Raw genomic sequence first — 257521 nt, 5'->3', positions numbered from 1 at the left:
GCCTTTGGCTCAAGTAATGATCTCCACGTCCTAGAACTGAGCAAGGAGCCTGCTTCTCCCTCTCCCTTCGCCCCTCCCCCTGTTTATTCTCTCTCTCTCTCTTTCTGCAAAATAAAAAATCTTAAAAATAAATAAGTAAATGTAAAGACCATTCAGGGGTTTAACCTTGAATATGTTAGGATATTGTCATTTGTCAGTTCAACATCTGCAGCAAGGGTTTTAAAAGGAAGCTCAGAGGCTATGGGTTTTCTCTCTCTGGTTTACACAGATTTCTTAAAACTGGGAACTAAATAACTTGTGGGTTACCCATTTTGTGTGAATGCAAATAGTGCCATCTTGTTCCATTCAGCCAGGGTTTGTGGCTACATGTCACACTATCTCTATACAAAGGGAAGAGAAATCTAAGAATTCTTTCATTTTTTTTTAGTGATGCTCTTCCAATTTATGGTTGACCGCATTGATCCCTTTCATCTTCTAAAATATACCTGCCTGGTTAAGAGTTCTAGAAGTTTTCCAGTTTCCAAAGCTGTTTTGCTTTCTTCCCAAAAAATATTCCTCAAATATATTTGATATCGACTATTAAACAAAAGCGTGTTTACATAGATGTGGAAGCCTAATAATTAAGCAGCTTGTTTACCGTGCATGTGTTCAAAGACATACTTAATGTTTGGTAACAAAGAACTCCAGGTGCATCAGTGTTTCCAGCAGAATTCACCATAGGAGAGTATTTTGTACGCTGGAAGAGGGTGTGGGGTACGGAGCCCTAAAGACAATGGAGAGCACACTCTGTTTAAGGAATAAACCTGCCCTGATGTTCCCCCGTTCCACAGCAGACATAGATAAATGGCACATTTCGAAGCTCCATAACTCACATTTTAAAAAGGATTACCTTTCACTTACTCTAGTCATATGATAAATGGACTTCCTGGGAGTTCCTCTCCCAAAAACAAGTTGAGAGCTTCCTGGAACAAAATGTGCCCGTGAGGACGCTAACAGATTCATGGTGAGGCACCGTGTGCCATCTGAAACACCAACTGTAAGGGGACAGCTTTCAATGGGGAAAAATAAATCTCTTGAACTCTAAGATTAGGATCTGAAAAAAAGACCAGGCCTTCGCTCTCTCTTCCTAGGGTTCTCTCATCTTGATTTCAGAGGCCACCCCTATACCCATGTGCAGGGGTGGAGGGAGAAGTCCCCTTTTTTGAGGAAGAAGGGCCTGTTACATCTTGGTTTCAGCTCAGGTCATGGTCTCATGGGTTGTAGGATCAAGCCCTGTGTTAGGCTCTGTTGGGCTAGGCTGGGTTCCACGCTCAGCAGGGAGTCGGCTTGAAGATTCTCTCCCTCCGCCCCTCCCCCTGCAAGCATGTACACTCTCTCTCTCTCAAATAAATAAATCTTTAAAAAAAAAAAAATGTTCCTGGGACTCCTGGGTGGCTCAGTCAGCTAAGCATCTGCCTTGAGTTCTGGTCATGATCTCAGGGTCCTGCGATGGAGCCCTGCTTTGGGCTCCCTGCTCAGCATGGAGCCTGCTTCTCCCTCTCCCTCTGTGTGCAGACATTCTCCCTGTATGTGTGCATGCACTCTCTCTCTCAAATATATTTTTTTTAATGTTCATAAGTAATTTTACTGCTCTGTGATAAATGCTACAGGACAAGTGGAAGGAAACACTTTGGAACATACAGAGGGAAAAACAAAATGGTGGCCATGGAATTCATCAGTAAGACAGAAGTGAATTGTGCAGGGTCTTAAAGGAGAAATAGGCTCCTGGGCTGAGAAAAAGAGGAAAGGCATCCCAGATAGAGGCGCAATACACACAAAGCAGATCAGCCCAAAGAAGTGTGGTGTTCTGGGAAGTGGCCATTGGGTGGCACAGCCTTCTTACTCAGCCTCCTCCCAGCCTGCTCCCTCTCTCCTATGACCTGGAAGTTCTGTACCAGCAAAGACCAAAGGACAGATTCCAACTCTCCACTCTAAAAGGCCCCTCACAGGGCTCAGGAGAGCAGTTCTCTTTGCACACACAGAAGCGACCTTCAGGATTATTTTCAAAATCCTGAAATCAGGCTTGGGGTCTGATAGCGAACTGGAATGTCTAAAACTGGGTCTCCAGGACATAAGATCATTATAATCATCAGACCTATGATTTAACCGTCTGCCAGCCATGTTCCACGTCCCCAGAATCAGTGCTCACCTGGTAACAGGAGAGCACCCGATCACTTCACCTGAAGCTTTAAACTTTAGAGAAGCATGAGAATCTTCATTCCCTATGGGAGAAGAGTGAGACAGGAAGAAAAGACATATAGCGGGGCACCTGGGTGGCTTGGCTGGTTGAGTGACTGCCTTTGGCTCGGGTCATGATCTCGGGGTCCTGGGAAGGAGCCCCATGTCAGGCTCCCTGCTCAACGGAGCATCTGCTTCTCCTCCCTCTTCCCTTCCCCCCTGCTCATGCATGCTTCTCTCTCTCAAATAAATAAAATCTTAAAAGGAGAAAGAAAGAGAGAAAGAAAAGAAAAGAAAGAGAGAAATGAAGGAAGGAAAGTAGGAGGAAAGGAGGGAGGGAAAGAAAGGACAAGACACACAGCAGGAACCTTCATGGCTCAAGGTAGATCCAGGGGTCACAGCTTGGCTCTGCAGCCAGTGCTCAGGAGGGCCCAGGAGGAAGGCTCTGCTAACACAAATAAGGTGGTCTCTCCAACACCCTAGAGGAGCTGCTCTCACTTTTCTTCCAAAGCTATTCAAAAGCCATAGGTAAAACCCATTAAGCCAGACTTTCCAACAAGATGTTTACCCAAAGAGGCTTCACCACAGGATTCTCACAAACTAACAGCTCTGAACCAAGATCCAGGAAATAAAATAAAAGGTACCATCTTGGCAGGCCCCAGGACAAGCCCAGAAATCCAAAGCTATGGTTTTTTTGGTTTTCTGTTCTTTTGAAGATACTGTATAAAAACTTCTCTGGGGGGTGGGGGAAGCTATCTCCTAGAAACTTCTGATCAGAAATAGATCATCCACTTGACTGTTTTGTTCTCTTTTCCAGAATCACATATCCTCCTGCTCTCAGTAAAATTCAGGAATTGCTCCTAATAGGTGAATCAAGAGGAGCAATAGGAAGTATCTGTATTTCACTTTTTTTAATGCAATTTAAGTATATTTGATCTCCCCTCCATAAGCCATTCCCTTTTATTACTACTCAATTTATTTAAATCAAAAACAAACACATAATTCCCCCATTTCTCCTATCCCCTATCTCCCTGTCTCTGGAAACCAATCTATTTTCTGCGTCTATGAGTTTGCTTATATATATATTTTAGTTTCTGCATATAAGAAAGACCATTTAGCATTTGTCTTTCTCTGACTTATTTACTTAGCATAATGCCTTCCAGGTCCGTACATGTTGTTGCCAATGGTAAGATTATTCTTTTTCATGGCTGAATAATATTCTTTTTTTTTTTCCTTTATCCATTCATTCATCGACAGACCCTTGGGTTTTTTCCGTATCTTGGCTATTGTAAATGATGCTGCGGTGAACATTGGGGTGCAGATATCTTTTCAAACTGGTTTTCATTTCCTTCAAATAAATATCCAGAAGTAGAGTTGCTGGATCATATTGTAGTTCTATTTTTACTTTTTTTTAATTTTAATTCAAGTTAGTTAACATATAGTGTACTATTAGTTTCTGGGGTAGAATTTAGTGATTCGTCAGTTGCATATAACATCCCGTACTCATACATCAAGTGCCCTCCTTAATGCCCATCACCCAGTTACCCCATCCCCACACACACTTCCCTTCCACCAATCTTCAGTTTGTTCCCTATAGTTAAGAGACTTATGGTTTGCTTCCTGCTCTTATTTTATCTTATTTTTCCTTCCCTTCCCCTATGTTCATCTGTTTTGTTTCTTAAATTACACATATGAGTGAAATCATATGGTGATTGTCTTTCTCTGACTCATTTATTTCACTTAGGATAATACTCTCCAGTTCATCCATATCGTTGCAAGTGGCAAGATTTCATTCTTTTTGATGGTTGAGTAATATTCCATTGTATGTATATACCACATTTTCTTTATCCATTGATCTGTTAATGGACATCTGGGCTCTTTCCATAGTTTGGCTATTGTGGACATTGCTGCTATGAACACTGGGGTGCAGGTGCCCCTTTGAATCACTACTTTTGTGTCCTTTGGATAAATACCTAGTATTGCTATTGCTGGGTTGTAGGGTAGTTCTATTTTTTTTACTTTTTGAGGAAACCCCATACTGTTTTAGACAGTCACTACACCAGTTTGCATTCCCACCAACAGAGCAAGAGGGCTCCCCTTTCTCTAAATCCTCACCAATATCTGTTGTTTTCTGAGTGGTTAATTTTAGCCATTCTGACAAGTGTGAGGTAGTTTCCCATTGTGGTTTTGATTTGTATTTCCCTGATGGTGAGTGATGTTGAGCATGTGTCTTTGGCCATTTGTGTGTCTATTTTTTTTTTAAGATTTATTTATTTATTTATTTATTTGACAGACAGATCACAAGTAAGCAGAGAGGCAGGCAGAGAGAGAGAGGAGGAAGCAGACTCTCTGCTGAGCAGAGAGCCCGATGTGGGGCTCGATCCCAGGACCCCGGGATCATGACCCAAGCTGAAGGCAGAGACTTTAACCCACTGAGCCACCCCGGTGCCCCCATTTGTGTGTCTTCTTTGGAGAAATGTCTGTTCGTGTCTTTGGCCCATATCTTGATTGGATTTTTTGTTTTGGGGGTATTAAGTTTAATGAGTTCTTTATAGATTTTGGATACTAGCCCTTTATCTGATATGTAATTTGCTAATATCTTCTCCCATTCTATAGGTTGCCTTTTAGTTTTATTGTTTCCTTTGCTGTGCAAAAGCTTTTTATTCCGATGAAGCCCCAACAGTTCATTTTTACTTTTGTTTCCCTTGTCTCTGGAGATGTGCCTAGCAAGAAGTTGCTGCGGCCAAGGTCAAAGAGACTGTTGCCTGTGTTCACTAAGATTTTGGTGGATTCCTGTCTCACATTTGGGTCTTTCATCCATTTTCAATTTTTTTGAGAAACCTCCATAATGTTTCCCATAGTGGCTGCATCAGTTTACATTCCCACCAACACTGGGATCTGCACCATTTCCATATGACATGATATTAAAAATAGAAAACCCTAAAAGCTCCATCAGACAACTTAGAACTAATAAATTCAGTAAAGTTGCATGATACAAAATAAGTACACAAAAATCTGTTGTTTCTGTACACTAATAATCAACTATCAGAAAGATAAAGAAACAATCCCATCTATAATTTTTAAGAGTATACAGGGGTCCGTGACCAAAAGGTTTAAAAACCACCCATTCAGGACATGTAACTTGTAAAGCATGGGTGCCAGGACTCAAACCCTGGTCTGATTCCAAGACCCTTTCTCTTGCCCTGTTTAGTTTTAGATTTGTTGTATTGGAAGCCCTAGATTTCCAAGGATTCCACTTCGGTTTCCAGTTACCTAATTAAACCCTTAATCATCAGGAATTTAAAGTAAGTATGTTAGATAGGCCAAGTTATATTGTGGTAACAGACAACTCAAAAGTTTCAGTGGCTTACAATTACCAAGGCCTTCTTGCTCCTACCAAGTCTGCTGCTGGCCCAGGCAACCCTCCAGGTCAGCTGTGCTTCATTGTCCATGATCTCAGGCTGCCTGCTGTCTCAAGTTCTCCTTCACAGTCATTGTTGTAGTAGAGATGCCTGCTGGAGAGCCATGCACCAGCAGTCAAAGGCCTCCAGCAACAGGGAACAGTCATCTCTGCTCAGGTTTCCCTGCAGGGTATGGAGTGCAGTCCTCAGTAGGAGGGGAGCTGCATACTGCTGGGCACTGTCCAGCGTCCACTCCCTCTGAGCCCCCATCTTCCACCACCCCAGTGTCTGCTCTGAAGAGATGCTATGCTAGATGCTATGGGGTATGGGCAAGGTTCAGTTCTCAGAACTCAGCCTCTGCCCTTCAGAAACTTACCATTTATCTAAAATGAAAAGATCGCAAAAAGTCTCTGTAGCTGACCTTTGTACAGCTCTTTACTATTTATCAAGTAATCGTGAAAATAATTGCTGAACAAGGTGGCTAGAGGAGCAGTCCAGAAGAATCGAATAGTTTTGAATGTCCTTGGGAAAAACGTCTGCGTTGGATAATCAAGGATGGTTGCAGGAAGAAGGTAGGATTTGAATAGAGACCATGAAACGAGGGAAGGATCCAAACTGGAAGAAATGGAAAAGGGGTAGGGGAGAAAAAGACACAGTCAGTGAAGTGAGAGAAATATTTGCAAGAGGCCTAGTAGACTAATGTGGCTACAGATGATTATGTCAGAAACTGTACTGGTAGCACACAAAGATGGTCTCAGGGGGAACAGCTCAGAAGCTGTCTGCAGAGGAGAGTAGCAAGCCCTAGAGAAGAGCCCTGCCCTGGTGAGGCCTCAAGTCTCTGGGAGGAGAGGGTACAGCTGACCAGACCCCCACAAAAGGAGGCTACAGGGCCCTGAGGACTCCTCATTAATCAGCAAGAGAAATATTTGGCTTAGAGATACAGACATCATTTGTTTTAATAGGAAAAGGTAGAGCCAAAATAGAAGCAAATTTTTGTCTCTTTATTTCTAAAAACATACTTCCTTTGTAATTCCCCAACTTTGAAAACAGTAAAATAGCTGTGCACGACAATGTCTTACGCAAATGAAAATACGATTTTCAGAAATAGCATTTCTGTAACTTTAAGTCAAGTGGATGTTGGAATATTTGGCTTAAATTGTGGATGGCTTTCAAGAGTAGGCAAGTCCTCTGTTTTTTGTGTTTTCCTGCCTTGTGACATCTACTGATATCTACTTTTGGAGGGATATAAAATAAAAGAGAAGAAAGAAGGAAACTTCAAATCTTGAGTTGCGGGCTGTGTCTCTGCTCAGGGAGGCTGCGGGACTCACTAAAGCACTCGGGTTGGCTGAGATTGGGGGCAAATTCAAATGGGAGCAGTAGTCATGGAAGAGAAGAGATTGCAAGGAGACACATTGCAAACATTGAATTTAAATGACCTCTGAAAGACTGAAATCAACATCTTCTTTCTGTGAAATCAACTTCTTCTATTGTGCAGAAATGCATGATAACATTTCTTAGTTTGCTTAAATGTTTGAGGTTGAATTGAGACTATATGATGCTAGAACAGAGTGAAGGAGTTGAAACAAGATGGCGAGGCCTTGAACAGCAGGCTTGCCAAGGTGTTCTTTCTCTGAGAGTCAGGAGGAAACCATTGCATCGTTGAGAGGCTGACACTCACGGAGGCAGCCCATTAAGAAGACTCTGGTGGCAGAGTCCAGGATGCACTGGAGAGAGTACGGGCAGATGGCAGTGAGGCGGGTTGAAGACTGTTGCAACAGTCCAGACATAACCCAAAAAGGAGCTGAACTCGAGCCCGGGCTGCAGAATTAGAAAGGAACATGAATGCAAGAGTTGCCATGAAGGATAAATCAGAAAGATTTAGGATTAGCTGGAAGGAATTAACCATGATTCTGAAGTTTGGAATCCTAGTCACTAAGTACCATAGTGACGTAAGCAAGGAAAAAGAACATAAGGATTTAAAAGATTTTGGTTTTCTGACAAAGTGTATTTGAGGTGAGAGTGGGCCATCTAAATAGAAACTTTCCGTAAGCAGATAGATGGAAGGACTGGAACTTAGAGAAGGGTCGGTGGCTGAAATGCAGATTTGGAAGGAACCACAGAATACTTGGAAAAAATTCACGGGTGTCAATAAAGAGAGTGGCAAATGGCAGGACACCAAGTCAGGGACATCATGCTGGCAGCTGTTAGGTTTTTTCCATCTTGGTACCAAATATTTGGTGTCTTTTACAACACGATATCTCTAGCCTCTGACAATAGTTGAGTGGCATCCTCCTCCTGGAGTAGGTGTCAGATCCTGTAGGGGAAAAGGCTCCCACAGGCTGCCCCCACTTCAGATACCAATTGCAAATCCAGGGTCACCTATATTTCCGACTGATAGGTTATAAATCTGGGGTTCCAAAATCTCCTCTTCAGTTTCAATAATTTGCTACAACAACTCACACAACCCAGAAAGACGCTTCGCTTAGGTTGACCAGTTTATTAGAAAGGATACAAATGAAAAACCAGGTGAAGAGGTACAGAGGTGAGTCCAGAAGGATCCCAAACACAGGAGCATCTGTCCTCATGGAGCTGGGGAGAACCACCCTCCAGCACACAGATGTATTCACTGACTGGGAAGCTCTCCAAATACCATCATTTAGGGGTTTTTATGGAGGTCTCATTCCATAACCATGATGGATTAAATAACTGGCCTTTGGTGATATACTCAATCTCTAGCCTCTAGCCCCAATCTCTTTTCTCCCAGGAGGTGGGTGTGGGGGTGCAGCAGTGTTGTTTGAGACTGAAAGTTCCAACTTCTAATCAAGGCTTGATCTTTCTGGCAACGAGTCTGCATCCTGAAGCTATCTAGGGGATCCCTAAGAAACACTTCGACAAAAGAAACTCCTGTCACCCTTATCATTTAGGAAATTCCAAGGGTTTAGGAGCTCTGTGCCAGGAAGCAAAGAAAACCATAAGGGCTGATTTATATAATACCACAGGGGCTGTCCTCATTGAAGGGTCACGGCAGGAAGAGAAGCTAGTGACAAAGCAATCTGACATGCAGGACAGGAGCCAGACTTGGCAGTGCCATGAAGATAAGCTGAGGCACTTCCAAAAGAGTTGGAAAGTGGACATTTAGCTTTCCTTTTGACTTTCCAGCATCTGAGTCCCTTGGCTACATTCGTGAAATTCCGCATCTTACTATAGGCAGAGCCTGATCACTTTCCCACCCTGCATTGCAGCTAGGAAGCAGGGGCAAAAACTAGACTCTGCCAACCAGACACTCATGCCCCAAGCTCAGAATGAGAAGCTAGGAGTGCTTCCAGGTATACTCTGCAGTGCACGGTGGCAGCAGCAACAGGCTCCTCCAGTGTGGGTGCCTCCAGTAGTAGAAGCAGCAACATCCAGGGCCAGCAACAGAATCAATGGATCAATTTTCTGCATGACTCAGGGAACTCATTCTTGGCTTCCTGGCCTCCAAGCCTGGCTCCAAGCATTCACCTCATGTCCATCCCCAACCCCCTAGATTATTTGAGCTAGCCAATACCTTTGTGTCCCTTTTCTTCTTAAATCAGCCAGAGTGACTTCTGTTGCTTGCAACTAGGACCTGTGGTGAATACAAGAAGTTGCCAACAATGTCAAGTACTGTGCATTATTGCTTTCAATTTCATGATTTGGTTATTTATGACTTTCAGACAGATACCTAGCAATAGGAATAAAATATTATTAACAGTGGAAGAAGGAGTGAGTCCAAAGATAATCCTCATCCAGCCACATGTCTGAGATGGAAATTGTGCTAACCAATAATATCAAATTGGTTATAGAGTTCTGGAGGACTCATCACAGTCTAATAGTTAAAAGTCTGAGACTTTCTTTTGGTTAGAGCTACATTTTATGTGTTAGGTGAGGCTAGAGAGTGTCTGAGTCTCAATGCTTCTTCCTCCAACAGAGAGAGACCCACTCCTAGCTTCACAGCCAAGGAGAAATAGGATCCTAGGATCATAGCCAAGAGGAGAATCCCACAGATTGGTCCAATGGGGCAGTAGAAAGGTCTCATTATCCTTTTCTTTCCTCCCCTCCTTTCCCTCCAAGTTCATGAACTTGGCATCCTCAGTTCTTCACACTCTAATCTCAGCCTTTCCACCATGGGCTCTACCTCTCCCTTCCCTCACATGTCCCACCATGGATGCAGGACTCTCTCAGAGCACATCCCATTCACAAAAGTGACATGTTCTTTCACACATAGGAGAAAATACTGCTATATTTTCCTTCTGACTAAGATGGTTCCCCCACTTTTCTGCCTGGCAAACTCACAGGCTTCCTGTATGACTCAGATAGAATATTGCTTATATGGAGAAGTCGTCCCGAGTTCCACACTTCAGATCAAGTGATGACTGTTTCTGTTCTCCTTTCGCACTGCTCTCTGAACAATTGGTTATGCAACACATCTACCTATATCTACTTATGAATTACATGGGTGTCACTCTACCAATTATATATATCTAAAAGCACACAAAACCAGAAAAATTTAAAATAGGAGATAAAAAATACAAAATGAATTCTAGTATTTTTCCTTGTCCTTAGCCCCCACCCCAGCCCAGTCACATCCTTTGTACGTAATTCTTTTTTCCCTTTGTACATAATTACATCACGTTCATAGCATCTATTGAATCCTATTATAATTCTGTTTCAATACCCTATTGAATTTGCCTTTGTATCTGCACATAAACTAGATGCTTATATATATCTGTTCAATTACCCTAGTAACATCATAGGAAATCATTTTTTATAAATTTCAAGTTCCCATAGTTTCTCAGCGATGACAGACTGAAGAAATTGGTGTATTGACTGAGTTATTGGAACCACTGCAGTTTAAATTCAAGTGAATCGCTTTCCTTCATTCAAACTACCCTGATCTTGTGCTCGGTTAGGTTTTCTTTCTGTCAGTCCTGGATTTATGCTTTATTTTTTTAAAGATTTTATTTATTCACTTGACACAGAGAGACACAATGAGCACAAATAAATGACAATCCAATCCTGGATCGGAGCTATTAAAAAATTCCAGAATCTGGATTTGTTTTCGAAATCAAGTATTTGGACATTAACATCCCAGCTAGGACTGGGTCATCAATTTGCATATGTGAAAGTCATCTCAAACAGGCCAAAGGCCCAGTTATATTCATGCAAGACTTGAATCAAAGAAAAAAAAACCAATAGGAATCTACTTTAAATAGTCACAATTCCCACTTCTGAACATTCTATTCATTTTGGGCATTCAAGGCTCAGTGCTTTTTCTTATGAGAATTATCTGACTGTGAAATACTTGTTTAAAAATAGAATCTTTAAAAAATACTATTATGCTGTGGTCCTCTCCAATGTTCATCCTACTTGTTTAAATTATGTGTCAGTGGCCGAGCTATGTATGCAACATATAAATGTGTTAATACTAAAGTGAGTTGTATAAGGAAAACCAGCGTACACCTGCCTGGTCGGAAGGTAGCACAGTAAGAACGCATTGACTCCACCTAAAGTTCCATAGCTTCATTTTCCAAAATCCTTCCGATAACCCCTGCCCCTCTGAATACTTCCATTTAAAAAAAAAAAAAAAAAAAAAAAAAAAAAGAAAGAAAAAAAAGAAAGCTCTACCAGATCAGCAAGTCCTCTTCCTGGAGAAGTACTAATAAAGTAGAGTTGACTATAAGGATAAATAAGGGTTATTTCCCCATCCACTCTGGGGAAGGAGGCCTAATAGGATGAGAAGATCTGAAAATTCTTCTTCTCCAAAAATAGTAATATTCAGTTCCCAAATTTGTTGGTGTTTTCTAAATGTCATGGGTTAGGTCATGTTATGCTGCAGTAAGAAATGACCCCCAAACTCTCTGAGGCTTACATGATACAGATTTATTTCTCTCTCACATTATTCGATCAAGGGTCAGCTGTACCTCTACTCTATGTCATTTTGACTGTAGGACTCAAGGTGACAGGCAGTTTCTTCCTGGCACATTAGCGGTTGCTTTAGCAGGAGGGGGAAAATGCAGCAAACTACATATCACTTTTGTTCACATTTCACTGGGCAAAGGAAGTTGCACAGACACATGTGAGGGACAGGATGTGTTACCCTTTCTAGGAGAGGTCGCCATAAACAGGTCATTGAATATGATCAAACTATATTACAATCTAACACATGCTGTTACATTCTTATGTTTTATGTTGACCCCAGAGAACTTTAGAAAAGACTCAAACGCGGTCTGGAAATGGAGAAATACAACTATGGATGTATTCTAGCCCCAGGGATACTCTTTTAAAAAAAGAAAAAAGGCTTATTTTTACTCATAATACATGTTCTTCTCAAGAAGCTCTGATCTCTGATGTCCTCACTCAGAGACAGGGGCCTCCACCCCTTCAACTGCAATGTGGTAGATCCATGGCAGGGAAAGAGAGGATAAGAATTTGCACATTCTGTCTTAAAGACTTTCACCAAGAGACAACACCTGACACTTGTACTCCCATTCTGTTGACCAAAGTAGATCACATGGCCATGCCCAAATTTAAAGGGAAAGCACTATCCCACAATGTGCTTAGAAGGAGGAGAACAAAACCTCAGCTGAACCACCCAATGATTATCATGGAAGGTGCTGAAGGTGGCCGAGGCTGAGCAATGGAAGAAGAATCCAGAATCTACCGACCACCTGTGACTCCTCTGCCAGATGACGCATAGGGGACAATGAAACAAAAAGTACATCTCTTGTATGCCTCCTCAACTTTAACTTTTCTTTGGGAAAAAAATAAAAGGGTTAAAATTTCATATGTTGATGCCAATTTTGAGTTATTTTGTATACTAGCCCTGTCATGATCTGGGCTGGGTTCCTATCTGAGCTCATCGTATAAACCTGCCAGACAAACTTAGCTAGCCATGGAAAGAAACTGTGAGTGACTTCTCAGCCTATGGTAGAGTGTGACCCTGGGTATAACAACAGCTCATCTTGATCCAGTTTAGAGATGGCTGCAGCCACCTCATAAAGGCCTGAGGGGGCTCCAATACTCCCTTTACAGACTTTGGGGGATGTGCAGGGAAGATAGGATAATTCTGAGAAGGGGCCAGGGTGCAGTTCTCCATCAGGCGCAGCAGGCATAGTGTCTGGGGCCCCCACTTCTTTCAGAAAGTTCTTTAAAAATCAGAAGAAAAAGACCTTTAATGCTGAAGAAAATGTCTTTACATATAATATTAATATCCTTCTTTTTACCAATGTTTTGGTAAAATGATTTTTATTTTATCATGAGGGAAGAGGTTCATGAAGACAAAGGTGGCTAAGACCCATGAAAGTCATAATGTGATGCTGGAGAGGGTACCCAGAATGTTCCCCTAACCTCTCTGGAGAACAATAGAAATATGGTTAACTGAACTCAACCATTGAATACATTGGGATTAATAAGCCAAGAACACAAATGAGGAAATTCTGGCCTCAAGGGGAAAATAGGGCCTTCCCTTGATCCCCACCCCAGGCCATACCGTACAGAAGAGTGCTAAAGAGGATGTTCAAAGTCTACATAATAATTTGGGAATCAAGAGAGGGTGGAGCTTTGAAGGATGATAAGAGTGTGATGAGGAAGGGATTACAAAGCTAAGCCAGAGTAGACAGCTGGATTCTTCTCTTCTATCACATCATGGACGTGGTATGATTCTTCCTTTCCCTAGAAGGGGTAGCGGTGCAAGATTCTGCAAGTTCTAGCCTATGCCTTAAGAAGAAGCAATTGTTTCTCAGGATTGCTCATCCTTGGTGCATTTTCGTCCATACCGTCATCTTTCCTCACCATTCTCTCCTACCTGTACTGTTGCAAGAATGTCCCAACTGGTGACCTTGTTTTTGCCCTTGTTGTCTACAGTTTAGACCCATGTTATACATTATAGTAACCCCAAGCCACCTAGGGCTATTAAGCCTTTTGAAATGTGACTCTGCTGAATTCAGAGTGAAATATATACCAGATTTCAAAGATTTAATATTTTTAAAAAGATATATATATTATCTTAATAATAATTTTATATTGATGTTATATTATTAATAATTTGGACATTAGATTGAGTTAAATATACTAAAATTATTTTCATCTCTTTTTGCTTTCTAAAGCAAAAAAACTGTTTCTATTTGCTGCTTGAAAATTTTTTAAAATTATGTATGACTCATTTTTGTGGCCCACATTATACATCTATCAGACAACGCTGCTCTACACTTCATGCAACACCAAGAGTCATCCTTTGGGAATCATGAATTTCATGTTTCCCCTCTATTCAAAACTCTCTAAAAGCTTTTCATTTCACTCAGAGGCAAGTAACAGATCTTACTGTCGTGTGTAAGGTCTTAGGTGATCATAGGTGATCCCAGCTGTCTCTCTGATCCCCCCTCTTATTACGTTTGCCTCTGTCACTCCATTCAGGGCACACTGGCTTCCTTGGTAAACATGCCAACCATGCTTTTACCCCAGGACCTTTGCAACTGTTTTTCCCTGGCTCAGAATCCCTTTCCCCAGATGTTGGGTTGCCACTCCGTCACTTCCTTCAGTTCTCTACTCTTTTGTTACCACCCTATTTAAAGTACAAGTGTCTGTATCTTACGTACCCGCATGCACAATCCCGAGTCACCTGTTCCTTCCTTATTCTGTTTTACTTTTCCTTAGTATTTACCCTAGCCATCTGTTTTTCTTTTTTCTTTTCTTTTTTTTTTTTTTTTTCTGTTAGAAAGTAAGCTCCACGAGGGCAAGGCTGTTTGTATGTTGTTTACTGCTGAAGACGAAATGCCTAGAACAGTGCCCTGGCATGTTGTAGACACTTATTATATGTTGAATAAATGAATGAATATCACAGCAGTAAATGTATGTTGATCCAGAGGGGAAAAGCCTGGGACGACCCTCAGGTTTGCCAGTAGCCTAAGTAAAAGGATCTCCTTCACTTCCAAGAGATTTGTACACTGGGGTTTGCAGTAAAAGCCTTTCAGTATTGGGGTCCCCTTTGCCTGACTTTTTTCTCTGTGGAAACTCAAGGACAGGATAGGACCTGGGAATGCCAGATGCCATCCAAATATTATCAACTCTAACATAGCTCACAAAAATCTCTGTTGCCCTTGTGTCCTTTTTTTTTTTTTTTTAATTTCTTTTCCTTAAACACAACTAAAACAGAATACAGTGCTTTAAAATTCTTAGGTAAAATGAAAAGAAAGCTAAGAAATCCAATAGTATAAAACCAATTACTTAGGACTTGGGCTATATGATCCTACAATAACTAGAGTCAAGTCACAGATTGATTAAATTTTCAAGGGCAAGGCCTGGCTTCCTCCAGCTTCAGCTTTCATCGGTCTCCAGCTCATATGTGCTCTGGGCGTTACCTCATTTCCGATTACCTAGTATGCTCCTGAACATTGCCCTTAGTTCAAGGAGAAACTGGAATGCCAGTTTTTCTAGCCACAAACCCTTGCTTGCTAGAGACCTCAGTTCATAGTTGACGGTTTCTCCAAACGCTGTTAATCCCCACCGGGTTCTTCCAGTCAGCCTCCTCCCCTGCCCTCGCCGACCCGCTCAGACATTCACTTCTCTGGGCCCTTCTCACACCTACCGGACTCAAGGGAGTCTTTCTGACAAGATTTAGCAGCTTGGTCTCAATTAGCAAGGAAATGGAGTACCTGGAGGTCAAAGGCCCCAGATGGTAGAAGAGCCCCTTGGAACTCAGCCTCACCATCTGAGAGCTGCTCCAGACGCTCTATGCCCCTTTCCCAGGGGAGGGTTAAGATATGGGAGTATAATCCCCGCCTACACTCCGGAAGCCTCACCCCATTCCATCCCCACACATTGCCCAGCACCAGATATAGTAACCTGTGACTTTAATGGGATGCATATTGTTCTATTCTCTGAAGCTCACCTGGGAGGGATTTTGTGGTTTAGGCTGTGCTTGAAGCAAAGGGAAGGAATTACCTAGAAGCACTTTGCTCTGTTTCCTCTCCTTGCCTGCAACCACACCCTCTGCTTCTACCATCCAACCCTGCCAGCCAGTGCCCTCCCCCACCTTCCCCTGCACTTTCCCGCCCCTTTCCATCAAGCAAGGACTTCTGTAAGTAACACCCGGTTCCACCACTTACCAGCTGTCCTACGGGAAATCACTTGATCCAGCAGGGCTGTACTCTTCATTTGTAAAATGAGGATGAAATAGAAGGTACCCATCTCTGAGGGGCCATGGGAGCTTTCTGGAAAGCACATGTGACACGGCATGCTCTCCTCTTCTGAGCCCATTTAGTACCCTATCCACATGGAGCTGCAGGGCCTGACTTCATCCTCATGACAGAAGGGAAAGGAGCTCAGAGCAGAGCTTAGCTGAGAGTGATAAAGACAGAACAGGTCCTGATAAGCTCAGTGGAGCCCCTGGATATGGGTGAGCCTAAATCAGATGTACCCCAAAACTTTCAAGTTGGGTGAATCAACAATTTCCCATTTCTAGTTTTATTTTGTTGTTTGGCTGATTGGTTGTTTTGTTGCCTGTAACTGCAAAAGCTCCAATTAAAATACTGCTTTTTGAGGCCCTGGCTTTTAACTTTGGCAGCTTCGCATAAGATTTTCATGAGTCTCTGGCTCCCCTGGGTGGCAAAGAGAATAAATTCACCTTTCTAGGATTCCTACTCTCTACATAAGCATCTTCATTTCTGCAATTTATTCACACTTTGGTGCCTCTAGGCTCAGATGTATTTGGGTTTACTCTTAGCCCACAGGTGCTTTGACAGAGATCTCTTTTTCATGAGCCACCCCCCATCCACCACCCCCACCACTGTGGTGGGGTTGTGTCTGCAGTGAGCCAGTCTGATCCTTTCACTAGTCCTATTTGGGTTGGCTACTGGGTTTGGGGCAGTTGCATAGTGAATGGTCCAAGTCAGGGGAGCAGAAGGTCACCCACCTCCAGAAGCAGTCAGGATACAAAGAACTGTTTTGGTATTATTACAGGTTTCCCCAACCAACTATGTGAACCAGCCGAGATTCTAGCATGCTATTATTTTTATTTTTTATTTTTTTTAAAGATTTTATTTATTTATTTGACAGACAGAAATCACAAGTAGACGGAGAGGCAGGCAGAGAGAGAGAGAAGGAAGCAGGCTCCCTGCTGAGCAGAGAGCCCGATGCGGGCCTCGATCCCAGGACCCTGAGATCATGACCTGAGCCGAAGGCAGCGGCTTAACCCACTGAGCCACCCAGGCACCCTCTAGCATGCTTTTAAAAGCCCTACCCAGGGGTGTCTGGTGGTTCAGTGGGTTAAGACCCACATCGGGCTCTCTGCTCAAAAGGGAACCTGCTTCCCCTTCTCTCTCTGCCTGCCTCTCTGCCTACTTGTGATCTCTTTCTCCCTGTCAAATAAATAAATAAAATCTTTTAAAATAAATAAATAAAAGCCCTACCCATGTGAGTTGGCCTCGTGCAAATTTCTCGGAACAAGGAGAGTGCAGAATTGAAGAAAAATGTTCAAGCTGACAGTCATTTTCATCATGCGATTTGTAAAGACATGTTTAAAAACACAAAGTTTTGGTCATATTGGTTTTATTTTACTATGATCAGTTTTCTGGAGGACCATTGCTATTGCAATGTCAACAAGGTTCTTGGAACCCTTACTAACCTTTTAGTACTCTGAGACCATCTGGAAACAGGTCTTTAAGTACATGCTACGCTGTTGTGCTTACGTTTTTTACATAATTGTTGCTCATTCCTTACTTGACACTAATGTTTCTGAAGTCAGAAACATTAACCTGCTTTTCCTTACAGGCCATCATTCACCTCCTGTGTATCTGCATACTCCCCCAGAGAAATGTAGTACCCTTCCCCCACACTCCTCACCTCAGCTCAGGTGTATCTATCTTAACCCCCCATTCTGCACCCTTGACCCAAGTTGGACTGGGTGTCCCACTTCTATTTCCAGTAATGCACAGTACTGTCATTACAGCGATTACATTGGATAATTAACTGCTAATGAATTGTGTCCTCAACTAGATTGTGAAGCTTGAGATGTGGTCTTTTATCTCTTTTGTTCATTAAAAGGTGCTGCTGCCCCTCAGAACAATATGTTACTTCAACTGTAACCCTGGGAGGATTTTACTAGTTGCCAAGCACATTTAGATATGGCCTTAAGAAATAACATATACTGGGGTGGGAGGTCGGGGTACCAGGTGGTGGGTATTATAGAGGGCACGGATTGCATGGAGCACTGGGTGTGGTGAAAAACTAATGAATACTGTTATGCTGAAAATAATAAAAAATAAATTTAAAATAAGTAAATAAATAAATTAATTAAAAAAAAAAGAAATAACATATACAGGCAACAGGTCTTTGGGGAGAAGGACGATATACGACTGCGAAGCTGGGCAGCTGGGGATGCCCGGCTCGCTCAGGGCGGAAGGCCGCCCCTTCACAGAAGCTGGGCAGCCGGGAACGCCAGGCCCGCCCAGGGCGGAACGCCGCCTGCTTCAGGGAAGCCAAGCACCCAGGAACGGCCCCGTCAGCTCAGGGGGAAACGAAAACCGCCTGCTTCCCTTTTCCGTTATTGCTCCTTTCATTTCCCAAAAGTGCCCGTTATTAGTTAGACGAGTCCTTTGAATGTGCTTGTTTAACTATAACCTTTATCTTCCTCCTTGCTTGTCTGCAAGATGAGACTAACGTGTGACCTTCATCGGTCCTTCTGTTGGCTGTTGTTCCTATCTAATAAAAGTGAGACTGTGGAGTTGCTCGTGGCAGGAGTCTTTTTTGACTGTTGTCCCCAGCTCCCAGTCTCTTGCAGCTGACTTGTTTGTGCCTAATTCTTTTCCCATCGCCGGCTGGAAGTGGCAAGTGGCACCCAAATAGGGACCTGACCAGACCCGATCTGATCAGAAATAAAACAGGAGAAGAAGCCCCAATGTGAGTTTTGCACGGCTGTGCCTTTTTCCCACTGGTGAGTTGTGGGCCATTATCGCAGGGTATGGGTAATCTAGAGAGCACAAACGATTATCAATCGCCCTTACGTTTGTTTATTGAGAAGGCTCCTGAAGGCGGGAGGAGCAAAAGTCAGCGAGGGCCAACTTATGGAGCTTTTAAAGGTAATTAAAGAACATTGCTCCTGGTTTCCTATATTAGGGACTTTAGATTTACAAACTAGGGAAAAAGTAGGTCACAAATGAAAACTTTTTGTATACTAAAGGAAAGCCAATTCCAGTTACTATATGGCCTACTTGGACCCTTATTCGTTCCGTTTTAGAGCCTTTACAAACCCCTGATTTGGAGAGCGATAATGAATGTTCAGGAGAAACTAAAAAAGAAGAACCTGAACATGCCATCCAGGAGGAGAAAGAAACTATTAAAGCCACCAGAAAGGAATATAGAAAGGAGGAAACTCCTCCTCCTCCTCCTCCAGCAACAGAACAAAAGGTGGCGACAAAAGTCGCCATTGGCTCCGCCGTTCTATAAGAAGACACCATTTAATGAAAAAGGTGAAAAGTACATGCTATCGGCTGTTCAGAAAGGCCTCCTAGAAGCACAGCGAGCAGGAGACCTAGATGCCTTGCATTTTAATTTCCCGGTTATTATTATAGAACATGTCACTCGTGGACATGATCTTAACAACCCTAATGGTGTCTATGAGGCCAAGCATGAGCAATTTCCCTTCAAATTATTGAAGGAACTAAAACAGGCAGTACAAAACTATGGAGCTAATTTTCCATTTACAACGGGAATTATTCAAGGCATCGCAGAAGGCAATCGACTTATTCCGATGGATTGGTCATTGCTAGCGAGAACAGTTCTATCTCCAAGTGAGTTCTTGTGATTCAAAACATGGTGGCAAGATCATGCCAAAATAGCTGCTGCCCATAATAGAGCTCATAATATTCCTATTTTCATGGAACAGCTCATGGGTCTTGGACCGTGGGCCCAGATTCAAGACCAGGCATTAATGATCAAGCTGTTGAGCAGCTCCGGCATTCCTGTTTGAGAGCACGGAAGAAAATAGAATCTCAGGGAGATAACTGCTCTTCTTTTCAAAAGGTGGTACAGGGTCCAAGGGAGCCCTATACTGATTTTATTGCAGGATTAGAAGAGGCCGTCAGAAGACAGATAAATAATTTTGAGGCTGTGGATACTATTATGCAACTGTTGGCTTAGAATGCTAATTGATTGTAAGAAGTTGCTAGCACCCTTTAAAGGCAAGGGAACATTGACAGATTATCTTAAGCTATGTCAAGGAGTAGGAAGAGAGACCTATAAAGCTGATTTGTTAGCTCAAGCAATGGCTGCTCTGACCACAGGAAAATTTAAAGGACAGAGTTTCAACTGTGGGCAAGCAGGGCACAAATATTAATCTTACTTTTGGATATCAAAATAGGTCAATATGTATCGGCAATCATTCCAGTTGCCTTGTCCCTGGTAATCAGAGATGGTTGGTGGACCTTCCTACTAACAATTATTTGACTAAAGCTCAGTTACATTTACTCTCCATTAAAGGATTCCAAGCCTACAAATATCGGGGTCCTAGCTATAACGCAGCACCCCCTATTCCCAAATGCAAACCAACACAAATGTGGTCTGATGAGGGAATTCACCCTTTATGGAAGGATTGTCGAGCTTCTCACCCCAGTATTGTTATTAATGATTTCTATGGAATTGTATGGGACTGATCCCCTAAGGGGATGGCAGTCACCAATTGCATTGGGGAACCCTGCTCTGCTCATCGAAAGTTAAAATGGCAAGTTTTTGATGATCCCATTTTACTGCAAACCTTAGCTTTAGGAGATGCACCTCTGGTGTGGATTGGGCACGGATTTCCTATGCCGTCTCCTTTTGTTGATTATCATAAAAGACAAAAGAATTTATGGAAGCACTACTGCTTTAAGTCACGTAAGAGTTTGGAATGGCTCTTACATTCATCAGTCTAATAACTATGCATTTTTTTTCCCTTATGGATGAAGAATGGGTAAAAGCTTGTGTTAGAGATCCTTATGTTTTTGTTATTGGAAAAATGACTTTTATTCACAGTAATAGAAAAATAGACTGTCTAAACTGTAAGATGTTCACCTGTGTAGATAAGAATGTTTATAAAGACAATTCTATCATTCTCATAGCTAGAAGAAGAATAGGCATTTGGCTACAGGTGAAGCACCACCATGTTTGGGAAAGTTCTCCAGATGTACATATACTTTTAACAGTTTTGAAGAACTGGGTCCATAGAACAAAAAGATTTGTTGGGTTGCTTATAACAGCTATTCTAGGAATTATAGCCATTACTGCTACAGCAACCCACCGCAGGAATGGCCTTGCATCAAACTGTACAAACTACACAATTTGTACAGAAGTGGCACGAGAATGCTAGCAAGGCCTGGAATCAACAAACGTTCATAGATCAAAAATTAGATGAACGTGTCTCTGATTTAGAAACAGCCATGATATATATAGGAGATGATCTTCAGAATATAAAGCTTAGACTTCATATTTTATGTGATTGGAATGTTTCTTCTTTTCTGTGTTACTCCCCATGCCTATAATGAAGCAGAAGTATCTTGGAGCAAAATTTGCCGACATATTACTAACCATTATGGTGATAATCTAACGAAAGATATTAAACAACTTCAAGATACAATTCTAAGTATTACTCACTCATCATTATAATCCATTCCAGGAGTGAGTTTTACTCAAAGAATAAATGATAATTCTGTCTGATTTAAACCCTTCTATTTGGATCATGTAAACTGGTCTTGGTGTTAATAGGTGGAATGATTCTTCTTATTGCTATAATCTTTTTATGCTTAGTCCTCAGAAGCACGCAAAAATCCCTCCAACGACTGAAAAATCAAGAAACTGCAAAATCAACTTTTCTACTTCTTCACAAACAAAGGTGGGGGGGAGATGCTGCTGCCCCTCGGAACAATTTGTTACTTAAACTGTAACCCCTGGAGGATTTTACTAGTTGCCAAGCACATTTAGATATGGCCTTAAGAAATACATATACTGACAACAGGTCTTTGGGGAAAAGGACGATGTACAACCGTGAAGCTGGGCAGCTGACGATGCCCGATGCCCGGCTCGTTCAGGGCGGAAGGCCGCCCCTTCACAGAAGCTGGGCAGCCGGGAATGCCAGGCCCGCCCAGGTCGGAACGCCGCCTGCTTCAGGGAAGCCAAGCACCCAGGAACGGCCCCGTCAGCTCAGGGGGAAACGAAAACCGCCTGCTTCCCTTTTCCGTTATTGCTCCTTTCATTTCCCAAAAGTGCCCATTATTAGTTAGACGAGTCCTTTGAATGTGCTTGTTTAGCTATAAACTTTATCTTCCTCCTTGCTTGTCTGCAAGATGAGACTAACGTTTGACCTTCATTGGTCCTTCTGTTGGCTGTTGTTCCTATCTAATAAAAGTGAGACTGTGGAGTTGCTCGTGGCAGGAGTCTTTTTTGACTGTTGTCCCCTGCTCCCAGTCTCTTGCAGCTGACTTGTTTGTGCCTAATTCTTTTCCCATCACCGGCTGGAAGCGGCAAAAAGGTGCTTCCTGGCACAGGGCGTGGCCCAAAGTTTATTAAATGAATATATGAATTAGGAGGACAGGAGAAGATAAAATAACATTTGTTGAAGACTATAGCACTATGGTAAGAATTTCACAAGACAGCGTAAGTAAATGACCTGGAGGCATACCTAGCCCTGCTTGGTCCTGCATGTTGAGTGAATTATGGTAGATCCACATTCTGCAGAGGAAAGCTGAGGCTCAGAGCACTTAAGCTACTCCCAAAGTCACCCAGTTATAATGAGAGAGCTAAGATTTGAATATAGCTCTCTCTGGCCCCCAGGCCCGGACCTCACCTACACCTCCCTGTAGCCTTCTACCTCCTCCTCACCATATCCCTCACCCCAGCAGGTAGGCAAATTTTTTTCTGTTGATCATAATCTTTGAATCAACTGTAACAATTTTACATATGACTTCCCATGGAAAGAATCCCACAAATATTTGTTGGATGAATAGGTGAATGCCTAGACTGGGGGAAACTTACAGAGCCGAACAAACACAGGTGGCTGTCTAGTCCATTATGTGCATGGTATTAGATTAGTCCTTTAGAAAATGTACAATATCTCTGTAGCAATCCATTAAACAGAAGCATAATGCATGATAAAATAACAGTAAAGGGCTTTAAGAACAATATAACAGAAGTAAAGGTAAAGAAAATAAAGTTAGGGGCGCCTGAGTGGCTCAGTGGGTTAAAGCCTCTGCCTTAGGCTCAGGTCCTGATCCTAGGTTCCTGGGATGGAGCCCTACATCGGGCTCTCTGTTCAGCAGGGAGCCTGCTTCCCTCTCTCTCTCTCTGCCTGCCTCTCTGATCACTCGTGATCTGTCAAATTAAAAAATCTTTCAAAAAAAAAATTAATCTTTCCAGGACAAGGACAAAGTTAAGATCTGTGGTATTCAGAATATTTTTAAGAATCTCTCAAAACAGAGAGGATGCACTTTAACCTCCCTGCTACAATCCGATTCTCTGATTTTGAATTATCTGCAAGGGTATTAACACAGATTCATCTAATGTTTTGAAATCTGGATGGTTGATTGCCTAAGCAGTTAAGCAGTATGAGTAGTGCACTATGAAAGGTGAGGATAAGGAAAGAGTTTCAGGTTATCTTACTGGGAGAGGATTAGGCAGGGAACAAAGCTAATTGGAGGTGCGGTGGGTGATTAAGTGATTAAAGCAGTAATAGTCTTAACCATTGTCCATCATGCTCCCTTTCTGTGGCAGGCCCTTTGCTTATGCATGATTGAATTACCTGGTCCCCACAATACCAGGATGCAGGAGGATTTCTTATCCACATTTCACAGGTAAGATTTCAGAGAGCTCAGGTGTAGTTTGCCCAAGGGATGTTACAGATGCAAGGATTTACACCTAGATCCATCTGATTCCAGACATGGAGGCTGGTGGATTGACTCTCACTGTAAAGGCAAATTCACAACCTTGCTGTCCACGCCGTGAACCTTACCACGCTGGGTTCTAAGAGCTGCATCCCCTTCAGTTTGCTCAAGATGTGGGGTGATCGCCAGCATGTCTTCAGTACAAAGCGAAGGTCTTGCCCGCTGAAGGTGCTCATCCCCTGTAGGTAATAACAAGTGCCACTCTGTACTAAGCAAGGTGCAAAGTTGACTTATTAGAAAAAAAGTAGATCAGGCTGAGGGCTAATAGGCATTTTAATTATGTAAACTATAGGACATATTTAAAGCACCAATTTTGGGCCATATTGGTTTTATTTTATTGCGGTTAATTTCCTAGACATCCACTGCTATTGAAAAAAGTCAACAAGGTCCTTGGACTCCTTCTTGGAAAGGATTCGAGTGCTCCTCAATATTACAGTCTTCCTCCTACCATCCTTGCCCAAGTATCCCCACATTCTCTTATGTATAAATTCTGTCCCAGGGAAGCGTTCTGTTCAAGGACAAATGTGATCCTCAAGGACAGGTCATAGGTCACAGTCATAAGGGTGGGGCTTCCTGTACTCCAAAGGAGCAAAAATGCCCTCTTCTTTCATCTCTGTCCACCAAGGGTAATAAGCATAGTTGGTACTTCCTCTTCCATAGGAGGAGATCCAATGATCTTACTACTGGAGATCCAGCAAGGCCAGTGCAGGACGAGAGGAAAAAAAGTTCTGTAGTGGTTTGGTCTAGGAGAAAGAGGCCCTTTTTTCACTGCTTTGCACTCGATATAAAACGGGACCCGGGCTGTTTTTTGCAGGTAGGCCTCTCAGGCCTTGGAAGGTCAAAGAGAAAACAGATAAAAGCAAAACATACTTATGTATAGAACCTTAGCAGAGGCAGGTCAGGGATTTGCATTTTGGGCCACATAAGACACAACCAGTAGAAAATGAGGAGGCGGGAGGCAGGTATAAAAAGGAAGGGGTTAGGAACTATAGACATTCCTGACCCTTTGTTTTGGGGTGACCCTGTTCCTTCCAGTGGAGACAAAGAAGAAGAAATTTACGTTGTCAAAAAGTTAAAAACAGCTTCTCAGAAGGGAGACTTTGCAAATATAGAATAAAGTACAATAACATATTTGTGGAGTGTACTTTTTTAAATGAAAAATAACACACAAACTTCCTCAGGAAACAAGCTTAGTCTACCACAATTCAAATACCTGGTTTCAGGGTTGTTAGTCAGCAATATCAGGTTCCTAACAGTAATTTTGGTTTTTTCCCTCTTGGGGAGGTTGGAGCGATACAGCCTTTTCAATGCTTTACTCATAACATATCTTAAGCCTTATGTTTGTTGGTATAGAAAGCAGTTGGAAGGTATGTGCTATTATTGTGGAGCACCTCATTACTCAGAATTGGCAAGAATTTCTGCTTCCTTTTTGCTATTTCTCCTTTTTTGTTGGGGCATTAAAGCAACTTTAATTTACATGACTGTTAGTTCTCATGTCCCTCTCTTATCCAATTATTCTAGCTATCCACTGTTAGACAACTGACCTTTTGTGATTATATCCATTTTTTTTCTGAGATCTGAGCCAACTCTCCTGAAGGATCTAGAGAGAGGGATTTCATTTCACGCTGCACAGATGAAATAACAGTTCCACTTGCCCCATGAAAACAAATCCTGAATATGTTATTTATCCCAGCACTCCCACCCTCCTTACTGGGTTATTAATTCACTTGGGAAACTGAATATACATACATGGGTTCCATCAACCTAAGCTGTCATCTAGTAGTAGTGTCCATTAAAAACACTGACATCCCTGGAATTCAGACACATGCTAGTCTCAGAATCTACCTGATTTCTTTAAAAAAAACCCAAAAAACATTAACACTTTGGTGGTTGTTTCCCACTGAAATGGAGGTGCTTGCTTTCAACAGGGCAAATCCAAATACTGTGTAGTGAATTGACTCATCTTTGTGTATGAGGACTTTGGATTTACCCCATTATAGCTCAGGAAAAGGGAAGACACAGGATACTAATTCTTCTTCCTTTCCATTTTTCTCAAATGTGAAGAAACAAAGAAAAGAGAGAGAGAGAAAAAAAAGAAGAACCTATTCCTGGCCTACAAATTTAGTTTTCAGGATGAAAAATCAGAATATTATGTAGAGCAAAAATGATCACTATAATCCAAATATGAAATCTCTTATTTCTACTATCACAGAATGGTTAAGGTAACCATAGATATAAGAACTGCTTAGTAATTTTCAGGAACAGAGCAGGAATTCTATTAGTCTGTAGGTGGGAAAAATAAGGCAAAGAAGAGTGGTGAGTTACATATATTCATCCGAATTAATTTATAGTCACAAAAGTACTTCTTAATCACAGTCAAAATCAACTCCTCGGAATGGGCAGGGCAAGTGTTCACAACACAAGCGTGTCTGTAGCTAACTGGGAGGCACACCATCCCTCCACACCTACTACATGGAACACAGGATGGAGCTGGCTGTCTTATTCCTAGTGAAGTTATGGCTCTCCCGTCTCTTAGCCTCTGGTTTCAGAATCAAACATCACTCTATATTCTCTCAAAAATGTCTATGCTCTATTTGCGCCAGTTAAGCTTAAATAAAATCTTACAGATAGCATAGCAGTGGTTCTCAGTCAAGGACACTTTTGCTTTTTTTCTGCTACTAGTAAAAGCTTGGGGTGCTGCTAAACACTCTAGGACAGCCCAAACACAACAAAGAATGATCTGGCCTAATATGTCAACAGTGCCAAGCCTGAGAAACCCTGTATTAGAGGAAAGCTGACAAATGTCCCTTTTCCCCAGTAAGTTTGTGATATATTTCTATCATCCAAATCATTCACCAAAAATTTATTGAGCATGTATTATGGCACTGTGAAGAAGAAAAACAAGATCACTGCCTTCCTGAGCCGTACAATTTAGAGAGGAAATAGGTGAATAAACAAATAACTAAATAGATAAACAACATAATTTCAGAGTTTGGCACATGTGGCAAAGGAAGTAAATAAATAAAAATAGGGAATAACTAGAAGATGCTTTTGATAATATAGTCAAGGAAGACCTACCTTGCTGAGTAAGTGAGGATGTTTTTAGCTTTGAATAATAGAAACTCCCAATTCAAGGTGATTTGGGGAAAATGTGGCTTCACTTAAATCCAGAGGCAGGATGAGTCTCAGAATTGGGTTAATGCCTAGGCTCCAATTTCTATCCAAGTCTCTATATCCAGCTTCTTTTTTTGGATGGCAGTAAGGTTGGCTCTAATCATGAGGTCTCATAACCTCACAAAATGGAACTTCAAGGAAGGCAATGGGGCACACAGGTAAAAAGACAGTCACATCCCAGTGCTCTAAGAAATAGCACTGAGAATCACCTGATTGGACTGTGTAGGTCACGTGCCCACCCCTGAACCAATGACTGCGGCGAAGGGGAATGGAAAGTACAGACTGGCTTAAGCCAACCAGTGCCTACCCTTGGCACAGGGTCTGGCGTCAGCTTTTCCTTAACAATTAAACAAATGGTGGGAAGATTGAGGTACTTACTGGGTGACTTTCGGAAACTTTCTCTGTAGAAGAAGAGATTCAAATTGTGCCTTGGAGGATGAGAAGGAGCTGGCCTAGTGAGGGGCCCAGGGAAGAGTATGGCGATTGGGGAAGGAAGGGGCACAAAAGCTTTGAGATGGGGTCAGGAGGCCATGGTGTGCCAAGGGGAAAGTGGTCCATAGTAAGCTTGGAGGGGCAGATAGTTACATTATCTTCTAATTTGAGCTTTTGTGAACTACATTTTTTATAAAGTAAGGTGATTCTATTTAGGTTGGGGAAAAAAACCAGTATTTCCTTAAGGATTTTTCCATGCATTCCTACTTTCAGGTAATCATTCTTTCTAATGTCACTTAAAATGAAGACAAAATAGGTTTTATCAAAACTAATTAGCTTTTTAAAATTTTTTTTTACTAATAAGCTTTCAAAGAATAATTTTCAAGTTAATATATGGGAAAAATCCTTTAGAAAGCAAATATTGAAAGAAACTCGAATGGATGAGATTTCAGATATTTGAGCGTTTGGATGCATGGGTACACTGGAGAAGCTATACAAAACTCATCTTGATTTAGAATAAGTTTTATCTACTTCTGTAACCCCCAGCACCTGACACCATGCTGAAAACGGAGGCTGCCACAATAATACTGATTCACACCAAAAGCTGAAGATCCTGAGCACTTCCAAGTTCATTACTCTACCTACATATCCACGGTTTTGACCATCTCTTCCTTCCTCATAAGGAAGCCCATCACAATTTTTTTTATATTGACTGCACATTATCACTTTTAATGGCATTTTGGTTTGGGCTTTTCTTTTATCTTTGCGTTTTTGTTTTATTCTACTTTGGGAGCGGTTTCTGCTTCTGATTTTGAGGACTCTCTCGTTCTCCAGGACAAATATGGAGGAAAACCCCCCAGTAACTGCAATGATAACAGCTAGCAGATTTAAGATGAAGTTACCTTAATTTTTTGTTTACTTTGGGCTCCATAATTACATACCAATGATGTGATGGGATTACGTTTGTCTATTCTTAGTTTCATACTAAAATTTCTGACACTATGACACATAGTGTCAGAAATTATGTGTATTAAAAATGTAACAGGGGGAGGAGTCAAGATGGCGGAGAAGTAGCAAGCTGAGACTGCTTCAGCTAGCCGGAGATCAGCTAGATAGCTTATCTAAAGATTGCAAACACCTGAAAATCCATCGGCAGATCGAAGAGAAGAAGAACAGCAATTCTGGAAACAGAAAAACAACCACTTTCTGAAAGGTAGGACCGGCAGAGAAGTGAATCCAAAGCGACGGGAAGATAGACCCCGGGGGGAGGGGCCGGCTCCCGGCAAGCGGCGGAGCAACCGCGCACAAAATCAGGGCTTTTAAAAGTCTGTTCCGCTGAGGGACATCGCTCCAGAGGCTAAACCGGGGCGAAGCCCACGCGGGGTCAGCGTGGCCTCAGGTCCCGCAGGGTCACAGAAGGATCGGGGGTGTCTGAGTGTCGCAGAGCTTGCGGATATTGGAACGGGAAAGCCGGCTACAGAGACAGAGCTGACAATAAGCTCGCAGCTCCGTGTTACCTTGAACCGGTCGCAGGCTCGGTGAGCTCGGAGCGCGGCCGGAGGTCAGGCAGACGGGAGTAACTGGGCGCTGTTCTCTGAGCGCGCACTGAGGAGTGGGGCCCTGGGCTCTCGGCTCCTCCGGGCCGGAGACCAGGAGGCCGCCATTTGTATTCCCGTCCTCTGGAACTCTACGGAAAGCGCTCAGGAAACAAAAGCTCCTGAAAGCAAACCCGAGCGGATTACTCACCCCGACCCAGGGTAAGGGCGGTGTAATTCCGCCTGGGGCAAAGACACTTGAGAATCACTACAACAGGCCCCTCCCCCAGAAGATCAACAAGAAATCCAGCCGAGACCAAGTTCACCTACCAAGGAGTGCGGTTTCAATACCAAGGAGAGCAGCAGAATTCCAGAGGAGGAGAAAGCCAAGCACGGAACTCATGGCTTTTTTCCTGTGATTTTTTTTAGTCTTGCAGTTAATTTAATTTTTTCTTTTTCATTTTTTTTTTCTTTTTTTTCTCGCCTTCGGGTAAAATTTTTTTTTTTAACTGTTACCTTTTTCTTTTTTAACGATTTTTTACTAGTTTATCTAATATATATATATTTTTTTTTACATTTTTCTTAGGTGTTTTCTTTTTTAAAAAAATTCTTTTCTTTTCTTTTTTTTTTTTTTTTTCTTTTTTTTTTTTTCTTTTTGTTTTTTTTTTTTTTTCTTTCTTCCTTTTTTGAACCTCTTTTTATCCCCTTTCTCCCCACTCACGATTTTGGATCTCTTCTAATTTGGTTAAAGCATATTTTCCTGGGGTTGTTGCCACCCTTTTAGTATTTTACTTGCCCCTTCATTTACTCTTATCTGGACAAAATGACAAGACGTAAAAATTCAACACAAAAAAAAGAACAAGAGGCAGTACCGAAGGCTAGGGACCTAATCAATACAGACATCGGTAATATGTCAGATCTAGAGTTCAGAATGACAATTCTCAAGGTTCTAGCCGGGCTCGAAAAAGGCATGGAAGATAATAGAGAAACCCTCTCGAGAGATATAAAAGCCCTTTCTGGAGAAATAAAAGAACTAAAATCTAACCAAGGTGAAATCAAAAAAGCTATTAATGAGGTGCAATCAAAAATGGAGGCTCTAACTGCTAGGATAAATGAGGCAGAAGAAAGAATTAGTGATATAGAAGACCAAATGACAGAGAATAAAGAAGCTGAGCAAAAGAGGGACAAACAGCTACTGGACCACGAGGGGAGAATTCGAGAGATAAGTGACACCATAAGACGAAACAACATTAGAATAATTGGGATTCCAGAAGAAGAAGAAAGTGAGAGGGGAGCAGAAGGTATACTGGAGAGAATTATTGGGGAGAATTTCCCCAATATGGCAAAGGGAACGAGCATCAAAATTCAGGAGGTTCAGAGAATGCCCCTCAAAATCAATAAGAATAGGACCACACCCCGTCACCTAATAGTAAAATTTACAAGTCTCAATGACAAAGAGAAAATCCTGAAAGCAGCCCGGGAAAAGAAGTCTGTAACATACAATGGTAAAAATATTAGATTGGCAGCTGACTTATCCACAGAGACCTGGCAGGCCAGAAAGAGCTGGCATGATATTTTCAGAGCACTAAACGAGAAAAACATGCAGCCAAGAATACTATATCCAGCTAGGCTATCATTGAAAATAGAAGGAGAGATTAAAAGCTTCCAGGACAAACAACAACTGAAAGAATTTGCAAATACCAAACCAGCTCTACAGGAAATATTGAAAGGGGTCCTCTAAGCAAAGAGAGAGCCTACAAGTGGTAGATCAGAAAGGAACAGAGACCATATACAGTAACAGTCACCTTACAGGCAATACAATGGCACTAAATTCATATCTCTCAATAGTTACCCTGAATGTGAATGGGCTAAATGCCCCTGTCAAAAGACACAGGGTATCAGAATGGATAAAAAAAACAAAACCCATCTATATGTTGCCTCCAAGAAACACATTTTAAGCCCGAAGACACCTCCAGATTTAAAGTGAGGGGGTGGAAAAGAATTTACCATGCTAATGGACATCAGAAGAAAGCAGGAGTGGCAATCCTTATATCAGATCAATTAGATTTTAAGCCAAAGACTATAATAAGAGATGAGGAAGGACACTATATCATACTCAAAGGGTCTGTCCAACAAGAAGATTTAACAATTTTAAATATCTATGCCCCCAATGTGGGAGCAGCCAACTATATAAACCAATTAATAACAAAATCAAAGAAACACATCAACAATAATACAATGATAGTAGGGGACTTTAACACTCCCCTCACTGAAATGGACAGGTCATCCAAGCAAAAGATCAGCAAGGAAATAAAGGCCTTAAATGACACACTGGACCAGATGGACATCACAGATATATTCAGAATATTTCATCCCAAAGCAACAGAATACACATTCTTCTCTAATGCACATGGAACATTCTCCAGAATAGATCACATCCTCGGTCCTAAATCAGGACTCAACCGGTATCAAAAGATTGGGATCATTCCCTGCATATTTTCAGACCACAATGCTCTAAAGCTAGAACTCAACCACAAAAGGAAGTTTGGAAAGAACCCAAATACATGGAGACTAAACAGTATCCTTCTAAAGAATGAATGGGTCAACCAGGAAATTAAAGAAGAATTGAAAAAAAATCATGGAAACAAATGATAATGAAAATACAACGGTTCAAAATCTGTGGGACACAACAAAGGCAGTCCTGAGAGGAAAATATATAGCGGTACAAGCCTTTCTCAAGAAACAAGAAAGGTCTCAGGTACACAACCTAACCCTACACCTAAAGGAGCTGGAGAAAGAACAAGAAAGAAAAACCCTAAGCCCAGCAGGAGAAGAGAAATCATAAAGATCAGAGCAGAAATCAATGAAATAGAAACCAAAAAAACAATAGAACAAATCAACGAAACTAGGAGCTGGTTCTTTGAAAGAATTAATAAAATTGATAAACCCCTGGCCCGACTTATCAAAAAGAAAAGAGAAAGGACCCAAATAAATAAAATCATGAATGAAAGAGGAGAGATCACAACTAACACCAAAGAAATACAAACTATTATAAGAACATACTATGAGCAACTCTACGGCAATAAATTTGACAATCTGGAAGAAATGGATGCATTCCTAGAAACATATAAACTACCGCAACTGAACCAGGAAGAAATAGAAAGCCTGAACAGACCCATAACCAGTAAGGAGATAGAAACAGTCATTAAAAATCTCCAAACAGGGCGCCTGGGTGGCTCAGTGGGTTAAGCCTCTGCCTTCGGCTCAGGTCATGATCTCAGGGTCCTGGGATCGAGTCCCGCATCGGGCTCTCTGCTCGGCGGGGAGCCTGCTTCCCTCTCTCTCTCTCTGCCTGCCTCTCCATCTACTTGTGATTTCTCTCTGTCAGATAAATAAATAAAATCTTTAAAAAAAAAAAAAAAAAAAATCTCCAAACAAACAAAAGCCCAGGGCCAGACGGCTTCCCGGGGGAATTCTACCAAACATTTAAAGAAGAACTAATTCCTATTCTCCTGAAACTGTTCCAAAAAATAGAAATGGAAGGAAAACTTCCAAACTCATTTTATGAGGCCAGCATCACCTTGATCCCAAAACCAGACAAGGATCCCACCAAAAAAGAGAGCTATAGACCGATATCCTTGATGAACACAGATGCGAAAATACTCAACAAAATACTAGCCAATAGGATTCAACAGTACATTAAAAAGATTATTCACCACGACCAAGTGGGATTTATTCCAGGGCTGCAAGGTTGGTTCAACATCCGCAAATCAGTCAATGTGATACAACACATCAATAAAAGAAAGAACAAGAACCATATGATACTCTCAATAGATGCTGAAAAAGCATTTGACAAAGTACAACATCCCTTCCTGATCAAAACTCTTCAAAGTGTAGGGATAGAGGGCACATACCTCAATATCATCAAAGCCATCTATGAAAAAACCCACCGCAAATATCATTCTCAATGGAGAAAAACTGAAAGCTTTTCCGCTAAGGTCAGGAACACGGCAGGGATGTCCATTATCACCACTGCTATTCAACATCGTACTAGAGGTCCTAGCCTCAGCAATCAGACAACAAAAGGAAATTAAAGGCATCCAAATCGGCAAAGAAGAAGTCAAATTATCACTCTTCGCAGATGATATGATACTATATGTGGAAAACCCAAAAGACTCCACTCCAAAACTGCTAGAACTTATACAGGAATTCAGTAAAGTGTCAGGATATAAAATCAATGCACAGAAATCAGTTGCATTTCTCTACACCAACAGCAAGACAGAAGAAAGAGATATTAAGGAGTCAATCCCATTTACAATTGCATCCAAAACCATAAGATACCTAGGAATAAACCTAACCAAAGAGACACAGAATCTATACTCAGAAAACTATAAAGTACTCATGAAAGAAATTGAGGAAGACACAAAGAAATGGAAAAATGTTCCATGCTCCTGGATTGGAAGAATAAATATCGTGAAAATGTCTATGCTACCTAAAGCAATCTACACATTTAATGCAATTCCTATCAAAGTACCATCCATCTTTTTCAAAGAAATGGAACAAATAATTCTAAAATTTATATGGAACCAGAAAAGACCTCGAATAGCCAAAGGGATATTGAAAAAGAAAGCCAACGTTGGTGGCATCACAATTCCGGACTTCAAGCTCTATTACAAAGCTGTCATCATCAAGACAGCATGGTACTGGCACAAAAACAGACACATAGATCAATGGAACAGAATAGAGAGCCCAGAAATAGACCCTCAAATCTATGGTCAACTAATCTTCGACAAAGCAGGAAAGAATGTCCAATGGAAAAAAGACAGCCTTTTCAATAAATGGTGCTGGGAAAAATTGGACCAGCCACATGCAGAAAAATGAAATTGGACCATTTCCTTACACCACACACACAAAAATAGACTCAAAATGGATGAAGGACCTCAATGTACGAAAGGAATCCATCAAAATCCTTGAGGAGAACACGGGCAGCAACCTCTTCGACCTCTGCCGCAGCAACATCTTCCTAGGAACAACGCAAAAGGCAAGGGAAGCAAGGGAAAAAAATGAACTACTGGGATTTCATCAAGATCAAAAGCTTTTGCACAGCAAAGGAAACAGTTAACAAAATCAAAAGACAACTGACAGAATGGGAGAAGATATTTGCAAACGACATATCAGATAAAGGACTAGTGTCCAGAATCTATAAAGAACTTAGCAAACTCAATACCCAAAGAACAAATAATCCAATCAAGAAATGGGCAGAAGACATGAACAGACATTTCTGCAAAGAAGACATCCAGATGGCGAACAGACACATGAAAAAGTGCTCCATATCACTCGGCATCAGGGAAATACAAATCAAAACCACAATGAGATATCACCTCACACCAGTCAGAATGGCTAAAATCAACAAGTCAGGAAATGACAGATGCTGGCGAGGATGCGGAGAAAGGGGAACCCTCCTACACTGTTGGTGGGAATGCAAGCTGGTACAGCCACTCTGGAAAACAGCATGGAGGTTCCTCAAAATGTTGAAAATAGAACTGCCCTATGACCCAGCAATTGCACTATTGGGTATTTACCCTAAAGATACAAATGTAGTGATCCAAAGGGACACATGCACCCGAATGTTTATAGCAGCAATGTCCACAATAGCCAAACTATGGAAAGAACCTAGATGTCCATCAACAGATGAATGGATCAAGAAGATGTGGTATATATACACAATGGAATACTATGCAGCCATCAAAAGAAATGAAATCTTGCCATTTGCAACAACATGGATGGAACTAGAGCGTATCATGCTTAGCGAAATAAGTCAAGCAGAGAAAGACAACTATCATATGATCTCCCTGATATGAGGAAGTGGTGATGCAACATGGAGGCTTAAGTGGGTAGAAGAAGAATAAATGAAACAAGATGGGATTGGGAGGGAGACAAACCATAAGTGACTCTTAATCTCACAAAACAAACTGAGGGTTGCCGGGGGGAGGGGGTTTGGGAGAAGGGGGTGGGATTATAGACATTGGGGAGGGTATGTGATTTGGTGAGTGCTGTGAAGTGTGTAAACCTGGTGATTCACAGACCTGTACCCCTGGGGATAAAAATATATGTTTATAAAAAATAAAAAATTAAAAAAAAAATTAATAAATAAATAAATAAAAAACCCCCCCCAAAAAATGTAACAAATAAAATATGATAAAATAATAAAAATAAGGATTCTAATTAGATAACAAATGCAGCATTATCTAATTAGGTAATAAATGTGGTAGTTCATATGGCCCCTACTCACCTGTCCCAATAATTAGTTAAGGTTATATAAAATGCTAGATAAGGTTAAATAAAAGGGGGTTACAAAAATGTAGAACTCAGGGACGCCTGGGTGGCTTAGTTGGTTAAGCAGCTGCCTTCGGCTCAGGTCATGATCCCAGCATCCTAGGATCGAGTCCTGTATCGGGCTCCTTGCTCAGCAGGGAGTCTGCTTCTTCCTCTGCCTCTGCCTGCCATTCTGTCTGCCTGTGCTCACTCTCTCTGCCCCCCTCTCTCTCTCTGATAAATAAATAAAATCTTTAGAAAAAAAAATGTAGAACTCAGCATTCACTCAGCAGTGTGAGCGGAGATATAAATTCTGATACTGACTTTTCTTGAATATTATTGTCACTACAATTTGAGTGCCTGCTACCATGTAGATGTTTTATTTATATGTGATCCTTCCAAACTTCCAAGTGATAGTATGATCTCCATTTTTGCATATGAGGAAACCAAGGCCCAAGTAAGAATTGGAAGATTACACAGCTATCACATAATTGTGACCTATGTTTGGTGGCTTATATACAGTTTCAGTCATTATATACAACCTATGAGGAGGAGCTCAAGAAAGCTTAGTAATTATCTCAAGGCCTCACAGCTGGCAAAATAGTAAGTCTAAAGACAGAATTAAAGCCCATGAAATCTTAGAAGCCCTGCTATAAATTATCTTTGTATTTGCCCAGGATTTGAAACTGACTCAAATCTGTCTAGTTTTAAAGACCAAGAACTGTTCCTTTCTCCTTTCTGCATAAGTTTCCTCATATACAAAAATGTGAGAAGACCAAAAAAATCTCAAAGTTCTATTTCTGTTCAAAAATGCTATGATTCCATGGATGGTAATATATAAAATTTTCTTATGCAAACAATGTGGAGGCAAGGGAAGTTTTTGTAAGGCAAAACAAAAATCCTCAAAGCTACCAATATTTTCAAAGGTAAGGATCCAATCACCTTTAGTTAGCTAATGAAGCATTTTAAGGTTTATTAGCTTGTCTAAGCGCCAGGCCAGCCATCATAAAACACATATAATTTACTTCACGTGTAACAAAAGCTGGCTTCCTAGACTTGTCTCTCATACAACCTTCTAAGAGTTGTCATACTCTTCAGAGACAGATTTTTGTATCTTTGGGTCACACTCTTAACTTATCCAGTTACACACCTTTGGACTGTGCTCGTATTTCTCTGTGCCTTAGGGTGAGTGATCAGAGAGCTATCAGGAAAACTTGAAAGACACGTTAAGTGTTTAAAAGACTAGACAATAGCAGCAGCGTGCGAACTTTTTTCATAGTTGTCTCTTTACCGAAAATAAGTTGATTGCAACATCCCTGTTCCGGAAAAGAAACAAAAGTTTTTTTTTTTCTGATCAACCCGAGAAGCAAAACTTAATAATTTATGGCTAGGAGTGACAGAGTAGAACAAGGTCCGCTGAAGACAGACATCAAAAATAAGCACCAAGTGATATTACAGACAGCTTTCCATATTACGCCACATCTAAAAATGCTTCCCTTAAAAAAATCAGTACCACCACCAAAAAACCTTCCACGTTTTGTTCCACCGAAGACTACCCTGCGGGCTGACGAATACAAGAATATTTAACACACACACGGCGCCTATTAGCGCCTTAAGCGGAAGTTCCCTCTTGTAATTCATAATTCTCCAGTTGTGGCGTAACCTATACAACAACAGAAGCGAACGCAAAACAAACGGCAAACAAAACACCGCAGCTGGAGAACGCGCGCAAAAGCACTAGCAGCACCCAGCCTCTCCCGCGAGTCTCCCCAGACAAAGCCGGTCCGACACGCACTGCGGCCGGGACTACACATCCCAGCACGCAAGGCGCACTCCATCTCCCAAGCTGGACTACGATTCCCGACATGCTCTGTGAACCGCGGGTCGGCCTCCTCAGGGTCTAGGGGGTCTAGGGTCTCCGCAGAAGTGGGGTTTGTCTCCGCCCGATCAGCCTCCCCAGGGTCGGACGCCATCACCCACTAGTAAATTGTGGATTACGATTTTCCATTTTTCCGTTCTTCATTGTCTGTTTTACTGGGACAGCGAAGAGTCCGTGGCTAGGGCGGGCGGGGACGTAGGTGGGTCAGCCTGGCGGGCTTGAGCCAATCGCGCCGGAGCGGCTTTTCTGCCACTATGGCAACCGTGGCCGTCCCCAAAGGGACCAGCCACCCATTGGGTAGAATCTTTCGAGAAGGCTCGAGAAGAAGGAAGCGGAAGTGGCACGTGGAGGGGCCGGTGGAGGCGCCGGTGAGTAAATGCCGCAGATTCTGGAAAGTTCTGATCAGTACGATACATAAGGCTGAGGAACTGGGACCTCCCCTTCTGGGCCGGTAGTTCAGCGCCGCGCCGGTGAGCTGCGGGTGCGGATCGAGGCCGCCATCCCGAGCTTGCGGAGCGACCTGCGGAGACCGTTGGCCGCCTTCCTCCGTGCTTGGTCCTCTGAGAGCTGCCACTGTCCCCGGGAAGCCGGAGGCGCCAGCCAGGCCGACTGTCCGTGTGTCCGCCCGAGTCACAGAGGAGCGGTCGGACTCCGCGGGAGCCGGGCGCGGCCGGGGCAGGAAGCGGCTGCGGAAGGAGCGGGCGGGCGGGCGGCCGGAGGACGCGGACGCAGACCCAGACCCAGACCCAGAGCCCGGGCGGAGGCGGACCGCGAGCCGGCCATGTCGGTGGTGGGGCTGGATGTGGGCTCGCAGAGCTGCTACATTGCCGTGGCCCGGGCCGGGGGCATCGAGACCATCGCCAACGAGTTCAGCGACCGGTGCACCCCGTAAGTGGGAGCCTGCGGGGGCGCTAGGAAGGGTTCTGGAGTGGGGAGGGAAAGCCGGCGGGGGCTGGGGAGCGTGGGGACCCGGGGCTTGCGGGCCGGCTTCCGAGCGCCGGGCCGATCGGAGGGCGGCGTGCGGAGTGCTGCGCTCCTCCGTAGGGTCTGGGTACCGGCGGCCGCGTAGGGCAGGGCGCTTGCCCAAGAGTAGGGGTGGGGGCTTGCCAGGAGCGGGGAGGGTGGGGGTGTTGGCGATTCACGGGGCCAAAGTCAAGTCCTAGAGTGGAGTGGCCCAGGGTCGTCGCTTCGGGGTCGGTCTTCCTACTGCCAGGCCCGCGACTTTATTCGTTTTCTTGGCAAGCCTCTGTTCGCCCTTTCCGCGGCCGCCCCCGTTTCCCCATGTGGCTTCTCTGAGCTGCCTCTGCCGCCCCCAGCTTGTCCCCCTCCCTCCGAGCAGATCTTTGCGCACCGCAGATGCGGGGCTTCTGAGCATTTTTCTTCCGCATCGTGAATCTCGAAATGAACTGGAAGCTTCCAGAGCCTGTGCGCTGCTGCTTGTCCAGTGAGCGGGTGGACTGTTGTTAGCGACCAGAGAATCACTCCTTTCACAGATCCCTCTCTTCTTGCGCACTTGTGGTTGCTAACGCTGTCAGCCTTAGTGCCTGGGATCATTTGTGAGGATGTAAACGTCCTTTTGCTCGTTTTATGAGAGCCATTCGAGGGGAATCCTAAATCGTGTTTTAGTTTATTAATTTTGCCCCGTTTAAATAAAGGAGATAAAATGAGAATTGCACGGTTTTGTGCTAGAACTCGGGGATAAATGTTGTCACTGAATTAAATACCATATTCTATAGCGGCAGGAGGTGGGCAAAGGTAACGTTTTATTAAAGCAACTTTTTCGAGGGGCTTATTTTCTGAAGCTAATACATGAAACATGTCTGCATGTATGTTAATGAAAACAATTGCTTACTTCTCGGGGAAATTAATGTAGATATTTTTTAAGTGCCTTAAATCCAAGATAAAAAGCATAGAATGAGACATTAAGGCCCAATGACTGACTGTAGAATGTACAACGAATGACTAGAATGACTGTATATGTCACAATTTGAGTACAGATGGCTATTTTTGAAAGTGAATGGAAAATCAGAAAATGGGCAAATATTTGACAGTGAATAGCCTTGGGAATACTTACTCCATGATTTCACATATTTGCAAATTTACAGTCTGTTCTTCAGCTGTGTAAAAGGCTCTGTAATTGGAGTATAGTAGGAAAGACAGAGTGTTGGGCTTTCATGCTTAGGTACAGTTTACATCTTTGTTCTCTTTGATCCAATAAAAGGAAGAAAAGCTGTTCAGATGAGAGTAGGAACAAAATGTGTATGTGGTTGTAGTGACCATTGTGAAACTAGAAACAACAGATATGTCCTTGTAAAGGGTAAGCAGAGGGCAGCATTGGAATGCCCTTTAATCTTTAGATGGAATAGATGTTTGATTCCTCTGGGTTGGCAGTATTAATTTCAGTGTGGAAAATGAGTTCAGTCGTTCTGCAAGTGAATAGTTACTCTGAGTCTAGAATGATAAACTTTTTTTGGAAGATTCTGGCCTTTGCTTGAACACTTCTCTGGCTTTTAGAATGCTGTTTAGTACTTGCTCAGATAATTTAGGTTTAGGGGTCTCCTTAATAGCCAATTTAAAGTTGATTTAGCCTGGTGTTTAATGCCCTCAGCATATTCCCATTTTGTTCATCTATTACTCCTACCTGCACTCTGATTGAAAACCTAATTTGCTTACCTCCTCCTGACAAGACTTTGAGTTTCTCTCTGTGCTACCATTCCATTTCTATTGCCGAGAAGGTTATCTCACAGAAGTCGTTTTTCATCTCTTCAAGGCTGACTTAATGTAACTAATTATTACCTCCTTTTGTGGTAGTTGCTCTGTGTCATTCTTACTTGGTTTCATCAAGTATAGTCTTCCCTATAAGACCCTCTCTTGAGCTTTGAAACTCCAGAAACCTCCAGGCCCTCTTGTTTGGGTTTATATAAACCTTTGGATCCTAAAGAGGCCAATGGTGTATCAGAACAGCAGTGGGTATGACAGTGATAACTTAGATTTGTACAGAGTTGCTAACCGAGAAGTGAAATTAACACCATATATTTTGTTAATCATGTATCTAAGGTCAAGTTAATGTTACCTTTTATTCAAAGTATTTTCAGAGTTCATGTGCACTTCCTAATAATTGGGGACCTGGACAGTTATATTGGTATTTGAGCTATTGGAAAATGCCCCCTGAACCAAGAGCAGACTTTTTAGGTAAGATGGCTACCTAGATTGGATTCTCAGAGTAGCAATTAAGCAGACTTCCACTGAGTATCTGACCAAAACTTGTGCTATAGTTATGCTGTTCTCAAACCACCCCACCACCCGCTGTGGGTAAGAAATTTTATATTTTCTTGTCAGTTAAAGATGTCTGCCCCTATGCCTTTTAACAGTTTTGAGACATGTGGTTTGTATATCTTCTAGATCAGTCATATCATTTGGATCAAAAAACAGAACAATTGGAGTTGCAGCCAAAAATCAGGTATGTTCTTTAGAGAATTCTGGTCATTTTTTTAAAGGGAGAGTCTTTGAAGGTAAAATCTCAAGGGCATACAAGAATATGAAATATCTAAGCCTACATATTTTTGAGTTTTAGAAATGTAACGCAGGTATTCTTTATGAACCTTTACATGGGGATTTTTCCTTCTGTTGCTTGCCTCTTCTCCTAAGAACCACTTTAACAGTCTAATCTGCCAACCTTAATTTTTAGTAATTTTGTCACCTTGTAATTTATCTAATTTTTAAAAATTACAAATAAGACACTTGAAGATCTTTCATGTGGAATTTCTTGTATATTTAAGAGTTAAAGATTCCTTCTAGAAGTTCTGTATTTAGAAGCACTTTCAGATTATTTAATAATGAAGACTGGGAGCATGTTCTATATAGACCTGTGCTGTCTTAAGGGTAACCATTAGATATGCTTGAAATGTACAAATGTGGAGTAAGTATGAAATACACATGAGAGTTTGAAGTCTTGAAAGGAAATAAAGTATCTCCTCAATATTTTATATTGAGTACATGTTGAAATGATAGTATTTTAGATCTATTAGGCTTTAAAATAAGTTACTGAAATTAATTTTGCCTGTTATTAATGTGATAGAAAATTTATGTATGCCCCTTCCATGTAGGCCTCACGTTAAAACTGGTGAGCCCATAGGGTTGGGGAGGAAAAATTAAAGCAAAAGAACATGAAATATCAAATCTCTTCTGAGAGGCTTTTAAAGAGAAACTGGAAAAGTTCATTTAAATACAGAAAATAACATTGCTGAAAGAGAAACAAAATTCTAATCCCTGAAATGCTACAGTAAAGCTAGTTGGAAGAGCTACAAGATACAAAAGAAAACAAGGGAGAGAAAAATAGCTCTGTATGTTTAAAGTAATATACTCGAAAGAAACACGTTAGTGAAGTAACTATCTTCCTGAATATGGCCATTTAGAATATTGATAATTTCAGACCTAAAACTATGGCAGTCTTTTGTAGTTATATGAGGAGAATCAGTTGAGGCTCAGATCTAGTCTTTAAGTTACTGGGTATACTTTAAGTCATATTTTAGTATATAAATGTATTTTAGTACATGCTTCAGTTCTGTATTGTTTGAAAAACTAGTGCTGTCAACTTGTATTCCTCCCTTTAAAAGACGCGTGGAGCAGAGAAAAACAGGAAACTGTTTTGGGATTTTCGTTACTTCAGAAGCCTCAGTTTTTAGTCTTTGAATTATTTATGTATTTTAAATAAAGTTCCCACTGCTGACTTCTGTGAGTGAAGTACACTGAAGTGTGGGACTTTTCAATCCAGAGCCTAATCATCAAAAATACACAGTTGAAAGCATTAAGTCACTTAGAAACTTCTTGAATTATCCTTGCCTCTTTCTTTTTGGTATAGATAATTAATGTTCCATTATTGTCCCAACCCATGTATTTTGTAACACAAAATGTTTGTGCTGACCACTTAGCAATTTACTAGACTGTAACAACTTTTCACTTTTTTTTTTTTTTTTTTAAGTAATTTGACTTGTAGTGCTTCTAGATCTTATTTATTCATTGGGTATAAAACTTAAAAGTTTAGTGGGGAAAAAGAAATGAAATAAAGGGGTGCAGTTCTTGGTTTGTTCAGGGCTTTAGTGATAGTTTCACCATCTTTTATTTTATCTTGCAGATTTTGAAATCTTTTTTAAAATTAAAGTCTGGTGACAGTATTGCTTCCTGTTCCCTCTCACTGCCTACCTTCTGGCATTTTCCGGGGGTTGCAGAGAGGTTATTTATGTTATTAATGGTTTGGGTTGTACATTTGACTTTCTGTAAAATTGTAATAGCTGATAGGTGTTCAAATTAGAAAAAAAATTAAATTTATAATTTCTTTTGCAGCAAATCACTCATGCAAACAATACAGTGTCTAACTTCAAAAGGTTTCATGGCCGAGCATTCAGTGACCCCTTCATTCAGAAGGAGAAGGAAAACTTAAGTTATGATTTGGTTCCAATGAAAAATGGTGGAGTTGGAATAAAGGTAATATGGACTGGTCAACCTTAGAGTCCTTAGTTGGAAATAGGAAAAAAAAAAAACAAAACACCACTTAATTCTTAGTAAATATTTAAAGTTCTTAATTAGATGAGTTATTTTTTGTCAAGTTCTTATAAACTGTAGGTATGTCTTAATGCCTGAAAATTATTCAAATTATATTGCTATAACTTAATTTATGTCTCATAAGTTCTTTATAATTGTTAAAATTTAGGATTCCTTAGTGTTGGTTAGAAAAAAATCTCAATTGTGTTATTTTATCGTACAAAAGTCTATTCCTTGACAGCCCAGTTGTAGTTGTTTGGAGAGCAGTAGTATAACAAAACCAGAAATCTATTTTTAAATTAGCAGAAGCATTTTTATCTTAGGGTCACCATTAAAATAATAATGGCTACACTGATCTCTTTAGTTAGAGTGGAAATTTACTACTTTCTGTAATGTTTTGACTAGTACTTTGGGTAGAGGGAAAAAAAATCTGTCCTAGCTTTTTTCCTTCCCTTCACCTCTAGAGAAAAGTTTTCTTTTTTTTAAATTCTTCTTCTTTTTTTTTTTTTTTCTTTGTTTTCTTCTTTTCTAACAGTTGTAACAATAAAGGTTTTCTGGAAGAGAATGTGTAATAATATTTGGAAGTTAGTATTAGCATGTAGTTTTAAGTACTACAATGTTTAAAACATTTTTCTTCCTCAATGTAGGTTATGTACATGGATGAAGAACATCTCTTTAGTGTGGAGCAAATAACAGCTATGCTGTTGACGAAGTTAAAGGAAACTGCTGAAAACAATCTCAAGAAACCAGTAACAGATTGTGTTATTTCAGTAAGTACAATTCAGCAAGGCAGTGTGTTTTATTTTAATTTGCCTTTTTTGCTACTCTTAAGTATTAAATGTGTGAAAACTGTTCTATTACTAGAGATCAAAATCCTACTGGACTGTATTAGCATAGCGCTCAGGAGCATTTCAGAGTATGTTTGAGTGATATTTTTAGCCGAAGTTGCAGAGGTTCTTGATTGGAGGTGCAAATCAGAGTCTCCTCTAGGGCTCCTTGGAAGAGACTGGTTGGCTGAATGGGGAATGTTCTAATACAGTCAGTGAACAGATTTTCTATTTGTATACTTAATGGGACATTTTCAGAATTCTGCCATCAGCTGACAACCAGTTCATTAGAAGTTTTATAATGTCACCTCCTAGTAGTGATAAAACATAAGATTTTTAAAGATTTTATTTATTTACCTGAGGGACAGAGATGGCACAAGTGGGGAGAGACGTAGAGGGAGAAGCAAACTCACTGCTGAGCAGGGAGCCCAACATGGGGCTTCATCCCAGGATCCTGGGATCATGAGCTGAGCTGAAGGCAGACACTTAACTGACTGAGACACCTAGGTATCACAAAACTTAGAAGATTTTTTAACACTGACAAGCCCACTACCTTCAGTGGGCAGTTGGTAGGTTATCAAGGTGTATTTGAAATGGACAAAAATCATCTTTTATTTGGACACCAAAAAGGCAGCTGGAAATTCTCTCCCAAATGTCTAGGGTCACTTTTTGATCTTCTGTGGTTATGCCCTGGACCAAGACAGTCTGTGATGGAGTTCCCTGCATCTTGCATGGTCTTTGCATTATAACATGGGCAGCATGGCCTTCCCAGACGGTTCAAAAGCTTTTATGGCAATATATCCTGGGAAATGGAAGAGTAGATTCAGAGGCCTAAAATTTCTCCTACTGTCCTTGCAAGACAGAAAAGACAGAAGGTGTTCTATAAGACTGTCTGGTTGTCGCTTGGAAAAATAGTATTTAATCTCTGGGAAAATTAAAGAATTAAGTTACAAGTTAGTGGTTCTTCCTTTTTTTTTTTTTCTTTTTTTTTTTTTGAATAAGCAATATGGAAAACTGATGAAAGCAGTGTTCCGATTTGAAAGGTGAGCAGACCCACTTTTGCTCTTGCCTCTCTTTCTGAAGCAGCTACAAATACTTTGGGGGAAAAATGAAAGCCACTGTACTAAGTTTTCCCTTCGGTACTTTGTTAGTTAAGTGATTCTATGACTGTATTGTTAGACACACCTCCTGAAGAGTGTCCTAGTTAGAGTGTTGTCCTAGAAAGCGATCAAAAGAATTAACCTAGCTGGAAGCACAAGTCCGCACCATAAGAAACTTCATCCCATCCCTTGAGCTGTTTTTTGCTCTTCCTTCTTTTAAGAATATCAACAGGCTTTGCCTAAAAATGTTTTTGTAATCTTAACAGTTCTATAGAATTAGAAGGTACCCCATCACCTATTAATGCTTAAATGCAATGAATAGCAAAACTATAGAGCAGTTGCATATGCTAGTATTAGTTCCATATTATCTTTAAGTTCCTTCAGTATTTACCTGTAGTTCAGTTATATTTAACATTAGAATTTGACTTAATGCTGTGATTTCCAGCGGTCAGAAATTTAAGACTGGTTCCGAAATGGTATTTCCTACACCTGAAGCTTTTTATTACATAGAAGTAATTGTCAGGGGGCGCCTGGGTGGCTCAGTGGGTTAAGCTGCTGCCTTCGGCTCAGATCATGATCTCAGGGTCCTGGGATCGAGTACCGCATCAGGCGCTCTGCTCAGCAGGGAGCCTGCTTCCCTATCTCTCTCTCTCTGGCTGCCTCTCCATCTACTTGTGATTTCTCTCTGTCAAATTAATTAATAAAAAATCTTTAAAAAAAAAAAAAAGTAATTGTCAGTATTCTTAGTGAATACTCCTGATTTTTATTTTGGGTTAAAATTTGGTTATAATAAAAATTACTTTGATAATATAATTTTGGGACATTTTTTTTAAAAAGTAATTATTCTTCTGAAAGTTAAGGAACTTGCTGGAAATGAAGTCTGGAAGTTCTGTTTATGTTCTGTAACTTTGCTAGGCACCTATTTAGCTGTACTGTTTTGTTTAATTATAAGTGGTTGTGAGGAATTCGGATGTGTGTGTTTTAGACAAGTTAAAATTCTTTCCTTTCTTGTTGGTAGGTTCCCTCTTTCTTCACAGATGCTGAAAGGCGATCTGTTTTAGATGCTGCACAAATAGTTGGTCTAAACTGCCTGAGACTTATGAATGACATGACAGCTGGTAAGGGAAAAGAACAATTTTTGTGTAGTAGTGAATATACTATCAAAACTCGAGTTAAGACATATCAGGTATATAATTCATGTACTTGTAGAAACGTAGCCTAGTTAAAAAAAAAAGGGTTAGATTTGAAATTAAAGAATTCCAACTTTTCAGATGCTTCTATCTAATGAGAAATTGACACTTTGTCAGATTTATGGTTCTGTTTTCATTAAATTCTATGTATATATTTTAATCTTTTGAATTCTGGGTATTGAATTTAGTTCTTTGTTTCCTTATGTGGTTTTTATATTTAAGTTTTCCCAAAACCTAAAGATTTGGGGCTTTACAACTGCCTTGACTATAAGTATTGATTAAGTTAAAAAAAAAAAAAGTTTTCCCTTCTATATTTCCTGAATATATGCAGTTAGTTATTGATTATTCATATTCTAGCAAATATTGATTTAAACTGTATCATTTGCAAGGCATTGTATTTACAGATATAGTGGTAAGCAAAGCAATGACTGTTCTTCCTAGAGCCTTTACTAGTTTTTTAAGATTACAGGTGAACAAAAGGTCAATTATACAATGTAGTGTATTCAGACAAAGCAAATAAGACTTTTTTCCAGTGTATATCTAATATACACGTGTTTTATATCTAATACATGTATGTCTTTCACATCTAATATGTGTTTTAAAATTCCTAAAAGTATCAATAAAGTTGTGTTCTTAAGGTTATATGTATTTAGAAATACAGTGGTTTAGAAGTTCAGAAAAAGCTAACAGTCTCTTTAAGGTAGATCAGCTTTTTGCGTTGAATCTAAAAAGAAATTGGTAGGAACTGCAGTTGCTGTAGTCATGTATTAAATTCTTAATTTTTTTGGATAAGCAGTCTCAAAGGTTGTGGTTCAAATGTAAGTATTATGTGACGAGACTGCTATTGTTTGTGATTACATTTCATTGTATTTGCACCTTGTACATTTTCTCTGTGGTATCTCTTCATACATTGCAAAGTGAATAGAGAGAGCATTGTTCGGAAATCAGAAAGGGAGCAAGTTACTGATGCCATGAAAATTAGTTTGACGTCAGGTATAAAAGAAATGTGTTCACCTTTAAGCATTTGAGGTATAGTCAGGTTTCCTGCATGTGTAATTATTTTGGTAATGATGAAGTTGGTAAGAAAATGTGAACCAAAGAATTGATTGATTTTTTTTTTAATTTAATTTAATTTTATTTTTTTGGTAGTTGCTTTGAATTATGGGATCTATAAGCAGGATCTTCCAGGCCTGGATGAGAAACCTCGGATAGTAGTTTTTGTTGATATGGGACACTCAGCTTTTCAAGTGTCTGCCTGTGCCTTTAACAAGGGAAAATTGAAGGTAAAGTCATAAATTAGAACTCAGTGACCAAAACATATTTAAATGTGTTGTATTTATCATTTTACTTCAATCAACCGAGCTTCTTAACTTTGCTTCTTGGTAATGAAGAGTTTGGGGTAACGATATTAACAAAGAATTATTCCTAAAGTTGTTCTCTATAAAGATGATGTAATTATCTTCGCATACTTCTAAGTATTCTGGCTTAAGAAAGAGCAGCTTTTTAAAGATTATCCTATGTAATCATTAAAAGTAAATCAGAGATTTAGCATTTCATTTGGCTTTGGTAGTAACATTTCTCTTGACTTGGATTTCATGTTGTAATTTAAGTAGCAGTCTTGATCTGTAGTCTTCAGTTGTTTGAGTAGCAGTATTTAAGATTCTAGTTAAAAATATGAAAATAACCAGATTATATGTTGTTTTAACTAAATTAGGTACTGGGAACAGCCTTCGATCCTTTCTTAGGAGGAAAAGACTTCGATGAAAAGTTAGTGGAACATTTTTGTGCAGAATTTAAAACTAAGTACAAGTTGGATGCAAAATCCAAAATACGAGCACTCCTTCGTCTGTATCAAGAGTGTGAAAAATTGAAAAAGTTAATGAGTTCTAACAGCACAGACCTACCACTGAATATCGAGTGCTTTATGAATGACAAAGATGTTTCGGGAAAGATGAACAGGTGCGTCTTGAATTCTCTTGATTAAATAGAAGAAACTTCCTGCTGAAACTATGGCTCAGGTGTCTGTCTAGCTATGGTGTTGAGAGTCTTGGCCTCCATTTTCAAGACGGTGTGCTACTGTCGCTAGGACTATTCACATCATTAGAAACTAGGGTCACTTCGGCAGAGAGGTGATTTTTTATTTATTTTAAAGTGGGGGTAGCAGCAAAGGGAGAGAGAGAATCTAAGGCAGGTTCCACACCTTGCGGGGATCCCAACATAGGGCTCAGTCCACGATCCTGGGATCATGACCTGAGCCAAGGTCAAGATTTGGATGCTTAACCAACTGAGCCACTCAGGCACCCCATGCAAAGATTTTTTTTTTTTTTTTTAAAACAGGCACTTTGCTAGGTGCCCTTATGGTGGAGTCTTTTTGGTATTTATCATTTCTTAGTATTTCTAGGCCAGTTAGTGATAATGGTTACACACCAAAAAAGTTTTAAGGAATAAAATGGCAGTCTTAATATAAAAGTGATTTTTTTCCAAGAATACTAGTATAACTAATTTTCTCCCCCATCTCTTTTCTGTTCCTGTATTGTATATTTATATATATGTTAAAAATTACAGATTATAGTACAGTTTAACTTGACCCATGTGGAATTGAGGTTGTCAAAGGAAAAGGAAATTCATTGGGTTAATATTGTTTTAAAAAATTGGTCAGGATATTGGCTTTAAGATAATGTTTCCAAAGATTAGTAGCATTCCTCTTCTTTACTAAGGGCACAATTTGAAGAACTCTGTGCCGACCTCCTGCAAAAGATAGAAGTTCCCCTTTACTCACTGATGGAACAGACTCAGCTCCGAGTTGAAGATGTGAGTGCTGTGGAGATAGTTGGAGGCACTACCCGAATTCCAGCTGTGAAAGAAAAAATTGCCCGATTCTTTGGAAAAGACATTAGCACAACACTCAATGCAGATGAAGCCGTGGCTAGAGGATGTGCACTACAGGTACTGCTGTCTCAGCCCTTTTTTCTCTTGGTGTTCATGCCTCTAACCATTTCTGCTTTGTTTCACTGTGATGAGGTCGTATAATAGGCAGAGCCCTGTGTCTAATTAGCTATCCTGAGGGAGTGCACTTCCAAACAACAGCCATAAGGCTCTGGGGAAACGGATCTTCAGATCTGGAACATCTAGGAAATTTTTGATGGAAGGAAATTTGCAGCTGTTGTTTCTTAAACTGTGGGTCAGGAACAGGCATGACTCTGAGGAGACCCAGGAAACACAAGAATCAAGCATGAATTAGCTGTGTGGTGGTAGCAGTACTTCCCAGGCACAGAGAGGGCATTTGGAACAGCAGTGTGGTGTAAGGAGGAAGTGATCGGGGTGCGGGGGAATTTGCTGAGAGTGTTAGTTAACAAGTGGTCTTAGGAAACAGCTCTTCCTCCTCCTTCAAGCTGATTGTAACTTACATATCAAGTAAGAAGGCCACTCAGAGGCTTAAGTTCATTTGGCAAAGTGAAAGCACCAAAACTAGAAGTTGCTGATAAGGAAATTAGTATTTATTTTTAGGATAATATTATAGTCACCAAGTAGTTTTAACCAAAGTTTCAAGATAACCATGCTTAAATTTTAATCTAGCTAGCACAGTTACTTTTAATACAAAACAGCAAGAGGTTCTGTACACAAAGGTTTTTAGAAGGACTATACCTTCCTTTAAAAAGGAAGGATATGTACTCATTACTGCTGGTAGTCCATTGTATCCACATGATGCATCTGGGGTTTTTGTTTCTGTTTTTTCCTTGATAATGGAGTGTACTTCCTTAACTAAGGCTCTAATTCCCCAAAACATTGGAAGTTTATCATTTCTTTAGAAGTAGAGCTTATTTTGGCCTTTCTTTTGAAGGATCCTGTGCTAATCAGAGATTGACTTTCACTTTACTTGTGTATTTGTTCAGTTTTATGTGACTTCTCTAAATCCACCTGTCACTTGGGTGTTTTCCACCTCAACTTTGAATTTACCATTGTTTCCTTCATAAAATTACCTGAAAATATGAACATTTTGGGTTTTATCTTTTTCAAAAGTTTTTTAGACATTTGAAAGGTGATATGGACAGAGTTGTTTGTGGAAACACACACAGACTCCAGAGTGGTACAGCTTGTAATTGAGATTGCTATCAGGGCATTCCTGGCAAGGCCAGTGGTTTTTTCCCTAACTAAGCTCCTATGAAACTTGTTATTGGTCAACAGTTGTCATCCTGAGATCCATTGTATTACTGGTCTATATTTAGTGACTGGCATAGTATTTAGATGTTCTGTTCTTTGTACTTACGATGACATATACTGTAAGCAATTTTGAATTTGAATTTAAACTTACCATCCAATTTGAATTGAGCTTTATATTAAAAGATGAGTGCAATTATTCATGATATTATGATAATCCTTTCTTTTTCTTTTAAAGTGTGCAATTCTTTCCCCGGCATTTAAAGTTAGAGAATTTTCCATCACAGATGCTGTTCCTTTTGCAATATCTCTGGTGTGGAACCATGATTCAGAAGATACTGAAGGGTATGTAGCAAGTTTATTCAGATAACTATTTTAACATAAAGGAGAAAAAATTAACAAATGACTTTTACAGTTGAGGGTCTGATGAGTCCAATTGGAGTCTTTGAACAACCAAGCCTATCAAAATAGTTCTCTCATTTTGGTGTTAATAAATGGTGAGGTAGAATTGGTGATTTCAGATCATTTATTCTGTTTTGTGTAGCATTATAATCTTAAGCGCTTGGAATACTGAATGCCTTTTCCTTTCCTCTAGGGTCCACGAAGTATTTAGTCGAAACCATGCTGCTCCTTTCTCCAAAGTTCTCACTTTCTTGAGAAGGGGACCTTTTGAGCTAGAAGCTTTCTATTCTGATCCTCAAGGAGTTCCATATCCAGAAGCAAAAATAGGTAAGCGATTAATTTGAAAGACATAGCGTACCAATGTAAAAAAATTTTCTTCTCGGTAACGTTGGGTGGGACATAATTCCATGTAAAGTCATTGTCAATTTAGAATAATGGTGATGAAGAAATCTCTTCCTTTTATTGATGAATGAATTGGCTTGTAGAGATGAAATGACTTGCTTAGTGCTGCTGTCACATCCATGTGTTTGTGTCTTGAAACATGTCAGTCTTTTTTCTCCTGATACAGTCTCTGCTTAAAGGATCGCCACCTGTTTTTAATACTAACCTTTCTTCTAGGTGGAATGTTACTTCCAGTTTAAAACTGGCTCAGACACCATTGCAGCAGCTTCTCAAATGGACCTTTCTATTGTAATCTCTTTTAAAAGTACATCTTTTTTGGTACATTTTTCCTTGAGAGGTTAGGTGCTGTCCATCTGTTTTGACTCTTAGTAACTGGAAATTTATGGGAGAGCTATGGATCCCTTCCTGAGTGGCCATGTGTCTTTCCCAGGCTGAGGGTAAAACTTTTCCAGTATTGCAAGATCTGTTCAGGACTCACTGTTACCCCACACCTTTTCATAACAAAGTTGTTTGTAGAGGTCTAACCTGACCAGTGTGTTTTCTTTCTTAGCACTTAACACCAAAAATGTTCAACACAGAAGAGATTTTTTTGTTGTTGTGTGTGTGTGTGGTTTTTTGTTTTTTTGTTTTTTGTTTTTGTTTTTGTTTTTTTTGGTTTGTTCTTAAACCGTTTTTACAAATTTATTGCTAGGAAATTAGCTTGAGAAATTGTTAAATAGAGACTAAAAATTTAATAGGTTGGATTCTATGCATTAGTTCCCCATCATGCAAAGGATAAAATCCAAGCCTTTTTAGTACGACATTAAATCAATGTTATTGCCAAAATTAAAAAGCTTGCACATGCTTAAAGAACAATCTTACATCTCTTTCTCCTAACTCATCTCGGATACCCCATAGTGAATGCTGTTTCTTTAAATGAGTCTTAACAGTAATTATTTCCTGAGCCCCAGTGATTTGGTAATTATTGAATGTCTATTCTAATATCTTTCACTGACCTGGTAATTAAATCTGTAACTTCTTGTGTTTGTGTAAACAGCACCTTAAATATAAAGGTGTCGAATACCATATAGTGCTTTGCGCATACTAGCTTCAAAATACTTAATTTTGGTTTAGTGGCCTCTGGAATAATAAGGCTATTAGTGGATATGATAGCTAACATATACCACTTGGTTCTGTGGTTTTATGTGCTCACTGTAAACACTTATCACCTCAATCCATAGAAGCATAGGTAGGTTAAATAACTTGCAGTGGGTTACACGGCCAGGATTCAAGCCCAGAGACTGGGTCAGAGTCCATACTCTTCCCTCCTACTCAGAAATGCACTACAACTACTGTATTTTGCATTATAATTTCAGGCTTTGACATCTGGTTTTATCAGACTCTCTCCTACTTAACACATAGAAAAATGTTTTGATTATTCCCTCAGGAAAACAGTTTTCCCTGAAGACTCTGTAGGATTAAAATGCTTAGTATCACTTGAGATCTCTGCCTTACACTTGCTAACAGATTTTCATGTTTAGTTTGCGCTTATGTTTATTGAAATAGGATTGGAGGAGGCAGGGACTTCTTGTCATCTGTCTTACAGAATCTGTTTTAAATAAAAACAATCACAGAAGTGCCATGCCTTTGAAGGTTTTATAGGATATTAACACTAATTCCAAGTATTGGAGTAGTACCATACACCTAAGTTTATTTTATGTTAGTAGGATAGGTTTTATTTCAGTTGGTAGAGAAAATGGGAAGATTTGGGAATAGCAGTACTTTGAAGCTTTGTCGTCTTTACAGACATTTAGATTCACTTCAACAATTGTCCATTTCTTTTTGTTCTAGGCCGTTTCATAGTTCAGAATGTTTCTGCTCAGAAAGACGGAGAAAAATCGAGAGTGAAAGTCAAAGTGCGAGTCAATACGCATGGCATTTTCACCATCTCTACAGCATCCATGGTGGAGAAGATCCCAACTGAGGAGAATGAAGGGTCTTCTGTTGAAGCAGACATGGAATGTCCTAATCAGAGACCAGCAGAAAACTCAGACACTGATGTAAGTTTGTGGATAAGCCTTTGAGTTGGGATATATAGTTGAGTTAACTCTATAGGAAAAGAGTAGGGAAGGGTTCAAACACATTTTTCTTAATTTTATTTAGAATTTTGGGGAATGACATGCTCGCTTCGGCAGCATATATACTAGAATTTTGGGGAATGATGATAGCATTGCTAGGTGATGATATATATGGCCCAGAATTTGGTGAATTATCGTTAAATTCTATGTAGCTAATTTGAACTGGCACATTACAAAATAAGAGTGTAATTATTACAAAGTAATAATTTTGTTTTGTTAATTTTAATTAACAAAATGTAACAAATTTAATTAAAATGTTAATTTTGTTTGTTAAAGGCATTGACCACATATGAGAAGGCAGTTTTGACTGATGATTAAGAAAAAAAGAAAAAGACAAAAAAAATTTGGAATATATACCAAATATTAAAGCTGATTTTTAAAAAAATACTGCAAAATTGGCTTTGGTATTTCAGGACTTGTTTGCTTTTATTTGCGTGATCTGTTAAATTGTGGGAGGGAAGGAAGAGAACTATCTGCATGGAATATAGAAAGTTGTTACTGTTCACGTTCTTCCGATTAGTATGAGTACAGAAAAATTTTAAGAAACTTCAAGATGGATTAGCTGTTAGAGTTTACTTCTGGATAATGATCAGAAATAGCTTAAATGGAGAGGCAAGTGAACAGTGTTTTAGTTAAGATGTGAGAAAGTGTGGTATCCTGTGGTCAGACAGCTCGGATCCTTATTATTCCTGGAACATTTAAGGAACATTAGTATCTGAGCCTAAGGTTTGTTCTCACTTTTAAAAATTGCAAAATGATGCGTTAAATGATCAGTGCTGTATACTTTTCCATTTGGCTATGGACACCATTATTCTAATGCCTGTTGTATCAATCTCTTTGTACTTTTTGGATATTTACATCATGAGTGCCTTGTTTCTGAATATTTATTTCAGTGTCTGCCTTAGACTCTTGAAGCTCTGCAAGAAAAATTTGAGAGCCTTCAGGGTGGACAGAAAGTAGTTAAATGAGAATGTTTCAGGCTTCTCCCAAAGATGGGAAAGGACTAGAGCAAGCACTGATTTATTGGGGATTGAGGTCTACTAACACATAGCATGTATCTTTATCCTGAGATCTTCTGAAGTGGAAATAGCTAAATCACAAAAAGAAGGTGGGGACAGGAGGAGCCTTGGGTATCTGTAAGCTGAAATGAGGAATCCCTGAATGACTGATCGTTGGCTTTTTTATGCAAATGTTCAGTTCATTGAAATGGCGATATGTTGCTGATGGCTGCTGGTGAATTTCAGTTTTGGAATCTTGTTTCTGGGAGAGAGGCCTGGAGTAAATCTATTTCTTGTGCTTTTGCGAGTTATAGCTCTACAAAGCTAGATCAAAGTTTCCTAAAGGAGAGTTCTTGGTTGTCATCACATCAATCAAAATGCCTACTGCTTGGTTATTTAACAATATTAACTGCTCTCATTCAAATAATTTCTTACAGGTTTAAGAGTTGTAAGGAGTTTTCAAGTATTTTGTATTTATTTTGATTTTATCCAGTATCTTTTCTCACCCACCTATTAAGATTTCAGAAATTGAGTGTACTGTCTTTGGTGCCCTGTAACCTTTTAAATTTATATAAGTACACCTGCTTTCTACATCCTTTGTGCCTGGGCTTTCATTTCAGAAAAATATCCAGCAAGACAACAGTGAAGCTGGAACACAGCCCCAGGTACAAACTGATGGTCAACAAACCTCACAGTCTCCCCCTTCACCTGAACTTACCTCTGAAGAAAACAAAATCCCAGATGCTGACAAAGTGAGTGACTCTTCTAGTTCATTCCTTTAGACAATGTTGCAACATGTGATCATTAATGATATCATTAAATTTGCAGTTTCAAGAGCCAGCACCAACTTACCTTATTCTGTATAGGGTTTTGGTTTTTCAGTTTTTTATGTGTTTATCAATTAAAATGAGTTAGAGGTACTCAAGCCCACCTAAGGGAATTGAATATCCTGTTTTAGACATGATAGCTTCTCTTGATTAACTGCCACTCCAAGCAACAAGAGACGAATGCATGACATGTCTTATTTTCTCTAATGTCAGAGGTATCTGCTAATGTGAGGAGTTTTCACTTGAATTAGTCTGAGTGATAAATACACGGGCTATAGGAGTCTAGTAAACTTTTTTCTCCTCTCAAATCACCTGTCAAAACTAAATTAATTATGATAGTGTGCTAATAACCAGATTGTACTTCAAAGTCATTTTTCTTTGCCATGTTTCCACAGTATGTATTAGAAGCTAAATTAAATATTTGTGCTTGTCCCTTGAAAAATGACAGCTTCTAATCAAACCTTTTAAAATTCATAATCGTGTAGATACTGGGAAGTTGACATTGTTCTTCCAGATCATTCTGTGCTTTGCAGAACTTCACTCTTTGTACACGTTGCATGTAAATTATTAACCTTTCATTAGTGGTTTGGTTTTCTCTTACCTTAAGATGAATCACAGAATTGTTTTATACTTGGTAAACATTTCGTTTTTAATCTCCTGCCCTGATTGATCCTGTGGGAATCCTAATATGAGCTTTAGTTCCTGACTCTGAAAGCTGCTTTTTTTCTCCCCGTAAAGAGTTCCGTGATGATGATGGTGGAGCAGCATTGCTTTCTTTGCCACAACAGCTCCTTAATGTCCCGTCCCTCCCCTCACTTAGTGTTGAGTAGTAACTGACTTCTGCTGGTAGTCTCAGTGCCTGTCTGGAACATGACATGGAGTACCATTTCATGTTCATAGTTGTAGGTGGGAACGCCAGTGTCAAGCCCTTTGGAACATTCTCACACACCCCTTTGGAGGGTTCTTCATCCATTCCTTGTTGAGTGCCATTTTGTGATGTATCGGTTCAGTCAGTAGTTGGTTTAATGTTGTACCGTCAGAGTCTTACACGGACTTTAACTGCTATGTGTGTACTGTCATCCATTTGTTTTCCAAATATCTGTTGTACTCCTGTGTTGTATGAGGGATGGGTGTCCTCTAGTTCATTTTCCTTGTGGTGTGTGCCCCGGAGCATGCACAGTATATTGGGGGGTTCTCGTGTGCTAGAGATTGGGACTGCAGGCTGATTGACTAGATCCTTGCTGGTGAGACAGCTGGCTACACTTCTGAGACCTGTGACTTTAAGGAGTACTGAACCTGTGACTTTTAGGAGTACTGAACTCTGGGAAACATGAGTTCTAGTCCCATCTCTGTCTTCGTCATTTTAGGCAAGCCACTGAACCTTTTTCAAGTCCTCCAGTTTCCTCTGTGAAGTGCCTAGAGTTCTGAAGTTTTTAACTTCTCAGAATTATCCTGTGGCGGTGCTTATTGTACTGATAGGCTAGTCCTTCCTATCTGACTATCCCAGCCATTCAGGGTGTGTGTTTATCCCATTTGTTATTTTCTAATCTGTTCCACAGCTGAGTTTCCTAAGTTGTGTTCTTTGTTATCTCAGCTAGTAGGAACGTGTAGAAAGGGGAATACATAGAAAAGTCTTAGAAAATTAAAGGCAATGGGAGATACTTACTTCTTTAGCCCTGTATTTACATATTTTGAAAGACCTGCAGCAAACTGTTAGCATTTGCTGCATCATTTCATTTTCTATTTTAAGGTTCTTTTGTCTCTTTTTTTCCCTTATGTTTGCTTAAGAAAAGGAGTATGACTCCAAGGCAGATAGTAGGAATAAAGATAATTTATATATGTATACATACATTTACATCTGTATGTGTCTAGAATCCCCAAATTCATTAGGAAACTTTAAAAGGCACTCATCGGTATAGTGCTAATTGCAATTGAACCAGATATAATACCTGGTTGGGACGGAGGGACTGAAGTATAAAGGAGGAATAGAAGTGATCCTAATGTGTTTACCTTTGGTCACAGTGTGTTTTAGTTAGTTAGATTCTAGACAGTATTTAAAGATGTGGTAATTTAATAATAGTTTAGACTTTTTTTTGGAGTCCTAGGCATTGCATACAGGCTTAAAAATTAAAGACGTATGAAGAAAAGTTTTAGCAGGAAAGATTAAATTTAAGTTCAATATGCAAAGAGAAAAATATCCTGGTGAATTCTTGAGAGAAAGTATGACATGTTTAAGTTGTAGCTGCAGCCTGGTTTAAAATGGGTGGGTGGGAATTAGATGATGTGCACTCCTCCAGTTCAGGATATTAGGGAGTTTATTTTTAGAAAGTATGATAGGGAGATTTTTTTTGTTGTTCTGAAGATTTAGGAATTTTTCCTTTTTTTTTTTTTTACCCCTTCCTAAGGCAAATGAAAAGAAAGTTGACCAGCCTCCAGAAGCCAAAAAGCCCAAAATAAAGGTGGTGAATGTTGAGCTGCCTATTGAAGCCAACTTGGTCTGGCAATTAGGGAAAGACCTTCTTAACATGTATATTGAGACAGAGGTAAGTACTTCAGGTAATTATTTTCCATTCTGGAATTATTTAGTTGGTTGGCCCAGTTACCCATACTCCTAATAGAGGAATAGCCGTGCTTCTTTCCCATACCCCACGTTGTATACAGTTTTAAGAATAGGAGGAATCCAAAACTAATGGTTCTCAGTTTAATTTTTTTTAAGAAGGGTGTTTATATTTTTGCCTCCTTATGGAAAAGATCTATACTCTAGATCATTCTTCTTGATTGCTCAAGGTCTTGACAGAAATTGGATGCCACTGTGTTCTAGGACAGGGTGCAATACAGTTGGTACCTCAAGCCACACTAAATGTTTTTTTTTCATACTAAATTTTCTGTTAAAATACACTGTGCTTCTTTGTAGTCTAGAATATGTGAAATAATTGAGGTATAGTTTTGTTTTATTGAGATGGCAGCATTGTGTTTTGAAATTTAATAATTACACCTCATTAATATTTCATTAATAAGTGGATAAATAAATTTACAGTCCTTGATTTCAAATACAGTTGCAGCATCCTGTGACCATTATATATTGGCCAATATTACTCCCAATAGGAGACAACCATATAACTACCTAAAAGGAAAGAAAATTGTAGTGAATTGAATTTTTTTCTTCTTTGTATTAAGTCTGAGATGCAAAAGCTATGTTATTTATCATGTAATTAAAAAAAAAAGTCACAACCTACTGTGTATATTTTAGTAAATGAAGAACTTCATAAGATCTGTTATAAACTTATGAGGTATCAATTAGAACTGTAAACACTTTTTTTTGGTATAATTGTTGATTTTAAAAAGCAGAGTCTAGTTAACGTTTAGTTACAGCAGAAGACTAAGGCTGGAATTAATCTTCCCTGTTTTCTGGCAGGGCAAGATGATCATGCAGGATAAACTGGAGAAGGAAAGAAATGATGCTAAAAATGCTGTGGAGGAGTATGTGTATGAGTTCAGGGACAAGCTGTGTGGACCATATGAAAAATTTATATGTGAACAGGTATGTGTAGAGCTCTGTTTCATTCAGATAATAAAAGTGCTTCATGTAAAATTTGACATTTAAATCTCTACTAGATTATGTAATGAGCTTTTTGAAAACTTGAAATTGTTTAAATAGTCCTGAAAGAGGCTCAGTAGTAATATGTAGTTTTATTCAAACTTGTCCAATGACTTTTTAGTTTTCCAAAAGAAAGAACCTATCAAACATTTTTAGAGTCCATGACATTAAAGGGTTGGGGGCTAGACAGGTAAATAGGAGAAAATGCTCGGTTTTAAAGACTTCCATTCTTACATTTTTGTTCTTGTTTTTTTTGTTGTTGTTGTTATTGTGACTCTGGTTCCCTTGGTTACTTATGGTCAGTGTTTTATCCCGGAAGACTTGTTCATCCAGTCATTCCAAAATTTATCAGGCAGACTATTCCCTTTAGCTCTTTTCTAAGCTTCCAAAGTCAGTGTGGCTCTGAGTAAATCTCAGAAGCAGAACTGTGAAAATGAGGCTTAGAAAACAATTGGCTAGATACAAATCTGGGATGGTTTCGGGATTAATTCTGAAGTTAAAAGAATTTCAACTTAGAGGTCTATTTTAGTTCTAAGTTCCTTGGGCTACCTTGTAATAAGCATTAGTTTTTGGCTCTGCCCTGACATTTCCTGGATTTCTTGTGGTTGGAGTTCTGAAGGAGAGATGACCTAAGGTGCGTAGACCTCCCAAGACTAGAGTAGAAATACATTATGGGAATTGGTTAGGAATGATTTTTCTTTTCAGGTTCAGTGATTGAATTGTCAACTTGCCTATTTCCCTTTGATAATTGTGGGAGTGAATAGAAAGTTAATTCATCAAAACCTAATTGCTTTGGAAAGCAGAAAGATAATTGTTCTTCCATAACTCCATTTCAGTGTATAGATTGTCCAAAAGTAGACTCTGGGATACGGTATTGTTAAGTCTGTAAGCGGTTTACCGGACTTAACAATGTCTCCGTGTAAAAGAGAAGCCAAGAAATTATTGTTAATCTCTCATGTAAAATCTACTAGTAGATTTTACTAGTAGATTGTTCCTTGATACTTTTCAGTAAAGAGAGTCCAGCTAATCAGAGTGCCTTTCTTAGAAATAAGATTGGTGACTTAGTGTTTAGCACTTCTGAGGATGACTCGTCTTGTTGTGAATTTAAAGTGAAGTTGCCACTGGTATGGATTCTTAATGTTCCATATACAGGATCACCAGAATTTTTTGAGATTGCTCACGGAGACTGAAAACTGGCTCTATGAAGAGGGAGAGGACCAAGCTAAACAAGCATATGTTGACAAGTTGGAAGAATTAATGGTAGGTCCTTCTCTCCCCCTAGGATGTGGTGCCTGTGTTTTAGACTACAAACTTTCAAAATGCAGTTAGACAAGTGTTAATTTAATTACATCTTGTTTTAGAAAATTGGCACTCCAGTTAAAGTTCGGTTTCAAGAAGCTGAGGAACGACCAAAAATGTTTGAAGAACTGGGACAGAGGCTGCAACACTATGCCAAGGTAGCTGCAGACTTCAGAAATAACGTAAGTCTTTTTGTGCGTTGCAAGGAAGCTACCCTAGATTTTTGCAAACTGATACTAAGTTGAGGAACCTTCACTGTGAACACATGAGAAATTTGTTTTTGGTATTTGTATTTGGTATAGAGATAGATTTGAACTTCATGGGAAATGGGGTCAGGTTAGAGGTTACTATTAAATACTTTCTTTAAAAAAAAGATCTTATTTATTTATTTGAGCGAGAGCATGAGCCCCAGGGTAGGGCAGAGGGAGAAGGAGAGGCAGGCTCCCCACTGAGCAGGGAGCCTGATGTGGGGCTTTTTCCCAGGATCCTGGGATCATGAGCTGAGCCACCCAGGTGCCCCACTTTTAAATACTTAAGTCTACCAAATGACCATGCCTCTTTTTCCATTCAGGATGAGAAATATAATCATATTGATGAATCTGAGATGAAAAAGGTTGAGAAGTCTGTTAATGAAGTGATGGAGTGGATGAACAATATCATGAATGCTCAGGCTAAAAAGAGTCTTGATCAGGATCCAGTTGTACGTGCTCAAGAAATTAAAGCAAAAATAAAGGTAAGTAGTATTGTCTAATGTTTGGTGCTGTGTTTCCTTAGGGGCTCAAGCTGCAATTCTGTGAACCTTAAATATAACTCTTTCTTTGACTATTCTTTAACCTCATCCTGATTGAGACCAGATTTATTAGTTCATTATTGATACTACAAAATATAGAAGATCGTATGTGTTTCTCTTAAATTTCCATTTTTTCATTATTTATTCAGTTCAACAAATACATTTGTTGAGTCACTGCCGTTGTGGCAGTTAACCTGCTGGTTCGAGGAAGACTTGACAGCAAACGAGGAGAGGAAATGTATCAGATGAGGTCAGGTGCTGAGGGCAAAAATTAAGTAGTCAAAGGGTTAGGAGATACTGGGCACTGGAAAAGGACTCAGGTATTTTATCAAGGAAGGCCTTGCTGAGTGTGTGAGGCTTTGAAGAAAGTTGAGAAGAAAACCAAGGGATGCTTTCCCTCTGGAAGAATGTTGAAACACAAAGTTAAAGAATCGTGAGCCTTTTTTTTTTTTTTTAAGATTTTATTTATTTTGGAGAGAAAGCATGTGAGCAGGGGGAGGGGCAGAAGGACTGAGGGAGAGAACATCCCAAGCAGACTCCAAGGTGCGGAGTCTGATGAGGACCTTGAGATCATGACCTGTGGCAAAGAAGTCAAGAACTGGAAGCCCAACCAACTGAGTCATCCAGGAGCCCCAAGAATTGTGAGCCTTTGAAGTCAGGGGGCTATAATCTTGAATCCCAGTTCTTTGCTTACTAGGTTACCTGATCTTGAGGTTAAGTTAACCATCCTCTCTGAACCATCTTTCATAGGTGGGGATCATAATTTCTACCTTTTAATATTATTGTGAGGATTAAATGAAGTATGTGAGGACTTTGCCAGGTTCCTGACTCATCATAGAACATTATTCACTGTTGTTTTCACCAGACTTTAGCCATAGTTTTGGGCAAGTGTCATGAGGAAATTGAATTCCTTGAGATAGAAAAAATAAATAGCTCAGGTGGTGTCTTAGGAAAATAATTGAAAATGACTGGATGGACCAGAGTTAACCTGATTACCAATTTTGTTTTTCTTGCTTAGGAGTTGAATAACACTTGTGAACCTGTCGTAACACAACCCAAGCCAAAAATTGAATCACCTAAGCTGGAAAGAACTCCAAATGGCCCAAATACTGATAAAAAGGAAGAAGATTTAGAAGGCAAAGAAAATTTTGGTGCTGAGCCTCCACATCAGAATGGGGAATGTTACCCTAATGAGAAGAGTTCCATTAATATGGACTTGGACTAGATACTGTTACGTTGGCTTAGTCCTTCAATGAATAAAATATTTTTGCCATAGTATGTGATTCTACATAACATACTGAGACTATTTATATTTTCTTTTTTAAGGATGTTTAGAAATTTTGTGTATTATATGGAAAGAGAAAAAAAGCTTAAGTCTGTAGTCTTTATGATCCTAAAAGGGAAAATTGCCTTGGTAACTTTCAGATTCCTGTGGAATTGTGAATTCATACTAAGCTTCTGTGCAGTATTACCATTTGCATCACTGAGGATGAAATTGACTTTGTCTTTTGGAGAAAATAAAACAAACTGTACTGCTTGTTCAAGAGGGCTGTGATTAAAAATCTTGAAGCATTGTTCCTGCCAAGGTAGTTTTCTTGCATTTTGCTCTCCATTTCAGCATGTGTGTGGGTATGGATGTTTATAAACAAGACTAAGTCTGATTTCATAAGGGCTTTCTAATATTAATTCTGTCCAATAGAGTATGACTTTTTGCTTTGATATTAAAAATCAACGAGTAAAGCAAAAGCTAGTGAAATGTGTTAGCAGCATGCAGAACAAAAACTTTCAACTATATCTCTTGTTATACAGTACATTGTCATGTGAAGGTGTAAATTGGAAGAAATGTTGATTGTTTGTAACTGATATTGTGAAGCCTTTTATGAGCTTTAAAATAAAGTTCATCTTATGGTGTCATTTCTAAACGGTTTTGTCATTAAAAAATGCAGCTCGAGGGGGAAGGTATATAAATTGTAGCAAAAATGAAGTTACTTTCTATAAAATCCAGTTTTCCTTTTTTGCTGCTCCTTACATATGCTTTTTCCTGATAGAAAAATGGCATATTTATTACATTAAACATAATTTTTTTTTTAAGTTGAATGTAACTCCAACACTGTAGAAAAAAGCATTAACTTGTTGCATATCCTTCAAGCCTTGTCCTAATGATGGAGCTTTGTTGGGACAGGTATGCATGTTATACTGTTGTGTAGTCTTGTTTTTTAAAACTGTGTAACCAAGGGAAGAAGTACAGAGTCAGGTGTTTTAACTGCTCTCCTGAGTTCCAACATAAAGCCATGCAAAAAAAAAAAATTTGACCAGCCCCAGTGTTGGTGGAAAGAGGTTTCTCTGGGTTTTGCTATCTAATGTTGCAGGGAATCCTGTCTATCTGCTTATTTCCTAAGGACAAGAAGTGTTGGGGGCATGCTGGGCAAGACCTGCAGGGTAACAATAGATAGCAAATAACCATACTACCATCTAAGGGGCCACAGTTTCATGGTCCTTCAACGAGGGCCAGCTTTCCCTCACCAAGCAGCGCAATCCATGTTTATCTATTGCAAGTCTATTATAATAGCTACTGTTTGTATACTGTGTACTAGGTATTTCAGAGGCTAGTCCTCAAAACCTGGGCATCCCAGTCACTGAAGTTTTAAAGTCTACACTACAAATAGCAATTAAGCACTAAATAACTTCGTCTCTCTCTCTGTGTGTGTGTGTGTGTGTGGTGTGTACTTTAGCATTGTGTTTGCCTGTTCCTCTTTCCTAAATACTCATATTTGTGGTGTTTGTTGCTTTTTTAAAATAAAATGTTGTTATTAAGGATCTTAACCATTTGCCAACATTCAAATATTTTCCCAGTTTGTAATTACTTTTTTTTTTTAAAGATTTTATTTATTTATTTGACAGAGCACAAGTACCAGAGAGGCAGGCAGAGAGAAAGGAAGCAGGCTCCCTGCTGAGCAGAGAGCCCCATGTGGGGCTCAATCCCAGGACCCTGGGATCATGACTGGAGCCGAAGGCAATCACTTAACTGACTGAGCCACCCAGGCGCCCTACTTTTCATTTTTTTAAACTGTTCAGAGTCCATCTCTTGTGGCTCTTCTTATGTTCTCTTAATGCATGTGAATATATACTCATCTAGGATATGGCCCCCCATTGAGAAGTAAAGATACGTTAGTGTTCTGTGTACAAAAGGGAATCTCTTAAAAAATTAATGGTTTTTAAAAATAAGAATGGGAAAACTTTTATTCTTCTACCCCAAAATAGTACCCAATGATCATGATAGAGGAGCTAACAGTCTGCTCTAAGTCCGTTTTATAATAAAGATTGGAAATTTTCTGTAGTATCACTTTTCTGCAAAGATGGAGTGTTTTTTAAAATGGCTCAACTGGCTATAGTTTGCAGGCCTTGAGGTTGCATTTTTGGGTGTGGGGCAAAGCATAAAACAACACTGACTACTTCATGATATCATATCTAATCATAGGTGCACACAGTTGATAGATATATCTAGTAATCACCTAAAATCCTCAGGACAGGGACTAGTTTGGCTTCTCTATTTAACAAAGTATTGATTTTTATATTTAATTTTCATGACCATTATTTTAAAAAATGATTACTCACTGGAGAATATAACCAGTGACCTCTGACACTGGCTGTAGCAACTTTACAAGATGGGTCTTCTGAGGCAAGAAAAAAGCAGAAATAAACTCTTGGGACTTCATCAAGATAAAAAGCTGCACAGTGAAGGAAAAAAAACTAACAGGCACCCTGGGGAATGGAAGACGGTATTTGCAAATAACATCTGATGAGGGGTTTGTATACAAAATATGTAAATAACTTAAAAGACTGAACACTCCAGAAACAATCCGGTTAAAAAGTGGGCAGAAGACATGAACAGATATTTTCCCAAAGAAGACTTACAGATGGCCAATAGACACATGAAAAGATGCTCAACATCACTCATCTTGAGGGAAATATAAATCAAAACTCACACCTGTCAGAATAACTAAAAATAGCAATACAAAAAACAACAGGTGTTGATAAAGATGTGGAGAAAGGGGAACCCTCTTGCACTGTTGTAAAGATGTGGAGAAAGGGGAATCCTTTTGCACTGTTGGTGGGAATGCAAACTAGTGTAGCCACTGTGGAAAATAGTATGGAGTTTCCTCAAAGGTAAAAGAAGAAGAACTACCCCGCAAACCAGCAATCACACTCCTAGCTATTTGCCCAAAGAATACAAAAGGACTGATTGGAAGAGATACATGCACTCGATATTAACAGCAGCAGCAGCAACAATAGCCAAACTATCTATGGAAAGACCCCGAGTGTCCATTGATGAGTGGGTAAGGAAGATGTGGTATATATAATGGATATTACTCAACCATCAAAAAAATGAAATTTGCTGTTACCAACAATGTGTATGGAGCTAGAGGGTATTGTCCTAAATGAAATATGTCAGAGAAAGACAAATACCATATGATTTCACTTGTAGGTGGAATTTAAGAAACAAAACAGATGAACACAAGAAAAACAGACACAAACCAGGAGATAGTTAACTGTAGGAAACAAACTGAGGGTTGCTGGAGGGGAGGTGGGTAGGGGACTGACTAGGTGGAGGATGGGCATTAGGGAGGGCACTTATTCTGATGAGCACTGGGTGTTGTATGTAAGTGATGAATCACTAAATTCACCTGAAACCAATATTACACTGTATGTTAACCAACTGAAATTTAAATAAAAACTTGAAAAAATAAAAATAAAAATATCTACTGACTTTAGCAATCAATAATGGACCTCTGGAGTCCAGTTCTTCATGAACATTGGTTAAGTCTGAGCAATGATTAACTTCCATAGGTAAAATCCCTAATATGTACTCGATTTTTGTTGTCCTTGATTTCTCATCAAAAAGCGCAATATAGCTCTTTTAGAAATGGCTATCAAGAGTTACTTTTAAAAAGACCAAAAAATCAACTTTAGCAGTTGCCAATGACTCACCTTTATCAGGAGTGTTCAATATTTCTGACATTATCACTTGTCAACTTCTACCCAGACTGTTGTCTTGCCTGTAGTATTTGCTGTGCGGAAATAACTCACTATCTATATGTAATCAGCACAAAACAACCACGTCATACTTCCCTGGAGAGATTGAGTCCTGATTCAGTGATATTTGGAGAGAGAGATTCACTTCCCCAAAGAACTGAGGATCTTGGATTTGGGGAAGCTCTTGTAGGGGCTAGGGTGATGGGGACATGTCCCTTTTGCCATTGTGGCTAGCTCTGGCAAATGTGCAATGGTTTTCTCTCAGGGGTCTAGCCTTGGCTACTTCCTAAAAGACAACATGTCAAAATTAGTTATTTTTGAGTCTGTATTTGCATGTGTTTTGTAAATAATATGAACATGTGTGACATATTTGAAAGCTTTAGAATAATTAGCTGTTCCAGTCTCTAGTGGTTTTATTTTCTCAGATTTGTCACATGGTGTGGGTCCCTTAACAATTCTTATTCTACTTAAGGACAGGTGGCACTATGATATAGTGGAAAGAGCACCTTTTGGGGTAAAAAAAGATTTGGTTTCCCGTCCAAGTATCCAATCCGTGCCTCCCTCAGCCCCCTCCCCAAGTACACTATGGTTTTTAGACAGATCACCCAACTTTCCTGAATCTCCCATTTCCTCATCCAAAGTGACATCACATACCCTCGGCAGAGTCTCTGAAGTTGTGCATCCTCAGTGGTACGTTTTCTGAACCTCAGCCTCACTGATAATTGGGGCAGGATAATACTGTGTCATGGGGGTCTGACCTGTGCCTTGTGTAATGTTCAACAGCATCTCTCAACCACTAGATGCCACTAGATGCCCCTTTGTGACAACCAAAACTGACCCCTGCCCCTTGAGATCCACTCTAGTAAAAGTGACAACTTCAAAATCATACATAAAGGGAAGGTCGGAAATTGACACCTAGCTGCCTCGGAGTGTCCCAGAACTCTGCGAGGTGCTCCTACTCTGGCTTCACCGTCCTCCGAGGGGGTGTGTATCGCCCAGTTTACAGGTGAAGAAATGGAGCGGGGAGACAATGTGACCAGGTTGCAATGTTAACAGAGCTTAGATCTGACTGACTCTAAAGCCTGTGTTCTATGGCAGTAGAGTGAATAACCTGAGCATTTACTCAGGTGTAAAAGTTGGTCAGCACTGTCAAAATACACTTTTATCATCATTGCAAATGCTTCATGAGAGGACTCAGAATCCTGTTTTTTGAAACTGTCTGTTGAATTCAACCATATTACAATTTGCTGTTTTTTTCACCAGGCTGTACATCACTTTGTAAACTCATGTTTATATGAAACACCAAAGCTTTTCTTGACCAAACACAGCCTCTTAATCCAGTATTTTCTATTCTTTCTTTCTTTCTTTCTTTCTTTCTTTCTTTCTTTCTTTCTTTCTTTTTTTTTAAAGATTTCTATTTATTTATTTGACAGAGAGAGCACAAGTAGGCAGAGCAGCAGGCAGAGGGGGAGGGAGAAGCAGACTCTCTGCTGAGCAGGGAGCCCGATGCAGGGCTCGATCCCAGGACTCTGCCCCTCCTCCCACTCCTTCTCTCAATCTCTCTCTCAAATAAATAAAAATCTTAAAAAAAAAAAAAGAGAGAGAGAGAGAAATGGAGAGGGGGCCAGGGATTAAGCAAAATATCAACGTATTAAAAAAAGTCAAGATGAGTATTGGTTCTTTTAGACAACTGCAGTTGTTTTTCATGCTTTTGTTAGGCTATTGCAATTATTCATTAAAAAACATAACAAAACAAAAAACAAAAACCAAGTTTGCCCTTCCATTAAACTCCAGCCTGGAAACTGTGATTTGCAACACTGGCCCAACTTACATTGTCTCAGAGGCTTAAAAAACAAACAAACACACGAAAAACCACTTGCCCTCAGAAGTTCTGATTTAATTGGTCTGGGATGGCACCTGGGCATCAGGATTTTTAAGCCTTTCCAGATGAGGCTAAGGTGCAGGCTCAAGAGCCACTGAGCTACTGTTGACTGGGTATGTGGCATCTTTCCGCCCTAAGAGTTTCTAAGTTTCATTTTCTGAGCATTGATACTCTGTTCTGCAAACTGACAAGACGCTCATCCATCTCCCTTTTCCTGCATGCAGCTTTTCTCATGGGCTACGGATGTTCAGTTCTCACTTTGCAGGAGAGGAATTTGGGGATGGATGTGAGATGGTGGCTGCGCCTTTCCATAGGTCTGTGTATGTCATTTTCATGGCTTCTGTTTTCATCACTGAAGGCTTCAGTCATACTGAGAATGAACCCCTGTGCAGCCAACTGAATGAATGGTCATGGTTATTGGCACCAGTGCCTCTTGGGGGGCCCTTCCTTGCATCACCACCACCCCTCACCCCAGCATCGTCTGCCTGTTCTACTCCTACTCCATCCAGCCCAGAGATTTCCTACAAATGTGCTCTTTTTACATGCTTTTGTCTTTTATTACTAAAAATCAAATAAACCAAGCAGAGGGAATCAGGAAACAATCCCCTATGTACCCAGTCCTGGCTGCGGCTCAGCTGGGAATTGTACTGGATAATAAATTAAGTGCTTGCATAGCTTTTAAGTCAAACATACTGGAGGTTCCATTCTGGCTCCAATTTTTACAATCAGCATGGCTTTGGCATCGACCTGCCCAAACCAATTTCCTCTGTAAGCTCAGCTTTTCCTTCCACAAAGTGATTGTGAGGATTGAAGGAATTTATATGCAGGAAGTGCTTGGCAATTGGGGGACAGAGCCAGCACCCAGCACCCGGAAGGCTTGCCACACGGAGAGGAGGAAGTTGTTTCCTCTTTTCGCTAGTTTTCTTCTCCAATATCAGCATATACTGTTTACTCCTCAGCTGCTATCACTGCACACACACACAAACACATCAATATTTTAAAATTTCCTCTCTTTCATGTCTTTTGTAAAAAACGTGGCTCTTTAAATAGACATAGGCAGTCAAAGCATGCCTGTCTTCCTGCTCAGGGAACAAACCAGCTGCTGTGTGATTCGTGGAAATTCAACCTATTTATTAATGCTGGGTGCCCAGGACTACCTCTTTGCTAACCACTTCCAGATTTGGGAATGTTCTAAAAGCCAGATGGTGCCCAAAAATGGCTCTTGGGAACCATGACTTTATAGTTCATAAGCAGAGGACAGTACTTTTCCAGCTGCAAAGAAGTGATGATTGTCGGGATTTGTAAATTGTCCTGTTTACTAGCATTAAAAAAAAAAAAAACAAAAAACAAAAAACATCTAAAAGAGGAGGGTGCCTGGGTGGCTCAGTCGGTTAAATGTCTGACTCTTGATCTCACTTCAAATCTGGATCTCACGGTCATGAGTTCAGGGCTCACACTGGGGTCCTTGCCAGGAATGTGACCTACTTAAAAACAAAACAAAACGAAAGAAAAACCTCTGAAAGAGTTGCCTTAATAATATCCTTTTCCCAGGGGTGCCTGGGTGGCTCAGTGGGTTAAGCCTCTGCCTTCTGCTCAGGTCTTGATCCCGGGGTCCTGGGATTGAGCCCCGCATCGGGCTTTCTGCTCAGCGGGGAGCCTGCTTCCTCCTTTCTCTCTCTGTCTGCCTCTCTGCCTACTTGTGATCTCTGTCTGTCAAATAAATAAAATCTTTAAAAATAATTTTTTTTTCTCTTAAACAACAACAACAAATACCAGAGCAGCATTCTTTTTTCTTTTCTTTTCTTTTTTTTTTTTTTTTTTTTTAAGTGCCCCTACCTTTTTACTTAGAAACATTAACAAAGCCTCTGCCTTCAGCTCAGGTCCTGATCTCAGGGTCCTGGGATCGAGCCCTGTATCAGGCTCTCTGCTCAGTAGAAAGCCTGCTTCCCTTCTTCTCTCTGCCTGCCTCTCTGCCTGCATATGATCTCTGTCTGTCAAATAAATAAATTAAAAAAGAAAGAAAGAAAGAAACGTTAACAGAATATTGCAGCAAACACTTGGCCAATTATGGCAATTCTCACCTGTCTGTTCTCCACATACCTTTCCAGAACAGGGACCTCCTCCTCCCAAACCACAAGTCCATTGCCACACCCAGGGTACCTCTCACTGGCACATCAGCATTATCAGGTCCACTTGTGCCTTCGATGTCCTTTACAGCTGTTTTTTGGAATCTGGGATATGATCAAGGAGTATACACTTCCTTTAGTTCCCATAATCCACCCAACTCTTTAAATGATGTCAATTAAGTTTTGTTCGAGAATGTTGGACATTTTGCCGCAATACTGTTCATAAGTGTTTGGCCAAAGGAGAGGTTTATTGAGGAATTAGAAGAATTAGAAATAATTAGACAGTACTTGTATTCACTTAGATCAACTGCATCTTTTTAAAAGCCTTGGGGGTGAGCTCACGGTTAGGGACAAAACACTCTTCCGTTAGTAGATAAGACACATCCAAGAGCAAACAGCCCTACTGCTTAACATCCACAAAAATCAAATCTAGACTAGCAGAGCTCCACTTTACAATTGTTGTGTTTCAGTGGGACAGAGGTTTGTGTCCTGCGGGTAGGGGCACTGCGGGTCCCTACATGTCCCCCACACAGCTGATGTGTTGAGGTCATGAGCGCTGCACCCTCAGGAGGGGACACTGCCTTTGCGGTACTGATCAGGCTTTTCAGCTGTCAAGTGTGAGACACCCAACTTCAAGTGTGCTGGTTCAAAGAGGGAATTTATAGGAAGAATGATGGCATGTGATTAAAGAGCACTGAATAACCAGCATGTGGGTAACCTGGCGTGACTCATCTTCCAGAACGCGTTACTGGCATGAGTACGGCACGCCCTTCTCTTCTGCCCTTGCTCTTGTCTGCTCCGTCTCCTGCACACATGCTTGCTCCCTGGGCAGAGTGGGAAGTCCCCCAGCAGCCAGGGCTGATACACACCTTTCTGTATCCTGGAGTTGGGGGGAGGGAGGACTTGTGATGGGCGCCCTCCTGGGGACCAAACTGCCCACAGCTGAGCTCTGTAAGAACATGACCACTTGCATTCAAGTCCTGTGTGGCAGGAGGAGCACTTCTCAGGACAGGAGCTGCTCTGGGAAGAATGAGGGATGCTTGACACACCCAGTTGCGGCGTCTGCCAGCTCCTGGGGGCTGCCTGGGCTCTCCCCAGCAGCTCAGCGCATCTCTACAGCACCCTTGTGGGGCATGGAGGAAAGTGGCCAGGAAGTGATTCTTCAGTGTGTGGTGGCATTGAGGACATCCACCTGTCCCCAACTGTCCCAAAGTTGTGCACAGGAAGGATGGGTGGGCATGCTGAGAGGGAAGCAGGCAGTTCTTCCTTCTTTCCTGTCACTGGGAGTCACCACAAATAACCTAAGCAGCTCACGGATCCCTGTCTCTGAACTCAGCCCTGATGGTGTGCCCAAGAAGGCTCACCTCCCCTGAGACCTCAGCACTCTCATCTGTCACTTCCACGCCTCTCCACCCTGCTGTGCTGCAGGCTCCCAGTGAACAGCAGGGACAGGGACAGGCTGACTGCCAGGTCTCTAACTTTGGTGTCATTCCTCAAAATGGAGCCCACAGGAGGAGACCAGGATGGAGGAGGAGGTGAGGAGGGCTGACTTCACCTTTGTGCATGGTGAGTTTGAAATACTTGCCAAGGACAGACCAGGGCTGAGAGCCAGTGAGGGGTAGGGGGTGGCTCCCAGCTGCGGGACTCAGGAGGGAGGGCTGAGCAGAAACAAACCACCAGTCCTCACAGAGGCCATGCCTCAGGCTTTGTGTGTAGATGAACAAGTGGACCATGCATGGAGCCAGGGGGAAGGGTGGGTGGTCGGAGGGTGGGGTGAGCAGGGCTACTGTGTCCTGTGAAAGAGTGTAGGGGGTGCGCAGGGCCCCTGGGAAGCCACAGGGGAAGCCACAGGTGCACAGGGGAAGCCACAGTGCTGCTCCAACATCCCCATGCCCTCCCCTACTCCAACAGGAGGCTGATCATGGTATTAAGGACCTTCTTCGACAAGCCCTGACTTCCCCAGGCAGCTACCAGAGACTAGCCTCAGATTGCTCCCACTGGTCGCCCAAACTGGTTAGGACATCCTGACCTCTCCCACACAAGGAGATGAGGATTTATTAGCTAATGTAAGAAATGATGCCCCCTGTCAAGGACATGGTCTGTGAAGGCTTCAGCCCGGAGTTGGTCCCAATGGTCTGTGAGACCTCTCTGCAGATTTGTTTCCAGGGACAATGGCAGCCCCCTGCCCCCATGAGACAAAGCTAAAGCAGGGCTGGCCACATGTGGATTTCCGTGTCCAGTCCTGGTACTCCAAAGAGATCTTTGAGTCATGGACCTTTACAGTGTCTGTGAGAGGTAGAGTTTGAAGTCCACTCTTGGCTAAAACTCTGGATAGCATGCGAAGTCAGTTCTCGGCTGCAGCTGAGATTTGGGAGGGTCCCAGGGGGGAAATAGGTGGAGGCAATGGGGTGAGAACCGGGTGCCTCAAGATGGACAGAAGGGAGGACCAGGATGCCTGGGGGTTCTTTCTGGGTTTGATGCCGGTGGCTGAAACAAGTGCTTCTGATTTCCAGGGCCTGTTTGCTCAGTGGGACAAAGGACATACAGGTCCTGGAAGTAACTTAGGGTTCCGGTTTACTCCTCACTCTCCTAAGTCTACATGTGGGGGAGTGCTCTGCAAACACCATGTCCCCTGTTTCCTTAGACCCATTCACTCCAACTGCTCTGCTCTCAGAAATCACCAGGGAACCTTCTGGGGGCTAAGTCTGGAGACCTTTTGGGCCTCATCTCCTCTGGTGGCTCCGTAGCGCTCACGGTTCTCCATGTCTCGCTCCTCTTTCATGGGTCTGGAGGCCAGAGGTCTGAAATCCAGTTGGTGGCAGGTTCTCCCTCTCTCTAAGGGCTCTGTGAGGAGGATTCTTCCTTTCCTCTCCCAGTTTCTGGTGGCTCCAAGTGTCCATTGGTGTGTGGCCTCATGCTTCTTTTCCATGTCACCTCCCCCCCACCTTGTTCCCCTTTCTTCTGTTCTCTCCTTTGCCTCTCTCACAAGGACACTTGGGATGGCATTTAGGACCCATCCAAATAATCCAGGGTTATCTCCTCCTCTCCTGATACTGAGGTTAATCAGAACTGCAAAACTGCCGAACTTCCCAGTAAGGTCACATTCATAGGTTTTTGGGGATAGGAACTTGCTGGGTCTGGGCAGCCATCCCTCAGCCCACTACCGGGTCCCACAGTGGACAAGAAGAAATAGTGCCTATGTCTTCCTCACCACGTTTTCCTGTCTGTGTTTCACCAGAGAGAAATCTCCCACATAAAATGTGCTTGCTTTGTCGTTGTGTAGGAATATTAAGTGAATAATTAAAATTTGTAAGCCTTTAGTAATAGCTCTGATGGTCATAAAGAAGCACACAAATGACATCTTTCTTCATGAGAGTCACCACAACAGGAGGCAGAAGTGAAAGGGGAGGCTGGAAAATGTGTCTTGGGAAGGGGGTGTTGGGCATGATATATCCAACTGGCCAAATTATTGCAGACCAGCATCTCAACTATAGAATATTCTCTTTGGGACCTTAGAACGGGGGGTGACGGGAGGACAGAGCCAGGTTTAACCTGATCAGATAGGACATGGGGTGGTTGGAGGGATGGAGGGTAGAGGCTGGCCTCAGAGAGGGGCCTGGGAGCAGTGAGGATTCAGGTAGGACAGAGTGGCTTTCAGGGTCTAGAGGAGTGATCCTGCCTCGGTGTCGAATCTCTGAGGCAGCCGACCAAGCGTCTAGGAGCTGTAGCTAGCCTCCCTCAAGCTCGTGGAGAAAAAACTGTGGTTCCTCTTTGTTGGGCCCCTACCTTCCACAGAGCAACCTTGAAAGGCAAACAAACTGTGCTCCAAGGCTTAGCCAAGTGGTATAGGCTAGGTTGTACCCAACAGAGGAGAGAAGACAGTGCCATCACTGTCTAATGCCACTGGTGAGAGACAGGGAGCCTGACTGGGCTTCACCACTCATGGTGGGTCACTCACACCAGAGTCCTCAGCTCACCAAAGTCCAGTGGTAAGATTTGGACAGGAGAAGGAAAGAGCTGGTCAAGCTCTGAGCCTGTCCTAGCCCCACCTCAGCTTCCTGGAGCAGTCCCTCCAAGGGACTACTGGGCATCTCAGTTAGAAATAAAATGGCACTTGCTTTCATCTTCCATTGTTCCTTGTTGTGCGTCTCTCTCTGGGATCTCACCAGAAGAAGGGGTTATTTGGCGGGGCAGATTTGGACTCCCCAGGGCCACTGTTCAGATGCCGGGCATCATAAGCCTCTCAAATTCTATCCAGTCTCATCTTTCCCACCAGCTGCCCAGCATAGCACATATGCCCTATAGTCCATGATGTCTCACACTGTCCTTTATGTACAAGGGAAATGGGACAGATGGAGGAATCCGGAGACTTCATCCCAAACGTGGCTCTTGCCACCTTCTTGCTTATGATCCTGAACAAATTACTCTCTGTTATAGACTGAGTGTTGGTAACACCCCCAAATCCATATGTTGAAGCTCTAATTGCCATGCGGTGGTGGTAGGAGGCGATGCCTTTGGGAGGTGATTAGCTTGAGATGGGGTCAGAGGTAAACAAACTCGCTCAACTGTCTTTAATCCAGCATTTCCCAAACTCATTCCTGCAAGGCCCTGGGGGTAATGCTGGGGTTGTCTCTGCTCCTGCTGTGGTGGGCAGCAGGGAGTTGAGAAAGCAGGCTTCTGGCTACAGAGGTAAGAGTGGGAAGGGGCAGAGGGAAGACCTGGGTCAGACAAAGGTCTGATGTTCTTCACTGCTTTGCCCCATCTTCTTCCAACAAGGCCAGACCAATTGGAAGTTGCACCTGGAGGTATCTGGAACCCTGCTTGGCATGATTTATAAGATGGGATTTGTTTTGAATGTCGCTGACTTCATATAATGGCATTATTTCCTCAAGGGATTAGTTAATGGAAGGAACACTGCCCTCAGCAAAACAGCATTAATGCAGAGCTCTCAATTTAAAATAGTACCAAGTAGGCAGGCTAGAACCCCGAGGATTAAACTCTAAATGTTATGGTCCAAAAATAAAGGATTAAAAATGAGTACTTCATTAAAATAAGGAGAAAGGTTTACATAAAGCAGGGTGGGAACAGTGGTCTGGCCAAGGTAGGATGGTTACTTAGGAGGCTCAAAGATTCAGAAACAGAAGGGCAAAGCCTGTGTGGGGAGCAAATTGTTCCCCCTTCCCTTTTCAGCAGTTGAGGATATTAAGGCTTACGGGATAAAGTAATAATATGCTCTGGCCCAGCAGCAAGCTGGTAACATAGCAGCGAGCAGGTCCTCTCTGTGCCTCTGGGGCCTGGAGAAAACCCAGGATTTAAACCCATGTCAGGAAGAAGGCAAGGAAGGAGGAAGGGAGGGAAGGGGAAGGGAAAAGCAGGCGGAGAGGCATAGTTTGACAGTCTGAGGCAGTGGGAATCCATTGTCTAGCCTTGTGTACCCAGCCCCCTTCTCTTCTCCAGGGGAAGCAGGGCCTTTGCATCACCATGGATCTAAGGGACCAGCCATTTTTAAAGGAACCAGTCCCCAGACTTCACTTGGGTTGAGCCAAGGTAAGTGCTGACCCAAGATACGGCAGCAAATCTCTTTGCTAGGGATTTGAGGCTTGGAATGCAAGAGAACTTGAAGTCAGTCTCTCTGTGGAATTAGAGCTACTAATTAAACCCAGAGACCGCTGTGGCCATGTTTCCTGCAAGGAGCACAGAGCTGGTCTGCAGAGGAAAAGAGGAGAGTACCACAGGGACAAAGATAGAAGGTCAGTCCTGACGGGGTTGTTAAGTTCTCGGTCACCATTTTCCCCATGGTTCTATGAATCAATACATTTCTCATTTTGCCTAAGCTTGGATTATTTAATGGGGAACCAGGAGTCTTCCCTGATGTGAGCGTTTTCTACTGGCGTCAGCTGGAGTTACTGAGGTCTGGACTCCGGCGTGGCTGGGTCAGAAAAATGTCAGGGAACAAGCAGGCAACTTAGCCAGAAAGCAGAGCAACGTCTCCCTGGCAGCTACTGAAAATACAGAAACCTGTGGAATGCCCTTCATGGTGGGGGTGGGGGGAGAGGGGGCTCCTAAAAAGCACTCAGTGAGAATCCAACATTCTTGGCAAGGGTGAAATAAAGTAGAAGGTCACAGGAGCCTTGGGGTGGGGGACAAGAGGAGTCTAGAAGTGAAAGAGAAGTAGGCGCAGGCTCACCCCTGGTGTTTGGGGGCAGGGCAAGAGTACAAATGGAGGCTCAGTCTTTAAAAGTTAAATATCAAGTTAACAAAGTGTTCATTAAAATCTTAACAGATGGTGAGTGTTCTTTCCTCCTACCTTGGCCATTCAGAAGGCCCCAGAAGGCCAGGATGGTTGTAGAATTTTTGTTCCATAGGGATGTGGCAATGCAGGGAGGGCAGCCTCTGGCTCCCAGCGCCCAGCTCACTCTCTTGCTCCCTCCACCCTTGGCTTCTTCCTGCACCATGACGGACATGTATGGGCACCCTCCCCCAACGCATGTCCACTGTGTGCGTGCACCCCAGCACATACCCGCCCCCTTTGCTGCCCTGCTGAGCTGGGACTGTGTGGGTCTCTCCATGAATGAACAAATCCCTGAGGACACGGCATGACTCTGGACACAGATTCAAGGTCATCTGGGCTGACATTTCCAGCTCCCAGGACCTGTAGCACAGTCCAGAGGTGGGACACTTCTCAGACCTGCACACTCTTTGCCCTTTGTGGGGGCGGGGGGGGGTGCATGGCCACGACAATACCTCTCCTGCTCTTCTAAGAAGGCTGCTGCTCATGGACTGACCAAAGAGCAGGTGAGCCAGTACTGGACAGTACTGGACTGCAGGGTCGAGACCTCCTGTGTTTGCGGTACTCTGTACCTTGCTGCCCTCATTTGCAAAGTGATGGCTTTGAATTAGGGGTGGAGATTTAGAGCCCGGTGACTGGGGCCACCCTAAGGTTTGAAGTTTGAAAATTTCGGCTTGTGTGACTTTGCACAAAAAACCCATAATCTCTCTGAGGACCGTTTTCTCATCTCTAAAGCACGGACGCCCATGGAGAGATTGGCATAGCAAGTCGCTGTGACTGGCAGCTGCTTTTTTATTCTTTTTCTACCCCTGTCAGGGTCTCTGAGAGAGGGCTGAGAGCTTCCGAATGGCTGTTCTAGGACCACGTTTGGAAAGGAGAGGGCAATCGGCCTCCTGATTCTTTTCCCAGAGACTGCTTTTCTCAGCTCGGATGGTCTACATTGTTGGTAGTTAAGAACATGGACTCTGGATTTTCTTTTGTCATTTACTTAACTCCTAGCCATCAGCCAGCCGTCTAACCTCTGGAGCCTCAGGTTCCTTGTTGGTGAAACGGGACACTAATAGTATCTACTCATAGAGGTTTATTAGGAATAAAGGAGATAATACATTCCAGCGATTAACCGTGGCTTGCCTGGTATAAGACAAACTTTTCGAAATTGTCGGTTTTTTCCCAGCAGCCTCCCTTTCCTGTCCGCTGCCCCATCCTACCGGCGGATGGCGGTGGTTGGTGATATCTGCGGTGTGTTGGAGCTGTAGCCCGTCGGCTCTGCGCTGGCTTCCCTCAATGAAATCTTGGCTTCCAAGGAAGGAACACCTCGAATCTGACTCGTTTGCTTCAATTCAAGGTCTAATTGCTTTGGGAGGAAGCCCACACTGGCCGAAATCACTCCTCGGTCTTTCTTCCTGGCCCCTGATGGCAACGCGGGCTCTCGCTCAGACATCTGGGTTAACTGGGAAAGAAGAACTTGCCAAGAAAATAGCAACCTGGTGCCTTCAGAGCGCAGACAGGGAAACTGCTGTGTGATCAGTGCTCCTGGGCAGCTTCACCTCCTTCTTGTTCCTTCGTGAGGAAATTTACGTTAAACAAATCCGAGCCAATAATAGACAAGTCTGGCTTCTCCCCGACAGCGGACACGCAGGTGACCTCGTGGCACCGGAGGGTCTGGTAGATGCTCGGCCACCCCGGCCCACATGTTCTCCTGGAAGGCGGGTTCCAGTCCAGCGGCAGCCTGGAGGGAAAGAACCAGGTGAGCGTGCGGATTCCTCAGCCTCCTGCTGCCTCCTGCTGAAACAGAAGCCCCCTGCTCAGCCCGGTGGTCCTTGCCATCATCCTACGGCTTCCATTAGCAATACCAGGGGCAGGTTGGTCTCTTCCACTCACCCCTCTATCCACCCTCCGCAGCAGCTCATCTCCCTCCTGTTTATTTCTCAACACCTTGGAAAGCCACCAACTCCTATCTCTCAGAATCCTTTCATAGTCAAGTCCTTGTCATGGTCGCCCCCTCCCCCACCCCAGACTCCGAGCCATTCGCACAACACACCCTGTGCCATATTAGCCATTGTGAACGACAGGTAGTTGTGTAGCATTAAGTCCATTCACACTGTTGTGCAAACATCGCCTCCGTTCATATCTGGAACTCTTTGCATCTTGTAAAATGGAAACTAGATCCCCCATTACACTACAACTCCCTGTTCCCCTCTCCCCCCAGCCCCCTGGCCATGGCCTCTCTGTCTCTCTGAGCCTGACTCCTCCTAGTTTCTCTCGGGATTCATCCTTTTGCCTCTGGCTTATTTCACTCAGTTTAATGTCCTTGTAGTCATCCAGGCTGTAGCCGCTCTTCCTTCTCTAAAGGTTCCCTTGCAAATGTCTATGTCCTATTCAACTTACAGGTCTGGGTACAAATCATTCTTCCAGGAAGCCCACACTACTGTTTCCACGATGCTTTGCACCCCTTCTGTCAGAGGACAGCCAAGCGGCGAAGGGTTAGAGCCTGGAGACAAGCCCCCTGTTTCCCCGAGTGTGAACTCCTTCGGGTCACAGACTCTTCTATTCTCACCGCGCCCAACCGAGAGCAGTGTAAGTGCCCTGAAAGTATCCATGTACAATTTCTGGCAAAAGTCTTGAGACCAAGCCTGAATGTTCTGCATCTATCAGGGATAGGAGGTATACTTGCCTACCCTTCCCTAGAGCAGCATTTGTCTCTGTGGTGCCCTTCTCTGTTTCCTGGCTTCCGTGGCCTCTGTCAGTAGGCCCCCCCCCCAATGTCTCTGAGAGTCCAAGGGTATCCTCTCCCTCCCTCTGTTCCATGCATGGTCACTGAGTCACCCACTCGCCTTCCTGGTAAAGGGTCTCTTCCCAGTCTGCGGCTCCCAGACTTGCTTCACCCCACACAGCCCGGAAAGCCCCTACTCCTGGCCACTTGCTCACCCCTTTCTGTACAAGTGAACCCCAGCTAGTTAATACTAGTGCGATCACTCTGGCCTGCGTTTGGGGGAAGGTGCTTGATTCCACGGTCAGCTGCCCATTGCCAACAGCTTCTACTTCCTATCAGGAGCATTATAAAGCTACACTTTGGGGGGACGTCTGAGTGGCTCAGATGGTTAGGCAACTGACCCTTGGTTTCAGCTCAGGTCATGATCTCTGGGTCATGAGATTGAGCCCTGCTTGGGGTTCCATGCTCAGTGGGGAGTCTGCTTGAGGATTCTCTCTCCTTCTCCTTCTGCCCCCTTTCCACTGCCTCAAAAGAAAAAAAAAAGCTACAACTTTCTTTCTATGCTCATATAAAAGCCCTTCTCTGAGGTCTGGTCTTTTCACAGACCGGTGACACCATGTACCAGCCTTATACTGACCAGTGGTTCGACTTTGGGCAACTCCCAAGCCTCAGTTTCCTTATCTATAAGTGTGGAAAATGCACAGTCCATCTCCAGGGTGCTATGAGAATGAAACAAGATCATTTAATAATTCCTGCCTAAACATCAGAGGTGACCTGGAAGATCCCCAACATTTTTTGGTGTTGGATGAGGTGTGTGCTGTTTGAGAAGGCAGGCCCCACTGAGAGAGTCCAGGTGAGGTATCTGATGGGTAGACCAATGACAGGGTCATCCCCCTCTTCCTTCCTGCCCATGTTCTCTTCTTCTCGTCCTCAATGCTACAGCCAAGCTGTCCAGAGAAAGGCATCAGTTTGATTTGTTTTTATTCTTGATACTCAAAGGATTACACATGGTAGATGCCCTCTTAACTGAAATGATGGATTGACTGACCTGTAAACACCATGTCTGATGCCTGCAGCTTCCCAACGGTCATGGCTGGTCAATGACACATCTGCTCCCAATGGTTGAGGGTTGAGTTGTGTGCTTAACAAAGACTCTCTGTGTTTGTTCCCAAACCTATATGCCAGTGGTACCTTTTATTGTGGATATAAATCAATTTACATGATATGAAATTTAATGAAATTCGAGTGAATAGTTTTCATTTTGTGAAAACTAAGACGAATTCTTTGGTAAGACAAGAAGAAGGGTGATATTGAATTGAGGGTAGATGAAACAACTTTTAAAAGTGTGTGGAAAATTCTAAAAATCTAGGAGGGTACTGTGCTCATATTGCTTTGCAAGTATCTTTCAGTTCTTGCTCTACTTAAAAAGAGTAGAAACTGAAAGTCATATATAACGTATTTATGGAAGACTGTGCTGAACTTGTCTCTTAGTTGAAGAGAAAGTCTTGGCCCCAAATCCAAAGATCGGGGAACAAATGTACATCTTACTGTTGCAAGTTGAAATAAAACATTTACTATTTTATGTAGGGTTCTCTGCCTTTAAAAATATAGATTTTTAAGTAGCCCAACAAACTTGTGTCCATCCAACTGGATGAGAGTATTTCCACTGGTTCCCCTCCTGGCTGGGACTCTCTAACCCGCCCCACTCTGGCCTCTTTTCTTCACAGCTCACGGATCCCCATTTAAGGTTCCACTCTTGTGGCCTTGCAGCAGAAAGAAAGAGAGAATCGATGCTGAGTCCAGAGCCAACATTCATGCTGCCCCTCTTGGCGTGGACCTAAGGAGCATGATGGTATCTTCCTACGGCTGCCTCGTGCTCTTGGTTTATGTTGTTTGGCAGCCTTGTCCCACCCCACACCCAGAGCCATCTCTGGAGATGGACTGAGCGGTGTCCCTCAAAACTCAGATGTTAGAGCCCTAAACCCCAGTGTGATGCTGTTTGGAGATGGGGTCTTTGGGAGGTCATTAGGGTTGATGAGGTCATGAGATGGGACCCTTAGGATAGGATTAGTGTCTTTAGAAGAAGAAGAAGAAGAGAGGGATTCTTGTTTCACCCCATGAGGACATAGTGAGAAGTCCATCACCTGGAAATGAGTTGACCCAAACCTCGATCTTGGACTTCTACCCTCCAGAACTCTAAGAATAAATGTCTGTTGGGTAAGCCACCCAGTCTTGTGTTTTGTTACAGCAGCCTGGGCAGACTAACACTCCAAGGAGAGGCAACTAAAACACAAGCTGGTTCTGCAAAGGTGTTTAAAGAATGATGATGATTCTGCCCTCGCCCATGATGACAATGATGAAGATCCAAGGTATCTGTGGATGGAGACTCCTGCTCCCTTTCTGTCTCCAGACAAACACAATGTCATGCTCACCGTCTCCTTAGATCACAGATCCTCCTGGGAGATCCTGGGTACCAACAGGAAGTCTAAATGCCTTGCCTGAGGTCACACTGTTTTCAAAGACAGACCTGTAACTCTAATTTTCGTTTATGCCATTTAATTTCTTTTTTTTAAAAAAAATATTTTATTTATTTATTTGACAGAGAGATAGAGAGAGAGAGCACAAGTAGGCAGAGGGAGAGGGAGAGAGAGAAGCAGGTTCTCCACTGAGCAGCGAGCCCGATGTGGGGCTCAATCCCAGGACCCTGGGATCATGACCTGAGCTGAAGGCAGCCGCTTAATCAACTGAGACAACCAGGCACCCCTTGTCCTTGCCATTTTCTAACCAAACTTTAGACTTATGGCTGTCAACATTTTTCTGGCATGATACACAAGGTAGGGTTTCCATGTGTGATGCCTTCTGATTTTGACAGCATCTGAAACATTCTACTATTTGACCTACTGGAACAGAGATTGGCTAGTCACCTACTAAAAGTCCCTTTGAATTCTCTTGCAGCTAGGTGTTACCATGTGACTAAGTTCTGGCCAACAGGATGTAAGCAGAAGTATGTAGGACCTCCTGGAAAAGTTCATGAAGGGAGCAGATCTGGCTGGGATGTGCCTCCCTTTTGTCCTGGACATCTGTTCTCCATGTTTCTGTTTCTTCAGACTATTTGGAAAGTGGGGAGCCCCTGCGGCTATTTGTACCATAAGATGATAGTGAAGACAGAAACCAGAACCAAGATACTGGGCAGAAGTACAAAGAAGGGGTCTGGGCTCCTGATGATTTGGAACCACTGCACCATGCAAATGGGCAAGTCAGGGTGGTGTCATCACTCATGCACCCCCACAGCCTAGATCTAAATCCCATGATGAAAGGAGTAGCAGGTGACACTGAGTAGCTGTTTCCAGGTCCCTTGATGATTGGGACCCAGGACAGTTGGTTTGGGGCCTGGAGAACAAAATACCTCACAGAACTGGAGAGACACTTTCATTCATCTCACTTCTCTGTGGAACCCAGCCACATCCCAGTGCAGGGAAACTAGAGGGCACTCAAGGCCTTTGGGGTACCCCATGTTTTCAGAGCTTTGGATCCTCACCCCACACCCTCAGGAAGTCTGAGCGGTTACAAGAAGAACAGTGAGAGTACTGCCCCACATGGCCTTGAAGGCAGCAACATCAGCCATGGAGCTCAAGATGAAGAACTCAACGAATCGCCCTTGACCACCTGGGATGGCTAGACAAAACTGGGGCTCAGGATGTCCAGTCATGCAGGTAGGACATCACACTGGCGAGATTTGAATGGTGACCTCATTCTAGTCACAGGTTGGGGGCTTAGGGACAAGTGACCCATGTTGATGACAGAGTGGTGTGGGATGCCTCAGCCAGAAAAGGCTGCCTTACTTCAGGGGGGCCCTCACTTCGACCTGCCTACTCCTATTAGGCTGACCTGCCATTGCGAAATGCATACCATTGATCTATGTCTTCTTTCATTTCAACTTCAGGGATGGGGTCTTCTGGAAAGCGAGGATTAGGGGTCTTTTCAGGCTGGAAGAAGAAGGAACAGTTATGGGACTGAGAACCCAAGGTCACACTGGTGAGGGGAACAGGGATAACTTGTCAGTTACATGAATCTTCTATGTTGGAACAAGATCCAGCCTGGCTGAATCTGCTGGAAAACAAGAACATTTTCCCCTGAGATTTTACTCAAGTTTTCAAACCACCAACTCATACGAGATATTTTCCAGGTGAATGATTTTCTGCATTCCGTCAACTTACTTTAGTTGTGATTGTATTTGCTATGCTGATATTCTGGAAGAATTGCTACTGACACCCAGAATCCAATCAACACATTCAGTTTTGCAAAAACAGACATTCAGAGAAACGTAACGTTTTTAGGGCTGGAACAAAACACACAGATCAGCTAATCCCTCTCTCATCTCATAGATTAATAGGAGTGATTGGTGAAGGTTACACATCTAATGAAGGTAAAGTTGAGATCAGAACTCAAGAGACCCTACCTTGTAAACAGTGCTGCAAACACTTTATTCTGCAATTTCACAGTTTGGATTCCCATTGACTGGCCCAAATACACTACATAAGGGCTGAGATTCTTTTCTTAATTTTCCCCCATGTATTTCTCTTAGAAAGAATTGACAGACTGTTTCCTGAGGTAACAGCAGTCAAATCAGATAGGATAATAAACACAGAAGCACCTAATGGTTTATCTACACAAGACCAAGGTCAGTCCTGGAGTCCACCGCCCCACCCCCTTTTACTCTCAGAAAACAAACATCACGTAAATTATCTATTTTGCAGTCAAATGCTCTACCACTGAGCTATACCCCCAAATGATCTATTTTGATCTGTTGAACCGAATAGCCTTCCTCCCCTCCCTGCCTCTCCCTTCCCCTCCCTTCCTTCTTCCTCTTGCTTTGCCCTCCTCCCTCAGCTCCCTCCTTCCGGTTCCTACATTACACTTGCAGTCAGAATTTCTCTCTAGGACTGCTTCCAGCCAAACATCCGCCTGGCTTCTGCGTACATCAGCACATTTCCCTCATCCTGGCCTTCCTCTCTTCCCACCTCCCTCTGTGCTTTTGTTTCCAAATTGCGGGTCTATCAAAATTAATGAACTCATTTATTTGCTCTATATCAAATGCATATGGAAATTATTGTATTTCTAAATAGACCGATAGTGCTGGGTAGACACATTCTGATCTCCTGAGAGCCACCACGATACTTCTTTATAACCTTGGGAATGCTTACGAGAACAGGATCGTGGCAATGTTGAGAGGCCTCTGACAAGACAGAAGGTTTTCTTGATCTATGTTTGCCGGGTCCCTTTATTTCCTATTTTGAGTATGTTTGAAGCTCTACAGAAAAGTCAGCAACGAGGTTACACTGTGTGATCAGTATTCTAGGAGGCTGCCAAGGAAAAATCTGAGACACATTATTTTGCTGGCAGAGCAGGTGTTCTGCTTTGAGTTGTAACATAACCAGTGAGCAATAGCTCATGAAATGACCTTCTTTTCAATTTATTAAAGGGCAAGCGTTTCTTGGAAATCCATATATTTCACTAAGCTCTAAATCAAGACTGCATCTACCAGAGCCCTCTCAAAATCTCTTGCTCCAATTTTGACTTTCATAGACTAGGGCACTAACCCGATCATTTCTTCCTATCACTTGCTAGGAAGCCAAGCTTTAGTGTGTATGTCTTAAAAGGGGCTGAATTGTCAGTGTCTGTCCTTCTCAGATGTGACTGCAGGGCTTAGCCTGATGCTAAGTCTCTCCTTATAGTCCAAGGCCACAGACAGTCACATTTTTGTTGGTCAAAAGGAGGACAAAGTCAAGTGACCCTAGGAGACGAGTTCCCACAGATGGACCAACAATCCCTACCCTCCAACCCCTAACACAGCTCTGGTCGGTAGCGTGATCTAGGGACACACTTTTAATCCCTGTATTTACTTGGTTTTCTGGGTCATTCCTTGACTCTTTCAGGTTGCAGTTTGTATTCCAAGCCACAAAATTCCAAAATGCAAAGATGTGTATTGGATGTGCCGGGACCAACCTTAGCCTTTTCCTCCACCACCTTGTCTTGTTCCTCCTCCTTTGTGTGCAGAACAGCCACATCCCCTCCCAGCACTGGGTGAGCAGGTGTGCTCTGGGGATCTGTCAAAATTTCACAGGGCACTCTAGGGTGGCTCCAGGAGGCAGGAGTGAAAATATCCCAGGGGCTTTGTTGCCCAAAGGTTCCTGGAAGAATAGAGACAAATAAGCATAGTATGGGAGCTAACCTGGCTTCTAATTGGAGCAAAGCTTACTGCTAAGATGGCTAGGTCAACCTAATCAAATTTAGTTCTGCTTTCATAGTTCCTTAAGAAACAATCCCAGGGCAGTTGGCTCTGGAAACCTGAGCCTGGTATGCCTCCTACAAAATGCATCACATGGGCGCTTGAACTACTCAGTAATCTACTGAGGATTTACAGAATAAATTCTAAACAGTTTTAACATTTGCTTCAAGGTGTATCAGTTAGGGAAACAAGATGACTGCTGAAATAAATATACAGAGTCTCTCTACACAGTAAGTCAGGTTAATCTTATTACTTCAGCCAGCCCTGGCTAGGCCTTTCCCCATACATAGCCCCTCCAGTCCTGAATCATTTCTACAGAAACAAGACCCTATGATAACAGGGTTCCTTACCAAACTCACTGAGATTAGTCTGGCTGAGTTCTAGAAGTTTAACTGTCTTTGATTTTGCTAATTTTTGTGAAAGTAAGCTGACTTTATGGTATGGCCTGAATTTTGTTTCTCCCCCAAAACTCACATGCTAAAGCCCTAACCCCCAATGTGACTATATTTGAAGATAAAGCCCTTATGAAAGTCATTAAGGTGAAAATGAGGTCATAAGGGTAAAACCCCGATCTGGCTGGGATCTGATAAGAAGAGATACCAAAGCAGTCTCTCTGCCATGTGAAGATACAAGAAAATAGTCCTCTGCAAGCCAGGAAGAGAGCTCTCTCCAAAGCCCAACTGTGCTAGAACCTGATCCCAGATGTCCAGTCTCCAGAACTGTTCTCATGTGAGACATAAATGTCTACTGTTTCAGTCGTCTGGTGGATGTTATTTGTTAGGCAGCTTGAGCTGACTAATACTGTTGGCCTCAGAAAATTCATGACTCAACAGAGGCTACATCAGAAACCCTGAACTGGGACTGAGGTAATGGCCAGGTAGATGTTTCATACCTATGTACTTCCCATCCGCACTCCACAGGCGCACAGTGTGGTCAAGGGAGGATGACAGCAGAAATTTTTCTTCTATCAGCTCCAGACTAATGAGATAAAAAGGGAGGAGAGATGCTCCAAGGCTTGTCCAGCATGAGACACGTTGGATCAACATGTCAATGCTCCATTAATTACAGTTGGAATATAGAAGCCAAGCCAATCTCCCCAATTATTCCTGGTACCATTCTTTCCCTGCCTTCGACCATACCACACTCTTCAAATCATCTGGCTTCAGTCCCAAGGTATCAAACAAGATACACTGGAAACCATCTTATAGATGATAGGCCTAGGGGGTAGATCACAAGGTTGTAAAAAACAGCCCAGCCAGAGTTCAGGTCATGCCTTTAGCACCAACGCCTTTCAACTCAGTAACAAAATTAAATAAATATAAATAAATTAATTAATTAACTAAATTTCCAGACTTATAGTAAAATACCAGATCACCATCTAGTCAAGGAAGACAATCACCCATTTACAAGAAAAATGAAGACTTCCAATCAGTCTTGTGCAAACAATACCTATATTTTCTTTCACCAACAGCAGGACTGGAATACTGTCTTCCTATTTCAAGTAACTCAGAGGCCTTCTGAGAGGGTTAATGTGATTAAAGTTCTGAAAAGTATTTTAACTCTTACAAATTCTCAAACTCTAAAATGGATGGTACTTACGATGTCACCACACTGACATGGGCCCGCCAGAATGTCACATCTAAATTGAAAGTAAAAACACACCTGAGTACAGTTGGAGTTAATGTGAGATGCTATACAACCATTCCTACAGGACAGGGTCAGATCTGGATGAGTATCCTGCAAGGGGAGAGATACTGGTGTGGCAGTCATTGGTTTTGTTACATTAATTGATAAGTGTTTATCGAGCATCTACTATGTATAAGATCCTATCCCAGGTCCAAAGACATACAAAATGGGTCCTGGGCAAGGTGCTTATGTTATGGTTTTCCTCAGTGCTTAGGGTTTGGTAAGCATGCAGAAGCAGACAACTAATGAGAATTATTTTGTGAATTAGCCAGGTAAGAGCTATGTTCCCAGTACTTGGAGTAAATGACCTAGACCAGGCAGGTGGCTCTTACTCTTAAATTCCAATTTCTCTTACTCTAGCATTTAAACTTCTGTGGCAAACAGGAAAAGATGACTCAGTGGAAGTATGCAAATATTTACCTTTCTATTGGCTTTATAGAAACGTATTTATATATACATATAGAAATATAGAAATGCTATATTCTATTTATATAGAATAGTTATATAGAAATGTATATGGGGTTTCATATAACCATTTATATATATTAGATATTAAATATGCTAAACAAAGCTAAATATGCTTAGTTAGAAAGTTGTCTAAGGGACACAAAGTAAAAAATGAACAAATCCTGAAAATTATGTATTGTGTATATGTAGGTGCCCCTGTATATATATATATGGATTATATATATGGATAGAAATTTTCTGGAAGAAAATGAAAATTCATTAACAGTGTTCTCCAGATGCAGCAAGGGAAGGTTAGGAGGCAGTAGAGGTCACATTTTCCATTTTCCATTTTCCATTCTTTTGTGCTGTCTAATTTTTTTTTTCCAAACTTGAACACTTTTACAATTGCTGAAAGGGTTTTAAATTTTTAAACATTTTTCTGACTGCTAAACCAATATGTTTCTGGAAAATTTAGAAAATACACATTTCCAAAAATAAAAAATAAATAACCTCATCTACAAAGAGCTAACATTTGCAAAAACTTTGGTGTATGTCCTTCCAGACTTTCAGTCTTCCATATACTTCTTTGTTTTAACAAAGACTCATACTTCAGTAATTTCGCAATCTGAATTTTTTCACTTAATTTACCATGAATATTTTTCCTGTGAATACATTTTCATTTACAGCATTATTATTTAATGACTAGATGGCATTCCAGTGTATTTGTTACACCATCACGTACTGAACCAATTCTCCTTATGTTGGATATCTAGCTTGTCTCTAATGATTGTCTTTCGTACAAATAATGTTTTGATTCACACCCTGATAACTAAATCTTTGGGCACTTGTCTTTTTTTTTTTTTTAAGATTTTATTTATTTATTTGACAGAGAGAGATCACAAGTAGGCAGTGTGGCAGGCAGAGAGAGAGGGGGAAGCAGGCTCCCTGTTGAGCAGAAAGCCTGATGCGGAGCTTGATTCCAGGAGGATCATGACCTAAGCCTAAGGCAGAGGATTAACCCACTGAGCCACCCAAGTGCCCTACACTTGTCTTATTATTCTTTTCAGCCACATGCCTAGCAGTAGGACTGCTGGTCTGAAGCTTTAGATACATACTGTCAACTTGCCCTTCAGATAGTATATACCAATTTGCTATCTAAGAGCATTTGAGTGCCCATTTGCCTGTATCTCTGCCAACTGTGAATATTTTCATAAAACTATTTGTTACTACATCCATTTGTAAAGGGTTGAAGAGAGCCCCTCCCATTCTCACTGGTACAATTTCATTTTACCAATGAAAACATTTAATTAAAACCGAAGCTGTGCTAATCATGGTATTTAACAAGGAGCGTTCACTGCTTACTCTTGGGGGACTGCAGCTCAGGTCCCTGCAGGCCGTACTCTTTGATGTCATAGACGTGCACAAAACCTTCCTGGTCAGCCACGTAGGCAAGGGCATCTCCTGCTGTCACCGTGATGCTGCTGACCTGCGCTTTGTCCCTGGACTGAAAGAGACATGCACAGCACCCATTACAGAGACACCCACGTGGTGCATCCCAGACACACACAGACATAGCCCCTCACACATACATACACACGAGCATAGCCTTTCACAAACATGTACACACGGGGCCACTCGTAGATAGCCAGACACACACGCACATACACACACATAGGACCCATGACACACACACAAACACACGTGCACACATAAGTAGTCCATCAGAGATACACATGGGGTCAGGGTCATTGCAGATAAAGCAATGTCTTTATCTTGCCTGTCAGACAATGGCAAGTGGAATGTTATATCTCATTTATAACAAGAACCAATCACTGTGCCTGTGTTAATCTTTCAGCGAGATAGGGAAATGCTGTATAGAAAAATAAAGCTAAGAACTTGGAGCCCATAAGAGTTGCTATGTTTCATAGCCAGGCTAGTGTCAAAAAAGAAAAAAAACAACATGGGTGCCTGGGTGAGTCACTTAAGCAACTGCCTTCAGCTCAGGTCATGATCCCAGGGTCCTGGGATAGAGCCCTGCATGGAGCTCCCTGCTTAGTGGGGAGTCTGCTTCTCCCTCCCCCTTTCCTGCTGCCTCTCCCCCACCCCACCCCTGTGTGTGCTATCACACGTTCTCTCAAATAAATAAATAAAATCTTAAAAAACAAAACAAAACAAAAACAAAAAACAATAGACCCAAAGCCTGGAAGTGATTTCCAACCAACTTCCCAACTTACGGGAGTGAAGTTTGCAATGGGACAGGCTCCACCAAACAGCTTCCAGAAGGTAACAGAACCTGTGAGGAGGGGACAGCAGGAAGGGCAGTGTGGCTGTGCAGCACCGCCCCCACCCCCCCCCAAACTCCCCCCGCCCCTGTGCTGAGTGTCTGAGCCTTTGCTGACAAGCCCTGCAACCTCATGACCCCAGGGCCTTGTTCTTTCTCCCTTGGCTAACAGATCAGTTAGAATTATCAGTAAATACTGGGGCGGGGGTCTTCTGTATGGATTTTGGATTAACTGGTTCAGTAGCCTTTTCTTTCTCCATTAATCTGGGCAGATTTTGTGGTGAGAAGGTCTCCAGCTTTGGCCATAGAGAAAGGGTCCAGAAATTTGGGCTACAGCAATAATTAGTGTGTGTGTGCACGCGCGTGCATCTGTGTGCCTGTATGTATGAGCACTTATTTCACACACACTGTGGGACTTGCCTAGTCAAAGGAATTCGGGGAGGGGTGGGCGAAGTCCTTTTTGGCCTAACAGTTATGCATAATTCTTGACCATGTTTTATACGTGGATGTTCATGGAGCAAGCCTTTGTGAAGGCGGTCCCCATGTGTACTGCATCCTCTTGGGAGCTCCCTAATGGATGCACTTTCCTCCTCTTCTCTCAGGAGCAAAGGAGCTCTGTGCTCCCACTGGGTAAAGCACAAGCCATGGACGCCTCATGGTGGAGGATGGAGAGAAACATCCAAGGACATCTGCAGCTTGGGGGGCTGCTGGGACCCTGAGTCCGCAGCCTCTGACACTACATGATGAGAAGAACACAGACGACCAAATACCCTGGGACCAGTAGACATATCTCAAGCCTTCCCTTGCCACCGGAACACAGTTGGCTGGCTGCTTTCAAATCGCAATTTTAATTAAAATCCTACAGCTTTGGAACAGGACTATGGCCCACTTGTTACATTTTACTAAAGCCCGTGGTGGGGGGCCGGAGGGGTCATGTCATTTGTGGAATGTCACCAAGCTAGTTAGTGGCGGATCTGGACTCAGAAGCTCATCCTCAAGTTCTTGGGGGAGCCCCAGCTTCTTCGTCCTAAAATGAGCAGGCTATGTAGCTGATCTCCACTCAGGATTCTTTGTTCGTCTTCTTTAGGCTCTTTGGTCAGGCCGCCTGTGGCTGCTTGTGGCCTTCCCCTTACAGACTATGATTGGCATTTCCTCAGCCTGACTCAATGATGTCCTCTGTGGCCCACTTCACTTGCAGAGGGCCTCTGAGTGGGCAGCCGGGGCAAGGAAACTTGATTCGGAGGAAGGGGGAGTCAGGCCCTCACTCTCCATGTGACCACCTCGCTGGCTGGCAGGACTGGGCCAGGGCAGGCCAGGGTGGGGGCCTCGTCAGCCTGGGTTCCAAGGAGAGACAACCGCCAGAGGGAGGGATAGGAGAGGTTGCAGAGGAACAGGAATGAGTGACTGGGGACCCCCCTCTCCAAACCTGGGCTTAGAGTGACCAAGTCTTAGCAAAGAGCAGCACTGGGGGATGCCATTCTCACCTCCAGGCCCATTGGTGATGAGGGAAGCAGCCACTGATTCAAACTTGGCAGCCCGAGACTTCAGGAAGGTGAGGCAGGAAACACACCGGTCTGAGCCTGGTGACCAGGGAAAGTTTCGTTGTGACCTCCATCAGGCTCACAGCCCTTTCTTGCCCCCTTCCTGCAGCCCTGCTCCCTCCACACCCCACCGTGGGCCTGAAGCTGGAGCCGAGCATACAGGGGTGCTCAGGCAAGCAGGCACCTGTGCTGGTTAAGAACCAACCCAGGTGAAGTCAGGTGTGAAGGCTAATGGCCCTGGCAGCACAGGACCCTAGGGCTTTTGGAGAGAGTCAAGGATTTGGGAGAATTTGCCCGGGATTTTATGGGTGTTCCTCAAGAAGCCCCACTCACCAAAAATTCCTGGATTGGAATAATACGAATTAATCTTATGTCACCTTTGACATTTACCAAGATGGAAAACCATGTGAAATCCCATGGTTTATTGGATTATTAACCCCATGGCCAGATGAGGAAGTAGAGGCTTATAAGGGTAAAAAGCTTCGCTCAAGTCCATAAAGATGTTCATGCTTCTATTCGCTTTGTTTGTTCGTTTTATCAACATCTGTTTAATCTCTGGTACAGCCTAGGCATTGCAGTAAGGGCTGCAGAGAGAAAGGGAAGCAGAGAGCGAACCAAAGCAGAACTAGCCCCAGGAATGAACAGGATGCTGATGGCACCTGCAGGATGAAGGCTTCTCAGGGGAAGCAGCATCCGATCTGTAATCTCGAAAGATACCATGGGCAGGCGGCAGAGAGGGCTCTCTAGGGAGAGATGTCAAGCCCTGATCTTCACAGCACAGCCAAGTGTCGGAATAACTTCAAAGCCCACCACCCTGCTTCGCCTCGGTCTTCCAGTCTCCTGGCTAGACTTCCAGGACCTCCACACAGGGGCCACATCTGTCTTGTTTATCACTTATCTGTAATCCCCTCACAGTGCTTGGCACACAGAACTCAACTATTTGCTGCAGAAGAAAAGTCCAACAAGCTCTTTAGAAGCAAAGCTGTGAGAGCCACAAAGAACGTTGCTACTTGAGGTTGTGGGCAAGGAACTCCCTTTATATTGCCCTCCTTGAGTCTGTGTGCTCCAGGGTACATAGGTTGCCCAGAGTAGAAGTGCAATGAATGATCTCATGTAAATAAGGGGCCATATAAAAAATGGGGTTGATACTGGAGTTAAATACAAGGAGAGCTGCTCCGTGAGGACACTCATGTATCATGTTGTTAATCATTCAACAACATTTATTTTGGCCTCTGAGCTCAGCACTGTGCTGTGCACTCAGGAAACCATAGTGGACATGGTAGACTCTGACCCTCAAGCTCTCCTAATCATTGTTACTGAGTTCTCTGGCCTCGGTTTCCTGATCTATAAAAATGGGTGCAATAGTACCTATCTCTCAGGGTCAATGTGAGCACTAAATGAGAAAAAATATTAAAAGAATTCAGGAAAATGACATAGAAGATTGAATAGAGTATTTTAAAAATATTTATATATTACTGTATTAATTATAATCATTATTAAATACTAAATACTACTTAAATTATTATATTCATTAAATATTATATTATTATAATAAACAAATATCATTAGTTATAAATAAATATATTAGTTTCCTAATTAAAAAGCTTAGTATCTAAGAACTAATAAATGAATCTGGCAAAGTAGCAGGGTACAAAGTCAGCCCAAAATAATCAGTTGCTCTTCTGTATACAAACAAGGAACCATCTGAAAAGGAAATTACAAAAACAGCCCCATTTCCAATAACGTCTAAAAGAATAAAATATTCAGGAATTAAGAAAATGAAAGACTTATACAATGAAACCTACAAAACATTGCTGAAAGAAATTGAAGACATAAATAAATGGGAATATATCCATGTTCATGGATTAGCTGACTTAATATTGTTAAAAAGTCAATATTATGCAAAGCAATCTAGGGGCACCTGGGTGATTCAGTCAGTTAAGCGTCTGTCTTCAGCTCAGGTCATGATCCTAGAATTGTGGGATCGAGCCTCTTATCAGGTCCCCTGGGCGGGAGGGAGTCCATTTCTCCCTCTGCCTCCGCAACCCCCCCCAAAAAAGTAAATAAGTAAAATAAAATAAAACTACACAAAGCAATGTCAATGGTATTTTTTACAGAATAGAAAACCCATCCTAAATTTGTATGGAATTTTAAGGGACCCCAGATAGCCAAAATAATCTTGAAAAAGAAGAGCAAAACTGGAGGATTCACATTTCTCAATTTTAATACTACTATAAAACTACAGTAATCAAACAGCGTGGTATTGACATAAAGACAGACATGTAGACAAATGGAATAAATAGAGATCCCCAAAATGAACCCTTATATTTATTGTCAAATGATATTTGATAAGGGTGCCAAGACTGTTCAATGGGGAAAAGACAGTCTTCAAGAAATGGTGTGGGAAAACTGGATATCCACCAGCAAAAGAATGAAAATGGATGCTTATCTACATATAAAAATTAACTCAAAGTGGATAAGAGTCTTAAAGGTAAAACCTAAAACAGTAAAATTCTTAGAAGAAAACAGAGGACAAAAACATCAGGACATTGGATTTGGCAAAGGTTTCTGGGATATGACACTAAAGGCACAAGTAATAAAATTTAAAATAGACAAATTGGATTTCATGAATTTTTTAAAAAAATGTGCATCAAAAAACACCCACAGTAAAAAGGCAACCTATAGAATGAGCGAAAATATTTGCAAATCATATATCTGATAAGGGATTAATGTCTAGACTAGAGGGAACCTCTAAAACTAAAATAACAATAACAAAAAAAGAAGAAACAACAACAACAACAAAACAAAACAAAACAGAAAAACCTGTTTCAAAAGTGGGCAAAGGACTTGAGCAAGCAGTTTTGCACATGAAGGGATGCTCAACTTCACTCATCAGGGAAATGCAAATCAAAACCACAAGGAGATACCACCTCACACCCATGAGGATGACTATTAAGAAAGAGAGAAAGAAGGAAAGAAAGAATGAAAAGAAAGAAAAGAAAAGAATAAATGTTGGCAAGGATGTGGAAAAATTGGGACCTTATGCACTATTGGTGGGAATGTAAATTGGTGCAGCCACTGTGGAGAACAGTACGGAGGTTCCTCAAAAAATCTAAAAAAATACCCCATGATCAAGCAATTCCACTTCTGGGTATATACCCCAAATCATTGAAAAGCAGGGTCTTGAAGAGATACTTGTACACCTATGTTTATAGCAACATTATTCACAGTAGTTAAAATGTGGAAGCAACCCAATTGTCTTGGATGGGAAAATGAATACCAAACTGTGGCATCTCCACATACAATGAAATATGATTCAGCCTTAAAAAGGAAGTAAATACTTAATGAAACAAGATGGGATCGGGAGGGAGAAAAACCATAAGAGACTCTTAATCTCACAAAACAAACTGAAGGTTGCCGGAGGGAGGGGGGAGGGAGAGGGTGGTGGGTTACGGACATTGGGGAGGGTATGTGCTATGGTGAGTGCTGTGAAGTGTGTAAACCTGGCGATTCACAGACCTGTACCCCTGGGGCTAATAATACATTAGATGTTAATAAAAAAATAAAAAATTAAAAAAAAAAAGAAAGTAAATTCTTGAATAAGCTACAATAGGGATGAAACTTGAGGACAATACGATAAGTGAAATAAGCCAGTCACAAAAAGACAAATACTGTATGATTCCACTTACAGGAAGGACTTAGAGGAGTCAGAATCCTGAAGACAGAAGGTGTAAGGGGAGGTGGCGGGGAGGAGAGACTGGGGAGCTGGTGTGAAGCGGGGACAGAATTTTAGGTGGGAATGATGGAAGGTTCTGTGGATGGGTGGTGGAGGTGGTTACTCAGCCACATAGCGTATTTAATACCATTGCGCTGTACACGTTGCTGTGTGTATTTTACCACGATAAACAAAGAAAGAGGAGGAGGAGGGGAGCAGGAAGAGGAGGAGGATGGGGAGGGGAGGGGAGAGGGAGGAGAAAAGAAAAAGTCTTGGTCTCGGGGTGAGCCCACTGCTCTCCTGGATCTTAGTCTGGTTACAATCTCTGTCGTTCTCCTTCCCTGTCAAATTCTTTCTCTTTGATGTCAAGGAAGATGCGACAATCCCCAATATAAGGAAGAATGAAACTAAAATGTCAAAAAGCCAGCAGAAAGTATTTGTTTTGGTCTCATTTGGCTTGGCTTACACCACTGCCTTTCTCCCTGAGCTCCCCTTTCTACTCAAAATGACTTCAGAAGAACAGTCTGGACAGTTTTTCCAAATAAGATGGTGACCTCTTAACCAATTCCATGTGAACCAGACCACTGGGTTCTGGTTTGACCTTCAAGTAGAGCCAATACTCCTCTTTCCTGGAAGTGTAGGGCACTTTCCCATATTTTCATCTCATTTGTGCAATGTAGAAATGTGAATTATTGGTAGCTATGGCTGGCTTCATATTTGGGGGAGAAAAGGAGTTTCTCAAAGCCAGCAGTCATATAACTTTAAGCAAAAATTCTGCTACAAACAGGGTTTTAAATTAGAGCTGCTGGCTAAAAAGTCAACATTGCATTCTTGGCCAGTGACTTTATTTTCATTTTAATGGCAAAGAAAATAATCATTAGAAGGAAATGCCACCACTTCTCCCTCAAAGATTTTTAAAAGTTTTGGGCACTAGCAGAAAGAGCCTCATACAAGAATCTTTTTTATGTTATAGGGTAGGAACAGACTGAGTAATAAAGGAACAGGCTGGAGTGGCTGGGTGGCTTGGTCGGTTAAACATATGCCTTCTGCTAGGGCTGTGATTCCAGGGTCCAGGGATCGAGTCCAGCAATGGGCTCCTTGCTCAGTGGGGAGTCTGCTTCTCCTTTTGCCTGCCATTCCCCTGTTTGTGCTCATTCTCTACTCTCTGACAAAGAGATAAATATAATCTTAAAAAAAAAGTCTACAGGTAATAATTTCTTTTTAATGTCGTGGTATTCAGTTTCTAGCCACTGCCTTCCAGAGTGTGTCTCAATCACAGCAGTCTTGGGCATTGCTTTATCATTCTTTTATCTGTTGGGCATGCACATCCTGTGTCTTAATTTAGACTGTGAGCCATTTGAAGGCAGCATCAAGCCTCAAGTCTCTCTCTAGTCTTTTCTATGCATCTCTCTCAGGGTTATGTCGATGGGAATGGCTCAAAGATATTTTCTGATCAAATGAGTTATTAGAGCTGTTCTTTGGCTATTAAGTTATCAGGTGCCTGAACCAGGAGATTACGGGGGGGGGGTTTCTGAGGGTTTGCTGGTTGGGTTTCAGGAGATGCAAGAATCCCCCAGTTTTATGTAAAATCTCCAGTATCTGCCTGTTGGGGCTCCATGGGTGTGAGGTAGTAGGTCTCTCGGCTGTTGGCAGATGGGTGTCTACAGACTGCCACTTGGGAAGGATGAACCTGGACTCTGGAAGTAGGGCAAGGAGTGGTAGGAAGCCTTTGGCTGTGGGTTACCATGGTTTTCCATTCAACATAGCCAGCCATGAAATGGATAGATAAGTGTGTTTTTCAAAGTGTTTGTGACTTAGAGGGAGAGGGAGGGGTGTGCTTACCAGCCCCAACACCTAGCACTGGGCCTGGCACATAGCAGGAACTCAACAGTGTGTTTTGAATGGAGCCATGAATGTATGGGCCAATGATCACATTAGCAGAAAAAGAGGGCCATGAAGAAATGGAACCAGGGCAGAAAATTAAGGGAGAATGGGGTGGAAGATTGGGCAAAAGTTTTCGAATACAATGTACGAGTAATAAGGGACGCCTGGGTGGCTCAGTTTGTTGAGTGTTTGACTCTTGGTTTCAGCTCAGGTCATGAACTCAAGGTCCCGGGATCGAGCCCCACTTTGGGCTCTATACTCAGTGGGGAGTCTGCTGGAGATTCTCTCTCTCCCCACCGCCCTCCCCTTCGCCCTGCTTGTGTATGGTTTCTCTCAAAACAAATAAATACATGAAATCTTTAATACGCACACACACACACAAGTATGTATATATATGTGAAATATATATATATGCATACACACACATACACACACACCATATACACACATATATATAAATGTACAAGTGTGTGTGTGTGTGTGTGTGTGTGTGTGTGTATGCATATATATAAGTAATAAGGATTGACCCATGTGGCAGAGTGTAGGGGATGAGGACTCTGGGGCCCTGGGTACCACCTGAAGGGGCTGATGGAGAAGGTGGCATAAAGCCTGGGCATATAGCTGAGTGACACAACAGAAGATGATGTTTGAGCAGCCTTGCTAGCTGGGCAAAAGGAGCCTGTGAAGACAGAGAGGTTAATCAGCTCTGTAGCAAAGCCCAAGGGGCTCAACAAGGCAGAGAGTCCTTTAGATGGACAGTAGAGGAGAAAAGACTCCAGGAGGTGGTGGGCTGGACTGAGACAGCGTCTGATGGATGAGTGCCTGGGGATGTTGACCGAGCTAGCCAAACTCTTAAACTCCCTCCCAGCTTGGGGAATCTCCCGCCAACAGGTTAAACCTGAAACCAGGCCAATCCCTACAACCTGGGAAGTTGTCCAGAACTGAGATCTCTTTAGGACATGCCAGAGTCCTAGGCTGCTGGGGCCTGCGCATAGCAGCCAAGGAGCGTACTACCCTTGACCTACCCTTTCCATCTTCTGCATCATCAGAGCAGGGGGGAGTGTTCAGCTTGCAGTATATGTGGCCTGAGATGACATTCCAAATGATGACCTCCCCATCATAGCTGGAGGTGGCAAGAAGAAAAGGTGGGCACTGAGCCACACACAGGATGTCCTCCTTGTGCCCGTGGTTCTGAGAAAGAGAGAGATGGAGAGGGATGGGGAAGAAGTCAAATCCCCAGTCACCGCCAGCTAACTCCCCTTCATCTGATGCCTAAGACAGAGGATGCAGATGGGTTCCTCCTTCTGTTCTTGCCCACATCGAAGACTCACCTGGAACCAATCCATGCAGCTCAGAAACATGTATTGAGTGAATTAATAGTTGAATGAGTAACTGTATGAACTTCACGGTCTTGCATGATGCCCATCCTTACAGTGGTCATCACTTCCGGGGCATTTTCTGCTTAACTTTGTTCTTTCACTCAATAATCACTAATCCACAAACCCCAGGAAATAAGTTTATCACTTCATCTTCAGTGAATAAAGCAGACTTGGCTCACAACAGGCCTTTGGCATATGCTAGCTGAATGAAAACAAATGAATTGGGCATTGCTATAAACTGGACGCTGGGCTAGGTCCTGGGAATACCATGGTGAAGACAGACAAGGTCTGGTTTCCTGGAGTTTGTATTCTAGTGACTTGTCCCTTTTGGAATATTTATGGGGGTATAAGGTAGGGTTGAGCCATGATGGTTGGGCACAGTGACTTTTCTTTCTTAGCACTTGTCTTATTGGCTTGGCATCCAGGCAATTTTGAGGAAGGTCATTCCAGCCTGGAAGGCTATAGAAAGTAGCGGGGGTGGGGGGGCACTTTGCTAATAAGAATCACAAGAACTCCCTGCTTATGGGTCTCCAACAAATCACAGGGCAGGAATATAAGCTCTTAGGCTCTGTGGCTGCCCAAGGATGACACAGTAATTGCATATAATTTTGCATGCCAAGCAGAAGCAGGAAGTAGAGGCTTCTTTGAGCAAAGTTACACCCACCACATCTTGGGCTGCCATTCCAGCACGACATGAGTCGTGGCTGAGCTCACAGAGAGTTGCGCGGATTGGTTTCTGTGGCCCCATGCCCCAGCTGTCACTCTTCCTGGAGCTAAAGCGGCTACTTGGAGCTCAAGCTCCCAGCTCTACCTGGACCCATCATGAATCATGCTGCAGCAGAGCCTTGGACTGAAAGGTATCTGCCTCATGTGCCCCTGTTTGGGTGGAAGTCAGACAGTGGACTGGGGCTCACCAGGTCATCCTGCCAGTGTGGCTGGGGCTTCCAGAAGTGATGAAAGTCACGTGGTGCATCCTGTATGCAAAGCCAAAGAGGAGACGTTCTATAAGCAGTGAAATGAGCTGCCAACACACTCACAACTTCAGAGAGAAGGTGTTGGCACATTTTATAACCCTACCCCTCACCCCACCAGTGATGTAGATTTTCGAAATGTCAAAGCAAATTCCCCTAGTGCTGGTGGGAATAAAAAGCAATCCACTTCTGCCGTTTGGGTGATTGCATTTCAACAAATCATATGTCAACTGACAAACCCTGCTTGGATGGTCTGCACAGCTTCGCCTTCGTAATAAGACCCATAGCTGTTGCATGTGTTAAAACAAAAGCCTTCAGCTCAGGAACCTATAATACCAAAGGACGAATTCAACGCCAGGGCTTCTCAGGTAGCCATCTTTCAAATCATCTGGGGATGCAAGGCTTAGACTGTGAAATATGGTACACCTTCAAATGAATAAAGAACTTACAACGTTTAAAGACTGTCGGAAATCCATGACCATCCAGCATAGCAAGCAGGGGAAATAAAATGTCACAGGTAGATTTAAAACTTAGCTGCAGTCAGCATTTTCAGCTTTCCCTGTCTCTGAATCCCTTCCCCTTCTCTAAGCCATAAAAAAAGAATTTTTCCCCCATAGAGCTGCTTATGGATGGCATTTCATCTCCTCTTTCCACTTTCCAGAGAGGAACTAGGGCAGAAAGACAAAGTGGGAGGAAGAAGGAAAAAAATAAAGGGCTGCGCAGTTGATAGGGAGGTTAACACTCGGTTAGGGATGTTAATGTGAGATACAGCTGAAGGCCCTGTACGCAGGGAAGGAGGGAGCACGCCAGCCTGTACAAGGGGTAAGAGCACGAGGCAAGGTGTGGAGAGCTACGCGTTCAAGGCATGGTCTGCTTTGGATTCCCGGGGATGTCCTCTGTGCCTCTGATAGCAATTCTAGCTAACAATTTGTGGTATTGTGGTTTATGATAAGAAGCAAGTATTCGGTCTTGGTCCCTATTTTTGGCAGATAGCTCCCAAAAGCTTTGGAATTTCTTTCTTTCTTTCTTTCTTTCTTTCTTTCTTTCTTTCTTTCTTTCTTTCTTTCTTTTTTAAAGATTTTATTTATTTATTTGACAGAGAGAGATCACAAGTAGGCAGAGAGGCAGGCAGAGAGAGAGGAGGAAGCAGGCTCCCTGCTGAGCAGAGAGCCAGATGCGGGACTTGATCCCAGGACCCTGAGATCACGACCTGAGCCGAAGGCAGCGGCTTAACCCGCTGAGCCACCCAGGCGCCCCAAAGCTTTGGAATTTCTTAAGTGATGAGAGCATGGGAGGTCTCTGAAGTTGAGGGACAAGAAGGACCAGCTTGTGAGACTAAGCCCATAACCTGTGGGACCTAATACCAGCTCCAGGGAGATGGTGTCAGGCTTGAGCTGAATTATAGGACAGCAGCTGGTGTCAGACACTTACTTCTTGGTGTAGGACCCACCCCCTCCCAGAACTGTGTGCAGAGTCATTACACTTCTTCCCAGAGGAGAGAACTAGAGGGAAGAGACTGAAACAAAAAACGTTTAAAAAAAGGTTTTTTAAAGGGAGGAAGGGAAAGAGGGGGGAGTTCTTCTGTCTGTATCATGACTTGTAGTAAAGAGAAGAAGCATGAGGAATTACTACAAATGTTTTCAGTGGGAAAAGAATCTATGGGTTGGGGGGGGATGGCAATCGGAAGCAGGGTTTTGAATACCTAATTTTGTATATTCCACTTACAAAATATACATTTATTCTTCTGTCCCATCCAACAGCTATGATACACCTAGAACAGTAACAGAGTAGCACATTTCAATACTTAAGCTTATTATCTCTTTTTAATTTTTGCCTGCAGTCAAGACTGTGGTTTAATTTTGCCATGTCTTTGTGGATAAATGGAGAGAGCCAGAGAGTTTTTATGAAGAACAAGATAAAATGTAATTGGATAAATTAGGGTCAGTGTTTTCACTGGTACTTAAGGGATCTATAATTTCCAAGATCTATAGATGATGCTCTGTGAGCAGCTGCCCTCCCGAGGCTTACTCTATCCTAACAGCCTTGTTGAACCATGGAGGCAAGGCACAAACAGAAACTGATCAGGAATTGTTTTCACTCATAGTGTTCAGGAGAGGATTTTTATTCTTTGACTTGTGGGTGCTAAATTTCATTACTCTAGTGATCTAGTCTGCTTTACTCCTTTAGAAAGCATTTTGGTGGAGAGAGAGTGCTCCCTATCTCTACCTCTAAGCAGTCATCAAAATGGGCAGAGAATTGTTTATAATATTCTAGAAGAGCCTAGCCGCCTGAATTACCATCAGGGAGCAACTGGCATCCTTAGAAATTCTTTGACCCATTTCCTTCTGGAAAATTCTCTTCACTCTCTTGGTGTCCTCCTCCAGGATAGATTTTGTATCAGAAAGATGCCTCTCTATATCCAAGCCAAATAAAACTCACTCACCTATTTTGGTTCACCTCCACGTAGGTGCAATCACAGACTTCACTTTGCTTTTCATCTAGAAAGATCACATTATCAAAGTATATTAGACATTTTTCTTCACCGGTTCTTGAACCAGCTTGAACATATTGACTCAAACAAACTGATAACTGGGGGAAACTTCAGTAATGACTTTCTAGTTTTCAGACCACAGTTAGCTGTCTTTCAAGGCCCCACAGCACTGCTGGTTTCCGGCTACACTCAGTGCCCTAAAAGACTGGCCCCGCCCCTGCTCAGCTCTGGGAGGAGGCTGGCCTTCTGCTGGCAGGACCCTCCATGGTGCCCGGCACTTGCTGAGCGAGTGAGTGAACAAGTGAATGCATGCAAGTCAAAAGCAGATCTGGGAATCACAAATTCATTACCCTGAGTGATTTTTGTCTTTCTTACTTCGACTTCATTTATATTCTCTGAGAGTTGAAAACCATCTGCCTTTTATCTTGCTCATACAAGGGTGACAGGCCAGAATTGTGGAAATTCTACCAAGATCAGGCACAGCATGTGAACTAGTGGAATAAAGCCACCTTGGGCGGGTCGGAGGCTGGGGGCGATCACCATAACACATAAAACAGACTAGCTTTTAGTTTGTCTAGATTTTGACTTGTGTGATGTTTAAAATGTTCAGAAAAGTTAAGCTCATTCGAGACCTCAAATAGATATACCAGGTAATAAAGGACTGAGTGCACGAGGCTCAGCTGGGAACACATATGTTTATGTAACATATGGCTCTCCTCAGTAGAAGTGTAGTCATTGGTAAAATGAAGTGCCGGGGAGAAGGGACGCAGGACTGTTACATGCATTCTAGACTCCAGCTCATTTGTCTCTTCTACACTGACAACAAATGCCCAATCCCGCATCATTATGTTATAGGAACACTTGGTAGGAAGCGACTTGCCCTGTTTCAGTGTGTGCAGACAATGTCCGTTGTTGTAGCTCCATATTTTCAGACAGCCATCTCTGCCCCCGGTGATTAGCCTAGGAAACAGTCTCCTGTCAGGAAATCATGTCAAGGATCTCACTGCCTAATGGTTGAAGAGAATGAAGAAGACACATACCTTCTTCCGCTGGTGTCGAAGGTCAGACATGTGATTCCAGCATTGCCATGAGCTCCAGTAAATCCAGACAACAGCCTTCCTGTTTCGAAGTCCCACACTTTTACCACCTGTATCCAGAAGTTGGTAACAAGTGACACAGAGAGAATGGTTATCAAATTAAAGGGAATTTGCATTTAGAAGTCTATTGTCTTGGATATGAAAGATGAAAATTTACCCTGAAAGTATCCATCTGTAAGTCCAATGCAAGTTGGCTTACTTCAGTGTATTTGTTTGCTGCATAACAAAATACCACAGAACGTGGGACTTCAACAATGGGCATTTAGTTTATCACAGTTCTGGAGGCTGGAAGTCCAAGATCAAGTTGTTGGCAGGTTCGGTTTCCTTTGAGATGCCTCTTCTTGGCTCACAAACGGCTACCTTCTTATCGTGTTCTAGCATGGTCTTTCCGCCGTGCGTGCACACCCAGGGTTTCTCTATGTGTCCAAATTTCCTCTTGTTATACAGACACCAGTCAGATTGGATCAGGGCCCACCCTAACAACCTTGTGTTAATTTAATCCCCTCTTTAAAGGCTCTATCTTATAATCACATTTTGAGCAGCTGGGGTGACGACTTCAGCATACAAATTTTGGGGGAACACAATTTATTCCATAACACTCAGTGAGAAGATGAGAAAATTTAGAAATCTTTGGATAAAAATCTCCTGACTACTGAGGATCAAAGAAATAAGTGTGGATTGAACTTTCAGCAGCAAAATTTATTTGGCACCAAAACAAAGCCAAATGAGAAAAACGGCCTATTGGGGGGAATGAACATATCTTCTAAACCCTCAGCTTTAAGATATTGTTCAGTCCAACTAGTTTTAGGGGGGATTGCTTTCTTTCAGCCCCATCCCTTGAGCAAACTTTGAATGAGAATCATCTGTGAAGGGAGTGGGGAGGCATCTTTCATGACTTCAGGTAGGTAAGTGCCCACCCTAAGGAGAGCATACTCTGGGGCAGGCTTTCTGGATCCTGTACCCAAAGACAGTGACAGGAAGAGAGGGAAAATTCTTGAGGACACACTCTTTCTCAGAACTACTGAATGTTCCTCTTAGTCTTTCATTTTGTGAAAGAGTCTGCTTCATCAACCTAGAGAGACCTCCAGGTCTCTGATCCCCAAACCAGAAGGCATCATCTCACTGTTGTTGATTTCAAATACCTGAGACCAGATTTTTGTAGTGTACACTTTGTTTCCTTCCCCTCTGTCCTCTTACAGTGTCAGGGTTCCCGGAGATGTCCACAGCTCAGGTACATCCATTTGCTCTCCTTAATATTGCAATAGAACCTTAGCATTACTGGGTTTTACTTTAGTTATTCCAACATTTGCAAACATCCCAAAGCTTCACAACATACAGTGATTTGTAATATGGTTGAGGTCCAGAATTGAATGAAGTACCAGTTGGCATGGAAAAATTAGCAGAAGGGCCCAGAGTGGGGCAGATAAGCCCTGGATGACACCCAACAGAAACATCTTTCTTTTGGACCTGTCTTCCCATTAAGTGATTAAATAGTTACACGTTTGTTTCTTTAAAAAGAAATTCCCCCAAGAACACCGCCAGCTACTGCAGGAAAAGGGAGTGAAAAGTTTGAAGCGAGCAATTAAAATATCTTTAAAAATGACTTTAGGGTTCTATTTATAGAACAAAGAAAAGTCTAAACGTGCTATTTATACTTTTTAGGTGCATTTTGTAGATGGGATTTCATGCCCTAGCAGGGCTCCTCTAAGAACTTCCTTGCCCCAAGCGAGGCTTCCTTTTGAAGTTCCCATTCAATTAAACATATTAAAATGCAACCATATCCCAAATGAAATGTAATCTTGCTATTACATTTTAAAACATTTACAAAATATTTGTAGCCTTAAACTCCGTTGAAAAATTATTCATTATTCTTTTTAAAATTTTTTAATTTTTTATTTTTTTGAAAAATTATTCATTATTCCTGAAAAGTAAACTTCCATAGTACATATAACTGGATATATCAATATGGGTGTGAGTAAGTTGTGGTTCCAATGTCATACATTGTAAACATTTGACTGAGTATTTATTAAGTTTACGTGGTGCCATTTTCAAGCATTAAAAGTTGGTGGTCCTTAGTTTTCTGCTGGGCAATTCGATAAATAAAATATGGTGTAGTGGTATTAATAACTTCAGGCATCATGAAGACCTTGGGCTACATTCTCTCCTCCACAAATATAGGCTGTAATATGGCTTAGATACTGTGAGTCGTGACAGTGGGCATGGGTTATAAAGATTTCACACAGATCTGCAAGGTGAGCAAATACTCAAATCAATAACTCAATTCAGTAAGTATCTGAGAGTTTACCAGCATGTCCCTAATACAGTTAAGAGCTGAGAGAGTATTTATATCTCAATTCAACATCTCCTTACCACCCACAGGCAGGGAAGATATGCGTTATCAAAAGCAATGCTATTGAAGGAGGCTGACTGTGTTAGCATAGAATTAAGAGCCCAAATGGTAATGGAGCCCTTCCTTCTGCCCGGGTGTGGGAGGGATCTAGGAATTTTTCTCAGAGGAACTGATATCCAGAGTTGTGCATTGAAGAATAAGAAGGGCTTTGACAGATCAAGAAGGAAGAGGAGTGAAACATAGATGAGCTACAGGTTGCCCTAAGTCCCTGATGAATGATAAGAGATGCAAAGACTCACACGGGGGACCCAGAGCAGGACAAGTGAGAACTGAATCTAGCACCCCCTGGGAGGAACTAACTTGGGGGTTCAGGAAGAAGGAGGTGCCTGTGTGAGTCCAGGGCAGTAAAAGCAAGATCTGTGGAAGAGAGAGCACTTGAGTTGGGCCTTGAAGGATTGCTGTGGAGTGTAAGAGAAGAGGAGAAAGCAGGAGATTCCAGGGTGGAGATTGGAAAATGTTGGACAGCTCCAGGGACAGGCTTGGGCAGGATGCTGAGACCAGAAGGTTGGCGTCCTTGGAGTCACAGGTTGTTCTGATAAATCTGGAGGGAAAATGCTCTTTTATAAGTAAGGGCCCCAACTATACAGGAATCTACATTCCTTGAGATGAATTGAGACTGAGTCATCATAAAAAACTTTTGATCAACAGACCAAATAACCTATTTCTTTCAATACTTAATAAAACCATGGTGATGACTAATCGCTGAGTGACTGGCAAGTACATATGCAAAGACAACTGTGTCTCACTGGGAGCAATGCCAACGTGAGTGTGAACATGAAGAGCACAGGTCCAGACTTCCAGACTGTGGTGCCCCCCAGGGCTATAAAACCTAAAGACAGGGTGTGCCAGGCAACTGCAGGAAGAAGGAAAGAGGGCATAGCCAGATGGCCTGGGGCACTGGCTTATAATGCAAGAGCCTAGGACAGTGATTCAGAAAATGAAGAACCAATGATGTAGATTTCAAAACACTTAAACATCTTGAGTATACTTGGGATGTACTTGCCCTGCCCGCATTAGCTCAAGGACAGAAGGACATGGGTTATGGGATGTGCATGCTTCTCTGCTCTCACTCCTTATTCAAGGAACCCTGGTTATGTCCCCTCCTGTGGACCAGACACTGCGTCACTCATCTAGGGGCCAGCATGATCCTTGTGAGTGTCAGTGAACAGGGAAGTGAACGTGGAATACTCCATACCCTCAGCTCCAGATTAGAGATACAAGGTAAGTCACAGGGTTGTGTTAATCATCTTAAACGACCAAGAAATAATACCATTCCTTAGTACCCGATGGGTCTTCCAAAGAGCTCACACTACAAGCCACTCGGGAAACTGTGAGCTCTTCCACCCAGCTTTCAAAGAAGAGTGTCCAAACAATACTTGATAAATAGTAGAGTTGAAGAAGTCTAGTAGAATTCTTAACCTCTGGAGCCAGAATGTCCCCGGAACATTCTGCTCAGCTCCAAGATGAGGACAATGGGGTTGGGCTCATGCTCACAAATCCATCATTGCTAAAGAAAGCAAGAGCTGATACTTACAGATGCTTCAGAGCAGCTGACCACCTGCCTGAAGGCTGGGTTGTAGCGGCAGCACGGCACAGGCTCTTGGTGGGAGACTACCAGGCATGGCTCCGACGGAGATCTTGCTCAGGAAAAACAGAAAGGGTGAAAACCTGAACCGAAAGTATGCCATGGACACTGTGGATGAGGCGTCTATTGGTTTATTAAGAAAAGTTAACAGGATAGGGAGCACCTGCATGGCTCAGTCGGTTAAGCTTATGACTCTTGGTTTTGACTCAGGTCACAATCTCAGGGTTGTGATCTCAGGGTCATGAGATATTGAGGCTCCTTGTCCCACACCCTGTTGGGTCTGGGCTCAGCATGGAGTCTGCTCAAGATTCTCTCTCTCTCTCCCTCTCCCTCCCGCTCTGCCCCTCCTGTGCACGTGCTCTCTCTCTCTCTCCTCTCTCTTTCTCAAATAAATAAATTAATTAAAATCTTTAAGGAAAAAAGGTGAAGAGGATGAAAACAGGTCTGTGACCCTGGACAAATTGTTTAAATGCTTAACGTTTTTAATCTCTTAAATGGGGATAATGTTATCTATTATAAAGGGTTGTTTTGAGTATTTGTTGAGAAAACCTATGGAATATCCTTCCCACACACCCCCATGCTACCTAATTGGCATTCAGCAAGCAGTAGCTGCTCACCATGAAAAACAATACCACATCCCTCTTATTTAGGGCAAGAGAAGTGTGATTTCCTACAACTACACAGTGGACCTTCTTCCCTAAGAATTTACATCTTCCCTCAAACAAACACCAACTGTACCATCCCATCCCGAGTCTTCAAGCCTGGAGGGCAGTGCTTCTCCATCACAACAGGAACGAGGCCCTGAAGCATGCCTCCCACATGCACCCGGGGTCAAGGGCGCCTCTGTGTACTCAGGCCTTGCCTTGTGTGTCCCCTCTGTGAGGACAGGGCACAGAAGGGATAGCTCTAGGAGTTATGCAATCCAATTGCTTTGCACTCATTTGCTCATCTGTAAAATGGAACCCTTTATAGAAATGTTGTGAGGAGTAAGTGAGGAAAAGGATGTCCAATGTCTGGAGAAGCCTGGTGTGGGGGGAACACTTAATAAATGAATGTTGGTTCCCAGACCTACTGTTGTGTCCTCTCTCTTGATGGTCCTTCCAGAGCTCAGCCCCAAGGCTGGGACCCTAATAGGGATTTGGTGGACCTGAAGCCTCCAAATTAGTGCCAGAAGATTCCCAGAGGGTGGAATCCTTTTCAAGGAAGAATAGCTTTTGGCAGAAAGAGAGGAGCACTTTCCCATGAACGGTCTCTGGACTGCTCCAGAGGAAGTCTGGCCTGAGGGGACGGAGGAGGCAGGCAGTGGGGGTGCTGTCCCAGGGAGACAGTGCCAGGCCTGGAGCCAGAGCCTCTGGACCTTATCTACACCCCTTCCCCAATGTGGGGAGGAAGGCGTCGATTCTCCCCCCACTTCACAGATGAGGACATTTCCAGAAGGCTAAGAAGGACCAGGTGACTTGATCAACATCACAAAGTTCTCTGTGACAGAGCAGGAACGGGCAGATGTCATCTGTTGCCTAAGGGTTGGCGCTAAGAGATTAGGGCTGTTCTGACTGCAAGGTGGAATTTCAGTCACTTTGCTTAAAAAAAAAAAAAATAGGAAATCAATCCAACAGGCTGTTTTTCTACCCACAGATGCCACATAGAACAGATGGCCATTGGACTGACTGTAGTCCCATCTTTCAGAGGGTTGCTCTGGCATCCTGAGCTGAGGGCGTGCCCTTGCAGGTCCGGCGGTAGCCTGTGGTAGGATGGCTGTTCTGCCCTGTCTCCCCATCCTCACTGGCTGTTCCCATGGCCTCAGCGAAACATGAGGAAGAGTGAGTCCAGGCATAGGCAGCAGCCTTACGTTCTGGACTTCTCAGTAGGGTTTTGATGCTGCAAAATCTGATCACTTTTCTGTAAAGTTATTCTTGATCTGTGATTTAACCACTGGACATAATAAACCTATTTAAGGTTCCTCTTAGGCATATGTTCACAATTTTTTAAAGATTTTATTTATTTATATATTAGAAAGAGAGAGAGAGAAAGCACAAGAAGGGGGAGCAGCAGGCAGAAGGGAGAGGCAGAGGGAGAAGCAGACTCCCCACTGAGCAGGGAGCCCAATGTGGGACTCGATCCTAGGACCCTGAGATCACAACCTGAGCTGAAGGCAGACACTTAACCAACTGAGCCACCCAGACATCCAAACACATTTTATTTTTTCCTTAAAACCCACCTTTTGAGACAGTATGCCGTCATTTTTGGCTCGGGAAATCCAGTTGCCATTATCATATAGATGGGATGTGAACCCTGCAGACCACAATATTTAGCCTAATCCTTCTCTGCCTCCTCTCCTTAGTTTACAAAGACTCCGGGAATCCGTTATCTTGCCGAACAGTGAGAGGGAAAGCTGCAGGCGCGGAATGAGGGATGGATTTATGTCAGGGCAGTAAGTGGGGGTAACGGAGTGGGGTGACTAATCATGGGCCAGGTTTGAACCGTGAGGCTGTAATGATGCTCCTAGTTGTGGTGCGCAGAGGGCCTGAAAGTTCTCAAAGCAGATGATGCGTCCTGCCAGCCCTGCCAAGACCAGGGACAGGGGTGTGACTCACCCCAAGGCCACTGGGCCTAGGAAGCAGAGCCTTCTCTCTACCCCTCACAGGTGCCTCTTAGGAGCTCTGCAGGCTCTGGAGAAGGAAGACTAGACAATGCACCTCCTGTAGTCTAATTAAACAAACAGACAGACAAATTGAGCTCTCCTTTGCCTTCAGTGTCTCAGACAGACTTCTACCCTTCCAGTGGGAGGAGCACCACGCAGGGGGAGGGAGAGAGCCGGGCATCCGGAGAGGCATTCTAGTCCCAGCTTTGCTCCTGAGTCCCCTTTCGACCTTGAGCAATTCATTCCCTTCTCCAGGCCTCTGCTCGCTCATCTGTAAATCGGCAGCAGCGTTGCCCTGGGTGACTTGTGGGTTCCCGGGAGGTAGGATTGAAACTCCTCAGTAAGACCTAGCAGTCTCAGTCTAGCAGGACGGGGACGGGCACTGAAGTGGACATTCATGCTAAGAAGATGAACGTCTCAATGACTACCCTGAGCGTGAAAAAGACAACCGGGCACCCACTTTCCTGGCCAAGGAGGAAAAGAAATGTGGCTTGCAAAGTTGTGCCAAGGAAATCAAGATGGACTCATTTGTAGAGGAATCAGGGAGATGGGTCTTGAAGGCATTTGAGCTCCCTGAGACTGAGGCCCCGAGCAGGAAAAGCCCACTAGGGGACCCTCCATAAGGACCTGTCCATCACTGAAGCATGTGCTGTCCCTGAGTGACTACCTTGCTGTAGGGACAGGGTTTCACATGTGGGCCCCTGCTGCAGCAAGTGGGTCTGATGCTTTTGGACTGAATTAAAAGCCCCTGGGACTTCTTGGACAATTCACTAGAGAGGTAGGGCCAGTGGGGCAATAAAGGTTCAAGAGGTAGATTCGGAATTTTGGGTAATCCAAGGAGGTGGTACCGGAATAATCAATGGGAAATGTTCAAGGGAGCTCACCAAATACATGCTGTGAGATAAAGACATGGGGCCATAGAGCTTAGGAGCTCCTCCAGAGATCTCAGCTATGGATGGTTCTATAGAAGGTTGCAAGCAGCCTGGGGCCAAGAGGCTAACCTCATACCTCAGTCTCAGGTGTAGGAGTGCGACCGTGTCAGTGGCCACACACAGCGATCTGGATTCAGGGAGGTAGAGGCAGGCTGCGAAGTCCCCCTTAATACCGCTGGCTTTGGAGGATGCAGTGAACAAGCAGCTGTCCGTCTCTAGATCCCAGATCTGTGGCGGGGTGGGGGTGGTGGGTGGGAAGATGAGGAAAAAAAGTAATTGGAGGTCTTGAACAGGCTGCTTTGCTGCCTTTCCAAAGCTGTCACCTGTGGCGGGGGTCTGGTTAGGACTGACCTAAGTTTAAAAACTGCCCCACTCTCCCCTCGCCCAAAGGAAAATGTTCAAAGTGCTTCCTTTCCCTTCTGCATTTGTAAAGGAAGCAGAAAGGAAGCTCTTGTTCCCGAGCCCCTCTGCTATGCTGAAGCTGCCCAAAGGGCCAAGACACCTGTGGCCAAGCCACCCTGGAGCTGAGCTTCACCACCCCCCAGCCAGGAGCCGCCAGTGTCTTCTCCGCTCCTGGAGTTTTGATATCGTGGAGTTTTGATATCGTGGGTCTGATGGGCACAAAGACTACCTCTCTATCCCCTAGATATGTTCCCATTTCGTAATACACTTCCTCAAAACCAGCCCTGAGGCGGATATTTGGAGGGCTCTGGGAACAAATCTCAGCATGGTTATTGAGTAAGGACATGGAGGTCCAAACCACCCCCCACTCTCCCCACCGCCTGGGTTGGAATCCCAGTCCTATCACTTAAAGGCTCTGTGGCCTTGGCCATACTACCATACCTCCTTTCAGTTTCTTCTTCTGTAAAATAGGGAGACTAATAATAATGCCTATCTTATAGGATTTAAAATCTTGGGGATTTTAAAATATTAATTAAAAAATAGTGTTTACCATCACAACTGGGCCATGGTATAATGGTAAATGATTAGAAAGATATTGTTAATCATTTATTGGGATTATTATGCAAGCCATGCCACAGCTCTTGTATTATTTTAAGGTACTGCAATCTGATGAGAGTGCAAGGGATGGCCTCATCCACAGGGAAGAGCAGATGGGCCAAGTGTAAAACCGGGAAGAAGGAATCATCATGGAGGCAGCTGTTGTTCAGTGAGCTAAGCATTGCGTTACCTGCTTCCCATGCACTGTTTCATTTACTCTGTTCCAGGTTAAATTCTGTCTCTCCCCTCCCCTCCCCGGTCTGTCCGTTGAAGAACCCCCAGTATCTCAGAGTGTGTCCTTCTTTGGAAATAAGGTTGTTGCTAGTGCAACTAATTAAGAAGAGGTCAAGCCGGAGTAGAGCAGACCCCCAGACAATATGACTGGTGTCTTTGTAAAAAGGGGAAATTCGGAGACAGACACAGAGAGAGGGAGAAGGCACAGTGAACAGCTAAAGTAGGAGTCCTTTTCAGACTTCTTTCCCTCCAGAGGTGCGCTGGGAAATTTGAGGACTAAACTGGGCGGAATGTACTTGGGGCTTCTTTCCCCTCCGTTGTGACTCCCGGAAGCGAAACAGCTAGCAAGAAATTGGAAGCCTTTACCCAGTAAGCCAGACTCTTACTTGTTGTACTTACACTGTTGATTTTCTTTAGTTCTCCCCAGCAGGTAGCAAAGCCATCTAGAAAGTTCTAGCATCCTTTTTTATCTGTGATTTTAGGTCATGGTGTAAAAGGCAGAAAGCAATACACTCTGGGAGGCAAGTATGGGGGTGACAGTAGCGATCAGGGTAAAACAATCCCATAGAAACATGATCCCAAGGAGTACTTGTTCAAGGGGCATCCCCCACTCCTTTCTGGAGTATTGAATTGTTTGAAAATGCTGATTTTCCTAGATAGAAAAGTAACACACATAGTTTTTTTGTTTGTTTGTTTTGTTTTTATCAGTCACTTATACCACCAGGGGAATCCATTAATCTGGTAATTTCTTCTTACTTCATGAGGTAATGTTACTGAAAGAGAGGAAGTTTTGATGAGGGGGAGGATGAGGTAATTCTGGAGCCTGGCAGAGTGATCTTAGTTGATGCATAGAAGGACCCCTGTGAGGTCTGTGAAAGGGAAAGGTAGGAAGGAACTCTTCCTACTGCTGTTGAGGTTGAGTCGGCAAGTTGGCATTACATCCCCAAAGTAGTTATAACAAATTGATATCACTGACTTATGTATGGCCTGTCCAGCACCCTCCTGTCTTCTGTTAGGAGAATTGCCTCTCTGATTGCAAGCAGTAGGCAAGAGACCCAAACTTGGTCAATCTGTGTCTTCCCTTAGATTTTTCCGGCTGGAGCTGATAGCGAATCTATAGTTGGGCTGTGAGTTCAGACTGGGAATATTAATGGTCCCCACATTCAGAAGGAGATTGCTTTCCTGCACTAGAAGTCAATATCAGTGTGCACCAAGGAAGTATAGGCAGAGAGCATGGGAAAAAGAGTGCCATGCTTGAACCCAGCTGTCCATGAGGTCATCTGTCTGATGATCTGGTTTCAATAACCCATAAATTCGCCTTTTTTTAGCTTAAACTACTCGAGTTTGATTTTTGTCTCTTTGGCTCAAAAGAGTCTTACCGAGTAAAACTACTCTGAGGTGAGCACAATTTACCCATTATCTTCTATGAGCACAACTAACCTACAAGGGGGGTCTTTCTTCCATTTTACAGTAGAGTGACCGATGTCCAAGAGAATTAAGTCACTGAATTCAGAAGGGTTGAATAGTTTGTCCAAGGTCATCTAGTTCCTGGTAGTTTCAGAGCATGACTCAAGTCTGTATTTCTCCAAAGCATGCTGTCTACCAACCCCCCAATGCAGGCTTCTCTGTCCACAGTGGAAAGGAGTTGCTGGGGAGTGCACACCAAAATAAGGGATTTCCTGCTTTCCCTTCACCCAGAGTTATGAATTCAGTGGTGGAGTGTGAGAGAAAGTGATGGGTCATTTATAGCTGGGATTTTTAAGAGGCAGATATGCCGTATCTGCTGTCATGCCCATTGTCCTGGGATGAAGAAGACTCTGAGAACCTAGGGACTTTGCATGAAGACAGCATGGTTTTTATTTTATTTATTTATTTTTTTAAGATTTTATTTATTTATCAGAGAGAGAGAGGGGGAGAGAGCGAGCACAGGCAGACAGAATGGCAGGCAGAGGCAGAGGGGAAAGCAGGCTCCCTGCTGAACAAGGAGCCCGATGTGGGACTCGATCCCAGAACGCTGGGATCATGACCTGAGCCAAAGGCAGCTGCTTAACCAACTGAGCCACCCAGTTGTCCCGACAGCATGGTTTTTAAATGGGAGAAGAAAGTACTCCTTACTGGGAGTACCGGCCTTGGGTATGACAGCAAACAGAAATAAATTTCTACTGTCTCTACCCATGGAAAATACAGGGTTTATTTGTTACAGTGGCAAGCCTTACCTTAACATGCTATCTTCTTTCAGGAAATAACTTTCTTTCTATGCTAATTCGTGTTGACACAAAACAGCCCTCTTTGTAGTGTGCAGTATTAAATTCACAGAAAATAACAAGTGAAAACAGAAAACCAAACCTGTCACTTTACTCTCCTTTAGGGTAATGCCAGAAACTAGCAGACTCCTAAAACGTTTCATGTGTCCCCATGATATAGAAAAGTGAAATATTTGAGCTGAAAAATCAATTAGAAGAATGAAGACTATCTGATCAGGCATGCTAGAAATTTAGCTGTTTGGTTCCTGGTTGATTACTTTTTATTTGATAGGAATAATGTATTCTGAAATAAATTACACACCATATTTCCAAGATAGGATTTCAATATATTTTAAACACATTTTGGGAAGTGATTCAATATGCCTGAATCATCACAGGCAAGATGCTAATCTTGTAATCATGATTTTAGATTGGAAGAAAATGGAGAGGCACTAGGAAAAGAAAATAGGATAGGAGACGTGTCCTCACATACAGAATTATGATTATCTGGTGGTGCCAAGTTTTAAGGAAAAAAAAAACTCATTAAAAATATGAAATCTCCAACTTTATGGTTTTGGAGGATACCTTAGGATAGATTCAATTTTCAAAAGAAATCAAATATTTGAAGTCCACGAGTCTTCCTATTTTAATCAATTTTGCTTGGAGGACTGAATTGAGTTTGGGTCCTAGTTACATCACTGACCATGATCTCAACACCTAATTTTGTGTAAAGTGTCCTCTTGGTTGTCAGGACATGGACTCTGAGCTCACTCTATGGGAGCCATGTCAGACTCCACACACAGTGAGAATACACTTCTTGAGGCTTTTCTCCCCCTTGCTCACTCTTGCTCTCTTTTCCATCTCATCCCCTCCACGGCTTAAAATTTCATCTAAATGCTAATGACTTCCAAATTTATATCTCTAGCCCCGATGTCTCCCCTCAACTCAGGATGACTCTATCCAACACATACATAACTGAGCTCCTGGTCTGATGCTCCTCTTCCCCACCATCTGCCCCACCATGTCTCAGTGGGCTCTGGCCCAAAGCCTTGGCATCTCCCTTGACTTCTCTATCTCTCCCTTCCCCCTCCTTTACAAAATAATAGTTTTATTGAGATATAATTCACATCTTACAAAATTTGCATTTTTAAAGTGTATAATTCAGTGGGTTTTAGCATATTCACAGGGCTGTGCAACCATCACCACTGTCTAACTTCAAATCATTTTTATTATTTCAGAAAGAACCCCTATACTTGTTAGTGGCCACTCCCTGTCCCACCTCACTGCATCCCCCCAGCAACGACTAAACTAGTTTCTGCCTCTGTGGATTTGCTTATTCTGGGCATTTCATACAAATGGAATCAACCAATACATGGTCTTTTGCGACTGGCTTTCACATAACATAAGCTTTTTTAAGGTTCATCTATGTGGTGACACGTATTAGTGCTTCATTTCTTTTTGTTGCTGCATAATATTTCATTGTATGGATATGCCACAGTTTGTTTATCCATTCATTTGTTCATGGACACTTGGGTTATTTCTACTTTTTGGCTGTTATGAATAATGTGCTATGAATATTCATATGTAAGATCTTATGTGAACATAAGTTTCCAGTTCTCTTGGGTTTAAATCTAGAAGTAGAATTGGTGGGTCATATGGTAACTCCATGGTTAGCATTTAAAGAACCACCAAAATATTTCCCAAAGTGGCTGCACCATTTTAAATTCCCACTAGCAAGATATGGAGAGCTTTAATTTTTCCACATCCTTGGCAATGCTTGTTATCATCTATCTTCTGATTTTAGCCATCCCAATGGGTGTGAAGTAGTAACTCATGGCGGGTGTGTTTTGCATTTACATAATGACTAATGATGTGGAGGATCTTGTCCTGTATTTATTGGCAATTTGAATATTTTCTTTGAGGAAATTTCCATTTAAGTCCTATGCCTAGGATATTCGTGCATTTATTGTTGAGCATACAGATTTTTTTTTTTTTTGTATTCTAGAGGCAAATCCCTTATCAGATGTGTGATCGGCAACATTTTCTCCCATTCTATAGGTGGTCTGACCACTTTCTTAATGGTGTTTTCTGAGGCACAAGGTTTTGATTTTGACAACATCCAACTCATTTGTTTTCTTCTTTTGTCTCTTGTGTGTTTTCTTTTTTTTAAGATTTTATTTATTTATTTGACAGAGAGAGATTACAAGTAGACAGAGAGGCAGGCAGAGAGAGAGAGAGGGAAGCAGGCTCCCTGCTGAGCAGAGAGCCCGACGCGGGACTTGATCCCAGGACCCTGAGATCATGACCCGAGCCGAAGGCAGCGGCTTAACCCACTGAGCCACCCAGGCGCCCCTGTCTCTTGTGTTTTTGATGTCACATCTAAGAAATCATTCCCTAGTCCAAGGTTATGAAGATTTACTCCTATGTCTTCTCCAAAGAGTTTTGAAATTGTAGCTCTTTTTACATTTAGGTCTATAGCCTTTTAGTTAACTTTTGTGTATGGGGTGAAGTAAGGGACTGAAGTCCTTAATTGAGGTATAAGCAGGTCTGCTTTCTTCTGAGGCCTTTCTCTTTGGCTTGCACATGACCTCCTGCTGCCCTGTATTCACATGGTTGGAGATGATTGTCCCTCCATCTCAACGTGCTGATTTCTACTATAAATCATATTGGATCAGGGCCCACCAATATGACCTCATTTAACATTAATTAATTCTTTATAGGCCCTGTCTCTAGATACAGTCACTTCAAAGGTACTGGTGCTTAAGACTTCAACATATGAATTTTGAAGGGACGTGATTCAGCCCATAGCATCTATAAATCATTTATTACGTGTGTAATCGATAAGCTCATTTATGTACCCATGCAAAGCAATGACTGACCTGTCTGAGGCTTCAGCATTCCTTTGATTCAGACCATTCTAAATTCCCACCCTCTGGCCCCATGATATTAGAGAAAGAAAGATGGATGAAATCATGAAAATTTTTCATATTCTTTGGAAAAGCTTATGAAATTATAGATAAAGCAAATCAATAAAATTTCTTTTCTTTTCTTTCTTTTTCTTTTTCTTTCTTTCTTTCTTTCCTTTTTTTTTTTTTTTTTTTTTTTTTTTTGGTATATAAATACTGCATTACAAAGGTCACGGGACAGCTGAATTTTAGAGGTGGGTAGAACCTTACATATAGAAAGAGGTGTGAAGGCAAACAATGCAGGTGATGTTACCATGACCTCTACCAGGGCCAGAAGTGCTTAAATTCTAAGGCTTACAGAAAACATTTCAGAAAGGGCCCACTTGCCCTATGCGTATTGCACAATAAGATAAGCACTAGTAGCGAGGGCCATTTGCCTCCCTCATGTCCCCATTCCATCCCTTATTCCCCCTCTTCATCCTCCAACACACTTTCTCCAGGGGAATCAGGACAGCATGCAAACAGGCGCTATGTTTCAAGGTTTACTCATCCCAGCAAAACACCCGGTACAGAAAATTCTCTAAGACACTACACTTCAATTGCCCACATATCTTCCTTCTCCAAAGCAAACCCACGAATGTAACCACCATATGAGTATCTGCTAATGCAGAGACCTCTAGAGCTGCAAAGATGGGGAAAGAAAACACCAAACAAACACAATCTCTATCGGAAACTGTTGGACAATGCATCCAAAATGTGAAAGGGCAAAGACCTTAATAGTGTTGTCGGTGGACATGGAGAATATTTTGTTATCCTCAGCAGATACATGGATGTAGATCACTGGAGCCGTGTGGCTTTTCAGCATACCTGTTGGTTTTCTAGAATGGAAAAAGAACAGATGAACACCAAGCAGTTCTAAGTGCTATTTCTAAATAAAAATGCAAGACTAAACTTGGCCCGGATCTGGCAGTTCTATTCAGCCTGGAGGAGGGTTATGTCTCCTTCTGAAATCACACAAGTATATATCTTGTGTGATAAAAGGACTGAAGCAAATAATACCCAGTTATAGCAACACAACTCAGTGTGAGATGAAGCTCTGGGCTTTGTTTCTCCAACTGCTGACAATATCACTATAAAAGGAATAAACGAGGAAGAGCACAGGGTGGTGTGGGAATAGATTCTATGGCACAGGGTTGCTTTATGCAGGCCAGAGTTAACAGTATTCAGGTCTTGGAGGACTGTCTTTTTAATGTCAGTTTACTTTAAGGAGCTCTGAGGGATCGCAATGCCCTCAGGGTCGCAGGGCTGAGTGTGTAGGGAGAAGGTGGGGAGTTGGGGAGAAGAGAGGCAGGTCTGAGGTTGAAAGAAAGACCACAATGTCAATTTATAACCACATTATTGGAAGGTAAGCAAATTGCTCTCCATCACCAGACAAATGGGAGTCTAAGGTAATAGAAGTAGGTAGAAAATCATTTTTCTTTCTTTTTGTTTAGACATTGTGCTGAGCCCTATACATGGATGACCTCCTCTGTGACCTTTATTTCTACCAGAAAGGGGGGGGGATTCCTGTGACCATCAATAATGAGGAGGACACTGGCTATATCTCTTGCGCTGGGTCACTGTGTTAGAAGGTGACAGGAGGAGCACCAGATCCCACGTACCCTCCACCCCCCATGGTGTTGCCTCCACCCCTGCCTGTCCCTGCTGAGGGACATGGGTCACCTTGCAGGTCCTCCACTGATGCCTGGTACAGAAGCTCAGCGAGGAAGCATGGTGCACCCTAGGTGACTTGTTCATGCCCCCAAATCCCCACTATCAGTGCACAGGATGTCTATTCCCCATTTTCCACTCTCCTTCAGTCTTCAACACTTACCAATGGAAATGGCATAGGATTTTAGAATCAGTCAAAATGTGTGTGTACCCCAGTTCGGGCATTACGTCCAAAAAGTTATTTAACTCCTCTAAGCTTCAGTTTCTTCATTGGTAAGTGGGGCTAATGAGTTACTTATTAACTCCAAAGAATGAGTCTTTAGTGGGTACCAACAGAAGTTTTTCAGGCTGAGTGTATGGGAGACCAGTTTTGGACAGGGCTTCGTAAATTATCCTAAAAGGGAATTAGTGATCCCCTGTGTTGCTCTCATGTACTTTATTAGATCAATGGCATTTAGGGTTGGAGAGAGAAAGAAAACTTACCCAGGCAGATAAGGATTCCAGACTCGAATGATTCGATCCATTCCCCCTGTCAGCAGCAAGTTCTTTCTCTTACAGAATGAAAATGCCTTGACTCCTTTGTAGATGTGAAAAACAGTTTGATCACATTCTGCCCGCCTTTGGGGCAAACCAAAGAATGCTTGTTCTCTTCTTGCCTCGACATCTTTTCTAACGCCCCTTATCTCTTTCATCTTTTGCTTGACATTTGTTGTTCCCGTAGTGCACCCTAAAAATATTCACAGAAAAACAAAACACAGCCTCTTAATATGATCAGTTTCCTGACAAGTTGCTGATTTTTAAAGGTCCTGGTTTTGCTTTCAGTGAGAACTACTTTTTTCTTTCTCTTTCACCCCCCAGTGTTACACCGTGGACAGTCCGAAGGATGAAAATGGTGTCAGTAAGAACAGCAAGATTCATTTCCCCTCCTTCTCTAGAGAGAGCCAAGAAGGGTCATCTGGGGGAAGGAGGAAGTGTGAAGAGGGCCAACTCATTCTAAGGAAACTGTTTTCTAATAAATCTGTACCGAGTACCACGCACTGTGCGGGGGTCTCTCTGTACACGATTTTGTTTGAACCTCCCAGAAACTCAGTGAGACAAGCACCTGTCTTCCATGGGACAGGTAAGAAAGTTTAGACTACGGGGTTTAACAAACTTGTCATTAACAAGGCAATAAAACCATGTCTCAAATCCTAAATGAGGGTTCATTGAGTTGACCTATCAGTTTCATCCACGAACCAGCCAACTTTCTGCTACAATTATTTTGACATATATTTTTAGCCAAATGACTTTTTGGCTTGCATACCTACTGAACAGTAAAATCAGAATAGTAGCAGCATACTGAAGCAATCAAAGGCCTTCCTGTCTGTATGAGACATAGTCTCACCAGATGATCATGAAAGAAATCCCCATCTAACTTACCCTGACCCCTGACCTTAGCTGTGTTCAAGGTGACTGAAGGGCATCAGATGAAGAAGATGGAAGACTATTTCATCTTCCATCCTTGCCTTGTCCCCATGCCCAAATAAGAATTCTCTTTCATGGTCTGTGATGTCAGTTGAAAGACATCAGGGGCTGGGCTCTTCCAGGGATGACTAGTGTTGTTTGGATGACGTGTGTGTTATCACAAGTTACCAGTTCAATTGTTTTCCAGGAACAAGGAGAAGGGTCTGCTATTCGGGAAAGCTGGACCAAAGCCAGTGCCTGCTTCATCTCAGAGGGTTGTTCTTCTTCAGTCCAGCAGACTCTCCTGAAGTAGGACTCTGATGCAGATCTGCTGAGTTTCAGGAGAAATGGGACGTGTCTATTTTCATCAGAAACTTCCAGAATTTTAAAGTTTGATGCACAGTTTCAAAACAGGATCCCGTTTTTAATCTGTCTGTGGCTTCCTGGCCCACTGCTGCCTCTGGAGACCTCTAGTTTGGGAGCATGCTGTTGCGGGGGAGGACAGGAAGGTGTCTGGGAAGGGAAAGGGGGCCATGATCTTTCCATTTCTTCTGAAACTTTTTCCCTCAGAGTCACCTGGCTCTTCTCCAGTCCATGAATTCCATTTCCAAATGACTGGGGTATGTGATTTCCACCTTGTTTGAGGCTACAGTCTGAGTGCTAGGACTGTTGACGGTGAGTTGAGGAGACACCCTGCTGTCCACGGTTTCTCTTAGCAGTGGTAGGACAGCTAGCTAGTCCCACTGGCCCTGTCCTTCCCTTTCTCCTTTGGTATGCAGCAGGAAGGTAAACAGCCTTGAACTCAGAGCTCTTTCATCTGCTAGACAGAGGGGAGGGGAGGATAAGTGCTGAGTGCAGATAATTACTTAAGATGGCAGAGTGAACCTGTGTATCTGGGTGAGCACTTGCAGTATCAAAGCAATGCAGAGAACCCTCCTCAAACACCAGTTTGATGCTTTCACCCTTCTTGTTATGAGCAAAGATCTGAAACTTCTAAGCAGGTGTGTCACTTTATTTTTATTTTTTTAAGTAAAAGGAGAGCAGCCAGTTCATTTGCATGATCTCTAGCGGTTCTCTTCCAACAGAGCCAGACAGAGATACATGTTTAAATGGTTGTCATGGAAACCAGAGAGCAGAGCTCTTCCCCAAGGTCTGAAGGAAGATGATGAAAAGTTTAAAGCAATCACCATGGAAACCTAGAGCAGATTCAAGGCAGGTTCTGATCCCCAGCACACTAGCTAACAGATAAGTCTTCGGGTGCTGGAGTCCTACAGGAAGGTGGATTCTGTGGCTGCTAACACCAGAGCTGACCCAGAAACCACATCCACAGATCTGGGCTCCCAGAATCCCATAGGAGTGGCAGCGAGGTGGGCATGTTTCCTCAAAGCTCAGACTTTCACTCTTCCTCTTTTGAGGTAGATCTTGGAGTCTCTCCTACCCGTCCTTCCTTTTATCTTATTCCTCCTTTCCATCAGTTTCCTCAATGTGGCTGGAACCCACAGCTCTGCTGTGACAAATGGAGCCCTGCCCAGATCTGCAGAGGGGACACATTCAAGGCCCAGCCTGGGTTTCTCCATGGCCTCAGGCAAGACGTATCTCCCTTTGATGTTCACTCGTAACCAGAATGAAGTCAGAGATTCTTATCTTTGATCATCTCAAGTAAACGAATGCACTTGAAACCACTTCTTTTTTTTTTTTTTTTTAAAGATTTTATTTATTTATTTGACAGAGAGATCACAGGTAGGCAGAGAAGCAGGTAGAGAGAGAGGAGGAAGCAGGCTCCCTGCTAAGCAGAGAGCCCGATGCGGGGCTCCATCCCAGGACCCTGAGATCATGACCTGAGCCGAAGGCAGAGGCTTAACCCACTGAGCCACCCAGGCGCCCCTTGAAACCACTTCTTACTCTACAGAGCCCGCTAGTAAATCCCATTTAAGGATGGGATTGCTATAGCACTGTGGAGGAGTGTGTGTGTGTGTGTGTGTGTGTGTGTGTGTGTGTGAGTGCACGTGTGTGTGTGTGTGTGTGTGTGTGAACATATGCATAGCTGATGGAAGCAGTGATGTGAGTGTAGGACACTGTAGGGACATGCTTGGGGAGGCAGTAGATGGGGAGATGGAAAGGGGATAGATAGCACAGGAGGAAAATACTTGTCACCACAGAATTCTACGTTTCCTGGAAGGCAATGCTTCAGAAGACCACTTGGGGAGAGAAAGGAATGTGGTTTGAATTTTGACCACAGGTATGTCCATTCAATAAATATTTAATGAGCACCTGTTATGTACCAGCACTATTCCTAGCACTTGAGACACAGTAGTGAATAAAACAGAGACCTCTATCTTTGTGGGGCTCACCTTCTGATGGGGGAGGGCAGACCCTAAACAACAAACAAGAGTTAAATCATATTCTATTAGAAAGTGATAGGATTTATGGATTTAGAGAAGGGTAGAACAAGGTAAGGAAGATTAGGAACACCAGGAGCGGGGGCTGGACTCTTCCAGGATATGTATAATGAAGTGGGAAGGAGGGCCTCAGTGAGAAGCAACGCCTGAGGGAAGACTTCAAGGAGACAAGGGAGTGAAAGATGTAGACATTTTCAGGGAAAACCTTCCAGGCAGAGGGAAGATCTGGTGAAAAGATCTTAAATATATTCCAGGAGACTGGTGTGAGTGGGATGGAGTACAGGAGGGAGAGATGTAGGAAACCAGGCCAGAGATGTAAGGGCTGGGTTGACACACAGGGCCCTGGAGGACTTTGGCTTTTACTGTGCAGGAAATGGGGGCCCAATGGAGGATTTGGATCTAATGACATCTAATTTTCCAGGCTCTCTGGCTGCTGTGTAGAAAAGAGCCCATAGGCGAGGGATAGAAGCAGGGAGAATCATAAGTCTCCTGTGGTAATCCAGGGGAGAGAAGAGAGTGAATTCCACTAGATGGTAGTGGGGGCGGGACTGGGGAAAATGGCCAGATCCTGGATTCAGTATGAAGACAGAGTCAACGGATTGGATGTGGACTGTGGAGGTGAGTGTTGAAGGTGACTAATGGGTTTTGGCTGGAGCTACTGGAAGGATGGACCTAGAACTAACTGAGTTGGGGAAGGTGGTGTGAGGGAAAAGATGTGGATCTGAGTTTGGATTTAATTTTGATGTCTATGAGACATCCCAATGGAGAGGTCCTGTAGAGAGAGACTCATGGCAGTTGGAAATGCCAGACTGAAGTTTGGGGGTAGCGTTAGGCTAGAACACATGAATTTGGGGAAGGACAGCAATGGTGCTGGAGGGGCATCACTGAGGTTGAAAATGGAAGAGAAGAAGAGCAAGGACAAAACCCTGGGACTCCCAGCAGCAAGTCATGGAGACATGCAGGAACAAAGGCCAGCTTGCAGTGGGTCTTAGACAGATTGGAAGGTGAGAGCTTGGACAGTGCAACCGCAGGCAGCTTTTTACCAGGGGTCTGGCTGCAAAGGCTCTCTGAGCCCCAATGTTTTCATCTTGGTACTACGTCCGAGAAACTACAGGGGTGGTAACTGGGTTGGGGAAGGCGCTGACTTTTCCTATCACAGACTTGTCTAGATCTCTAGAGACAATTAATCTCAGTTCAGAGTATGAGCCACTTAGTGGTCCTTGCTTTCTGGAACATGAGAAGGAAGAAGGGATGGACAGGAGACTCATGGCAAAATTAGGGACCAAGGAGTGTGAGCAGGATGGCTCCTTAGAGCTCGTATCCAGCATTTTTATTGAACTAGGAAGGAAATGGAAGCCTGAGGCCATAGCTCTGTTAGTTGCTGAGCCGGGGCTAGAACTCAGAGATCCTCATTCTGGATTTGTTGTTTCTGTTCTGCACAAACACTGAATTTTAGCTGCTTCAGTTTCTGAAGGCTGAATTTTAGTTTCTTAGCATTCAGATCCATGATCATTCCAGAAAACCACAATTTCCCAGTTCCAAGAACATCTGATGAAAATTCCCAAGAAATTTCTTAGCCACTGAACATCGCTTTCTAACGCTTTGGAGATTTAAATGTCAGTGAATCAGAAATGTATAAAGGAAGATTTCCTTGAAAGACAACGTGAGCTCAAAGTCTATGAATCAGAGGTAGAAGGGGCCTCGGAAGCAAGGTGGTATTTGATAGGAGGCTGAGATCGCAGGCATGACTCATGACTGATTTTTCCATGATGCTCAGTGAAATTAGGACAAGATTCTAAAGGAAAGGAGGAATAAAGAAAAAGAAAAAGAAACTCCTAGGATTTCAGCCTTTCCAAATCTCGGAAATGCTCAGGCACAGCTAGGCTGAAAGGCATCACGAAAGAAACGGCTGCCGTCATTATGTGGGTGGTTGACTTTTGAGTCATTTTAAAAAAGTGTTAACTATTTTATTCATTACAAATGCACTGCTTGGAGAGTTCTAAGCAGGTCCTGAAAATTCAGGGGTGAAGCTGCAGGAAGGAAAAGAGGAGGTGAGGGCCGGTTAGAAAGGCCAAGAGAAAAAGGTAAAGATCATCCCAGCAAAGGAAACACCTGCAAATGAAATGAAATACCACAAGTCATGCCTATCCTCTCGGTGAAGAACACACACCTCCTGCCTCCTTAGCCTTCCCCTTCTCTCTGCAGCAAGCCTGGCTGGGCAGCAGTCATGAGTGTCTGTGTCTGAGCCCTTCACGCGTTCCTTTCTCAGCCTGCTCCTGAGCCCAGGTATGCGAGGATTCCATCCAGGGAACACTAAGATGATCGAAGGTGGCTTTAATCGGCCACAACTTTCTCTCTATGCCATGGTGGACAATAACATTTCTTTTCTCTGCAGAGATTTATTCTGCTCCAGGGTCAGAATTTTCCCTTTGAAACCAGGCTGTCCTAAAACAAGTCCCAGGAGCCGAGGAACAGACTTTCCTAGCCTAACTCTAGGGGATAGCAGGTGGTCAACCAGCCTTGGGGTCAGAAAAACTGGACTTGAGTCCCAATTCCACCTCTTCTGGTTAAGTGACCTAATGGGTCACTTAAATGGGTCAAAAAAAAACATTTGTCCTCACTGGTAAAATGGAGTGTGTACACACAATTCATACCTCACCTGGCTATCATGAATATCATATAAGAAATATAATGCGTGTGAGTGGTTCCTGCCCTTGACCACAAATTAATATCACTGTGAAGTGTCCAAAGAATACAGATGCCTAGGCCATTCCTCCTTGAACAGTGGATTTAAATCTTTAGAATCACTGGTGGGGGGAGGGGCAGCTTCTAAAGGTCCTGATACCTAGGTTTTATCACAAACCAATTAGGTCAGAATATCTGAGGATAAGACCCAGGCAACCAGCTTTTATAAAGTCCCCATATGATCCAATAAGGCAGCCCAGACTGAGAACCACTAATGAATGTGAAAGTTCTTTATACATTAGTAAGTGCTAAACACATGGAAGGAATCACCATCAGTATCATCTTGGAAATTAAGTATGGTGATCATGATGGTGAATATTTGGGTCTTTCCAACATACTCTCAAGGGCTTCACAAGGTAAGTATGAAGTTTAATAAAGGAAATGTGAGGAATTGAGAAGATCTTCAAAGGACAAATTAGCAGAAAAAAATTTGAAAAATATTAAAATAATATAAAAATGATAGAAACATTTATGTTATTGTGATTAAAGGATGTTTCTCAGACTGGACATGTGCACAAGTCACCCTTAGTTCTTTTTCAAGTGCAGACTGATTTCATTGTTCCAAGAGGAACCTGGGACTCTGCAATTCTAGCACACGCACAGGGAATGCCATTATTGTAGGTCCAAGGATGACAAGCACAGGCCTTGAAGACACAGAACCTGGATTCCAGTCCTTGGTCTTCATTTATGAATGTGTGACTCAGTGCAGTCTTCACTCTTTACTTTTTTGTCACTAGTAAACCCCCTCATCCCATCCCCACTTCCGGAAAGTATACCTCTTCCTACGTCATGTGGCTGAATGGGCACTGCTAAGTTCTTATTGTCCCTGACTTTCCTGGGTCACTTGACTTGCAATTGTCCCAAAGATGGGCCCAACTGGTCCAGTGGGAACCTTCCCAGGGGCAGCGGGACTGGGGACTAAGAGTGGTAACCAGTCTCTGTTAGTGTCAGTGACATAAGAGATGGGCTCTTCATCCTTTGAGGGAACTACTGTGCAGAGGAGAGAGAGAGAGACAGAGTCAGAGTACCCTCTGAGTCCCTGCTTCCAGGACTTTCCAATGTTGGGTTGCACTTCTGCCCTTCTCATATTATATGAGCCAACCAAAAAATTCTCCTTTTGCTTATGCATTTGAATTACATTTTTTTCAATACTGAAAAAAAAAAAAAAAAAAAAAAAAGCCCTGAACATTAATACCCCAGGACAAGTTAATGAATGACTGTGTTTCACTTTACTCAACTGTAAGATGGGACTAATAGTGGGACCTAAACCATAAGGTTGTTAATGGAGATTAAATAAAATAATACATAGAAGGAGCTTGTACAGTGTCTGATACTTAGTGCTCAGGGCCAGAGATTGCAACAACTTCTGACCATGAGCTGTTATCTTGGGAATGATCCGTTATAGAGGGATTGGATTCCTGGTTCAGATCTAGACCAGTTCTTCACTCTGTGTCAGGACATCTCTCCTCCATCTGGTCCAGACAAAACGATTCCCATGTGAATAGCAAAGAATTGTTCTGCCATATTCCCAACTTCATGGACCTAAGATCAGCCTGGCCTAGCCCATGTCCAGACTAGTGGTGCATTTGGGGATGTAAAAGCGAGGGATGGATTGGGATCTGGGTTCTCCCTTGGCCTTTCTCTGAATGCACTTGGTCAAAGTCTGGCTTCCAGAAAATGCAAAGGTCTTCAGATTCTGGGTCTTCCTATTGCCATCACTGAAAATTGTTATTTCCAACATGCCTTTGAATTGCAGGCATTCCCAATCCTACTTCATGCAAATCCCCCAAGACCATGGTCCTGTGTTGATATTACTGTATATTTAATATCTTCTAACACATTAAAGGTGCTCAAATGGTATAGCCTGAGGTTGCTCAAAGAGGGTTTTGCTCTTATTTCAAATCAACAAATATTGATCGAGCTCTCTGTATGTGTGAAGCCCTGTGATAGGAGTGCCCTCCCACACTCTGCTTCTCCAGGAGCCAAGTGTGAGGCTTATAAAGCAAACAGAACAGTGGAGGATGTCACATTTTGAGCTGCAGAGTGTGGGATGCCTGTTGCAATGCAGAAATTATAAAGGTGGGAGACATCCAAGGATCTGGCACACAGAGAACATTACAAACGTAAGGGGAGTGTGAGCAGTACCTATTACTAGAGCGGTGGGCTCATGGTTGGAGCTTGAAATGACGGCTTTGATAGAATCATAGTAGTTCAGCTAGAAATGACCAAAAAAAAAAAAAAAAAAAAGAGAAAATGCTTAATATGAAGACCACACACCAGGTCAAGAAAGCGTTTGTGACACTATCGAAAGCATTCTTTTGACAACCGTTCCGAGAAGGAGAGAGGAACCACTTGCTCATAGGATAGGCACATTTTTAAAAAACCCACTTTTGGGAGTGGGCAGACGTGTGTAGGTGGCCTGGCAGAGTGTGAGCACGTGGGTGTTCTCTCTCTCCTTGACGCTCGCTCCAGGCTAACACCAGAACAACAATTCCTGGGTATCCTGTCTGGCAGACTGTGCTGAAGATTCTACTACGTATTTTAGATATTTCTGAGAAAATCGGAACACTGCCTGCATCGCTGCAGGGCGTTCACGGGGAAAACAGCTTATCTTTCACCATAAATCATATTTAAATTGAATGCTATGCTGAGGATCATACTGGGAAGGGTAAAAGGCTCTCTTCCCCTGTCTTTGAAAATCGAGAGCCATGGGGTGCGTGGGAGTCTCAGTCAGTTTAGCGTCTGTCTTTGGCTCAGGTCATAATCCCGGGGTCCTGGGATCGAGCCCCGCATTAGGCTCCCTGCTCAGCTCTCTCTCTCTCTCTCAAATAAATAAAATCTTAAAAATAAAAACAAAAACAAAATGGAGAGCCGGGCTCTTGAAGGAGCTACGCCAGGATTAGGGAACCAGAGCCTTCTGGCAGGTGTCAGGGCTGGTCTCTAGTTCAGCGAACTAGTCAATGGGATTTGCAACATTTCCTTGCTTTTAGGACACCTCCCTCTGGAGGAAGTCCATTTTAAGACTATAAACATGTGAAATGGATAAAGCCACAGTAGTGTTGGAAGAGCAACATTTTAGCTACAAGGGATGACTGGTTTCTCTTTTAGACCTTCCAGGCACTATGCTAGGCTCAGAGGGGGCACATACGGAAGATAAACCTTGGTTCTAACCTCCACAACGGGCAGAAACCAGAGGGCCAGAGACACAGGAAGACAAAGGGTAAGTCTGGGAGGTGAAGAGAGGGTTTCTGGAGCTTGGGATCTAACTAAGCACAATAAGATTCAGTGTCCCAAGCAACCCACAGAGCTCAGAACTCTCTCTGTCTTTTCTCTGTTGGAACAGCTTCCTCGAGGCTCTCAGGAGGCCGGCCTCTGAGTGGGGAGATCATGAACACACCTTGTGGAGCGGTGGGAGAATTTTCCCATGGTATGGCCCCGCTCTGTTGGCTCCCATTCTACGTAGCCAATGCCAAGGCCCCGCTTTGTCTTCCTCCACCCTACCCACCCCCTCCATGTGTGGTCACCTTTTGGGTGGCACTGACTCTGGATTTTGGTATTGTTCTTTCTACCTTCCAAGGCAATGGGGGCTGGCAGCTCAGTAGGGCAAAATGTCCACACCCTAAGCACGGCTCCATTTTGCAAAGTAGAAGAAGCCAGGCACAAAAGGCCACATAGTGTATGATTTTATGTACATGACATGGTCAGTAAAGGCAAATCAATAGAGACAGGAAGTAGATTAATGCTTGCCTGGCACTGGAGGTAGGAATGGGGATTAACTCTACATGGTTAACAGAGGTCTTGTTGGGGTGATGGAAATGTTCGGAAACTGCATTATGGATAATTGCCTAACTCAGTAAATTTATCAACAGTCATTAATTGTATGCTTTAAGTAAATAAATTTATGATACGTTGATAGCTCAAAAAAGCTGAAGAAGATAAGGATCTTGGGCCAATCACCTTCGAGAAACATATAGGGATTACATATGGCAATTCTACATGTGTTTGTTTAGTTGGATTGTTTCCTTTTTGTATTCTTAATTAATTCACATTTCCTTTCTACCCCAGTATTTATTTTCTTCCCTTTGTGTCTGAAACCTTGTTGGTGTTAATCATTCAAGCAAATGCTATTTTCTTGGCGCAAATTTTCTTCCCCTTAAACTTTCCTTTTCACTTAGCAAATAAATTTGGTCATTTTCCTAGTTTTCCTTTTACCCGCTAATATTGCAACTTTCTTTCTTGTGTTAAGCCTGATGTGTTTAGGAATAGACAAAAGATGTTGGCAGGAGTCTCTCCTCTCCTAGCTGGTGCTCTATGAACACTGAACAAGTCCTCTTCTCTTTCTAATCCTCTGGACAGCGTGTCCACTCTGTATTTGGTTTCTAGGCTGCCTTAACATTAAGAACAATGTCTTGCTTGTTTATGTGTTTAAGAAACACTCATTTAGCTTCTCAGAGCCAGTAGAAATCTCAAGGAAAAGGCTGTTATGTCCAAAGTCATATTATTGGTCCTAAATACTTGGGTCACTCGAGTTGGCTCCCCGCCCCTCGCCCCAAAAGAGGAAGGAAAACACATCTACTGCCTTCAGACCCAAACAGTGGCCGCAAAAACAAGCATGCCTGGAAGTTCAAACTGAATAAATTCACTAACTTCTAGAAACCAGATGTTTATCATCCTTTGTACTCTTCTGGTATTTCATGCAAAATTTCTTTTTATTTGCTTTCAACTAAGTTAATAAAGTTATCTCAGAAACAGTGGTCACTTCTTAAAGAATATGTATATTTATTTGATTGTTTGGCTGCTACACCTGGAGAGAGACGTCAGTCTGGCAAATCTCAATTTACTTTTACTTAAACCTTTCTTTCTTTTCTTTTCCTTTTCCCTCCCTCTCTCTCTCTCTCTCTCCCTCCCATTCTTCCTTCCTTCTTTTACCTGAGTAACCCAGTCTCCGTGCACTTTCCAGCGGATATAGTTAACATTTGGAGAGATCACAGCATGATTAATGCTAATGTTTGGCATGTTCTCAATTTGGGGCAGCTTCTTCCACGTTCTAAGGAGAAAGATATAAAAATTCTCAAATGGGTAAGAACAACGGTCCCTCCCACATCCATGCTATCCCAACGAGGAGCCTTTTCTCAAATTATCCTTCTGGCCACCAAATTCCAACCTATTCTCTGAGGCCTTTCTGATTCCTCCATGGGATCCCCTCTGGTTGTGCGAGACCATTTGATCCCTCCCTTTCCCAGACTCCAGGATATGCTTCATATGTGCTGCTCCTGTTTTCTCACCCAGACTTGTAAAACCAGAAGGCTTTCAGAGCCCCACAGGGCCTGGCAGAAAATAAGGACTCAACCAGTGTTGACTGGCTGAGGACTCCAGGTATTCTTATGTGACCCAGTTGAGGTTTGAGCAGTTTTTTTTAGAAGAAGATAGGGTTTTTGAAGTCAGTCTTACAAAGAAGTGGACCTTGCTTGTAGGTACCATGCATGAAGTTGGCAGTGGCATGGACCATTTCCAAAATGACCTCACATATTATAAAAACTCTTTAATTATTAATTCACATGAATGTTCTGGGAGACAGATTGTCCATGCACAGCTGAGGCAGGAACAAAGCATTTGGAACAAAACAGAGGAATGATTCACTGCGGGGGACCCATGTCTGCCCAACAGGTACTCTCCCACTTCTTCCCACTCTTCAAAACCCAAGGCACAGATCCCTTGACTGCAGGGTCTCCTGCGACTCAGTTCTGGCCAACTGGATAAGGTAAAATCGGTGAGGGGCACTGGGAAAACATTTTGCATCTTCAGAAAACATGAAAATAGTGTGAGGCAGTGTTTCTCTCTCTCATTTTTCTTTGTCATTTTTCTTTTTCCCTGGATAGCATTCTTTCTGATTTTTCAAAAATATTTTATCTATTTACTTGACAGAGAGAGAGATCACAAGTAGGCAGAGCAGCAGACAGTGAGAGAGAGGGAAGCATGCTCCCTGCTGAGCAGAGATCCTGATGCGGGGCTTGATCCCAGGACCCAAAGATCATGACCTGAGCCAAAGGCAGAGGCTTAACCTACTGACCCAACCCAGGTGCCCCTCTTTCTGATTTTTAAACACAGTCCATATGTGAGATGATGTCTAGAGCTATGGCAGCCATTGTGAGACCATGAGGCATAAGCTGAAGGACAAAAAGCCAACATAATGAAGATAGTGAAGTGACATAATAGAGACTGAGGCTTTCATGACACCACCGATAAGCTAAACCAATGCAGAAACCACCTATATCTTGACATTTTTGTTAATGAAAGAAAGATAAATTCCTTTATCCTGCGCTAGTCATTTGTTCCTGTTACTTAAAAATAGCAAACATTTCACTTTTTATTGTGTTAAGTACTGTTCCAAGCACATTATATGTATTAATCCATTTACTCCTCACCATAAGCCTATGAGATAGGCACGATTATTGTCCACTTTTTAAAGATGAGGAATGTGAGGCACAGACAGATTAGCTAACTTGCCAAAATTTAAAGTAGAAGAGTTGGGTTTCAAACCCAAGCAGCCTGGATTACAGCTGAAAGCGTTCTTAGTGCTTGGGCTGACTGTACACCACAATCTACAAACGATGTTTGGGTGGTTCAAGAAGTCAGAGAGTTATGGACTGTTTAGAGCTTCGAGGGATGCTTTAAGGTGACCTTGAAAATACTTGAATGAAATATAAGCTGGAGTGGTGATCTCCGTATCGCTGAAGCCTATAAGTAAGCCATTTTTACATACACCACCACCAAGCACAGAAATACGCTAGCTTCCCCCAAAGCAGTCTCCGTATGGGATTTTTTTCCCCCATAGTAATTGTGTTTTTTCCATTTTATTAGTTCCATCATAATAAAGTTCTCTTACTCTGCACTTTTCATTTTATTGTTTATTTTTTAATTGATCTTACTCTGTACTTTTTCATTGTTAGCATGGCAGTTTATTTTTTCATTGAAGTTGATCATTACTTTTGATTATTTTGAAGCAGTAAAGTTGTATGTTCCAATCCACTCAAAAATTATTCCTTGAGGTTTTTCTGTGAGCAGTGGTTCTATCAGAATGACAAGAGACCCTCTAAATCGGTGATCGTTCAGCACTCCCTCTGAGTTTGTTGTAAACTTTGCTTTACTGTCTCATGTCATAAAGGGTTGAAGGGGAGGCTATGTTTGTACTCACCTTTTCCCCAAATTTCCTGTCAGGTTACCTCACCTCTTGCACATGCCTTCCCAACCATCCATACCTAATGAAGCACTTTGCTGCTGATTTTTCTTGAATTTTCTACCCAAGACCCTTCATCCCCTACCCATCTAAGCCAAAGAGTACAGAAAATTACAGATTGAGTAGATATCAATTCCCAAACTTCAGAATTCGGATCCATTATTTGTCTTGTTTCTGCTTTCAGATTATGGCGCTTCAGAAACCAATGCTGGTTACCTGACAACCCCCATTTTAATGGTGGAATTGTCCTTTTAAATTTTATTTTATGTTCTGACTTGGCTTCCATAACAATGAATCTTATCTCACTGGTTAAATGGAATATCTTTCTTAAAAACAATTTTCAAGAAGCAGTTTAAAATGTCTGGAATTGTTACTTTATGAAGTGTCTATTCTCTAACAATAGAGGGAATAACAAGTACGTCTCTTCAGCCTTCACCTTCCTTTGTGGTATTTGAGAGTCCCTCAACTCACTTTTTCTGTCAATTAATCTCCTGTTTAAATTCCTCTCACATAAAAACTTTTCTGACCTTCTTCCATTAACCTCTCCTTCATAATGCCATTCCTCCTCTGTGTTACTTTTCTCTGGATACATTTAATTTCTTGGAAAGAATTTTCATGACAGAAATGGGGCAGAAGAGAAAAACTGACCAATTTTACAGACCTGGTGAGATTAAGGAGATGGTGATGGTGCTCAGTACTCAAAGGCAACTAATTGGAATGTGCATTCATATTTCAAGAGATAAACTATAGAAAAAACTTTTAAATTCTGCTGGGAAACATTGGTTAAGTATCTTGTGCTGAATTAACTGATGGGGACAAAGTCTCTAAAATAAGGAACAAGGACTTGATTTTAATTTATATTTCATTTTGATAATAGTTTCTGTACGGTCCCTTATATTTTTTAAAATTCTGACAAGGTTTATAATCTGTTTTTTAATCCCCACCAGGCATAAAGTAGATAAATTTCTTGGGATACTTATGACAAAAGCTGTTCTTGTTTGAAGAGGCCTACAAAATTAAATAATCTTTCTTGTATCAATTTTTCATCCACTCTAAACTGTTCTCCGTAGTGCTGGCTTGATTAGGTTTGAGTATGTTTGTATCAGGAGCCCATTGTTCACCTTGAACTTTATCTTTCAGCTTTTCAAAAAAAAAAAAAAAAAACCCAAAACCAAACTAACATTATCCAAGTACCAGCATGAATCTCCAAGGAAGCAGAGACTGGAGGAGGCTGTCAATGCGGCTGGAACCTCAAGTCCCTACCCCCCCATCCAGGACCCTTTAAGAAGCAATGTGGGGCTCTCCACAGTGACACATGAGAACCCTTCCCACACTTCAGAAGGTCCACGGCTGTAGAAAGCCAGTATCCCCTGGGACTCTGGTTCTCTGGTTCCCAGCAGGTACACTGAGAAGTTGTTTCACCGTGTGTGTGTATGTGCGCGCACGTGTGTGTGTGTGTGTACATACATTCCTGTGCATGTTGGGGGAGACGACTCATCCATTACAGGGCAAAGTTCCGGCAGATTCATTCTTTTTCACCCAGGTGCAACTGAAGAATACTGTGAATTGTCCTGCTGTGACTTGAGAGAAACAAATATTCCTGGAATTGTTATTACCAGTTCTTTTCCAAAGGTGTTCCCCCAAAGGTGTTCTTGGATTATATCTTTTGAGCAAATGAGTGAACACCTCTAGTCAAAGTGAAATGAAAAATACAAGGTAAATCCCACCCTACGGGAAGGTTTCAGTGGCCTGCCCTAGGACTCACTTCTCACTGTGCCCTGTTCCATGGTCTTCTCTACGACCTGCAAGAATTCACTGAAGTACTATTAAATTTATTGACTGCACAAAGCTAAAAGAGAGAATCTCCTGGATGTCAATGTCAGCCTTTAAAATTATTTTAGCCAAATGGATTAAGGATGTAAAAAATCAATCAGGTGAAATTTAGCAAGAAAGAAAGCTCTGGATTTAGGTTCAAAGCATTAATTTATAAGAAAAAGATGAGGAATACATGGCTTGAATGCAGGATGTAATGTGCGAGGAGGAATGGTGCCTTGTGGTGTCCAGTACAAGTACTCCAGACAGGGTGAGTAATCATATTTTGTTTTTCTTTTCCTATTAGAAGTTATTATCTCTATCTAAGCTGTATATACTTGCTTTAAAAAGTAAAATAGTTCTGCAAATTTGAGATGCTTAACTCTTCTCCTTGTTCCCATCCCCAAGAGTCTCCACATTATTTTTGATGATAATTTGGTATCTATTCCATGTCTTTAAATAAAATGCCTTCATTGCTTTTTTTTTGTTTGTTTCTCAGACTGGGGTATTATCTTTTGACTCTCTGCTTTCACTTGCTTAGACTTCTGAGTACTTAGCATTTTTTACCCGCCATCTCAATCTTCTTTCAAGACATCCAGCTCCACAAAACATTCATTTCATTGGCTTCATCTTCTGAATTGCTCTGGCTGCCCTAACCTGGTCTACAGCTGCCATCTTGGGCCCTCTCTTTCCTGTCATCCTGGGGATACCATTTGCTCCTCTTCTTCTTTGTGTCTCCTGTTTGCTGTATCCTGGTTCTTCCCCTATTCAGTTTTCTCCCTCATTTTATAGAGAAAATCCTTCAGGACTTTTCTGAAAAGTATCCATATGTGGGAAGTACATTTTGAAACTTTACATCGTCGAAAATTACTTTGCTCCAGTCCCACATTTCCATAATAGTTTATCTGGGTGTAGAATCCAACGTTGGAGATAGTTTTCCTTCAGATTTTTTTTTTTTGAAGATTTTATTTTTAAGTAATCCTTACACCCAGCGTGAGGCTTGAACTCACAACCCCAACATCAAGCATCACATGCTCTACCGACCACGCCAGCCAGGCCCACCTCCTTTAGATTTTTTGAAGAGATTGCTCCATTGCCTTCTTGCTTCCAGTACTGCTGTGGTGAAGTTAAAATCCATTGTGAGTATTAACCCTGTACATAGTGAACTGACTTTTTCCTCCTCTTGGCACTTCTAGAATCTTCTTTTTGCCTTTAAAGTTTTGGGAAATGTTCTCAAACTGTTTACTTGATTCTTTTCTTTCCTTTCTTTTCCCTTTTTTTGTGTGCCCAATACTTGGATATTGTACTTCCTGGACTAGTCCTATGGTTTTCTTATCTTTTCTCTTTTACTTCACATTTTTTAGTCTTTTTGTTCTATGTTTTGGGAAAATGTTGTTTTCTAACTGTTCTATTGAGTTAAAAAAATGTCGCAATTTTAAATTCCAAGAACTTTTTACTCCCCAAGTTTTCCTCTGTAATGGCAACTTCTTGTTTAATAAATTTTATCTTGTCTCTCCAAAGATAATAATTACATTGGATTGCTATTTCCTGCCTAAAAGGAGAAAGTATGGGATCAGTGATCTAGTTGCTAGTGCTGCCAAACCTGGGGCCACTGGAGGGGCATGGGGTTCTTCCTTGCAGAATGGTTTTTTGGCTCTCAGCTTTTCCCTGGCTGACCTAAGCATTTAGTTTTTGGGTCTCCTAAGTTACTTACCATGTGTTTATCCACTTTCCAAATTCCAGATTTTGCTGCTGCTGTTTCCATTCACCTTATCTTTGTGGGGTTGTGCCTTCAAAGGGGGGAAAATCCCTTTCCTGCTGTCCAGACGAATTTTGTTTAGATGGGAGTAAAAGTAGAGGCTTGGGTTCAACCTATCCTGTTTCCTGGAAGGGTGTAAAGTCTATTTGGAGTCATGAAGGGTTTGCCTTCTAATATTTAGAAATAACCCTCATTTTGGGGGACTGCCTTGAGATAGAAGTTCCCTTTTTCTGGGGGTGGGGGCAAGCCAATTTGGAAGGTCACAAATTAAATATGATGCCTACCTGAGACCTCACTCAGAATCCTTCACATTTATTATTTAAACCTCTGACTACATTACAGTTACTCCAGGCTTGGAATAATGTTCCAATGTTCAAATCTAAGAAAATGTGCTGATGTTTCATTTTCCATACAGCCTACAGTGTACTTTTGTAGAACGGTGGCCTTGGTGAAGAAGTGACACTTGGAGGGAGAATTTTCTCCTTCTGGTTCTGTCCTCCAGAGATTACAGGGAATGAGAAATATGTCTCTAGCCACCGTCAGGGAACTGTTTCCTCTGCCTTCCTAAAGGGAATAGGTGGGGAAGGAATGCACTGGTGGTATAACCCTTACAACCAACATGTCAAAGCATTTCTCAAGATAAGAAGACCCTTGGGACACCTGGGTGGCTCAGTTGGTTAATCTGCTGCCTTCAGCTCAGGTCCTGATCCTAGGGTCCTGGGATCGAGTTCCACATTGGGTTCCATCCTCAGGAGGGAGTCTGCTTCTCTCTCAGACCCTCTTCCCTCTCATAATCTCCCTCCCCCCCACACACACATTCTCTCTCCCTCTCTCTCTCTCAAATAAATAAGAAAATCTTTTAAAACCTTGCTCAGCGGGAGCCTGCTTCTCTCTCTGCCTCTGCCTGCCATTCTACCTACTTGTGCTCTCCCTCTCTCTCTCTCTCTCTCTTTCTTTCTCTGACAAATCAGTCAATAAATAAAATCTTTAAAAAAAAAAAAAAAAAGGAGAAGAAGACGCTGAAGCCCTAACTGGGCGATGACAACACTAGAAAAACAGATGAACTACGAGATGCTTATGTGTTGCAAAAAGGCCCCTCCTGTTCTAAAAGTTTTCTCCTCAGTATTTTGCCAAACAGAAATGGATCCGTTCAGCTGAATGATAGAGTCTGATGGAGGCTGGTAGAGAACAGCTGAATATCAAGGAACATAAAGTTATAGTGTGAACCACTGCTAACTGAATAGCATGTCAAGAAAATAAAGCATGGCTGAAATTATATTTGGTCAATGGACAAATAAGAGGCCATTTATCAAAATTCCTCTTATATTCAACTTTCCAGCAACACAGCTGTTGCATGCAGTTGATGAGTACGTATGCTCACAAGTGGTTACCTGAGCACACTCCTTTAGCCATCTCTTCAACAATGAAGAAGTTAATGTCTTATAGTTCATTTTTGTGCATTTTCTAATGCTTAACTAATTTTGACTAAAAATAAAATCCCTTAAATTCAAGACCTGATGAAGAGCCAGCAACCATCCATCCATGCATCCATCATCCTTGCCTCTATCCATGCATCCACCAGTCGTCCATCTGTCTATTTAATGTCTACGAAGGACTCAAAAATAAATTACTACCCTCTGGAGTTCCCAGTTTAGTGAAAGAGACAGATTGTGGACAGAACCTTTTGTCTCAGAGCTATAATCCCAACCATTGAAGTATGCATTGACTGCTTTGGGATGCATCGTATGGAGAGAAGAGAAAGTCTTCCTTGAGGAAAAGAGGTTTAGTGAAAGCCCAGAAGGACCCTGTGGTTGAGGCAGAGGAAGTCATCTACACAGACTCATGGGACCATGAGAGAAGAGAAGAGGATGCTTACTAAATGCCCACCTGCTTTAGAACATGGAGGCCATTGCAGTGTGGAAATACCAGGAAGAGATGAATCTGAATAAATAAGCAGGGCCCAAATCCTGAAGTGTTTGGTGGCTACATTGACACGTTCAGATTTTATCTGACTAAAGAAAGTCACTGAAGGAATTTCTGCAGAGCAGAGACATCACCATCTCTCACAGTCCGCTCTGCTTCCCCCTGGTCTGAGTCACCATCAGCAGCAAAGCAATCATTCAACACAGAAGTCAGAGCATGTCCCCTACTGCTTAAAATCCTGCCATGGCTCCATCCTGCAACAAGACCTCAGGGAACTTCCCTTAATTCTGACCTCATGCCTTCCACCCCCTGCACATATTCTGTTCCAGCCACACTGGCACGCTTGCTGTGCCTCCTTAGAACCCTTCTCTGGATGTTCTGTCTGCAAGGAACGTTCTTCCCCACCAATATCCTTGTGGCTCCCTCATTGCCTTTGCGCAAATACCAGACTTTCAAAGAGGACTACACTGGTTACCCTATTTTAACCCACACTCACATGCGCGCACACACACACACACACACACACACACTATGCACACACACACGCCCTCGGCACTAATGATACCCTGTGCCCTGCTTTGTTTTTCCCTTTTTTCCACAGCACTTATCGCCTTCAAGGATATCATATAATTTATTATGTTTATTGTCTTTCTCCTCACACTAGAAGTCATCTGACTAGGTATCCAGTAGACATCTTTGCTGTGTTCACTGTTGTGTTCCCAAGCAACTAGGATGAAGACTGGCACACAGTAGATGCTCAATAAATCCTTGTTGAATAAGTGAAAGATTTTATAAAAATATATGAGAAATGATCTGCGGGGGTTTGATATTGGAGGCTAGGGAGGTCGGCGGGAAATTTGTTTCTGTGATAGTGATGATAGGTTGGATGCAAGAAGTGGATGAGGGTAGAGAAAGGAGGGCACAGGTGGTAGTTACTAAGGAGAGAGGATTTTCAGGACCTGGTGACTAATTATTTGAATGTAGAGCTGAGTGACTGGGATAACCAACCTGAAGCAGGCACACCGGGCTAGGGACGCCATTCGCAGAGGTCAAGGAAGAGAGAAGAGATGGTAACTTTTGGTGGATGGCAAAGACAAAAATGAGTGGATGCTTCCTATCTCTATGTATTATGGTGTACATATGGGTTTTATGGTCTCTCTCCCCTCTAGACAGCCTATCCTATAGCCACTGTCCTTCCCTACATTCTTATCTGAGGGTTTTTTTTTTTTTTTTGGTAAGATTTTATTTATTTGAGAGAGAGAACAAGCTGGGGGAAGGGACAGAGAGAGATGGAGAAGCAGGCTCCCCGCTGAGCAAGAAGCCCCATGAGGGACTGTTGGGATCATGACCTGAGCCAAAGGCAGACGCTTAACTGACTGAGCCACCCAGACGTCTTATCTGATGCTTTAAAAACAACCTCTGTATGAAGCACAGCCGAGTACCTTTCCTCATTTCTCTATTGTCCATTTCCACACTGACACCCAGAGGTTAATTCTCAATTTCCCAATTACCCTCAGACACTCTCTAACTTTCCCTGAAATGATCATGTCCTTAGCTGGTTTACTTGAAACAGGAGCAAACCCACTGTAATCCAAGCCTTAGGGAAACCACTAGATTTTTTTTTTTTTTTTTTTTTTTTAATGGCGGCAAGGCTCTGGCTTCTCTCCAGTTCCTCAAAGCAGTAACCTCCTCTCATGATAAAACTGTACCCACTTGCTAGAAACTCAACAACTTTGTTCTTCCCTTTCTTCATAGTTCCCAGATGGCCACCAGCTGGTCTGGGCTATTTCTTGCATTCTAATCCCTTTATCCGTCCTCCTGGTTTTCTTTTTGATCTCCGTGTCTTGCCCCTCCTCCATCTAACAGCCACCATACTATTATACCCCTCTTTGGAAGCACCTATTTTCTAAGAGAAATTGACGATTTTTTTGGAGCATTACCTTTTTTTTTTTTCCTTGGCTTTTGCTTTTGCTTTTGTATTATAAGGAAAACCAGCTGCAGGGACGTGTGGGAAGAAAAGCTATCTCCAAGGGGAGGACAACAACCTCCTGCATGAAAGGGGTCAGAGCTGACTTTGTTCCCTGACAGGGCTGTAGGGGGACAAATGCATCTGGCATGATCCAGAAGCCACACCTCGGTCTTCCAGCTGCGCTCAGCACTCTTCGTGGGCACAACGAGATGTCTGGTCCCCTTCCTGGCTTTCTCAGTGGCCAGCCAGGGCAATGGAAAATTTCTGTTCCAATTCCCCTTGACCAGGGAGGGGTGCACCCTATGCCCAGTGGTTTGCAATACAGAACTTTTATTGATTTCCAAGATTATAGCTGGCAGATTGTCTGAAGTGACAAATCAAGGAAGTGAAGCTAATGTGTCCGTGTCTTCATCTGTGTTTGTTACACCTGTGAGGGGCTGGGCTACATGTGTTTGGGGGAGAGTTTCTGTGAGGTCTTGGCAAAGGCCTCTGCAGGTGATGAGTCTCTGTGTGAGTCTGTGTGTGTGGGTAGTATTGCCGAGGAGTGGAGGGGTGGACACATTTGCATGTCTGGCTTGTGTCTATCTCTGTGTGCACACAAGGACCTGTGCAGGGTGACTATGTGTGTGTGTGCACAGGATCTGTGTGTGACCGTGCATGCGTGTGTGTGTATGTGTGTGTACACAGGATCCATGTGTGAGTGTGTGTGTGTACAAGATCTGTGTGTGACTGTGCATGTATGTGTGTATGTACACACAGGATCCATGTGTGTGACTCACAGGGGATCGATGTGGGGTAGTGACTGTGTGTGTGTGTGCCTCTGGATTTCTAGATGGAGTTTTGAAGCACAACTCTGTCGTGCCCGTGTGGGTGTCAGAGGGTAACGGATGGTGTTCTGTCCAGGTAGCTGTGTCTGGGTGGGAAATTGTGGGGTGAAATTAGGAGATGTCTTTGGCTGAGTGTAGCAAGGGAAACCTGCAGCAGGCGTGTGAAGGGGTGTCTGCAAGGGTTTGGAGGGTATATTTTGAGATGTTTGTGGAGGATGCTGGGGGTGACAGCAAAAGTCCATGTGGTGCCAGTGGGGTGTCTGTGGGGTTGTGGGGTGTGTGAGAGTGACTGTAGAGTATCTCGGGTGTCTGGGGTGAATGTGAGTAGGTAGGAGTGGGTAGGGGTATCCTACTCTGCACCATGAAGGGGGATTTTTGGGGCATCTGTGAAGAGTCTGTCCATTTGCCTTAGGAAATATTTGTGGGGATATCTGTGGGCAAGCTCCTGGGACGGCATGACTGGGTGTGGGGGTGTCTTCAGATTCTTGTGCCTCCCTCCACGGGTATGTGTGTCTGGAAGATATGATACGTGAAGGCAAAATGACCTCAGAAAATTCCCACAGAAGCACACCTTATCCTGCATTAGTGTCTCATTGTCCCAAGCGTGTGACTGGGACAGACCCAGTTCCCTGACTACAGCGGGCAGCTCTCGTTGGGACGCTCCTGTCACCAACCGTGATTTGCCAACGCTTTTCCTTTACACAGCTGGCCTCTGAGGGCACAACATGGCTTGGACATCCCTCTCTCCTGACAGGACCAGCTGTGAGTTCCTGCTTTCTCCTGTGAGGTGTGCATAGCTGTGCCGTCCTCACCCTGTTCCCAGGGCACCCTCCTTGTACTGAGGGAGGCCTCAGCTGATAAGAGCACAAACTTGTCACCTCCAGGACTAACTGGAGCTATAGAAGAGGGCACATGTCCAGCATCCTTCCTTCTAGCCATCTTCCAAAAATGATGTAAAAGTGCAAGAGACACTTGGATTTCAACCCACTTTTCTCCAAAGGGAGAAAACGAGATGTCCTACAGAGATAGTGTTTTTCACTTTTTCCAGCCAGCTTCAAATTCCCCAATGATACGTCCATTCAGAGGAATCCTGCATCTCCTCATCAAGAGGCCATTGTTGGCAAAGCGGTATTTATGTTTCATGGTTGTAGCAATGGTGTTCGGCATTAACAATGAAGTCCTTTCAGTAGCTCCACGATGCGTCTTGCATTGGCTCCCGGGCTTGCAGATGGGGAATGCAAAGCGGAAGGAGGTCGCAGTCCTGCCGGAGCCCCTTCGTGGCCCAGGTCCCAGAGATGCTCTTCTTCATGTGGGACTCGCCAGGCCCTCCCTCAGCGAGCCTCCCCCGGCCCTCCTGTGATCACTCCGGGGGCAATGGGGAATATTCCAGGAGCGAACCCAGCCCAAGCAAAGCAAAAGCTTGCAGGGAGGCAGGTGAACAGGCTTATTTACATGATGGTCTTGAGCGGTACAGCACACTTATCGTGGGGGCATTAAATGTCCCTCCGAGTAGCTACCACAGAGTGATCTTAGCCAGCTTCTTCTGAAGGAAGGTGTTTGATGAACATCAAAGCCAAAAGCCAGGGGTGTTCATTCCTGACATACCCCTTCCTATTCTCTTCCGATGAAACTTCTCCAGTTTCCAAGAAGCACCCGGGTGGTCATTCCTTCCCCTCTCTGTCCGGCTGACACAGCGAGGGCTTTGTTGGCCCTTTGGCAGGTGCTGGGAGCCCGCCACCTGAGCCCCAGTCCCAGGACACACTCACGGGCTGTGCCTCTCAGTCAGATGAGCCCAGGCACTCATCTTCCTTGTCCTCCTACCGGATACACCTGCATTACCTCATTCGAATCTCAAAACCCCTCGGGGAGGAAAAGTGGGGAGGGTATTGGTGTTTTCAGGTTATGAGTAGGGACAGGGGAGGAGAAGTCAGGATCTGGAGACAGCCACACTGCAGGGAACACACGGACAGAGACCAGATCCGCAGGCCGGCATCTCCCATCTCCTCAGCTTCCTTCCCCCGGCTCTCCTGTCTGGAGGATGGGTGCTGTCCTCTCTAACAGCATCCATTCTACTAAAAGATGAGGTGTCGCTCGAGAGCCTCCCAACTAGGTGGTAAGTGAGAAAGCCGCAGGGGCAGCGCAGACGGTGAGACTTCCAGAAGGAGGGCCGCACGCGGTGATCGGGCAGGCTCCAGAAGGCACAGGATTCCATCCACGCACTGAGGGTGGGAGAGGGATTTGAAAAGCCAGGATGGAGGGAATGGCATACTTCGAATGTGTGGTTTGTAAGCCAAGACCTGGAGGCACGCAAGATTCTGGCATGGCCCACACTGGAGCCTGTGAGGAGATGGGTTCGGCAGGCTGGGCAGGGCAAAGAGGAAGGTAAAGAAGGGGCAAAAGGGAGAGAGAATTCCCCGGATGGGGGAGGGGGTCCATGCCCCCTGGAGACGTATCATGGGAGACACCCGGTGTGTTGGGGTTTTGGTACTTTAGTTTCAGGCTTTTTTTTTTTTTTTTTTTAAGATTTTATTTATTTATTTGACAGAGAGAGATCACAAGTAGGCAGAGAGGCAGGCAGAGAGAGAGGAAGGGAAGCAGGCTCCCTGCTGATCAGAGAGCCCACGCGGGGCTCGATCCCAGGACCCTGGGATCATGACCTGAGCCGAAGGCAGAGGCTTAACCCACTGAGCCACCTAGGTGGCCCTAGTTTCAGGCTTTGTAGTAAAGCCTGGCTGGTCGTTTACCACACACACTGTCATCTTGGTGACTGTTCACCTGTCCCAGCTTCCATTGCAATGAAGGTGACCATGCGACTGACTTCTGGACTATGGGCAGAAGCGATCCAAGCACTTCTAGGTGTGGTCCCCAAATCCTCCTGTCTGACCCTCACTCAGCTCTCTTCCTTCATCTGCTGCCTGGATGTAGAGGGTCCAAGGTCCTGGGGGAGGCTGCGTCCTCGAACTACCACACTGAGGCCACTCACCAAATGCATGCCATGAACTGTTAGGTGAGCAGGAAATACGTTCCTATTGTGAGAAGCCACTGAATTCGGGGCGGTGGGGGGGGCTGTTTCAGCAGCTTGCCTACATAGGGCAGACTGGTTGTATTTCATCTGAGCCTCTGAACATTTTCTGTTTAGCTGAACTGTTCATCCTGGCTTTGTCTGTGACTAGTTTGGATTTCACTGCTCTCTACCCGGAACCAAGCAAAATGGCTGGACCTACCCTTAGGAAGGGTATCTTGAGGGAATGAATAAACGTACCAATTTTGGCGGGCCATAGTGGTACTGTAGCTATGATAGGGGATCCATGATTGGAGCAGGGAACTGAGTGTATCAGGGGGTAGGAAAGTGAAGACACAGTCTAAGAAAGGAAGAAAAAGCTAATCCAAACCCTAAGCTGTCTTAAGAACATTTTCCCATTTGCTATTTTACCCCGTGTCAATAGTTACATAAAGAGGCTATGTCCTTGCTTAAAAATGTATTATTCCCCTTCTTTCAGAATTAGATTTAAACTTCAATATTTACCTTAATAGTTCACGTACAGAAGCCAAAGACAGAATGTTCACACATCCCTGCAACACAGTTTAAAAAAGAAAAGAAAAATAAATTCTCTCCCGAAGTAAGAAGCCAACACATTCCATTTATTTCCCATGCTCTAATAAATAGCTGTGCTCTCTTGGCAGAATCAACAAGCAATGTTTTTTTCCAGTTAAAAGGGAATAGAGAGTTTTTCAGGCTTCTCTGTCTCTTTCTGAGCAGATGGGCTTTCATATTTAGCAAGTGCAACTGCCATAACCTTGAATGGGACATAAGCATGGCCAGACCACACGGTCCAAATGCCCGGACCTAGATCACAGGGTGTTGTGAGTGACTGCACACAGAGGACCTTGCTCACTCCAGGACATTTCTCATAGTGACCTGCACTTGGAACAGCATTAGATACAGAGGAAAACAGTGGCATTATAGCAGGTGTATAAAGTAGCAAAACACGCGCTTTCTTGTAGGAACTAACAGCTACAGGTTTGGGGATGGGAGTTTGCTACAGTATTCTCTGGGATCCATGTGACTAAAGAATATCTCCTCGAACAAGTCGCAGGTCCTGCACACACTGCTTTCTATGCCTCATCTCATTGAATCTTCACAATAATCCTGGGGGGTAGGCATTTTGATTCTTTCCATTCTGCAGATGGAGGCAGAGAGAGGTTGAACGGTGTACCCAGAGTACCAGAAGTGTTAAGGGGCACAGGTACTGAACTGCTAAATTTCATGTGGTTTCTGAGCCCAGGTGAATCAGCAGTGGAACCAGCTGTGGTCTTAGTTGGGTTCACAATATGTGGCATGCCTAGCTCTGTAATGTCATTTCTTTGTTCGGTCTGGATACACATCTCTGGAAATCTCTGGACTCCCATTATGCTGGTTTTTTTTTTTAATTTTTTTTTTATTAACCTTAGTATGACATACACCCAAAATTCTGTTGCATGGGACTTATGTAATATCTTTCCAGTGTATAATCTATTAATGAGAAATATGTTCTCGTCCTTAGGTCCCGTCACTTTCCATATGATTATAGTATCATTTAGAACCTTGATTCATTTCAAGAAACCACCATATACAGTTCCCCTCTCTCCACATTTCTCCTAGTTAATGTGTTGTTTTCTCACTCCCCACTCCCTCCTTAGAGCCCTGCAATCTGTCTCCGTGTTCTTCCGCTGACATTTTTCTCACCACTGGTTCCATTTCTAATAAATCAAATGGAATTTTCTCGGGCTCTCGTGTTCCTCAAGTTCCCTGGATGTTCGGCTCTTAAGCAGCTCTTTCCTCTGAGACATCCCCTCTCCCTCTGCTCTTGCTGGTGCCTTGTCCCTCTTGGTAACTTCCTTGCACCTGCTAGGGCTCCAAGCCGGTGTGCCTCACAGCTACCCTGTGCTGAATACGCCTGTATGTGTTGCTCCCTGTCCCCCATAGGACTTAACTGCAAACATCATTTATTGTACTACTTAGTTTCTCTTCCAGTGGGCCTAGCTAAGGGCTGATCGGATGTTATTTAATTTAATTAACACTCACTTATTCTGGCTTCTGGCTTCCAGACTTAATGATACCACGACCCCAATTAAACTAAGCAGTTGATGAAGCCAGTGGTCATATCAGGATTATTTGCCTGATAAATAACAGATCATAATCAGTAGTAGGTGCTGGGGACCAGTGGCAGCCAGACAATAAACTGCTTCGCCTCAGGAGTACCTTTTTTTTTTTTTTTTTTAAAACCATTTTCTTTAGGAAAAAATGGAAATCAAGGTAAACAAAACAAAACAACAAAACAAAAACAAAAAAACAAAAATGGAGAGCTCATTGCTAGTCTGAAATCATTTTGCTTCCAAGTCTTATCAAATCATCTCAGAGGCTTTGTTGACATTCTGTGCTAAGGACTGGAATCCATCTTTCCAAATGGAAAGAGGCACCAGGGGGCCAAACACCACGCTCTGTCCGGAGTGCTGAGGTCCGAGGTCAGACTGTCTGGCAAGCGCGCATGACCAAGCCAGCAGTCTGCGCGGGGCCTCTGGATGTGTTTCTAAAGGATAATATTTACAGTGTTGGATAGCTGGACACTGTGGAGCTTAATGGGATTCTTAATAAAGGCAGCTTTCATTAAGACAGGGAGCACAGGCAAGGTGCCCTTGCTTTTGAGGGAAAGACAACCCGGCACAAGACCGATGCTCCTCCTCGGTTTGGAAATCATGTGGGTCAAGTGCCTTGTCATGCATTAACAGCCTTTTTAAGTTCCTGGTGGATTGAGAGGAACAGCTTAGATAAATGAAGGAAGAGGAATCACGCGATCTGTCTTGGTAGTGTAAATGCCGAGACACAGCAGCTGCATTTAAACAGAGCAATTTGCTAAATGAGTGGTTGGCTCCTTTCCAGATGGCCAATGTGACACAGGACTTGGACGAATCCTTCATTCAATCATGCATCTGTCTAGACTGCCGCAGGAGAGGCCGGGTTAGAGCCACTGCCCCAGCGGCCCGCAGCCACAGCTGCAACAGCTCCGAACCCCTTAGATAAAACCCACTCCTGTTGACCCCCGAGGCAGCTTGGCCAAAGACCAGCAGGGGAGGCTGCAGCAGCAGGGCATGGGGGAAGCCTCGGGGAAAGCCAGCTCCTCTGCTGAAGGATGACCAGCTTGGATCAGGGACCCTGGACACGTCTGCCTGCTGGAGCACTCCCCTCGCCTACAAGGGACATGCACCCAGGTGATTCTCATCATCGGAAGCAGCTGAGCTTCCCAAGCAGAAAGACAGGCAGCGCTCTATGTGTTTCCTTTATGTGCACTTTTTAAAGCTTTTCACACATGCTCCGTCTTGATTCTCCCAGTTAGGTTGTAAAATTCCCCAGGCAGATGCACCTCTTTAGAGTTGATATCTCGGAGCTATGGGCTGGGGAGGCCCGGGGATAGAGTAGATGATCGCCCCATTCTGGGGCCTCCGGATCTATGACATGTGTTGAATGACCAGGGGGAAACTAGGCCAGGTAAAATGGAGCCATTCGATGGGCAGCCTGCCCAACTTGAATAAAATAGTCGGTCAGAGGACTTCGTTGGGCTGTAATGGGGACTTACAGGAAGGCAGCGCTATTGACCTATTTCTACCTGGTAAGTTATCCCCTAAGCCTATTTAATTTTTATAATTGTATTGGAAGTTTCCATGGTGAGAGTTTCACCATATTCTTTAGCAGGCTCGTTGAGTTTCACGGCTAGGAGCTCTGACCAGTTAGTAAACAAGCCTCCCCATTCCCCGCCCCATGCCCATTAGCCCTCTGAGCCTCCACTGTGCACAGCAACTTCCACTTAATTCTGACTGGGAGGAAAAGTTTAACCTGGTGAATCACCAGCAGCACTTCCTGTGATCGTCTGAGGAAAACTACAGTCTGCTTCGGAAGAACTCTGAAGCATTTCACTTCCTGCTGTTTCTGATGTACATGGGGTGGAAAAATTTGAGTTCTGCTCTGTGCCTATCCACCAAAGCTTTCTCACCAACATTTTTCTCTCTTGGAAGTTTCCTCTCATCAGGGCTCTGCTGATCCTACAGTCAGCCTGAAATAAATGCATCAAACGAACAGGGCTGACCTAGAGATGGGTATAGCATCATCCCTCTGCCTGTCTCACCTAGATTCCACTTCTGTAACCGTCTGAGTCCAATTTCCTCATCTGTACCACAAAGCCCAGAAAATGGTTTGTGGGATGATTTTTTTCAGTTCTCCTAAGGATGGTACTGAACTAGCATTACTCTAGATGCATAAATGAGAAGCTAATCCATACACAAGGGAAGCCTTTGGGTGTGGTCGCCCTAGACTCTATCAATGGAGGTCTTTATGGCAAGAGTCCAGGCTATGGGAAGGGAGTTATTCTATTGTCTAAAATATTCTAGTAGTAGATATTCCAAAAGGTCAGAGCAATGAAGTCACTCAACTCTGAGATAATTACAAGTCTGCTCAAGTCCTTGCAATGAGCAAATAGCTCAGAAAGAGTATGAAAGTAGACTATTAATTTTAAGAAACAAGTTTCTCAGTATGCCGAGTGTAAGTAGCACTGATGAATATTATCAAATGATCTGAAAGTGCATGATCCTGGGCTAGATGCAATCATCTAATGAAACCCAAGGATAATCACTCATCAAGAGAACCTTTGTGGTATGACTTTGGTGAACCCAGTACCCTGGCCTTCGTGGGCATATTATAAATGTAGCTTCCCTTCTGCTGAATGTCACTGGGTCCTCAATTCCAGGTTATCAGTGTGTGATCTCCAAGAAGTATGCAAATTGTGAAGACTTTGAAGTCTGCCAGAACATGCTTAGGTGACAAGACAGGCACAGCCAGTGTTTCTGCCTCAAAATACACTTCTTTCTCTCTCAGGCACAACTGATGGCTTTGCCAGGTTGGCACCATGAACTCGTAGATGCTGCATTCACTGTAAGCCTTTTTCTAGCCTAAAGAAAATTTGATTTTTTTAAAAAAAGAAACATCAAATAAGGACTCAAACACTGATGGAAAATGTCCTGGATTTTTAACATTCAAATACAGCTCCACAAAGAGTCCCCCACGACTGACATTTTATGTTATTAAAATGCTGTTAATTAAGAACTACAGAAACCAGCAGCGATGACCAAAGCAGGACTCTCACAAACTCCTCCTGACCTAAGCTGCGACTCTGATTTGCTTAGAGGCGAAATCAAAAGAACACAGGGTGTACCGGCTCATTCACATCTAGCCCACTAGGGGGCAGTGAATGATCGAGTTTCCAGCAGGCGGGCTTCCGCGCCGGTTGGTTGCTCTATATACACCTGAAGTGTGGCAGGCCTTTTACACAAAGTGAGCAGCGCTGCGGCGATGACAGGTGTAGGGAGCAGCCAGTTATTGCTCCCAGCACAGTCTGCCAGAAGGATGAAGTGAAACGGAGCATTTGCATTTTTACCAATGAACCTGCGTGATAATGAACAAACTGGCAGGGTCGCCCGCATCAGCCCCGGCTTCGCCTCCCGGCTTCTGCGGGGCCGCCGCCCCCGGCACCCGGCTGCACCGCACCCAGGACTGCAGCAAGGGAGACAGGCGGAGCCGAGGGACCCGATTTACCAGGCGCCTGGGGCTGGTGACCACAGGGGCACGACTGCCCCGCGGCAGGGGTGGGGGTGGGGATGCCTCCCTCTTCCATCCCATCTCCGGACCAGAATCCATCTGAGAGATTCCAGGCGGGGAAGCGGTGCTGCATAAATCCAAGGACACCATTCACCTCGTCGTCTGTGTGAACGGCGCCCCCTACAGTTGGGAAGTGCGCAGGTCCTTGCCTGCTCCCCCTGCGTGGGGCCTCTGAGCTCCAGGTCATTGCACAAGAGCCTGTCAGCTGTCTCCCCTGCTGCTCATTTCTTTCTTTCTTTCTTTCTTTCTTTCTTTCTTTCTTTCTTTCTTTCTTTCTTTCTTTTTTTTTTAATATATGTGTATGTATCTATGTATGCGTGTGTGTGTGTGCGCGCGCGTGCATTTTAAATTTGCATTAAAAGGCTTTAGGGGAAGTAGAGAGCAAAATTAGAAATTGGAACCTGTTGGATTTCAGTGTCGGCGATGGTTCCATCTTCCTTCCTCTTCTGCCAGGCTTCCTCCATTCCCTCGAGGAGCTAGTGCCCTCCTGGTGGTCTGTCTTTGCCCTGTGCTAATACTTTCTTCAGGCAGATCCTAGGCTACCAGAGCATTCAACCTTAGTTCTGTTCACAGCACTCCGTCCCCTCTCCCACTGGAAACTGCATTTAAATCTTATTTGTAACTGGGAAACAGAGTACAGAGAAGGGACTTCTCCCTTCTGGCCCTGATTTGCAAGACCCTCTCCTGCCTAATGTGGGGCAAATCAGATGTGCCCTTCCCCCGGTGCTCCGATGTCACTGCTTTCAGACTGGCTTCTTCATTCCGGCCCTGTTTCTTCACACATTGACCTAGAACATCCCTTCTGTTTTACTTCGAAGCCAGTAAAGCATCGTGGTGAAACACACAGACTTGGATCAAACTGCTTGGGTTCCAGCCTCAGTCCATCACCTCCCAGGAGCATGTACACTCAGAAATTGCACGACTGCTCCGTGCCTCAGTTTCCCCATTTTCACAAATGGCCGTCTAACATCACCTCATGGTTTGAACTAAATGGGTCAAATGGAAAGCACTAAGCACAACGCCAGGCATACGAACCATCACTTCATACATGTTACCTCTTCGTATTTTATTTTATTTGACATCATGTTGTATTTCTTCTTCGTCTCTGCTTTAAGACACAGATGCTCCCACCCTCCTTTTCTCCCCCTTGCTTCTCCCTGGAAGAATGGCAGATGGCCGTCTGACCCTTGAGTAAACGCCTACCGCTCTCCTTCAATCCTCCGTACCTACCTGATCATCGCCATAGAGAATCAGGCACTTGTCAGGATCTTCATAACTAAAGCAAAGAACATGAAGAGAAAACATCTTCAGACATCAAGAACAAGCTCAGGGATGGGGGTGGGGGTGGGGAGAATCTGACAAGTGTCCTTTATGTCATGCCCGTGTTCTATTTGTAGAACTGTCTTGGAAGTAGACACTTGTTTACTTCGCCCAGATCAGAAGTAATTTCAGATTCTCTTCATTTAATTGTCTACTTCCCCTGTGCAGCTTCGTAATTAAAATAAGAAACTTATTTATGAAGTCAGTGCCAGAGCTGAGAGATAACTGTAAGGAGGTGCTCCTCTGTGAAGCTGACGCTAAATCATGTTGGCCAGCCTAGAAGGCGTGGCAGGCACACCCGGGGCAGGGATCCCTCCCATCAGGTGGGAGTTGGAGAAAGGATGGAGGGACTATTGGCTCTTCCCAGTCCACGTGTGTGAGATGAAGAGTGCGGACATTCTCTTTACAAGAGGAGCCAGGTTTTTATGGGAAAATGTGGCAACTCCCCACTTTGAGATGGCTGGTTCTAATGGTCTGGGTGACACTGGCTGGTACCAGGAAAAGGGTAATGACTGCCCCATGGAGGAAGGCTTGAGCATGGGTGTTGTTGGCAGGAGGGCCAGGGAGGCAGGGAGGCAGGGAGGAGGGATGAAGAAACCGAATAGGAGGAGATAGTGAGGAGAGTGGGCAGAAACTAGCAAGATCCCGAGTGGACCACTTTTCCCTGTGACCCCCGGAATCTTCAGCTTCATCTACAAAAATCACAAAATGCTTGGTGTGGTTGGATTTCTTCCTTCCTACTTTTCTTTCTTTCTTTCTTTCTTTCTTTCTTTCTTTCTAGATTTTATTTATTTGTCAGAGAGAGCACAAGCAGGGAGATCAGCAGGCAGAGGGAGAAGCAGGCCCCCTGCTGAGCAGGGACCACCCCCCCCCACCCCCATGCAGGACTCAGTCCCAGGACTCTGAGATCATGACCTGAGCCAAAGGCAGACGCTTAACCGACTGAGCCACCCAGGTGTCCTGCAGTTGGATTTCTTATCAAAACCAGTGAAATGGCTATGTGGATGCAAGATGTGGACACCCGCCCATATCTGGGAAGCATCAATGTTACAACTGCAAGACTTGTTTGACATTATGTGGCCACATTAAATCTGGCAAATAATTTGTCCATTTATATTGGATTTATTTCTCTTTCATTTCCAAAGACAAGAAGGGACCTAGAGAGACGTTTCTGTTTTGTGTCAGTACCAGAAATCTGTGTGTCTCTTAAACATCTTAATTATTATCTTATAGACAATATGAAGCTGCTAATGGATGTTGTTTCCCTCTTTTTTCTTGCTTCTAGGAAGTCCAAAAATAAATATGTTATTCATTTCTAAAAATTGTTTAGAGTATTATAGAATATATTTTGCTTATTGACTTTATCTTTCTATATATGTTTTTTGTCTTCACCCCCATTCATATATGTGCATGTGTATTATCTTTTATCCAATTCTATACTCATTGCTATAAGTGTTTCCAAATCCTCTTTTAGACCGTGTGGTTTTTAATAAACAAAAATACCAATAAATGCATTTTTGTCTCTCCTGAAGTTTTTCTACCATAATCTGTAGTAAAAGAAATGTTCTTTGAGTTTTGTTGTCAAAACTGTTTATTAATCTTTTCTTGACACCTATGTTTAGAGTCCTGCTTTTGCTAAAGACTTTTTTAAAAAGATTTTATTTTTAAGTAATTCCTACCTGAAGTGGGGCTCAGATTCATTAGCCCAAGATCAAGAGTTGAGAACTCCTTCTACTGAGTCAGCCAGGCACCCCACAATAGACTTTTTTTTTTTTTTAACCCTAATTATTGTTAAGATATTCTCTTGTTTTCTCTTAGATCTTTCTCTGGAATTTTTTTTATGTATATTGTGATACAAGGACTTAATTTTTTCCCCCTAAATCGCTAGCAGTTTTCTGTTAGACTATTCTCCCACTAATTTGAAATGCTTATTTTATCAAATACTATTTTGCACATAAACATGGGTCTATCATTAATCCATTTGTCTCTTCTTCACACCAGTATCTTATCTCTTTCACTCACTGTAACTTAGCAGCATACTTTGATATCTGGTAGCTTAAGTCATTATGCTTTTTCAAAGTTTCTTGGCCATTTTCACATATTTACTCTTCTAGATGAACTTTGGAATCAACCTGTTGAGCTCCAAAACAATCTCATAGAGATTTTGATTGGAATTCCTTTGAATCTGACATTTAACTTGGGGCAAGGTGACACCTTCACGAAACTGAATTTTCTCATCCGGGAAGGTAGTCAGTCGCTTCCCATTTATTTGGGCTTTCTTTCATGTTTTTAGAAGATTATCTCTCTATCTTAACATATTTTAAAGGTTTTTTCTGGGAATATTCAATTATGTGCCAGTCAGTTTCTTCCTTAGAGAAGAAATAAGAACAATAGTCAGGATTCAAGTTCCCCATAGCCAAGGTATACTTATTATGCAGACATTCTCCTGACATACAATTTCGCAGCAAAGACCAGTTGAGCCCACATACAATGTTGGAAATACTGGCTAAGAACAGTTGGCCAGTAAAGTAAACTACAAAAAGAAAAAAAAAGTCATACATGTCCCTCAAGAAGATGAAGATCTGAGGCTCTCTGCTAAGATATCAAAAAAATCTGTTTGGGGGCATCAGGGTGGCACAGTTGGTTAAGCATCCAACTTTTGGTTTTAGCTCAGATCATGATTTCAAGGTTGTGAGATCAAGCCCCACATCAGGCTCTACATTCAGTGCAGAGTTGGCTGGAGATCATCTCTCCCTCCCTCTTCCTCTGTCCCTCCCCCTGCTCTCTCTCTTCTCTCTCTCTCAAATAAATAAATAAATCTAAAAAAAAAAAAAAAAAGACCTGTTAGGACCAAATTTCTCTCTCCCTCATATTTATATAAAAGATTTAAAATGTAGAATTTAGCTCCTTGCACATTGTCATTCTCCCCACACTACTCTTTTCATAATTCTTGGGATTTAATATCAATCATAAATAATCCATTCAGTCTACCAGTTTCTCATTTCCTTACAACAGTTTTGTTTTCTACCATACTGCAGACACTCACGGCCACTGTCACACCCTTGATATTGTCATTAGTAATAACTGCAACCTTCAGTTGAAAACTCCGATCTCAAACATTCTATCTCCAGTCTTTCCAGCTTATTCACATTGTACTACAGATTTAATTCCAGGACTTTCCATCTGTTGATCCAAACACATTTTCACTGTCCAAGACCCTTTCATGCCTCACTTTCCTTCCCGGGTGACTTAGGTTCCTCTGTCAGTGATAACCACTTCCTCATGTGTGCCCTCAACTTTCTCCTTTGTTGTTCTTTCTTGGCACAAGAACACCCCTGATTCATGTTGACTTTCCACCCACCCCATGCATGAAAATGTGGCTGGAGACAAACCACACAACTGTGCTGAGTGGTCTGACTTCAACGTCATGACCACAAACCACAGATAAGTTCTCAGTACTTCCTGGCAGCCATCCGTCGTCTCCCACTCTCCGAGACCATTTCCACTTCCTCCTTTGTCTGAAAATCTCCGACAGCTCCCAATTCCCATTCTCAGATCAAGATCTTGCTTTCTAAGTCTCCGAGAAAATGGAAATGCTCTACAGAGGCCCTCCACCAAATCCTACCAGATTCCCCTGGTTTATCAATGCTGTGGATCATTCCCATCAGCACACAAACATGCTCTTATTTCTCTCATTGGGGAAAATTTTTAAAAATTGTCTTAATCGCTTTGCCCCTCCAATTATCACCCCAGTTTTCTCCATCCTTTTACGAAAGAGTTGCTTGAGACACGGCTTCATGCTGCTGCCTCTGTTTCCCTTCCTGTGCCTATGTGAAGGCATTCCCATCAAGCTCTTGCCCCACCTCGCAAAACTGCAATGACCTCTCGTGGAAATTCTGGGTCCTCAACTTTCCAGCAGCTGTACTTGACATTGCTTACCTGGGTTTGGGTACCCCGGGCTCGGGCCTTGCTACCTGCTTGTGTGCCAGCAATGAGCAAGCCCATCAACCTCAGGGCTTTACCTCTGTCTCTTTATGCCGATGATCTGAGTCCACAGAACATGCACACATGCAACCACCCTGAACTTCTGATGCCCTTACCTGGTCGGTTTTCTTCATAACACTTACCACTTCCTAGCATCCCTAAGTAATCAGATATTGACTGTTTATTGTCTAAAAGCCAGGCTCTGCTAGAGCAAGGGTTTTTGCCTCTTTTATTCATTAATATATCCCAACTGCCCAGAACAGTGCTAGGCCCATAATGAGCAACACTGATCTTTGTTCTTGATGCATTCATACACTTCCAGGCTGGCCACACAAAGTCCTTGCATGCACCAGGTGTGTCCCACTGCACAGCCTTGCCTAGAACCAACTTTGTGGCTCACTGGCATGCTACCTTCAAGTCCTTGCCCCACTGGCACCTGGCAAGCTCTGCCCTGCCCCTGCCCCATGCTTTAGTCCCCTCTGTGCTACATTTGCTCTCCTTAGTCCTTATTCCTTAACATACTACCCACTGGTTTTGCATATAGCCTCTCTCTTCCACTAGGGTGGAAGTTCCCTGAGAGCATAGCTTGTACCTGCCTCTTTTACTGTCCTGGTAGCCCAAACATGCCTTGCATCCCTCTGCGGAAGTACTTACTTCGAAAACATCCTTTATAAAGTTATCATTGTGTGTGACTGGAAAACAGTCCACACTAGCTGGGTGCCCTGTGTCTAGCTTGCACACTCTCTTCAGATTCCTCGGGGTGACCTCCATCCACCCTTGGCTGCTTGGCCTCCAAGTTCCATGCTGTGACCAGCCCCAGCCAATATCACAGCCTGTTGATGATGTCACAAGAGTTCCCTTCTCAGTCCCAGTGTTCCCACTACATGTGGCCTCTTTGATTTCTGAACCTCAGCCAAACTCAGGGGCCACCTCACCCACTCTGGGCTTTGTCTTCCAGTTGAATGAATGTTGGTGTCAAGGACACTGTCTGTCATACTCTAAGTATTCTCCCCAAACCAGTTGTTCCTTCATTCTTCAAGTATAAATATATATTAAGTATATACCACATGCCTAACACTATTCTAGCCAATGGGATATAATAGATAAAGTTCTCACCATCATAGTGCTTATAGTCTATTTAGGAGGCAAATAATAAATAAATGACCAAATCAGGACATCGTATGTCAGGTGATGGTAATTGCTATGGAGATAAATAAAGCAGGGTAGGGGCAATAAGGAATTCTGGGTCTGGGGGGTGGTATGGTGCGGAGAGTGTATTCTCAAGGACTGTGGTCAGAGAGGCCTCTCTGAGTGAGTGACGTGGGATTGAGCCACATGGATCTCAGCAGAGAAGAATGCTTCAGGAGGAGATAGCGGGGAAGGCCCTGAGGCACAAGTGTGCTCAACAAACAGCCGGGAGTCTGGTGTCTGGAGCAGGCCGAGCAAGCAGGAGGGTCAGAGGAGGGATGGAATGGGGTGGAGGAAGCAGAAAGGGAGGAAGAAGATTTCTTCCACAAACAAAAGAGAGCCTCCACAGTCTGGGGAAAGAGCAGGAAAGGAGAAGTATCACAAGCAGGGGAGGAAGAGAGGGTTGAGGGTCTCCCATAGTGGGTACCAGGCCCCACATCCTAGAAGGGCTGCCAGGGGGAGCAGTGGTTCCTCGTGACTGAAGTGGCCGTGTGCAGTGTCCCATAGGGTCTTGTGTCCAAGACACCCAACCACAGAGCCTGAGTAGCCTCGATGGCACTTCCCACCAGCGGGCCCCCCAACTGTGCCACGACGTTGGTGGGGGAACCCCTGAAGTGACTGATATTATCGTGGGTGGTAGGAACTCAAAATAGAACTAAGCTCAAGTTTCAGAAAACAAAATAAGTGATGTTTCTTGCACACCCGAAGCTATGGAATGAGATTCACACTTGCTATGTTATCACAAGTACGTTAAAAATAAGGAGAAATATACTGTTGGTGTATCCTGGCTTATTTTTCACAATTTTTGCTCCTGGGTGTTGACCTATTTTTCTGACAACAAGACAGTTGGGAAAAATGGGAAGAGTTGCCTCAAGTGGAGATCTCTGTTCTGCTGTTGCTCACCCTGAAAGGAGCCAAGGAGCCTGCCTTGTGGCATGAAATCTCTGACTTCTCTAAGAGAGATAGACTCTGGTGGTATTACTGAAAAAAAAAAAAAAAATCCCAGAAACACATCAATCCTGAGTATCAGAGCCTAGAAATTATTCATATCACTCTGCAGCTCTGGCAAGAGACCAGATTCCTGGAATTAAGGCATCTGAAGCATTTCATTGTTGCAGTAACAGCAACCGACACCGGTGATAACAATCCAGAAAGATGGTGTTTACAAAGAGGGTATCTTTGATTTCTTTTTAAGATGCAAAGATTGATAATTTCTTTCCTTCTTCAGAAATTTCTCTGGCTAATCAGTGGGTGTATCGGAGTCTCCCTAAAAGAAGCAAAAGCTCTCAATCTCCTTTGGGAGTTAGAGGTGATGGAGAGGAGTTTTATCCAACCAGCTGCTGCTGAGAGATTCATGAGAACATTTTGTCACATCTAATAGTCTTCAGCTTTCATTTGGTGCTTAGGACAGGGCCCCAGACCCAGGGCAAGCTCAGCATATGTCCCTGGAAAGAACAGGGGAGCCAGGAAATAGGAAGTACCCCACAGTGCTGGGATTGGTTCCAGATTTTGTTTCTTTGAACTTTCCTAAATTGCAAAGTATAACGATAAGTGAGTCAATTTCCGATGAGTCTTGGTATTCTAAATCCTAACGATCTTACCAACTCCATATATTTTTCTGTCTGGAGTGCAGTAGGATAAAGCAAAGAAAAAATCTGGTTTTCCCCTTTAAAGTGGGGAGAATCACAGACTCCCAGTTAAGAAAGGTGATCCAGGAGATTGAAACTGATGACAACTGTCCACAAGGCGCCAACAAGTGCCTTCCTTTAGGTGGTAAAATATGTCTCTAGCTATGATGTTGGATTCTTCTCTAGACATCAGCCTTCCAAAAATACAGTGAATGGATGAGCAGTGCTCCCAATTCATAACTCAGCTAAGAAGAGAATGCAGGCCATTTTTACTTAGCACATACTTGACCTGAAACAAGCTGATTACAATAAGGCATTGAAGGGTAGCTGTGATTCTGTTACTTGGTGAGAAGGTTCGTCTGGAGCATTGTGGAGATTGCTGTTATGGGATGAACCATGTCTTGAGAGAGCCAGACAAAGTCTTAATGTCATCTTGGAAGAAAACCAGAAAACAATAGTGATGTTCATACTTTTGTGCCTTGAGGAAGTTGTAGGGAGTTCAGATTATATGGCAACCATCACTATTCCAAACGACCTTGGCCCATAGGATAGGAGCCAAATACCATTCAGGTTTTGTTTAGGATTGAGCAAAGCATAATCCAGTCTTCCCGGAGTGTGTGGGCCAAGTTACAAAGGGGAGACATTGCAGGCCGTGGGCCAATTAACTAGCACAGGTAAGAAACTGAGAGGATGCACACTGGGCAGTGATCACAGAAATGAGAGGAGAAAAGGGACAAGACTTGGCCAGTGATTATAAGCGGAAGGTGAGGAGGAGAAGTGACCACAAGGATTCCCAAGGTTCTCCGTTTGAGTGATGAAATGGAGCTGGAAATCAAGACAGAACACATAGGGAGCATGGCAGGATTTGAAGAGAGTGCACATGTCTTTTGACACTTCAAGTCTGAAAAGCCTACAAGCTATCCACATGGAACTTAATCTAGCATTTTGAGTGCAGGTGTCAAGAAGTAATTCTAAATAATGGTCAAGCCAGTAAAAGAAAGACAATACTTAAGGAATGTGGTACAAGGAGAAAACCAAGGGTGCTACCAAGGTAGCACCTGAGAGGCTTTCAACATGTGAGTGGGGTGAGGATGAAGAAGGGAGAAGGAGGACCAGTTAGAGGAGGCGAACTGGAGACAGGCCACTATTGCAGAGGTCAAGGAGAGAGAAATGGTTTATGTCACAGATATAATGAAGACTTAAAAGAGGGAAAAGATTCACCTGTTAGGAGGTCATTGAATTAGGACCAGCGAGAAATAGTGAGGTTGTGAAGCCTGGCAGTGATGGTGTCATGTGCACATAGCAGAGGACCAGCAACAGGCTACTGAGAGTCCCTGAACATGCAGGGTGAGCAGACATGTCCCACTTTAGGCCTTTGCTCTGGTTGTTCCATTGTCTGGGCTGCTGTCTTCCAGGTATCCCCCTGGCTTCCCTGGCTCACTGCCTTGCTTCTTTTGGGTCTTTGTTTGAATGTCAAATGTCCCTGACCACCTTACTTAATACTACAACAGACAGCCCCTTCCCTATCAATTCATACACATACATACTTGGCAACGCCTTTTCTTTCACCCATAGCACCTATCATCTTCTAACAATACTATATTATTTGTGTATTTATAATATTTATTATTTATTGTAAATTCACTCCTCCCACTTGAATGGATACATCTTTTTAAAAATGTTATATTAGTCAACATACAGTACTTCATTAGTTCTTGATGTAGTGTTCCATGATTTATTGTTTGCATATAACAGCCAGTGCTTGTTACAATACATGCCCTCCTTAATACTCATCACCAAGCTACCTCATCTCCCTACCCCTCCTCACCTCTGAAACCCTCAGTTTGTTTCCCAGAGTCCATAGTCTCTCATGGTTCACCTCCCCCTCTGATTCCCCCCTTCATTTTCCCTTCCATCTCCTAATGTCCTCGAAGCTATTCCTTATGTTTTTTATATAAGTGAATCCATACAATAATTGTCTTTCTCTGTTTGACTTATTTTACTCAGCATAATCTCCTCCAGTCCCATCCATGTTGATGCAAAAGTTGGGTATTCATCCTTTCTGATGGCTGAGCAATATTCCATTGAATATATGGACCACATTTTCTTTATCCATTCATCTGTTGAAAGGCATCTCATCTCCTTCCACAGTTTGGCTGTTGTGGATATTGCTGCTATGAACATTGGGGTGCATGTGGCCCTTCTTTTCACTACATCTGTATTGTTGGGGTAAATACACAGTAGTGCAATTGCTGGGTCATAGGGTAGCTCTATTTTTAACTTTTTGGGGAAACGCCATACTGTTTTCCAAAGTGGTTGTACCAACTTGCAGAATACATATTTTTTAAAAGGCTATTTATTTATTTGAGAGAGAGTGCAAGTGGGGGGAAAGGCAGAGGCAAAGAACCTCAAGGAGAATCTGTGCCAAACATGGAGCTCAACACAGAGCTCAACCTCATGACCCTGAGACCACAACCTGAGCTGAAACCAAGAGTTGGACACACAAACAACTGCACCACCAAGGTTACCCTTGAATGGATACATCCTAAGGGCAGAAAATCTTATTATTTTGTACACTGAAGTGTTTCCTGTACCCACAATAGTGTCTGGCCCACAGCAGTCCTTCTATAGTATTTGTTGAGTGAATGAACACAGCGGACTATAAAAAAAAAAAAAAAACACACACACACAGAGAATGATTAAGGCCTAGAATAGATATATAAATAAAGTACAATGGAAGCCCAGAAAAAGAAATTAATTCTGGTTCAGAGGATTGGTAAAAGCTTTGTGAAGAGTGATTTCTGAGTTGGATCCCAGGAATTGGCAGGATATCAGCAGTCATAAGTGATATGAATGGGTGTGTAGGTGAAGAAAACTGTGATGAGGCTCCTAGGTGGGAAACAGTTCACACATGCAGGAAAAAGCAAGCCACCCAGTGGGCTAGAACATGATGTCTAAGAGAAGGGCTGTGGGAGAGTTGGGTAAGTGTAGTCAAGGGATCTCCAAAGTCACATGCTCTGGTGTGTGCATATGCCAACCAGATTTCAAGGTGGAGACATTCAGTAGGTAGTGGGATGTAAGACTCTGCAGTTTGATAGGAAGCAGTCCAAAGATACAAATTTGAGCCATTAACATAGTGATGGTGTTTAAAGCCAAGAGACTAAAGATCCCCAAAGGGAAGGAGTGTATATAGAGGAAAGGAGCAAGAATGGAAGCTGGGGATGCTCCAAGTATAAGAGGTGAGGGAGAAGCGTAGGAACCAGTAAAGGAGACTAAAAAGAATTACCTGTAAAATAGAAGAAAAACCCAAAGTATGGTGTCCAGAAAGGCAAGTGAAGAAAATATATCAACGATCAGCTAGATCAAGTATAGCTGATGGGTTATGTCAGATGTGCTCAAAAGGATGAGTTGAGTTGACTAAAGGATTTTTAAAAAATATTTTATTTATTTATTTGACGGACAGAGATCACAAGTAGACAGAGAGGCAGGCAGAGAAAGATGAGGAAGCAGGCTCCCTGCTGAGCAGAGAGCCCAATGTAGGACTTGATCCCAGGACCCTAGGATCATGACCTGAGTTGAAGGCAGAGGCTTAATCCACTGAGCCACCCAGGTGCCCTAGATTGATTCTCTTAAGAAGTTCTGCTGCAGGGATGCCTGGGTGGCTCAGTGGGTTAAGCCTTTGCCTTCGGCTCAGGTCACGATCCCAGGGTCCTGGGATCAAGTCCTGCATCGGGCTCTCTGCTCAGCAGGGAGCCTGCTTCCTCATCTCTTTTTGCCTGCCTCTCTGCCTACTTGTGATCTCTGTCCGTCAAATAAATAAATTAAAAAATCTTAAAAAAAAAAAAAGAAGTTCTGCTGCCAAAAAATAGGATATGAGCTGGCGGTACCTGTGGGATATAGAGCAGGACATTGTTTGTTTGCTTACAATGGGAGAAATAGCATTTTTATTACTTAATGCGAAGGATCCAGTGGAGAATAAAAAGTTGGTAGAAAAAGGAGAGATTTGTAGGAGGGATATCTTGAGAAAGAGAATAACTCTGTTATTTGAATAAAGAGATTTGCTTTTGATGGAGCATGGAAAGTTTATTTGGTATAGCAAGTGAGAAGGCAGAGTACAGATGCTGGTAGGGGATGTGATGGGATGGAAGCTGGTGAAGTTTCTTTCCTATTTGCTTCAGTTTTCATAGTAAGGTAAGAAGCAAGGTCATTAGCTGAGATGAGGATAAGAGATGGGCTGAAGGTGATTTGAGGAGAGAGGAAAAAGAATGAAATTATAGACTTGGAACAAGGTTGGAGTACCCCTGGGATGTGTAGATGACTGCTTGGGATCTCAAGGGATCACTTGAGCTTCGTGGTCATGAATTTAAAGTGAGCTCCACTGGAGTGTGTTTTTCTTCACTATACTCATATCTAACTCCTTCACTTCCTTTCATCTTCATTCCCTACTCATCATTTGACTTCCTTAAGGACTGATGCATACAACAAGCTTAATCAATGTTTGTTATTTGCAACTGAGATCTTCAGTAGTTAAGGAAAGTACTTAGAGGAAAGCCTGACAGGCAAAGGCAGGATATCCGAGATTCCCAAGTAGGCTGAGAGATAAAGCAGGGGGCACTTTTGAGACCTTCTTCTCTGTCCCCCTCCCTTATCCTGGTTCTTCTTTATTATTGTGACAGATATGGTGTTGAAGAGCAGGTAAGGAGAGAATGCAAGACATCTTAATGATCATCTTCTTAAACTGAGCAAAACCAAATAACTATGTTAGTTCCTGAGTGGTGAAAGACTCCATCAACTACCCAGACTTGAAGTGACCTCTCTGCTCAGGTGCTCTCAGGCGTGCATCTCCAATCAATAACAAGCCCAGTTTACATGGTCTTCTGAAAAACTGGAGTTATTTTTCTTCTCCACCCCATCTGTTATTTCAGCTTTTGTTGGTTATCTTTAGCATTTGTCTTGTGGATAATAATAACTGCTACTATTTATTGAGTGCTTATTATACGCTAGTTACTAGTTCAAGTTCAAAGACTTTATACTTATTCATTCATTTAATCCTCAAAACAAACTCATTTTACAGATGATTATCTTGAGGCACCTGAATTTCTGCAATACTCTACCAGTCTCTCTGAACCCAGACTAATCCATCCCTCATTTATCTATTTCTCCTTAAATATTGATTTAAAATATGCATTGGAGGTGCCTGGGAGGTTCAGTTGGTTAAGAGTCTGACTCTTGATTTCAGCTCAGATCATGATCTCCGGGTCATGAAACTGAGCCCCACAATGAGATCTGAGCTCAGAGCAGAGTCCGCTTGTCCCTTTCCCTCTGCTCCTCTCCCCGCTTGCTCTCTCTCTCTCTCAAATAAATAAATAAATAAATAAAATCTTTAAAAATAGAATAAAATAAAATTGAAAGGAAATAAAAAGCATTGAAAGGATGCCAGCAAAATGGTGGAGAAGGAAGCCCTGGGCCTTCCTTCTCTCACAAGCACACTAATTCAGCAACAATCCACAGACAAATTTCCTTTGTGAGAAATCCAGAAAGTAACAGAAATCCTCCAGCACCACGGAAGAGTATGAAACGGTCTCCCTGAAGCTGGTAGGGAGGTTAAGACATCTTCTCACAAGAACCCCTGACTGGTACAGTGCCATATCATCAGGAAGAGCCCCTCTTGCTCCCAGCTTCATCCAGGGGAGGAAAGGGTTTGTTAGTGTGTCCAGTATCCCAACTTTTCAGCTCTCAGCTTCCCTCTAGGGAGTCAGAATCCTTGGCTGGACTGATTAAGGGGTATCTTACCCTATGATCTATAAAGGTTGGGAACGAAGTCTGCCTTGTCTAATGAGCAGACACCAACACAAAGAGCCCAGGGAAATAAATATTCAGGCAAAGCTAGTCCTAACCGAGGAATAAGATAAGTTCCCAGAAACCAATCCTAACAAAGTGGAATTCTATGATTCACCTGATAGAATTCAAAATAGCTGTCATTAAGGTGCTCACAAGTCAAGAGACCAATATGAGAATCTCAACAAAGAGACAAAAATATTAAAAGTACCAGATAGAAATCATGGAGCTGACGAGAACAAAACTAAACTGAAAAGTTTCCTAGAGGTGTTCAAAAACGGACTAGCTCAAGCAGGTGAAAAGATCAGCAAACTCAAAGATAGGTCATTGGAAATAATTCAGTCAGAGGAGCACAAATAAAAAAGAATGAAGAAAGCTGAAGGGACTTATGAGATACCATTAAGTAGACTAATACAAAAATTATAGGAGTTCCAGAAAGAGAAGTGAGAGAGAGAGAAAGGAAAAAAAGAAAGCTTATCTAAAAAAACAATGGCTAAAAATTTCTCAAATCTAGAGAAGGGAATGGACATCCAGATCCAGGAAATGGAAATTTGTTGGTTAAGGTAAATATGTAGACAAATACAGAATACTGAGTTACTATAATAGTGGTGGGTAAATCACTTTCAATTCTAATATAAAAGTAAAAGATAAGGGTGCCTGGGTGGCTCAGTCAGTTAAGTGTCTGCCTTTGGCTCAGGTCATGATCCCAGGAGCCTAGGCTTGAGATCCGCATCAGGCTCTCTGCTCACGGGGAAGCCTACTTCTCCCTCTGGCTGCCACTCCCCCTGCTTGTGCTCTCTCTCTGTCAAATAAATAAAATATTTTAAAAAGTAAAAGGCAAAATTATTAAAATAACTATAACTAAAATGTATTAAGTAAAACAAATTTGTAGCAATAACAAAGTTTGTGTGTAGGGCCATGTTAAAGTGTAGAGATTTAGTATGTGATTGAACTTAAGTTGTTATCTGCTAAAAAGCAATTGTTATGATTATAAGATATTTTATGTAAACCCTGAGGTGACCACACACAAAAATTACCTATGGAAGTAACACAAAAGAAAAACAAAAAAGAGTCAAAGCATATCAATACCAAAAAAGCAACAAAACACAAAGGAAGACAGCAAGAAGACAAGACAGGCAAAAGAGCTATTAAACTAACAGAAAACAATAAAACGGCAATAGTAAACCTTTTCTTATAATAATTATCTTAATGTAAGTGGATTAAACTCTTCCATCAATGAACAAAAAAATAATACCCAACTATATGCTGCCTGCTAGAAACTCACTCTAGATTTAATGACACACATAGACTTAAGTGAAGGACTAGAAAAAGATGTTTCATGCAAATGGTAAACAAACAAGAGTCGGGATAGACATATTATATATATATACATTAAAAAAAACAGGCAGTAAGTCAAAAACTGTCACAAAAGACAAAGAAAGACATTTTATAATGATAAAACAGTCAATCCACTAGGAAGATATCACAGTTATAAATACATAGGCACCTAGCCTTAAAGCATGTAAATGTACAAAACAAATATTGCTGGAACTGAAGGCAGAAATAGATAACAATACAATTATAGTAAAAAACGTCAATACTTCACTTTCAATAATGGACAGACTATTGAGACAGAAGATCAATAAAGACATATAGGACTTGAGTAATACTGTAGACCAAATGGACCTAACAGACCTATACAGAGCATCTGACACGAGAGCAGCAGAATACATATTCCCCTTAAAAGCACACACAGAGAAGAAAAAAAAAAAAAGCACACACAGACCTTTCTCCAGGATAGATCACATGTTATGTCCCAGAACAAGTCTTAACAACTTTAAAAGATTGAAATCATACAAAGTATATTTTCTGACCACAACAGAATGAAATTAGAAATCAAGAGGAGAAGGAAAATACTTCCCAAATATTTGGAAAATAAACAACATATTCTTGAATAACCATCTGGTCAAAAAACATCAAAAAAGAAAATAGAAAAAATGAAAATGAAAATACAACCTACCAAAACTTATGGGATGCAGTAAAAGTGGTAGTAAAAAGGACCTTCATAGTGACCAATCTACATTTAAAAAGAAGAAAAATCTCAAATCAACAACTTAATTTTAAACCTAAAGGAGCTAGAAAAAGAAGAACAAACTAAGCACAAAGTTAGCAGAAGGAAGGAAATAAGAAAGACTAGAACAGAAATAAAACAAAACAACACTAATAATTGGTTTTTCAAAAAAATTAACAAAATTTACAAATCTTTAGCTAGATTAACTAAAAAGAGGGAAAATACTCAAACATCAATAGAAATGAAAGAAGAGATATCACAATTGATAAAACAGAAATAAAAAGGATCATAAAAGACTTCGAAGAACAATCATACACCAAGAAACTGGATAACCTAGAAAAACAGACAAATTCCTACAAACATAAAAGCTACTAAGACTAAATCATGAAAGAATAGAACATGTGACAAGACGTACAATTAGTATGGAGATTGAACCAGTAATCAAAAAACTTCTACAAAGAAAATCTCAGGACCAGATGACTTCATTGGTGAATTCTACCAAACCTAAAATAATAATAATAATAATAATAATAATAATAATTTTAAAAGATTTAATACTAATCCTTCTTAAACATTTCTGAATAAAGGAAAGGGAAAGCACACTTCCAAACTCATTTTATAAGGCCAGAATTACCCGATATTACAGCCAGACACATACCACCAGAAAAGAAAACTATAGGGCAATATCTCTGAAGAATGTAAACACATAAATCCTCAACAAAATACTAGCAAACCAAATCCAACAACACATTAAAAGGATCATACACCATAACCAAGTGAGATTTATCCCTGTGATAGAATGATGATTTAACATATAAAAATCAACTAATGTAATACATTACACTAACAGAATATGGATTAAAAATTACATGATTGTCTCAATACATGCGGAAGAGGCATTTGACAAAATTCAACACCCTTTCATGCTAAAAACTCTGAACAAACTAGGAATGGAGAGAAAGTACTTCAATATAATAAAGGCCATTTATGAAGAACCTGCTGCTAACAACACATTCAATGCTGAAAAACTGAACAGTTTTCCTCTAAGATCAGGAACAAGGCAAGGATACCTGCTTTTGCCACTTCTACAAAACAATGTATTGGGAGACCTGGCAGAGCAATTAGGCAAGAAAAAGAAATAAAAGACATCTGAATCAGAGAAGAATTAAAATTGTTCCTGTTTGCAAACATAATGATCTTACATATAGTAAGCCCTACACACTCTACTAAAAACAAAAACAAAACAAAACAAAACAAAACCAAAAAACTACTAGAAAGAACAAACAGTAAATTAGCAGGATACAAAATCAGCATGAAAAATCAGTTGTGTTTCCATACACTAAAAATGAACTATCTGAAAAGGAAATTAGGAAAACAATGCAATAAAAAATAGACCAGAAAGAATAAAATACCGAGGAGTAAGACTAAGGTGGCGAAAGATTTATATATTGGAAATTATAATACATTGATGAAAGGAATTAAACAAGACACAAACAAATGCAAAGAAAGATATGTGTTCATGGGTTAGAAGACTTAATACCCAAAGCCATCTATAGATTCAAAGTAATCCCTATTAAAATCCCAATGTCATTTTTTAACAGAAGTAGAAAAAACAAATTGAAGCTTCATATGGAACCACAAGTTACCAAATAAATCTTGATAAAGAAGAACAAAGCTAGAGACATCATACCTCTTCATTTTAAATTATATTACAAAGCTATAATAATTGAAACATTATGGTACTGGCATGAAGACAGATGTACAGACCAATGGAACAGAATAGAGAGCCCAGAAATGAGTCCACACTTAAACAGTCAGCCGATCTTCAAAAAGGGTGCCAAGAATATACAATGGGGAAGGGGTAGTCTCTTCATCCAATGGTGTTGGGAAACCTGGATATCCACAAGCAAAAGAATTCAATTGAACTTCTATTTTACGTCATACACAAACCAACTCATAAGCCCTGAAACTATAAAATTCCTAGAAGAAAAGCTTCATGACATTGGTCTTGTTAGTGAGTTCATGGATACCAATAGCAAAGGAAATGAAGGTTTTATGCGAAGTGAAATAAGCCAGTCACAGAAAGACACTGCATGAGTCTACTTATATGAGGCATCTAAAGTAGTCAGATTCACAGAATCAAAGAGTGGAACAGTGGTTGCCAAGAGCTGGGGAGAGGAGAAAATGGGAAGTTACTAATCAATAGCCATAGAGTTCATTTAAGCAAGAGGAATAATTTAGAGATCTAGCTGTAGAACATTGTACCTAGAGTCCTACTGAACATTTAAAATTTTGTTAAGAGGTTAGATTTCATGTTAAGTGTTCTTACAACAATAAATAAAATAAATTTTAAAAAATGTGTAATCCAAACCTTCTAAAACTGTCATCCAAATGATCCCAAAGAGCATTTCTAAATTAGGCAAGCAATGTGGTCATTAAATAAAAAGTTAGAGACATGTTTGAGCTAATATATTTCTTGGGACCAAACTTATAATCTACCAAAATTCTGTTTTGTGACCTTCATGTGTATTTTATAGATCAGGTTGAATTATAAGAAATTGCCATTATTTGACTATGCTGGACCTAAAAAATGAAAATACATTGCTGGCTGTAGTATACAATATATGTTCTATTTCTTTTTCTAAGACTGAGTTAAAGTAGACTATTAAATATTTATTAAAATAAAATAAAATCAACATAGAGCTGAGGATGCGAGACAAAGTGCTTAGCAGGACCCAAGTGACTCTTCATTAGCAAACCTCTTGTCTTTCCTGATGTTCTTTTCTTCTCTCTTTCCTTAAAAGATGTTCTTCATTCCAAAGTATACTAGTTTCTCCAAAAACTTCAACATCTTCAACTCCTTCCTCTTCCCACCTGTACTCATACCGTTGTCATGGATTGGAATGCCTTTCTGTTTCTGGCCCACTACCTATTTGCTCTCCAGTTCAAAGGTCACTTCCCTGTGGAGCCTTGGCTCTCAGCTGCCCTTTCTCCTCCAGTCTAACCGGTGGGACCCTACTTTCACACCTCATGCACATCTCTATCCAGCACTTAACTCTCATTTTAGAAAGATTGGTTGGTTGGCTTGTCTACTTCCCCCACTGGGGTGCAAACATTATGAGAAAGGAGTGTTTTTTTAATCTACATTTCAGAGCTCATTTCATGGAGAAGTGGTGTTGAAGAGACAAACATGTTTTTTTAAACATAACAGCTGGAATTTCTAATTTGAGAAGTGAAGCTAATCTCTACTTGGTCTTTTACTGACATATTGTTTTAACAATAGAAAAACTTAAGAGTTTCTTCCAAGAAATTTTCTGAGGTAAGTTGATGTTATATCCTGAGCAAAGTGGAGCTTTTCCCTCCTCCTCATACTCCTTCTCCCTCTCCCTCCTCCTCCCCGAGCCCTACCCTCTCCTTTCTTCCTATTCTTCTTTCTTTCCTCCTCCTCCTCCTCCTCCTCCTCCTCCTCCCCCCCCCCCTCCTGCTGCTGCTGCTTTTGTCAGTTTATGTTTAAGGAGGGCAATGTCTTGCCCTTGGTTAGCAGGCAAATTAGCAGTAGATCAAGCCAGAATTTAAAAAATACTTATTTTTTCCATATTTGTTTAGTCAGAAAAAAGCTATTGAACATCTCCTATGATCCAAAGGTTCTATTAGGCAGATACATTTATCATTCATCAAAAATATTTCTCTTGCCTGTCTTTTTTACTTTTATATCTAACATTTTTAAAGCTGAAACATACCTCAGAGTGTGTCTACAGTAGTGTGAAAGCAACAAAACAGAAGTTGTATTGTATGTGAAATTGTATATTAAAGGTAATGATAGAGTGAGCTCCATACATGGCAATTAGTTTACAATGTGCGCCCACAAATGCACTCAGATACCATGATTAATGCTCCCTGGAGCATTCCGTCCCTGTAACTAGCTCTCATTGTACTTACCAGAAACCTACTCTCCCAGGATATTGTGATAAATACCATGTTGGTTCTAATATTGCTCTAAGCTGTTAGGTCTGGGTGTGAGGGAGTGGTGAGATGAAATAGAGATAAAATGCAAAGTTTATGTTCTGGTTGCTTAGCAAGAAATCAGTAAGGAATCAAGCCAGCAAATCTTAAGTGAGGTTTTCGGGTGACATAGGGTCATCTCCCTCAAATACAGGCCCAGACCCAGTCTGTGGGGACTATAATGGCTCACAAGTGCTGCTTCACATTGTTTTTGTGTTGGGTGTGTCTGGAAGCTAAACATCAGAAGATGAAAGGAAGAAAGAGAAAACTAGTCTCCACATCACAGGAGCAGAGATGTATCTGAAACCTCACCCCTACTCTCCTGGGATAGCCCTTCAACAGAGGAGGGGCGCTCAGAGAATGCCATCATCGACAGACAATCCCATTAGCTGATGGGACTGGTGAATGGCCAACCCAGAAGACACCTCAGCAAGGAACAGATAACATGATTAGAGAGCACTACCCACGTCCGAAAATATTCACTGTTACGGACTGCATGTTTGTGTCCCCCAGAATTCATTATGTGGATCCCTAACTCCCAAGGTGGTGGCATTTGGGGATGGGGCCTTTGGGAGGTAATTAGGGTAGATAAAGTTGTAAAGGGAGGATTCTCATGATAGGATTGGTGTTTTTGTAACAAGAGACACCAGACATTGCACATGCTCCCTCTCTCCATGTATAGTATCACTGGTAGGTCACCTGAGGACATAGTGAGAAGGTGGACATCTGTGAGCCAGAAAGAGAGACTTCGCCAGAAACAGAACAGGCCAGCACCTTGATCTTAGACTTCCCATCCTCTAGAACTGTAAGAGAATTAGTTCTGTTGTCGAAGCCACACAGTCTGTAATATTTTGTTATGGTGGCCCAAGCAGACCAACACATTCATATCCACCAGACAGTACTCCTCTTGGGCTAGGTGTCCTGTACGTTCAATTCCTGAATCCCTAGCCCTTCACACACACACACACACACACACACACACACACACACACCAACACACAGAGAAGAAAAAGGAAGAGCAGGGAAGGAAAGGCAAAATAAAACCGGAGCCTCCTTTTGTCAACTTACATGAGAGTTTTCTGTCTTGGTCATTCAACAAACATTTCTTGAGAGCCTGCTGTGAGCCTGCCAGTCAGTATGTAGGTGTCAGAGAACACACAGCAATGACTAAGGCACTGGTACTGCCTGAGAGTTACTCAGGACCTGCGCCCCGTGACATGCAGGACCATCAATGCCAAAGGTTGGGGAGACTCCTAGGAGATGTCAGCTTTTGGGTATGGAAGAGATTCAGGGGAATCCACGGAGGTTTGGCTCATGAAGAATGGTAGGATTTCAGCAGGAACCACTCATTCTTTGATACTGGGATAGCCCCTAAGAATCTTGTCTCATTCATGTCTGTGTCCCACATCCAACAATAAGGGTGCACAGTAGGTACTCAAGAAACAGGATGGATAGATGTTTGAGGAAGGGGGCAGCCCTGGGAATACTGTGGTGGTGACAATGCCTGGCCCAAGTTGAAGGCCTCGGTTTAGCTATGCTGGTGCTTGGGAGACCTGAAGGCTCAGAGGGGATGAAAGCTGAAAAGGCAGAGGGGAGTTTGGATGCTCTCTGAAGGTATGGATGTTTTTGGAGAGGGAACTAGCAACCATTAGAAAGCAGAGTAGCATGGTCAAAGTCGAATTACAGGAAAATTAATCCAGTCACATTTAAACAGATGAATTCATAATTATATGACTCTAAAAATCATTTCACCTCTCTGGGCTTCCCTTTCCTGACTACACGCAGGAAGGTCCCTCCTTCCTGGGTAGAACTGTGATGTGCGACACGGTGGAGACAGGCTGCATGGAAGCCCTGACATTTACTGATTGAACATGAATGGAACTGTCCAAGGAGAGAGAGGAGAGAAGGCCCCACTGGCCAGGGGAGAGTGCCTTGTGAGGCCTGCTTGGCCCTGGAGATGCTCTTACCAGTAATCCAGTTTCAAAGGAACAGCTTCCAGGCCACCAATCTGACAGTAAGGCTCCAGGTTGGAGAGTTCATACAGCTGGATTTCACGGTTTCTGTTCAAAGATCAAGTACCATTGGAGTAAATTAAATTCCCCACTTCACTTTTGTAGAACAGTTTTCCTATTTCATGGATTTCACAAAGCGGAGACACTGGGCCAGTGAAACACCTGCACTACTGAGCAACCTCTCTGGCTGAACCTGAGGTCTCTCTCCCCTATTCTTCCATTTGGGGACATCTCTTCTGCCTGGTTCTAAATCAGTCTGGCCTATTCTCCACCAGGAGGCTGGCACAGGTTCCAGAAATATGAGCTCTGGATGCCAGTAGTTGGGTCATCAGATCCCAGCTCACTATTTAGTCCCCTCATCTGTAAAATGGGGATCTTCTGTCTTTCAGGAGGGTTACAAGGATTGAAAGGACGCCTGAGAAAGTGATTAGTCCAGGACTTGGGACTTGCTAAGGGCCCACAGATGTGAGCTGTTGTTTATTGCAGATACTAAAGATGGTTAGATCTGCCAAGTGGAGGGCAGAGGTCTCTTTCTAGAAACGAAGGGGTTAACTCGGTGCTCCGCTAATTTCCCGTTTCCAGCCTGCACTCTTGACCCCTTCCCTCCTGTGTTAGCTTGTCCACCTTGCAGCTGATTGAGAGAAGGACAAGTCTGTGGGTATGAGAAACACAACTCACTGCTTTGACCTGTTGGCATAGAACAAATAGAGGTCACTCTCTAAATTCCAAAGTCTTGCTTTTCCCTCAGTGTGAAATGTCTTCTTTTCCCAACTCTTTTCACCTGCATGTAGCTCTAGTGGTTCCCTGCCTCCAGGTATCATAAGCCTTGCCTCATCTTCTGATTTGTCAGCTCAGACAGTCTCTAGTAGGCTCCTGAGCAATCACTGAACTGCTGTGTGCACAAAAGACACGATAATTACATTATTGGGCACGGCTTTTAAAACAAAACTGGGCTGAATGCACACACCCAGGCTTGTTGCTTTTCAGTAGTTAGTATTAATTATATTGATACATTTTAATATATTAAGAAATATATTTTAATTATTAGATTTAACATTAAATTCGATTATATTTAATAGCTTCTATTATCTGAGGTTGGAGTAACTGTTGGTTCATTAAAGTGGTTGAAGACTAGAGAACCAGGGGCCACTGGAGGAGACTAAATAGAAAAGAGAAACCCCTAAATTGGGAGGGGGAGTCAGGGGAAGCCCAGTAGGCAGGGCTGTGGGAATTCCCCTCAAGCTCTGCCCCTTCCCTTACCCATGCCCAGAGAGCCCTGTGTTTAGCAGCTTGACTCCTCAGTCTCCCAACCCCAGACTGCAGTTCACACCCCTGCCTCTGCACCATTCCCTTGTGTTGAATTTTTTGCTTTACCCTTGATTTGAAATTTTCCAAATTTCCTTCCCACCAAGCCACACGCCCTTCTCTGTGGCCCATTACGGAGGTTAACTAAGCAGCCCGGGATGGTGCCTGTTCATTTTCCTCCTGTTGTCATGATCAAAACCTTTAGGATCTTCAGCAGTGAGCATTATCTTTTTACAGTAGATTTTATTTTTTGAATGAGTCCAAAGCACTTTGGACTGAATTTTGGTAAATAATAAAATAGGCATATTATTTTCAATATAAAATAAAATGTGCTAAGAGGTCACAAGACTGATTCCCCCCCGCCCCCCTCATCTGGCCCATACTGTCACTCTGGAATTATTCCAGAAGACGGCCTCTTTCGGTGTTGGAGACAATGACATCACTGCAATGGGCCAAACAAGGCCTTAACTTTTGCAAAGTAGCTTTGACTGATATTATGAGTTCTAACATGTTTTAAAAAGGGCTTCATGACTTTTAAATACCACAGATGTGTCTGTGTCTGTGTAAACTCACACATGGCAATGAATTTCATAACACAACGATTGTTTACTCCCAGTTGAAGAGCTGCAGACACTCACCCAGTCCCTATGAGCAGCTTGTTGTACTGTGGCATGCTGATGACATCCGTCACCCACCTGGGCTTCCGACTTGTGGACTTGTCCTAATGTGTTGAAGAGTGGAAATAAACAAAAATATGTCTTTTAATGAAAAGACAGTTTGACAGTAGGCATGCTTAAAATTATAGGTTTTTAGAAAAAATGATGCTCTCCTTCAAGTATAAAGAACTTGCTACATAGACTTTTATTTCCTCTCTCTAGGGAGGGCTTATATTGGCACCCTGAGGGATGTAGGATAGCTGTAACTTCTAGTGTAGATGGTAAGTTTCTGGAGGGCTGAGATGGGCTTCTATATCTCCAGTACCCAGCAGAGAGCCTAGGCTATGTCAGGGGCTCAACTATTGTTGAATGATATAATAAAAAAAGAAATGATTTTAAAGACAGGCTCAGGTGAGGCATTTTTATTCCTATCCTAAGTCTACTTCCCAAATGTCTTCTGCCTTCTGAATTTCTGATTCTGTGATTCAATAAGAAGCCAAACCTTAGCATAGCTGCCTAAACTGAAATAATCATTAACAGGAAAAAAACAATAAAAAATTCTTTTCCATTTGTCATTCATTAAGACATATGATAAATTACATGATGGAGTCATGTGTAATTCATTACTCCATCTGATTTTAGAAGCAAAATGAAGCATTATCTTGTACTACATATAGAGATCACATTTTATTTGCATTCTATAGACTAGCAAAAGCCAACATGAATATATTACATTCAAGGACACAATTTCTGTAATCATGCCACTTGAAGAGCAGTTTAAAATAGCAAATAAAATCAAACTGGAGCACTCAGCATCCTTATCAAATGAAAATCACATACAAAAACTCTCTTTCTTCTTTTCAACTTCAGCTGCAGGGACCAGAAATAAATCGCTCCATCTTCTCTGATCATGATTAAGGTGTCGTCAGGCATAGAGAGAATGCGCAGCACGGGACCCCCATATGACAGCCCTTGCAGCGCAGCAGGCAGCTGGAAGGAAACCTCTTTCTGTCGGGCCAAAGCAGCCGCTTGCTCTGAATACTCTAGCTGCAGATACGTGCACAAGCCATCCTGGAGGATAAAGGAAAATTCATTAAAAATCTACTATGTTCCTTTGTTTCAAAATTTCTCTTTACCATCAAAGTAAGGGTAACTCCTTCCCTGGAAATGCCATAATTATTACTATTCACCAGCTCATCAGTATGCCAAAAATGTAAGGGTAATAACTGGGATGTGCCCGTTCAGCTGGGGTTGGAAGTCTGCTACCGACTTGGGCTCCCTTCCCCACTCCCAGGGTGTCTCTCTCTAAAGGAGATGGTGGTGGTGGTGGTGGTGGTGGTGATAGTGATGACAATGATGGTGATGATGATGATGATGATGATGATGATAGCGGTGGGGTTGTGATTGACAGTATACTACATTCCATGCAACATAGACCTTCCCTTCAATTCTCATGATAACTGTATGACATAGATACTATTGTTCTTCTCTTTTACATATCTGGAAACCCCAGCTTTGAAAGGTTAAATAGCTTGCCTAAGATCAAACAGCTAGTAAGTGGCTGGCCAGAGACTGAAGTCCTTATCAGTCTGACTGCACAGTTCCCACCCACCAGTATATGCCTCATTTAGAATCTCAGCAGTACATCTAGGGAAAAGAAGTCTGTGGTTGGAGGGAAGGGGTGGGGATACTGAAGGGTCTGGAACATTTCTTTTCTCTCCACTTCCCCAAAGCCCCACTTCATTAGAGCCTCCCCTTCTCTTCTCTAGCATCCTGACTTCCTATTCAAGTCAGATGATAATGTAAATGCTTCCATTTGATTTTGCTGGGGAATTGACCCAAGGTCTGAATAGAGGTATCTTACTGTTCACGTTGTCATTTTAGAAATTAATTCATCCTGGGACAGTAGAAGGGCACTGACAGACGCAATGGCAGAGAATGTTTAAAGCCATTGTCTCAGCTCATTATTATTCACAACTCAAATTGGGGATTATTAATAATGATGATGATATCTGTTGAGAATTTACTTTGTGACTGTCCCTGTTCTAAATACTTTACATGTGTTAACTGATCTGAATATCATCAGGTGTTTTTTGCTCATAGAATTTCTTGCTCCCTGGTGTTTCATGTTTGCTTTGGGGTAAGATGACAAGTGTATCCCTTACTTCTTAGTTTTAGGAAACCCTTCTTGGAACTTGCCTTAGCTACTGAAATCCCTAGTTAAACTATTCCAAGAATAATCTGACATTATAAAATTTGAAAACTGTGAACATGCATATCCCCTTGGTTCAGTTTCAAGTTGACAAAGCACTGAAGGACAGAGCATACTCCAGAAAGGAACAGCCACATTTTATGTGTTTTCCTGACTAATTTGATTCACAAAACATAACCCAGCTTACCCATTGAATTCTGCCCACTGATTCATAGTCTATTTTCATGAAAAGTTGTTGTATTTGTTCAATATTCTGGAAAGGAAAAAAATAAATCTATTTATAGACAGCATAGGGGGAAAACTCTTCACTAGGTTGTTGGGGGCAAAGATGAAGAAGGAGTGGAAATCTTAATTTTTCCAATTTACGAATCTCATATTACAATGCATAATAGTCAAAGGTCTCTGGAATGCCTGTTTTAAAACATTAATAGGACTGTGAGTTGGAGTTCAGTGTGCTGACACTACCACTCTTTCCTCATGAGAGAGTGGGGCTCCTAGAACATCTATTTTTGAAATGGAGTCCTAATCAGCATGAACTTTTTATCTCTCAGTCCACATGCTCCCAGAAGGTCCCACTCCACCCTGGTCAGTTCCAGCCAAGACTGGAGACCCCATGTTAGATAACAGCAAAACAAGTGATGGTTAGATGCACCCTTGGGTGCACCCTTAGCTGTATCCCAAAACAAGAGGACATGTGAATCATGAAAATCATTTTTTAGAGACCAGACCAAGCTGGTGGAGGAGTAGGAGACTTAAATATCATTGGGTCCCAGGAGTTCAGCTAGATAGTTATCAAACCATTCTGAACACCTACAAACTCAACAGGAGACTGAAGAGAAGAAAAGCAGCAATTCTAGGAATAGAAAATCGACCACTTTCAGGAAGGTAGGATGTGCGGAGAAGTGAACCCGAGGTGATATATGGGGAGAGAGACTGTAAGGGGAGGGCCTGGCTCCCGACAAGCAGTAAAGCAGTGAAGCACAAAATAGGAGGTTTTAGAAGTTGGCCCTGCTGAGGGACATCACTCCAGAGGCTAAGCAGGGGATGGAGCCCTCAGAGGAACAATGTGGTCCCAGGTCCCTCGGGCCACAGAAAGAATGGAGGAGACTGAGTGTGGCAGAGCTCCCAGGTATCAGGCAGGGAAGCTGGCTGCACAGACAGAGCTAAGGAGGGGCACTCAGCTCTGGATTAACTTAAACTGTAATCCAAGTCACAGTCGGACCATGGCTCTTCAAGCGGGGACCCCAGAAATGGCAGATCCGGGGAGACCCCCTCCTTCCTCCTCCAGGAGGAGCGGCCCAGGAGCGCGTGGCAGAATCTACTGAGTTTGGAGACTCCAAACCAGGCTGTGTGCCAGAGATAGAAATGCTCGGTCACAGGCCAGGTGAGTTCAGAGTGTGGCTGGAGACCAAGGAGACAGGAGGGATTAACTGCTTTTCTCTGAGGGTGCACTGAGGAGTGGGGCCCCAAGCTCTCAGCTCCTATGCGGCAGGAGATTGAAGGCTGCCATCTTTGTTCTCCACCTCCAAAGCTATACAGAAAGCATTCAGAGAACAAAAGCTACTGGAAGCGAACCCAAGCAGATTCGCTCTCTGAATCAGGTCATTTAACCTGGTCCCTGGCAAGGGTGGTGCAATTCTGCCTCCAGCAAAGACATTTGAGAATCACAGCAACAGGCCCCTCCCCCAGAAGATCAACAAGAACATCCAGCCAAGTCCAAGTTCACTGATCAAAGAGAACTGTAAAACTTCACAGTTACAGGAATTCATGGCTTTCCCCCCATGATTCTTTAGTCTTTCAAAGTTAAATTTTTTTTAATTTTATTTTTTTCTTATTCTATTTTTTTAGTTTTTCCTCTTTCCTATTTTAATATTTTTTAGCGATTTTATCTTATCAATACCTTTTTAAAAAAATATTTTGTTTATTTATTTGACAGAGAGAGAGATCACAAGTAGGCAGAGAGGCAGGCAGAGAAAGAGGGGAAGCAGGCTCCCCGCTGAGCAGAGAGCCCTATTTGGTGCTCAATCCCAGGACCCTGAGATCATGACCTGAGTTGAAGGCAAAGGCTTAACCCACTGAGCCACCCAAGCACCCCTTATCAATACCTTTTTAAAAAATCTTTTAAAATTTTCATTGGTATATTCACATTCTATCCCTTCATTGTATTTGACACTTCTTTTTTTTTTTTGTATACATATAGGTTTTTCTTTCTTTAAAATTTTGGGATATAATTTCTTCTAATAGATAAAATATACCCCAAATCTAGTGATTGACTTTGTTCTTATATCCAGCCTGATCACATTCTTTTCTCTTTTTTTTTCTTCTTTCAACCAACTTCTTATATTATCAATTCCTTTTTTAGTTTACATCTTTACAGTCATATCCCATCCCTTCATCATGTTTACCCTTATTTTTGTATGTATACGTAAGTTTTTCTTTCTTTAAAATTTTGGGAGGCAGTGTCCTCTAACAGACCAAAATACACCCAAAACCAAGTGTGTGGCTCTGTTCTATTCACTAGTATAATATATATATATATATATTTTTTTCTTTCTTTCTTTTTTCTCTTTTCTTCTCCCCCAGTTCTGGGTCTCTTCTGATTTGTTTAGTGTATATTTTTCTGGGGTCATTGCTATCCTTCTACTATTTTGTTCTCTCATTCATCTATTCTTATCTGGATAAAATGACAAGGCAGAAAAACTCACATCAAAAAAAAAAAAAAAAAAAAAAGAACAAGAGGCAGTACCAATGGCTAGGGATCTAACCAGTATGGACATTAGTAATATGTCAGAACTAGAGTTCAGAATGATGATTATCAAGGTGCTAGTTGGGCTCAAATAAAACATGAGAGATACTAGAGACTCTCTTTTTGGAGAAATAAAAACCTTTTCTGGAGAAATAAAAGATCTAAAATATAACAAAGTTGAAGTCAAAAAGTTATTAATGAGGTGCAATAAAAAATGAAGGCTCTTACTGCTAGGATAAATGAGGCAGAAGAAACTTAGTGATATAGAAGACTAAATGATGGAGAATAAAGAAGCTGAGAAAAAGAGAGACAAACAACTAGTGGACCACAGGGGAGAATTTGAGAGATAAGTGATACCATAAAATGAAACAATATTAGAATAATTGGGATCCCAGAAGAAGAGGAAAGAGAGAGAGGGGCAGAAGGTATACTGGAGCAAATTATAGAAGAGAACTTCCCTAATTTGGTAAAGGGAACAGGCATTAAAATCCAGGAGGCACAGAGAAGTCACCTCAGAATCAAGAAAAATAGGTCCACACCCCATCATCTAATAGTAAAACTTACAAGTCTCAATGACAAAAAGAAAATCCTGAAAGCAGCTCATGACAAGAGGTCTGTAACATACAGTGGTAAAAATATTAGGTTGCCAGCAGACCTATCCACAGAGACCTGGCAGGCCAGAAAGGACTGGCATGATATATTCAGAGAACTGACCAAGAAAAATATGCAGCCAACAATACTATATCCAGCTAGGCTGTCATTGAAAATAGGAGAGATAAAAAGCTTCCAGGACAAACAAAAACTAAAAGAATTTGCAGACACCATACCAGCTCTACAGGAAATATTGAAAGGGTTCCTCTAAGCAAAGGGAGAGCCTAAAATTAACACAAACCAGAAAGACACAGAGACAATATACAGTAACTGTCACCTTACAGGCAACACAATAGCACTGAATTCATATCTTTCTGTAGTTACCCTGAGTGTAAAAGGGCTAAATGCTCCTATCAATAAACACAGGGTGTCAGAATGGATAAAAAAACCAAGACCCATCAATATGCTGTCTGCAAGAAACTCATTTTAGACCCAAAGACACCTCTGGACTTAAAGTGAGGGGGAGGAAAACAATTTACCATGTTAATGGACATCAAAAGAAAGCTGGAGTGGCAATACTTATGCCAGATAAATTAGATTTTAAGCCAAAGACTGTAATAAGAGATGAGGAAGAACACTATATCATACTTAAAAGGTCTGTTCAACAAGAAGATCTAAGAATTTTAAATATTTATGCCCTTAACATGGGAGCAGCCAATTATATAAACCAATTAATAACAAAATCAAAGAAATACATTGACAATAATACAATAATAGTAGGAGATTTTAACAGCCCCCTCACTGAAATGGACAGATCATCTAAGTAAAAGATCATCAAGGAAATAAAGGTTTTAAATGACACACTGGACCAGATGGACATCACAGATATATTTAGAACATTCCATCCCAAGGCAACAAAATACACATTCTAGTGCACATGGAACATTCTACAGAATAGATCACATCCTGGGTCAAAAACCAGGTCTCAACCAGTACCAAAAGATTGGAATCATTCCCTGCATATTTTCAGACCACAATACTTTGAAACTAGAACTCAACCACAAGCGGAAAATTGGAAAGAACTCAAATACATGGAGGCTAAAGAACATCCTACTAAAGAATGAATGAGTCAAACAGGAAATTAAAGAAGAATTTTAAAAATTCATAGAAATGAAAACACAAGTGTTCAAAATCTTTGGACACAGCAAAGGCAGTCCCAAGAGGAAAGTATATAGCAATACAAGCCTTTCTGAGGAAACAAGGTCTCAAGTACACAACCTAAACCTACAAGTACATAACCTAAACCTAAACACAACCTAAACCTCCTAAAGCAGCTGGGGAAAGAACAGCAAAGAAAGCCTAAGCCCAGCTGGAGAAGAGAAATAATAAAGATCAGAGTAGAAATCAATGAAATAGAACTCAAAAGAACAGTAGAACAAATCAATGAAACTAGGAGCTGATTCCTGAATTAATAAGATTGATAAACTCCTGGCCAGACTTATCAAAAAGAAAAGAGAAAGGACCCAACTTAATAAAATCATGAATGAAAGAGGAGAGATCACAACCAACACCAAAGAAATAGAACAACTATAAGAACATATGAGCAAATATACACCAGCAAATTTGACAATCTGGAAGAAAAGGATACATTTCTAGAGACATATAAACTATCAAAACTGAACCAGGAAGAAATAGAAAACCTGAAAAGACCCATAAACCATAAGGAGATTGAAGCAGTCATCAAAAATCTCCCAAAAAATAAGAGCTCAGGGCCAGACAGCTTCCCAGGGGAATTCTACCAAACATCTAGAGAAGAATCAATACTTATCTCCTGAAACTGTTCCAAAAAATAGAAATGGAAGGAAAACTTCCAAACTCATGAGGCCAGCATTACCTTGATCCCAAAACCAGACAAAGACCCCATCAAAAAAGAGAAATATAGATCAATATCCTCGATGTACACGGATGCAAAAATTCTCACCAAAATACTAGCCAGTAGGATACAACAGTACATAAAAAGGATTATTCACCACGACTAAGTGAAATTTATTCCTGGGCTGCAAGGTTGTTTCAACATCCACAAATCAATCAATGTGATACAATACATTAATAAAATAACAAGAACCATATGATACTCTCAATGGATGCTGAAAAAGCATTTGACAAAGTACAGCATCCTTCCTTGATCAAAACTCTTCACAGTATAGGGATAGAGGGTACATATCTCAATATCATTGAAGTCATCTATAAAAAAAACCACAGCAAATATCATTCTCAATGGGGAAAAACTGAGAGCTTTTCCCCTAAGGTCAGGAACATGGCAGGGCTGTCCATTCACACCACTGCTATTCAAGATAGTACTAGAAGTCCTATGCCTCAGCAATCACACAACAAAAAGAAATTAAGGGCATCTGAATCAGCAAAGAAGAAGACAAATTCTCACTCTTTGCAGATAATATGATACTTTATGTGAAAAACCCAAAAGACTCCACTCCTAAACTTCACAAAGGAATTCAGTAAAGTGTCAAGTTATAAAATCAATCCACAGAAATCAGTTGCATTGCTATACACCAACAGCAAGACAGAAGACAGAGAAATTAAGGAGCTTATCCCATTTATAATTGCACCCAAAACCATAAGATACCTACGAATAAACCTAACCAAAGAGGCAAAGAATCTGTACTCAGAAAACCATACAGTACTCATGAAAGAAATGGAGGAAGACACAAAGAAATGGAAAACCAGTCCATGCTCATGGATTGAAAGAAAAAAACGTTGTGAAAATGTCTATGCTACCCAAAGCAGTCTACACACTTAATGCAATCCCTATCAAAATACTGTCAATTCCTTTTTAAAGAAATGGAACAAACAATCCTAAAATTTATATGGAACCTGAAAAGACCCTGAATAGCCAGAGGAATGCTGAAAAAGAAAACCAAAGTTGGTGGAATCATAATTCCAGACTTCAAGCTCTATTACAAAGCTGTAATCATCAAGACCAGTATGGCAGTGGCACAAAAATAGACACATAGATCAATGGAACAGAATAGAGAGCCCAGAAATAGACCCCCAACTCTATGGTCAACTAATCTTCAACAAAGCAGGAAAGAATGTCTAATGGAAAAAAGAGTCTCTTCAACAAATGTTGGGAAAATTGGACAGCCACCTGCATAAGAACGAAATTGCACCATTTCATTATACCACACACAAAAATAGACTCAAAATGGATGAAAGACCTCAATATGAGATAGGAATCCATCAAAATCCTTAAGGAGAACACAGGAAGCAATCTCTTCAACCTCAGCTGCAGCAACTTCTTCCTAGAAACATCACCAAAGGCAAGGGGAGCAAGGGCAAAAATGAACTATTGGGACTTCATTGAGATCAAAAGCTTTTGCACAACAAGGGAAACAATCAACAAAACCAAAAGACAACTGACAGAATGGGAGAAGATATTTGCAAATGACATATCAGATAAAGGGTTAGTATCCAAAAATCTATAAAGAACTTAATCAAACTCAACACCTAAAGAACAAATAATCCAATCAAGAAATGGGCAGAAGACATGAACAGTCATTTCTGCAAAGAAGACATCCAAATGGCCAAAAGACACGTGAAAAATTGCTCAACATCACTCACCATCAGGGAAATTCAAATCAAAACCACAGTGAGATACCACCGAACACCAGTCAGAATGGGTAAAATTAACAAGTCAGGAAACAACACACGTTGGCATAGATGTGGAGAAAGGGGAACCCTCCTACATTGTTGGTGGGAATGCAAGCTGGTGTAGCCATTCAGGAAAACAGTATGGAGGTTCCTCAAAAAGTTGAAAATAGAGCTACCCTACGACACAGCTATTGCACTACTGAGTATTTACTCTAAATATACAAATGTAGTGATCCAAAGAGGCACATCCACCCGAATGTTTACAGCAGCAATGTGCACAATAGCCGAACTATGGAAAGAACCTAGATGTCCATCAACAGATGAATGGATAAAGAAGATGTGGTACACACACACACACACACACACACAGTGGGATACTATGCAGCCATCAAAAAACCCCCCAAACCCTGCCATTTGCAATGATATGGATGGAACTAGAGGATATTATGCTAAGCAAAATAAGTCAATCAGAGAAACACAATTATCATATGATCTCTTTGATATGAGGAATATGAGAGGCAGGGTGGGGGATTGTGGTGGGTAGGGAGAGAAAAAATGAAACAAGATGGGACTGGGGAGGGAAACAAACCATAAGAGACTCTTAATCTCAGGAAACAAACTGAGGGTTGCTGATAGGTGGCTGGATTAGGGACATTGGGAAGGGTATGTACTATGGTGAGTGCTATGAATTGTGTAAGACTGATGATTCATAGACCTGTACCCCTGAAGCAAATAATAAATTATGTGTTAATAAGAATAAAAAAAAATATGGAGGGGTGAACCAAAAAAAAAAAAGGAAAAAAAGCTCCTATGAACACCTCAAAAAATTATTTTTGAGTATTAGAAAGATTATTCTATGAACAGCAGAGTAGATCTCTTCTGTATGGGTATAGTAAGCAGACTACATAATGGACCCACACATGATCCCTACCTTTTGGTATTCATGGTCTATGTAATCCTCTCCCCTTGAGTAGCTTACTTGTAGCCAATAGAACACCTAATGTAGAGGGTAATGCCTTTTCCATGATTAGATTACATGAGATCCTAACTTTGGTCTTACTAACAGGCTCTCTTCTCAAAGAACCTAGCTAAACCATGATTTGATTTGATAAGACCAGCTGCTCTGTTATGAGCTGCCATCTAGAAAGGCCCCCATGGCAAGGAACTGAGGGCAACCTCTGGTCAACAGCCAGCAAGGAACTGATTCCTGGCAATAATCATATGTGCTTGGAAGTGGATCCTTCCCCCATCAAGGTTTCAGATGAGACCCAAGCCATAGTTACCATCTTGTTGCAGTCTCATGAGAGACCCTGAAGAAAAGAACCTAGCTAAGCCATGATTTGATTCCTAACTCATAAAACTGTGAGATAATAAATATGTATCTGTTTTAAGTTACTAAGTTTGTTGTAATTTGCTATGGCAGCTCAAAAGAATAGAAATTGAGCTAATGGGTAGAATGTCAAGAAAGACCAATTTCAGCTCATCAAGGGGGGGATGGTTTCCAAGATCAGAGCTCTCTAACCTTGAAATGGACTGCCTTGTAAGGCACTGTTTTTGTTAGCTGCGTGTATTCAAGTGTATGATGACTCAGGGCTTAGCAAAGAAGAGAATGTGAGCATTGAAGGGGAGATATACTAAGTGACCTCAAAGGTCCTTTGAAACCCCAAGATTCTGTAATTTCAGAATGTATATGGATGGTACCTTCAACAGAAATAGTAAGGTTATATGTCTCTTTGGGAGAGTAAGATGCTGGCTTTTCTCTTATAAGTCCCACGGGTGTTTGCTATTGTGTAGTAATGGCAGTAAAAGGGAGAAAATAAGATGATGCCTGGTGTTCAAGACATCAAGGCGTTGACCCTTGGTGAATCAACACTCAGTGCCAGTGGAGGGGTTGTGAGGAAAGGCCCTGGCTGTGGACCTCAGCTCAGCCCCACTTCCCTCTAAGTCAGGCTCAGATGGAGACACATCATACTCCTCTGAGGATGACAGTGCAGACTTTACCATGGCAACTAGACAATACCATGCACATAATATACAACAAATGTTTTTGAAATGAATGCCCAAACAAACCAAAATACCCAGAGGGATAACTTCAAGAACAACATAGGGCCACAGAAAGAATGGGAAACAGAAAAGCTCAGAATGAAAGCAATCACTGCCTGGGCTCAAGATGCACACAGACCACCTTGTCTCCAGAAGGCAGTGTGTGGGAGAGCTGTGGGCATGCCTGGGCATCCTGGAACTCCAAACAAGGTACATCAGGTAAGGGTCATGCAGTGTCACAAGCCATGGCAGGAGTTGGCCTTCAGGCAGGGCATGGGACACCAGATGGTCTCACTTTGGTGGTGGAGGACCCATGTCTATGAATAATTAGGCTCTGCCAAGGTACTGCTTTCTCAGCATGATTATGTGGGATTCTAAGGAACACTGGACTGCTTCCTCCACACATGGATTCACTCACAGAAGAAGCACAGGTTGAACACCAATGGTATGCCAAGTCCTGAGCCAGAAGCTAAGGCCTCAGAACTGAAAGGTGTGTTACTTGCCCTCACAGCATTCACTATATAGTGGGTCACAAACAAGCAAACAGTGTAAGACAAAATGATTAGTTCTGTGCTACAGGTAGTTATAGATGACTATCAGGTTAAAAGAAGAAGCATCTACTAATTTCTAGGGAAGTTAGGATATACCCCTTCAAGTCCACAATGGCTGAACTTCCTTAACATCATTCATTCAACATTTATTGGGCACCTGCATGTGCCACACATGGTGCTAGATTCTTGGAATATTCTGAAAAAATCAGAATTCAGAGAGTCATTACTTAAGCAAGAGAGGGGAGGAGAGCATTTTAGGCAAAGTATAGTAAAGGTATAGAAATAAGAAAATAGGTCATTATTCTCTCTGCTCCCCCCCAACACTGAAGGCTTAGTGGACTTGGAGACTAAGACCCTTCTTCCTGTAGATGCTACCTCTGTCCAAAATGCTCACCCTATACACTATGCTCTTCCTAAATGTTATTCTTTCGTGCCCTCCCTTCTCTTTTGGCATTAACTTTTGATTAAGTTAACATTTCCTAGAAAGAGCAAAGGAGATACTTCCTGGTTTTTAGCCAGTATTAGAATATGAAACCCTAGAATAGTGGAGAAGACCTGGGGCTTTGGTTGTTCCTCTTAGCCATTCTTCCTTACTAAAGAACACACAACTCTTTTTTTTTTTTAAATCTATCTATCTATCTATCTATCTATCTATCTATTTATTTTCAGCATAACAGTATTCATCATTTTTGCACCACACCCAGGGCTCCATGAAACTTTTAACTGGATACATGCCTCCTCAGAAAAAAAGACCATATTCACCTGCCAACTTTCACAGCTAGATATGACATATGATTAATTTCCGACTAAAGAAGTTAAAAATGTCACAGGGAGCTCCTGGGAATTGTCCTTAAAGGAAACGAGTAGATCTCTCTTTGCCTTTTCTCCCTCCCTGCTGCCTAGAATGAGCACATGTTGGCTAGAGTCCAAGCCGTCATCTTGAGCCAAGAAGAGGAGTCCACGTGCTGAAGGTGGGAAAGCAGCAAAGCAGGACAAGTCTGTCCTGATGATTTCATAAAGCCCTTTTGACCACCTGACTTTTTAAATGAGAGAAAATATTTATCTTGCTTCAGTCTTGGTGGTTTAGCGTTTTCTGTCACTCTGTGGGTGAACCTAATGCTAACTGACATATTGAGCATTAGTTGTAGACCACCAGAGTTTGAATCCTGGATGCTTTCCTTAGTAGCTGAGGGACTTCAGGCAAGTTATTCAGATTCTCTAAACCTCTGTCTTTTCAGTTACAAAATAAGAATAACAGTGCCTTCTGGATGAAGTTATTCTGATATTCTGGAGACTAATGAAATATGAAAAGACCCTAAGACAGTGTGGTCACATAGTCAAAAATCAATTAATTGTTTGCGGGCGCCTGGCTGGCTCCGTGGGTTAAGCCGCTGCCTTCGGCTCAGGTCATGATCTCGGGGTCCTGGGATCGAGTCCCGCATTGGGCTCTCTGCTCAGCGGGGAGCCTGCTTCCCTCTCTCTCTCTGCCTGCCTCTCCATCTACTTGTGATTTCTCTCTGTCAAATAAATAAATAAAATCTTTTAAAAAAATCAATTAATTGTTTGATAAAGAAAGAAAGACATGGCTTCATGGCTCCTTGGTGATATACTGCATAAAATTAAGCTTAGTACAAATGGTTCCAAATAATCTGATCCTTGTTGCACATTCCTTTGCACACATTCCCCTAGATGTATGCAACAGGCATCATGCATCATGCTGGCTCTTGTCTTTGAGCCTCCGGGAATGCTGTTCCTTCTTGCAGGCCTTGCCCATCTTTCCTTCATTCATGCAGAGATTCCCTTCATCCCTTAAAACTCAGCCCAAGGGGCGCCTGGGTGGCTCAGTGGGTTAAGCCGCTGCCTTCGGCTCAGGTCATGATCTCAGGGTCCTGGGATCGAGTCCCGCATCGGGCTCTCTGCTCAGCAGGGAGCCTGCTTCCTCCTCTCTCTCTCTCTGCCTGCCTCTCTGCCTACTTGTGACCTATCTCTGTCAAATAAATAAATAAAATCTTAAAAAAAAAAAAAAAAACTCAGCCCAAGATTTAACTCCTTCAGGCCTGACTTCCTGGTCTGGTTGACATGCCCTCATCACAACCATGCTTAATTCTAGAGTGGCTCTAGGCTGTATCTTTTTATTTATTTATTTATTTTAAAGATTTTATTTATTTATTTGTCAGAGAGCGAGCGCAGGCAGACAGAGTGGAAGGCAGAGTCAGAGGGAGAAGCAGGCTCCCTGCAGAGCAAGAAGCCCGATGTGGGACTTGATCCCAGGACGCTGGGATCATGACCTGAGCCAAAGGCAGCTGCTTAACCAACTGAGCTACCCAGGCGTCCTGGCTCTAGGCTGTATCTTGACTGGCTGTGTGCCACAGGGGCTAAAACAAAGCCCCTTAGTAAATATTGACTAAGTGAATATTGCCCCAGTAAAGATTTACTGAATGAATGAATGAGTGAGTAAATGAATGAATGAGAAGATAAGGGAGTAAGTGGCTGACTAGGCGGGCAGGAATTCTAAAAATATAGATAATTAGACTGCTTTGGTTAAAAAGATTTAGAATGTTAGTAAAACACCCAAGAATTTATCCATTTAAAACACTCTTCTCTCTTCCCAACAGAAGTTCTTTGTATGGTATTGCACAAATAGAGGGGAGACTGTTTAAAAATAGTTCCATTTAATGATCACTTCTCATTGTAGAAGAAATTTTAAACACACCTAAACTTGTACTGTAGCCCTTGAAACTGCGGGCTTTGCACTTAAAAGGGGCATGTTTTTGTTCAAATCTCAGGGACAAGATCAAAGAGGTTTACCTTGAGTTTGTTTTTATATATAATTTAAGATGTAATCAGGAAACCTAGTAAGTAGTACTTAAAGTGCTTCTCATTTTGTAATGTGTATTTTATCTCAGGAATAAAACCTTATTTATTGCTATGGACTCAATGTTTGTGTTCGCCACACCCCAATCCATATGTTGAAGTCTTAATGCCGGATGTGATGGTATTAGGAGGTGGGGCCTTTGGGAGGTCCTTAGGTCATGAAGATGGACGCTTTGTGAATGGTATCTGTGTTCTTAGGAAAGAGATCCTACAGAGCTCCCAAGTCCCTTCTGCTACATGAGGACCCAAGGAAAAGTCTACAGTCTGGAAGAGAGCCCTCACCTGACCCTGATCTCAAACTTCTAGTCCCTAGAACTATAAGGAATGGATGTTTGTTATTTGTAAGCCACCCAGTTTGTGGTATTTTGTTATAGGAGCCTGAATAACCGTTCATTAAGATTTCATATTTTGAGTTAGCAACTGGACTAAACAATATGGCAGAGGGTATGTTTAAACTGTTTCATTCCAGCAGATCGGGTATTGAAGGGAGGGTCTACACTCTTCGGAAATAACAGGTATGCCGATCTTCCTCAAGTTTTCATGGGATATATCCTATGATCCCATCCCAAGTTGAAAATAATGTAAGTGGAAATGTATTTAATATACCTAACCTACCAAACATCATAGCTTAGCCTAGCCCACCTTAAACATTAGTCTCCAGCAGGGCCACATTTTCTAATACAAAGTCTGTTTTATAATGGAGTATTGAATACTATTTTGAAAATGACAAACAGAATGGTTGCCTGGGTACAGAATGGTTCTCAGTGCATGGTCAGGTGTTGACCCTTGCATGAGCACATGGCTGACTGGGTGCTGTGGCTGCTGCCCAGCCTCATGAGAGAGGATCAGACTGCATATCACTAGCTCTGGAGGAAAGATAAAGATTCAAAGTATGGTTTCTACTAACGGCATGGCTTTCACACTATCTTAAAGTCAAACCATCCTAAGTTGGGGACCATCTACAGAAATAATTAGTGATAGAGCAAGAGCCTTTCTCTCTTTTTCAATAAAAGTCTCTAAATACCTTGCTGGTCTAGCATATTTTCAATAATTTAAAAAATATTTTCCCAGGTAAACTGTTCTGTGAATCAGGTACTAGCAAAAATCACAGTTTAGAGCTGATCTTACAGATAGAACATCAAGATTAATTGGTTCATACAGGTAAAATTTTAACTGTGGTTTTCAATCATCCAACATTTATAAAATCCATTTACTTTATTCTGCGACCTCATACTCTGTTTCATTATGCATTTGAAAGTTTCCATGTCCAGCAGCTGTCTTCCTCTCTTTTCATACTCCTAGGAGGGAAAAAGAATAATTAATGATGAACATAGCTGCATTTTGTTTAGTCTAGGAGCAAGAGCCCAAAGGATCGAATGTCTAATTAGACTTACCTAAACCCTGTCAACTTCTAACATAGTATTTCTTTCGTTCATTTCTCTGATGCATTCACAACTTGTTTCTAATTCCATTAAAAAATGACAATTAAGGTGAATTTATTCTTCATTGCTATTTTATAGGAATTAAAAGGATTACACTTTTCACTGAAACCATCAAGGGGAGAATCAAATTACCCAGATGAATATTTAGACAGCTCACCTGGTCAATTCCTACCTGAAAAAGTGCACTCAAGTTCTGTAGCTCTTCTAAGGTCACTTGATGTTCGATCTTATCAAAACAAAAAGAAAATAAATTTAAAAACATATAATACAAATGATAATGCCCATAATATGCAATTTCTGGGAACCCATTGTTTCTCTCTTTATGAGAGGCCTTCAATAACTGAGCCCCCGAGTAATACTTAGGCTATTCCAACCCACATTTTTCCTAGTTTCTACTCCAATTCAATTGACTCTTCAGTCCCCAGTTCTGGAGGCAAGTTGGCTGGATGGGACTGGAAGGAAGGAAGAGGTGAGGTAGTAGGAGGAAAGGAGAAGATAGGCACAGACTTATCATGACCTGGATGGAAATGGGAAAAAGGAGACTGAAAATATTTTGCTACATCATAGTCCGAAGATTCTCTCCTGTCAGGCAACCTGTGCACTAGACTTGCTTTTTGCCATGTCCTCTGTGTTCTCCCCCACCCCACCCCATTCTGTCTCACCCCAGGCTAAACCAGGAGGAGGTCTAGAGAGAAGTTATCTGGGATCTCTTTTTCTGGGGTACATTTTCTTAAGTTATGTCTAGAGGTCCTTGGTGTTAGGGAAATGGGCCATCTTTTAGTCACCTGTCCTTTGCTCAATAAACAGACCACCAGAAGGTATCTCCTATCACCTCCAGTTTCTGAGCTACTATCTCAACAATTTGGCTTTCATTATTGAAAATCTCTAAATTTCTGGCTTAGAATGAATGAATAAACTGTGACCAGTGGGTAAAGCCAAGTTAAGTTCTGGTGTTCGTGCAACATTTCATAAGTCTTAAGGAAGATAGCAAAGGATGGAACTGGCTATTTCCCCAATAAGATCATTCTCTGAAATCACTATGACCAGCTTCCAAGCTTGCAAGGTGGTGGCCTTTACCATAAAACTCAGACTGACACCAAAGCCATTGAGAGACCCATCATTTTATAAAATTGAAGTACCTTTCAAATTCTGTCTTCTGCGATCCCATAATTACTTTTTATTTGCTTTTATCAAGGAACAAAATTGGAAACCTAGCTCTAGAATGGGAAAACACTCCACCTGAAAATTCTATTAAAATTTCCCTGTAGGGTTTTTTTGGCAAGGCCTGAAAGGTAATATTAAAAGGCTGACTAGGGGAATGATCTCAATAGTATGAAAGATGATTCCATCACACTGAGGGGACATTTCACTTACCCAACAAAAGTTATGACCACTGAATGAATTCAAAATCATCTTGGACCAAACCTTCTCTAGATCCAAAAAAGCAGATGAGAGTTTACCAGGCTTACACACAACATGTATCAGAAAAAGATATGTGAATCTGAGGCCTAACAAGATGGTATCTTTAAAAGCATGTGACTTCTCTTCCTCCACCCTAGATGTGAGGGCCAGGAGGTGAAACAATTTTTTAAAGAATTTGAAAATTATTTCTCTTAAGACTGAAAAATTATGGGGAAGACATGCTATTATTTCCATTTTTTTTACATTGCATTTTTCTGAGCCTTTATGATTTTAAATATACAATATAAATACTTTATGAGCCTATATGTTAATAAGATATTTATATGCCTAAACTAACAAAATAACTCTAGATTTGTACAAGGCAATCAAAACATTACATATATGTTATACTTCGTCTTTCCATTGCCCCAATACCTTTTCCTCTTAGCTTCAAAATTTCCTAATATTCTATACTGTGTAATTATTTGTCCACTAACTCCCTTATTATGTAAAATTGGCCTTTGACCTTTCTCTACTTCCATTACTGAAAGAGAAAAAACAATTAAAAAATTGCCCTGCCTCCCAGGAGGGGGCTCCCCAATCCAGAAAGAGACAAGCTCATCTTCTCTCAATAAATTTACTAGAAATGCTGAGAGAGTAGTGTGAGCGCCATCACTAGTAGTGGTAATGAGGGACGTGAAATCTACTGCCGGAGGGATTATGTAATTTATAAAGTGCTTTATGGTAATTTTCATTGAAATATAAAATGTACCCAAAAAGCCTCACTTTCTCCCCAGACCCATCCCCAGAAAATATTCTATCCCTCCCCACTTCCGCCTACACTCATGAGCCTCAGACAGCCTTCTGATCTTCAGATCTTTCGAGGTTTCCCATTTGTTATTGTCGTCATTCGGTTCCATCCCAGCTACAGATGGAGTTTTTCCTGCATCCCCTTCTCCCACTTTTCACAAAAATAAGGAAATGGATGAAAGGTAAGTATTGTTCAGGCTTGCAGTACAAAACTATGTTAACTGAATTTCCATTGCACTTAAGAAAAACAGTTCTTAAATCTCACAGACCTCATCAAATTTTCATATGTCGTGACGGAAATCGAAAAACCAATGATCATTAGCCAACTTCTTTTGAAAAGGCAGCAAAATAAATACGTTTTGGAGAAACACGGCTACAAAACAGAGCCATTATTGTGCCTTTCCTTGAAAATATAAATCAGGCCTTCACATAATTGCATGTTTTTTAAGGCAAATTTGGAACACAAAGCAGAGAAAACATATGTCCCTTCTGGGTACTCCTGTGCTTGGCAGAGCTTGAAAATTCGTAACTGCCATCGACAGCAAGTCACATTGTATCACTAAAAAGCTTGAATGACTTGTTTTCCTACAAATAAAAACAGGGAGAAAAGCCTGACTATTTTATTTCCAAACTATCATAGCTATAGTGACAACCATAAATAATTCAGTCTACAATTGTGGAGTCAAATTTTAAAGATATTATCTATGGCCCAGCAATGCATTTTGCTTTACTCAAATGCAATTTCATAGAAAATTACCTGGATAATTCTCTAATATCCTATATTAGAGGGGATTCATGGAGCTATGATTCTGCTTGTCCTTACATTGCAGTCTCCCCAAAGCAAGTGGTTTTTATGATTAGAGTGGTTTTCCCATAAGGATTCATTCGCCTGCTGGTTGCTCATTTGCATTGCAAATGAGCTCTCCTATTGTTACAACCCAACATCTCTGTGCTTCCCACTGTAAGAGTCTCCTCAGTCGGGATGGTTTAGGGGTAATTTCACATCTACGACAAGGGAATTGACTAATTAATCGAATAAAGTATCCTTTGAAAATCTGTTCCTTGAGAGGCTGTCTCTATAGCTTCAGAAAATAGATATGATCCTGTGGTCTTAAGATTCTGAAAGAGAAAATGACTCCAGAGGGTTTGGGGAGTTCTATGGGTTGAAATCTAGGCGATCCCGTGGCAGACCATCCAGATGAAGAGGAAAGGGGGCTGGCTACAGGGAGTTCTCCAGTGAACCTAGATGGGGACAGCATTTGTGTGCAAGAGGATCATAGCTTAACCTAGGAAGTAGAGGAGAAAAAGGTAGGGGGATGGGGACCTGGGTGACTATCCCAGGAACTCTGGAACCCACCCTCTGCCATGGGTCTAAAATAGATGACTGTGGGGCACCTGGGTGGCTCAGTGGATTAAAGCCTCTACCTTGGGCTCAGGTCATGATCGGGCTGTCTGCTCAGCAGGGAGCCTGCTTCCTCCTCTCTCTCTGCCTGCCTCTCTGCCTGCTTGTGATCTCTGTCTGTCAAATAAATAAATAAAGTCTTAAAAAAAATTTTTAAAAATAGGTGATCGTTTTAGCCATATTAGAAGCAGGAAGATTAAAAGAGCAGCCTCAATTTTAAAGTAATTACTGCAGCCTCAGGCAGCTCTGCCTCTACCATCCAACCTTCATTGAGTGTATTGTGAGCTGGTCACTGGGTACCTTCTCTGCATGTTTCCATTAATCTTCACAGCTCTGTAAAGGAGATCTTATTATGATCCCTAACTTAAAGATCAGAAAACTGAGGCACAGGGAGACCAATGCAATTTCCCAGCTTTGCACAATTAGCAACAGCTGAAACCAGGATCCCAAAACAGGCTGTCTGTGCTGCTGACCGGGTCACTCACTGCTCAGCTTGATGTTTTGCTGCCCAGCCTCTGCCTGAGGTTCTGGGCCTGCTCCCAGGGGAACACAGAGAGATGAGTGTATTGTAGAGGCATGTGGATTTCAAGACCTATACTGTTCACTATCATTCATATTCTTCCTCTGGAGAGTCTAAAAATCAGAGTGGGTTATTTCAGCTCAAGTTGCTAGTACCTTAGGTGTGATCCTCAAATTCCCCTTTACTTAGAGTTATTCTTATTTATTTTGGTTATGGTTATATGTTATATGGTCAAAAGTATGGTGACATTGAAAGAGTCACTCCTCTCCCTTCCCTCAGTGAGTATTAAAGACTTCCCACAATGGGGGAGATTTTAGAGCTTATGTAAGCTTTTAAAAGGATCCAAATTTGTTGCAAGGAGAAGCCCAAGCATTTCCCAGCATGCTTCTCTAAATTAATCTAAAATGAATATATTGCTGCTTTTCCAGCTGCTTGGGTAGATTCCATGGCCTCCTAGTCGTTTAAAGAGAGAAACAGAGACAGAGACAGAGAAACAGAGACAGAAATTCTTCCTCCAGTCTTACCAAATAAGTATGACAAAGCTGACCTTGCATGTGCATTCTGGTCAACAGTAGTGGTCAAGTACTATGTTGAGAATTCTGAGACAATATTCACTCTTGGCAGGGAAAAGCCAGGATGGATTCACTCTGTCTGTCATGATCACTGGAGGGAAGAGTGAGAACTGAAGCAACACGTCTGCACCACGAACAAGGAAACCAGGGAAAGAGACAAGAAGGAGAGCTGGAAGGGATCTTAGAACCCATATGGTCATCCCGCTTCCTTTACAGTGGGGAAACTGAGGACCAGAGAAGATAAGTAACTTAACCCAAGATCACATCAGTACCAAGAGTCTGGTTTCCTTCTACAACACACATAGGATAACCTTCCCATTGCTGGACCAAGTTGACTGGATGTTTCTCCTTAAACTGAGTGTAGAGTTAGAACACTCTATTGTTCTAACAATAGAGTGGTTCTAACAATTTGTTCTAACATATTGTTCTAACAATATGCAGGGATGCTCTCAGTTGCATCAGGGTGCCCTGGAGCTTTCCTCACACCATCTCTCCTCACTGTTCTTCACTCCAGCCCTGCCTCACCAGGAGGTGCCAGGTCCCTAACTCACAGCCCATGTCCCCTTTTAGTCTGTCTCCTGAGGGCACTTTCTTGCCTACCCCTGCAATTCTTCTACCTGTTAGTCTGCAAAAGGAAGAGAAGCTCCTGCCATGCCTTCTAGAGTTCTAGGTACTGGAGATTGAGAACCAAGATCAGAGAAGGGAAGACCAGTAGTCTAGGAGAGAATCAATCAAAGCAAATCCAACTTCATTGCTCATTGTTGCAGCAAACTGTACAAATGGCCCATGTTCTTTGCCAAATTACCATGCCTTCCCATCTTGTCTCTGGGTTTGGCTGGGTGACTTGCTTTGGTCAGTGGAAAATTAGAAAACGTGATGCAAACAGAGGCTTAAAAAGTGTTTGCACAGGTCCTTTTGCTCATGCCATCAACATGAGGACATGGTAAGTAGTCTGTTAGAAGATGAGAGACATTCATCTCAAATTGTCCCAGTCATCCCAGCCGTTCACATCTTAGATCAGCTGATAACCTGCTGGTTTCCAGACATGTGAGGCAGCCAGATGATGAACGGAGCTTTCTAGCTGACCCTGCAAACATGTGAGAACCCAGTGCTTGGTGTCGGATGCCACTGAGGTTTTGTGTTGTTTGCTATGCAGTGTCACTATGGTAACAGATAACTGATACACTGTCACTAATGTATTGGTTGGGGTTCTACCATAGGCACGAATACCTGAAATATCAGCCCTTCCAATGTTACATACTGTAAGACATGACTTTTAAACTTTCTTTGATGTTACAATCCTTGGCGAGAATCTGTTAAATATATATATATATATATATACACACACACACACACACACACACAAACATGTTATAAATTATATATATAAATATAAAATTTCGCAAAACATTGTGAGTGCATACACATATACATACATATATGATTTATAGTGGGTATATATATATATAATATGTATGTTTAACAGATTCTCATGAGGATTATAATATCAAAGAAAGTTTGAAAGTCATGCTTTGGTGAAAACTAACTTTACTTTAAGGTTTTGTTTTTTTTACATTTGAGAGACAGAGTGAGAGAGAGCACAAGCGGTGGGAGGGGCAGAGGGAGAGGGAGAAGCAGGCTCCCCGCTGAGCTGGGAGCCCGAAGCAGGGCTCAATCCCAGGACCCCAGGATCATAACATGAGCTGAAGGCAGACACTTAACTGACTGAGCCACCCAGGTACCCCTACCTTCAATATCTATTCTACTTCCCTTCCTCCCCACCCCCACTAAATTATGCTTATCATCCGCTAAACTGATTTCATGACCCCCCTGCAGTCTGAAAAACCTCAACCTTCTGAGCCACAGACTTTCTCATGTTAGCAAATGGGCCTTATTCATTTTTGTATCCTCATATCCTTCTCTCTAATGGGCACAAACAAGCACTCAACAAATATCTGCTGAATTTGGTTGAACTGAGAGCAGCTTATAGCTACACTATTCCTGGGTTTGCATTTTTGATCCCTGCCTCCTGGATTTTACCTTATCTCCCAAGATTTCAGAGACAGGACAATTACTGTTCAGCCGGCTCCTCTTCTAGGCTCCATAGAAACAAATCATGAGTCACCAGTCACACACAGCTCCATCAGATGAAAGCATTTTTTCCAACATGGCCCATCCTGGTGCCCTGCCTGTCCACTCTCAGTGACAGAGCAGCCTGCAGATGCAATGACCCTACCCCGACTCTGTGCAGACAGACACGGGATGTTGGGAAGATGAAGGGTAGGTACTGTATCCTATCCATCATTGCTTCCCTACATCAAGCATGCTGTCTGGCAAAGAGTAAGTGCTCAAAACACACCTGTTCAGTTAAACCTAACTAGCCTCATCCCTCTGAATCTTGGTGTCTTTATGTTATCAAGGAAGGACACCTGATCAGGCTCTTTCCAGCCTTAAAAGCCAGGTTCTAAGTAGTCCCAACCATATCTGAGTGTGCGCGTTGGTGGAATACCTACATACTGTGCTGTAACTGTGTCAAGAAGGGCCCCCCTGCCCTGACAGATATTCCACTCACTAACATTGGAGTCCAGCTAGAGCTTCCTTTGCCACATTAAGTAACTCAGCCTCACTGAAGTACAAACACTTCTGCAAAGGTAAACTTAAGCGATTAGCAGTCTTTTCCACCCAAATAAGAAGTTTTGGGGTCTTTCCCCAAGAGCAGGCTTTGAGAGAGGGATGAGTATTACATGAAGCAGTGGATCTAGGATGATGGCACAGCAACAAGGTTGGAGTCCTCTCAGATGAAATGAGTTTGGGGATTAGTGATGATAAACTTGAACTAGGCCACCATGGGCTAGCCCTGCTGCCTACTATCTTCCCTTGGCTCTTTCCCACTGGCTGTCAGCACAGAAGTTAGTGGTAGAGCTAAAAAAGCCCAAAGCCAGTATTCTACTCTGTGAGCAAATCTGGCTTTTACAGTTTCTAACACAAACTAAAAATAGCTGCTATGTGCCTGTTTTCCCACAGCTGATTTAAATCTGTGCCACTTAGGCCAGCCCTTTCACTTTGAAGTGGCTTCAGCCCACACCTGCCTGCCTAGCCTTGATTCTGCACCATCCCACACACACTTCAAGCTAGAAGCTTCAGATCCTGTCACTATTCCAAGATGGCGACAGAAGCCTCAGGCCTCAGAAGTCCCCTGCCCAACACAGCCTAGTCACAAATAATGTGGCCAGTGATACTGATGTGTCCAGACTGGCTAACCCAGTTTACAAAGGGCCAAAACCCAGGCTGGCCACAAACAGTTAAAAACTCACCCGCAGGGCACCTGGGTGGCTCAGTCAATTGAGTGTCCAATTGTTGATTTCAGCCCAGCTCATGATCTCAGGGTCATAAAATGGAGCTCCACACCCAGCTCAGAGCCTGCTTAAGATTCTCTCTCCCTCTGCCTTTCCCTCACCTCTAAAACCAGCTCACCTTCAACCACAAAACGCCCCACACAGCTCTGCCGTCCTCTGACAATGACCAAAACTTCCTATCGTCGTGGGAGACTGAACAAGAGCCTGATGTGCAAAGTGAAGTTGGGAATAGGCCTACTTGGGAGCCACGAGTTTCAGACTTTTCGAATTACCACCCATTTTCCACCACGACTCAATGCACACTCAGAAAACAAAGGTTCCACAATACACTACTTGTGCTTGTTCTGGAAGATGCACTCTGGTATTAATTCCTGTCTCTCTCTTTCTTAGATTCCAGTCATATTCCCATAAATTAGTCTTCTGACCCATTAACTGATCTCACCCACACTATGGAGATCCTGTCCTGAGTAAAGCTCCTTTGGGTATATTAGCTGCATGTGTCACAAAGGCAAAAAGAACAAAACCCAATTCTTAATTCTTCATGATCCACTTCTAGCCTCACTTCCCCAAAATCCCATTTCTGCTCTTTGTACCCTGTGTACCTCAATCACTTGTGTGTCTTGGCTTATGCTTTTTCCTCCATATGGGGTGACCTCTCCTTTACAACTTTAGAAAAACTCCTAGTTATCTTTGAAGACCCATCTCTAATGCCACTTCCTCCCTGAAGCCTTCTTTGTCATCTTCCTGTCTCCTCATTAAGATTGAGTCTTTTGGGGATGCCTGGGTGGCTCAGTTGGTTAAGCAGCTGCCTTCGGCTCAGGTCATGATCCCAGTGTCCTGGGATCGAGTCCCACATCGGGCTCGTGGGATCGAGTCCCACATCGGGCTCCTTGCTCTGCGGGGAGCCTGCTTCTCCCTCTGACTCTGCCTGTCACTCTGTCTGCCTGTGCTCGCTGTCTCTCTCTCTGACAAATAAATAAATACAAATCTAAAAAAAAAAAAAAAAGATTGAGTCTTTTGTCTACAAATCTTCCTCTCTTACTGAGCTTCTACTTCAAAAATTAGCCATGAGTCCATCATCACCTGCACAGATTTTTGTCATTTCTGTGTTATTTACTTAATATGTTTCCTTAAATAGACTTGTTTATTTTGCATACTATCTTCTTTAGCCTCATTCTAAACAATAGAAATTATGAAATCATGAGTTTGATGTGCTTGTGAGATTTCTAGTGTACATTTACATAAATATTTACTAATACTACAATTTTAAAAAATCTCATCCTAATACCATTTCCTTGGAGGAAAATCTGTGCTAGTTGTATAAAGTCTTGAGAGACTACATTTTGTTTAAGTTTGAATTTTCTCTGGGGCTCAGTACATGATATTGCTCCATAAATGTTTGCTGAATTGAAATAAAATAAAATGGATTAGATGGCATTTATTCTCACCCTTAACATATTGACATGAATCTGACTTATGCAAAGAGGCAACTGTGACCTTGAAAAGCAAAGAATGATACTGGAAAGGAGCCAGTCATTTAAAAAAAAAAAATGCTGAAAGACATGGAAAGGAGAGAGAGGAAGCATGGTAAAGCTGGCCATGTGGGTTACAGAAGAGGCTCTGGGAGGTGTGTGTATCAGGGCAAGCAAGGCTGGTTAAGAGCAGCAAACACAAGAATGAGACCTTACCTGGGGGGAGACCACAGCACATAGCATACCTATTATGAATGCTGGCTTTAAGTTGGGTTATAGGCCATGGATCATAGGGGATTCCAGTCCTGGAATCGTGCCCAAGAGATTGCATGGCCCACGAAGGCGTGGTCCCACTCGCTGTGTCCTCACCTTGTCCGCCCTCAGGCTCCGAACCAGGTCTGCATGGTGTGGCGGTGTCCTTCCCTGAGCCAGGTCCTCCATTCCAATGGAGTGGCTGCGCATCCTCTGCCTGGTCAGGCAGGCCCGAAGCAGCCAGGCCGGAGTGTCGGCCCTCTGCAGCCCCTGCTCCTGTGAAGGCCGAGGTCCAGCGGGGCAAGTCTGGACTCTGAGCATTACCGGCTCGCCCAGGATAGCCGCTGCGTCCAAGATGCCGTCCAGACTCCACCCCAGAACACAATCATGTTAGGAATCTCAATAAGGAGACTGGCTCCCACCCCACCAACATGGCCCATGACCTCACATGCAGTTGCCTTTTAGACTCCCTAAGCAGCCACCTTCTCAGAGGAGACACCGAAAGTAGGAAAGGACTTTGGGGGTGGGGTGTGGAGGCAGGATCTCTGCCTTAATTGACCAAGATGGAAGACATCAAGTGGAGCCCTTCCCAGTCTGCTTTAAGGAAAACAAAATTTAAAACGAAAAGAAAAAGACCTATCTAAGCCCAGAACTACAGTATCTTAAACATTTTCAGATCTGAACAGACAATATAACAAGCAGTAAACTATTAAGACAAAATCCATAGAAGTTAAGGATTGTAATTAAATAAAGCCTACAACAAAGTGAATCTGTCATGATAATTTTTATTGTAGTGCTTAGTAATTAGATATATATGACAAGTTGTTTAAGCAATAATCCTAATTACTATTAATTTTACAAAAGCATTATGGGGGGCTGCTCAAGAGAATTCCCAAAGGTGACTGATATTGTTGCTTTTTCCTTGTAAGTATTTTAAACTTAAGGAAACAGGCAAAAATAGATCCTAGACTTTTTTACATAACACTGTGCCCTTTTGCATGTGAATTCAGAGAGAGTAATGCTTGCTAGTCCCTTACTTAAACTCCCTTTGTTTAAAGTTCTTGCTCACTGGATCTTTTTGAAATACAAGGATTTGAAAGAATCTCATCTCTTAGGTTGCCAAGGCAAAACAAGTTTGTAATCTTAATTCATTTTATTAGTCCCATAATTTGGGCTCTGGGAGAAAGAAAGGAAAAAAAAAAAAGTAAATCAGTTATCCCACCCAGAGGCTCAATTGTAGGCTACAGAGCCAACTGTAGGTCTTCCTGGAGGTTCAGGATTATTGAGTGATAACGAGCGCCCCCTTCGGATCATCCTGCATATTGCTCGGATGCCGGATGTAGAAACGGAGTCTTACAGAGCCGGTGAAAACCTTTGAAGAGTCTCTTACTCTTGGTGCCCTGAAATTTCATTCCATGTGACCAAAAGAACACAGATTCTATCCTGGGGTAAAATCTCCCCAATAATGGCACTTAAACAACAAACAGCCAAACCAGGCTTTTCTGGGTTAACTGGAGGGGAGGGGAAGAGAGCGAGTGGTGAATGGAACAGAGTAGGATTTGGATGAGTAGCGGAGGGGAGAAGAAGTAGGGATAACACGGGAGCATGGGCATTTAAGTGAATTACCTTGGACAACTAAAGTGAGGGCACTAGATCTGTGCAGGAAGGGGACAGAGAGGAGAGGGGAGGATAGGAAATGGAAGCACTGCAGATGCACAGCCCGCCCCCAGGTATATGGCTCCGTGGCTTATAAAGCTTCATTTCCCCGACTGTGAAATGATCATAACCATAGTACCTAATTCACAGGGTAAAAAGTAAATGTGAGAATGTATGTATAAGACATAGAGTATGTTCTCCGTGCCTGTCAGCTATTATTACTAACTACTGCTGCTATTCTTGTTACTAAGGCTTGCCCTGCCTCCTCCTATTCTACCGTAAGTGGACCAGGAGCCCTTGACCCTCTTACCCATGACGGATTGGGTGAGGTATCAAAGATGTCCATCAAGCTGAAGGATTATTGAAGAGATAAGCTGGGCCAGTACAAGTCTCTTTCTCTCAGCGTTTAAACTGGGTTTTTGAAAAGTGTTTAGGGAATTGTGGCAGGATGGAAAGAAGTGTAAGCTTACATATGGTGTAAGCTGATGTATGTGAACAGTGAGGCTCCATAGGAGAGATTCTGAGTCACTGCTATTTGGTTCACAGATAGCCTCTGCATCCAAAGCTACTCCCCACTTCAGCCCCATCAAGGTTCCATGCAGAGATGGTGTCCTGCTCTGAGATTTTCACGAGAATCCCTACGATTCCACATGACTTGCCACCACAACATCCCTTGGCTTGAACTACCTTGAAGAGACTTCCTTCCGTTCTAGTCCAAAAAGCCAAATCAAAAGAGCAAATTGACTCTGGTGGAAGGTCGACACATGGTTTCTACTTTCTTTATTTTTCTCTCTATTTTTAATGTTCTACAATGAGTCTAGACAATCAACTTATAATATTCTATAATCAACATTTATTTTGTAATCAGGAAAAAATATTTTTTTACAATAAAAGAATTGGCTCACTAATTTGTAGCACACCGAAAAGTTTGTATGAGAAAGACTAAGTCTAAGTCAGGTCTATCTTCAATGGCTTTCTCATCATCCAGTCATGTTCCTAAAATGAAAAAGTAGTTCCATTTTACTTCTAAACACTGTTGTTATTCTACTTATTACCCAACTTAGCTGAATCTACACTACCCCCCCCCCCACACTACCAAACCTACCAACCAAACCAATCCTACCTATTCTACTAGCTCCTGAGTTCTGGAAGTGGTTATCCTTCAGAATGAGGTTAGGCATGGTGGCATAACATTGGTAGAATTCTCCATTCATGTCTTCATTCATTCTGTTACTTGGATCAGCATTTATTAAGCCCTTGACCTATAGACATTGGGTTAGACCCTGGCACTATGAAGATAAAACAGAGTACAGACAGGTGAGCCAAAAATTTTAACACTGCCTTAAGTGTCATGTCAAAGGGTACGTGTTGGAGCCCTGTAACAACAGAGAGGAAGCACTTAACTCTGCTGGACAGGCAGGGTGGCGAGGTGCTTCCCGAAGGAGAAGCTATTGGAGAAGTAAGTATTAGTTTTCCAGGAAAACTAGAGGGGCAGTGCCTTCTGGGAAGAGACAAAGCAAGTGAAGCAGTGCAGAGACAAGGATGAGCTGGATGCTGGCTGTAGTCATGGGGCTGCAAGCGGCTGAACAGAGAGATGAAAGATAGACGGGCCGATAATTAGTCGGGGTCCAGATCCTGAAGGAGCGGGTATGTCATACTAAGGAGATTTCATGCTGAAACAATGCAGAGCCACCTCAGCCAGATACTGTAGAAATGCAGTTCTTTCTTCAGCAAGGAGAGATTAGAAGGGACAGAGGTTGTCTGGAGCAGTCTAAGAGAGAGAACTGCAGAGGGCCTGAACCACAGCAGTAGAGGGACCAGAGATGTGGGTGGATGTATGAAGTAATAGGCTTCCGTGCCTTTGTTGCTGGGCAGAGGAAGAATGAATGGCTCCAGAGTTCTGGGTGATATAAATGAGGAGAGGCTATTAGAAGACCATGGGGGAAGAAAAAAGATGTGCCACTTCAGATCATATTGAACTGAAGCTCCTGTAGTGATAGCTAGAAACAGGGGTCGGCCAGGCAAGCAGAAGTAGAGGGCTAGAGTGCAGAGGACTGGAGACCTCCCCACAGAGGTCGCTGGCGCAGGAGGAGAGGCAGGAAAGGAGGGTGTGGAGAGAGTATCTTGTCAGAAATGTCAATGCCGCTGACATGCCTGTGCACCAGTAGCCAAGCACCTAATGGTGATGCTCAAGGTCAACAATTCAGAGGAATAAACGCACACATAAAAAAAGGATCAGGTCTTGGGACAGATATTGGGAAATAGGAGGTCAGAAGACTTGAGAACAAGGGAGAGAAGAGCAAGAGGCAAACTCTGGAACCAGAGACCGTGGTGCTCGTCTTCACGTGAGCTTTGGAAGGTGGAGGTGGGGGTACCCCTGTTTTTGAAATCCAGGGCAATCTTACACTGGCTACGGGATTTCTCCTGTTGGTTGTCCTTATGGCTCCTGGATCCCAGTATGCTGAAAGCTGCTCCTGTCTCATTTCCCTGGGAATGACCCCACTGTTGAACCAGCTGCCCAGTCCAAGAGCTTGAGACCTTTTTACTTCTTTCTTCTCCCCACTTACCTGGAAGCAGAACCACTATTTGAACAGCTGCCCAAACTCATAAGTGTGGTCATCGCGTTCTTCTTTCTCACCCTCCATCCTCTTGACCTGCCCAGTCACAAGTCATCCCATCCTTTTATCTTCTGTCCCCATGACCCCCAAACTGAATAGTTTCTGGTCTCCCTGGCTTTTGATTCTGTCATCTCTGATTCTTCCCGACACCAGATCTGCTTTCCTGAAGACCCTTTCCTCATGCCATCCCTCTACTGGAAGCCCAGGAGCTCCTCACTGCCCTATGGTCTGTGCACGCCTGCTGCTCTCTGGTTTTCTGACCTTGGGCAAATCATTTAACTTCTGTGACCTTTTTTTTTTTTTAATCTATTAAGGGAGGTGGTTGGATCAGCTAATCTCCCAAGGGCTTTTTTTTTTTTTTTTTAAGATTTGATTTATTTATTTGACAGAGAGAAATCACAAGCAGGCAGAGAGGCAGGCAGAGAGAGAGGGAAGCAGACTCCCTGCTGAGCAGAGAGCCCGATGCGGGACTCGATCCCAGGACCCTGAGATCATGACCTGAGCCGAAGGCAGCGGCTTAACCCACTGAGCCACCCAGGCGCCCCTCCCAAGGGCTTCTTATGATTTCTCTGCTATACTTCAAATACTCTCTTCACCTCACACCTGTTAGGTGTCTCTTATTATCAAGAGACAAGGGATAACAAGGCAAGAATGTGGAGACATGGGGACTCTTGTGCACTGTTGGTGGGAATGTAAATTGGTATAGCCATTATGGAAAACAGTAAGGAGGTTCCTCAAAAAATTAAAAATAAAAATACCATATGATCCAGGAATCCCACTTCTGGGTATTTATCCAAAAGAAAAAGGAAGGAAATCCCGTCCTTTGTAAAAACATGGATGAACCTGGAAAGCATTATGCTAAGTAAAATAGACCAGACAAAGACAAACACTGTATGGTATCAATTATTCGTGGATCTAAAAAAAGCAAACACATAGAAACAGAGAAGAAAGTAGTGGTTGTCAGGAGCTGGAGGTAGGGAAAATAGGGAAAGGTTGATAAAAGGGTACAAAGTTATAAGGTTAATAAGGTCTAAAGATCTAATGTGTAACGTGGTGACCACAAGTGATGATACTGTATTACATAATTGAAATTTGCTAAGAGAGTAGAACTTAAATGTTTCACTTAAAGAAAGATAAGGGGGAAATAAAGACTACTCTGATAGGTCTCCACCCCTAGTCCCATAAACTCTCATGCTTATAAGACTCCTCCCCAGCCTAGGAATGAACAGTGCCAGTCTCACCTAAGACCCTCTGCTCACGTTGTTGTCACCTGAGGCACGTCCTGAGTGCAGCGGGTGTGGAAACTGAGGTAGAAGCCTCACTCACAAGTCAAGGCATGTTGCCATTCAGTGGCTGGGGTAGGATATAGCCTCGATCTCTCTGTCCATCTGCTCTTCATTGTGTGTTGTGTTTTTGGTTTTGTTGTTGTTGTTGTTGTTTTTATTTATTTTTTAAGATTTCTTTTCAGTGTTCCAGAATTCATTGTTTATGCACCGCACCCAGTGCTCCATGCAATAGGTCGCCTCCATAATACCCACCACCAGACTCACCCAACCTCCCACCCACCGCCCCTCCTAAACCTTCAGTTTGTTTCTGAAGAGTCCACAGTCTCTCACGGTTTGTCTCCGCCTCCAATTTCCCCCAACTCACTTCTTTGAATCTGACCAACACAAGGGCCAGCGAGGGAAGACAGGTCATGTTCTAATATCATAAAACACCACCTACTTCTAAATGTTTTCATGATTTTTGTGAATATCAGTGGCTCTCTCACCTGGAACATCTCATAATTCAGTTTGTGTCCCCACCCAGCATATATGGCGAAGCCCTGATCGCCAAGTGGGATAGCACTTGGAGATTTGGCCTTTAGGAGGTAATAAAGTCATGAGTGTAGAACCTTCATGAATGAGAGAAGTGCCCTTGTGAAAATAAACATAAGAGGGAGGGATGGTCTGTTTTTCCATAATGTGAATATACAGGAAGTTGATTTTCTATAACCAGGAAAGGAACCCTCAGCAAGAATCCACCATGCTCACCCTGATGCTTGTGCTTCTGGCCTCCAGAACTGTGAGAAGGAAATGTCTATAGTTTACGCCACCGAGTCTGTGGTATTTTGTTATGGCTGCCTGAGCTGACTAAGACAGACTCCCTTGACATGAATTCTGGTTTGAGTTGACATAGTTAACTGGAACCATCATGGGCCATTCCTGTGTGCCCTCCCTCCCTGTAGCCCTTTTTATGGGACCTGCATGTCTCTCACCCCATTCCCAGCATTGACATTTGCCCAGGACACGTAGCCCATTTCCCTGCATGCCTTTTGGTTTCTTGCTCTTGTTTTCTCAACTAACATAAGTCAGCTCCCAACATCTGATCCTGGGGGAAGACCAACTGGGCCCACTTTTATAGTTTACTAACCAGTCTGCTCCCTCACCTCTGACCTGAGCACCACCCTTTGCTGTCCAGCAGCTATGGCAGAGTTTCTTGTCACCTGCTCCTACCCACACAGCTCCTTCCCTGGTCCCCACTCTGTCCCCTAGCCTGCTTAAACAGAGTCACAGAAGGGATATTGAAGAAGTCCTGTGCAAATAGGAGTTTAAAAAAGCTGAGCAGTTCAATCAAGAACTAATCCAAACCATCACAGGGGTGCATTTGTGCGGCAGCCAGATCAGAGCCAACACTAACATGCTTGGCTCCCTTGGATTCTGTCTGCAGAATGTGCTTACCAGGCTGGGAGACACGGGCCTGTTTCAGATCACGAGCTGGCATGCCCTGGTTGCCCATGGCAACCCAGCTGCGCCGGAGTGTTAGCATTTGTAAATGTGTGTGGGCTTAAAATTATATTATTGATTCTGTCTGGAAGACGATAGTCTGATTTGTATATAGCTCTGAATAAATTACTCATTATCCTTTACAGCCATCAGAGTATCAGTCTCTCTCTTTCTCCTTTAAAAAAAAAAGTAGAGAGGCAGCAAATTGTGTCAGCAGATGTGAAATGAAATGTTTCCCATAACAACCATACTACAGGAACCAACATCTAGGGCACCAGCATGGGAAATTGTCTGGGCATTCCTGAATAGATAGCTAATGGAATGCCTTTGAGAAGGATAGAGACTATTTCAGGTAGTTTATTCCAAAAGGACCATAAGGGGTAGTTTGAATTACAGTGACAGGCAGATGGGAACAGAGGAGATGCAGCCCCACCCTGGGTTTGATCAGTTCAAGCTGAACCCCTGCTTTCTTGTGTTTTCTTTAACATGTAATATATACTTGGGCAGATGGAAGTATTGTTCTGATTCATCACACTTCCCATATCCATGCAACTTGCCCTGTAGGTGTTCAGTAGCTGTTCCCACAAATGTACTGCTCTTGGTCTTGTAGCTTGCTTTGACTAGTTGGCCAAAGAGGCAATGTGCCAGTTCTTAGCCTAGGCTTTTAGATACTTCAAGTGTTTCCATCTGCCCTCCTGTGCCTTTCTTTTTCTCATTAACCTGAGGAAAAACTTCCCTTGGGAAGCTGCTGCCCCTTTGGTTGGGACCCACAAGTGGAACAAAGTCACCCCTGTCAAACCCAGCTTCAAGAACTACCCCAGCAACGCCCACCCTAGATGAGCCACTTCAGCCAAGCCAAAGATCCACAGGAAATAAATGCTCACTGCTCTATGCCATCAAGATTTTCTAGATGCTTGTTATGCAGCAGTAGCTGACTGGTATAATTGTCCATTTTTTTCAACATCATAGCTTATCAGCATCATTGATGATGGAAAAGACAAGAATAACATCCCTCAACTTTCCATTTCATTAGTCACTGATCACAAGTCTTATTGAAGGAAAATGCAGGTCATGCATTACAACTTCAGTCCACACTGGGCTCTCATCATACACTGAACCACCAAATGTGGCATTGCTACCAGGAGCATTATGGAGGGCAATGCTTCTGAGAGAAATCCAAGTAAATTGTAAAATTTCATGTCCATCCCTCCTTTAGTGCCCTTGGAAATTCTGTCAAAAGATCGGTGGGATTACGTTTGAAATGGAGAGGAAGAATGGCATAGAACTCTCAGAAAGCATTGTGAATGTTTCTTTCAATTTATCCCAGAATGAATATCTTTATCAGAATGCCATCCATTATCACCTTCATGCTCTTTCTAATCTCCACACTTCCATTCTCCAGTCAAGATATGTACACACAAGCACATCCAATCAATTTTCAACAAGTATTTATTGAGCACCTACTATGGACCCTTGGAATGGCATGCTAGATGCTGTTGAGCAAAAGAAAAGTGGTTGTGATGGGTGGTCAGGGAAGGTAAGTGTCAAGACTGACTCCCATGCATCTGTTCTAAAACACTGGGCAGATGGAGGTGCTGTTTATTAGGATGGGAAAGTCTGCAGAAGGGCTGGTTTGGGGGAAAATTAAAAGTTCCGTTTTGGATGTTTGAGATGCTTCTGAGACACAAAAGTGAGCTGTCAAGTGGGTAGTTGGATGCCAAATGTGGAGCTCAGAGGAGAGTTACGGGCTGAAGATACCAATTTGGAGGGTTGCCAGCATGTAAATGGCATTTAAAACCACAGGATTAGATGAGATTTTCTAAGCAGAGGGTACACAAGGAGAAGGGAAGAGGGCCCAGTCTGAGTCCCGAGTATTTCAAGGACTGGCAGAGGAAGGAAAGTAAAAGGATCACAACTGAGCAGCTAAAAAAATAGGAAGAAAACAAGAACCTCCCTGCCCCGCCCCCATGCATTTCTATCCAGCAGCATCTCTCCCCCACACTGCCTTTGATGACAGAAGTCTGCCTTTATGGAGGTGTAGGGGGCGTGCCCTTCATGAAAAGCAGGACTGCTCCCTCCTCTCAGGGGGTGAATCCTGAGGTCTAAGGCAACAAAAGTAACCCAGTGTCCTTGCAGGTTTCAGTTTAGTCAAGAGCACATGACCTAACTTGGCCAATCAAATGTGTCTGGAAGTCCACTAGGTAGAAACTGGGAAAGGTTTCATGCTTTTAAAAAGGGAAGAAAATGACACCTAGTTCTTCTCTTCCCTCAGATGTGGACCCGGGTTGGAGATGCCGAAACCACAAGCAGCCCAGATGAAAGTGAGACCAAAAGCCTGAACAAGGAGGATAGGAAGGCTCATTTGTGTTAAGTAACACTTTGTGTTGTTGAATTAACCACACTCTGAGCACTCCCTGCCAACAAAGTGATATTGTAAGGTAATCAGTTTTCTAGATGGGTAGGTGTTGTGAGTCTTCTAGGACCCCTAGCCCAAAACCCCAGATGGTACCTGCAGTTTCACAAGACAGAGATCAAAGTGACCCATGCCTACTGGTAGCATGATTATGCCAAGTGCTTGAAGGTGATGCTTAGCCCGTAACTTAATAGTTTCTTTTGACTTCTTTGGGGAGCTAGCAATTAACAAACTTTTAGGTGTATTCTTTGTCAATATCAATATTAATCTAATACTATGTTTACAGTTTGCTTCTTTCCACGATCAAAAAACATATTCTTCTGCCAAGCAAAAAGCACATTTTATCTTAGCCACCTCCAAAGAAACAAATCACATTTAATTATGATACTTCATCAACATTTGGCCAGTAAGAAGGATGGGTTGAAAGACTGAGTTGGAAATATGCTAAGGCTTTTTCTCCTGCCAACATGACTGGGCAATGTAAGAAAAAAAAAGAAAAATAGATACTTAATGGTTAGGGCAACAAAAAAATGAGATGGAAACAAATATAAAGTACCCTGAAGTCGAAGTGTTTGATGACACTTAGTACTTTAATTAACCAGATTTTAATATAATGACTGTAGAGTCTATATCTTCAAATGGTTTGGGATGTCCTTAAAGCTCTTTGAATAGTGTTCTTTTTATTCAATTATTGCTTCTGAAAGAGCTTTAATTTTGCATTAATCAAAAGCCCTCTCGTGATGTTCTCAGGATTTACTCAAATTCATGTGTTGTTTTTTTTTTTTTTAAGTGCAATTAAATGATCAAGGCAGAGGCTCTGATTACAGAGACAAAAATTCCATAGCAACAGCCAGTTAAGCACACAGAGCCCAATCCACTGCTGCACACTGATGTTTGTGCCAGGCCAGGGGGTGTGGTCAGGCTCCACAATGAATGAGACAAACTTCCCTTTACTTTCCTCCTGAGGAGCAAAATCTGCTTCCTTGACAACATAAACAATTAGCTTATAATATCCACTGTTGTGGCAAACAGCTCTCTATACTCAAGCAGAATTCTAGAAAATTCTATGAGATATTAAAAAAAAAAAAAAGCAAGGAATGAAGGTAACTTTTCTTACCTGTTAACATGAGATGTTTCTAACCTTCCCAAAGCAGAGCCTGCTCTTCTTCTTCTCCAGTTCATGCTATCAGACAACAAAACCTGCCAGATACTCATTTATTGATTAGAGTGGTATCCACTCAGTCCCCTAGAGCAATTACTAAAGATCAGAGAGATGCCTGCTAAAGAAAATCTTGCTGCTTATTTGCTGGGAGCAGCCAATGCTGATGAGCTCTGCCCACAGTGGTAGCGTGCCCCTCACTGCCAGGATTTGTGACTAGAGTATCAGGCTAGGTTCTTCCTCTCTCTGCTCCTCCCCAGGTATGTTAATCCCATCACCAGAGAAGGTAATTGATACTAATATGAAGTTGGGGGTGGGGTAGGGAGGAAATTTCACCAGGGAGCGAAACAAAGAGGAAAGTAACTCTAGTATTAAACTTACTCTCTCATCAGTTTGCCCGGCTTGGGTGCAATAATACCAACTATATTAGACTGCTATGCTGTCCAAAACTGATCCTTGATTACCCAACCCCAGTCCTCCACCTTCCCTAACTCAGATAGCAGCTCCATTTTTCCAATTACTTATGGAAAAACTCTTGGAGTATCTCCTTCTCTTTCCCCCTCCGTCCACCAACAAATTCTATAGATTCTACTTTCGAAATATCTCCAGAATCCAACCATTCCTCAATTTCCCCATCAACACCTTCTAGACTGAATTAACTCGTGACTCTTGGCTGGACATTGGCATTAGGTCTCCCTGTCTTAATTTCTGCCTCTCTACTATACATTCTATGTGGAGAGCCATCTTTTAAAAGCAGAAGTTGGGTAATGTCAATCTTCTACTCAAAACCCTGCCATGACTCTCATCTCATACACACAAAATCCATAGCGGCAGTGGGTCCTGTCCACCCTTCTACTTTCCTGACCTTATCTCCTCCTCTGGCTTCTCTAGTATCAGAGTGATCTTTTCTTAGAACACACGGGCTTCTGCCATTGTTCCCTCTATGTGGAAGGCCCTTCCTTCAGCTATCTACAAGATTTTCTCCTTCTCTCTGATTTCTGTCAGAAATGAGCTCAATGCCCCCTTATAAATGTCTTTCTGACCAACCCACCTAAAACAGTAACCTCTCATGCCTTTCTGTCAATAGTCTGCTGTATTTTCCTTCATATTCCCGAATTCCACAGTGTATCATACACTAACATGATATATTATATGTGAAATACATATTTGTATAATAGGTTTATGTTTTTCTTCATACTGCTATAACTGTCATTACATTATGCATTTGTTTATTAGTTATTGATTTTTAAAAGATTTTATTTATTTATTTGAGAGAGAGAGCATGAGCAGGGTCAGAGGGAAAGGTTCGAGAAGCAGGCTCCCTAACAAGCTGGGAATCCATCATGAGGCTCGAACCCAAGACCATGGGATCATGACCTGAGCCAAAGGCAGATATTTAACCAACTGAGCCCCCCCAGATATCCCTGTTATCAATTTTCTATTTTCAGAATATAAGCTCCACAGACACAAATTTATCTTTTTTCCAGCTGAATCTCCAACGCCTAGAAATATGCCTAGTGCAGGAGAAGCATGAATGAATAGCACTTCTCACTTTGTTCTTTGGGGATAAACTCCTAAACTGTTGTGATCTTTGTTTCCACATAGGGTGTGGCTCATCTGCAGACACAGTGTCAGTAAATGGTAGAGCCATTTCTGCTATGAGATACGCTAGCTTGGCTCTTCTTCCTCTGAACTTCACTACATACAGCTCCACACCTTTGGTCTCTCTTGGCGTTTTATAAAAAGTGTGGAGAAGTTCTGGCTTTTTAAAAGGATTTTAATTAATTAATTTATTTATTTGAGAGAGAGCACAGGTAGGGGGACGGGCAGAGGGAGGAGCAGACGCCTCACTGAGCAGGGAACCCCCAACGTGGGGCTTAATCCCAGAACACTGGTATCATGACCTGAGCTGAAGGCAGAGGCTGAACTGACTGAGCCCCCAGCCTCTGGAGACACACTGACTTGAAGCACTGCATGTGAGATATCTGATAATCCATTCCTCCAGATAAAGGGCAGCGTGCACTTTACATACAATACAATGGTGTATTTTCATTTTATGTTACGCTAATGTGAAGTTGTACCATTTCATAGAATTGGCATCACATCATTTTGTAATCTACTTTTTTTTTCACTTAGCAAGACTTCTATAGAGACTGTGTTTCTTTATCAATAAATAGAGACCTAAATGTGTGCATGGTGTTCCATTCTGGATTTACTTATCACTCCCCTATCAATGGAAATAAAAGTCATTGACATTTTTCTCCAGTTTTAGGGAGTGCTTTGATTTAAAAATCAAACCGGGCATGTAACTGTTCCCATTTGTGCAAAGATCCCATTACGGTCAATTCATGAAGGGGAACTCTGAAACATATTGCCAAACATATTTTATAGGGTGGGGCCTTGTCCAATTTGAGGAATGCCCTTATGAGAAGAGGGAAATTTGGACAGACACACAGAGATAAGATGGTCTTGCAAAGACATGGAAAGAATGTGCCTCCAGTGCCATGGAGTGCCGAGGTTGAATGCCTCTACAAGCCATGAAACATCTAGGGCTAGCAGAAGCTGGAGGAAGCCTGGACGGATTTTCTTCTGGGGGCTTTGGAGGGAGCAGGGCACTGCCAACACCTGAGTTTTTGACTTCTAGCCTACCGAACTATGAGACAATAATTTCTATTGTCTCAGGCCATCCAGTTTGTGTACCTTGTTACAATAGCAATAACAAATGGATGTGCTCCCCGACCACACATGGCAGCATCCTTTCCCAGCTTGCCGACACTGTCTGGTTCATCTTTGCCCATCTTTCCATTAAGGTGTTTGTGAATTTCTGATTCATGTATAAAACCTATTTGAATCTACTATTGCTACTTTGTTATACGTGATACTAAAACTTTTTCCATTGTCTCTCACTTTTATGGCAGAGGTTCTTTGGGGCGGGGGGGAGGTGTGAGTAGGCACTGTTTTGGCCATACTAAAGGTTTTTAATTTTGGGGTGGACAAATTTAGTAGTCTCTTTATTTAAGAATCTGTTTTGTTTTGTTTTGTTATTTTAACACCCCAGCTAGGGAAAAAAAAAAAATTCTTCTAGTGTCTGGATGGTTTCATTTTTTAGACATTTTACATTTACGTATTTTATCCATCTGCAGTTTATTAAGGGAATGATCTAATATGCCCCCCCCCCAGTGGCTGGTTTTCAGTGACATTTATTTAATAAGCCATTTCCTTCCCATGGTTTTATACTGACACCTTTATTATATACCAAATTCTCATATATACTTTAGTCTTCTCTTGGCCTATTTTTGTTCCATTAATCATTTTCCCCTGCACCTGTGACAGGGTGTAGTATGGTAACTTTATGACACATTTTAATATTTGTAAGGGACATTTTCCCCTAATTATTTTCTCCAATTGTCTTCTGGATTAAAATTTTCTTGGTTATTCTTGACATTTATTCTTTCCAAATGGGCTTTAGAATTTTTTTGTCAAGTTACATACACAACTATCCATACTCATGAAAATTCTATTGGTATTAAATTTATAAGTCAATTTAGGAAAAAGTGGCATTTTTACAGTATTGAATTCTCTATATGAAACTATCCTGCCTCTTTATTTACTCAAGACTTACTTCATGTTCCTTAGAGAATTTTATGAATTTTCTTCATGTTGGTCCTGTACATTTCTAATTACATGTTACCCAAATTACTTTATGGAAGTTTATATAGTTACTATAAAAATGAGAAAAATTAAACTAATAAAATAAAATAAAATAAAATAAAATAATAAAATTAGTTAATAACTGACTACTGATTAGTTATATCCACCAATTAATTATAAAAAGCTAGTCAGGAAGATTTTTTAAAACACTGTATGATTTTTTATTGATATAATTAACATGCCAAAACATTCATCCTTTTATTTTTTTTTTTAGTTTTATTGAGATATAATTGATACATAACATTGTATAAGTTTAAGGTATACAATGTAATGATTTGATACGCGTTGATAACATAAAAGATCACCACAATAAGTTTGGTTAACTCCCATCACCTCATATAGTTACATATTTCTTCCTTCCCATGAGAACATTTAAGATCTCTTGTCTTAGCAACTTTCAAATATATGATACAGAATTGCAAATTATTTCATTCTGTATATTGCATCCCCAGGACTTATTTATCTTATAACTGGAAGTTGAAAACTGTTAAAAGACAAATAAAAACTATATTTCTGACTTTCCATTTCTATTCAGAGATCTGGGAACCTAGAAAGGGTAGAATTTCCACACTTAGAACAACAGAAAACTAGATAAGCTGCAAGTTTGCAACTTGTTTTGTGCTTATCACAGAGAGCAACAAACTAGTCCCAAATTTAAGGAAATACAGGCACCTGCAGGATGAAATGGGAACTATTATTTGTTGACCGGGGACAGAAAAGCTGGACACCAGAAAGAATTCAGCAAGAAGAGTTAGTAATTTAATGGAGACTGCATATGGGTTAGCAAGAGTGTGTGGAGCCCAGTGAGGCAGCACGTATAAGGGAAGTTCCCACCTGCTTGCAGACTTCTCTGTGGACCCCAACAGAAGTTCGTAGAAGGGACTGGTGATTCTCCAGAGAAAACACGGTGCAAGCCTTAGGGAGAACAACTACAACAGGAGGAATATGAAACCCTACCCAGACTCTTTTCTACCTTATGGAATAAAATCTTTAACTTGTAGGGGGAAAGAAAATAACACTGCCTTTAGGGTACAGGTAAAAACCCATTGCAGCTGAGGCAAAGGAAATGAAAACATCCTCTACTCATCGGGGAGGGAGAGAAACAAGGACTGGGCTCGGAACTATGGCTGGAAGGGAGGCAGGAGCCCCAAAAAGGCCACATCTCAAGACCCAGGAACATAGTATCTGACTAAGAATAAGGCTTAACCGGAACAACAAAGAACACCCTCCCACCATGAAACTAACAAGCTGTGAGTAATGAGTAACAGTAGAATACTGCTGGGAGAATTGCAAATGGATTCTCAAGAGGTGCATTATATACAAAGGACCCAAAGTTGAGGAGGGAGCATGAATTAAAAATATCCTCTAAAAAGCCAGCTGCTGCCCTACAAAGTGGTGTTATACTACAGGGTATTGTTAGAGGAAACTGAAGCCTGTGGTGCACCAAAGGTAACCATAGTAGCAACAAACCTCAAACTTAGTCCCATTCTGTCTGTATTAACCCTAACTCCCAAACAAAAGGTCTACTGGAAGAAAAAGAACACCAATTTCCTGTCATGAAAACTGTTTACTCCAGTTTCTACCATCACAAACAAGATGTTCAGCTTTCATCAAAAAGTTATGAAGCACATAGAAGCAAAATTTTAAAAAATTGGTACACTGCCAAGAGACAAAGCAGTCTACAGAAGAAGACTCAGTGATGTCAAAAATGTTGGGACTATACGATGGGAAATTTTAAACTATGATTATTATGGTAAAGTCTAATGGAAATGCAGACAATATGTAATGTCAGCAAAGAGATGGGAACCACAAGAAAGAGTCAAATGGAAATGCTAGAAATGAAAAATGTAGAAATAGAGATGAAGAGCTCCCTTTGATGGACTTACCAGTAGACTTGACACGATCAAGAAAAGAACCAGTGAATTTGATGACAGGCCAATAGAAATTAGCCAAACTGAAACACTAAGAGAAAATAGGGCAGAAATAAATGAACAATACAGAATATTCAAGAGCTATCTGACAATGTCCAATAAGAAATGGCCAGGGCAGAAGAAATATTGAAGAAATAAAGGCTAAGAATTTCCCAAAACAAATGACAGACACCAAGCCAAAGCAGAGAACATTGGGCAGGATAAATACAAAAATTAAACAAAATAACAAACAAAAACCTCAATATTATACTCAAATTCCTGGAAGGGAGGGAGGGAGGGAGGGAGGAAGGAAAGAAAGAAAGAAAGAAGAAAGTTTTGAAGGCAACCACAGGAAAAAAGATATTGCAGAGGACTAAGAATAAGAATTACAACACTCGTTAGAAATTGTGCAAACAATAAGGCAATGGAGTAACACCTTTAAATGTTAAAAGCAAAAAAAAAAAAAAAAAAAATCTGTCAAACAAAAATTCTGTACCTAGCAAAAATATCTTCAATAAATGAAAGAGAAGTAAACACTCTCAAACAAAAACTGAGAAGAATTCAAAGGTTTTGTAGTACCGAGGATAACCCTACCAACAACAAATCTCAAAGCCAGCCCAGCTGATGACAAGATTAACATTAGCTCTCACACTAAAGTCTACCAGAAGGAAAAGCTTTCAAAATGCTAAGGGAATATAGCATCAGACAGAAACTCAGATCGGCACAAAGACATGAAGAGAGCCAGAAATACAATAAATAAATATAAAATTTAATTTTTCTAAAAGAAAGCTGCCTGAAAAATAATGGCAATGTAGTATGTATTTATAGCATAGGTTAAAATAAAATGCATAATAACAATAGCACAAAAGAAAGAATGGGGGAGTTAGGCATATACAATTATAAGGTCTTTAAACTACATAGGAAGTAGTAAAATATTTGATGCTGGATATATATTAATTAAAGATGCATATTGGAGAAACAAAAGGAAACACTAAAAATTATTTGGAAAAGCAGAATAAATAATAATAGTGGAGACAAAGATGGAATAATAAAAATATGCTGAATTACTCCAAGAGAAGAGAGGAAAAAGAGAGGGGAAAGAGCATATGAAATAAAATGGAAAACAGATACCAAAATGGTAAGTCTTAAACTGATCATGACGATAATCACATTAATGTGCATGCCAGGAGCACACCAATTGAAAGAGAGAGATTATCAGATTGGATAAAAAAAAACAAATCCAACCATTGCTATGTACAAGAAAACCACTTTAGTTTTTAAATTTTTTTTTAAACATTTTATTTATTTGTCAGAGAGAGAGCAAGAGCAAGCACAGGCAGACAGAGTGGCAGGCAGAGTCAGAGGGAGAAGCAGGCTCCCTGCGGAGCATGGAGCCCGATGTGGGACTTGATCCCAGGACGCTGGGATCATGACCTGAGCCAAAGGCAACTGCTTAACCAACTGAGCCACCCAGGCGTCCTTAGTTTTTTAATTTTTTAAATTCCAATTAGTTAACATTTGGCATACAATACATGGATTGGGCACTTCCTACAACATTTGGTGCTCAACACAAGTGCTCTCCCTCATCCCTATCACCTATTTCCCTCTTCCCCCACACACAAAATACTAGTTCAAAGGGACACATACACCCTGATGTAGACAGCAGCATCATCTACAATGGCCAAATTATGGAAACAGCCCAAGTGCCCATCAACTGATGAATGGCTAAAGAGGATGTGGTATATACACACAAAGTGACCCACTTTAAACAAAAAGACAAAAGTAAAAGGATGGAAAAAAATCATACCACACAGAAACTAACCAAAAGAAATCTGAAATAGCTACATCACTATGAGACAAAGTAGACTTCAGAATATGGAATATTATCAGGATTAAAGAGGACCCATATAAGATGACAAAGGGTCAGTTCTTCAGGAAGACATAGAACTGTGTTTGCCCCTAACAATGCAGCTTCAAATACAGGAAAGGAATGGACAGGCTGAAGGAACTGAAATGATACATAGATAAATCCCAATTATAGTCAGAGACTTGAACATTCTTTTCTCCAAAAGCAAATCAGTAAAGATACAGAAGATTTGAACTATAGGAGTGATATAATTGACATTTACAGAATACTCTACCCAGAAGTATGTACACATGGTTCCCAATGTCTTTGATTCTGTATCTAGCATGGCACAGTGTCTGGCACAAAATATTAAAAATATTCTGAAATAAATGTTGAATGAATAATAAAGTTTAAACTGTTCATAATCATATACCTTAGATCTTCTGGAACAATCCCAATTTTCATGAAATGTGATTATTTTTTAAGATGATTCTCTAAATGAATAATTATACTTTATTTTGTAAGGCATTTTATAAAATTACATTTAGAGATCATAATTCAGTACTTGGCTGCACACTCTGCTTTTGCTTTGGTTCAGAAAGTTTGGCTGGTTGTGTTACTTAAATTTGATTAGGCCCTCAAAGCCCCTTTAATGTCCTTCTTTAGCTACTCTGTACCACTGGAAGCTGACCCTTTGCACTGTATCTCCCTCAACACCTTTCTGGAAGGAGTCCATTGGGCTTGGTCAATGGGAGCCATTGACAAGGGGTCAGGCTCTGTTAAAGGGGAGGAGAAAATGAGAGCAGAGTATTTCTTCCCCCATCTCTCCTTGTTCCATGTCTCTGGCAGAGTGTCTCTATCCTTCCCTAACTACAGCTCCCCTGGGACAGAGGCTTCTTCACACATCAGGGTCTCACTGGGCTCCGGTCACATTTTCCATCAAGTCTAGAGATGGTAATAGCTTCCTTCTATTGCTAGTCCATTTAAATATTACTCCATTTAAGCTTTCTCATATGAAACAAATGGGTTGGATTCTCTTTCCTGCTCAGACCTTGACTGAACTAACAACTTGACAGGTGCCAGCTAGGTCACTTCTTTAGGTCAGTGGCTTTTCATCTTTGATAAACATTAGAATCACCTGGAGAAATTTAGAACCAAGTGCTGCTGAGTTCCATGCCCAGAATTTCTGATGTGACTGGTCCAGTAAGTGGCCAGGGCATCAGGATTTTAAAAATCTATCCAGGCCATTCTGTCATGCAGCCAAGGTTGAGAAGCATTACTCTGGCTCATACACTTCCTATGCAGAGAGATTATTAGGACATAATGAAAATTCAACTTCAAATGCCCCATTGTGATTTTTCTTTTTCTTTCATTTTTTTAATAAATTAGTGTAGTCTTTAATTTCAAGTGATGTTATTTTTCTACTCTTCCATTTGTGAAAGCACTTTTTAAACAAAATAGAACAAATTTAAACATTTATATCACAGTTTCCTCAGGAGGTTAAATACAAAGAACAGATGTTTCTGGAAAGCATAGAAATCTGTTATATGTACTTTTTTTTTTTTTTAATTGGGTGTGTGTGTGCGGGGGTGAGTTTTGCAAGAGAATAGAAAGGGAATCAAAAAAGGCATCAGGGGATTCCACAAGAGAAACAATTTCAGAATCATTATCTGTGTTGAAACACTACTCTCTTTGAAATATAATAATAGAGGTACTAGTACTACAGAATTAACTCATGTTAGATGCATTGACTGATCTGGTCTCGACAATCTGCTCTGAGAAGGAACAGTATTAAACCAACCATTCATATCCTTTGGCATGTTAAAATAAGCAGTGGCTACTGGTCTCATGAGAACATTTGAAGTTTTCAGTATTTAAAATGCCTTCACCATTTGGCAGGCTTTAAAATATAAAAGAACCACAACCACACTCTCCACTTTTTAAACACTACCCATTTTTAGTGGGGATTAGCCTTAATATTTTTAAGAGAGTGAACCGATTCTACCAAGCCTTTCATTTCATCTTGAGGTTTCCCGAGATGTCTCATCTAGATACTGTGCCTGCATCACTTAGCTATGCTGCATTAATCTCAGTGGCATGCAACAAAACCCATTTATTTCCCACTCACAGTTTGTTTGTGGGTCACTAGGGTAGGTCAGCTGGGGTAGCTGTATGAGTCCATTTGGGCTATTATAACAAAATATCATAAACTCAGTAGTACATAAACAAGAACCATTTATTTCTCACTGTTCTGGAAGCTAGAATTCCAACATCATGGGGCCAGCAGATTAGATGTCTGGTGATAGCTTCCTGGTTCAGATGGCTGTCTTGGGGCCCTCAAAGGCAGAAGGGGCCAGGAACTCTGTGGGTCCACTAATCCCAATCATGAGGGCTTTGCCTTCCAAAGACCCCACTGGCTCATAATCACTTCAAGGATTAGGATCTCAACGTATGAATCTGGGGACACACAAACATTCAGACCATAGCAGTAGATGCCTTCCACAAGTCTCTCAACCTCCTCCTGGAACCAAGGCAGGATTATGTCCGCTACCATCCCATTGGCTGAAGCAAGTCACATGGCAAAGCTCCCCTGCAAAGGCTGAGAACTAAGTTCTAAACTGGGTAGGAGAGACTACAAAGTTGCATAGCTAAGGGTGTGGATACATACAGAAGGAGATGAAGAATTGGAGACAATCAATACCACAGTTCCCACAGTGTCTCAAGAAATCAGTTAAATTACCCATCTCACTACTGTATTTAGAGGCAGAATGTGTGGCTCTAAAATGGCAGCCACTTACCTGTTCTACAACTCTGTGTAGCATACCTTTTCATGTGCAGCCAGGTATATGGTAATACTCATCTGTGGGCTGTCTGCCACGAGGCAATAGATTCGGTGTGGCTTTTCTTGGCCCTCCTGCCCTTAGAATACCAAAACCATTTCCAAAAGAAGCAATGAGAGATTTGGGAAGAGTGAGGGAGGTGATATTTTAGGGTGGTGAAACTATTCTGTACAATGACTCTGTGCTTTTGTCAAAACCCATAGAACTTCACAAAGAGTAAACTTTATAACATTAAAGAAAGTCTTTTAGGAGGGAGGTGAGCTATCCCTTTTGGGAGTCCCAGAGTGTGGAGCTTTCTCCTAGAGATAGGTGGAAAGCCTAAGATGCATCTACATGGTGTGCAGTGGCTAAGAAATCCACTCCTAGACAAAGTTTTACCAGCCAAGTTTGAAGAGGAGCATTAGCATCCAACCAAGCCATCCATGTTCATGAGTGATCTACAACTTGAGTCAACAGAAATGTATTAAGTAATCTGTAGCACAGAAACAAGAAGAACAGAGACCATACTGCCAACAATCAGCGGCGCTCGGGCCCTGCGTGATCTGAGCCTTGCCTCCTTGGCCTCCTCTTCTATGACTGTCCCTCTGCACCCTGTGCCCAGCCAATTCCACATACTTCAGTCACTCGGCATTCTGCCAGTTTCTAGGACACTTCAAGATTTTTCCTACCAGAATGGCCTTGCCTTGCTGTTTCCCAAGCCTGAAAAGCTGTTGCCTCATCTCTTCACCTGGTTTGCTCTTTCTCTCTCTCTCTCTCTTTTTTAAAGATTTATTATTTTAGAGAAAGAGCGATCAGGGGGAGGAGCAGAGAGAGAGGGTGAGAAAATCCCAAGCACACTTCTCGCTGAGCACAGAGCCTGACATGGGGCTTGATCTCACAATCCTGAGATCATGACCTGAGTGGAAATCAAGTGTTGGACACTTAACCAGCTGAGGCACCCAGGCGCCCCGATCTTTCTCCTCTTAAAGGCTCGGCTTATATGATCCTTCCCCTTAGAAGCCTCTCATTATTCTTTATCACAGCACGATTCATATTTTGTGTAGCACTTATATTCTGTAATTATGTCCGTTTTTACTTATGATCTGTCCCTCACTCTAGAATGTATGCTCCATATCTTTCTTTTCACTACTAATGAATTCCCACTACCTAAAAACACTGCTTGATATAGAGTAGATGTTCAATAAACATTGACTGAAGTGTGAGTCACATATCAAACAAGACTACTCATGTTTGATATGTGACTCAAGAGCCCAAGGGAGCGTGGACCATGCTGTGGAGTGAGTGTCACAAAGGTAGTCAGGAAGTCCCACATCGCACACACTAAACCAAGAAAGAATCCATGTGAAGTTATGGGCCGGCCACAGCTAAATCCCTAGTACCCCAAGAAAGACATCAACTTGATGCTCAGGTGTTGGCCCACAGCTGCTAAAGTGTGGCAAACCCAGCTCATAGGTAGAAAATCACCCATCTGAAAGAAATGAGACACCATGGGGATGTTACTGCTTCAATACAAAATGAAAGTGGAAAGTGGAACAGGTCCAAATAAGAGACCCATAAAAACCCTAGCGGTCAAGCTGCCCCCTCCATGTAAATCTTGCTGGCAGTTGTCATTCAGGGAAGGGAGCAGAGGAGAGATGCCCCACAGGACATCCAGGAAAGCAGACAAGGCTACACTCCAATGCCTCACAACCACCAAACTGTACACTATTGAGAGAGGCTGGGCTGTGTGTGAAGCTGCATGTTGTTCAGAGATTTGAAGTAGACACAAATCTTGTTTTCCATGAACCCTGTGCCATGAGAGAGCAGCAGGCACAGAGCCATGGGAGAAGGCAGTCTGCTGGAGCCCACGACAAGGATCTCAGACTTCAGGCTTCTCTGATAGGTCCAGATGGGCAGATGTGGGACTATGCCTTCCAGAATGGCCATACATGTCCCCTCATGGCCTGTGGTTCTTAGACAAGCTACCCATAAATAAACATATACTAACCATATACAAGCTACTCTTAGATAAAACCTGGAGGAGTTTGCAATTAGAATAAACTTTACCCAGTCTATGCAGTCAATCCTGTTCTTAGAGCAGCCTGGAGGGAGCATGGGACTTTTGTGAGCACTTCAGCAGCAAGTGAACCCCTTCTGTGTTAGCCCAGAACCGCCCCCCCCCACTCATCCAGTAAACACACAAAGACCATCCTTCCTCTAAGGCTCATTTTTATTGGCTCAGAGTCCCCAAAGGACTGACCTAACCTTTACAAAATTAATGGTAAAATAAAATTTGATGCCTGGATTTTAGAATTTTTTTTAAAGTTTTATTTATTTATTTTTTTTATTTGACAGAGAGAGAGATCACAAGTAGGCAGAGAGGCAGGCAGAGAGAGAGGGGGAAGCAGGCTCCCCGCTGAGCAGAGAGATCCATGTGGGGCTTGATCCCAGGACCCTGAGATCATGACCCGAGCCAAAGGCAGTGGCTTAACCCACTGAGCCACCCAGGCACCCCAATGCCTGGATTTTAAAAGAGGATAAACACAACATTCATTGCTAAGAACCAAACTGATGTTCTGAGTGGGCAAAAGGAGGTGATACACAACACATGTCAAAAACATTTTTCAAAATGGAAACTATGCAGTGAGCACTAGGTGCAAATAATGAATCGTTGAATACTACAACAAAAACTTACGATGTACAATATAATAACTGAACAGAATAAAAATAAATGAATAAATAAATAAAATACCAAAAAAAGGAAACTATAAACAAAAAATCAAAAAGACTTAAAAGACAGATCCAGGAAGCCTCTCCTCCAAAATATTATTATATTCAGAAAGAAAGAAGTATCATAGAGAAGAAAGGCCATAATAAAAAACAATATGAAATGAAATTACCTGAAGTTACAGAAAAATTCCAAATAAAGCTGAACTTAGCCTCAAAAAGGTACTGAAATATTCCAAAGGTAAAGAGAAAGTCTTTTAAACTTCCAGAAAAACAAAACCAAAAGCCCAGATCACTTATGGCAGTAACTGAACCAGAACCAGTATCTGACTTACAAATTATACTCTTAACCAAAAGACAATGGAATGACTGTGGCCTATTGAGAAAATTGAAGTTCCAAGAATTCTATACCCAGGCAAGATATCATTTAATCAAAAGAGTGACATTTTGGGACAAGTAAGGATTCAACGTGTCGCCACCCATGTGACCCATGTGAGGAAATACATAGAAACTATTCTAACTGAATAAAAGTAAGTCAAAGCATGGATCTAGTCATTTGGGAAAACAAGATAATGCATGAATAAGTGATAGTCAAACATAAATGGATGATACTGATGATATGACTGAAAATTTGTATGCTTTAAGTCTTCTTTAAATAAGACAGGAAATTGTAAGGAAATCCCTAAGAAAAGCTTGATGCAATAATTCCAAACTATCTGTGTGAGTGCTCAGGTGGGAGTAGGAAGTACGATATGGGATAGGAAATTAAAGATGATCTCTCAAGCTGGAGAAGGGCGGAATTATAAGGAAAAGTTACTGGAAGCATAGGGAAGTGTAATTCTTATATATTAATAGAGAAATCCAAATTTAGCAATGTTCATGTTTGATTTTAAAAAACTGCTAGTATAGTGAAAAACAGTATGATTTAAAAATTAACAGTGTAAGGGGCACTTGGGTGGCTCAGTCTGTTAAGCATCCAGCTCTTGATTTTGGCTCAAGTCATGATCTCAGGGTTGTGGGATTGAGCCTCAAGTGGGGCTCTGCAGTAGCCCCACTGTCCCTCCCCCAACTCACGCTCTCTTTCTCTCTAAAAATAAACAGTGTAATAAAAAAATGAAGAATTTTAGGAAAAGTAAGACTAAAAAGAACAACAAAGAATAAGAAAAAACAATTGGAAATCATAAACCAAGTATGTCAAGCATCATAATTATTGTATTCTATCGACTAAATTCTTATATTAGTTATAATATAAAACCCCTCCATAAGGTATTTCTAACAGCAAACTGAAAGAAATTTACAAAGAAAGATTGGAAATCAAGGGAAGGCAAATGTATACCAAGAAAAGGTAAAGAAAAACAAAGTGTGAATGGCAACCTTAATATCAATTAAAATGTAACTCATGGCCAAAATTATTAATGAAGTCAAAGAGGAATAGTATGTAATGAGGGGAAAAAAGTTAATCACTGAAAAAGCTCTATATGGGTCAAAAAATTGATAAACAACATAGCAGCTATATATATTATATATTTATATATACAAACATAAATGTATACGTAATATATAGTATATAAATATACATGAAACCCCAGAAATACAAGAAAATTAATGGAACCATTTTTACTGTGGGATGTTTTTAATATTATTCTTTCGGAATTTAACAGTTCAAATATACAATTAAAGTAAAGATATAAGGGATTTGAGAAATACAATAAACCATACATTTTTTTTCTTCTTATATTCATGTAATACACAAATCACACACTTAGCATAAAAGGAAACTTTGCTAAATTTCCCAAAGCAAAGATTTTTTCAAAAACTTTTGTATAGAAAGTCAACAATAAAATTTTTTTTTAAATCCTCTAATTTTTGGAAAACTAAAAAACCTCTTCTACATTATTTCTAGGTCAGAGATGTAATCAAAATTGAAACCATAAAGTAAATACTCAGAAGAGGAAAGGAAAAAAAATTATAGCAAAACCTATTGGATACATTGGTGGGGGGAGGATTTATGGCCTTAAATGATTTTACTGTTTAAGAACAAAGTAAAACAAAATAAAATTACATAAATCCATGAATATATTATTTGAAACAAATTAGATCTTATTCTTTTCCATTATTGAGAAAATGATCCAGTGTTTTTATTGATTTTCAATTTTTTTCATCTGAACTGTTTCCTTTATTTTTCTGTCCCATGCCAAAGTCACAGTGAGAGCGGAGAAAGTGATCGAGAATTTGTCTGTCTGAAAATTACAGAAAAATAAGATAAAGTTTTCCATTTAACTATTAAGTGCTAAATAGAGAATTCTAGAAAGGAGGCAAGTATCATATAAAAGTAATCTATAGACAAATTGGATAAGACCAAAATAATCAAAGGGTATATGTCTAACACCTAAAAAGTCACAAGTGTATAATTATTGATTAAAAAAGAGTAAACTTAATATTTAAAGGCTCAGCAAGGCTTCCTGGAAAAAGAATGGTGTTTTGAGTGAAGCGGACTTGGGATTCTTTTCTGTCCTGGGGAGCATTAGCAAATCATGTGACCTCTCCATTCCTTCATTTCCTCATCTTTGAATACATAAATAGGACTTGCCTTGTACAGTTGTTGGGCTAGATTAGGAATGCTGTGTATGAAACACCTAGACAGGGCCTGGTCTGCCTTACCTTTTATGACCAAGAACACAGTAGTAAATAGTCATGCCAAAAAAGCAATACAGGCTATGGTTCCCAGAGTTTCCTCGAAGCTGGGGTTGTTTTTCTACCCACCAACTGCTAGTGTGCCTTGCTATCTTTGACTGACAACTGACCATGAGAGGGCCCTTCAATTCCCTGGCCTCCACATCCTCATCTGGAAAGTTAAAGGAATCTTGTCCTGTTCTGAACAGCTATAGTTCCCTAATTCTCATTCCATATTTCCATACACACATATATATATGTGTTGTGTGTATGTGTGTATATTTATATACACACACCTTTTTAATATTACAGAGTGGAGCTGTAAAATTTTTCTTACTCCTAGCAATTGTCATCTGTGCAGCAGCAACCAAAAGCAAGGAAGAGTGGGAGTGGTCCCATGTTATCATGTGCAGTGTCCCTGTGACCTTGCTCAGTGTCAGCTGGGGTCTAAAGATCAGGAGAGTGTGTGTGTGTGGTCCTGGCTTACTCTCCAATTCTTCCTGGTTCTTTGTTTTTGTGACCTGACATCCCCACGTTGCTCCATATCTTTTTTGACCTCAGCATTGTCTTAAATTGAGGTATACTTTTCAAAAAGTGAAACACACTGGTCTTTCATGAGCGGTTTGATGGGTTGATACCCACGTGCATGTAACTTGTACCCATATAATAAGAGCACTGCCACTGCTCCAAAAAGAGCTGTCATGCTCCTTCCCAATCAACACCTCTCCCCCGCCAAAACAGACTGTTCGGATTTCGTTTATCACAGAGAAGTGCTGCCTGTTGTTGGAGCCCTTTGAATAAAAGCAGTCACACAAAACGTAAGATCTATGTCTGGCTTCTTTCACTCAGCATCATGTTTTTGAAGTTCATGTTGTTGACTACAATGATAACTGATTCTTTTTTTTTTTTTTTAATTACCTAGCAGTTTTTCATTTTGTGCATATACCAGTTTTTCACAGCCTGCTATGGTGGAAATGTGTGTCGTATCCAGTTTGGAACTATTAAGAAAACAGTGGCTGCGGACATTTTTGTAGAAGTCCTTCAGTGGACACATGGTTTCTTTTCTCTTGGGTAAATACCCAAAAATAGAATTTCTGGGTCTTGGGGTAGATATAGGTTTAACTCTATGGGAAACTGCCAGATCTGTTACGAATATTACACTGACGCTACTAGTTGACATGCCTACCAGCAACAGATCTCTCTGTATTCTCAACATTCGCTGATTTCGGTCCTTGTCATTTTAAGCCTAAAAGGTCTCTATATTAAATCTTACACCAAAGAGTTAATTTTAAATAAACAAGCAAATAAATAAAGACAAGTCCTTCTTATGTCAAAGGTAAGCATATAAGATGAATCAAGTTCAGCATAAATGAATAAAAACAATGAGATGGTATCAAATTTAAAATCAACTTAAACAACTGTTCAAAAAGGCTATCAGTTGCAATTCAAATGTTACCCGTATTTATTATGTACAGATGCAGATTCATGTCTCCATGTTTTTGCTTATGCTGTTTCCTCTGCTCCCTCTGAATGGCCCTGCTTCTCCATGTCGTGCTGATCCGCCCTTGACCCTTAAAAGAGGCCTCCTCAGAGCAGCCTTCCCTAATGCTCTTTCAACCCACAGGGGCAGGGGTGTACCCCTCGCAGACTTCTAATACACCCAGAGACTACTTCGATTACAGAGCTTATCACATTACACCTGTGTGTCTGTCTCCCACTCCTGATGATGAGTTCTTTGAAAGGGAGGATTTGTTTTTTATTTATCTTTGTATCAAGCGATTTATTCAGTCAATGAAATTCCTCCAGTCAGTGGATATATTCCCTACAATACTGAATCACACCCTAGGAAGAAATTACCACTTGGATAGCCATGTGCATGGGAGCTTTGACTGGAAGAGACGGGGAGTGAGTGACAGCTGAAAGACTCTGAAAACCGGATTTCAGAGAAGTTTGTCTTTTAAAGGAAGAGGGGGGATAAGTAGGGAGATGACAGTCTTTACTAATAAATAACAGAGGCGCAAAGGGTAAGCAGTTGGGTGGCCTGAATCACTTGGAGATTAAGATGATTCTGAAAACAGAATGGCCACTAAAGACAGTTCAAATCTCTCCAGCTGTAATAGAGAGCGCGACACCGGAGAGCGATACACAGGGTTACTGGAAACACCAGGTTTGCCTTCAGCTGCCCTTGCTTTCCTACTACCCAGCTTCATCTTGTCTTCCTGGGATCTTCTCTATCCCGCCATCTCCCTTGCCCCCTGTCTTGGGCCATGATGGGCATCCTTTCCCTTCCCCTCTCCTTCAAAATGCACCTGTTCTGGGCCCCAATATTCTCTAAGAGGGAGAATCCAGCAAAATACTTTAAGCAAGGTGGTAATAATTCATTCAGCCTAGTGTAGCTGCCAAGTTTTTTATTCTCTTGCATACGGGCTCAGCCCGACCATGCAGGAGCTCTGCTGAGACGCTCACCGTCCGAAAAGCATTAGCGTCATCCCAGACACTAATGACAATTAAATGACTAGAAAATGACAAGAGTTTGGGGGCATAATAACTCAAAGGGAACCTCCTACTTGCTTGTCAGCTTCCAGCATAGCTGGCTGAGGAGTAGGTCATTCAAAAGCAAAACTAGGAAAGAGAAACTAAAACCCATAGATCCTATAAAGGCCCTAGTCTGTGCAAAATGGCAAGGCTCTGAGGCCTGAGCATCCAGGTACCTGCCCCCAGTGCCATCCTGAGGGCCCCAGGACAGCAGGATACCTGAAAAGCAACCAAGGCTTAGATTGGCCCTAAAGCTACCTTGTTAGGTAATAGATCATGTCTCACTTGTTTGGGGAGAAAACCCAACTGGAAGAGCCCAACTGAATCAGCTTATGCTAGGAATCTTGGAGAAGGTAGATCCAAGTAGAGCAGAGGCTGTCAAAGTACCTGAGGCATCCTTGGTTCACCCTCGGGGGCACCACCAAGGCTGGATTACAAATCACACACACACAACCAAGGACAGAGGTGCCAGCAGCCACCTGGTTTTTCCACGCAGAGGAACCTCAATGCCACCTGCATTTCAAGTTCCTGGGCAGTTGGAAACCTCCATCTGCTTTGGATGGACTCATCTGTTTGGGGTCAAACAGATGTGACTCCAGAGGTGAAAGGGGTCCATTAAAGAATGCGGACGACGGTTTTATACATATGAACCCAAGCTGGGGAAAACAATGGAAAGCAGGCTGGGGGTTGATGGGGAGATTCTGTTCTGCTTCCCTGCAAGATCTGAGCAGCTGACCTCAAAGAGCCTCTTGTTTCCTTCTGAGGGGTCAAATTGGCCCAGAAGCATCTGCTGAGAGGAACCAAGCTCCTGATGGCAAACACAGGCTTCTGCTTGTGCCTTAGAGTGAGGCAAAACACCTGCTTCTGGTACTTCTTGAAACCCAACATTTGAGCTCTATTAATGGCCTTTGGGCCATCAACCTTCAGTCTGCAATCGTGCAAGGTATCCTCTTCCCTCCTTCCACACACACACCCACCCATGCGCACCCCCTCACCAGACTTGCCTACAGTAAGGTTTCAGTTTTGTGTGGGGCACAAGATCCTAGCATTAAGGGTTTCAGAGAGGATTTCAGAAGACCAAACTCTTCTTATTGTAGCTGGAGACAGGCAAAGGACAGAGATTGGGGACCCAAGACAGCTAGGAGGCAGGGAGCAGTTGGAGATAATGAGGACCTGGTGGACATTCCAAGTCAAGCCTGGCCACAAGGCACAAAACAAGGCAGTGGCTGCCACATAGTCTGAAGTACCAAGTGGCAGGTTGAAGGTGGTCCATGGCATGTGGGAAGAAATATTAGAACCTGTACTTATATTCTACATATTTATGTTCTATAACATTATGTTATATTGCTTTTTACTTCCTTCTTCAGCATTTAATATGTTTTATAACTTACATAATACACTAGTTTAGTGGGGCATGAATATTCTTTATAGAAATAAATATGCCTGCATGGGGGCATATGCTCAAAAATGGGGAGTAACAGCAAGTGTGACCACCAGCAGTGGATCCCGAGGGCAGCTGGTAGAAGAGCTTCGTCTCCTCGCCTCCATCTCCTATTCTCTGAGTTGACATTTTACACATGCACAGGCTGACCAGCCATCCTTGAGATGCTCCCAAGCAGATTCCAGTCCCCAGGCCCAGAGCTGGGATAAGTCTTCGTAATACAACTAACACTGCCCTGAGCATGGCCTTTGCCCTTTTGGAGGATGTTCTACACAGAGATTCTCATGTACCCTAAAAAGCCTATCACCAAAAGTACCATCAAACAGGCAATAAAGATTATGTAAGATAAAACAAAACTATGAGACAGCACAAACACCCACAGAAGAAATCACTTCACTGTAATAAAACCAGAGATTATCCTGGAGAAATGCAACCATGAAGCTGAAGGAGCGAAATGAGTGAGATCAGAGAGGAGCGAAAGGCTAGATGTTTCTTTTTTAATAAGGGGGGGCTACAGTCCCTGGGGCCTCTTTTAAGACGAACTTATTTTCAATGGGTTGAGGTTTACACAGAACTATGGGATTTCTTTGAGGCAGTGTTTATCTTCTTGTGGACATTTAGCTCCAGTGGCTAAACATTGGAACGATTTCTATTTGGCATGAAAAGCAACGTATTACTATCTGTACATTTATTCAATAGCAACTCGAGACCTCCTCCCACCTTTTAAAGACCTCCTACCTTTGTAAGAAACACCCTGAAGGTACTCTGTGACTTGAGAGGGAGTAAATGAGTCTAAAATCGTTAAGAAATCCAGATGGGATTTTCCATAATCGCTTTGGTATATAGTCTGCTTCTTTGTGCGTTCTTGATTCCTCATGTGGCTGTGCAGCACAGCAGGGACTAGGGGGGCACAGGGGAAGGAAAGACACAGAAGCTGTCACTGAGCAAAGAATTCACGCCCTTATTTGTCAAACACACCCCCAACAGCCCCGAGCCCCACTTGGAGTTTAGTCAGCATCCTTGAGGTATGGAAAGCGAGCCACAGTAGAAGACACTGCTCCTATGATTCAGGCTATGCAGAGCTGCTGGGACTCAGGACGGTGGATACTAGCAGCGGGGGTGACTGGGGCTGATGGCCCAGAAAAGTTCTCCCTGAGATCAACTCTTCTTCAGGTCAGCATGGTGGGATGGTAACATTCACCAGCTCCTTAGTAAACAAATGCCTTCATAGAAGCTACTTTCCCTTTTGTGCCATCTCCTAAGCAGACAGGGTGACACCTTAAGAGGAGTCATTCAGTGACCCAGGTGTGTGTGGATGAGCAGTGAAAATATGTCCATCCAGCACTCATTGCACATTTAGACTAATAAATAATTCAGATACTGATGTATCATGTTCAAGCAAAATCAAAATCATTTGTTTGAATCTGAGTATTGTTCATTTAATGTGGGTTCTGATAGTCATGGAATTATTGGGGCAAAAAATTGGTGGGTGGCTCAGTGGGTTAAGCCTCTGCCTTCGGCTCAGGTTATGATCTCAGGGGCCTGGGATCATGCCCCACATCCAGCTCTCTGCTCAGCGGGGAGCCTGCTTTCCCCTCTGCCTGTCTGCCTACTTGTGATCTGTCTGTCAAATAAATAAATAAAATCTTAAAAAAAAAAAAAAGGCAATGAAAACGTGATGGAAGACCCTAATTTCTACAACATGCCCAACCTTTGTAAATCTTAAGGACACCTTAAATACTGCTTTTGTTCCTATATGTCTCTTTTACAGGGACCACCAGCTGGTGGGAGGAAATAGAACCAAAGCCAAAGCCAAAGCCTAAGCAAGAAAGGTTCCAGCTGTTGAGAACTTTCCAACAGTATCCAAAAATGGAAGCGTTGTCTTGGGGGTGGGGCACTCCCCCCAAAAGTGACGACATCACCCCTTGGCAAGGATGGAATAAAAGGGATTCCCATATGGTGTGAGGATCTAGATGAGGTGATTTCTAGGCTGTCTTCTAACCTCGAGATGCTAAGCTTCTATCCTTGTGATTTTTGTCTACAGCACTACTTGGTTCCAACTCCATGCCAGGAATAGATCACTATCTCAGACTGACACAAAATTATACATTTAACCAGTAGCTTTGAAATGGCTTGGCCATGGGACTTTTAAGAACCTCTGTTGAAAACAGTAGGAATCAGGATCATTAGAACCGTTGTCAAACCTGAAGATATTTGATAGATGTACCATGTGGTTAAACCTCTAGTGGATAACTGACAAGTCTAATTTGAATCCTACCCAGTCTCTTCTTTGGTAATTTTATAACAACTGAAGCCTGCCTTTGTTTTCCAATTCCAACAACTGCTTCCCCACTGCCCGCCGCCTCCCCACCACAAGGCAGAGCATATATTCATTCCATAGCATATGCAATCAGTTCTTTTCCAAGACTTACTCATTCCTTGGGTTTGAAGCTAGACAGAGTTTTGATTCCTTGCAGGGATGCAGAGATAACTGGCATTCTTCCTAACTATTACCAAGATTACCTGCCGGGGCCCTGCATGCTGAAGAATCTTGGAACAAGAACAGAATCTCTGAAGTTGCTTTCAAAGCTACAGGTGTACTTACTTACCTAGACCCTGAGAAGCAGCTGGTAGGCTTGAGTAGCATCCATATTTGAAACTAAAATCCTGCAACTCAGGAATTTTAGCTGGAACTTGGTAATTCCGTCGAAATTCAGTGTCTGCGGGTCGGGGAAGTAAATTTTTCCATTCCAGAGACATCGGAGAACTTTCTTTAATCTTCTGAGCTGGGGTGGGGTTACAAGTGTAAAAGTCCTTGTAAGCTATTTAAAATAAGAGTCCTATTTTCCCATTTTGCTTCTGGCAGTACCTTCCAACTGGTCACACTAAACCTGCTCTTCTTGTATTTAGAGGTACAATCAATGTAGTTTTTATAGATCTTTCAACCAAGAAATAATTTTCTGCTTTATCAGGCACAGGAAGTGTATGCTCCAATGTTCAGAAGCAGCTTCTAATGAAGATATTGTATGTCAGTTAGGAGTGCTCTTTTGTTCTGCTAGGGGGACACAGAAGGCATTCCTCATTCCAGTAGGCCTGCCTAGTCCTGGGGCAGGGGTGGGGAGCAGAGTAAGAGAGTTTAGGTAAGGCTAGGGTTGACATAAAAAACATAGGATGCCAGTTAAATTGAATTTCAGATAAATAATGAAAAATTTTTTGGTGTAAGTGTACATGGGCTCATTGTTTACTATATATAATCATTCTAATTTAACAGGTCATCCTTTATTTTTATTTGTTAGATCTCACAGAACTCTAGATGGGGCAATGCATATCATTCACATTATCTGGAAAACCACCGCTTGAAGCTTACCCCTTACTGCTGGAGGATTAGGTAACATTGCTGTCATCGATGGACAACTGCACTATTAGTTCTTTGAAACAACTCCACTAACAACTATTCATTAAATATCTAAGAAGCACTGACTAAATGCCAGGTTCCATAAGCACTACCAGATTATTAGAGGAGTTGCAAGACATGTCCCTTAGAGTGAGTTCATCCCTAATTCTTGCTATAGTGTTGGTTCAGAATCACATCTTATAACACCAACTTTATTCAGGACAAAAGTGTTAAAAATATGGGTATCAAACACAATATCCAAATAGTGCCAATTACTATTGAAACTAAACTCGAATCTTGTTTTGAACTCATTTTTCGATAGGTCTTTTCAAAATAAATTCAAAAGTACATCAAACAATATATGATGTTATCTACTGGCATCCAAAAGTGTTTTACTATTGATTTTTAAAAAATTATCTCTGTCTAGACCAGAACAGTGAGAGAAAGTTTCACTGCATGCTGCCTCTTCATTTAGATGAGTCAGGAAAAGAGGATGTGATACTCAATGGGCCTCATAATGACCTCATACACGCCCCAAGGAGAAGACAAGGTTATATAGAAGAGGCAACTCTAGGACTTAATATTGGGACATCTCATGATATTTTGAAAAATCATCTGGTATTGTTCTTGGCAAGCACCATCTGTAACTTGGTTTTTGTAAATTACTAAGAGTTTTATAAGAGAAAAAAAAATTCCCATTGAAGTACTTGATACAAACGCTTATCCCTCTTCCCTAGAGCTACCATTTAATAGCAAAATGTTTTCAGTTCCTATATGTATTCTGTGCCAAAATTAAAAATAATGTAGTCACTGTTCTACCTTGAGACAACCTCAAACTAGTGTGATTAGAAAGATATATACAGGAAAAAAAGATATGGAATGTGATGTCTTAAACCTAACACTTGGAACCATGGTTCTCACACAGAGATAATATATCCGACTTACCCAGGAAGGTTTTTCCAAAGCACACTTCCTGAATCTCATCCCAGACATTGAGAAGCTCTAGACGTGGGACCCAGCCACTTACATTGTGAACAAGCTCCCCATATGCTTAAGAATCACTCCCTCGGAGCCTTCAGTAGGTGCTACAGAAGGCCAGAGAGAATACAAAGAGCTCTGCTAGGGGAGGGAAGGAAGACATGAGTTAAAAGGCAAACACAGAAAAGATGTGCTTTGATTAATGTCAACACTGAAGCAGAAGGAGAAGCAGAAGGTACGCAGTGTGTTTGTGAAGTATGGTCTGGCTGGTAAGGGGATAAGGTATGCAGGGCAGGGAGAAGTAGCTGAGGTGAAGAGGAGAAGCGAGGGTCAGTTTGCAAAGGGTCTTGAGGGGCTGGTCTACATTGTTGGGTCGATGGTCAAAGGAGTGAGACTGATACAAAGCGAAGGTCAAGCAAAGCTTTATTTTGCACCAAGCATTGAGAATCAAACTGACTGGCCAGGGCTGTCTCCTTCAAAGAGGCAACCTCTCTCTGCCTTACAGACTAGCTTTTAAGGGCAAAAGCCATGTGGTTGGACCTGGCCACGCACAGGTGGCCAATGATATTGTAACACAGAGAAAGCAGTACAGTCCTACTAGGTCACACATAAGTGACCAACTGAATTACAATTTACCCTATAGTAGATATTTGAACTAGCCTATCACCTTGGTCAGAATTGGCGCCCAAAAGGCACCCAAAGGGCGGGGCCCATACTCCTTGGTAGCTAGAGAAACAGTATGCACCCCCACTGATTGGATACCTCCACCTGGCCTGACCCACCCTTGTATCTGGGCTTTGTTACCTGGGACTGGTTTCCGGGACTTGTTTTTAAGGTCCCCGGAGGGGGGTGGGTCAGGGTCTGGGTGGAGCTGCTCTGGCTAAATAGGCCCTTACAACATACACCACGATGAACCAGCATAGTGGAGCCCCTGGAGATGAGGACCCAGAAAAGACACAACTCAGACCTAGATTCCCCGAGTTCCTTTGAAGATAAAGTTAAGTCTTACTCTTCATTGATACCTTAGCACTTAATAAAGTAATAGACCTCACTAAATGTTTATTAATGAGGGAATGAAAGAAAAAAGAACAGAAACAACCTAAACCACACTCTAGTGACTATGTAATATATGCTTACAGTAATCTTTAGTTCTTCTCAATTGATGCTTTTATTGCCTTTTTAAAATTTCATGTTAATGATTTCCTTCAGCATTATTAAGAAAAGAAGTTCTTGATACAAAGGATCCCACGAACCCCTGAAGTCCCTGTAGTGGTATTGAAGTTTAGATGGACAGGATAACCATGACTCACAGCTAACCAGACCCAATGCTAACTGCACCTCCAAGGCCCAGACCCCTCCCAGGGAGCCATCCCTGTTCCTCAGGAGCTCAGTATCCTCTGTTTCTTTTTCTCCTGATAATAGTGATATTACACTAATGTAGCTATAGCCCAAAGAGAGAAACTGGCCCATTGAAGATTATTATGGCATTTGCAGAAAGGCCCAATTCTAAAAGTACATCTACAGCAAAGACTATTCAAAACCAGTGGGACCACTGGCACATAATCTATATAGCCAAGTGAGAACTAGTTCTACTATCTCTGCCTGCTGTTCCAATTCATCAAAGCCAAGTTCTCCAAGCCTGAATCTGAAAACAAGCACCCTTTAGTGCTTCCCATTCATTTGCTTTAATTCCATAATGAGGATACAGAGATAAGATATGGTCCCTATGTTCCAGATGCTTAAAGCATTAGAGAAACAGAAACAGATACCAAAAGAGAGAGAGAGAGAATTACAATATTAGGTGATAAACCCTACAAAAGAGATAAGAATAAGATCTATAAAAACATATATGAGGGCCACCAATCCAAACTTGGAGGATCAGAGAAGATTCCCAGGAGAGAAACAAAGCCTATATTTAGACTTAACTTACGGATAGACATAGGCTAAAAGAAGAGAGGGACAGGTGTTCCACAGAAAGGAAGCAGTGTGTGCAAAAGGCATAAGGCTGCTGGGGTCATGGTGAGTCTGGAGAAAGGAGAGCAGTCAGTCTCGCAGGGAGAGTGGGGGTTGTCAAGGTTGAGAATGCTGGCATGGCAGGCAGGGACCAGGTTGTACAGACTCACATTAAAGCATTTAGCTTTTATCCTGAGGACAATGGGGAGTCAATGAAGGGTTCTCAACTGGAAGGTGATATCAATTTGCACATCTGGAAACTCACTATGGCTATAGGATGGGCTATGAATTGGAGGCAACAAAACCGGAAAGGGAGCTGGATTAGAGGTCATACAAGGAGGAGACATGGATAGCAGTGGCTTTGGGGAGGAAGAGAAGCAGATGGAGCTGAGAGATTTAGTAGAGACTCTTGGCAGGTCTTGGGTATTTATCTACACATGGGGAAATGATAATTTGCACACACTGAAAGGACTTTGATTAGAAGCTCGAAGACATCTTTTAAGAATGCTGACATTTCAAATGTCTTCCCATCACCCTTAATGTTTATCTGAAGTATGGAGGTCTTTTGATTCTATACTCCTCTAACTTCAAAAAGTGCACTTCCAATATATTTTTTTTTCGTCATTCAGCAAATATTTGCAGAGCATCTCCTATACACCAGGACTGAACTATATATATTGCACTAGATTCTGAGTGAATAAAGGCCTTTGGGGCACCTGCTGAATAGTGGAAGAAAGAGCAAAACAAACACAACAAAAAAATAAGAATCAGTAAACAAATGACTGCAAAGTACAAGGAGCTAGAAGGTAACCAATGAGGGCGTAGCACACCTCTTCAGATAAAATAGTAAGGAAATCTCTCACAGGCAAGGTGACATTTAAGCTGGCATCTACATAATGACACAGTAAAATCCCAGAAGGAGCTGGAAGAAGAACAATGCAGGCAAAGAGGGGCAGTCTGCACACTGGCTGAGGTGGGGGGGAAATGGCATCTTATAGGAGTTTAAGATGAGACTGGATGAGACTCCATGAGACTGGAGCCTGGTGAATGAGGAAGATGGATGAGAAAGAACAGTGAGGAGGGAAGCAAGGTCCAGGCCAGCCTTCTATGACAGAATGAACAGAAAAAAGGGAAGGTTGGATTTTATTCAAAGTGCAATGCAAAGCCAGTGAAATAAAGCAACAGGATAATATGATCCAATTTAGATTCATAAAAGATCATCTATATTATATTTTACTCCTCCTTCCCCAAAGTTCACCAGAATGACAGATAGAGGTCAACACATGTTTAGAAGATGTAAGTCAAATACAGATGTTTTGAATTAATTAGCAAATTAGAGGAAGCTAAAACTAAGTGACTGCTGAAGACTATAACGAAACAGTGAGCTCAGTCACACTACAGAACCCCAACAGGTTTCTGTAACAGGTGCAGGGAAAGGCAGATACTGCAGCTCAAGCTGAAAACAAGAGGCCTGGTGAAGGTTTATATACAGAGTGAATAGAGTTCCTGCATCATGTTCTTAACTTCATGAGTCATTTGACTGTCCTTTCCTAACCAGAAGTTAATTAGGTGCAAATCTGAACCAAAGAAGCTTGGGATGCCACAACATCAGGCACAGTGGGAGGTGGGAATAGTGGGATGCTGAAAAGGAAAAAGAAGGGTTTGGTGAGAATCTGCACAGCAAGCAAAAAGATCCCAGTTATCTCCCCAGTCCTACTCTCAGAATGCCAACAGCCAAGTGTTTGTCTTCCTGGAGAAACTGACCTAAAATTCAGGAATTTGCAGGTTTCCCAACAAAAAGCTATCACCTAGCCACCTAAAACAAGCACCAGCTAACAAGCAACATTTCTGTATATAGCTTCCAATCAGATTTGAGTATCTCCCTTGATTATCTAAGGTGAACCTTAGAGATTAATATTTTCCATATACTCACTTCAAGAAACAGAATTGTCCACAGAATTGAGACAAGTTTCATAAACATCATAGTAAATCTGTCTCTGCTCTCTTGTAAATTTGAAAAGATCAGATTTTCATTAGACCATTAAAACATTCAGAGAAATAGAGACAAAGCAAGGAATAGATGAAAATGTTGAAAATTAAGTATATCATAAATATCCTAAAATTTGTAAGAATTACTACATATATAAAACAAAAACAGAATGCTAATTAAAAAAATAATCATGTTGAGGGCAGGGGGTCTATTTATTGCAGTAAATATCCTTATTAATTTTATTCATTGAACAAAAAAATTAGCAAGATGGAGAACAAGAGATTGGACACTAAAAACTCAACAGTAGAATTACATTAAAAGGTAAAAAATTTTTCAAGTTCGCAGAAGAAAAATACAAAGAGAAAGGTACCAGGAGAGAAAAGGTAAGAAAATTGTAGGATCAATCTAACAAATAAGAGTCCCAGAAGAGAACAGAAAAAAGAGATGGGAAAAAAGTAGGAAGGAACTATGCAGGAAACAATGCCCAGAATTGAAGGACATGACTATAGCTTCTAGAGCCCCTGAATGTCCAACATAATCATTGGCAAAAGATTATTACTAATGCATACAGTTGTGAAATTTAGAATGTCAGGCATAAAGAAAGGATCTTATGTGCTTTCAGAAAAAAAAATACAACAGGGTCAGGAATCAAAATGACATAAGTCTTCTACAAAAGAAATCCTGGATGTTAGAAGACATTTGGAGGAATGGATTCTTAGGGAAAGTGATTATCATCCTAGAATTTTATATCCAGCCAAACTATCAGACAAATATAAGGAAGAGGAGAGGATATTTCCAAATTGGGAAGCACACACTCAAAAAAGTTCCTCCCATGCACTCTTTCTTAGGAAACTACTGGAAGATGTGGTTCAGCAAAACCAGGGAAGAGGGATAAGAATGAAGAAGAGGAAATAAGATCCAATGCAGGCAGAGGCCAAAGAAATTTCCAGAATGATGAAAAAGGAAGTCCCAGGGCACAGCTGGTCAGCAAACCCATAAAACAACCACTCTAGGTTAGAGGAAAATGATGAAGGGTGTCCGAAAGATGACCTGTAGGAAAACTACTGGAAGTGGTAGAGTGTTTGAAACTGTGTTTGGAAAAAATCCTGGTAAGTATGTGACAAAGTATTTGGAAAAAAGTAGTGATAGGGACATAGAAGACTAAGCATATTAAAAAAAAAAAAGGCAATTATTAACTCTGGTTAAAAAACAAAATTTAAAAAAAAAGAAAATGTAAAGGAAAGGAAACAATCATAAAGTACCACCTGGCTCCATACAATGAATGGAAGTTTCCATTCATATAATTCCATTCATACCATTCATATGAATGAACCCTGCTTCAGGTTTTCCATTCATACAATGAATGGAAGGTTCCATTCATACAATTCCATTCATACCATTCATACAATGGTATGTATCATATCAACATACAATGATATGTATCATATCAACATACAATGATATGTATGATATTACATAATCATATCTTCATATCATCATAATATAAATATTAGCAATGAATTAAGCAAGAATTTATAATATAATTTTTGAGAGAATGGATGGAAGGGGTGTGAGAAAGAGTTACAGGAGAGCCAAATCCTTAACCACCATAACAGGAAGTCAGTAATAATAATGTCTAAAATTGATGAATCAAAAATAGCAGTATAGGGGTGCTTGGGTGGCTCAGGCGTTAGCATCTGCCTTTGGCTTGGATCATGATCCCAGGGTCCTGGGATCAAGCTCTGCTTCAGGTTCCCCGCTCAGCTAGAAGCCTGCCTCTCCCTCTTCCACTCCCCCCTGCTTGTGTTTCCTCTCTTGCTATGTCTTTGTTAAATAAATAAATAAAATCTTAAAAAGAAAATAGCAGTATATGCATATAATTTTAAAATATAGAGGATTACATAAGAAATAGTCAAAAGGATTGAACTGATTATCAATGGGGTCAAAGAATGGCTGTTATTTTGTAATAAGCCCTTATGCTATTATTTGATTTCACTGTATACATGCATTAGTTTAATAGAAGTACGTTTCAATTTTTAAAAATAACAATAACTGGAAACAGCATGTTTAACTTGACCACTTCATCTTCTCCAGGTTCTTCCATCCTCGTTTTTCAGGCCCAGGAAGGCTGTCCCTTCAGGCTACATGTCCTATTGCGTGTACCCACAGCATTTTCCACGTGGTGCACCTTTTCATACTTGACTGTCTTTGTTTACCAAATTACCTTTTTCTGTGTCTGTATTGTGAGTTCCTTGAAAGAAGACACCACATCTGGGGTGTTCACCACAGCAACTCCAGTGCACAACACGTAAGCAGGAAAAGGAGAAAAATGAACACGTTTACCTTTTGCTTTGTCCACAAAATCTCTTCTAGTATTGGAAACAAACTGATTTGATATTGCCTTCCTAACCTCTTCCTCTGTAGCAGTGATTTTCCAAGGGAGATAGCTCTTTATTGATGCCGCAGGTTGACCTTGAGGTAGTGTCCAGGAAAAGAATTCCTATGAATACAAACACAGTTTTTAAGAAAATCCATATGGGTTCCCCAATTGAATGAAGACTCTGAATATCTGTGTGTACATATTCCTCTGGGTCCTTTACACCCCGCTGCCACACTGCATTGTTTGCAGGAGTCTTGTCAACAGGAACCAACAATTTATGCAGCTGTAACACAGGTACTTTGTAATTTCTTTGACTTTTTCATATTGAGACAAGAAAAAGTGACTGCAAAGTCCAAAGAGTTGTACTTGCAAACAGAAATCTCCAGCCAAGACCAGAGGAGAAGACTCATGCTAGCTTTGGCTCTAAGAGCCCAAGCAGATAGCTGCTGCCTCCCCTCAGAGCCCTAAGTTTCGAGACACACCCAGCCACCCATGGAGAGGCCTCAGAATGAGCATGTAGGAGGGCAGAGGGCAGGCTCTCTCTTTGTCTGCAAAGAAATTTTATGATCATGAAACTTGAAACCTCCAGCACCTCTTTCCATACCCCACTCTTTCATAACCTTGCTTCCTACTTCCCTGAGAAAACTGAAGCCTCTGATGAGAACCTCCACACACAGGCCACCACACCACCCAGCCACCACATCTGCTCTCACTTATGCTGTGATGGGAATGGAGCAGCAGGTGCTCTTAGCAGGGCCCACTGTGTCTGGTACACCACAGTCCACTGCGTTTAGCCCACACTGGCCCATGACCCCCAAAATTCTCACTCCTCTCTTGCAACTTCCATTTCTCCCTCTGTTGGGGTCATAGTTGCCAATATCCAAGCTTGCCTTCATTTCTCTTAGAAAGGAAAACTCTCTCTTCACCCTATCTTCCATTCTAGTTATTAAGGTGTTACTCAGTCTGCCTTTTACTGAAATTCCCCCAAAATAGTTACATATATTCCCTGTCCCCAAAATGTGTCTTTAAAGTGTCTTTTAATCTTCAGGGTCCCTCTCCGTTCCCTTCTTTCCCGTATAATCTATTGAAGGAAAAAATGCCATTTGATGTGAAGAGGTTCCCTCTCTCTGGATTGTGTGGAATGCATACACATTATGCAGGTTAACAAGTTCCTCTGTTCCCTGTATTTCCTGTAATTGGCAGCTAGATCCAGACTGACTTACACATGGGACAAATCCCTTTGGCAAGACTGTATGTGGCAAGAAGGATCATAACATATAGCTGTTTCTCTTTGTGTGATGTTATCAGCTATTGATGCTTAATGCCTAGATTAGTGGATACAAAGAGGTGATATTCCATCATTTCTTTTTCATTTATTAGCTAGAATATGCTTATAAAGAGACATTTTCCCTCATCTACCATTTAGCTTACCTGTGGCATAGCTCATATAGATAAGGCAGAAAGAAAAGCTTGATCTTTCCCCCTTTGTCAGTTTTTAAGGTAATGAATTGGGTTTTTATCATCCTCTGAAAGTGTCACCAGTTTGTGTGTGTGTGTGTGTGTGTGTTTACAGAACTCACAGATCTAAGCATATTCGATGTGTTTCAATCTATTGCATATATTATCCTTATAGAAGCTCAAATTGTTTTTGGCCTGTAGGTACTTCTTTAATTTTAATATAACTCTAGTAGTTTTTTATGGTTTTTTTTTGTTGTTGTTATGTGGCATGGCAAGATGTTCCAGACTCATCTTACACATTTCCCACACCAAATCTAGACTCAGCCAGTTCCTCAAGAAGCTTTCCATCTCACACTAACCAAGCATTCTTCCACCACAACTGCTCTTGTCAAGGCAACCAAGGAACTCCATTCTGCTAAAATCAATGGCCAACTCTATCCTCATCTTCTTTGACCTACCAGCAGCATTTCACACAATGGTCAGTCCTTTTTCTTCATCTTGTTCACTTGGCTTCTAGTACAACACACTCTGTTGGGTTTTCTCCTTCACAACTGGCTGCCCCTTCTTCAGTCCCTTTCGCTGCTTCTTTCACTGGCCTCTTAAAAGTGAAGCGCTCCAAGTTTTGGTCCTTGAACCTCTTCTCTTTTCTAGCTTAATGATCTCATCCAATCTCATTTTATTTCACATACAAAGACTCTTACTTATCTATAGCTTAGACCTCTCCTTCAACTCAGATCCCTATATCAACGTCCTCCTGTATGTGTGCTCTTACAAGCTTAGATACCTCTAACTCCACATTCCCATGCCTGAACCCCTGAGCATACCCCTCAGTCTTGAATATTCTACATTTCAGTTAATGATCCCTCCAACTTTGCCACTCTTTAGACCTAAATCCCTGAAGTCATTCTTGGTCCATCTCTTTGCTTCCCATTCCACATTCTTTACATCAGAAAACCTTATTTGCCTATGAAATATATTTAGAATTTAACCATTTCTCCCAACCACTCCTAACACCCTAGTCTGACTGAGCCATCAGCATTTATCTCCTGGATTATTGCGTTTGCCTCCTAACCAATATCTCAACTTCCACATCTACTCTCTGATAGTCTACTCTTGGCCAGGGCACTCCTGTTAAAGTATAATCACGTGACCCCTCTTCTCAGAATCCTGCAGGGGCTCCTCATATGTTTCAGAGTCATTGTCACCGTCCATGTGCAATGGCCTATAGGACTCTTACATGATTTACTTCCCCCAACTCAGCACACCTCTATCCCTCATTCCCTCCCAAACCCCTCCTCCTCTTTGTTTTCTGTCCTCACCTCCTCCTCCTTCTCCCTTATCCATCACACTCCATCCACAAGGACTTCCTCCCAATTCCTTAAAACACCAGACATGCTCCTGTCTTAAGGCTTTGCCTTTGAAAGAGAGAGAGGTTCTCTCCCAGATATCAGCATGGCTATTCTCTCTCACCTCCTCCAAGTCTTAGTGTGAATGTCACCATCTAAACAACACATCCCCAAATTATCCCACCCCAAATTGCAAACCCTTCCCCCACCCACTCCACTCTAGATCCCCTTTACTCTCTTCATTTTTTTCCATAAAACCATCCCTTTCTAATCTTTTATGGCACATTACAGTCTGCCTGGTTGTTATATTTATAATCAGATGTCGTCTCCCCAACTAAAGTGTAAGCTCCACAAAGATAGGGGTGTTTTCCTGTTTTGTTCACTGCTCCATCCCCAGGCTCAGAAGAGAGTCTGGCCCATACTAGGCACTCAGTAAATATTGGTTGCTTACATAAGTAAATAAATAGGTAGTACACATAACTATCCACTGCCTGAAGACTTTGCCCTCCCAGTCACTGGCAAGCCCGGCTAAGTTGTTTTTTTCCAATATCCTGAATGGGACTTGCAGTCACCAGTGACTTCCGGTGGGACACTCCGCAGATAGCAGAGACAAGTTACATGATGATGGAACACTCGTGTGTCCCTTTCCCAGGCATTTCAGATACCCATCTTTCAGGCTTTCCTCTGGGGCTGCTCCTTTGTCTCAATTTACAGCTTCTTTCTTCACCCTGTACCTCAAACCTAGGGATGATGAACCCAGGGCTTCATCAGGCACACACATCTGTATCCCCATCCTGGTAGTGCTAGTCCTCTGAGGCAACACTCACCCACCCCTAGCCTGTTTTCCACCTGACTGCCCACACTTGGATGCATCCCTATTTTCACCAATATATCAGCCGGCCCTTGTTTCTCACCACCCCCCCCCTTTTTTTTAAATTTATTCGATAGACAGAGATCACAAGTAGGCAGAGAGGCAGGCAGAGAGGGAAGGGGAAGCAGGCTCCCTGCTGAGCAGAGAGCCCGGGGCTCAATCCCAGCACCCTGGGATCATGACCTGAGCGGAAGGCAGAGGCTTTAGCCCACTGAGCCACCCAGGCGCCCCTCTCACCACCCTTTCCTGGAAGGAGCTCCCAACACCAGTCTACATTTTAACTCCCAGGACAATTGTTCTTTAGAAGCAAATCCTGTCTGTTAGCAGAGCGGGAGCATCTGCTAGTCTCATCCTAGTTCAGGCCCTGAGCCACAGTCAAAACCATTCAACAAAAACAATAAATGGCAGAGCAAGAGGGCTCAGCAGAGTAAACAATGCAGCACGCCCTCAATCCAGGTCGAGGGGAAGAGCATTCACGTGCTGGAGCAGCTGCAGCCTGGTGTGGAACCCTCATTGTTTGAAAGTGTACAGGGCCATCTGCCTCACTATGCCCATTGGCTGAGAATGCACAGGACACCCAATCAGTCTATCTCTCCTTGGCTGGGAGCCTTCAACACACCTAAAGGGAAAATAAATGCTTGTGTGTGTATGTGTGTGTGTGTATGTATACATACACAGTATAATATTGTAACTAATTGCTTTTCTTTAATTTTAAGATCTCAAAGCAAATATTTAAGGGGTAAATTCATTAAAATAAATGGGTGCCATGAAGAACCAAGTTAAATGGGGTATGTATGTTCTAATGACTCCCAAGTCTACATCTACAGCTCTCCTCTCCCACACAGACTCCAGACCTGTACATGCAATTGCTCGTTGGACAAATTTTCAATCAACATGTCTTCAGCTGAACTCACATTTCTCCCATGCCCTTTCACATCAAACTTGGTCCTTCCCACGTTCCAGCTCAGCAAAAAACAACAGCTTACACCCAGCCATCCAAGCCAAAACCAGAAACGTTATCCTTCATTCTTTTCTCTTCCTTGTCTTTTAGATCTTTTCAGTCACCAAATCCTTCCCATTCTACCACCTAATGTCTATTGATTGCATCCAGGTGCCTTTCCAAGGGAAAGCCAAGTAAATGAAATCCTTTACTATAGTTGAGCATTGCTTTCTATGGTAGAAGAAGGGTATATTGTGCTCAGAAGAGAGTCTATTTCCATCTAGAGAAGAAGGGAATTAGAGACAGCTCTCTTTAAGCTGCATCTTAAAGAATGTATACGTTTCTTTGGTGGACAGGAGAAGGGATTCTAGATAAACAAGATGACAAAAGATCTTGGAGTTTGAGAACGCATAATGCCAAACACAAATACTTGTGAGTGCCAGCATTATTGACAATAACCAAAAGGTGGAAACAACCCAGATGTCCATCAATGGAAAAATGAATGAACAAACTTGGTATACACATACAATAGAGAATTATTCAACCATAAAAGGGAACCATAAAAAAGAATGAAGCACTGATAGATGATACAGGGTAGATGGACATCGAAAACATTATACTAAGTGCAGAAACCAAACATGAAGGGTCAAAATTGTATGATTCTCCATAAAAAATATCCAGAATAGGTCATCCACAGAGACAGAAAGTAGGTTCGTAATTGCCAGAGGCTAGGGAAGAAGGAAGCAGGAAGTAATTTCTTAATGGGTGTGGGGTTTCCTTTTGGATGATAGAAATGTTTTGGAATGAGATAAATGTGGTAGTTACAGAACATTACGAATGTACTAATTGTCAATGAATTCTTCATGTTAAAATGGCTAAAGTTATGCCCTGTGAATTTCAATTTTTAAAAAATCTTTTTAAAAATTTGGATGATAAGAAAGAAGTAGTTAGAAATAAATATGAGAAGGTAGGCAAAAAATAGTATAAGAAGGACCATAACTACAGATGAAGAATCTGGGATATATTTAGACTCTCATTCTTATGGATTACTGATACAGTATTAAATTAAATAGATATGTAGATATTAGCTTACTTGACTGGGGTGACATTTGTGTTTTCTGATTCCTCTTGAAGTCCCAATTTTGACCAAATCTTCTTTAGAATGTGATTTCCAAACATACTCATCATTGTACTGTGTCTGATTGGGAATAGGGTCACTAAGAGAATATGTATATCCTAGTCTTCTGATACTTTTTTGGCTATGGGAAAAGATAGTGGAAATCAGAATAAGGGATTAAATACCAAATCTCACAGCAGTACACATATCAAATACTTTTGCTTATAACTTTTTTTTTTTTTAAAGATTATCTGGTTCAACACTTGGTGCCAGAAATAATTTAATTTCCAGATTCCCTTGAAAATAATTTAATTCCCAGATTGGCCATTTGATACTAAGGAATTGTTTCTTTTTGAGCTGTGCCTTAGGACAGTTCTTCACAAACGTATGGGAAGACTAAAATGGAATTTAAAAGAACAGCCATCTGAAATTCAGTAATTTTTTCAATTAATTTTTTTAAAGAGCAGATACTCTCCCCTATAAATAGTACTTCAGTGTAATCAAATGCTTGGTGAAGAAATGTTTCTCTCTATGAAAGTATTCAAGTAATAAAAGGAAGATACAGAAGAACTGGGATATCACTAGTTTGCAAGGCCGTAATGAAATTATGCATTCAAGCAATGGTCACCAGTTCTTACCCACAGTTCAAGAGGAGGGTCCATCAGCTATCTTGTGCCCTGGATGGACATACATAACACCTATCTGGTGTTTTCATCAAAACACTCAGCTTGAATCAGATGAAGTCTTTGAAATAGTAGATTATAGGAAATGCATGAAAAGAGGAATATTTTAAACAACAGAGTGGGAGTGAAATCAGAAAAATCCAAAACAATGTCTGTTTCTTCAACAAAGAAATTCTCAGAAAAGAAAAAGAGGAGGAACCTATGCATTAAAGGAGGTTGAAAAACCATCACCAAGTGCAATGTGTAGAACTTATTTGGATTTAATTTCTAACTGACTCATTTTTGTTTTTTTTAATTATGAGACATTGGGGAAAATTTGCTGATTGGCCATTTGATACTAAGGAATTGTTTCTTTTTGAGCTGAGACAAAGGTATTGTTGCATATTTTTAAGGCACCCTTATCTTTTAGAGATACATAAAAGTAATATTTTGGATTAAAATGATATAATGCCTGGAATTTGCTTCAACATTATCCAGAGGGAAGGCGGGTGGAAGGTATACATAAAAAGTGTCAATGTGTTGATTATTATAGGTGGATAATGGCTAGGAATTTATTGTATATTCTTTTGTGTATATCTAAAATATTTCATATTGGCTTTTTCTTTAAAAAAGCCTGTGTTGGACTTAAAGAAGCCTGGGTTTCTTTAAAGACAGCCGAGGTACTGTCTTTAAGAAACCAAACATCTGGAAAGTGGGATACATCTGGATGATGGACTATTTTACTTATCGTTCAGATGTGTAGGCTCAGGTAGGACTGTGGTCCTGAATGAAAGTGAAGTCATAATATCTAACCATGATACAAGGGAGAGAGAAAGATGGGGGACAGAAAGCCCCTGGGTAGGTACGGAGGTTTATTTTCAGGCAGAGGCATGTTAAGAAAGAGTGCACTGAGAGATGGAGATCTGAAAATCAACTCCCTTAAAGCTATCTGTGCTGTGTTGCCTTTGGAAAATCTTCATGTGCTTTTGATGACTTCAGTTTCATTAAAATCCCATACCCTTACTTTGGGTTTGCCTTTGGAGGTCTGAGAGGGTGAGGAGGGCATGGGGAAAGGGGAGACAGAGGGAGTGCATTTCTCTAACCAGGACATGTGGTCAATGTGGGGATGTCCTGAATTTAGGTACACTGTAGAGTTCTGTGGCTAAGAGTAATGTCCAGTTTTTCATTTCCTAACCATTACAGAATGCTCAGTCCTCTTTAAGGAGAACCCTCTGAGAAGAGAGCAGAGAATACAGAGTGCTTCAAATGACTCTTTGCCCCACACATTTAAAGTTAAAGATTTTTTTCAGTTTAAAAAAACAATCCCTAGGACATGTCATTAGCTAGAAAGAAGAGTATCTCTGAACAGGTGAAGTAGTACAGGATGGCAATCCTGATACTTTGGAACACAACTCGGATCTTTTCTCAGATTAGCAAATTTGAAAGATTCACTAGGTAAAACCGATACACAAAAATTTTGTTATTTTTTTCCTTCAGATTTTTGTATCCGTCATTCAATTGGGTACTTAAGTCTTTTTTTTTAACCCAAACATATTATGAAATATTTAATCCAGTACAGCCATTCCTCATTTTATCTATATTGTAAAATATGTAATGACATATGGCAGTACATGCTGGCTTGCCAGATCAATTAATTTTCAACAGGTAGAACTTTCTCTCTCATTAAATGCATAGTAAATGTTTCATTTGTATCTATAAGAGAAGATGGGTATTAGCTCAATCTATTGTGGCAATCATTTCACAATGTATGTAAATCAAACCATCACACCGTATGTCTTAACTTATACAGTGATGTATGTCAATTGTTCCTCAACAAAATTGGAAAATATATATTAAACAAGTTTCTCCCAAGTGAAAGAACAACTGATGTAATTTAATAGTCACGTATTAAGATGTAGCTTTTCAGAATACTTCTCCAAAAATGAGTTAGGGAATAACTCAATAACTGGATGGCATATCATCTAATTATTTCCTTTCAATAAAACCAAAAGACTAACCCAACCAAGTTGTCAGCTGCTCAGTCATAAAAACCGCCTTATAATTTCTGGCATATAACTTAGAAAGAGTTCAAAGTCTTGAATGACAACACCACACTTAACTCCTTTCATTCACATCTACTTATTTACATGAACCAGTTTGCTCAACACTAGAATTTATAAATTGAAAAATAAGCATGAGAAGTAGAAAAAAAATGGATGCTGAATGCAGTTCCATTCCAAAAATAACACTTTAAACTGGATACATAAATTAATTGCAAACAGAACAGTCACATTTATCTCGTTAAGTTACAATTCCAAAGAGCTTACTTTTTGTGTTTAGTAATTATTAACATTTGTAATATATTTATTGCTTTGAGCAACTGTGTACTAAAAATAATTACGGTAACTCAATACATAGGGTCACATAACATGTTTAAAAATTAATTTTAATTAATATACTAAAATAGTTTCAGCAAAGTATAATGCAGTGATCAATAAATTGCTTTCAAACACAAAATATATTACAGCAGGGTAAGAGTCTATGCAGGAAGTGGAGTGGAATAAGAGCTCAAGAAGCAAAAGGAATGAAATAAATGGTCTATTGAAGAAGAGTTTGTGTATTTTTTAAAAAGATCATAGTAAGTATCGGTAAGTTAAGGTGTTTAGGTTACCCATTGGCTATATATTTTTTTAATGACTTCATAGTTTTAGTTTAAATTGTCAATGTATAGGATGGGCTATGCAATTCGTCTTTCAGAATCATTTGAATTTATAATGAAAAGTTTTCCGTGAACTTAAAAAATACGCGAATTTGAAGACCACTGACCTAGACTCCATTAGTACCCATTTGTTTTTGGCTTTTATCCCAAATGTTTCTTCTTGAGACAACTGTTACTGACTGGGAAGCTGGCATGATCATTACCATGAGATGATAAATCTCCCGGTTAGAGGACATAATGTAACTCAGTGGGATAGCCAGGAAGTCAGACATCAAGAGTCTTGTGGGCCTGTAGTGTTTGAAAGTCTATCAGATATTATGCTGGGAGAAAAATTAATGAAAATTTTTGAGTAACTTCTTGATGCTAGGCACTGTTCTAGTGCCTTCATTTCATCCTCAGAACCACCACCTGAGGCAGGGATCATCACGCCAAATTCACCAACCACAAAACTGAGCCATAGATGGCTTGTTACCTGCCAAAGGTAGAAGAGATAGTAAGGGGAGGAGCATGGAGCAGAGGCTAAAACCCATTTCTGCCTGACTCTTCAGCCACGTCTTGCCCATACCCCATATGACTTCTCAACAATTCAAACTCTTAGAGTGAAAAGATCCTCTTTATTGGAAACAGTTCACACAGGCAGGTGAAGTGTCTCCATGCTGATTTCCCACCCACTGTGGATGCAAGGAATGATGACAGGGCTGTCCTGCCCCCACTCTCACTCACCCACTAACGAGCTTAAAGAGGCAGCTGATGGACAGAAATTCTCACCACTCACAATTCAGGTGGAAATGGAGAAGCTGCAAGCCATCTGAGGAAGCAGTAAGTGGAGAAGTGAAGATCAGGGTGAGCGGGTTATGGCCATCCAGCTTCCCAGAGCAGCATTGGTGATAGAAGTGCTAACTGTTCTTCATCTGGCCATTCATTCAATAGTCACCACCTGCCTACTAGGTACTAGGTAATAGATTCAATTCATACTCCACGTTTAGGTAGCACAATTCCGTTAACCTATATACTGGCTCTGTTGTAAAGCATGACCTACAGTGACTTTATGAAGGATCCATATGTTCCTTTTCTTAGTTCTCCTGTAAGAGGTCTGGATACTGTCTTAAGGGGGGAGGCTATCTGGTGCTTGGAGAAGCACCGTGTATGCAATAGGCTCTTCGTGCAGACATTTTTATAAGCCTTCTCTGATTACTCTTTCTCTTGGCTTTGGACTTGGAATAATAGAATTCTGGTGAACAGTTTAAGGTGTGTACATCAACCCGACACAAATTGGGATCTACCGAATTAAAGCAGGCACGGCTCCGGTCTTCGGTGTGTATGCGGTCCTCATGGTGGTGGCATAGGAATCCCAGGTGGTGTCACCTGTCAAAAAGACGACAAACCAGTTTGAAATGTGGCAAACCAGAATATTTCCATTATATGTTGTTTTAATAATTAAAATAATTTTGCAAAAGAAAACAATTTTTGGATAGTGATTGAAAGTCTAAAGGAACAGTGGCCAACTTATGGCCTCTTATAGGAAAGGGGAAAGCTCAATCAAATGATCTGAGTTCCTCCCTAAAGAGAAACAGGTCCATTGTTTTTTCTGATAACTCATACATGCTATTTTAAAGTGTTCAGGAAACCCCTAAAAATATAAAACAGAAAGTTTTTTGACCTGTTATCACTTTAAGGTGCCCACTATGACTTTAGTGACCAGCTTCCCACACATTGTAGAAGATCCAACTATACACACATGACGTGATTTTACACAAGGTTCACATGTCCCGTTTTATCCTGGGCACATGCTCCTCTCTCCTTCCTCCCTCTGTTCCTTGTCACTCTCCTCCTCAGCCCTCCTCCCACCCCATGTGAACAACAGTGCTGGTTTCTTCCCATGCTTTAACATCTGCTGATACAATGACCTAGAGATTTATAAATACTTTGACATTGGGTTTTAGTTTTCACCATCTTGTTTTACAAAAGTGGCCTCCTAATTCATCATCATCTCTCTTTGTCACAGAATGGTGTCCTACGGGAAAGCGCTCCAACTCATCAGGAGAAGCTCTAATGGATTCTTGCTCATGACGGCACCAGATTCCACAGCGCAGGTGAGCGTGGGTGGGATCAAGAGAGGAGCAGGGCCGGAGGAGACCAGTCCAAAGGCCTTTGACATACGAGCGTCAAGAGGTTGGGGAGAAGGAGAATCAGAGGAGGAGGCCGGCAGAGGAGAGCAGTCAGCAAGAGTACGTGGTGTCCTGAAGGCCACAGGAAGGAGGGATTTCCAGGAGGCAGGGGGTAAGGATGGCCTATGGCAAATGTGGGGGACTGGGTCCACAAACACAGAGAATTAACCCTGGGGCACATGCTCACAACAACAGAATATAACTGCCCTAACCTCCCATTGTCCACAAAGTGCCACCCCACTTCTTGGGAGTAAAGATTTTAAATTTAACTCAGTTGTTCTCTCATTCTTCCTACCTGGGAAATTCACCTGTTACGCTTTTACATAAATAAAAGTGTATTCAGACATGAAACTTCATGTCTGTGGTCTGGGGTCTAGCTTCTCTCCGCTAGACCCCCACGGCCACCTCATTGCCTGTGGTGTTCCCACTTGCGCATCCTAAATACAATTGCTATAAAGTATTCTTCTCGAATCCATCTTCAGTTCCCAAAGAATCCTAAAATCTCTATGCACTGCCTAGCATATGGGGCCCTGACCAAACATTTAGATTTTGCTGTCTGTGTGTTTCTTTCTGTCTCATCTCCTCATCTCCCAACCAGCTCTTGTTCCCAATTTAACAGGCCCTTGCAGGCAGCCAGGCAGCTGGACCTGCTGCTCCGTGACAGTTTCCCCACCGCCTTCTCTCTGGCTGGGATTCACCTCCACCAGCTTCCCCCGTCTAACAAAAGTCTAGCCCCCGCACGCTCCACTCTGTGCTGCTGCTCACACACACTCCCGATGTCCCCGCCCAGAACCCACTCGACAAGAAACGACGTTCTTCTCTGACGCCGCTGCTTTAGTGAGAGTCGTTTCGTGCTTTCGAGCATTTTGTTCCAATTGTAGAATCGAACGTTCTTCGTTCAGAGAATTCCAAGTACGGACAAGTAAGTGGGAAGAAATTGGGAGGCAGAGCTGCTCTTAAAAGAAACCTTCCCCTAACCTGATTTGAACCTCGGAGGGAGACTCTTGGAAGGCTCAGGAAAGATCCTCTGCCCAGAGACCACAAATCATTTCACTCTCTCCTTCCTAAAGCAAACAGCACTAACCCAGGCCAGACCAATTTCCTGCTAGACCCACAACAGACCTCAAAAACCCTGGCAATACAACATCCAGGTAACATCTCCCCATCAATCACACAGGCAAGCCAGATCCACCTCCAGGTGTCCCTATCTGGGGCCTTTCCACTTCCTGAGGACAGCCTCCTATTGCTAAGATCTTATTCCAGAAGGCATCAGGTGCAGGAGAGGCCATGTCCATCTGCCTATAGGACCAGAGACCATGTGATCTTCCATCTCCCTAATTCTAACCTGCTTGGATGGCTAGAATGACAAGATGCACAATTGCTGGTACATCTTTCTGCAATTTTTTGTTTAATGACTTTTCTTACTGAAAGTCTTTATGTCAGCTCTGTGTCTGTGCTTCCTACTTCCATTGACACAGCTTCTGAAAATACAATGTTATTAGAATTAATCCTCTTCATTAACAGAAATAATAACTTTAAAATCTATAATCATAATATTCTAAAACACCGATTTCCAGAATGTGCCACTGCCTGCTTTTGCCTTTATTCTCATTAAGTACCTCGGTGTTTTCCCCTGTAACTCCGTGTCCACCTCTCTCAGGATTCTGTCTTCCTGTTTCTACCTTCTTTCATTTTCTGTTCCTTCTACAGTCAAGTCCGGAACCCCTCCCATGGACTAAGCTCCCTGGTAGGCCCTAGGACAGAGAGATCCTGTCCTGGTCTTGGGGAACCCCCAGGTAAGTAAGGAGACAGTGAATCTCCAGTGAGTACAAGCTAAGAGACTCGCTGTTATGCCATGTGCCATGGGAGTTCCCACAGAAGGTGCCATTCTTTCTGGCTGGATGAGAGAATGGGCATCGAGGGTGGGTCCTGGAGGTACTTCATAGAATAGGTAGCTTCTGAGCCAGGGCTTAAAGTAGGAGTTGGACAGGGACCACAGAAGGATGTGAAGTGAAGCATTTTTCAGAGGAAGGGGCATGAGATGTGAAAGTCTGAGACCTGGCGAGTGGCCTGATGTGAGCGAGGCAGGAGAAGACAGGTCTGCGAGGTCTGGTTTGCCCCACTTTACCCTGGCACTTTACCACCGCTGGAGGTAGTCACAATTATGAAAATGTATTATGAGGTTTTGAAAATATTATAAAATAGTAACTAGCCTGTGCATATTATATGACAGTTTACAGAGCATTTCCGCATATAGAAACTCGTATCCTCCACAATAGCCCTATAGGTGGGCAGGTATGAACAGTCCTTGATAATTCTAAGTTCGCCTTGCAAACCTGGGAGGATTAAAGGGAATGGTGGATTCAAGCATTTTGAGTAAGCTGAACAGGGACCCAAAAGATGCATCCACGTCCAAAACCCAGAACCTGGGAATGATACCAAATAAGGAAAAGGGGCCTTTGCAGACACAGCTGGATGAGGAGATCATGCTGGATTAGTGGCGGGCCCGGCCCTAAAGGCCATTTCACTGCCCTCATAAGAGGCAGAGGGAGATTCCACACAGAAGAGTAGGCGATGTGACCGTTGAGGTCCAGACACAGTGAGAAGCCCACAAGAAGGCTGACAGCCCCCAGAAGCTGCAAGAAGCAAGAAAGCCTTCTGCCCCCAAGCTACTGTTGGAAATGCAGCCATGCCAGCACCTTGATTTGGGACTTCTGGCCTCCAGAATGTGAAACAATACATTTCCTTTGTTCCAAGCCATCCGTTCATGGTTATTAATGGTGGTCCTTCAGACTAGTAACAGCAATGACAAGCCCATATCTAAGAATATAGTTCAATAGCAAGTACCCCATGGTAATCATTGCCAACCTCACCTTATTTTTGGACCAAAGCTAGGCAGTGACACCTCCGTCCCACCTTTTGGAGCATGACACTTTTAGTAGTGGAAGATGGAGTGGCACAGAGTGCCTGGTAGGGCCCCAAGATGGGGCAGAAAGAGTTAAACTTGCCCATGGGAAGGGGATCGTTGGGGCAGAATCAATGAGCCTTGCTGATCAAAGTAAGGTGTCAATGAAGCTGCCCTCCCTTCTCCCTTGAGCAGCAGGCACCCTTCTAATGGGCCTGCAAAGTCTAGGAGGACAAGGAGTATCATTTTGTACATATTAGTTCAAGGCCCTTCTGTGACATCCAAATGGAATTGTTTGATAGGCAGCTGGATACTTTGGTTCAAAAATTAGGAGTGAGTGAGATAGATTAGAAATCCAATGGCACATTTCGGTAGACTTGAAGCCTTTGGTAGGACATGACCACTATACGGAGGTCATAAATCAAGTAGAACTAATCTTGAATGACTCTCACATTCCCCAGACAAGAAGGAGGAGAGGAAGCAGTGAAAGAAACCCAGACAGGTGGCTGGAAAGAGAGGAAGAGATTCAAAAGGAATGTAGTGGGGAAAGCCTGGGAAGGAGGTCCTGCTCCCTGCCACTCTTTTTCGCCTGGTCATCATATAGAAATATATAAATCATATAGAAATATAGAAAGTGTTTTCAATATATTTTGTATGAATTAAGTATTTTCATTTTCTATCCTTAATTTTCAAAGGGATGAATGGACTGAAAATAAGCATTTCCTTCTTTCTGGCTGGTCTACAATTCTAGGGATTTTGCTGCTGAACCGTTCCCAACTGCTCTGTAGCCACCACGGAACCACAATTACCCAGCTAGAGGGCTGCAGTGGGTGATTATTGCCATGAGAAAGACCAGGAATGGAGCTGACTACACAGTAATCAGGCCACTCGCGTCACAGCTAGAATGGCTCTCCCTCCACTGTCACAAAAAGCTGACTGTGTAAACCGTCTGCCTTTGAATGCGAAATTAGCACGAAAAGCTCTACCTCTGTTAAATGCAAAATTCCATTGAAAGAGAAATCAACAAAGGTTAGGTGGAAGTGGCAGCTGAATGCCAAGTTCCCAGCCTCAGCTGTAGCCACGTGGGGGGGATGCTGCCTCTGCAGATCCACTAAGGGGGTCCTGCCTTCTGTGCTATTCCTAGATACTGCGTGGGGGTCAGGTCTACCCTGGGTCTGTTGTTTTCAGAGCGTCTGACCTCTGTACCTTCTTTGTCTTTGACCTCGTTCTCCTGGAAAGGCACTATTCCCTCCTTTCTGACATCTCCTCCTAGGCACTTCTTGGAGGGGAGTGGTGGGTTAAAAACACCTGAATGGTTTCGGGAGGGAATCTGCAGAAATTTTGGCAAAGGCTGTAGAAGGACAAGGTCATGAACATTTCATTCTCTCTGACTCCAAGACTAATCATGAATTGAGTCCCACCCATAAGAGAGAGGCAAACACCCTTGCAGACAAAAGCAGCCTTTGCTCTAGCGTACTCCGTTCCCAGGAAAAAAGCCCGCCTCCCCTGCCCCGCCAGCCGGAGGGTCTGCAGCCTTACTTGGCTGAATCTTGTGGCCCCCAGAGGGGCACGCGGCCTCGGGCCCAGGCTGTGCCATTCTTGCTCAAAAGAGGCCGTGACGGTGCCCTCTGTTGCAGCTGGTCTGGGTGCTGCGCACTGCGCAGGGCTCGCGGCTGCTTTGTGACGCGTCGCCATGGAGACGCGGGTCACTTCCGGCAGCTCGGAGGGGGGCGGGGGCGGACAGGTGCTGGAGGTGTAGGGCGAGCGCTTCATCAGGCAGGCTGGGGGGCCGGGTGCGGAAAGCAGAGACGTGTTCCCAGTAATATGGATTCTTACTTTCGTGCATTCCTCTAGTCCTTGCTCACAGTGAGCTTTCTTGAGCATTGTCTTATCTATCTGGAGAGAGAAGCAAAAAGACGAGTAGGTTGAAGAGAAAGTCGTATTGTCAGATTTGCAATCGCGAATTTTCATCTCTTCCTAACTTTTTTTTTTTTTTTTAAGATTTTATTTATTTGACAGACGGAGATCACAAGTAGGCAGAGAGGCAGGCAGAGGGGGAGCCAGAGGGGGAGGGGGAAGCAGGCTCCCCACAGAGCAGAGAGACCAAAGCAGGGGCTCGATCCCAGCACCCTGGGACCATGATCTGAGCCGAAGGCAGAGGCTTCAACCCACTGAGCCACCCAGCGCCCCTCTTCCTAACTTTCAACGTAAGTGACTGTGGCCAAAGTTGTCACAGATCTTTGGGCTAAGAAGGAAACAATGGTCAGGGATGGGTGTATGATACCTTTCTCCTCACCAGGAGAGGTTTCTGGCAGGAACGTTGCGTTTTGTGATGGCCAATGTAATTGTTCTATCTCCACAGACTCAATTGCGTCTCTCCTGGCCCCCGCGTGTGTGTGACAGTTTTTCCCAGAATGTTGAGGACCTTTTATCTTCATATTCTTGGCAACTACCTTACACATAGTAGGCACAATTGAATGCTTCTAGGCTAGGACACAGCTATTAGCCACCTGGATGCAAAGAAAAGAGAGGAAGTACTCATCAGAGACTGCTGGCAACATATTTAGAAAGCAATTTACAACTACTCCCTCTCTGCAAAAGGGTTATTTGAGAAAGTAGGACCTTAGGTGAAGGTGACGTTTAAAAATAGGAGTTTGTCAAAGGACACAGAACAGGCATCAAAGTAAACATCCTGAGTGCGTATGCAAGGTATTGCTTAAAAATTAAGAACTAAAGTAGAATTTTTTGAGAGGAGTCCTATCCGTATAATGGAACACATATAACACATTCTAGACTCTCAAATTTGATAGCTATGAATGGTGGTGAAGCACATAGAAGGTATAGAGTTCTGTGGGTGTTATTAAAAAAAATGAGTCTAAATTGGGATTTAGTAGTGGCATCTAAATGAGGAAAATAACACCCAATAACAGATTACTATCTGAAAATGGCTGAGCTAATTGGCATAGCATAATTTAAGAAAAATATTTTTTTAAAAAACAGAGCAGGGAGTCTATAGAATTTCAAAAGTGAATTCTTATTAATATCTTCCATTTGTCCCCTCTTAGGCAAGCTGTAAAATTGTGGCCCACACCCCGAATCAGGAGCTGGGAGAGCTCTTTGTACTTTCTATCTGGGGCCTTTGGCATCCAGCAGATACTTATCCCTGAGCCCCAATTTATCTGTAAAATGAGTATACCAGTGCCTGCCTTGCCAGGCAGTAAAGATGAATAATTCTAACAATAATTTATAAATTATAAAGCCACATAAACCTAAGGTATTGCTCTTTTGTCTTATTCCTATTCTGAGCCTCATTCTTTTTATAGTCTTTCATTCCTGCTTCAAAATGGATTTTTGGTACAAGTCCATTTTATCACGACCGTTATAGTGCTCTTCCTGCCTCTGAATTTGGGTTGCTTGAGGCAATCCCTTTCAATGATTAAGATGATTTTTTTTTTTTCCCCTTCCTTCTTTCCCTCAACAAACACTGCCTGTGCATGGAAAACGAGCTGTAGGATGCTATTAAGGGAAATGCCTGGATATTATGGGAGCTTGGGGAGTTCATCCTAGAACAGGAAATGCCTGATCTGAGTTCTCAAGGATGCCTAGGAGGCAACCAAGCGAGGGAGAGCTGCCACTAGGCAGAGCAAAGGACTGGGGGGACAGGGGACATCATGGGCTCAACACTGAGCCAAAGGTCTTGCTGGCCATGCTGGGAAGTTGGGCTTCCCCTGTGCAGGAGGACTATGCACTGTAGTGGGTTACAGCAACAGAGCAAAGGAACCAGGTCAGAAGCTTACATAAATCCCGGCCTCTTTTTCCAGGGGAAAGAGAAGCAAGGTAACCCCTACCAGAAAAAGTTAACCATTGAGAAATTAAGACATGCAGGTTACTAATATGCCTTTTACAGAGTTTTGAATTGATCAACAAATAATTTGAGAATTAATTTGTATAATTTCTATAATTGTATTATTACAATACAGATATGTATATTTGTATTATATGTATTATGAGTATATTTGTATATTATAATACAAATATG

General features: G+C 42.2%; 3 protein-coding genes across 6 annotated transcripts; 1 reads left to right on the top strand and 2 right to left on the bottom strand.

The window, feature by feature from the left end:
- Positions 1-37301: 37301 nt before the first annotated feature.
- On the top strand, positions 37302-62048 carry HSPH1 (heat shock protein family H (Hsp110) member 1). 2 transcript variants are annotated; one of them, XM_004774803.2, is made up of 18 exons: positions 37302-37765; positions 40280-40337; positions 42221-42361; positions 43066-43188; positions 45364-45463; positions 46685-46818; positions 47250-47494; positions 48253-48481; positions 49932-50038; positions 50289-50422; positions 52328-52536; positions 54233-54364; positions 56845-56982; positions 57855-57980; positions 59190-59297; positions 59399-59518; positions 59908-60069; positions 61145-62048. In XM_004774803.2, the coding sequence occupies exons 1-18, from the start codon at positions 37659-37661 to the stop codon at positions 61349-61351; spliced, it is 2580 nt and encodes an 859-aa protein (XP_004774860.1). In that variant the 5' UTR covers positions 37302-37658; the 3' UTR covers positions 61352-62048. The 2 variants fall into 2 exon arrangements, with proteins under 2 accessions (XP_004774860.1, XP_004774859.1); XM_004774802.3 differs by lacking the exon at positions 54233-54364 and having other exon boundaries at positions 37523-37765.
- Positions 62049-76523: 14475 nt separating this feature from the next.
- Positions 76524-209193, bottom strand: LOC101679061 (WD repeat-containing protein on Y chromosome-like). Of its 3 annotated transcripts, XM_045069620.1 has the most exons (30): positions 208898-209193; positions 198446-198695; positions 188716-188769; positions 188316-188399; positions 174815-174880; positions 173256-173486; positions 172398-172480; positions 170410-170502; positions 149642-149687; positions 143252-143298; positions 129128-129245; positions 126344-126413; positions 118095-118338; positions 116674-116779; positions 109596-109747; positions 105896-105998; positions 101895-102001; positions 101735-101814; positions 100807-100861; positions 100089-100134; positions 98307-98366; positions 97039-97204; positions 90358-90453; positions 88827-88885; positions 87955-88096; positions 86059-86098; positions 85352-85437; positions 84177-84361; positions 82080-82156; positions 76524-77186 (listed from the first exon to the last, which is right to left on the bottom strand). In XM_045069620.1, the coding sequence occupies exons 1-30, from the start codon at positions 208993-208995 to the stop codon at positions 76982-76984; spliced, it is 3249 nt and encodes a 1082-aa protein (XP_044925555.1). In that variant the 5' UTR covers positions 208996-209193; the 3' UTR covers positions 76524-76981. The 3 variants fall into 3 exon arrangements, with proteins under 3 accessions (XP_044925555.1, XP_044925557.1, XP_044925556.1); XM_045069622.1 differs by lacking the exon at positions 198446-198695; XM_045069621.1 differs by lacking the exons at positions 105896-105998; positions 109596-109747.
- A 14365-nt stretch (positions 209194-223558) lies between these two features.
- Positions 223559-255173, bottom strand: TEX26 (testis expressed 26). The gene is made up of 7 exons (XM_013047009.2): positions 255022-255173; positions 249693-249774; positions 245005-245170; positions 239260-239416; positions 231211-231387; positions 229340-229501; positions 223559-224192 (listed from the first exon to the last, which is right to left on the bottom strand). The coding sequence occupies exons 1-7, from the start codon at positions 255077-255079 to the stop codon at positions 224101-224103; spliced, it is 894 nt and encodes a 297-aa protein (XP_012902463.1). The 5' UTR covers positions 255080-255173; the 3' UTR covers positions 223559-224100.
- Between the last annotated feature and the right edge of the window lie 2348 nt (positions 255174-257521).

Source organism: Mustela putorius, unplaced genomic scaffold, assembly GCF_011764305.1.
Source record: "Mustela putorius furo isolate JIRA1106 unplaced genomic scaffold, ASM1176430v1.1 tig00003942_pilon_pilon_pilon, whole genome shotgun sequence".
In the NCBI taxonomy this organism is placed as follows: domain Eukaryota; kingdom Metazoa; phylum Chordata; class Mammalia; order Carnivora; family Mustelidae; genus Mustela; species Mustela putorius.
This window is presented reverse-complemented; position numbering and strand designations above follow the sequence as displayed.

Excerpts from the sequence above, each read along its gene's own strand:
- HSPH1 (XM_004774803.2), top strand. The coding sequence starts at position 37,659 with ATGTCGGTGGTGGGGCTGGATGTGGGCTCGCAGAGCTGCTACATTGCC. Across the intron at positions 56,983-57,854 it reads ACATGTATATTGAGACAGAG|GGCAAGATGATCATGCAGGA; the intron begins GTAAGTACTTCA and ends GTTTTCTGGCAG. Across the intron at positions 59,298-59,398 it reads ACAAGTTGGAAGAATTAATG|AAAATTGGCACTCCAGTTAA; the intron begins GTAGGTCCTTCT and ends ATCTTGTTTTAG.
- LOC101679061 (XM_045069620.1), bottom strand. The coding sequence starts at position 208,995 with ATGAGTATCTGGCAGGTTTTGTTGTCTGATAGCATGAACTGGAGAAGA. Across the intron at positions 188,400-188,715 it reads ACTTGAGTGCACTTTTTCAG|GAGTATGAAAAGAGAGGAAG; the intron begins GTAGGAATTGAC and ends TTTCCCTCCTAG. Across the intron at positions 101,815-101,894 it reads TTCGACACCAGCGGAAGAAG|GCTAATCACCGGGGGCAGAG; the intron begins GTATGTGTCTTC and ends ACTGTTTCCTAG.
- TEX26 (XM_013047009.2), bottom strand. The coding sequence starts at position 255,079 with ATGGCACAGCCTGGGCCCGAGGCCGCGTGCCCCTCTGGGGGCCACAAG. Across the intron at positions 239,417-245,004 it reads ACAAATGTCACCCCAGTCAA|GAATTCTTTTCCTGGACACT; the intron begins GTAAGCTAATAT and ends TTGTATTCATAG. Across the intron at positions 224,193-229,339 it reads TCAGGGTGTTTCTTACAAAG|ACAGACAAATTCTCGATCAC; the intron begins GTAGGAGGTCTT and ends TGTAATTTTCAG.